General features: G+C 37.0%; 5 protein-coding genes and 1 long non-coding RNA gene across 10 annotated transcripts in view; 1 reads left to right on the top strand and 5 right to left on the bottom strand.

Annotated features, from left to right (window-relative positions):
• Positions 1-10178: 10178 nt before the first annotated feature.
• LOC140165311 (uncharacterized) lies at positions 10179-88581 on the bottom strand. Of its 2 annotated transcripts, none has more exons than XR_011860676.1 (3): positions 88533-88581; positions 13766-13930; positions 10179-10286 (listed from the first exon to the last, which is right to left on the bottom strand). It is a non-coding gene; the product is annotated as an uncharacterized lncRNA (long non-coding RNA). The 2 variants fall into 2 exon arrangements; XR_011860675.1 differs by lacking the exon at positions 88533-88581 and adding an exon at positions 53476-53655.
• A 2774-nt stretch (positions 88582-91355) lies between these two features.
• Positions 91356-119325, top strand: LOC140165756 (2-Hydroxyacid oxidase 1-like). 2 transcript variants are annotated; one of them, XM_072189076.1, is made up of 8 exons: positions 91356-91691; positions 97846-97997; positions 98198-98456; positions 103086-103231; positions 105496-105587; positions 115059-115220; positions 117850-117919; positions 118907-119325. In XM_072189076.1, exons 1-8 carry the CDS (start codon positions 91558-91560, stop codon positions 118975-118977), a joined length of 1086 nt encoding a protein of 361 aa, XP_072045177.1. In that variant the 5' UTR covers positions 91356-91557; the 3' UTR covers positions 118978-119325. The 2 variants fall into 2 exon arrangements, with proteins under 2 accessions (XP_072045177.1, XP_072045179.1); XM_072189078.1 differs by lacking the exon at positions 97846-97997 and having other exon boundaries at positions 91578-91691.
• A 351-nt stretch (positions 119326-119676) lies between these two features.
• On the bottom strand, positions 119677-154622 carry LOC140165758 (glucose dehydrogenase [FAD, quinone]-like). The gene is made up of 13 exons (XM_072189079.1): positions 154381-154622; positions 154005-154070; positions 142629-142774; positions 138558-138658; positions 138289-138335; positions 137588-137713; positions 136100-136216; positions 128246-128302; positions 127598-127695; positions 127222-127414; positions 126280-126332; positions 125123-125287; positions 119677-119931 (listed from the first exon to the last, which is right to left on the bottom strand). The coding sequence occupies exons 1-13, from the start codon at positions 154606-154608 to the stop codon at positions 119757-119759; spliced, it is 1572 nt and encodes a 523-aa protein (XP_072045180.1). The 5' UTR covers positions 154609-154622; the 3' UTR covers positions 119677-119756.
• Positions 154623-154764: 142 nt separating this feature from the next.
• Positions 154765-157251, bottom strand: LOC140166607 (uncharacterized). Its single transcript, XM_072190108.1, has 2 exons — positions 156046-157251; positions 154765-154773 (listed from the first exon to the last, which is right to left on the bottom strand). The coding sequence occupies exons 1-2, from the start codon at positions 157249-157251 to the stop codon at positions 154765-154767; spliced, it is 1215 nt and encodes a 404-aa protein (XP_072046209.1).
• Positions 157252-165435: 8184 nt separating this feature from the next.
• Positions 165436-226699, bottom strand: LOC140165759 (gamma-aminobutyric acid type B receptor subunit 1-like). The gene is given in 20 exon segments (XM_072189080.1): positions 165436-166386; positions 166485-166622; positions 170082-170270; positions 170609-170752; positions 172527-172649; positions 173096-173203; positions 174270-174402; positions 175146-175296; positions 198431-198508; positions 200383-200516; positions 202442-202628; positions 202864-202924; positions 206267-206307; positions 206310-206535; positions 208614-208802; positions 209050-209115; positions 209736-209837; positions 211520-211690; positions 216345-216482; positions 226381-226699. Coding segments are annotated over 20 exon segments (3372 nt in total). The 5' UTR covers positions 226681-226699; the 3' UTR covers positions 165436-165693.
• Positions 226700-263689: 36990 nt separating this feature from the next.
• Positions 263690-286792, bottom strand: part of LOC140165761 (uncharacterized) — a 38675-nt gene continuing 15572 nt past the window's right edge. Inside the window, exons 1-4 of one of the 3 annotated variants that reach the window (XM_072189083.1) lie at positions 285052-285512; positions 269714-269960; positions 266785-267007; positions 263690-265302 (exon numbers count right to left, since the gene is read on the bottom strand). In XM_072189083.1, coding sequence (XP_072045184.1) covers positions 265168-265302; positions 266785-267007; positions 269714-269960; positions 285052-285142 — 696 coding nt within the window. In that variant the 5' untranslated portion in view covers positions 285143-285512 and the 3' untranslated portion in view covers positions 263690-265167. Of the gene's footprint in view, positions 265303-266780; positions 267008-269713; positions 269961-285051; positions 285513-286792 lie in introns of those variants that run through there. The other 2 variants (XM_072189082.1, XM_072189084.1) reach the window with 2 other exon arrangements.

Here is a 286792-nt window from a genome sequence, read left to right on the forward strand (position 1 = left end):
GTTAAGGCTAGGGTTAGGGCTAAGGTTATGGTTAGGGTTAGTGCTAGGATTAGCGGGTCTTCTGGATAACTGTTACAGCCCGCTAGCCAGAAAACTCGCTAGTCAGAAAAAAAATCTGAGTAGCGGGACTTTGACATAAAATACAACAAAAAATCCCAATATTTCGAAAGTCCGTTATTCAGAAGGCCCGCTACTCATTATAGAAACGAAACACATAACAGCACTCGGCAGCCATTCGATGATGCCAAAGCCTCTATGCGTACGTAATTTTAAAACGTCCAGTTAGATGTATTTCACACCTACCAAACCCAAGTCAACCAATTTTGGAAAATGGATATTGAATGTATGTACATGTACACTCTCATGAATATTGATTGGCTACATTTTCCAATATGTCAGCGCTCTAATCGGAAACAATAGAACAATAAACCCTGCAGTGCGTTAATTATAATGATGTATGATGATTTATTGTATAACATCTGTCTGATGTCCAGTCACCTATATAATGAAAACAAGTATCTTCTTCAGATAATACTCTTGGTTAGACAAGAGAACAACAACAAATTTGAAAATCGTCAAGTCCGTGTAATTGTAATTCAATTAGGGATTCAATCATGTTTCACCGTTGTTCATCACCGTTTAACAACGATGCGGCCGCGTCGTCTGCGTGGTTTACTTCGCGAGGGCAGCTTTAGCTGCCCGAGCGAAGTAAACCACGCAGACGCGCCGACGCGAGTTGTTAAACGGTGATGAACAACGGTGAAACATGATTGAATCCTTTCAACAACGAAAAGAAGCTAAATATCGTATAATTCACGATTATTTTACGAGGGATGTCAGTTAATCATTGCCACTCAGCCTTACAAAAACTTCGATGATTTCTCTTTTGATATCAGCAATAAAACTACAGAATAAAACGGCAATGTTTAGCCGCTACCTGAAAAATACTGAATTCAACTTGTAAGCTGGCATACGCACAAAGGTTCCAGGCATGACGAATTTTACGCGCTCTCGCGTAACGCGTAGTCTCGCTGGCGTTGGCGTATACGCTACAGTAAAAGTGTGGGTTCATCACGGTTTAACAACGGTTGGCTCCTGTACAAAGGTATAGGGAGAGTTGTTGAATCACTTCTAATTTGACTTGTTATTTAGACAGCAAATATTACGCCAAGTCCTCCAGCTTTCTAATTTCCACAAGGCCAAATGCTTTCAATTTGATTTAAATATAGGGCTCGGTTGAGTATGTAGTATGACAAAATCTGTAGTAAGATCATTTTGCATTGCCAAGGGTTATATTTTTTCTTGTATTGAGAAAGTACCTGAAATAGAAAGTATAGACGAATCCAACGAGCCAAGTCATGGTCAGGATTTGGTCGGCCATTTTCGGGTCCCCGCATGCACCAAACAGGTGTTGTGAGTGCCCAATTGGGTGGATTAAACCCGCTTAAAATTCGATGTTTATATTCTTTTGTGTTGTATTATATGTCATCATTCTTTTGTCTACGTGTAACACGGGTGATAGAATGCAGTTTAAAATACCCTTCAAGGCCGCATCATTTCACATTTTAGGTGAGATAGTTGGGTCCCCGTCGCGGCTATGGCTGCCATTGAGGTGCAGGAATGCGTGAAATTAGATTCGTCTATACGATAGAAAGATTTGAGCCAGTTCTGCTAGTTGATGTGGGGAACAAGCCACAAAGATAAAAACAAGCTACAAAGATAAAAACTATACAGTGTAGAAACAAAAAAAAATATTTCTATTAATTTCTGTCTACTATCCCTGTGGTTTTGGATTTTTACTAGTGCAGTGACAATGTACGACGTACATGTACATCCATGGTTTTTACACACTGCATTAGTATTTATCTTTATCTTGTTCCCCACATACCTGGCTCAAATATGTCTGTTTTTCATACACTCCTATATCAAAGCAGCCAATCAGAAAAGCGGTTAGAAAAATACGAAACATGCATTTCGGGGCTCGTGCATTAGTCGCATCAACATCAGCGCGCGTGCATTATTTTGTCTTATTTCTCTCCCAACAAGTAATACGCGTTCATTAGCCTATAATTATATAGGTATCCTCTTGTATCATTTTTTGATACTTGGTGTGTTTTGTACCTCGTCCGTTGAAGACACCATTACTAAGTATACGATACACAATCGTGTGTTTTTAAATGTCATCGACGGTCGACCCGGCGGCGTTTCTTTAATTTTATTAAATAAAGTTGTTTCCCGAGCGTTTTAATCTATCGTGTGAACTGTTGAATTAAATTTTGTTGAATCAGTAGTATTTAATCAATTTTGTTATGTAAATAATGTAAACAACTATACAAGTATACTGAACACTTTTTCATATCTAGCATTTTAATAACCAAAATATACGAAAAAAAAACCCGAAAAAATAAATTAAACACTGACAAACTATCAATTCTCGCTATTCGAAATAAGGGCGCCGCCAGCGGTTTGCGATGTAATCGTGATGTATGTATCATGGGAAAAGGTCGACATCCAAGCCCGCGCCATACGAATATTACCATGCTATTACATAGGAACACGTGACAATATTTTTTAGTTTGTCAATATAACGGTATTACACGCAAATCGATTGAGGAAAAATTAATTGTGCACATTTCAAAACACAGTAGTAAGTATTATTGAGTATCGATTCGCGTGTAACACCTTTATTTTGACAAACTAAAAAATGTTGTCACGTGTTCCTATGTAATAGCATGGTAATATTCGTATTGCGCGGACTTGGATGTCGACCTTTTCCCATGATACATCACGATTACATCGCACACCGCTGGCGGCGCCCTTATTGCGAATAGCCATAGACATACCACCTAGACCTATTACTGCCCATCCTTTACCACAGCGGGAGGTGAAGCCCCGTATCCAAGGTGATATTGACGGATTGACGGGGTTACTAGGCGCGGAGAAATATCGCATACATGTTTGACGCGCTCGTTTGCGTGATTACTGCGCCGTTATCGCCGCGTCAAATGCAACATGTTCCATAGACGCGATCATGTCTGCTTGTTTGCGTCCGGGTATGCGTCCTTGTCAAACTCGTTGCTAAGCAGTGTCGGCTTCACTACGCGAGTCAAAGTCATTGGTCTAGGTTCTCGTTTGTCTGGGCGAATAGCGAGAATTAAGTGTTATTGCCTAAGCTTGAGGGCAACAATACCGTTCTCATCGTAACTTTTCGAATGCTTTCATTTTGTTTTCATTAAGGACAAACGCAAAAGTTGTTATTTGGTCAAAGCCACAACAAGACTGATAGACAGGGCTGAAGATAAGGCAATAACTATATTCAGCCTTCAGACACTTTAAGAACCATATACATATCACCTAGACATATGACTACCCATCCCTAACCATGGCAGTAGGTGAAGCCTCGTATCCAAGGTGATTTTGGTCGGGTGGTCGGACGCGGAGAAATAAGCGTTCATGTCTAGAGAGAAAGACGCGCTCGTTTGCGTGATTGTTGTGCCATTATCGCTCGCGTCAAATGCAACGTGTTCCATAGACCCGAACAAATCTGCTTTCTTGCGTCCGGGTATGCGTCTTTGTCAAAGTCGTTGCTAAGCAGTGTCAGCTTCACTACGCGAACCAAAGTCACTGGTCTAGGTACTTGTTTGTCTGGGCTAAGAACCACATAGCCAATCAAATAAGACGTTAGAATAATAAACGTGTCCAATTGCATTCCCGCGCAGTGGCTTTCAAACGCGTACGCGACGCGTATGATTGGATCTTATATCAGTCGCTCATATTTGCATTATGTTGTCACATTTACCATGTTTACATTTCATATTGAGTTTTTGTGCAATGATAAGTGTGGGAGTGGATGTATGGGGTATGTGGGGTGTGTGTGTGGGTGGGGTGCACATATGTGTGAGATCTTCCCTTCCTGGGATAAAAATGGGGACGGCAAAGAGTAATCGTGTCATTTTCAGTCATTAAAATGACTGCAAATGGGACCAAAATTGACAAATGTGGACGAAAATTTGGCTTTACCCCTCCTCTCACAACATGCATAACGGGACAAAAAAACTGACAAAACTGAACTTCATCCGACGAACACTGGGCTTTGCCACCGTCCCACCCCACACATACACACCCCCACACACTAAAAGGCTGACAACGCCATTGGCAGCAGCATCAAACTAAGACACACACAAAACTTTCTCGATATATAATACACTTCATTTTCAATGCCACATTGTTTAACTGCAGCCATCAATTTTATCCATTAGCGCCAATGTCCTTATCAAACTGTCATGAATCATTCAAATAATAGTAACAAATTGCTAATGGTCTGGGGACTCAGTTCGCCACAAATGGTAAATGAGTTCATGTTGCGGTTCCAGACAACATTATCTAAATAAAACAGCTACGGCACTGGATTTTATTGTAATTTTAGGTAATTTATAACCAGTAAATCCGTATTGCGCATTCCTTAATTAGTCAATGAATACAAAACAGGTCAGGTCATGTCAGCAATTTGGATGAGGAGACGCATGAACAGAGATGAGGGTACATGTAATTAATACTTGCAAAATATTTCAGGCGGCGTAGGAAGCGCAACACGTGACGTACGAGGCTGGCGAAGATACAGGGCTGACAGCCCCATTCAAAATACACGGTTAGCAATTACAAATGGAAAATTAACATACTTCCCAGCAAACACAAAAACGTTTTAAAAACGTTTTAAATAAGTTATATTTTGGCTTTTGGTTTAGGTAAAAACGTTTTAATAACATTAAAATGTCGGGTTATATAAAGGTCATGATAACGTTTTAAAACGTTATGTATGAAAACAAACTACAACAATATTTTTTAATGTTTTCAGAAAATGTTATTGTAAACTATTTTTGCAAACATTTGTGCCAAATATTTTGACAATACTTAAATAACATTATGTTAAAATATTTGAACCCAGCAAACACAGAAATGTTCTTAAAATGGTTTTTTCAAAACATTTTAATAACATTTAAATGTCGGGTTATATGAAGGTCATGAAAACGTTTTTAAAACGTTATTGCAAATATTTTGGGCAACCATTTTGGGCAACCGCCTGAAATATTTTAACCAGCATCTATCGCCACCAACAGTACAAACTTACAAGAAACTGGTCAGGCAGTCTGATGAAGACTGCGTAGCAGATAATACTGCGGTCACTTCATAGTGACGTCAAAATGAGTCTTCGTATGTGAGAGTGTTCAGATTTTGCTGCCTTTGCTAACACTTAGTGATGTCACTAACTCACTACCAATCTAGCTCGCGCGTGTCCCACTTGGGCGAGTTTTGGTTAGTGTTATGTTAAGGAGGGTCTAGCGAAAAAGCGATAGTCCCAGATAATCCAAGTACATGACCGCGGCGCTTCCCGGGGGGGTCACTCCCATTGTGGCCTGTACACCATCCGCGATAATCAACTTTTGAAAAGCACCCTAAACAAGGATTTAACCCTTGGCTAAAACGACACCCTAAACAGGGATTTCATTCCTAACATCAAATTTCATACCCTAAATTTCATTTCCGCGTATTTAGAAATTGCAATTTTGCTACCCTTTTTTCCAATTTTTCATGTTTTTGACACCCTAAACGCGATACGCGCGGATCGTGCCTACCCACGAAAAACGACCCTTTTACGCGTTTTCATTATCGCGGATGGTGTACAGGCCACAATGGGAGTGACCCCCGGGCGGCGCTTATGCAGTGGGAGAAATTTCACAAGGAGATCGAATCTGATACCAGTGTATTCATTTCATAAGAATTCAGAACAAGTATAGTTTGACCCGTCTAAAAATTTGTACAATTTTGAAAATAGAATGACACAAATATGCCGCATATTTTTTGGTTTTATATTTATATGTCTATCAAGATAATTTCTTTAGCCTTCAGATAAGCTTTGTTCCAATAACATCGATGATATACAAGTGATGATATGGCCAATTATGTAACCTAGTCTTAAAACCGCTTGGGCCACTTTTGTAAAGTGTTACAAAAGTGACTGAATAGAGTTGAACCATGGACCATGCAGTTGGACGGTGCTCTTATGATTGGTAGAAAAAGAAATATCATTATTATTATTAAGTTCATGTTAATTATATAAAGTAACACCACTTATAATTCTTTTGTGTCAGTTCTTTGATGTTTAATGCACGATAAGCATATCTACGCGGTTCAAACTTGATATGTACGCAAACATGACAAAAGTGGCCCAACACGTTTTCTGGACGATTTGATTAATCGGACATAACTTTTGAACCCAAGCTAGTAAAGAAACCAACTAAACGTCTTCTTTTAGCCAAGATGTTACTTATTCTATTGCATATATCATTTGTACCGTAACTCTTTTAGCTTTTTCCTGTGAGGTCAAAATGCAATTGTATAAAGTTTATTGTTACACCCTGTATAATTCTTGAGTTATATGCAAAAAAAGTCTAAGGCCCGTGTCAGCAGGCGTATACAATTGAAACTAATAATGATTTTAATCAAACTGGTCTCAAATTGCATGCCCTTGGCAAAAATCAATCAAAATGAGGAAAGTTACATTGTTTTGGATGTTTTGTTTCATAGGTAAAATCGCAAAATAGGTCAGGTCAACAGGACTCAATGAATCTTGATCTTTTTGCCATGATACCAAAGTAACAAGCAACCTGAGATATAACAAACTATTCTTTGTTTAAAATGTTTTTGTAGAATTCTGTAGTATCTTTTTCTCTTACAGCTCAAACATTGTACCTGGAGATAGGTCAAATTACAATAAAAAATACTTTTTCTAATTACTTATGACGAAAGAAATACATAGAAATAGGTATGGTTTTAAACAAGATTTGAGCAATTTTAAAATTTCACCCCTGCATAAGCAGCAATTTAAGATTTATACAAATTAGGCACTGTTCCACTACTTGGATTGTTTTAGAGTGAGCTTTTGGCAAATGGACGCATGTGAAATGGATTATGTTGCAAAATAGTGGTGTGTGATTTCATAAGTTGACTGGACTATTATAAACGACCAAATACCTCAGGCTAATCTTCGAACCATCCTTTGTGCCCATTTTAGCGAAACTAACTTTGACATTAGGCACTGTTCCACTACTTGGATTGTTTTAGAGTGAGCTTTTGGCCAATGGACGCATGTGAAATGGATTATGTTGCAAAATAGTGGTGTGTGATTTCATAAGTTGACTGGACTATTATAAACGACCAAATACCTCAGGCTAATCTTCGAACCATCCTTTGTCCCCATTTGAGCGAAACTAACATTGACATTAGGCACTGTTCCACTACTTGGATTGCTTTAGAGCGAGATTTTGGAAAATGGACGCATGTGAAATGGATTATGTTGCAAAATAGTGGTGTGTGATTTCATAAGTTGACTGGGCTATTATAAACGACCAAATACCTCGGGCTAATCTTCGAACAATCATTTGTGCTCATTTTAGCGAAACTAAGTTTGACCTACCAGGAAGTTTGGACAATCAAACTTCGGGAGCAGGGGGTGATGAGCGGTTTGTGATGAAGCACACTGATGTTTATTTTTACTCTTACAAAAAATATTCTTGATATAGGTAATATTACATATTTTACACATATTTATTTATAGCCTTTGTTTTGTACATAGCCCGGGTATATAAAGGTTATCCACTTCACTTATGTGTGACTTCGAACAAAAGGCTCTGGTTCCCGTAGTATTCCTCATTCAAACCAATTCAATGCACGACCTCGGAGTTACCTGTATGAATTGGCGGGCTATTTTGAAACAGCCATGGTTACACATGCAGGTATTTCTTTTGAAAGTCTTAAACAAGGTATAGCAGTCGCTGATAGGATATGCAGCTTTTAGAACATAGATAACCTCTATTAAGCTAGGATGTCCCGATTACATGATAGGGACGTCATGTGAAGAACACCAGTACTTCTTTTGGAAGCCCCCCATCTGATAACGACGATATGTTTTGCGTCTCACCTGGGTAATGAACGCTTAAACAACACATTATCCTTGACAGTTGTAATTAAACTTATTGTCAGAGAAATGCCGGGAGGATTTGAAAACGCAAGTACAACACATTCAATTTGATTATGTTGATAGAGAAGGTAATAGCATTATTAAAACATGGTTAAACGTTATCGTTCATGCCTGCGGACATCTTGCCGCCGTACCCAACGCTAATTTTACTACTAGCACTGAAAGTCTATAAATAAGTCAATCACATTTTTGTTTCTTATACTTTCAAGTTTCAAGGCTTCTAAGCGCACAAATTTGCACAAAACGGCACTAATGTTAACATTAATCTTTGCAATACATGATTCAGCAAGAATATGTCTGGAAAACTAAACGACGAGTACAAGATGAGTGATTTTAGGCAACCTCTGCATGACTGTTTCTTATGACATATATTATGTCTATATTTGGACATTTTTAGAGTTAGAACTGAGTTCACGTTTGGGTTAGGGTGTAGGCTAGGGCCGGGCTCGTGGATAGGGATACATCCTAGGGTTTGAGACCCAGGATTAGAGTAGGGTTAGAGCTGTTAACAGTATTAGATACAGGGTGAGAAACATACCATTATCAGAAATAATGAGGGTGTTGTTCAGGACTGATGAAATGTTTATTGGTTTCAGTTTGAGACAATCTTGCCTAGCAGCTTATTGGCGTGGGCCGTTGTTGTGCGTTTTTTTGTGTGTGTTTGGGACATGCAGGGTAAGGACAAATTCCTCAATTGGAAAGTTTATACATATATGTACTAAATTTAGATAAAGAAGTACTATGCATGAAGCAAAACGGTTAACCTTTATTCATCAGCATAAATTTATTAATTGTTTATTAATCATGCACCCGACGGTGGTGTTATTTAAAAAAAACTACTATTATACGGAATGTAGCCCTTTATCTTGTTTATTACTTGTCCCTAATCCCAGTTACATATAAATCGAATTGTAAATGCATTAACTTTGTTCCGTACTTCTATATGTATGTAGTATATTTTTCATAGTGTTTCTAGATTGTCCAATTTCTTTTGTTTAGCTCGCTTCCCAGAGACCGTTATTTTCCCTATTATTTTGATAATATGCTCGACACATCCATTACTGTAGGTAACGGTAAGGGTGACGAACTTTGAACAAAATAATTACAATATATAATCTGTGAATAAAGAAAGGGCCAGTACGTATATCATTATTAGCTAGATATTGGGCAAGAGGGTGGTTACATATTAAAGCCATAATATTGTTACATTTACAATAGAGGTAAAAATTTTCATTATGATGCTCGGCTTTTCATCCCAGCTACATACAATTTAAGCACATATCATTCGATTTGGGTACAGGTAAATGTCAAAAATAGAATCTTTTATTAATTTGTCATAAAATTTGCAATATATCGCGAATTTCAAAATATTTAGCTTATTTGATATCAGAAGGATATTCCTAGATACACAAAATTATGAAAACCTACAGATGAGAATGCAATGACACGAGCCTTAGACCAATTCACGGACAAGTAATTCAATAAGCAAAGAAGATAGCAATGACCGCGTTCTCGATTCAGGGCCACCGGGTCAAGCATGTTTTGTTAATATGTATATTTTCATTAGTGATAGCTAAAGGCATATTGTAGCACTTCAATAAAAGAATAGGTTAGTATTTCTTTTTTCAAACATATTAGCTTTTACTGTCAAATATGTCCCCTTTTAGTTTTGAGCCGAACAACTGAGGTAAAGCAAAGAAAATTGGAATGTCATGTTACGGTAGGGTTCTTTGATGTGTGTGTATGACCGTCCCGAACGCCATGTACGTACTGTGTTATGAACATCGCATACTTGTTCGACTAACATTTCCATCGTAATAATAAACAGTCTTGTTCAGACGGTTTATTACAAATCTCGGATTTTGACAAAACCAAAGCACCTAAAATCTTGATTCTCGCAGTGTATCTTTGTTTACTAAAGTACATTATAATCGTGTAAAAAACAGAATTAAAAAAAATATTGAGAGCGTCCTCCCCAGCAAATGTTACAATAATGGCTTCAATACAATTGTATATTTTAATATACAATTGTATTGAAGCCATTATTGTTATTATTGTAAAAAAGCACTTGTATTAAAAGCACTTGGCTTAAAAGCACTTGTATTTTGACAATCGTTATTTTTATGATACGTACCGAGACAAGGGATCACTTCACACCACTCAGATATCAGCTGGTCCTCATCCATTATATAGCAACGAGGATATCTATCGCTGAGGTTTGTAAACCGGCAGAAGTTCTCGCTGAAATCTTGAGAGGATAGAAAACGAAGGAGGGATTAAAATAACAGAAAGATACATTTTTGTTGTTGCTCTAGTGGATATTTTGAACCACAGCAGACCTCTCGCACCAGAAGCAAATACCTGACCAAGTGTGCGTGTCATTCTTCTGATGCTCATTATAGAATGTACAAATTCGATCCAATTTATCATGTTTTTTCAGAAACTAGGCAAATGTAGAGCTAAACGGATTACGCTAGTTTCATTCAAAAGGTCACGTTATAAATTCAATTGAAATCAGACGAATAAGCGATGGAATGGTTTTCTGACTGAACGAAGCACACCGACACCGCCTGGCTAATAATTATTTGGTGCAGAAGGGACACTAAAATGAATACACGGGATCGATACACGTGAATTGCTATGCACGATTTTGATATCAGACGAAAATCTTCTGATACCGGGTTAGAAAATGATGAATATCTCCCGTCATGATTTTTTTCTCAAGAAACCAGATTTGGTCTCATAAACTTGGAAATACGTGTTGAACAGATATGATAGTCGCTAGAATGCGCTTTGAAAATTGGCCGTGCGCTTTGAACTCAAAATTTGACCATTTTATATTGCGTTGGTCCTGTTATGGACTACAGCGTGCAGCGTGTAGTACAGCTGCACTCACTGTAGGCAGTATAAAAGTCGATGACCATTGACCTCAATGGGGTATACAAGCTTAATCACGCACAACCAAGATCGATTACCCGGCTATTGTGAGTAGCCTTAGTTATGTCCCTCGACTAATTATTAGTTTAAAAGAGCTTTAAAGGTTTGAACCAAATGGCTAATCGTGGCTGTGGATTTAACCTACCATGGCGATTCCTGCCATGAAGATATAGGGTCGAAGACACTGTGCGAAAGTACTCGTGGAACAGTCTAACCATGCCGCTAACCAAACTGCAATTGAACGCAAAATGGATATTGGAGCAATTCCCAAGTCCCATCTTGATCAGTGGACTTCGGGTATATATATAAATGCGCATATATAAATGCGCACGTGACATCTACAAGTCGCCATACCGTGTTCAACGATGTAAGGTACCCGGATGTGCACACATTCCACACGCAAAAGTATAGGCGAAAATGACAGGTTACAAGGAAAATTGGCTTTGCAAAATAGTGGCATTGATTGCTAAGGGCAAAATAATTTGACCCGAAACATAAACTCTTTATTTGGATTTTCCATTACGGAAAAAAAAATTATGACGGAAAAGCTAGATATAGCTGATTTAAAAAGTTATATTTCATTATTTCCGTGCTAAATGGGCGTGGCAATTGGCCATATTGATGACGAAATGTGATTCTTACTGGCATTAAGGTCAGAACTGGGTACCTGCCGATGATGTTATTTGATAATGTTTGCACGTAGGGAACTTAGGGGGCCGTCATTTTCTTCGGAAGGAAGGGGTCATGGATTTATTTATTTGGGAGTCAAGATAAGTATCCCCCCCCCCCCGTAGTGCCGCCCATGAACATAACTCTGACCCTAATTTTAACTCTAATTATAACGTAAATTGAGGAAACTATAACTTTAGCCCTTTTCGGTATAATGACCCGCTCAAACTAATAGGCTAGATGTCCCCGCCCGACCTCCTCAATTCTAACTTACTCATTCGCTCGCAAATTGACAAAAAAACAAATTCAAAATGTGTTTTTAAGCACCTTTTTTTTTTTTTCATGCTAAATCGGTAATCTGTACGCCCTTTGTCACCCTTTGACGTACAATTTAGAGTATAAACACGTAGATGACTGTACATGATCTAATCATCCCGGCTGGAAGATGTTGAGGAAGACTCGTATACTATACATAACGCTCATACGTTATATGACAATATGACGTACAATCACGTATGTGATGCATGGTTGGAGATTTATTCAGCTAGTAAGTTAGATCTAGATCATACACATTATTGTCATGGTATATTGTAATTGTATACGTCAATTTTGTTCAGTTTGATCCAACCGGCTTATAAAGTTTTACTTTACACGGAAGGGGAAAGTTAGCAAAAAAACAATTAATTTATGAGTGTAAAAGGGGGGAGGGTTGGTTTTGGGGGAAGGGGGGGACAAATAATATTTATAAAATTATAAGTAAGGCGAGAAAGAGAAACCCTGTTCTACGGGCGAACGGACCTTTCAAGTAGGGTCGGTCGGTCGGTTGGTATTTAAAAAAAAAATTAAATAACCCAAAAAATCACAAAAATCTGTAAATAAATTTCAATTTGAGAAAATACAAACAAAATTGTCCTGAAATTTCCGAAATTTGGGGTCGGCATTCATTTGTACAGGAAAAATTTGTTTCCCAAAATAGAACAGGGTTTTCGTTTTTCGTCGAATAAATAAATAAATAAATAAATAAATAAATAAATAAATAAATATTACACGTATATCAATACAGTATGTATTGGACTCGCTACACTGTGTTTCACGTTGCCAGATTGGAACACAGTGTAGCGAGTCCAATACATACTGTATTGATATACGTGTAATGCTACTGCTCTTTTTCGAAATCGAGCACTCTTTTACAGCAGTTTGTGATAACTTTTTCGTGTATATAAATAAATAAATAAATAAATAAATAAATAAATAAATAAATAAATAAATAAATAAATAAATAAATAAATAAATAAATAAAAATAAATAAATACAAATAAATAAATAAACATTAGTTATGTTTGTACATGGGGTGCTGTGCAATAATCATGATCCTTTGATATCCATGATTTATCCTTGCAAATTTATAGCATCGAACCTCCAGCCAATGTTCCTTGCCAGTGCTAGCCACGAAACAAGGTCACAACTGTAGCCACTCCTTCAATGATCGCCATTTCAGTGATTGACAGTGATGTAATGCAAATATGGCGCTAGCCATCTGGTCACGTGCGCATTTATATATGCGCATTTATATATACAACCGAAGTCTACTGTTGATATGCAGTATAATTTCGTCATCTTATTCAATATTCACGATAAAAGTTAAGTATTGATATATTAAAAATAATACTTAAAGCCACGATGTACAATTACCGTCAAATTATTTGTTTTTTAAACGTTAATAACAAGGTCACCTGTAGTTATGTAACTGTTATTAAGGGGGTACTACACCCGTACCCCTGTGGTTAATTTGTGACTATTTTTGCATTTTTCTCAAAAACTAATACTACACTGGTAACAAAAGTTATGTATATTATTGGGGCAAGGAATCCAATTACTACACTGAAATTTCAGTGAATCAAGACAAGCGGTTCAGTAAATATGATAGGAAATGAGGTACATCCTAGCGGTACCTCATTTTCTATCACAAGTGTCGAACCGCTTGTCTTCGGTCACTGAAATTCCAGCGTAGTAATCGGATTCCTTGCCCTATAATATACATAACTTTGTTACCAGGGTGTTATTAGTTGCAAAATAGTCAAAAATTTATTGAGGGTGTAGTACCCCTTAACTACCCCATACCTGAATTTGGGTGATCAAGTAAACTGATACTGATATCCGAGGTATTAGAGTTAAACACTTCGTCCCAGCTCATACAAGATATTGCGTCTGGACCTGTTCTTGGGTTTGCTTGATTATGAAATCCATAGTATAGTTTTCTTTCGCTATCAAAGCAGTCACGAAAACCTGTGAATAATTACAAATAAATAAGAAGAAACTTCAATGTTAGCATCTAGTACCAGACATTACTGATGGAAAATGGTAAATGAAGGCCAACTATTAAGCCGAATTCAACCATCGAGCTAGGTACTCGATTGATATTTTATGCGCATTAGAAACTGATACAAAGGGGAGGAACACATAATTATGCTATAGACGAATCCTATTTCACGCATTCCTACACCTCAATGGCAGCCATAGCTGGGTCCCCGTCGGGTCTATTCCACCTCAAATGAGAAATGATGCGGTATTGGCGGGGATTTTAAACTGCATCCCATCACCCGTGTTACATGTAAACAAAAGAATGATAAAACTTTACAACACAATACGATATAACATTGATTTTTAAGCGGCTTTAATCCACCCAATTGGGCAGTAACAACACCAGTTTGGTGCAGAGGGACCCAGTAATAGCCGACTTATCTACTAATTAATTTCATACGGGAAAATACAATTATTATTATTCCGACCAATATAATTAATTTGCCTCAAGTTATGCAATGGGTTATTCGCTCGACCAAATTAATTTTACTTCAGCTGCAGTTAAAACATACTGGTATTCCGTGGTCAATTATGCTTTGATTCGCTAGTTGATATTATTGTCCGTTTACAAATACAGGTGTCGAACGGTTCAACACAATTAAAGGTCATATTTGTGCAGAACATATTAAATTAGGAATATTGAAACTCAATGGAACACTCGTTATGGTGTAATGAAAACATATGCTAGTTTACTTTGAAATTTATTAGATAGTATTTGCTTTTTCAATTGAATACATGAATACAAACCCACCCAAGTCCATACTTTGGCCAAATTGAGTTAAACATGGGAAATTGTTGCTATACATAGGCCTGTCATGTGTATAAAAGAACAACTCAAATCATCCTCTGTGTCTATTGAGCATGTGAAAAATAGCTTTATATGAAAGAACCACCCAAGTCCAGGATTTGAGTCTTGTAACACCTTAATTGAAATTCAGTATGTATAAAAGTCCACTTGTAACACATTCATTGCTGGAGAGTGGGTTTAATCAAGGAAAGTGTGTTGTTTATATTACATGGTAGTATGCTTATCAACATTATACATACCTGTGTGCTTTATTTTGTATTATCTTACTAATGGTAATTTCATTCCAACATTGTTGTCTTTGTACATGTATATGCTTCAAAAACCACCCAAGTCCAGCATTTAAAATGAGCCCCCACGAAGTCCCTGAAATGCTAATCGTCATACCTAATACAGTTTAACCCACTCATTTGCACGTGAAACATACCATATTTACCAGGTAAATCTAACTGAAAGAATTAAAATGATACACAGGGTTTTTTTTTCTCAAAATCACTTCCCATGGACCTGGGTGGGTTTTGCATTCATGTATTCAATTGAATCTCACTTTGAAAATTGATATTTGCATTACAAGTGTCACGGACCTTTATACTATACCCTAACTATAATTGAGTTGGTTCTATGTTCTATGGCAGAACAAAGATGATCGCCTAATTATATTTGAAAGTTTCTTAAGGGGTGTTAAGAGGGTGGAAACGTGGTTTGGATTCCAGAGGGAGGGTATCTGTATTAAGAGACACAGTCATCAGAAAAGGACTAGCTCCAATCGCGCGCCAAATAAGTTAGCAGTTCAGAAGTTCAATATTTTCACTATTTGGAGAAAAAAATAGACCGAGCTGGGAATCGAACCTTGGCCCTCCTGCTTGAGAAACACAGTGTATTACCACTAAACCAACTAACTATTAGCTGTCCGTAGTGTGATAGTAATCCTTGACATTGTTAGATCAAGCAATCAATCAAGTGTTCAAGTAATCAACACTCAATGGTTAAATAAACCGATGAATATTACTACCTACTAATCTTCCAAATAAATGAATGAATGAATGAATGAATGAATGAATGAATGAATGAATGAATGAATGAATTAATTAATTAATTAATTAACAAAAGAAAGAAAGATGTTTAAAACCGTAAAACCGCTATGGGCTCCTTTGCCATAAGTGGAATTTTAGGCACAACCTAAAAGTGCCCTCCCCTAAAATTTCCACCAGCAAATAAGGGCACGGAACCTTAATTCTAGTTTGGATTGCAGAGGAGGAAGCTCTCTATTTGCACATGAAATTTGAAATTACCTCAAGGAAAAGGAGCTCATGTGCGCCATCAGGCCAATCTTTACGGTACGTTCGTCAGACAACATTTTGCAGAATTCATTTAGTATTTTAGTTACAAAATTCCAAACATTCTATTATAATTTCCCTCTCCAGTTACCATTTAAGTTTGCCCCTATCCATGCTATCAGAGCCCTTAAGCGTTTTAACCTTTTTTAATGTTGTGTTGTTTTATTTTAAATTTCTGTGCTGATACAAAGAAATACAATTTGAAATGTATAATATGAATTAACAGTATGAATTTATAACAAATAGAGTATAAAACACCTTCGGTATTTCAATATGGAGATGCAAAAGATTATACTCTGTTGTAATAGCTTTAAAGGTATAGCTATTTCAATATCTTGATTATTTTTGTTATAAAATGTACGTGTTTTGACCAACATAAAAAACCCTCAAAGAAACACCCCCTATTTCCAGTTTTTGCAGGGGATGGGAGATGTGCGGAATTTTCAAAAAGTGAGATGAAAAAATGTTTCCATCCCCAAATTGTTTTTCTCTACATATCTAACCGCCAAATACAAGTCAAATTTTGAATACTGTCGTCTGGGAATATTGTTAGTGTCTCATGCATGCTGTACTGTCATATTTAATCTGACATGATAATAGGCAAATTACTGAATGTGTATGTTTCATGTTGTGCAGCATCCGCTCGTGCATTATTTTCCATGTAATCCATGATTACTCTGGATAATAGTGATAAAATCAGTGTTAAAATCACGAATCGTGAGCTTATTCTTCAACAATTTCAACACCCATATACAGACATGATTTAGGCATATATCTGTGACATGATTCTTTTGGGAAATAACCAACGTATCTCGGGATAGTAGAACAAGCTTTCAGGCAGAACCTAAAATACAGTCTATAATAATCAGAGAAGGTAACAAGTCATTTTCAGAGATGGTAACAAGTCATTTTGTGCAAGTCAAGATCAAGTCACAAGTCCTTTTTTCCAAGTCATTTTGAAAAAGTTGCAAGTCAAGTCACAAGTCGCAAAAATAGTCACTCGAGTTGTGACTCGAGTCCAAGTCACACAACTCGAGTCTACAACTCGGATAATAATTCACCTAAACCGTAACTCCAGATGCTGTTGCAGAGCGCGTAAATATGACTAAAGATATAATGACATAAACAGAAATAAAGACAAGATACGGAAAAAAGAGATGAGACATGTGCATTAAAAGTTGCAGCAAAATGCTGAAGACAAATCATAAATGCAGAAAGAAATGTCTCCTGTCAGCTTTTTCTGGTAGGGCTAGGATATCAGGTCAGTTACATAGGAAGTATTGACCCCTGATATGGCCATTTCGAAAAAGCGCTCTCTATCATTGATTTTCGTTTACAAAAGTGGGCTTGAGTCAATATTACACCATATTTGCAATGAAAATGAAATAAAAAAATTTACAATTACTTCATATTGCTATTTAAATGCCATATGGGATTTTAAGACATTTTGGCGGCCATTTAAAAAACGCCCTCTATCATTGTTTTTCGTTTACAAAAATAGGATTGAGTCAATATTACACCATATCTGCAAACAAAATAAAATGAAAAAAATCTCACAATAACTTGTTGCTATTATAATAAATGCTATTAAAATGCCATTATATGGGACTCTGGCGGCCATTTTGAAAAAGCGCCCTCACCGCTTAACCCAGAGTCGACATTTTTGCAGACAACCTGATTTCAATTCCCATATGGGTAAGGTTTCCAAAAAAAAGTTGTCTCCAAAATTCCCTAGAGGGTGGAGGGTTTCGCTTCATGGCGCGCACAGGGCCTATGCTGTGTATACTGTACCTAAGTAAAGTTGATGCCTATGTTATGAATCTAAATTGGGGAGTGAAGTCTTTATTAACGGATAAACTAATCCTCGCTTCACTCAGTGCAATTGATGCACGGAATCGGATATAAAAACGTTCACTTGATGAATGGTTATCATGGCTTACTGCACTATGATCAATATTCTATTATCGAATGAATTATCGTCACAACACCTAAATAAGCCTTTAAAATGTAAAGAATCTGATTCCGTTTGTTGACTACATTATATGTTTCTCTCATTTAATCACGGTAATATTGTAACCTCGGCAATAAGCGCACAGAATTTAACCACTGCTTATAAAATCATGCAATACTAATGGCATATTAGTCTGGCGTAAAGTGACTTGATGATAAGGTCAATGTACGTGGTGTCGTGATCAGACAGAACGCAATATATTAAAGCAATATTATAACATTTCCATAAGAAATAGAATTGTATTTTTTTGGTATAAAATGTTAGGTTTCACTGTCAGATATGTCCTCTTTTAATTTGGGCCCAAACAGACGAGGCAAGACAAAGAAAATCGCTATTTAATACCAGCGCCAATGCGAGCCACTCATTCGAATGTGAGTCGTGTCGGCTCTTTTGATATGTCACGCCATGTACGTATTGTGTTATGCAAATCGTGTACGTGTTCGACTAATATTTTCATCGTAATAATAACGACAGTTCCTGCGGTTTATTCAAAATCTCGAATTTCGACAAAACTACAGCACCTAAAGTCTTGATTTTTGCAGGGTATGTTAGTTTACTAAAGTACATAACAATCGTGTAAAAACAGAATTTTGAAAAATATTGAGGGCCTCTTCATCAGTAAATGTTATAATATGGCTTTAAGACAATTTGCTTTAATAGGCCTACTGTAAATTACAGTGTATGATGTTCGCTTGATAGTTTGTATCAGCTCGTACATGTAGACCTGCAAGACCTTGGCATTTCCGACATGGTCGAAGCAATTGATGTTTGACATTATTCTCTAAAGCAAGATGTAGCAAACGCGTTGATCTTGCTCTCTATATCACTTGATATCACTCAGGATTCACAGCATACAGTAATACTGTCACATGTGCAGTGAAAAGTCTTACTTTTGTTGCTTGTTTGACTCCTCCGTAGGCAATCTAATTTCCAGAATGTGCGCCATTTCTGTCCTCTTCTTGTTACGTTGATATTTATTTTTAGGAGAGAATAAATAGGAACAGCCGTGATGTATCATTTATATATAACATAGGGTGCAAAAATCTGACACCAGGCCAGCCCATGGCCAGAGGGTAACATGAGTAGGTTTGTTTTACCTTGAAGGCAAGGATAGTCTTGCAAATATGGGCTTTTCCCTAGGCCATCCAATATGCCATATACAGCAGGACTACAACCCGGGGGGGCACTCCAACTTTGGAGGTGACGCGTATGTAGGGCTGTTAAGACCCCCTTTTTCAGCATCGCTGTCACCCAAAGACCCCATATTTTTTTACGAACACATGTTCTGTCACCCGAAGACCCCTTATTTTTTCATTTGATCTGTCACCCAAAGACCCTTACTTGTTCAACTTTCATTTATCACTGATTTTGTCACTTATTTTGATAAAACAAAGAAATTTGAAGCCATTTAGAACTAGAAATTCGATTTTCGAGGTTTCTGTTGCGCTGTTTCGGCTCTCACCCAAAGATTCCATTTAATAAAAGGGTCATGTTCTCACCCAATGACCCCATATTTTTTACATTTTGCTCTCACCGAATGCCAAAAATCATGCTCTCACCCAATGACCCCATATTTTTTACATTTTGCTCTCACCGAATGCCCCTTAGTGCGAATGTGCCAGCCCTACACCTATATCCATTTCAAATTGAAGTGCCCCCCCCCCCCGGGGACTACAACTGGTATCTATGGTCAGTTTATACTCCTATTTTCCACATCTGTTATTTTAATATGCTCCTTTAAGAATATTGTAAATAATAAACATGTTTATATAGATCTTGAAAGTGCATATGACTCGGTTTTTAATGTAATTTTTCATGTTTTTTGAGTGCGAGCCTAGCTACAGCTCGATGAAAGTACACACCTGGTTCACGAATATGTCAAATTATTAACGATATTATGGCTGTATAATAAAATGTTATAAAATGCTTTATAAAATGTTAATGAGAAAAGAAATTGTTTGGAGTTATTTAGAAGGGTGGGTTTCATGTATATAAAATTTAAATCCATTTAAGGGATCTTAAATAATTTTCATTTTTGAAATTCACGATATAATACAAATTTTATGACAAATTATTAAAATTTGATATTTTTCAAATTTTTGATATATAACAGTCCTCGAAATAAATTTTATAAATCTAATGATATATGCTTAAAGGGTATGTAGCTGGGAGGAAAAGCCGACGATCAATTGAAAATTTTGACCTTTTATATTGAAGATATGGATTATTTTCCCAAAAAGACCTATTGTTTTTGGGTGTTTTGGGGAAAAAATCCATATCTTCAATACGAAAGGTCAAAATTTTCAATTGATCGTCGGCTTTTCATCCCACCTACATACACTCTAAGTATAAATCATCAGATTTATAAAGTTTACTTCAAGTACTGTTAAATATCAAAAATATCAATTTTAATGATTTGCCATAAAATGTGTATTACATTGCGAATTTCAAAAATCAAAATTATTTGATATCAGAAGGACATTCTTCGTATTCAGAATGCAATTCGATATGTCTGATGTGCTCTAATGTCCCACAATAAATACTGTCCAAACGTTCATACCCCTTCCCTTAATTGACTAGCATTATTCTTAATTAGCCACAGCTCGATAAAAGTATACACCTGGTTCATTAATGTCACGTTAACGGTATTATGATTTAATACAAATGTTAATCAGAATGAAACGAATAAAAACTCTGTAAAAAAGCAAAAAACGCACATGTACCTACAATTACCTATGATTTATTTAGGCGGGTAGGTTTTCATGTAAAACGTCAATCCATTTAATTTACGTTTTTTACCTAGCTGCAGCTCGATGAAAGTACGCAGCTGGTTTACTGATATCAAGTTAAACGGTATTATGTTTAAACATTGTAATCAGAATATAAAAATGCATACAAACTCTGCAAAGTTGCATAAAATGCACAGATGTACACACATTGTCTTACACAGGTGCCTACATTGCCTTAAAATATCAGACATTGGCATACATTCTCAAAACGATTAAACACATTGTTTATGAACTGTATGTCTATTTATAGTACGTAACTTTCAATACTAAGATGTTCAGTTCATAACCTGGCAAAAAAATGCCGAAAAGATTTGATGTGTTTAGTGTTTGAGGGGGAAAGAAACAGAGTTGCGCCATAATGGATGGGAAAGAAGTCTGGTACTTCTTTCCTATCCATTATGCAGGGGGTAGATAAACTTGAGGGATAGACAATAAGAGGAAAGGGGAGAAGAGGGATGTGAGGTAAAGGGAGAAGGAGGGAGATGTGGGAGTTGATTAGATTAAACTGAATGAAAAGAAACGACCGATCAATATTTAATAAATTAGGGAGTTGGTAAAATTTTTCGCAACCAAACAATTTTGGAGATGCATTTGCAAACCGCGTAAGACGGGTGACGTGAAATGTTTTTTACTAATTACCATGATTAAGCAGTACGTTTCCAGAGGCGTTGCTTGATTGTTTGACGGAATACCACAAAATGTATCTTTTTTGCATAGTATTTTCCGACTCCAGCAGTCATACCTGGTGGAGAAACTTATTTAATTTCCTGGTTGTTGGTCGGGTTGACACTTGAATAGTGTAGAAACATTTTAAGCACGGATTTTTAATTCTCACTGCACGGATTTTTATTCACACTGCACGAACGTGCCAGGAGGTACGTGAAAATATCGCCTGGGCTCCATAATTCTACTAAGGATGTGGATTTGTTGCGCACAGCATTCACCTGCGCGAAATCCACGTACAAATATAGTATTTTACACTATTTTAGCACATGATCAGGGTGAATCTGTTTTCTTTTCCTTTGGGCACTCCACTTGTAACCATTGACCCCTGAACACCCCTCCCCCCTCCGCTGGCTGCGCTACTGGCACAACGCAAAGGTCCACTGGTGCATCAATGCAAAAATGCAAATCAGAAAATGTGTGGAAGTGGCAAACTTGTAGGTAAAGAATAAAAAAATTAATGTGTTCCCTTTTTATATAAAAATAGTTCCACGTAATTTATTCTGATTTAAGTTATTTTTAAAGTCATCATTACTATACTATACCCTACTGGTTGGAGAGGAGACAGGTAACACAGTAGTTCAACGAGTAGATGCTTGTTTTAGTTGTCATGCAAGGTGTCCCGTACTTGTTATGGTTAGTGTCGAAACTAATGCTATTCCTTACGCGTCATTGCCGCAGTGTTGTTCCATTGCACTTTTTGTACGCGGTAATTACTTTTAGGTTATTTTGACCCCAGTATAATTCGATTTGGTTTTCTGGATTGTTTTTTTCTCCGAAGTGAATATTTACATTCGGGGTCGCTGCTTGTAAATTAGGATTGCTCTATAATTACTGTGCCCTGAAGAAAGCCTAAACAGGTTTTCGAATCGCAACCGCAGTATAGTGACATAACTCAGCGTAGTAGTTTATATGCTCGTATGAACACACACGGAAAATAGAGTATACACATAATGTAAAAAGATAAAACATTTTGATTCATAATTATACAACACTTCCTATACCGTGTACCTTTGTAGAGGAGCCAAACGATAAATCCACATTTTCCCAGTAGCGTATACCCGAACGCAATGTAACGGAAGCTCGCATACGCGTTACGTGTGAATTCAGTATTTTGGAGGTAGCGGCAAAACATTGCCGCTTTAATTCTGTGCTTTTATTACTGATATCTGCAGCGAAGTTACCGATCTTCTTAGGTTGAATGGCAATCACTAAAAAGTATTATGTGCATTAGACGATCTTGCGCTTGTTTTTGGTTGTTGAAAGCCATTCAATCATGTTGCACCGTTGTTCATCACCATTTAACAACTCATGTCCGGCGCGTCTGTGCAGTTTACTCGACGCGGACGCATGATCGTTGTTAAACGGTAATGAACAACGGTGAAACATGATTGAATCTCTAATTCAATATTATTCAACCGAAAAGTACAATACTCCTTGTTGTTGTGAATACTATAAAATATAATATAACTACATTGTCAAAAACAATAAGGGAAGTATTATATATAAGATCTGACCCAATGTTAATTAAAGTACAGATACCATATTTCATCTAATGAAATAAACTACCATTTCTCCCATCTTTTCTGCATAGATCATGTATACTGCTCCAAGAAAGTATCCTTACACTTGGAAAAATAATCACAATTTCAAAACTGAACCATATTGGAGTAAATTTGTTTTTTATAATAGATGCACTATCTAATCCGGCACATTTTGACACCCCATTGAATCCAATGTGACTTCAAGAAGCAAAGTTACAAGCATATGATTAGACGAAGGTCCAGTTTTAAAAGTGACACACTGGCCTATTCAAAACTTCACGGACTAGACATTTGGTTTGAGAGTGGTAAATGGCTAATTTGTGTGTGCCTTTAATTTAAAACAAAAGGAACAAAAGAAAACTGAAACAAAAGAGCTGACAAATAAAATGCAAGTTATGAAAAGTACAGAAAAGTAAAAACTGAAATAAATACTGTTTTACATAAAGTTTCATTGAAGAAACTGTGTAGTCTCTTTGTTGTGCTTGTTGGAATCTTTTTGCGCCTTGTAAAGGCCAATTTGTCACTTTTAAAACTGGACCTTCGTCTATTCAATTGCTTGTAACTTTACTTCTGGATGTCACATTGGATTCAATGTAGTGTCATAATGTGCAGAATTAGATTTCCCCCAATCATGCCAATAGGGTTCAGTTTTGAAGTTGTGATTATTTTTCCAAGTGCAAGGATACTTTCTTGGCGCAGTATAGATGGTCAATACAAACACTTGCAACTGCAATCGCAGGTCCCGGTTCAACCATAAATTGTTCCACGCACTGATTGCTTTTTCAAACTCTTATACTTCCATCACGTCTTGAAAGAGAAAATCAGGAAGGCAAAGAAAAGGGAAAAGTGAAAGGAGAAGAAACAGGAGAAGAATTGAAAGGAAGGGGGAAAGAACTAAAAGAAGAGCCCATAAGCTAACAGATGTATCTGCGGTGTGTCCCTGAGTATTGTTTAATCCTTCAACTGAGATGTTGTTTTCAAATTATTCAATTCAACAAGCATATAATGTTATTATTATTTCTGGTTTTGGTTTTTTATCCTGCTCCAACCTACTGGAATTTTAAGATTTTGCGATACAAATTACTATATCCTCCTGTATGTTGATGCAAAATAATCATCTACGCGTTAAGCAATAGTTTCTCATATATAGCAACCTGTTTCATTTTATACCAATATACTAAAGTAAGAAATTTCAGTCAGAACCATATTTAATCAGCACAAATAAATTGAATTTTCAAACTGCAAACAAGGATGAATTCAATTTGAAATGCTTAAAATATGAACTGTATTCAACACCGATTACATATAAAAATAACGCCGATTGTAAAATGCATAGAATACCATGGTAACCTTGGACTTACGATACACTGGTTTATATTGTGTCCGCTCAATCCAAATCGAGCTAATTCATCAATTACATTGATGCCGACATTTGTATTAGCTTTGGTTCGCTTATATTGTATGAACCTTTAAATTTGTTATTTCCTTTCCAAAGCAAAATTCCTGACTGACAAACCGGCCATCCAATGTTACTGAACATTTTAATATGTTTTTGATCACTTGAAATGGCGTTTTACGATATTCCGAGGCGCAAATTGAGTAGGGAATATAAAACCTGGAAGTGGCACTAATCTAAAATTAGCACGTGACTTATTGTTATTAAAATGACCCATTGACTCTGATTGTAGTGATCATGTAATACCAGTTTTTGGCCAATACTGTTAGCAATACCACATCATAATTAATAATCATGCAAAATGGAACATGGCCGAAATGTCTCGAATCGGAGATTCTTTGTCCAAACATTAACTTTCGGTATATTTTGCACCAACTTGTCTCCAAGAGAGCCAACATGTGTCAACATTCTAACTATTGCAAATCAAACGGCATCAAACGAATAATGTCTTCTATTGAGTTTCCATGTTTAAACAACCTCCTTGGATGTAGATACAAACTTATATCCTTAAACCATGTTAACTGCGTTACATGACCTAACCTGGTATTTGTCTAAATTTCTAGAGAGCTTCGGTTGATGTTTCCGCCACTGTGTAGAAGGTTGTGCATCACCAATTTTAATTTATAAAAACTTTGGTAGGTGGAGATATTGACAAGCAGAGGTACTATCATAAAATATTGATCTGTAAGTCAAGTCATGTTTCAAACTCTCCTTGCATTTATGTCATTGTTACCCAGCTACAAAATGCAATATACGTATTTTGCTGAAGTGAAAGTAATTCTATGGAAGCAATTTTACATAGCAGACGGCTCTATTTTAATCTCCTGTCTTACCATTACATGTACAGTTAACATGTAAAATATAGATATATTAGTTTTGTAATAATAGTGCAATAAAAGTATAATATAGTGTAAATATATCACACCAAAAGAAACATATGTTTCTTCGAATAATGACTTGGCCCCGGGGCTCGGGCTGCACTGAGGATCAAAATTGTTTCTTGAGCATGCAAAATAGCTGTATATTTTGTGATGTCATGTTTATTAAATGTGTGTATTTTCCCGACATAATAAAAACGTATCTCATAGGTTAAAAATCCGACTGTTTGCCATGAATCTATATCAGTGTGTATTGGGCCCACCACGGATTTGTTTAGGCTATAAAATCGAAAAATAGCAGTTAGTTTTTGAGTAATTAAACCCCCGTTAACATTGTTAATTTTAAAACTGTAGAGAGTTTTTGTATTTTGAACAGTTCAATTCATTCGATTCAGGACCGAAGGAGGTGTATAGCTCCCCTCTGCATTTTCTACACTATAGTTGGTATCAATTTTGTCTCTTCTATCCAGTGATACGAAAATAGGTACCAGCATTTATCACATAACTCTACTGTCCATATAAAGGTCAATACAATTGTCGAAACATGCGATCTTCGCTGGATGTTTGGCTATATGTGATGTTTATGGAAATCACAAATCTAATCTAAATATCAATATTGAACTCAATAATTTTTAATTCAACATTAGAGCAAAAACATATAAAGTGGGCTCCCCCCCCCCTCACTCTCGGAGTTTGCTACTTTTCCTTACTATTTAAAGAGGGAGATCCGTTTAATACCATGGATACCTTTTGTTAAAATGAGTGTTAGGGATGGTCCCAGGATATTACACCCATAATTAAATAACTACAGATAGCGCAGCGCACGGACAGGCAAAGTAACGTAATGAGAATTCTAGTAAGGGCTGATCGTCCGATAGACCGTGTCATCAAAAACACGTTGCGTGCATTCGCGTTTGCCTACGCATTTACGCAAAAGAAGCGTAAAATGTGCGGTATTTGCTGCAGCCTGCAGCTTCGTATGTCACACCTCATAAAATGATTACAGATTACAGAACAGATGATGCTGGGATTTTGCCAGTTGGTGAATCGTCTGTATGTCTCTAGTTATTATTAGTCTATGATAACACCTATCAATATTTTGTGGTAAATGTACCAAAAAGAAAATCTTTTCGAACCCACTCCTCTTTTTCCTTTTTTCCTTTATATTATTTAGCACTCCTCACCGATATATCAAAAGTATTCCAAATGATTTGTTATATCTGTGCGGTGTGCTAAATATACAAGATAATTATGTAATATCCTCAGGCATTGTCAGGTGTAGTACGTTAAAGTTGATGGAGACTAAAACTCTTTTTGAGTCGCGTTCTATGTGTCAGCCCATGCTTTAAATTTGCTACTAACATTAAGGTAAAATTAGACGACAACTAGAAGAACTCAAAACATCACTAACAATGTAGAGAAGGATCTAGAATAAATTTAAAGAGACGTCTCCTGTATGCTGCATAACACGTGTCAGTGTAAGGCCTTGCACCCAAATGTAAGAAAATGAAATATAAAAGCATAGCCTGTATGCGCTACATGCTCGTGACAGTACTGGCATGGAGTTGCTTCCTTTCCGATTTCAATATTCTTTTTACTCTTTCATTCAATCGTTCATAACAGAACACGCTCGAGCCTTACTATTCCGTTCTACTCAAACATTCTAAGATTCTTTTGTACATATTTTGATTCTTTACAATACTGATTTTATAAATTGCAATTATGTATTAAATGCTGTCAAAATGCTTTTACTTCGATTATCCTGGAATGTTAGCTTTACGTTAATGCTTACATACTTTTGATAAACTTTGTGAAACGTTTCAAATTCCTGAAACGACCTCAGCTCTTTACTCGGAATAAATTGATCAATTTCAAAAAATAAATTATTATAATGCAATCAATAATCACACCCACCCATTCTGATTCCTACTTCATAGGCATAGGCTACCCACGTTATTAGTCGATGAAGTGTGACGAACAGTATAGATAACTCTTTTTCAGGCACCAATCTGTCATTTCTTACATTTCTGTACTCGTCTCTTAATTATCACGATTAGATTTCATTACTTGAGATTATTCATCAACATAATAGGTTTTTGATCATATATGCATTGAATTAAAGACTCAGCCGAGCTTTATGATATGCATTATATTCCGATTCTAATCATGCCATGTCGCATATCATTTTGAAATTACGCTATATCATTATCAAACAGCATTTTGAAACTAATGTTTGTGTCAATGCGTGATGGAATGCCTGTCTTTTAGGATACAAAATGCATTTGATCAAAGACCGTGAAAATTATCAACCCTGCGATTTGATAAATTATACCTACATCTGCTTCATATGATTTTTCAGTAATCAAGTTGCATTATTGTGTTGTGTAATCAGAGCCGCAACATATTGTTACTAATGAAAATGGAGATTGTATGAGCTAGGAAACAACACGACCTCTTACTCCCCTCGGGGCTCGTGCATTATTAGACGCATCAACATCAGCGCGCGTGCATTATTTTGTCTAATTTCTCTACCAACAGGTAATACGCGTTCATTAACCTATAGGCTAAGTGTAATCAGAGTCGCAAACATACTGTTTAATGAAAATGGAGATTGTACAACACGACCTCGTATGCAGAAAGGTAACCAAAGAAACATCTTGGTGTACAGCAATATTTAAAACGGAAATCAGTTTTTGACATCATTTTACACTTTCGTTGAGTGACTGGACCAGGTTACAACACGTTGGCCCTGACGGGACTCGGCTGACCCACAAACGTTGCGTACGGAAATATTAAAGTGTAACGTGTTACATTTGATAAGTTTTGCATTTTAATAACGTTTTTGACACTACTGAAATATTGGTAAAATAGCATTGCGATATAGGCAATGAATCAGAACTTGCATTCGACATTTGAGAGTTTGATGATTGAAAGAACCAGGAAATACCTTCAGAATGCGCTTATGCATGTGAAAAATCCCCAAAATCACCTCATCTTTGAAATGCTTTTGTAATTTTTTTCTTCAATATCTGGCAAATAACATCATATCAAAAGTATTTCATACGTTTTATAGCCAACCGTCATGACCGTGTCAACAATGTGACGGTATGTAGCCCTTTTTGAAATTTGCTTCTTCGGACCAAATTTGACCGTATTGACGGTTTGCCGTCTGTTACCTCACCAATTAATGAGTAGCACAATTTGGCATCTTAATCGTAGAGTTGGCATCGCCTGGCATGACTGGCACTGACCAACGATATGTCGTCGATTTGTCGATGGTTGGACGTTGCCCTGTTTCCGTCTTAAATATTGTCTGGCGTCCTTGGCATGATTTTTTTCCGTAATACCTTATTATCGTCGCGTCCCAGACTGTCAACATAATAGTTTATGCAGTCTTGTTTTTTAATATAAAAATGATAATATAAACTAAATGGGTACTTCAAACGGAGAGCTATCAAGCTATCAGAAGCACTTGGAACGATACTGAAATAGTATAAAGGGCAAGATGTATTAATAATACATATTCAATTCACGAACATGATGAAAGAAGGTACTCAAAAGATGATACGCAAAAATAGTTAACAATATTGTCTCCGTCTATTGACATGGAACGATTACATGACGGTGATAAAAGCATTTCTACATCGGATTCAAAACGTTGCCGAAGCAAATGTCTAATTGAGAAACCTATGCGATGACATTGAATGTAAAACACACGTACACATACACACACAAATAGCTACTTCAAAGAGTAGAAAAACCTCTTAGTACCGTGAAAGAATTGTGAGAATCATATCTATCTAAATAAAACTTTTTTTCAGTTTTAATAAATACTTTTTTTTTCTATTTTTGAACTAGGTATTTGATATGTGGAAGCCTGTCTTCTGCTTTAATGCACGCATTTGGCAGTGGACTTCGGGTATATATATAAATGCGCATATATAAATGCGCACGTGACATCTACAAGTCGCCATACCGTGTTCAACGATGTAAGGTACCCGGATGTGCACAAATTCCACACGCAAAAGTATAGGCGAAAATGACAGGTTACAAGGAAAATTGGCTTCGCAAAATAGTGGCATTGATTGCAAAGGGCAAAATAATTTGACCCGAAACATAAACTCTTTATTTGGATTTTCCATTACGGAAAAAAAAAATTATGACGGAAAAGCTAGATATAGCTGATTTAAAAAGTTATATTTCATTATTTCCGTGCTAAATGGGCGTGGCAATTGGCCATATTGATGACGAAATGTGATTCTTACTGGCATTAAGGTCAGAACTGGGTAGCTGCCGATGATGTTATTTGATAATGTTTGCACGTAGGGAACTTAGGGGCTGTCATTTTCTTCGGAAGGAAGGGGTCATGGATTTATTTATTTGGGAGTCAAGATAAGTATTCCCCCCCCCCGTAGTGCCGCCAATGAACATAACTCTGACCCTAATTTTAACTCTAATTATAACGTAAATTGAAGAAACTATAACTTTAGCCCTTTTCGGCATAATGACCCTCTCAAACTAATAGGCTAGATGTCCCCGCCCGACCTCCTTAACTCTAACTTACTCATTCGCTCGCAAATGGACAAAAAAACAAATTCAAAATGTGTTTTAAGCACCTTTTGTGTCCCCCATGCTAAATCGGTAATCTGTACACCCTTTGTCACCCTTTGACGTACAATTTAGAGTATAAACACGTAGATGACTGTACATGATCTAATCATCCCGGCTGGAAGATGTTGAGGAAGACTCGTATACTATACATCACGCTCATACGTTATATGACAATTTGACGTACAATCACGTATGTGATGCATGGTTTGAGGTTTATTCAGCTAGTAAGTTAGATCCGTCATACACATTATTGTCATGGTATTATATTGTAATTGTATACGTCAATTTTGTTCAGTTTGATTCAACCGGCTTATAAAGTTTTACTTTACACGGAAGGGGAAAGTTAGCAAAAACAATTAATTTATGAGTGTAAAAGGGGAGGGGTGGTTTTGGGGGAAGGGGGGGCAAATAATATTTATAAAATTATAAGTAAGGCGAGAAAGAGAGAAACCCTGTTCTACGGGCGAACGGACCTTTCAAGTAGGGTCGGTCGGTCGGTTGGTTTTGTTTTTTAATTTTAAATAACCCAAAAATCACAAAAATCTGTAAATAAATTTCAATTTGAGAAAATACAAAAAAAAATTGTCCTGAAATTTCCGAAATTTGGGGTCGGCATTCATTTGTACAGGAAAAATTTGTTTCCCAATTTGTTCAAAATAGAACAGGGTTTTCGTTTTCGTCGCATAAATAAATAAATAAATAAATAAATAAATAAATAAATAAATAAATAAATAAATAAATAAACATTAGTTATGTTTGTACATGGGGGTGCTGTGCAATAATCATGATCCTTTGATATCCATGATTTATCCTTGCAAATTTATAGCATCGAACCTCCAGCCAATGTTCCTTGCCAGTGCTAGCCACGAAACAAGGTCACAACTGTAGCCACTCCTTCAATGATCGCCATTTCAGTGATTGACAGTGATGTAATGCAAATATGGCGCTGTCACGTGCGCATTTATAAAAGCGCATTTATATATACAACCGAAGTCTACTGTTTGGCATCAACCTATGTAGATTTTCTGGTGAACAGCTTGCTTTATTGTTATCACTTATGACTTTGCCATCCTTATACTTCAAGGTACATATTACCCATCAGGGTTCAATGTCAGAAACGAAAACAAAAAAACCTGTTCAACGGGCGGGCGGACTTGCCAAGAAGGGAATTAGAGTCGGTCGGTCGGGGTCTTTTTTATTTATTTGTTTTTTGAAGAGGCTAAATGACCCTAAATCACCGAACGATTGGTAGATCTGGTAAAAAAGCTTTTGCAAACATGCATAATTTATATTGACAATTGTGCGCATTTTTCCTTTCAAAAACTCTGTCAAAATTAATTCACTTCGGCCAAAAAACGGCTGCATATGGGTTGGTCGGGGCATGAACAGTGTTTTGTTTGTACAAAAATAGGTACCAATCATAAATCTAATCTAAATATCAATTTTGAACATATAATATTAGAGCAAAAATATATATAGTGGGCATCGCCAACCCCCTCACTCTCGACGTTTGACGGTCGGCCTTACAGAGGAGATCAGTTTAATACCATGGTCACGATTTTGTTAAAATGAGTGTTAAGGATCGTCCCATGATATTACACCCATATATCAAATGAGAGTTCTTGCATATTCATGAGGGCTGATCATTCGATCGACCGTCCCAGCAAACACACAAACGTTTTGAAAACGTTTTAAGCAAGTTATGTTTTGGGATTTGGTTTAGGTAAAAACGTTTTAATAACATTAAATGTCGGGTTATATTAAGGTCATGAAAACGTTTTAGAACATTTTGTATGAAAACACACTGCAACAATATTTCAAAAATGTTTTCAAAATATTCGCTTACACCTACCAATATTTTGGAGGTAAATTTGCGCGTTTTAACGCACCAAGAAGAAAATCTTTAGGGTGATGAAACTGCTCCTTGGTAGACGACGGTTCAACCTTGACTTTCCTTTATATCATTTAGCACACCTCACTGATATATCAAATCATATGTTGGATTATTGGTTTTCCTTTATATCATTTAGCACACCTCACCGATATATCAAATCATATGTTGGATTATTGATTTTCCTTTATATCATTTAGCACACCTCACCGATATATCAAATTATATGTTGGATTATTGATTTTCCTTTATACCATTTAGCACACCTCACCGATATATCAAATGATTTGTTATATCGACGCGGTGTGCTAAATATACAAAATAATATGAAATACCTCCAGGTGTAAAGTTGATGGGGGGGAACTCTTTTTGAGTCGCGTTCTATGTGTCAGCCCATGTTTTCAATTTGCTACTAACATTAAGGTTACATTAGACGACAACTAGAAGTACTCAAAGACATCACTAACAATGTAGAGAAGGATCTGAAATAAATTGACAGAGACGTCTCCTGTATGCTGCATAACACGTGTCAGTGTAAGGCCTTGCACCCAAATGTAAGAAAATGAATATAAGAAAATGACATAAAAACCTACAAGCATAGCCTATATGCGCTACATGATTATGCTCGTGATAGTATTGGCATGGAGTTGCTTCCTTTCCGTTTTCAATATTCCTTTTAGTCTTTCATTCAATCGTTCATAACAGAACACGCTCGAGCCTTACTATTCCGTTCTACTCAAACATTCTACTATTCTTTTGTACATATTTTGATCCTTTACAATATAATACTGATTTTATCAATTACACTTAGATTATCCTGGGATGTTAGCTTTACGTTAGTGCTTACATACGTTTGATAAACTTTGTAAAACGTTTCAAATTCCTGAAACGACCGCAGCTCTATACTTGGACGAAATGATAGGGTTGACTTTTATAAAATAAATTATCAATTTCCCAAACTTAAATATTTGAATGCACCTAATTATCACACCCACACATCCTGATTTCTACTTCATAGGCAAAGGCTACGTACTTTATTAGACGATGAGGTGTGATGAACAGTATAACACTTTCATTCCGTGTTCTCACATTTATAATAGTTCAACTCGTCTTTAAAATATTTCATTGATATTGATATGATAATCATAAAAGAAGTTTAATACAATAATTATATGGCATTGTCAACCTAACGTGTTTGACAAATTATACATCGAAAGACTCAGATGAACTTTATAATAACTATTATTCAGATTCTAATCCATGTCACGTGACAAATAAGTTAGAAATCTTCATCACCGAACATTTTGAAACTAATAGAAAATATTATGAATGTGTCAAGGCATGTCTTTTAGCATAAAATATCCATTTGATCAGCCAAAAAAAAGGTTATCTCTGGTCTCGCGGGAGATTACAATGTTATGCGTTATGCAGGGTTTTTACCTAGCTGGGGGTTTACACCCCCAGCTAGGTACTGTAATGCTATCCGATTTTTCTTTCTGGCAATTTTCTGGCACTCACTTGCTCTCAGACATGCTTTGACCGATTTTGACCTAACTTGGTCACAACCACCACACACTGTCACCATCCCTATATCTTCGTGTTAAAAATTGCCGTGATAGTACGATGAATCCTCACGTTTTTCAACAACTACGCATGGTGATTTTGTTCGAGATAGGCCGTGCGACTTAGGCTAAGCATACAATTTGAGATTTTGAGAGCCTGCCACACTGTTTCTATTCTATGTTTTACGATTTTCGCATGATCAATATATGGCTGGCCGTAACCGCCACAACGTGGAGCTGCTACGCGTAGCTTACTTTTCGCTTCGCGGAGCTAAATTGACCAATCATGATAGATCTTTTCATTACGCGGAGCCAGTGGATGCATCCTCGTCAGAGAAAACTCTTGCCAAAATTAATGTTTACTATGGGGATTTTAAATGAATCGATTGTAAATAAACCACGACCAGTTGTACAGGATCAATACCATTGTTTGATTAGTGTATAGTCAATGTTACCTTACATGCATGTGTCATGTGTGTGGCGTGTTTGTTTGTTTGTTTGTCTACTGTGTCAGGCCAGGATCACTGACACCCACGGTACTGATACCTTCATACTATCACGGTGATCATATTGTTGAATGTTGTTGACTTTAAAATAATCATGATGCAGTCATGTCTACAGTAGAACTCACCACGACCTTTGAAGGACTTAAACCCTATCAAAAGCTATTAAACCAAGATAACACTCAATGAAAACAGCTCAACTATGTTACATCAGATCTTCTCTGGTTAAATACACACTTCACTTGTGTCTGTTTTACCTGTGCAATGAGCAATGAGCTGGTATTATAGTTTCAGTTGGGTGAACGATTATAAAGCGAACGCAAGGTAACAATACTGTGGGCTTTTGTTTACGAAATGAGACAATAGTCTGCTTATTGTTAACCAGCGTTCTTGAAAATGAGAAGCTTAACGACTTAACACGGTTTAGAAATAATTTCTTCATATTTTTTGGTGTTATCTGTCGTTTACATATCCTTCCTAAAACACTCAAGTACCAATATTTCCAAACACCTAAATTAGCTAAAAATTTAGGACATGTTACAAAACTATATTTTCTAGAATTTCAGAGAATACTTTAAATATTGGCCGGTTATTTTTTTACACAGTGACGTCAACTAGGCAATGGTCTATACTTCTAACATACACTATTTGTAGAGGTCACGCGTCAATGGTGAGCGCACTGAGTATTGTGTATAGGAAAACGGACAGTAACTACAGTATGTATGGCCTACTACTAGTATATAAAGTAAATCCGAACTGGTTTGCAGTTTGCTGAAGGTCGAATTCCGCAGAGACACCGCGCAAGTTATACAAATTAGCTCCCGGCGATACACTGCAGATCGCAGAACTGTATGCATAGTTTACCACCACTCTGCCTAGCTATATAGTTATGTACAATACTGTATGAGTTTCTTATGAGTGCATGTCCATCTTAATAATAAGTCAGTTCGTACTTTTCGTAAACTACTTTTTGAATCATAACTTTCGTGACCGAGGATTTCTTGCAACTACGTGACGCTCGTCTGGCAAATTCTTAATGAATAAATTCGCTTCACGTAATGAGTAAGTCGTACTTATTTAGTCAGTTTTACCTCCGAGTAATGAAAAACTCTAACATGATCATGATTGGTCAATTTGGCTCCACGGAGCAAAAAAGTCAGCTACGCGTAGCAGCTCCACGTTGTGGCGGTTGCGGCCTACCATATCAGTATCCCATATGATATTTCTATTGCAAGAAAATTTTATTTGTTGTCAGGTTTTATCTTAAATACACTAACTGGAAATTAAATACACTAATTAGTGAGGACCGGTATTTTGCTGTGTTTATGCAATTTGTTAAAATTTTGATCATATTCAACTCTTTGAGAAAAAATTTATATAAAAGAATGCATGTAAAATCCAGCTGCAATACAATGTACATTATTGACACACTATCACTCTCTTTATCTACGGCAATAATAGAATATGATTTCAATCGAATTGAACACATTGCTCAGTTTTGAGTTTGTAGTTGACTACTAAGCGACCTAAGCGATCGATTGCTAGCCAATCAGATAGAACTCCTTTTCTTGCGTTCGGTGAAATACCAGTCGCCCGTCGCTCACCAACGGAGTATTAAATTTATATTTATCGTATAGGAAGTCGACACTGTGCACCACTGACCATGATCATACATGTCACATGGCACTTTAAGTTATCAAAGGTCACAGAGGAGTCAAATAGGCCAAAAATGTGAGTTCAGCTAAAAATGCTTCTTCTCCTACATACAATGTCCTACAATGACGTCACTTGCACATACGCATCGGCTATATCCAGTGCCCAAATTGTGTAAACAGAATTGAGGTCAAAGGTCATTAAGGGGGTATTTCCGGTATATAACCAAATACCTTCAAAATGCTTCTTCTGCCACAAATTACATAGCACAATAACGTCACTTGCACATAGGCATCGGCTATACCCAGTGCCTACAACTTGTACACAGAATAGGGGTCAAAGGTCATTAAAGGGTAAAATCTTACAATTGCATTATCTGGATATCTGTAAGGAGTATGGGGCTCAAACTCAGTGACAACAAATCTCATGACCAGGGGAACATTTTGCAGGGGTCAGGTCAAAGGTCATGCAGAGGTCAAATATTAGAAATATATTTTCTAGAGATCTGTAAGGGGTACGGGGCTCAAAGTCTGTGACAACAAACTTAATGACCTTGCAGGTGGCAGGTCAAAGGTTATCTGGGGTCAAATCTTAGAATTTCATTTTCTGGACATCTGTAAGAGGTACGGGGCTCAAACTCGATGACAACAAACCTCGTGACCCAGAAAACATTAAGGTCACAGGTCAGGTCAAATGTCCCAGCTAGGTTCGTGGTCTATGACCACCATTTGCCACTAGTTGTTGTTGTTACCTAGCTGGGGGTTTTCAACCCCGAGCTAGGTACTGTTTTGCTATCCGATTCTTACCTAGCCGGGACACCGGCTAGGTCTTGTGATGCTATCGGATCTTTCTTTCTTCTTCTGGCAACAAACTTCAAAATGCTTCTTCTCCTACATGTTACATCCTACAATGACGTCACTTGCACATATGCATTGGCTATATCCAGTGTCTATAGGATATTCACAAATTTGGGGTCAAAGGTCATTAAGGGGTCATTTCCGGTATAAAACCAAATATCTTCAAAATGCTTCTTCTCCTACATGTTACATCCTACAATGACGTCACTTGCACATGTGCATCGGCTATATCAATTGCCTATAAATTATTCACAGAATTCGGGTCAAAGGTCATTAAGGGGGTCATTTCCGGTCTGAAATTTAAAAATATTCAAAAAATCACTGTTTTTACAAATTACATAGCAGAGTGTTGTCATTAGCACACATGCATTGCTACCAACCAGGGTCTTTGGGGTGTCTACAGTTTTGGGGTCAAAGGTCATTAAAGGGTCACTTCCGGTGAAAAACCAAAAATCATCAAATAAGTTCTTTTTTTTTATCTCAAAACGTAACCAGACCAGAGTTGCATAAACTTCATATGCATTAGTGTTACCCGATGTGTGCACGGTATTTTTATTTTCTTGGTCAAAGGTCATTTAGACGTCATTTCCGGTTTTAAGCTAAATAAGTTCAAGAATTTTTATCTCCATAACTAAGAATAGTAGATTTTTTTAATTTAAACTGTAACAATGCATTTTCGTGGTGTATATGAGGTTTTTTTTGTATTGGGGTCAAAGGTCATTAAGGAGGTCAAAACGTCAAATTTGCAAAAAAAATGTTTAAAATTATGGAAAAGTAGCTGTATCTCAGCCTATGGAAGACGGATAAAGCCCCTACGTGCTACAGTGATGCACCATTAATGGTATGAGATGTCCATAAACTTTAAGACTGGCATTTCCGGCTCCGGCTAGGTCCAGATCTGTAACCAGATCTAGTTCTTCTTTCTTTCTTTCTTCTTTCTGGCAACAAACTTCAAAATGCTTCTCCTCCTACATGTTACACCCTACAATTACGTAACTTGCACATATGTATCGGCTATATCCAGTGCCCATAGTGTCTAAACAGAATTGGGGTCAAAGGTCATTAAGGGGGCATTTCCGGTATTTAACCAAATACCTTCAAAATGCTTCTTCTGCCACATATAATATAGTACAATGATGTCATTTGCATATATGCATCGGCTATACCACGCGCCTCTAACTTGCATACAGAATTGGGGTCAAAGGTCATTAAGGGGGTAACATCTTACAATTGCATTATCTGGACATCTGTAAGGGGTATGGGGCTCAAACTTGGTGACAACAAATCTCATGACCAGGGGAACATTTTGCAGGGGTCAGGTCAAAGGTCATACAGAGGTCAAATTTTAGAAGTGCATTTTCCAGACACCTGTAAGGGGTACGGGGCTCAAACTTGGTGACAACAAACTTGATAACCAGGGCAACATTTTTGGAACACTTTGCAGGGTCAGGTCAAAGGTTATTTGGGGTCAAATCTTATAATTTCATTTTCTGAATATCTGTAAGGGGTATGAGGCTCAAACTCAGTGACAATAAATCTCATGACCAGAGCAACATTTTGCAGGGGTCATGGCAAAGGTCATGCAGAGGTCAAATCTCAGAAACATATTTTCTGGACATCTATAAAGAGTACAGGGCTCAAACTCTGTGACAACAAAGTTGATGACAGGGGAACATATTTGGAACATTTTGCAGGGGTCAGGTCAAAGGTCATCTGGGATCAAATCGTAAAATTGCATTTTCTGGACATCTGTAAGGAGTACGGGACTCAAACACAGTGACAACAGACCTCATGACCAGGGGAACATTTTTGGACCATTTTGTAGGGGTCAGATACCTCCACAACACCAACACGCCCAGCTAGGTTTGTGGTCTATGACCACCATTTGCCACTAGTTGTTGTTGTTTTTTGTTGTTGCTGCTGTTGTTTTGTTTTGGTGTTGTTGTTGTTCCTTTTTTTTTTTTTTTTTTTTTTTTTTTTTTTTTTTTTTTTTGCTTTTTTAACTGTGTTTCTTTTTTTGTTTTATTCAATTACTTTCAGACTTTGATGATTTTGCTGGATAATATAATATAAAATATCAAAATACAACTAATAATCAGCATGATCTCACCACACATCCTGATATGATTCCTACTCCATAGGCAAAGCTGCACACGTTATTGGTCGATGAAGTGTGACGAACAGTATAATAAGGATAATGAACTGAGTGCAATGCATTCGTCAAAATAATCGCACGCGCCGTGGAGTTATTACATTTAGCTCGAGAGCCGATAGGCTCGAGAGCTAAATGCAATAACTCCATGGCAAGTGCAATTATCTTGACGAATGCATTTGCACGAGTACATTATCCGTCATACACTTTGAGTGTATTAAAACAATAGGCAATATTAATTGCTGCATTCATTATATTAGTTTTAATATTAGGGAAAATATCTTACATTTAAAAAACACCGTCAGGCCATGCCATTGACCAGCTAGGTAGCATTTAACTGGTAAAGAAAATCAATCCCTGTATAAGCTAGCTATCAATGGTATCGATTGCGCCATACGTCATACTTTAGTAACTTATTCACGCATGGTTTGTAACCAATTGACTTTATGTTGTGATCATTTAATATCGTGGTTTCGAACACAGAGAGCACTGAACCAATTCACCTGGAAACGATCAATTTAGATGTCCGACTAGTACTACGGTGAATTGAGATGAGAAAAAAACATATCAACTGGACTTTATAGCTCTATAATTTGAACTTTAAAATCTACTTATATTAAAACAAACGACATTGGGATTTTACAATTTGTTCAGTATTATAAAGCATGATCATGATATTATACGCTAGTGTGTGTTTCCCGGGCCCGGCCATGTTATTTTAGATATAGGCCTACATGTATTTCATTTGTAAAATGCTGAATATTTTGCAATGGTGTCATCTTGTATAATTATGATCCACCTGTTTTTGTTTTTTTTAATTAATAGAAGCTCGATTATTCTCATTTGATGTTTGATTTATTTGAGGTCATTAATCATAATTTATGACAATGATAATTGCAAAATAGAACACCGTTTGTAACTATACCATTTTAACACCACAGAATGTATATTCGTACTTTTTTGATGGTATATATATCAAACAGACAATTATATAGTTATGTGACCTCCGTGTCGAAAGCGCCACCTAACTCTACTATATAATTATGTGAAAGTAGTATTTCTAGTATTTGAGCGTGCACGTATTATCTAGAATCTATTGTTTAGCGTGCGGGTTTTAGATAATGCATTGTTTAGCGTGCAGGTTTATATAATTTGGGCTATGAAGGGTAGTTCGCAAAAATAATGCACGGGAGAAGAATACATAACGATGAATAGAAACGGGCACTAGAAGTGTATGTTCAGGTACCAATCAGTCTTTTCTTACATTTCTAGACTCTTTTCTTTATTATCACGATTATATTTGATTGCTCGAAATTAATCATCAATATAGTAGGATTTTGATCATATATGCATTGAATGAAAGACCCAGCCGAGCTTCAGGATAACTATGCATTATATTCCGATTCTAATCAAGCCATGTCGCATATAATTTAGAAATTACACTGTATGAATCTCCATCAAACAACATTTGAAACTACTGTCTGTTCAATTAGCTTAGATTCTTGAATTTTTAAGATATTTGAAAAATTAAAAAATTGTGGTCAAAGTCATCAAAGAAAAGTGTTAGCACAGCCTTAGACCTAACGTAATTTATACTTTTCAAATTCTAAAGTTCAATTTAAAACCCCATTTCTTTTCAATTTTGGTCTTTTCCCGCGATATTTTTATAAAAAGCCGTAGAACGTCGGGTACCATAAACTTTTTGGAATCAATCCATTTAGAGCAATGGGGACGAATGTCACAATGCGCAAAGATTGGTTTATTCGACCATCCGCATCAGGAAGTATTGTCCAGCAAAATATTTGCCAGTATGCCTAATTTGTGTTGAAACCCTACTGTCGAAACATTACGTTATTATTTATGGGAACTAAGGTTTTCTAAAATAGGCCCAGCTTATATAAATACATTCCTTGTGTATTTATTTATTTATTTATTTATTTATTTATTTGTTTATTTATTTATTTATTTATTTATTTATTTATTTATTTATTTATTTATTTATTTATTTATTTATTTATTTATTGTGCGAATGGGTCTGAGAATGGGTCTGAGAAGGTGTAGGCCTATAGGCCTATTATAAAACTACACATTTATTTTCAATTTGTTATTTCGTTTTGTTTGTTGAATACAAACTGAAAAAACTGTGAAACAAAAGAACTTTTATACAAGAAAATATTATTTAAAACAATCAGGTTACAGTTACAGAAAATATTTCTTACAAAGTTACTGTATCTGAAAATGTCAAGCGAATGCTGATATTCTTGGGAAGGAATGGTGGTATTAAACAAAACTCAATTTACATTGTAAACCAGTTGAAATGAGAACGAAATCCATAATTTTAATGTCCTTGTTTAGGAAAAAATAATGCTCAGAATAATGTTATGCATAAAACGTACTCGCGCCATATAATTTCGTGTAACAAAAACCGGTGGACCATGCATCATCACCTATAGAACCTATCCAATAACCGGAACGGTATAACAATTGAAATGGCAGGACAGATTGGTGGACAGACTGTTTTGCTAAATTGGATAGGGTCTATGCCCTAAGTTGAGAATGGACCGTCCCACTCAATTTGTAAAAAAGGTCGCGAACCCTTTCGGTGGACCCAAGTAACTGCCCAAAATGAGGCAAAATTGAAAAGAAATGGGGTTTTAAATTGAACTTGGGAATTTGAAAAGTATAAATCACGTTAGGTCTAAGGCTGTACTAACACTTTTCTTTGATGACTTTGGCCACAAGTTTTTATTTTTTCAAATATCTTAAAAATTCAAGAATCTAAGCTAATTGAACAGACAGTAATAGTAAATGTATGTGTCAATGCGTGATGGAATGCTTGTCTTTTCGATAAAAATATCCATTTGATCAAAGACCCTGAAAATTATAAACCCTGCGATTTGATCAATTATACCTACATATGATCTTTCAGTAATCAAGCTGCATTAGTGTGTTGTGTAATCAGAGCCGTAGACATATTGTTATTAATTAAAATGGAGATTGTAACAGCTAGGAAACAACACGACCTCTTACGTATGCAGAGAGGTAACCAAACAAACATCTTGGTTTATACATGTAGCAATCTTGGTTTTGACATCATTTTACACCTTCGTGGAGTGAGAAAGCAAGATCAAGTGTCTTGACCAAGGGTACAACACGTTGGCCCTGACGGGGCTCGAACCCGCAAACGTTTACGTTTGCGTTCTGAATAAGGTGTAACGTGTTTGATAAGTTTTGCATTTTGAATAACGTTTTTGACACTACTGAAATATTGGTAAAATAGCATTGCGATATAGGCAATGAATCTCAACATGCATGCGACATTTGAGAGTTAGATGATTGAAAGAACCAGAAAATACCTTCAAAATGCGCTTATGCATGTGAAAAATTACCTCATCTTTGAAGTGCTTTTACACATTTTTTTCCTTCAAAATAAAAATTCATATCAAAAGTATTTCATACGTTTTCTAGACAATCATGTCAACAATGTGACGGTAGTTGTTTTTAAGGTATGTAGCCCTTTTTGAAATTTGCTTCTTCGGACCAAATTTTACCGTATTGGCGGTTTGCCGTCAGTTGCCCCACTAATGGTTAGCACAATTGGCGCCTTAATCGTATAGCGTTGGCATGGCTGGACGTTGTCCCGTTTCCGTCTAAATCTATTTACATTTGTCTGGCGTCCTCGACATGATTTTTAACGGCATTCCGTCAATGCCTTATTTTCGTCGCGTCCCAGACTGTCAACAGATGTAAATTAACGCATATTTTTCTTCATATAAAAATGATTATATAAACTAAAGGGGTACTACAAACGCAGACCTATCAAGCTATCAGAAGCACTTGGAACGATACTGAAATAGTATAAAGGGCAAAATGTATTAATAATACAGAAGACATACGGAATTCGATCACGAAAGTACCCAAAAGATGATAGGCCTACGCAAAAAAAAAAACATTTGTCAATTGCCTCTATCTATTGACATGAAACGATTACTTGGCAGAGATAAAGGCATTTCTACATCGGACTCACGTACTCAAAAACGTTGCTGAAGCAAATGTATAATGGAGTCTGGCCCTGTGCGATGGCATTGAATGTAAAATACGCGTTTATACACACCCCAACACATAAGAGCTACAAAGAGTTCATACAAAAAACCTCTTGTGAGTACCGTGAAAGTATAATCTTGTAAGAATCATTTCTGTCTAAATAAAACTTAATTTTCTGTTGATATTCTTTGTTTTTTTGCCCCAAGTATGCCTATTTGATATGAAGAGGCCTATATCTTCTGTGCACGCACTTGGCGTCCACTTTTGTAGACTTTCTGGTGAACACCATTCGAGAACACCGCGCTATGGTTTTATTAAGATGGTGTTCTGTATTTTGAGAATTCACCACCCTGGGGTTACACACAAATATTACACAGCCCCTGAGGTACTACCCCGTACGCCTACATACAGTCTTATGAATATCGAGAATGAATCGTATGAATTAAGCGTCGTTTTATTACAAATATCACAAATACAGTTCATTAACAGTGGACTTCGGTTGTATATATAAATGCGCATATATAAATGCGCACGTGACATCTACAAGTCGCCATACCGTATTAAACGATATAAGGTACCCGGATGTACATAAACTCCCCGTGCAAAAGTATAGGGGAAAATGCAAAATAGTGGCATTGATTGCAAAGGGTAAAATAACTTGACCCGAAAGATAAACTCTTTATTAACGTTTTCCATCACGGAAAAAAAAAATTAACTACGGAAAAGCTAGATATAGCTGATTTACAAACTTATATTTCATAATTTCCGTGCAAAATGGGCGTGCCAATTGGCCATATCTATGACGTAGTGCTGGTTTCATACTATCATGCTGCTTGCCGCCGAGCGGCGTGACACACGCGCATTGTAGACAAACAGACACAATCAAGACTTGTGAATGGCTGATAAGTCATGCCTCTTGTCGCAACGGCATGAAAGTATGAAAGGGGACATGATTGGCTTTAAGGTCAGAACTGTGCAGGCGGCGGATGACGTCATGATCGAGCCGGCAACTTGTGAAACCGCCCGGTCGTATGGCATTTTCCAATATAGTCGGTTAATTTTGTGGGGTTCATTATCGAACCCCAACGGTTTTAGCTTGTATTTATATTATTTATCAACATAGGCCTATTTGTTTGTGATATTTCAAGCGTTTTAAAATTTCAAAATAATCCCATTCAATTACACGGTTGACGATGAAAATTTACTGAATTTAGATAATGCAATGCGGCCACCACCTGGAATAGGAACTGTGGTCGCAATTTCAGTGATTGACAGTGAGGTAACACGAACATGGCACTGGCCATCTGGTCACGTGCGCATTTATATATGCGCATTTATATATACAACCGAAGTCCACTGATTAATGTAAACTCAGAATGAAGTAAAATATACTCCGATCATGTTAAAATCGGACAAAGATTTAAGGCGAAATATCATAAACTTGCACAGAGGGCAAATATTCAAAATGCTCCGATTCCTCAAAAGAGATTAATTAAATCAATTACCAAAAAAATTAATCAATTTGTATCCTCTATTGCCCTTCAATATCATTAGGTATATAATTGTACACTTGGCTGTGATAAATTTACCACCATCACATTATCTAATATTCATTGATAAATGAAATCATCGCGAACTTTAAAGAGGCTAGAACAGCACCTCATTCATTGAGAATGTGGCACATTGATAATTATATCTTTGTGTGTAAAACGAACCTTTTCAAGCTTTTATTGTAAGACGTGCATAACGTATCTAGAAACGTGTGCAAATTGACGTCTAATTGGTCATGTACGTGTTTTGAGTGCATTCCTGTGTAACTAGTCTGCAGTGTCGTATTGCATTTAATAATGCCCATTACATTCATGAACTGAACAGAGAAACACACAAACACCAATAACATTCAGCAATCGAATTTCTTACTAGTATGCGGAACTTTTGAAATACATGTACTTTAAAGTGACGCATGGACCCACGATCTGGCGTTTTCATTCCACGAGGTGTAAAATCTGCGATTTTATTCCGATTATTTTGTGTGTGATTACCCCTACCCCACCCACACAAAAATACAAAGGCGCGATGAATTATTGAGATAATTTAGTGCACATTAGTCACCCGTGACAGTGAATAATTAGAATGCTAAAATGATTTAAACATGAAACAATGTTGATATTTTTATCTCCTGTATCAGAAAACATTATCAATGCGACATAGTAATAATCTTCTTTTATGATGCATAATAAAATTCAAGCCATAAAATATATGAACTTAAGGGAACTTAATGAAGAGAAGAAGTTTAACAAGGAATGTGAGAAAAGACAAAATGGTGCCAAAATATTATCTTCAGAAAGTGCTCAACTTAGTTGTCCACTCTGAAGTACAAAGTGACAACACGCGCGTAAACAGCGCGCAGTGCTGCGTCTCTGCTGAGGTATGCGTGCCTTCAAAGTCGGCACAATGTGTGCGTCCGTGTCGGTACTTTGTACTTCAGAGTAGACTGACTGTAGGTAAGGAGCAATGTACATTCAAATTAAAGATGGATTCGTTCATTTTCACCACATTTTTATTGACTTCCGACAAATTTGTTTCGAGGAGGTAGTTATTATAGCTACCTCTTCTCGTCAGAAAAAACCGCTAATATAATAAGTGGAAGAGAATGTTCCTTTAATTAATTTTGACGGATTCATGAAACATGTATGAATGTTCCATCATAAACGAATGTTCTTTTCATTTTGTTGATCTACAGATAATCGAAATTGATAACCCATCGTCCATTAATTCATTTTCATCGGTTAGTGATCAGTCTGTATGATATCCTGTGGGAATATTGCAGTGCATTAGCTCCACTCGTGACGAAGATACATTATAGCAAAGTCTAATTTAATAATTTGTGGCCGTTTTAGAATATTTATTAATCCTGTTTTCCAGGATGTCATATTCCATTTCACTTTATATCATAATCCTTTTAATAAAGCTACCATACTAACTTTAATATCATCCAGTGTTATCACATTAATTTGAAAAAGGTTTGGTTACAGTACAAACTTTATGCAAATAAGGGAGCAATGAAATATATAAATCATGTTCATAACAAAGATCGTGCTTTCTCTTTAAACACTTCGAGGGTTCAGAATTAGAAAGCCTTAACTCACCTTTTGGCCATTTTGAGATTTTGGTTCCATAATGATCACCAGCACCCACAAATTCTTCCAGTCATAAAACTTTAACCCAATCAAACGTCATATTGCAGATTTTTTAGATCTCTGTTTCAGAAACTCATCAAATAATTATGTGAGATAGTTGGAGAAAAACTTGGAGGAAAACCAACTGGCAACTCCAAGATCAACGCTGGAACTACTTCTAGCATCGGTTGCCAATAGCAGTCACTACACATTAAGTGTTGATAAAGACAACAGGTGTTGTTGAAACGTACACAAGTGTGAATATTCTGGATCAGATACAAAGAACTTTGTTAACCAGTTTACTATACCGATCCTGATGAATCTGTTCAAACACTTACATTGTTAGTTATAAAAATATTAAAACTTGTTTTTCTCTCAATGGCATTTGTTGAGTTAAGGCTTTTTGGTTCTCAACCCTCGATTTGCATATCTAAAGGAACAACATTATTTTAACGAAAAAGCGTACAATACTGCTTTTATTCATTATTGGAGGTGAGTAAATAAACTATACTTGTCCTTCAATATAACATCAGGACAACAACACTCATCCTTATCAGCCATTGCAGACTTTCATGACAATGTACAATGTACAATAAAAGACTCAACCAAGTTGCATAATTCAGTATAGACGAATCCAATTTCACGCATTCCTTTACCTCAATGGCTGCCAAAGTTGGGTCCCCGTCGGCTCAATCTCACCTAAAATGTGAAATAATGCAGCCTTGGAGGGTATTTTAAACTGCATTCTATCACCCGTGTTACACGTAGACAAAAGAATGATGACAGTTTACAACACAAAAGAATCTAACATCGATTTTTAAGCGGCTTTTTGGTGTTGCGGGGACCCAAAGATGGCCGACCAAATCCTGACCATGACTGGGCTCGTTGGATTCGTCTATAATCAGATTCTAAGCCGTATTCAGACGGGCTTGAAAATTTAAAGTGTCGCCCCCTCGAGCTGTCATCACCCAAGCACGTCACTCTAAATATCCAAACCCACGAATTATCCCTCGAATATTACGACACCTTACAATCTTAGCCTTCGTCTAAAAACGGCTTATCGTAATAACGTGTCAACGATCGCCATGTTCAGGTGAATGTGTGATAGCGGAATGCATGTCTTTTAGGATAAAAAAATGCATTTTATACTACGGCTGAACAGAACCATGAACAAGAGAGAAGTATTATTAATAGGGCTAGAACATGTAGAGAGAAAGACGACCTCTTCATACGGAGAAAAAGTGAATGAAGCAAACATTCGTGAAAGCCAGCTTTCTCACTTCAATGGATGTTAATGTTGTTGTTCTGAAGTAATATTGAAGGACAAGGTATATTTTATTTCCTCGCCCAATACTCGATGGACGATGTGTTATTTTTCAGATTGTCTGTAGATCAGCAAAATGAACAGATCATTAAAGGCCCATTCAGTGATCCCAGCGTAAGACGTAAAAAATATTAAAATTGTTTATGAATTGCTTAAAAGGGAAGGATAAGTCATTCAATTATTGTCATTTGGTATTCCGAAATGAAACATTTGGCAAAAAAACAAAGAAAACAGCAGTATTGACGAAGTTGAAGTCGCAAATACATGTAGCTAATTTATAATATACTGTCATTGATCAATTTATAAATTACAGATTCATATAAATGTCTTTTTGTCTTAAGTAGGCCTACACGGCTTTCAGCAGGCTATGTTAGCACATCTATGACAATGACAAAGGTACCAAAATCTGAATTTTGATGATTTTTACGATCATCCGGATGAGCAAACACTAAATATCTAAATGGACCTTTAAAGCCATAGTGTAACATTTGCTGAAGAGGACGCCCTCAATATTTTTCCAAATTCACACGATTATAATTACACGATAGTAAACTAATACAACCTGCAAAAATCAAGGCTTTGTTTTTTATATCTCATGCCCGAAAAAAGAGCTTTTATTCATTTCGTTGCAAATAAAACAAGACAATACTAGTACAAGCAAAAAATAGAATACTAGCACAGAATACAGACAACATCTTAGTCAATTTTCCAATTCAAGGTTTATCAATACAATGTACATTTTATGAAGTGAGACCAAGACCAACATCACGAGGGTTCAGAACCAGAAATCCGTAACTCACTATGACCAGCTTTCACAAAATGAGCATAAAGTTGGCTCCTTGCTTTGGCCTTCAAAAATCAATATTTCCTCCGCAATGTCTTTTGTTTTCTATTGAATTTTGTCATGATTAATGAACTTTATCTTCTATAGTGCCCTGGCGACTTTATGCTCATTTTGTGGGAGCAGGTGATTGTGAGTTGAGGCTTTCTGGCTCTCAACCCTCGACTGATAGAATCGATGGGCCATTCTAGCCAGAGTCCATCACCCCCACTGAGGACGCAAGCCCGACCCCCACAATAGCACAATTTCAAGGAGCTAAATCATGTATGAGAAATGAAAAACAAATAAATCAATTAAGATTTTCTGCAGATCAACAAAATGAAAACATTTGCTGAGGAGGACCCCCTCAATGTTTTTTCAAAATTCTGTTTTTACACGATGGCAATGTACTTTAGTAAATTAATATAACCTGCAAACATCAAGGCTTTAGGTGTTAGGATTTGGGACAAAATCTCAAGATTTTGAATAAAACAACTGAACGAGACGTTTTAATAATTATTGTGATCAAAATATCAGTCGAACGCGTACGCGATACCCATATAACACTGAACATATACGACGTGTGGGACGCTCATAATGCATCAAATGAACCGACCCGAGTCACGATCGACGGAGTGGCTCGCATTGGCGACATATGCGCTGGTATTCGATTTTCTTTGTATTGCCTCATCTGTTTGGGCCAAAATAAAAAGATAACATATCTGACAATGATAACTAACACTTAATGAAAAATAATTATGTAAACAAATTCAAAATAAACTTCCTCAGTAATGTAATTTACCCAAAACTGTCTAACAGTGAGTAGAATTATGGATTCGTCTATATCTAATCCAAGATGACAAGAAGATGATTTTATGACGGACCATTGATGCTTTTTTCAGTAATCCGCTTCAGTTATTCCTTTGAATGTTTAGGCTTGATGAACATTAATGAAGAATACCTTTTTATAATATTTTTTTTAATGTCATGAAAACTACCTTATGACGCTATACTGCCGTTATTAAAAAGATGGATGATTGGATATAAACATTGGCAAATAAATGGTTTCATATTATAATAATGTCATGGCATTCTCTCTGTTCATCACATATCATGGATTTCAATACCATATTGAAGTGTACATCTGTCGTGATATTCATTTACCCTTTAAAAGACATTTTTGACAGTTAACATTCTTCGCCATCGTAATTTCTGGGTCTCAAATGGTACGTTCAATACACCTAGTTCTTTATGACATAGTTTTCAAAGATAAAAAGATAATTTCAAGTACGATTTTCTTTTCTGCTTGATTTTTTGAAAATTTAATATTTTCTCATTTTCTCATACATAGTACTCTCATAGTGATAAGATATTATTATCAATTAAGAGTAGAAGGCTGAATCTCCAACATATGATGACCTGACACTTTTTTGTTTTAAACCGATGAAGTGTAAAGACCACAATTTTACAATGTGCCCTCTTTTTTGGAAGATATGAGCACACCAGCCATGGACATTAAATGTAGAGTCCATGTAAGGTTCACTCGCACCTGTACGATTAATGTCTTTGAAAAGAGCGGTATTGAATTATGATCTATGACTGCACACATACACAGACATGACAGGTGATGAGTGCAGTCTATTTAATGTGCATGGCAAAACATTCAAAAATAGTTTTCACCTATCACGACTGCGATCCATATGAAAATGACCATATGACACAATGCAGCCGTATATAAACATTGGCAATTAAATGGTTTCAATTCATAATAATGTCATGGCATACTTTTCTGATTTGTCACATATCATGGATTTCAATAACCATATTGAAGTGTACGTCTGATGTGATATTCAAGTACCCTTTAAAATATTCTTTCGGGTCTCAAATGACAACCTGCTAGCATATTATTTTTCGTTTGTGGCACTCTTAGCATGCTTAAAATATAGCAATGCACAGTGACTTGTTGGATAAAGTGACACACAAAGATATATTTCATGACATATTCTAACCCGACTCCGATCGTAAGCTTGATATGATGAGGACATCATAATTACTCTTGACACTCATGATGTTTAAAGAGATTGTTTTCTTTGTAAATCAGGGCAGGGCAGGTATATCATCTTTGGGCCTTTGGGTATACACAGTCTTTAATATGATGGCTACTTAACTGTACACTAAGCATTAGTTCTGATATAAGCTTGGTAATAGTCAAAGGTTAACCAGAAATCGGCATTAAAACAACAGTATGATCAAGCTAAGAAGGTACTCCTTTCAGTATTGTAGATTGCAGTTAGATAACTTCCAATTGCGTGATTTGATATTGGTACATCGTTATGGTTTAGAAGGAAAGGAATAATAACTGCATCATTGACAACGCGTACTTATAAGACATGATGTACGGTATTCCAATAAATATTATTATGCCATAATATAAAAAATATTCTGGGTTTACCTAAGGTTTGTGATTCAATATCATTGGTATTCTTCTCTTTGCAGCATCTCACTTTATTAATTTCATTCATTACTTTCCTCATTATTTTACAATTTCTTCACACTTAATTGTTGATTTTGTTCATTTTTAAATGATTGTTAAACCCCGTTTTGCTTCTTCTGCAAAGAAGTATTAATTGTATGCATTATCTTTATTGACAAAATTCCAAACATGTATCATCTTTGTCAAGTACCGACTGTATAACTATTTTGCCGCATATTAATATTAAAGAGTATTTATTGGGTTAACCAGAAACTGGTAAAACAACATTGTGATCAATGAAAAAGAAGAAGAAAAAGAAAGAAAAGTACGAAGTTAGTAGAAGGAGGCGAAGAAGAAAAACATGCGAAAGTGGTGCTATTGTTCTTGTTATTGTTGGTGTATGACCTCACACAGTGTGATATTTTGCAGATTAAACACATATCAGCAGTAGCTTCTGACATATTCTTGAGTGAGATGTATTAGAGAAAACCCCTGATGAACTAGAGTTAACTGGGGCACTCCACTGCATATCTTTATGCTTGTTTGGTGTATAGTAATGTATTACCGTAAACGTTCGCCTAATGGCGCACCTGGGCTCGTGTGCCTCTGAAATCCCAACAAGAATTGAAGTTCCATGCCCTTATTTGCTGGTGGGAATTTTTCTTTAATAATGTGGGTCTGTTTTTGGGTGTAGTGGTAAAAACATAACATTTCCCGTCGATTACGAGCTGATCAAAGTATAGGGGAGTTATATCAAAATTGATCATGGTATAGAAATGACATCATGCAAGCTACCTTTGGTCCTGGAGCAACAAGAAATGTTACACCAAAAATCTGCAGAACACTTCAGATACTTCGGATGTGTTTAAATAAAGTGCCAAGTTTGAACACTAATAACAATGATCATGATCATCTGGGTTCTCAGCTGGCACTTATCGTAGGTGTATGTTCTAGAATACATAATAGTCTCTGATAGTACAAGCATGTGACAGAACAAGCTGTTTGCACGTAGATGCAATTGGATATATAATCGAATGAATGTCGGTGAATTTTTAGCAAATATTCACCAGAAACCAGGCAACATATGGATGAAGATAAATTGGTTTTGGCCAATTTGCGTTGCAGCTCGTGGTGTAATTTTTTCCATTTTAAATGTTGTATTGCGCGCGGTGTAAATGTAGTTTACTCATTAATAATGTTTTCCGGGAATGTTGTCTTGCTTGATAGTAACGGTATAATTGCAATTCCCTCCATGTAATTTGCTTTCACCAACAGTCCTTTTTTCTAGTTGTACAAAGTGAGGTAGCAAAACAAGATTGAAATAATGCACAAATATATTGGACGCGATATACAGTGAATTTAGTTGAGGTCTTTCAAATTCAACTGTTTGAATGGAGGGAAACGCAATTATGCATTATGAAATTTCAAAATCTAATATTGTATATCAACAAAACAAATAGTCTATTGTCTCTTTCACACCATCAACCGGTATTTTTTTATTTACACCCTTAGGTTTTGGGATATAACAAAAAACAATCCTATAGAAAAGACTGGTCTGTGAACAAACTTATTAGATTAGATTTAGAATTGATATCAAACCGAATCTAATTTACTTGGAGTATCATTTCATATAATTCTTTAAATGTTAATTTAAATACCGTAAATCGGCAACCAACCTATTAAATGTTTATTTTACAATGTTTTAAGGGGGTACTTTTTTGCGGTTTTTTGCATTTTGTGAAGAAATGAGAAAAACAAATTGGACAAAGTGGTATGCAAAATGAAGGGGCAAATCTTTTTGTTGTATTGGTGGCATCGGTGTCAATGTAGCTTATATGCTTTTTAAGGTAGAAACCAAAAAGTGGCACATCACTGCACTGATGTACCACTTTTTCGTCAGACTTTCATTAGAGTTGTTCATTAAAACAAAAACCCGAAATATACATTTTGTTATGGAAATTGTCCTTTTTATTTTGACACCTCATGTGTGAAAATTGACTGAGAAACAATGGAGATTTAGGGTCAAAAAGTCCTTTCAAATCATCAAAAGTTGCACTTGGCGAGATGTCAATGGGCATCTTATGGCGTTTACCCTATGTGCAATCAGTTGTATTGTAAATATCGATCATTCATAATAAAACATCTAGGCCACTAAATATAATGAAAGTGTCTGCTCTGCTAATAAAAAAATATACAGATAAAGTGTTCAACAATAGACAAACGTCAAGGTTGCTATTATTTTTTATTGCCTTGTTATTTTTTGTTCAATTACCAGTTCCTGCAAGCCTGAAAAATTTCGACAGAACTAATCGTAAAAGACATGCATAACAAAATGTTTCAAAATTGACTTTTAGAGTCATCATACTGTAGTCATTTATTTATACAATGTACTATTTAAGAAAGGGTGATTATCTAATCAACGTGATCAATGATTGCCTGTTGATTTTTGTTAATTGCAATTGTATTTGGAAAATAATAATTGCTGCATTTCTCAGATTTGCATTAATATTAATAATCGTCAAAGATAGTATAAACGCTATGAAAACAAATTTGGTATCATTTTAAAGCTTGTTTTTTCAAAAAAGAAATTTTTATATTTTCAAAGATATATCGTAAATATTGTCATCATGTTGGCTCATTTAAGCATTAAAATTGACCCCCTCCTCGCTCGGTGGTACCGGTACGCCCCCTGTGCACTACATAGTCTAAGCACATAAAGTCGTCAAAATTTATACTTCTATTCTTGAAAATTCTTGAAAATCTACAAACTAAAAGCGACTGCGTATGAGTGGTACAGAGAAAGTAAGGCGGTATGAAAGTAATTTAAAAAAGAAAGAAAAGATATTAAGCTTTCTTACCTCTGCTTGTGCTGTACGTGAAGCCAGACAGTGAAATCAAAGAAACCACCATAACAATTAAGTACACAGTAGAAACGGGAAGCAACATTGCAGGAAATTTCAAATACCCAATTTGTTGATGCTGTTTATAAACGAATTTTAACCATTTTTACACCTCAGCAAAAAAGCAGGTGAAATGCAATAACACTTTACTGTCACATGGATGCACACACTGCCTATTACTCGTGTCATATGCCAGTTTATATACCGAAGATGAGTTGTGTCATATTGAAAGTAGGGTAACCAGACCCGGTAACCAGAGCGTCATCAATATAACGTGTGCTGTTGTGAAAGCGTTTTTACACAAATGTGGTGGCGTATCTTCATTTCATTTCATTACTTGGTTCAACCCAAAGATGTTTTACTTTAGTAAAACCTAGAGACCACTTGACATCACTGTTTATCAACAAAGGCGAGGGACTCGTCTATCGATATGCTCGAACGAGCCGCTACACTGTTCAATGGCTTTCATGTACTTATGAAATGTGGCGGGCGATTTAAAATGCACGTGCCCTTAGCAGACTACGATGCGTACGCACACTGCAGGGCAAAGAACAATTGAAATTGCCATAATGCACGCGCATACTGCCGGGCAATGACGTCAGATGCCAAGTGGTCTAGATACGCTGATGCATATACTGATGCACGGCAGTGAACGTAACCGTCCCGGTTGAAATCCAGAAATGACGTCATTTGTTGTGGTGCTGCCACTTCCGGGTAACGCGGGAAAAGAACATGCCTTTTGCAAACAAAATGGCCGACATGTCCCGGCCCCTTTCAGCGAAAATACAGCTTATTTAGCCAATGTGAACATGGGGTCATCGCCAGAAATATTTTCCTATCATATTGAACTAACACGTCAGGTATATGGTATTTCACAATATAACAGTAATAGAAAGAAAAGTGGAAGTGTTTGTTTGTCGGATCTTTGACGAAACGACCAGTTCTAATGACGTCACTATGTAAACAACGTAGCGGTATTAATAATTAATTAGGTAATACCAAATATGGAAACCTCTAAAAGTATGCTAATTTGAAGTTCAACGAATCAGAATACGATCCGCTACCTCCAAAACTATGCAAATGAGTTGAAGGAGGTTACGTGAACATGTAGAGTGTTTCTTCTCTTGTTTATAGTGGACCTCTGTGGTTCAACCCTAACAAACCTAAGTACTACAAAACACTACAAACAACTTCACTGCGCGTGCGTGCATCCCACGGGATGTGATGACGTGATCGCCCTAAGTGATATATGGGCAAGGATTCGCTGGCCCGGCCAGCGTAAGACACGTGGCTAAGTGTCGGTGGGATAGTGCTTGGCATGCAAGGGGTCTCGGTTCGAATCCCACCCAGAGCAAACAACTTCTTTGTTTGTTTTCTCTCTTTATTCCTGCCTTCTTTCACTCCCAGTCGCCAAAAAGCCCTTCGGGGTTACAGTTAGTTATAATTTAGTTATATTAATAGGTGTTTTAGTTATCACAATTTAGCTGGGGTTCTGTTTTAGAGTGCAAAGAAAAGAAAATTCAATGACTTCAAAATATTATATACCAATGTACAACGAGTAGATGTTGGAGACGAATCAGTAACAAAAAGGCTATAGCAAAATCGTTCTTGCGTACCATACAATATAAACCAGGGTAAGAATTGCACCATTACACGATCGATAGTCTATGATCAATAGTTTTTGCAAAAACAAATCCCTGCGATATGATTTACGTCGTCAAAGCAAATTTGCAAAATATCTAACGAGGAGGGGAGTTATTGCAAACCCCTGTATTTCTTATACTTGAGTGGCTTTCGACGAGCGTAAATAATCAATTCCGGGAATCAATTTCCCAACATGAAAGGCAATGGCAATTATTGGTTTGATTTCGGGCTTGTTGGCAAACCCCGAAAAATTACCGGTTTCCATATGAAACTCTAATGTAAAATGATCTTCTCGTTACCGAAAGAATTATTACGCCATACTGTAACACGTTTGGGAAATCTATTTCGGTTTTCTGCAAGGACTTTTCGGAAATCTATGGATGGCACGCCTTGCCAGACTAGTCATGCCAGTGAGGCATTTCCTGTGTTCTTGGGGTTTTGTATGTTTTAATAATTCATGGTTCTTTTTGAAACCAAGGCCTTCTCTGTCTGTTTTACCTCTGCACATCTCATTCAGAATCAGATGTCACTCTCTTTGTTCAAGTTCTCTGACTCCATTCAATCTTAATTGCTTTGGTTTTCTATGGAGGCAGTCTTTGTAGAGAGTCTGTGTTTTCCCATCTATTGAATACCTGTTGAGATGGTGCTTGGTGACTGGCATGCATTTTACAGAAGTGATGAGTATTTTTTAAAAGGTGAAGCACGTACTTCTGTATAGAGCACTGTTGGTGGTACATCTGCTAATTCCTGCCCATCTTTAGGAGTCCCATTCCAAGGTTACCACTTGTATTCTTAATTGTGATTGGTCTGAAGTTTGCGGGTTCAGATGTATTTTCATCTTTAGAGATAATAATGGTTTCTCCCACTCGCCAACTTATCGGAATGTCACCCGTTCTCCAGATGTTGCAGATTACTTCCTTGAGGAGCTTTGTTGTTTTAGGGCACTTCTTCCACACTAAGTAATGAAAGCGATTGATTCCTGGGGCGCTAGAGTTTCTTCGTTTCATAAGATAATTGGTTATGCTCTGCATGCGGCTAAATTAACATTTAATATACAGCCTTATGGAATGAGATCATTAACTTTGTGTATTATACTGCGCCGAAAAAGTATCCTTACACTTGGAAAAAATAATTACAATTCCAAAACTGAAATTAACCATGTTGGAATGAATTTGTAATCCTGCACATTATGACACCACGTTGAATCCAATGTGACCTCAAAAAGTAAAGTTACAAGCAATTGAATAGACGAAGGTCCAGTTCTAAAAGTAACAAACTGGCCTATACAAGGCGCACGATTCCAGCAAGTGTAACAATGAGACACTGCGGTTTCTTCAAAGTTTTTATTTCAGTTTGTACTTCCCTGTACTTTTCATAACTTTCATTTTATTTGTCATTTCTTTTGTTTTCCGTATTCCTTTTGTTTTAAATTAAAGGCACGCATATATTAGCCATTCACCACTCTCAAACCAGATGTCTAGTCCGTGGAGTTTTAAATAGGCCAGTTTGTCACTTTTAAAACGGGACCTTAGTCTAATCAAATGCTTGTAAGTTTGCTTCTTGAAGTCACATTGGATTCAATGGGGAGTGACAATGTGCCGGATAAGATTAACAAATAAATTTACCCATACCCAAATATGGTTTAGTTTTAAAATATTATTAGGATTTTTCTTCAAGTGTAAGGATACTTTTTGGCGCAGTATAGCTTATTAGCTCATAATATGATCAGCTGCAGATTGTAATAAGCTGTAATATATTGTGGTTAATCGCCGCCATATGCTGGTCATAGACAGTGTAGCATTTCAACATGTTATAAGTGCTTTAGCGACACGCATGGGTTCTAATTGCTGCATTTTTATACGCCTTTGATACTTCGTACATGTAATATAATGTACGTTATTTTTGTAATTTATGTTAGTGTTTGTTTTATTTTTTCAAACACGTCAAAAGATTATAAATGGTATTTAAAATGTCCTACAATGTGCAAAAAATGCAGAACACTTGACGCGTTCAAAGGTTTTCTTAATGAGTTCTAGTGGAGTGGTATCACAATTGATCATGGTATCGGGTTACACTAAAAATCTACAGAACACTTGGGATACTTCGGATGTGTTCAAATAAAGTTTCAACTTTGAATACCTATTACAATACGCATCTGTTTTCTCAGCTGGCACTTATCGTAGATGAATATTTGGTAGAATTCTGTACAGTTTCTGAGAGTAACACATGTGACAGAACTAGTTTTTTGCACGTAGATACAATTGGATATATAAATAATAATCGAATGAATGTCGGTCAATTTTTACCAAACATTCACCAGAACCCAGGCAACATATGGATGAAGATACAGGGTGTCCCAGAAAAATTACCAGGCGAATGAATTTGGACGTAAGTCGAGAAATAGACATCAGAATCCAAAAATCTAAAAATCAGCGTGTAGCCCATCTTATTCTGCATCTTATGCTTTAATATGACTGGAATCGGTTGACTGATTGCGAAGAAATGAGCGATTACATAACGCATGCGTCAATAAATATTCACTTCATTCCAAGTTTGAAAGTGTTACGAGTCGTATTTGACTCAAGGCCAAAATCACCTTTTACCCGAACTCACACAAATGCACAACACAAATACACTGTTGGATTAAGCTAACAAAATCTAAGTCTTTAATTGAAAGCAAGTTATGATTGGTACAATATAATGACAACAAATGCACATACATAATAATCAAATATAATCACTCTTTAACTATTTAGTACTTAGCCAGCATTCTTCTTCTTGGTGATCATAAAGTTCTTGCAATGTTCTGGACGACTGATGTAATATATCCTTATTCACTTGTCCTGCGAAAATCAGCGAAGTCCAGTGTACACTTGCGTTTATAAATATCCTTGTGTATGAAATCCTCACATAAAAATGGCGTTGCTTTCTCCAAACCGTTATCTCCTTGCGCTGCTTTCTCCAAACTTAACTCCTTGCGCTGCTTTCTCCAAACTTAGTGCTATTTCCACCTTTTACACAATATCTTCAGTAAGCAGGACTGCGATGCAGTTGTCCCCACTTATATTGACAGTTGCGTTGAATTAAAACACCAGACTTCAGCAAGTCGACAGAAGAATATATATTCCTTTTTTGGAAGAAGTACGTTCTTTGACGTATTCTAGATCTTCTCCGACAACACTGGCAAATAGTAGTACTTTGACTACATAAAATATTTCTGGTTTGCAATTTCCTTTCTTTGAAGGAATTGGACTGTAAGCATATTAGCTAGCTAGCTCAGATCAACACTATCAACTGTGACAATAATTGTGTTTCCATTTTCTTATATATCAAGCACTGGGAAAAACCCCATTCTATCAATAGGCTATTACTACCTTCACACTATTCTGCAGTCTGGGAAATTCCCAAGTCTTAATTATAACATTAACCTTTCACATTTCATCACTTCCTGAGGGGAATCCCCTGACATCACTTCTTGAGGGGAATCCCGTGACATCATCTTCACTTTACAACCTCAGGGGGGTTTCCAAATATTCCAAATTAGATATGATTCAATTTGTTTTGCTCAATTTAAGAGGGGAATTCCCCCAAAATGTCATCACTCATGTAACTTTGTAAACAAAGATAAATCATCAAATTAAATTACTCAGGGCACATCACACCCTCCCCCTTAAAAATTTCTTAATTGTTTTCTTCTTTTACATCAACTTCAACATAATATTATCTTTGAGTGCTTAACTCAACATACACAGTGACTACTTGTCAAGTTCCTTTTTAAAGAAATTTTTGTTTGTCAGTTTTTATGCAATTCTGGACAAGGCATCAGTCATTACATTGTCTTTTCCCTTAATATGTTTGATGTCCAGATTGTACTCTTGCAAGGTCAAACTCCACCTCACCAGTCTTTGGTTTTTGTTCTTCATCCTGTTGATGAAGGTGAGTGGATTGTGATCAGTGAAAACAAGCACAGGGTAATGCTAATAGCAATGCTAGACACTTCTTCTCAATTGTGGAGTAATTTCTTTGGTGCTTGTTGAACTTCCTTGAAAAGTAACAAATGGGGTGATCTATTTGATCTTCACCCTCTTGCATCACAACACCTCCACAGCCAATGTCACTGGCTTCAACAGTCAACTTGAACTGCTTCTGAAAATCAGGTGCAGTAAGTACTGGTGAACTCATGAGTATTGATTTGACTTTGTGAAAAGCATTTTCACACTGTTCTGGCCAAATGAATTTTGCATCTTTCTTCAACAAATCAGTCAAAGGACTTGCTATCTCTGAAAAGTTTGGACAGAACTTTCTAAAATAGCCAACCATTCCTAGAAATCTCATGAGTGCCTTCTTGTTTACAGGTGTGGGGTATTGCTCAATTGCTTCAACTTTGGCTTTGATAGGTTTCACCTGACCTTGACCTACAACATATCCCAAGTATGTGACTGTGGCATGGCAAAACTCACTTTTTACCAGAGTGACTGTCAATTGTACTTCAGACAGCTTCTTAAACAATTGATGGAGTTATTCCATGTGTTGTTCCCAAGTTTGACTGTAAACAATCAAATCATCTACATATGATTCACATCCCTCTATGTCTGCCACAATTTGATTTACCATTCTCTGAAATGTTGCTGGTGCATTTTTCAAACCGAATGGCATGACTTTGTATTGGTAAAGACCAAATGGTGTACAAAAGCAGAAATCTCTTTGGCACGGTCTGTGAGTGGAACCTGCCAGTACCCTTTCAAAAGATCAAATTTGCTAACAAATTTTGCATTTCCAATTTTGTCTATGCAATCATCAATACTTGGAATTGGGTACGAGTCTGTCTTTGAATGAACATTTGCAGCTCCCATGTCTGCGACCAATCGGTATGAACCATCAGGTTTGGGAACTCGTACACGGTGAACTACATTCACTACTACTTGGTTCTATGATATCATTGTCTAGCATGTAATTGATCTCATTTTTGAGATGTTCCATTTTCAATGGATTGACTCTGTAAGGATGCTGCTTGATTGGTTTTGTATCACCAACATCTACATCATGAAATGCAGCATTTGTTCTACTTGGCGTATCAGGAAATATAATTGTCAAATTTGTGAATCAAATTTGCAATTTGACTTTGTTGATCTTGAGGCAGATGACCTAACTTTGAGTCCAAATTATAGTAAGCACATCAGAATTATTCAATTTTACATTATACTCTCTGTGCTCCAGCTCTTTATCCTGGTCAAATGTGACATCAGAATTGTCATCTTTACTCTTGTCTACATTGGCGATTGTGTCTACATCGGCATGTTTGTCTACATTATCAGCATGTTTTACTGTACACACAGGTTTTGAAATGCCACTGTCACTTCTTTCAACATACTCTTTGAGCATATTTATGTGAGCTTATGTGGCATAACTGCCTGCTCTTGCGTCTACCAGGAGTCTTGATAATATAATCTACTTCACCCACTTTTGACTCTACCTCACATGGGCCATGATATCTGGCTTGTAATGGGTGTCCTGGAATTGGAAACAGTACTAGAACTTTGTCACCTGGTTTGAACACTCTTTCTTTGGCATGTTTATCATACCACTGTTTCATTTTGGCCTGACGCTGTTTCAAGTTGTCTTTGGCGATATCAGTTGCTCTGTTAAGCCTATGCTTAAAATTGGAGACATAATCCAATAAATTGATATCTGATTTCTCATTGAGCCACTTTTCTTTCAACAACTTTAAGGGCCCGCGCACTGTGTGTCCAAACACTAACTCAAAAGGACTAAATCCCAAAGTTTCCTGAACAGCTTCCCTAGCAGCAAACAACAACAAGTGCACTCCCTCATCCCACAGCAAACAACAACAAGTGCACTCCCTCATCCCAGTCCCTCTGAAATTCCAAACAGTATGTTCTGATCATGTTTTTCAAAGTTTGGTGGAACCTTTCTAGTGCACCTTGTGATTCTGGATGGTAAGCACTTGAGGTATACTGTTCTATACCTAATTGATACATGACCTGCTGAAATACTCCAGAATTAAAGTTTGATCCTTGATCTGACTGTATGGACTTCGGGAGCCCCACAAATGTGAAGAACTTAGTTAAAGCTTTCACTATAGTCACTGCTTTAATATTTCTCAAGGGTATGGCTTCAGGAAAGCGTGTTGACGCGCACATAATTGTCAGAAGGTATTGATTACCTGACTTAGGGGTAGGGGTAAAGACCAAATGGTGTACAAAATTGGGGGCCTACACAATCAATAATAACTCTACTAAATGGTTCATCAAAGGCTGGAATTGGCTTCAATGGAGCAGGAGGTATTTTCTGATTTGGCTTCCCTACTACTTGGCATATGTGACATGTTTTGCAATATTCAGAAACATCTTTTCTGAGAGTGGGCCACCAGAAATGTCTCAGAATTCTTTCATGAGTTTTCTTAACACCCAAATGCCCTGCCATGGGACTATCATGTGCTATGTTAATAACTTCAGTGTGGTAGACTTTTGGTACCACAATTTGGTGCACTACCTTCCACTCTTCATCGGCAGGTGCATCAGGGGGCCGCCATTTTCTCATTAGCACATCATTTTGTTTGAAAAAACAGACAGAATTTTGTTCTGCTTCTTCTAGGGTCAATGCCCTTTGATTGATCTCTTTGAGTTCTGGGTCATTTTGTTGCTCCAGAATTAGCTTGTCATGACTTAATGGGTCTCTCAATGTTTCCCCGATTTGTTCATGCTCAGAGGCTGTGTCATTTGTAGGGGTATTTTTATCCCCAGGAGAAGGAAGTTTATCTTCTTTCTCATTCAACTTTGACACAAATGTGTCTTCCAAATTGTAGCCTAAGTCATCAATTTGGTTATCCTCAATTGTTTCTAATGAGGCCTTCTTACTCATTGCCCGTGTCACTGCACATGCAGGAAATATCTCCTTTGCCTCACCATTATCTTCCTACAAGCAGGGCTTATCTGTAACTATTGAGTCAGGAAAAACCTCCCCCCCCCCTGCCAAATCATTTCCTAGCAACATGGACACTCCCTTGACTGGCAATTCGTGTCTAACTCCTATGGTTACCGGACCAGAAACCAAGTCAGATGTCAAGTGTGATCCCAATACCCTGGATCAAAGCATTACCAGCTGAACTATCCTCATTAAAGGGCAAAGTTCCTTCCAGAATCATAGACCGTGCACAACACGTATCTCGCACAATCTTAATGGGCTTTGGACTACCATTATCACCAAGTGATACTACTCCCTCTAACACAAATGGTTCAAATTCTTCACACACCTTGTCTGTCTCACCTCCCTTTTGTGAGAATTCTTGTTTCTTGATTTGACTGACTTGTTTCTTTGACTCAAGTGACACTGCACATCCTACAGTATTACTACTGTCTGTTCAATTAGCTTAGATTCTTGTATTTTTAAGATATTTGAAAAAATTAAAAAATTTGGTCCAAGTCATCAAAGAAAAGCGTTAGCATAGCCTTAGACCCAATGTGTTTTTAACTTTTCAAATTCCAAAGTTCAATTTAAAACCCCATTTCTTTTCAATTTTGCCTCATTTTAGGCAGTTACTTGGGTCCACCAAAAAGGTTCGCGACCTTTTCACAATCGAGTGGGACGGTCCATTCTCAACTTAGGGCATAGACTATACCCAAAACAATCTGTCCACCAATCTGTCCTGCCATTTTATTGTAATACCGTTCCGGTTATTGGATAGGATATACTATGATCGTCCACCGGTTTTTGTTGCACGAAATTATATGCGCGATTACGTTTTATGCATAACATTTATTATGCTGAGCATTATTTTTTTCCTAAACAATGACATTAAAATTATGGATTTCGTTCTTGTTTCAACTGGTTTACAATGTAAATTGAGTTTTGTTTAACATGTTTAATACCATGAATATCATCATTCCTTTCCAAGAATATCAGCATTCGCTTGACATTTTCAGATTCAGTGAATTTACAAGAATTGTTTTCTGTAACCTCATTGTTTTAAATAATATTTTCTTGTACAAAAGTTCTTTTGTTTCCAACTGTCGTTTGCATAGTTTGTATACAACAAACAAAACGAAATAACAAATTGAAAATAAATGTGTAGTTTTATAATAGGCCTAGGCCTACACCTTCACAGATCCATTCACACAATAAATAAATAAATAAATAAATAAATAAATAAATAAATAAATAAATAAATAAATAAATAAATAAATAAATAAATAAATAAATAAATAAATATAAATAACTAACTAAATAAATAATAAATACATAAATAAACGTATATATAAATACGCAAGGAATGTATATATAAGATGGGCATATTCTGGAAAACCTTAGTTCATCTTCAAATTTGTATAATAACGTAATATTTCAACAGTGAGATTTCAACACAAATTAGGCCTACTGGCAAATAGCTATTTAGCTGGACAATACTTCCTGATGCGGATGGTCGAATCTTAGCGTATCTAATTTGGTCTATTATGACGTTCCTCCCCATTGCACTAAATGGAATGATTCAAAAAGTTCATGGTACCCGATATTCTACAGCTTTTTATACAAATATCGCGGGAAAAGACCAAAATTGAAAAGAAATTGTAAAAGGAATTAAACTTTGGAATTTGAAAAGTATAATTCACGTTGGGTCTAAGGCTGTGATAACACTTTTCTTTGATGACTTTGACCACAATGTTTTATTTTATCAAATATCTTAAAAATACAAGAATCTAAGCTAATTGAACAGACAGTAGCAGTTTGCTGCTGTTTTTGTGCGTCTTGTTTGGCTTTTACGGTCCGACACGTGGTCACTGTATGTCCTGGTTTCTTACAGAAATTGCAAAATAATTGGGATTTAAATCAGTCCCACCTGTTGGTCTGGTACCTGAACTCCATGGGGTCCTCTACCACCAGCACTATGCTGTGAATTAGACCAGGATCTGTGATTAGACTGAGATCTCCCTTCTTGTGTACCACCCTGATTTGCTCTAGGTTGATTATGGCTGAACCTGTTTGAATAACTTCTGTTATGACTAAATTTACTTGAATTCAACTTGTGCGTCAAGCCATAGTCGTCAGTCATTGTCGCCGCTTTGTTCAGCGTCTTAATTTTGCTAGCGCTTTCATCCAAATGGGTTTTAATGTCAACGTGGACACATTTCTTGAACTCTTCTATAAGAACCAATTGCTTAAGTTGGCCGAAATCATCTTTGACCTCTTTTGAACCAAGCCACCTGTCAAACATTTGTTCTTTTACTCTAGCAAATTGTACATGGGTTTGATCTGCTTGCTTTCTTGAATCTCTGAACTTTTGTCTGTATGCTTCAGGCACCAGTTCATAGGCCTTAAGGACTGCTTGTTTGACTTCTTCATAATTATTATACTTCTCTATTGGTAGAGCTGAGTAAGTCTCCCTGGCCTTCCCCACAAAACTACTTTGCAAAAGTAGGTTCCAATGCTCTTTAGGCCATTTCAAATTTGTAGCTACCTTTTCAAAATGTTGAAAGTACTCGTCAACTTCTTTTTCTTTGAATTTAGGCACAAGCTTTACATACTTTGTAACATCAAAGCCTGACTTTGACTTCGAGGAGAAACTTGATGATTTTGTCACCTAGTTTTGCTAACTTCTCTTGTTCAAACTCAATTTCTTTTTCTTTCAAATGTGCTTCCATTTCAATTTTAGCTAGTTTTTCCTTTTCTTCCATAGCCAATCTTTGTTGTTCAAGCACCATCTTTTCATGGCGTGCTTTGTCTTCCATTTCTAACTTCTTGTTTCCCATGTCTAGTTTTTGTTGTTCAAGAGCTATCTTTTCTTGTTTTTCATTTTCTAACTTGATCATTTCCAGTTCTTTCTATTTAAATGCCGAGTCCCCACCAATTTCAGTTTCTACCTCCATTTTCTCTGCTAACAAGGATTCATCAAAAATGTCCTCCCCGACCAAAACATCAATCAAGGCATTTTTGATTGCCTGCTTTCTTGTAGCTTGCTTTACTTTCAAGTCATAATGTTTGGCAAATGCTAATAAATCAGGCTTCTTCAACTCATCAAACTTCTCCCATAGTCCACTTGCCCATTGTGCATACTCTGGATATTGTATTTAAGCTTAAAACTCTGATTTAATTAATGTGTGCACAATTGATAGATTTTCACATCTGATCTTTTCAGTGAGTCACCCTACTCCCTCTGTTTCTTAGCTTCCCAAGTGGACTACTGACTTTGGATTGCGGTCAGAATGCTTAACACGGCTGTCTATGAGCTTCTATGGATGAGATTGTCGGAAATCTGGCCTACTACAATTGGCCATGATGTAATGCATCTTTAAATGGATCTGGCTTGTGATTGGTTAAATCCTCCGGGTACCTGTCATTACCATTAATAACTACATGGTACACAAGTATGAGCTAGTATGCGGCCTTTTGTGTTGTGTAATTGCATGAACGCGTCAGTAAGTGCATGAGCGGGTCTTGTATTTACTTGCGGTTAAATTTGATTGATAAACAAGTATGATTGACAGTGTGAGTGTTAGGGACTTTGCCCGTTCAAAATCCCGTTTAAAATTGAAAGTCCATAGTCTATTTTTAACCTGGAATCATTCGCGATTAATAAACTGGCAGAATTGTTCAGCATTGAAGTGCCATTATAATTATGACATTATGATATGTTGCATTCAATAATATAAGCCTACGTACACTAATATAATTATATAAACTTTTTCATAACAATTTTATACTAGTATTTTGATCAGTATAATTTCGAGTTCAACTGAATGCTTTCATCATGATTAACATCAATAACATGCTTTTATTTATCAAAAATCGACTATGGCATAGCCTACCCAATTTATAGTTTCAAGAAACTCTTCTGCTTTGAACTCTGTCATACTGTACTTTCACTTTCAAGACTTAGTATATTAATGTCAACCTTTTTACAGTGTATTTCCCGGACAAGCCCCCAATTTTGTTACGAGTCGTATTTGACTCAAGGCCAAAATCACCTTTTACCCGAACTCACACAAATGCACAACACAAATACACTGTTTGATTAAGCTAACAAAATCTAAGTCTTTAATTGAAAGCAAGTTATGATTGGTACAATATATGACAACAAATGCACATACATAATAATCAAATATAATCACTCTTTAACTATTTAGTACTTAGCCAGCATTCTTCTTCTTGGTGATCATAAAGTTCTTGCAATGTTCTGGACGACTGATGTAATATATCCTTATTCGCTTGTCCTGCGAAAATCAGCGAAGTCCAGTGTACACTTGCGTTTATAAATATCCTTGTGTATGAAATCCTCACACAAAAATGGCGTTGCTTTCTCCAAACCGTTATCTCCTTGCGCTGCTTTCTCCAAACTTAACTCCTTGCGCTGCTTTCTCCAAACTTGGTGCTATTTCCACCTTTCACACAATATCTTCAGGAAGCAGGACTGCGATGCAGTTGTCCCCACTTATATTGACAGTTGCGTTGAATTAAAACACCAGACTTCAGCAAGTCGACAGAAGAATATATATTCCTTTCTTGGAAGAAGTATGTTCTTTGACGTATTCTAGATCTTCTCCGACAACACTGGCAAATAGTAGTACTTTGACTACATAAAATATTTCTGGTTTGCAATTTCCTTTCTTTGAAGGAATTGGACTGTAAGCATAATATTATTATCTAGCTAGCCCAGATCAACACTATCAACTGTGACAATAATTGTGTTTCCATTTTCTTATATATCAAGCACTGGGAAAAAACCCATTCTATCAATAGGCTATTACTACCTTCACACTATTCTGCAGTCTGGGAAATTCCCAAGTCTTAATTATAACATTAACCTTTCACATTTCATCAATTCCTGAGGGAATCCCTGACATCACTTCCTGAGGGGAATCCCATGACATCATCTTTACTTTTCAAACTCAGGGGGTTTCCAAATATTCCAAATTAGATATGATTCAATTTGTTTTGCTCAATTTAAGAGGGGAATGCCCCCAAAATGTCATCACTCATGTAACTTTGTAAACAAAGATAAATCATCAAATTAAAGTACTCAGGGCACATCACAAAAGAAAGATCATTCAACACAATGCGTACTAGTGGTTAAGTGTCAATGGGCTTCATATTTTGTTCGTTGTAATCCTTTTCATTCTTTTTAAACAATCTGTTTCTTGCAAAACATTGAATTAGGTTTTGTTCAAATTTCAAAACCTAAACGATATTGAAAATGAAAGCTTGCATGTAAGATGATGCTCGGTACTTGTAAATATCTTTTTCGTTAATGTTGATATAAATGTTGCATAAAGAATTCCAGGTGGCTTAAAAAATTTCTCACACACATTAATGTTTTTGGAATATTTCCAGGAAATTGCAATGCAAAGTTTAAATCTTTTTAAAACTTCAACATGAATGTTGCAAGGTGTCAAAAATCACACGTAAAGCTGTAAGCACTTGATCATTGTCATTATTGGCTCAAATATTCTTTGGAAAGTTAAAATATAACATATTTGCACAACCTAAAGAATTAAAGTTGGAAAGCTTCCAATTGCAGAAATCAAAGTTGTTTCAGATGTTATTCATCTTCAGTGAAAGCATGAATAACATAACCATGATAACACCGTCGAATTATAAAACGATAATGTGGACTACATTTAATGAGATACACATACTTTATGAAGCGGTGAGCGAGTATGAATTAAAGCGCCTGTTGATCTAACTTGGAATGAACTGCATTGATGCGCGCATTGTGTAATTGTTAATTTTTTCTTAACCAGTCAACCGAATCAAATACAATTTTCGTATGTGATACAAAATAAAATAGGCTATGCACTATATTTTAATTGTTTTGATTTTGATGTCTATTTCTCGACTTACGTTCAATTTTATTCACTCTGTAGTTTTTCTGTGACACCCTGTAGATTGGTTTTGGCCAATTTACGTTGCAGCTCGTGGTGTAATTTTTTCATTTTAAATGTTGTTTCGCGCGATGTAAATGTAGTTTACTCATTAATATTTTCCGGGAATGTTGTCTTGAGAGTAACGGTATTATTCCAATGGTCAATTCTATTACAATATTGTAATAGAATTTACCATTCGAATAATACCGTTTACTCTCAAGACAACATTCCCGGAAAATATTAATGAAATCAAATTACTTGGAGTGAATTAAAATTCACTCCAAGTAAATTTGATTTCACCAATAGTCCTTTTTTCTAGTTGTTCAAAGTGAGGTAGTAAATAATGAGCAAATATATTGGACACGATGTACAGTGAATATCAGTTGACGTCTTTCAAATTCAACTGTTTGAATGGAGGGAAACGCAATTATGCATTATGAGATTTAAAAAGCTAATATTTAATATCAACAAAACAAATATTATATTGTCTCTTTCAAAGCATCAACCGGTATTCATAAACTTACACTCTTAGTTTATGGGATATAACAATAAACAATCCTATAGAAAAGTGGTTCGTGAACAAACTTATTAGATTTAGAATTGATATCAAACCGATTCCAATTTACTTGGAGTATCATTTCATAGAATTCTCTAATCGGCAACCAACCTATAAATGTTTATTTTACAATGTTTTAACAACAACGAATTTCCTTGTATTTCACGTGTTTTAGAAATGCATTTGATACTACGGCTGCTTCCAACTTAATCAGGCCTACAGCTGCTTCACACGTATGGTTTTTCAGTAATCAAGCTGCATTATTGTGTTGTGTAATCAGAGAGGTAGACATACTGTTACCAATGAAAGGGGAGACTGTAGGATCTTGGAAACAACACGACCTCCTACGCATACAGAAAAAGTAATCAAACAAACATTATTGGTTTATAGGCCAATCAAATTAAGAAAAATAATGGGTTAACCCACCACTAATTGCAACAGAATCCATTTAATCACCATTCATTTTCAGAAAAGCATATAAAATAACACATCTTAAAAGTCCCCAAATAGCCAAGAAATGAAACAGTGCCTAATTTGCATAAATCCAAAATGGCCGCTTATGCAGGGGTGAAATTTCAAAGTTGGTCAAATCTTGCTAAAAACCATACCAAAAGTTTTTCATAATATGTTATGAGAATACACCACCCCGGGGTAACACAAAAACATCGCACAGCCGTTGAGGTAAAGCAAAGAAAATCACAATTTAATTACAGCGTCTATGTCACCAATGCGTGTCATTATGTCGATCATGACTGAGGCCGGTCCTTTTACGACCATCCCGTACGCCATGTACGTACAGTCTTATGAACATCGCGTATGCGTATAATTTCGAATAAACGTTGTTTTATTAAAAACATCACAAATACAGCCCAAATAGGCATTACTTTTGCAGGGAATATTAGTTCGTTATTGTAAATTACAATCATGTTAAAATCGGACAAAACTTTAAGGCGAAATGTCATCAATTTCCACACAGGTCAAATATTCAAAATGCTTCTCAAAAGAAATCAAAAACCCAATCAATTACGAAAAGAATTAAATCAATTTTTATCCTCTGTTGCCCTTCAATATCATTAGGTATATAATTTTACACTTGGCAGTGATAAATTTACCACCTTCACATATTATCTAATATTCATTGATAAATGAAATTATCGCGAAAATATTATAAAATCATAGTCTTTAAAGAGGCTAGAATAACACCTCATTCCTTAAGAATATGGCACATTGATATATCTTTGTGTGTAAAACGAACCTTTTCAAGCTTTTATTGTAAGACGTACATAACGTATCTGGAAATGTGTGCAAATTGACGTCTAATTGGTCATGTACGTGTTTTGAGTGCATTCCTGTGTAACTATTCTGCAGTGTCGTGTTGCATTTAATTGCCCATTATATTCATGAACTGAACAGAGAAACACGCAAACACCAATAACATTCAGTAATCGAATTTCTCATAGTACACGGATCTTTTGTGAAATTCATGTACTTCAAAGTGACGCATAGACTCTCGATTTGGCGTTTTCTTTACGCAATTACACCTTATCGAACAGATCGTTTTGTGTGTAATTAGCCCTACCCCACCCCCACAAAAATAAAGGGTGCAATGAGATAATTTAGTGTCCAATGGCCACCAGTGACAGTGAATAATTATAGTGCTAAAGTGATTTAAACATGAAACAATGTTGATCTTTTTTTCTTCTGAATCAGAAAACATCAATGCGACATTAGTAATAATCCTCTTTCAAGATGCATAATAAAATTCAAGCCATCAAATATATGAACTTAATGAAGAGAAGAGGTTTAACAAGGAATGTGAGAAAAGACAAAATGGTACTAAAATATTATCTTCAGAAAGTGCTCAACTTTAACAAGTAAAAGAGCAATATACATTCAAAATATAGATGGATTAGTCCATTTCACCAAATTTTTATTGACTTCCGATAAATTTGTTTCCAGGAGGTAGTTGTTAATATAGCTACCTCTTCTCATCAAGAAAAAAACCACTAATATAATAAGTAGAAGAGAATGTTCCTTTAATTAACTTTGACGGATTAATGAAACATGTATGAATGTTCCATCATAAACGAATGTTCTTTTCATTTTGCTGATCTACAGATAATCTTAATTGATAACCCATCGTCCATTAATTCATTTCAATCGGTCAGTGATCAGTCTGTATGATATCCTGTGAGAATATTGCAGTGCATTAGCTCCACTCTTGACGAACCTCTAAGTAAGATACATATAGCAAAGTCTAATTTAATAATTTGTGGCCATTTTAGAATATTTATTAATCCTGTTTTCCAGGATGTCATATTCCATTTCACTTTAAATCATAATCCTTTTAATAAAGCTACCATACTAACTTTAATATCATCCAATGTTATCACATTAATTTGAAAAAGGTTTGGTTACAGTACAAAATTTATGCAAATAAGGGAGCAATGATATAAATCGAAAAAAAAGCTATCATGTGCATAACAAAAATCGTGTTCTCTTTAAACACTTCGAGGGTTCAGAATTAAAAAGCCTTAACTCACCTTTCGGCCATTTTGAGATTTTGGTCCCAAAGTGATCACCAGCACCCACAAATTCTTCCAGTCATAAAACTTTAACCCAATCAAACGTCATATTGCAGATATAGCACAATTCTACTCCCTCAACACGTTCAATTTACTGATCAATATCAAAGACCTCCAAGGGATTTTTAGATCTCTGTTTCAGAAACTCATCAAATAATTGTGTGAGATAGTTGGGGAAAAACTTGGAGGAAAACAACTGGCAGCTCCAATATCAACGCTGGAACTACTTCTAGCATCGGTTGCCAATAGCAGTCACACTACACATTAAGTGTTGATAAAGACAACAGGTGTTGTTGAAACGTACACAAGTGTGAATATTCTGGATCAGATACAAAGAACTTTGTTAACCAGTTTACTATACCGATCCTGATGAACCTGTTCAAACACTTACATTGTTAGTTATAAAAATATTAAAACTTGTTTTTCAGGCTTTTTGGTTCTCAACCCTCGATTTGCATATCTAAAGGAATAACATTATTTTAACGAAAATTGGTCAAGCGTGCAATACTGCTTTTATTGGTGAATAAATAAAAAAAACTTGTCCTTCAATATAACATCAGGACAACAACACTCATCCTTATCAGCCATTGCACAGATTGCAGTCTTTCATGACAATGTACAATGTACAATAAAAGACTCAACCAAGTTGCATAATTCAGTATAATCAGATTCAAAGCCGTGTTCAGATGGGCGTGAAAATTTAAAGTGTCGTCCCACACCGACATCGCCTGGCTAATAATTACTTTGTCAGCAGAGATACTAAAATAAATACCCGGGATCGATGCACGTGAATTTGCTATGCACGAGTTTGATATGAGAAGAAAATCTTTGGATATCGGGATAGAAAATGATGAATATCTCCCGTAAATGATTTCGTATAAAGAAACCAGATGTGATCTTGCCTATACACATGCTCTGAAGTTAATTATAATTATGTGTGGACCATTTGCATATTTTACTTTTTCTCTGTTTTTCTACCCCCCACCCCCCCCCCCCCCACCCACTCTTTTTCTGTATGTATGCTACACTTTAATATTTGAGTACTTCCTCGACTTTATTGTTTTATTCAGCAAATTTAACTTAAACAAAAAACAAAATTAATTTTTTTATTTTTTATTTTATTTATTTTTTAACACATGTATTTTGTAGGCTTACAATACTTGGGTTGTAATATGCATATCACTCTTCTCTCTTTTAGTTCGAGTGACATTAGTCCACTTATCTCTCTCTATTCATTCTCTTCCTCTTCTATTGACTGCGACCCCTCTTGACATTTACATCCTGTCAATTAGGACAATACCCTATTGTCCTGCGGTGTTGCTCATTTACATAATTATATTGCTTTCCTGTTTCTCATTGTAGTGAACCGTCTTTCATAGAGGTAAGACGTGCTTATTTTGCTCTGAGCTTTGTTTGCTACTGAGTTCTATTTGAACTTGCCTTCAGTTTTTGACTTGAACTTTATTTTTACAAAATTGTTTTTTTAACTACAGTTACAGTATGTAGTTTTCGTTGTTTGCTTTTATATTTTGTTGTCTGTCCCTGAAGAAGAGCAGTTTATCTGCTCGAAACGTCGGTCGTATTTTTGTTAACTTTGTCTATACCATCCATGTGGTTTTGGATTTTTTCTAATGCAGACGTAACAGTGCATGTACACCATTCTGGTTTACATACTGCATTAGTTTTTATCTTGTCTTTGTCTTTGTTCCCCACACCAAGTTGGTATACCTGGCTCGAATCTTCATGTTATAAGTGCTTTAGCGACACGCATGGGTTCTTATTGCTGCATTTTTATACACCTTTGATACTTCTTACATGTAATATAATGTACGCTATTTTTGTAATTTATGTTACTGTTTTTTGGGGTTTTTTTTTCAAATACGTCAAAAGATTATAAATGGTATTTAAAATGTTCTACAATGTGCAAAAAAGTTATATCAAAATTGATCATGGTATCAGGTTACACTAATGATCTGCATAACACTTGGGATACTTCGGATGTGTTCAAATAAAGTTTTAACACCTGTTGCAATACGCATCTGTGTTTTCAGCTGGCACTTATCATGCTTATCGTAGATGTATCAATTTTGTAGTCGGAATTCTGTAGAGTATATAATATTGACAGAACCAGTTTTTTTTGCCGTAGATACAATATATAATCGAATGAATGTCGGTGAATTTTTAGCAAACATTCACCAGAAACCAGGCAACATATGGATGAAGATAAATTGGTTTTGGCCAATTTGCGTTGCAGCTTGTGGTGTAATTTTTCTCATTTTAAATGTTGTTTCGCGCGATGTAAACGTAGTTTACTCGATATTTTCCGGGAATGTTGTCTTGAGAGTAACGGTATTATTCCAATGGTCAATTTTATTACAATATTGTAATAGAATTTACCATTCGAATAATAACGTTACTCTCAAGACAACATTCCCGGCAAATATTAATGAAATCAAATTACTTGGAGTGAATTAAAATTCACTCCAAGTAATTTGATTTCACCAACCGTCCCTTTTTTCTAGTTGTTCAAAGTGAGGTAGTAAATAATGCGCAAATATATTGAACACGATGTACAGTGAATATTAGTTGACGTCTTTCAAATTCAACTGTTTGAATGGAGGGAAACGCAATTATACATTATGATATTTAAGAAGCTAATATTGTATATCAAATATTATATTGTATCTCTCAAAGCATCAACCGGTATTCTTATACTTACACCCTTAGGTTTTGGGATATAACAATAAACAATCCTATAGAAAAGAATATGGTTCGTGAATAAACTTATTAGATTTAGAATTGATATCAAACCGATTCCAATTTACTTAAAGTATCATTTCATAGAATTCTCTAAATACTGTATGTTAATTTTAATACCGTAAATCGGCAACCAACCTATAAATGTTCATTTTACAATGTTTAAACAACTACGAATTTCCTTGTATTTCACGGGTTTTAGAAATCCATTTGATACTGTGGCTGCTTCCAACTTAATCAGGCCTACAGCTGCTTCACACGTATGGTTTGTCAGTAATCAAGCTGCATTATTGTGTTGTGTAATCAGAGCGGTAGACATACTGTTACCAATGAAAGGGGAGATTGTAGGATCTACGAAACAACACGACCTCATACGCATACAGAAAAAGTAATCAAACAAACATTATTGGTTTATAGGCCAATCAAATTAAGAAAAATAATGGGTTAACCCACCCCTAATTGCAACAGAATCCATTTGATCACCATTCATTTCAGAAAATCATATATGATAACACATCTTAAAAGTCCCCAAATATCCAAGAAATGAAACAGTGCCTAATTTGCATCAATCCAAAATGGCCGCTTATGCAGGGGTGAAATTTCAAAGTTGGTCAAATCTTGCTAAAAACCATACCAATGTATGAAAGTTTTTCATAATATGTTATGAGAAGTCACCACCCCGGGGTAACACAAAAATATTGCACAGCCGTTGAGGTAAAGCAAAGAAAATCGCAATTGAATTCCAGCGCCGATGTCGCCAATGCGTGTCATTATGTCGATCATGACTGAGGCCGGTCCTTTACGACCATCACGTACGCCATGTACGTACACTCTTATGAACATCGCGTATGCGTATAATTTCGAATAAACGTCGTTTTATTACAACCATCACAAATACAGCCCAAATAGGCATTATTTTTGCAGGGAATATTAGTTCATTAATCATGTTAATGTTAATTACAATCATGTTAAAATCGGACAAAACTTTAAGGTGAAATATCGTCAATTTCCACAAAGGTCAAATATTCAAAATGCTCCTCAAAAGAAATCAAATATTCAATCAATTACCAAAAGAATTAAATCAATTTTTATCCTCTATTGCCCTTCAATATCATTAGGTATATAATTTTACACTTGGCAGTGATAAATTTACCACCTTCACATATCATCTAATATTCATTGATAAATGAAATTATCGCGAAAATATTATAAAATCATAGTCTTTAAAGAGGCTACAATAACACCTCATTCCTTAAGAATATGGCACATTGATATATCTTTGTGTGTAAAACGAACCTTTTCAAGCTTTTATTGTAAGACGTGCATAGAACGTATCTAGAAATGTGTGCAAATTGACGTCTAATTGGTCATGTACGTGTTTTGAGTGCATTCCTGTGTAACTAGTCTGCAGTGTCGTGTTGCATTTAATTGCCCATTATATTCATGAACTGAACAGAGAAACACGCAAACACCAATAACATTCAGTAATCGAATTTCTTGCTATACAGGGTGTCTCAATAAAAATAGGCCCTGTGGATCGGGTGTCATAACTTAAAACATCAGCCGAAAAATTAAAACTTTCTTGCAGATTCAAAATCCATGAAGTGTCTTCTATAGATTGGTGCATAAATGATCAAAATCCGTTCACTCGTCACTGAGATATTTGGGAAACTACAAATAGACTCATTTTGGACCTTTCAATGGGACAATACACATTAACAATAATTGCTGCATTGTAGTTTAGAATTAAAGAAATTAATGTTAGGAGTTGACTAAGTAGTGTTGGTCGAAGTAGACAAAAAGATCGATTTTGATTATAGATCAAAATATTATTGAAATATAACACCTTGATGTTTTGCAAAACTTCATACTTTGAAAACTTGCTTGACTTATTGTTAATGAGTTATGTACGTTTTACAAAAGTGATGCTGTTTCATCCCTTTTACATCATCACTCAAGAACCACAGGACCTACAAAAGTATATCTGTAAAATCAATGCAATTTTTGCCAAAGCTCACTACCATATGATGTTAACTACCAAATCGCAATAGTTTGAAATAGCGTCAAACCTTAACTCCCAGTGTTGCTAGGTAGGAGATAACTTGCCTGATCAGCAACTATGCCTCTTTTCTGTTATTGATGTTGTTTATAAATTTTTGTTTATTTCATCATCAATACTATCACCTGGACATTTCATTTTGAGGGAACAAATTTCTTTTGAATCAAATATTTCAGCCGCTTCCATATAAAGTTCAGCCCTACTGTTGGTTGACAAATGTATGTATAATAATAAGTACATTACGTACATATCATTAGATTTATGAAGTTTACTTCGAGGATGGTTAAATATCAAAAATACAAAAAATATAAAATTTTAATAATTTGCCATAAAATGTGTGTTATATCCCGAATTTCAAAAAAATATAAGAAAAAAATGATATCAGAAGGACATTCCTCGTATTCAGAATGCAATTCGATATGTCTGATGTGTTCTAAGGTCCCTCAAAAGAAATACTGTGCAAACGGTGCTACCCGAGCCCCTAACCCAAAGAGAAACGTGTGAAAAACATTCTTTTGGGCGATTGATTGATTGATTTTGAACTCCTACTCAGCAACACTTGGTGTTTCCTTGTATTTCTTTTACAATAAACTACATATTATTGTTAATGTGTATTACCCCATTGGAATGGTCCAAAAATGTGTCTATTTGTACAAACTTAGTTATCTCAGTGACGCGTGAACGGATTTGGATCATTTTTACACCGTTCTTTTGCAGACACTTCATGGTTTTGAATATTGAAGAAAAGTTTTATTTTACTGCCGATATTTTAAGTTATGCACCACTTTCCATAGGGCCTATTTTTATTGAGACACCCTGTAGTACACGGATCTTTTGTGAAATGCGTGTACTTCAAAGTGACGCATAGACTCTCGATTTGGCAATTACACCTTATCGAACAGATTGTTTTGTGTGTAATTAGCCCTACCCCACCCCACAAAAATAAAAGGTGCAATGAGATAATTTAGTGTCCATTGGCCACCAGTGACAGTGAATACTTATAATGCTAAAGTGATTTAAACATGAAACAATGTTGATCTTTTTTTCTTCTGAATCAGAAAACATCAATGCGACATTAGTAATAATCCTCTTTCAAGATGCATAATAAAATTCAAGCCATCAAATATATGAACTTAATGAAGAGAAGAGGTTTAACAAGGAATGTGAGAAAAGACAAAATGGTACTAAAATATTATCTTCAGAAAGTGCTCAACTTTAACAAGTAAAAGAGCAATATACATTCAAAATATAGATGGATTAGTTCATCGCACCAAAATTTTATTGACTTCTGACCAATTTGTTTCGAGGAGGTAGTTCTTAATATAGCTACCTCTTCTCATCAAGAAAAAAATCACTAATATAATAAGTAGAAGAGAATGTTCCTTTAATTAACTTTGACGGATTAATGAAACATGTATGAATGTTCCATCATAAACGAATGTTCTTTTCATTTTGCTGATCTACAGATAATCTTAATTGATAACCCATCGTCCATTAATTCATTTTCATCGGTTAGTGATCAGTCTGTATGATATCCTGTGAGAATATTGCAGTGCATTAGCTCCACTCGTGACGAACCTCGAAGAAACATATCGCAAAGTCTAATTTAATCATTTGTGGCCGTTTTAGAATATATATTGATCCTGTTTTCCAGGATGTCGTATCCACTTGCTATCACAATGCTTTTAATATAGCTACCATGCTAACTATACGTAATATGTTCCAATGTTGTCATAATAATTTTAAAAAGGTTTGGTAACATTTAAAAAAAATGGAAATAAGGGAGCAAGGAAATATATAAATGGAAGAAAAACTATCATGTTCATAACAAAGATTGTGCTATCTCTTTAAACACTAAGAGGGTTCAGAACCAGAAAGCCTTAACTCACTTTTTGGTCATTTAGAGATTTGGGTACCAAAATGATCACACCAGTACACACAGATTCTTCCGATCATAAAACTTCAATCAAGTTGTATAATTCAGTATAATCATATTCTAAGCCGTATTCAGACGGGCTTGAAAATTTAAAGAGTCGTCCCCTTGAGCTGTCATCACCCAAGCACGGCACTCTAAGTACTAGTATACGAACCGAACCCTCTGATCCAGAGGATGATTTATACACTATCCAGCAAGTCTTGCGGTTTAATAGCATAGCTGTGTGAGTGAACATGACACCACTGCCCGCCCACTGCATACACGTGCATGGTTAAATTTGAATTTGGACAGATATATTTACAATAAAAACACCTTCAAAAAGCTGGTCGATTTCAGATTTTATGTTATCTACAGAAGGTGTGAATTATCCTTTATGCATACATCACTTTAGATCTGAAATCGACCAAGTCATAATGACACACACACAATTCTAAAACAACATCTTTTGTACAGAATTCAATGGGATTTGAAAAGTAAAGTGGCAGTTGAAACTCTAGTGATAACACTTTTACAGTGCATGATGGGGCTTCCTTAAATCATCCTCTGCCTCTGATCCAAACCCACGAATTATGCCTCGAATATTACGACACCTTACAATCTTAGCCTTCGCCTAAAACGGCTTATCGTAATAACGTGTCAACGATCGCCATGTTCAGGTGAAAATGAAATGCGTGACTTTTAGGATAATAAATCCATTTGATACTACGGCTGCTTCCAACTTAATCAAGCTTCATCGGTGTGTCATGCAATCATAAATGAAAAAGAGAGAAGTATTATTAATAGGGCTAAAACATTTAGAAATACGACCTCTTCATACGGAAAAAAAAGTGAATGAAGGGGATGAAGCAAACATTCGTGACAGCCAGCTTTCTCACTTCAATGGATGATAATGTTGTTGTTCTGGTGTAATATTGCAAGATGTTATTTCTTCACTCGATACTCGAAAGACGATGGGTTATCAATTTAAGATCAGCAAATTGAAAAGAGCATTAAAGCCATAGTGTAACCAGGGATATGAGACATATCCCTGGTGTAACACAGGCGGTGATGGAAGCGATATCGTCAATTTTGAGGTCGCCATTGGATTAACACATAATCATGAAATCTTCATAAACAATTCTAAATTTGTTATGTGGTGTCAAAGCAAAATTATCTTACTCTAAAACCGCCGGGGTACGACCGTGTACCACACTGCAAGTATGTTAATTTTCCATTTGTAATTGCTAACCGTGTATTTTGAATGGGGCTGTCAGCCCTGTATCTTCGCCAGCCTCGTACGTCACGTGTTGCGCTTCCTATGCCGCCTGGTGTAACACTTGCTGAAGAGGACGCCCTCAATGTTTTTCAACATTCACACGATTGTAATTACATGATCGTAAACTTATATAACCTACAAAAATCAAGGCTTTATTTTTTTATTTCATGCCCGAAAAACGAATTTTTATGAGTAGACCAAGACCAACATTAATAGAATCGATGGGCAATTCCAGCCAGATTCCATCACCCTCACTGAGGACGCAAGCCCGACCCCCACAATAGCCCAATTTCAAGGAGATAAATAATGTATGAGAAGTGAAAATAAATAAATAAATAAATAAATAAATAAATAAATAAATAAATAAATAAATAAATAAATAAATAAATAAATAAATAAATAAATAAATAAATAAATAAATAAATAAATAAATAAATAAATAAAATACATATATGTTATATTGCATCTGCATCTGCATCTGCATCTGTTAGCTACTGTGTAATCTCCAATAGGATGTCCAACACAGGGCGCTGACGCGGAGCAAGGCAGCGGGCAATTAACGAAGAAGGGCCCTCCTGGTTAACTCCAGAGGGTTGCAAGCTTGCAGCTGACGTTTGAAACTTTCCGTAGTTGGGGAATGCCTAATTGAAGGTGGAAGTGAGTTCCACTGTGCCGTTGTCCTAGGAAGAAAGGAATACTTGTAGCAGTCCTTCTGAGTGGGGATTTTCTTAAATGAAGTAGCAGATGTTTGTCTAGTAACTCTGTGATGACTGGTCTCCCCCTTGATGCTAAATTTGCTGAGGTCAATAGCTGCAGATTGGTTTGTAGCTTTGTAAAGAAGGATAAGACGGGCTCTCAGGCGTCTCTCTTCTAATGTGGCCCATTCAAGGTCTTTCTTCATGGATGTTACACTACTTTCCCTGCTGTAGTTCCCTGTAGCAAATCTGGCAGCACGATTTTGCACCGCTTCAATACGATCAATGGATACTTGGTGATAGGGGTCCCAAATTGTGCCACAATATTCAAGCTGTGGGCGCACAAGAGTCTTGTAGGCAATTGACTTCACTGCTGTACTGCAGTGATAGAAGTTTCTACGAAGCAGACCCAGGGTTTTGTTGGCCTTGGTTGTGGTTTTATTGATATGCTGATTCCAATTGAGTTTATTGTTAATGTTGACCCTCAAATAGGTGTGACTATCTGTAGACTGAAGTGGAACACCTCCCATGTTGTAGGTGCACATAACAGGGTTCTTCTTGTGGGTGATATTTATTGAAAAACACTTTTTAGAGTTAAATCTCATGAGCCAATCGTCTTGCCAAGAGCACAGGGAATTAATATCTTGTTGCAGCACACTGTTGTCTGCTGGTGAATTGATCCTCTTGTACATAATGCAATCATCTGCTAGCAGTCTAACTGTTGACTTCACCCTCCTAGGCAGATCGTTGATGTACAGGAGGAACATGGCGGGACCCAATACAGTTCCCTGTGGAACTCCAGAAGACACATGCACCCTTTCTGATGACTCTCCATCTAATACCACTTGTTGTGATCTCCGGGTAAGAAAGTTTTGCATCCACGAGAGTAAAGATCCTGTTATTCCGCTGTGCTTTAGTTTCTTTAACAGTCTCTGATGCGGAACCGTATCAAACGCCTTGCTGAAGTCCATTATGATACAGTCAACTTGGCCCTTCTGGTCCAGGACTTCAGCAAGGTCTTCGATTGTGGCTGCTAACTGCGTTTCACAGGACCTCCCTTTCGGAATCCATGTTGGTTATCCAAGAGAACTTCGTTGTCTTCCCAGTGATTCATTATTGTGTGGCAGATGATGTGCTCAAGTAATTTGCAAACCACTGAGGTTAACGAAATCGGGCGATAGTTCGATGGGAGGGAGCTGTCTCCTCCTTTAAATATCGGGACCACATTAGCGTGCAACCAGTCTGCGGGGAGAATACCCGTATTGAGCGATTTTTGAAAAATACATTTGAGGATCGGAGCGATACTTGCAGCACACGGTATATTTTATTTCCTCACCAGATGCTCAATGGACGACGTATTATTAATTAAGATTGTCTATAGATCAACAAAAACCTGCAAACATCAAGGCTGTAGGTGTTAGGATAATCTCGAGATTTTGAATAAACCAGCGAACGCGATCCCCATTTAGCACTGTTCGAAATATCCGTCGAACACGTACGCAATACCCATGTAGCACTGTACTAGGCTTACACGACGTGTGGGACGGTCATAATACATCAAAATAACCGACCCGAGTAAAGTTCGATGGAGTGACCCACATTGGCGACATATGCGCTGGTATTAGATATCGTTTGCCTTTGTATTGCCTCATCTGGTTGGGCCAAAATAAATAGATCACATATCTAACACTTTTTGAAAAACAAATGCAATTCTATTTCTTATGGAAATGTTACAGTATGGCTTTAAGGGATGGGTTTATATGTGTGTAAATGGAGGAGAAATGGGAGGATTTTGGCATGTTTGCTGTGATTGTTTGCCTAGCAATATTGATCACAAGTACACAATTGATGGTGCATATAGTTTTATATTTGAGCACGATCACTTCTGTAAGGTCATAGGAAATTATGTAAATCGGCTTTTATATTTGATGTTGCATATCGGCTCACGCACTTTTTTTTTGTACCCAGTATTTCACAAAGTCCCTGTACTCTGATGACCCTATGACCTTTTGCTGGTATGTTGAGCACTTTAAACAATTAATTATAGTACTTACCTCCTACTTTAGGAACATGCATATGCTTTAATGTATGTCGACCATGTCAACAACCCAGTGTAGTTTTACATGGTTGGAAAAGTCTATTTCCTTTCGCTATTTTGCCAATCATAATTCATAAATTGTCCAACTTTTTTGTCAAAAAGAGTTTTGCAACTATTCCGCCAGCAAGGAAACACAAATTTATGTGTATCCAGTGCGTCCTTTACGTTTAAATAGATCAGTTTATTGTCAAGTTGTGCCTCTATACGCCATATTTACGGAATTGATGATACGAGCTGATACGGAATTTTTGAACCCAAATTTCTTGAAATATACTCGCCACGAAATTGGATTCATAAGAAGGTCAAATACAAGCCTTCCATTATGGCTGGTATCATCATCTCGATTGGTGTCTTGAGTTAGTATTATTCCATATTTTGCTGGTAGAAGTTCAATGAAACCCTCCATAATTCACGACTTCTGTCACTTGTGTTATAAACTCGATGTGTTTACTATATTGTCGCTCGGGTCCGCGACTAATCGCAGGGACCGGTCTATCATTAGCTATTCTATACACTTTTCAATAGCCTTATTGTGACGTGTGGGAGTTTTAAAAGCCGAGCCATGAACAAAATATAATGCGAGCACCGGTGGGGGCATCAACTTTAGAGGTGACGGTATGTGCCTGTCAATATATGCCCCTCTTTTGAAGCCGACTATACCCGATGACCAGGCACCTTCAGTTTTCAAAATATTATACCCAATGACCCCTTTTTCATTTTGATTGTACATAATGACCCTTTTTTTTTTTTTATAAAAAAAAACCCAACGTTTTGTACTGATATGCGCCTACTTCGCGACGCTTGTAGGCACATATACCCATCAATTCTAAAGTTGAGTGCCCAGGGGCGAGCGCATACTGCGGGCCAATGAACAATGAGATAGTGGCTTTTCTGATATAGCTTTGAGGAACTGTTGAAGTATAAATCAGCCAACGAGTAGGTGTGTCCAAATTGCACATCTTGAATTGAGACCAAGACATGCTGTTATTTCAATTGTTATACCGTTCCGGTTGGTTTATTACCTACCATTGCCTACGAGATGCAGTTCTAAGGTGACAGAGGGACAGGTCTGCAATTCGATTCCACAACCATTCATACCTTTCATCTGTTTTATTGTATTATCGTGCGAATTGATCCGTGGTACCTTACGGGTACCTGAATTTTATTTGAATGAAGATGACTCTGTCATGCTCGACGTCATATTGCATAATTTCTATACAGTATATGCAATAAACCAACCAGAACAGTATAACAATTGAAATAATAGGCAGTTCTAAGATAGGTTAAGAAGAATATAACGTCACAATTCTGTATTATTATTCAAGGTTGTAACGCGTGTCTATGCTGTCATGTAGGCCTACCTGGCAACAGACACACCCCCGGTACAAACAGATGAAATTTGTAGAAAAGCGTGATTATGACAAAAACATTAAAAATGATACTTTGAGGTATTGTTTTTTTAATATTTGTATGGCAGATCATACATACACATGTGCTGAGGTCAAAAAGGTAAAAATTTTGTTTTTGACCCCTGACTCACCTGTCATTCCAAACAACCCCTTAAGTTCAATAATTATGTAAACAAATCTAAAATTTTACTCTCTGTTAGACAGTTTCGTCTAACAATAGGCATAGGTTTAGATATGTCTATATCTATTCCAAGATGAAAAGGAATATTCTTTTTCTGCTTGATACTATCTCGCTTAAATTTGAATGTTTATGTACTGCTTTTTAATATTTAAAAAAATGTCATGAAAACTACATAATGACGCTATACTACCGTTATTAAAAAGGGGGATGATTGAATATAAACATTGACAAATAAATGGTTTCATATTATAATAATGTTGAGACATGCTTCTCTGGTTCGTCATAAATCATGGATTTCAATACCATATTGAAGTGTACGTCTGATGTGATATTCATTTACCCTTTAAAATATAGCAATGCACAGTGACTTGTTAGATAAAGTGACACACAAAGATTAAATTCATGACGTATTACAACCCGGCTCCGATCGTATTGATATGATGAGGGCATCATACTTACTCTTGACACTCGTTATGTTTAAAGAGATTGTTTTCTTTGATGTTTAAAGAGATTGTTTTATTTGTGAATCAGGGCAGGGCAGGTATATCATCTTTGTGCCTTTGGGTATACACAGTCTTAAATATCGTGGCTACTTTACTGTACACGAAGCATTAGTCCTGATTATAAGCTTGGTAATAGTCAAATGTTAACCAGTAATCGGTAAGACAACATTATGATCAAGCTAAGAAAGTAATCCTTTCAGTATTGTAGATTGCAGTTAGATAACTTCCAATTGCCTAATCTGATATTGGTACATCGTTATGGTTTAGAAGGAAAGGAATAATAACTGCATCATTAACAACGCGTACTTATATATATCCCCACGGTTGTTTGATGTGATCATTTATTAGTTTTTCAAACAAAACATCATGTACAACCCAATTTTAGGCTTAAACAGCTTAAAGCGGTATCATGCTAATGTTTACAGATGCTTTTGAGTCATTTTCAACTTTAATTTCCCCTTATTTACAACATTAGTCACTTTCACAGCATTTTTTCAAGCTTTTTCTGATATAAAATGTATCAATTTATGACAAGATTGGTGGCGCTATTTAGATACTGGAAATTACTCTTTCAGGCTTTTAATACAAATAATTCCATTTATTTTTTGATGAAATATGTTTATAAAATTTCTTTGCTGCTTATTTCACCTATTTCACCTGTGTAAATGGCAGTATTAATTACCTACCCCTTGCAAATTAAGAAATATGATTTATGATAAATAGCGCCACCTATAGTTTGCATTTACTTAATAATGGAGCCAATTCTATATACTAGTATCAAACAACCGTGACTTATATTGTCTTCCACTAAATATTGCTACCATGTACCACATCTGTACAAAAACATGGTCTATCTGAGACCTATGAGTTTTTATGATTCAATATTAATTCATTTATATACTTCTCTTACCATATAATGTTTGATTTTATTCATTTCAAATGGTTTCGAAACTACGTTTTCGTTCTTCTTTAGTTTAGCTTCAAAAAAGACATAAAATTATTTGTATACATTATCCTTATTGACAACAAAAGTCCAAACATGTATTATCTTTGTCAAGTACCGACTGTATTACTATTTTTCGGCATATTAATATTAAAGAGTATTTATTGGGTTAACCAGAAACTAGTAAAACAACATTGTGACCAAAATTGTCCAGTTGTTGTTGTTGTATGACCTCCAGAGAGTGATATTTTGTAGCTTTGAAGCAACAAAATATCACAAAAACACAAAAGAATCGCACATCAACACTAGCTTTTAACATATTCTTGAGTGAGACGTAAAATATGTGTGACACAATTATCTGAACCTTGGCGATCGCAATTAATTACATTGGAATATAACCATTGTAGACAAAGTGGTCAGGTATAATAATACAGTTATTCCTGTGGAATCTTTATGGCGATTGATTAAAACATATGACTGTATCTGTTGATTAGAACATGTTTGCAGCTGTCAGTTCCAATATTAGTTATCAGACTCATATAACTACTGGGATAATCAGACATAAAATAATGACAACACGTGGGAACTATCGGGTATATTGAAATACGTTAGACCACAGGCATGATGAGTAAGGGAGGGAGGTGTTTAACTCCTCTTCGATTTAAAATTAGTATTGCTAGTAGTTTCGGTCTTTCCCAACAGTGCTCGAGAAAAAGCAGGCCCTTTTTTAAGTTAGATTCTGAGAGTATCGTAAAAAGAAGTAACCCTTGTTCTCTATTAATTAAACTTATTTATCTGTATAAAGTTTTCCAAAAGCATTCCAATGTCTTAAACATTTTTGTAAAATCTGGAAAAAAAATTACTGAATATACAGAATTATGGAATAAGATAATTAACTTGTTATACTCATGATACTTACTTATTAGCTCATAATATGATCAGCTGCAGATCGTAATAAATTATTGTGGTTAATAGCCACCATATGTTTGCTTTGTATACTATATAGGCATATACAGTACACATAGCCGTTCAACCTGTATAGTGCTTTAACAATACACATGGTTTCCTATTGATGCATATTTGTACACCTTTAATGTACATTTTGTAATCTATGTTACTGGTTTTTTTAATACGTTAAAAAAGTAATGTTTTTAAAATGTTCCACAATGTGCAAAAAACGCTGAACACTTTTCTTTTTCAGTTCTCGCGTTCAAAGGTGTTCCACATGAGTTCTATTGGAGTTGTATCAAAATAATTGATCATGGTATAGCAATGGCATTCATGCAAGGTACCTTTGGTCCTGGAGCAACATGAAAGGTTACACTAAAATTCTGCAGAACACTTGTGATACTTCGGATGTGTTCAAGTGTCAAGTTTGAACACCTTGTCAACTGGCATTTATCATAGATGTATTCTCTGTAGAGTACATATTAGTCTCTGATAGTATGTGACAGAAGCATGTGACAGAACCAGTTTTTTGCAGATACAATAATTGGATACATAATCGAATAAATGTCGATGATGGATGAAGTTAAATTGGTTTTGGACAATTTGCGTTGCAGCTCGTTGTGTAATTTTCTCATTTTAAATGTTGTCTTGCGTGGTGAAAATGTAGTTTACTCATTAATAATATTTTCCGGGAATGTTGTCTTAAGAGTAACGGTATAATTGCAATGGTCAATTCTATTACAATATCATTTCTCTCCATGTAATTTGCTTTCACCAACAGTCTTTTTTCTAGTTGTTCAAAGTGAGGTAGGAAATCTAAAATTTAAAAAATGTTCAAATATATGGGATACAATGTACAGTGAATATCAGTTGACGTCTTTCAAATTCAACTGTTTGAATGCAGGGAAACGCAATTAAATGTATTATGAAATTTTAAAAGCTAATAATTATTGTTTATCAACTAAACAAATATTATATTGTCTCTTTCAAAGCATCAACCGGTATTCGTATACTTACACCCTTAGGTTTATGGGATATAACAATAAACAATCCTATAGAAAAGTGGTTCGTGAACAAACTTATTAGATTTAGAATTGATATCAAACCGATTCCAATTTACTAGTACTTGGGTATCATTTCATAGAATTCTCTAAATACTCTATGTAAGTTGTAATACCGTAATAAATGGCAACCCACCTATAAATGTTTATTTTACAACGTTTTAACAACTACGAATTTCCCTAATTTCGTATTTGTACAGAGGAGGCTTAAAGGCATTCCTACAATGCACTATCATTGGGAAATTTGATCAATATAACCTAATCTTAAAGGCAAAGTCCCCATTACAACACACACAAAATGGTAATTTTAAAATTACAGCCAACGAGCTAATAGTTGAGACTTATCAAATTAAATTGGATTTTCTTATAGAAAAAATTCTTAATGTCCCTTTATTCATAAGTCTCAATGTTTTGAATGTTAAATAAAAGGATGAAAACACCAGATATTTGCACACAATCCCAATGCAAGGTATGGTCAACTGTGCCACATGTGTACAAAAGCCACACATACCAAGGTCAGAAACCCCATTGGGTTATGGGAACGTCTTTATACATCCTCTGGTATTTGTATTTCACATGTTTTACAACCTTAGTAAGTATCTAGCCAGAATACAAACAATGTTTATCAGTCGTTCATTAAAACAAAAACCCGAAATATACATTTTGTTAATATGTTTTTTATTTTGACACCTCATGTGTGAAAATTGACCAAGAAACAATGGAGATTTAGGGTCAAAAGTCCTTTCAAATCAAAAGTTGCACTTGGCGAGATGTCAATGGGCATCTTATGGCGTTTACCCCACGTGCAATCAGTTGTATTGTAAATATCGGTTATTCATAATAAAACATCTAGGCCACTAAATATAATGAAAGTGTCTGCTCTGCTAATAAAAATATACAGATAAATTGCTCAACAATAGACAAACTTCAAGGTTGCTATTATTTTTTATTGCCTTGTTATTTTTTGTTCAATTACCAGTTCCTACAAGCCTGAAAAATGTCGACAGAACTAATCGCAAAAGACATGCATAACAAAATGTTTCGAAATTGACTTATAGAGTCATCATACATTGGTACAATGTAATATTTAAGAAAGGGAGATTATCTAATCAACGTGATCAATAATTGCCTGTTGAATTTTGTTAATTCCCATTGTATTTGGAAAACGCTATGAAAAAAATTTGGTATCATTTTAAAGCTTGTTTTCTCAAAAAAGATTTATTTTTTATTTTTAAAGATATGCATATTCATATCTTAAAAATTGTCATCATTACATGTTGGCCCATTTAAGCATTAAAATTGACCCCCTCCCCGCTCTGTGGCACCGGTACGCCCCCTATGTTTACTACATAGTCTAAGAACATAAAGGCGTCAATATACTTCTATTCTTGAAATTTGCATACAAAATCTGCAAACTAAAGGCGACTGCGTATGCGAGGTACATTGAGAAAGTAAGGCGATATGAAATTAATTTTTAAAAAAGAAAAAAATTAATATTATGTTTACTTACCTCTGCTTGTGCTGTGCGTGAAGCCAGATAGTGAAATCAAAGAAACCACCATAACAATTAAGTACACAGTAGAAACGGAATCAACATTGCAAGAAATTTCAAATACCCAATTTGTTGAAATGTCATCGTCCTTAATGTTGGTTTTCTTTTTTTACATTTACATTGTCCTCTAATTGTTTTGATGTTGTTGATGCTGTTTATAAACGTATTTTAACCATTTTTATACCTCAGCAAAAAAGCAGGCGAAATGCAATAACAATACTGTCACATGGATCCACACACTGCCTATTACTCGTGTCATATGCCAGTTTATATACCGAAGAAGAGTTGTGTCATATTGAAAGTAGGGTAACCAGACCTGGTAACCATAGCGTCATCAATATAACGTGTGCTGTTGTGAAAGCATTTTTGCACAAATATGGTGGCGTGTCTTCATTTCATTTATTTCTTGGTTTAGTTGTAATGATTATCAAAGTGGTTAATGATTGGGTCTTCATTTACAGCTAACGGGGTTACAATTCACTTATATAATAGCGATTCGAGGAACCACTTTAAATTTGGCCTCATTATTACTTTCGGCTTTCGGCTCCTCATGGGAAGCAGAGGGCATAGAAAGAAAGGGCATATTGCTCGGACAACCTAATCTAATATTATGAGGAAAATGAGAAAATAAGTCGTTTAAAGTTGATATTCCGCAAAAACCAACTGTAAGCGGTGAGTTCCTTCGAACGAAGCAGATTTGACCTGGAAACTACAGTGACGTATAAATATGAACATGGCCAGCTTTAAGAGAATGGACTGTCAACACTCTCAATGCACAGAAGCATTACAAATTTAATGGTTTTACACATATGGATAAAATCAGGCCGCTTCTTTATTATATATTAGTAAATTGTGACATATGTATATCAACTTGATGAGAAATACTTGGACTAAAAAATAAGAAAAAAAATGAGATCAATTTCACCGTACGACCATAATTTAAGCATGACATATCAGTATTGTATTTATAATGCAAGTAAACAATTTCAAAGGCTCGGGAAATAACCTTTATAACCTAAACTATTGCGGGCTTCGGCAGTATACCACTGTCACAAGTTACGAACTTTTGCTCTTTCATGTGACACCAGCCGGGGGTCGCGCGCACGTTTACCCACGTTAGTTTGTTTTAGACGTAATTTGATGTTGAAAAGACACAAAATATAAGGCAGTTCGTTTAAAAGAACATTGACCCTGGTCGTATGAGGAGTGTCAATAAATATTAATATTTTATTCTATTCTTTACTTATTTCTCTTTCATTTCAAACCACTTGAGGGCACTGTTTTGAGATACGAAAAGGACCCCAAATATGAATATTGAACCGGGTCCTATGGGTGGCGAAATATTTGTATTATATTCTATACATTATGAATATTAATTGACGCGGGTTTTATGAGGAGTGTCACTCCGGTGAGTAAATTATTTTTATTATATTTTTTTATTCTTTTCTCTTTTATTTAACATCTCTCGGAGTCATACCTTCTGGACATTTCAAGATATGAGAGGACCCAAAATATGAATATTGACCCGGGTCTTTAGGGGCTGTGCAATAATTATGTGTACCTCGGGGTGGTGAATTCTCAATTTGGTCTGCCAAAAATCGCTTGTTCCCCCTTTAGCCGTGCCAAAAACGCCCCCCCTTTGACGAGACAAAAAACCTTGCCCACCCCCTTTGGCTTGCCAAAAAATCTTTGGCCCCACCTCCTTTACTCACTAAGATTTTGGGGAACCCGAATTTAAAACCTTAAATAGTCTTATCATAATATTATATATAATGCGAGCGCAGTGAGCAGGAAATTTTACATATTCGAACGTGTTCCTGTTTTCTTACGCCTTTTTAGGGCGTATTATAGAAACGGCGCCCAAAATATATGTCCCCATAATCGATTGCCCCCCTCCCCTCCCCTTTCGACCTGCCAAAAATCGCTTGACCCACCCCCTTTCGACCTGTCATAAAATGCTTGCCACCCCATTTTGGCCTGCCAAAAAACTTTGCCCCCCAACTCACCACCCCGGGGTACACATAATTATTGTACCACGCCTTGATGAGTATCACCCCTAGTTGTGAAATTAGTTTTATTATATTCTTTACTAGCTGCTTTCTCTTTTATTTGACACCACTCGGGGTCATACCTTCTTGGCATTTTGATATATCAAAAGGACCCATTGAATATTGACCCGGTCTTATGATGAGTGTCACCCAGGTGTCACCTCAGGAACCTCAAAGTAAAGCAATTAACCACCTCTAGAATTGGCATGTGTTTTTTTTTGGGGGGGAGGGGGGAATCCCCGTTTAGAGTTAAGGCATTTCCACAATGTGTATCATGTATATCATGTACACTGTAAATCACGAGCTGTAACACTTTTTTAATATTCTATTAATAATAATTTATTTATATATAGGCCTATACATGTAGGCTACCTTTTCAGAAAAGGGTTTCATATTTTGAAACCTATTCTCCTACACATCAAAAATCCAAAATAAAATCAACACCGTACCTTTGGTTTGGTTATCAGCTGTTATCACACTTTGAATTTTTATCTAAACGTATTTTTAGGATGAGGTATAAGTCAGGGTGTTTAAAAACACTTACACCCCATCCTAAACACCATGTATAGATTGTGTTTACATTATAAATTTATTATATTGCTTTCTATAGGGAGTGCGTGATAGCCCTTTAATAGATAGCAAACATCGACCTGTATATAATCTAAACACAAGCTAAACACCACTGCTTAGCCTGTTTTTAGATTTTGATTATTTCGGAAGTGGTGGGTGACAGTGACGCGTGGCCGGCCATTGCCAAGGTCGTGTGTATATAAAGGACTAATGATAAAACTTCATTGTCGTGAGTTGCTGTATTATTATTTGCCAATAGGTCCCACATATCGGTCGTGCAAGCGCAACACATATGTACAAGTCGCCGCCGTCTTTACGTTTTTACGGCTGCCAATTGAACTATTGTATTTAAAGTTTTAGTAAAAATGGCTCTACGACAGTGTCTGGATGATGTGGAGGCTTCTGCTCGTCAAATTCTTCCACCATTTGCCATTAGGTATTTTTCCTGCGGATCAGATGGAGAGCAGACGCTTGCTGACAACATTAATGCCTTCAGAAGGTAACATTCAAATATACCATGATACAGTTGAGGAGAGCATAACATTTCTGCATCCAACTTGGATACAGAAATGTTATGCTGCAGCTCTCCTATTCTAAGCTATTACATTACACTCTAATTCGCGGATTAAAGAATCTTTAAACAAATTTTAAACTTTCTTAACTCTGCGTTTCTTAAATTATGCGCCATTCTAACATACGTTTACAAGCTTTTAACTTGCTGCTTGCTTGCTTTAATATTTCGGGGTGGTCAAATTCAAAGTGTGATACTGTGATAACTCAAAACCAAAGGGACGGTGTTGATATTTTTTTGGATTTGTGATAGGTAGGAGAATAGGTTTCAAAATGTAAAAGATTTGTCTGAAAAGGTACATGTAGATAATAATAACAGTTCATACCCTCCACAAATGTTGATGTATATTATGAATCATCCAGACGTAGAAACAAAAGGTGAATTATGAATAAAATACTGCAATAACTTACGAATTTTGCAAATTTTCATCCAATCTCATTGGACTTCATCTGGCAACTGCAAAGATGCTCCTGTATTCTCGGCAAGTAATATTGATTATTGAATATTGGTCAATTTCGGGCCGGATAGCCTAAAATTATGCAGAGATTTAGAGAAAACGGCAAGGAAAATTGGTAATTGGAGGAACCATTTGCGTTTTAATGTGAGATGCTTACATAACGGATGTACACCAGTTAGCGTTAAAGTCAAGAGCAACGTAAAAGGACATAGCGCAGAGAATGGTTACGGTTCGCTATCTCTAAGGTTCGCTATCTCTAAGGTTCGCTATCTCTAAGGTTCGTTATCACTAATTACGAAAAAGGTCCGCTATACCTAAGGTTCGATATCACTAATTTTGAAAAAGGTTCGATATTTCTAAAGTTCGATATCACTAATTTTAAATAAGGTTCGCTATCTCTAATTTTAAATAAGGTCCGCTATCACTAATTTATTGAAGGTTCGCTATCTCTAAGGTTCGCTATCACTAATTTAAAATAAGGTCCGCTATCTCTAAGTTTAACAATCCCGGTATCCCTAAGGTTCGCTATCTCTAATTTTAAATAAGGTCCGCTATCTATAAGGTTCGCTATTTCTAAGGTTCGCTATCTCTAAGGTTCGCTGTCACTAATTTCAAATAAGGTTCGCTATCTCTAATTTTAAATAAGGTTCGGTATCTCTAATTTTAAATAAGGTTCGCTATCTCTAATTTCAAATAAGGTTCGCTATAGCGGTCCTTATTTAAAATTAGAGATAGCGGACCTTATTTGAAATTAGAGATAGTGAACCTTATTTAAAATTAGAGATAGCGAGCCTTATTTGAAATTAGTGATAGCGAACCTTAGAGATAGCGAACCTTAATCGAAATTAGTGATAACGAACCTTAGAGATAGCGAACCTTAATTAATTAGGGATAGCGAACCTTAAACAAAATTAGTGATAGCGAACCTTAGGTATAGCGGACCTTTATTGGAATTAGTGATAACGAACCTTAGAGATAGCGAACCTTCAATAAATTAGTGATAGCGGACCTTATTCAAAATTAGTGATAGCGAACCTTATTTCAAATTAGTGATAGCGAACCTTATTTCAAATTAGTGATATCGAACCTTAGAACTAGCGAACCTTATTCTAAATTAGTGATATCGAACCTTAGAAGTAGCGGACCCTTTTTTAGGTATAGCGAACCTTTTTCTCTATTAGAGATAGCGGGATTCTGATCTCCATAGACTTTACACGTTAGTGATAGCGAACCTTAGAGATAGCGAACCTTAGAGATAGCGGACCTTAGAGATAGCGGGATGTCACCAGAGAATACCCTAATGATCGCAGAAAGGAACCTTCTAAACGAAAGAGTAAGACATGTGAACTGTACAATCTCTGTGCTCACTAATAAATTTAACGAACTATCAAACAAACTACGGCCTGCTCTATACCTCGGAAGTTTTCAAGTTGAAGAATTTGATCACTGAACAACGTCAGACAAACAAATTTAATATTCTCAAGAATAAAACACAGCGATCAAGGTCGGATTTGGTCAGAAACTGGCGTGTTAATACTAGTACACGTGATACGGGAAATGAAGATAAATGGGTCAGAAATTTCTCTAATCGTCAATTGACTGACAACGAAACATCCTCGTTGTGTAAAGGTCTCGGGTACGCAGTAACCAGTACCGGTAACAAAATCGCAATCGCTGGCATTGTAACAGCTACAGATTCAGCAATTAAACAAGCCCATTTAGAAGCAGGGAAATCTGAAGAACTTAAACAAAGGATTAGTTTTACGTTACACCTCCCTCAAATCTCACCAAAGAGGAGCGTGCAACGTTAAACGATCTGGAAAAGGAAGGATAAAAGTATCATCATTGTCCCAGCTGATAAAGGAAAACTACTTAATGAAACAGACTATAGAAATAAGTGCAGTGAACTATTAAGTGATAATAACACCAACAAACCAATCGGTTATAATCCAACAAGTTTGTCAGTTTATCAACAAGTTAGAAACTGACGGACCTATTATTGACAAGGAAAAATACAGTCTTCTCCCTCCTACTGAGCCGAGTGTTCCTGCTGTCTATGGCTTGCCAAAAGTTCACAAACCAGAACCAATCCCTCTCCGGCCTATAGTCAGTTGCATTGGTTCTGTGACATACAATCTCGCCAAATACTTGACTTGGTGAGGATGAGATAATCACCTCCTATGATGTTACAGCGCTATTTACTTGCATCCCCCCTACGGAAGCGATTAAAATCACAAAAAGTGCTTAGAGGAAGACAACAACTTGGAAAATAGGACAACTTGGACTATTGACCATATTATTGATGCAGAACTGATACGACCTATCTTTCCAACAATGGTCAGTTTTATAGACAATTACATGGTTGTTCCATGGGAAATCCTGTTTCTCCCAATTATTGCCAACTTGGTTATGGAATGGCTTGAACAGCATACACTAGAGACATACCAAGGTGTACCACCGCGACTTTGGCTACGCTACATAGACGACACCTTTGTTATTATTAACAGACACGAACAGGACAATTTATTCGCACATATCAACAGCGTCAGCGACAATATCAAATTCACACAAGAGAAGTGCACGGACAACAAACTCGCGTTCCTTGACTGCCATGTCCAGATCAACAACGAACGTAAGGTCACAACAGTAGTTTATTGCAAGCCGACGCACACTGACCACTACCTACAGTTTGGGTCGCACCACCCACCCACTCGTCCACAAACTTGGCGTTATACGGACCCTTCACTACCGCGCTGAAACGATCATAAGCGACCAAACCAAAGTTCCTCCTGAGAAAGACTACATCGAAGGAGCTTTACGGAAGTGCGGTTATCCGGACTGGGCCTTTGAACAGGCCAAAAGATCTAAGACAGACGCTAATAAAGTAACCACCAATGAAGATCCAGAACAAACCACTTGTAAAACCCTGATAACCATCCCCTTTTGTGCTGGTGTCTCGGAAAGAGTCAAGAACATTTACAAACTTTTCGGTATTTCTACTACGTTTAAACCGGTAAACAAATTACGCGGAAAACTAGTATATGTTAAGGACAAGCCTCCGAGAGACAAACAATCGAACCTTGTTTACGGTTTTAAGTGCGGGGATCCGAACTACAAAGAAGCATAGGTGAAACAAAACAGTCCCTCAAAGCCAGACTTGGACAGCATAGGCGTCCGAGTTCTAATGATTGACAGCCGGATTCCGCTATATACATGTATACGCACGCGAAAACGTCCGGACACCAAATTGATTCGGAGGATGTTACCATACTAGATCGGGAGGAGAGGTGGTTTGAACGGGAAGTTCGAGAAGCTATTTGGGAACGAGTGGAGAAGCCATCCCTCAACAAACGAGGGGGCCTAAGATTTCAGCTTTCACATGCATGGGATTCATCAATAATCAATATTCCTTGCCGGCTGACACGTAACCAGTCTCCGATTACGATCCATATAGGAGCATCTTTGCAGTTGCCAGATGAAGTCCAATGAGATTGGATGAAAATTTGCAAAATTCGTAAGTTATTCCAGTATTTTATTAATAATTCACCTTCTATACCCTCCACAGTCCAATAATGATAATAATAATAATAATAATATCCATCTTGCAATTTGGTACTGTGCAGGCATTACACACGAGTATTAAAGGCGGGTCGAGGTAAATTTTGCTTGTATTTGTTGTATAATATAATTATACATTGAAGTCACCATATTCAATTGACGTAGGCTCAACGCGAATACAAATTTATTATGGTTTGTCTGAGGTAAGCTTATGACTCGTATGCCAAGCATGTTCAATGTATAGCCTAATATACATGTATATCCAGGCACGTATATAACAAACTCAAGCAAAACGTACCCACATTTAAATGTTAGTCTGCAACTTCTGCACAGTACTATATGGCATGATGGGCAACTAGTTTTGCTAGAGGTGACAAAATAATTCTTAATTTACCATTTCCTAAGATACATCCCGATTTGGTTTGACTACAAAAACGATTCTCTTATAAATGCATCTACGCACAGTTTCCACCTCAATACACCCGAGCACACAGAAATGTCCAAGCATAGCGAGTCTAAACTCTACGCAGACTGTGTTTTACTACACGGTTGAGTGCATAGCATCATAAGAACTGTGTGAGATCTAGTGGAAAATCGAAATCTGTGATTGGTTTTTGTCAAAACCTCAAGTGTTCCCTTCATCCAATCAAATTTTTGTTATCTAACGAAAGCTAACACTCCCCCTAAAACACTTTTTCTCATTAGGTCAACAGATAACGGAATTCAATGTTTATAGCAAGTGGTAAATGGTAAATCGGTTGAAAACGACTTATCCGAGCACTATTTTTTGACCAAAATGTAGGTTTTAAAAGTCAAAACCTCAAGTGTTCCTTACAATATTTTTCAAATTTTATGTCATTAAGGGGGTACTACACCCCTGTGGTAAATTTGTGACTATTTTTTCTCAAAAAATAATAACACACAGGTAACAAAAGTTATTGGAGCAAGGAATCTAATTACTACACTGGAATTTCAGTGACGCAAGACAAGCGGTTCAGTATATATGATAGGAAATGAGGTACATTCTAGCGGTACCTTATTTCTTATCATAAATAACGAACCGCTTGTCTTGGGTCACTGAAATTCCAGTGTGGTAATTGGATTCCTTGCCCTATAATATACATAACTTTTGTTACCAATGTGTTATTAGTTTTTGAGAAAAATGCAAAATTAGGCACAAATTTATCGAGGGGTGTAGTACCCCCTTAAATGAACGATCACACTTATATTGTCCATATATCCTCATTAGAATGAAAAATGGCCAATTATCTTTAAAGTGCAAATCTTGTGCAAAAAGTTACTATTTTCGCCTGTTGTGTCATACGGTTGTAAATTCAATGAACTATGACTTTGCTAAAGAGCGTTTACAAATTGATATGCTGAATATGACGCCTTAGAGAGCCAATTTTACACCCCATTTTGGGTGTAATAACCTTTTTTTAAACGGGTCCTCAGGTGGCCATCCTAGGTGTCAAAATGAACATGTATTTACACCCATAATAGAGTCAATTTTACACCTTTAGGTGGCCACCTGTGAAAATGACACCAAATTTCTTTTCAGTATATAAACACACAATTATAAAACAGTCACATATATTTGTGGCTGTTTGGCTACGACCCAAGGTCAGGAGTGGGGAAATAGTGAAAACTATAATGTCCCTAGGAATCGACGAAAAAGGTGTTACCTGTTATGTCGTTAATTCCTTGTTCAGTATAAGAGCCCCGGCGTTTCTGATATGGAGGGAGGGTCGGCCGACAAACGAAACTAGTTTCGTTTATAGGACATCATCGATCTTCTTAATATTAAATCTTCTGAAGGGGTGTTATTCCGAATTGAGCGAAAGAGGCGTTATTCCAAATTGTGCAATACTCTATAAGCATAACCCTAACCCTAAGGCGTACCACAACCCTAACCCGCACCCTAATCAGTACCCCAACCTAAATTTTCAGAATAACGAGAGGAAGCAGAAGTGATAATATTTTAATAATGTAAAACACCTTGCCCGCCGACATCAAGTTTACGTCAGTAGTTCTGCTCATAAATATTTCCGACATGATTGGTTACAGGATCCGACTGCGGCCCAGACTGATGCGAGATGTTTCCAAAAGAGACACATCTACAACTATCCTTGGGCAGAAAGTTTCCTTTCCTATCGCAATTTCGCCTACTGCGCTACATCAATGGGCTCACCCTGACGGGGAACACGCTACGGCCAAAGGTCAGGAAAGGGGAGGTAGTTAGTAAAAACTATATAACGTCCCTAGGAATTTACGATAAAACGGTGTTATGTTTTAAAAGTGTAAAAATGCGGAAATGTTATGCACATCTGCATCCAGGGCCAGTTTCAAACTCGAACTGCGCTGTGAACTCAGCAATCAAAACGAGTTAATACTAATGCTTAATATTATCTTTAAACAGCGGCAGAGTCTATGGGTACAGGAATGGTCCTTAGTATGTATTCAGGAAGCAGTTTAGAAGAAATAGCCGATTGTGCACCGTCAGGGTTGAGATGGTTACATATGGATTTGCTTTCCAACACAGATGTTATGAAATATATTATAAACAGGGCAGAGAATAAAGGTTATACGGGGATATTTGTGACGCTAGACAGACCGGTAGCATCAAAGAAACGTGCTCCGAATATTGTGACTAAAGCTTATGGAAGATTTCCAGTCAGGTAAGAGTCAAACATTGAAATAAGTACACAATTATGCCAATTTTAAGATATATTAGTACTGTAGTGTCGTCTGGTTATAGAACACACGCCGCTTATCGTTCTGTCGTATGTACAAGTTCAATAAGCTGTATCCAAATTTTAATGGAGGGTCACATGTTACATATTTATCCATACCAGTGGTTGAAGTCCAATTTCTAATTTTTACAACGCCATGTGATCGTACGAGGGGCAGTCAGTATGTTTTAAGAGTTGACTCGTGACGTCATATGTGGATTGTTTTCATGGCATTTCTCAATGATACATAAACAGTGTACCTTTGTCTTTCAAACAACACATGTAAAAAATATATCATACACATGATTACGTAACAGCATTGTCATAAAACCAATAGACTAGGGACACTGCCAAATCACGCAAAAAGGGGGCCTTTTAAATTACAGAAAAGACACGTGTTTAAAATGTCCGAGAACAGCAAAAGTACAAGGTGCATATGGCTAGTTTTGGGCAGAAATAATCACTTGGTCCTCAGTTTGCATTTGGTAAAATATGAGACTTGCCATTAAACTTTGGTGGAAATGGGACGTCTGGAAACTTCAACAACTTTAGGGCTTGAATGGAAGCAAAATTATTCTGCAAAATGGCGAAAATGAAAAAGCAGTTATTACAAATGACATTAATTATCTCCAAAATGAAACAGACTAAAATATAATGACTGGTCACGTGTGAGAGCTGGTACTCAGTGCGATGATAACTGGTGCAAATCAAACAACAATCTGCGCATGCGTAGGTAGGATGACCGATACAATATGGTGGAAAGGCACGAAAATTGCAAAATTCCATGTAAACAGGGCCTAAAATATTACAAAATGCTATGAAAATTTTAATTTTAATATTCATATGAATTTTTATGGATGATCTCAACCTGAAATGAACAGAAAAGTTTTAAAAATAAATTTCTCATTCAAACGATGGCCTCTCTCTATGTACCACTACTTTTTGTATAAATGTAACAATGGTAGAATAACAGTTATATTTTAATCACGGATTCAAATATTTTCTAGGGAGACTCCCGTTTTAATGTTTGGAGATTAGTCAACAGAACTGGCAAAAAAGCTTAAATTTCCACGTTTGCTATTTTTGGCAATATCAAGATTTTTATAGAAAGAAAAGCCTTGTTTTTGTCAAAAATAAGACATATTTGACCACGCATTTTAAATAAACTAAAACCTTTACAGCCCAACAAACATGGTTTAATAAACTGGTAGTTTATGTTCTATTACCAGTGTTGTAGTCGAGTCCTCGTCATCCGAGTCCGAGTCCGAGTCCGAGTCCTTGGTGTCCGAGTCCAAGTCCGAGTCCGAGTCCTTGCCAATTTCTGATGTCCGAGTCCGAGTCCGAGTCCGAGTCCTCAATGTTCGAGTCCGAGTCCGAGTCCGAGTCCTTATGTATCAAATTCAAGCCCCGGGGTTTTCACCAATACTTTATCATCGTATATAGCCTATACTTAACCAGAATTTTAGTTCTATATTATTTTCTTGTAAATACATAATTTGCTAGTCCCACCTAGCATGCCTAGTATTGTTTTGGGGCTGTGCAATAATTATGCTGAGCCCGGGGAGGGGTGAAATTGCCAAAAATGCTTATCTCTTCTCGGCCTGCCAAAAATCGTTTCCCCCCTCCTGACCTGCCAAAAATCTTTGCACCCCTTTACACATGCCATTTTTTTGGGGATCCCAATTTACAAACCTTAAATGGTTTAGATAATTATGTTTCAAGTGCAGCGAGCAGGGAAATCTGTATTATGTAAGCGTTTCCGTACTATTTTCTAAGCCTTTTTAGAGCGTTTTATTTGAACGGTGCCCCATATGTGCCAAAAATTGCTTGTTCCCCCCTCTCGGCTTGCCAAAAATTGCTTCCACACTCCCTTTCGATCGGTTAAAAAAATTTTACCCTTAGGTACCATACCTTAGAAACAGAGTATAATCACAGACTCACAGTAACTTATTAGGCTTGTGTTTTAGAGAGGCAAAAGGTGCAGTCAGGGGTCCTTTTTCAGGCTCTCCGGTAGTCCCTTAACACATTTGCATCATGCTCCAGTTCATTGAGCCTAACACTCTGAAAATTGTAGGTCTTTAGCTCAAACTTGGAAATATTTTGAATATGTTAGCTCCAAAGCCTATAATTTGGCCCAACTTTAGACCTCCACAAAAATGTTGAAATTTCAGTTCATCAAGCCCCTATTTTGCACCAAAATCAGCTCTTATAGTTCCCAAAGTTCGGCGCCGTACACCCCTACCAAAATTTAACTTGAGTGCCCCAGAGTATTATTATTATTCATGTACATTCTAGACTTGCGTCTAACAAAGCAGTCATGTCAAAACAAACGAATATGATTAAAATCCATTTAACCAATTAAAGATATATCTGAAAGCAATCTTGCTTTTTGATTGTAGGCCTACTTTTATTTACAAGCTGAATTTATTTGCATGTAAAACTACTTAAATTAATCATGTGATGTGATCATTGATCAAGCATAAGAAGTTTACAATGAACGAAAATAAAAGACCTAAAAAGACCCTATTTTGCCAGACTCGAGGAGGACTCGAAGCCGAGTCCCCGAGTCCTTGGGGTCCGAGTCCGAGTCCGAGTCCAAGTCCTTAGCTTCCGAGTCCAAGTCCGAGTCCGAGTCCTTGAAAAAAGGACTCGAGTCCGGACTCGAGTCCGAGTCCGAGTCCCGAGTCCTCCAACACTGTCTATTACTGTTCCAAAAGGCATCATTCTCCATTTTTTAATTCCCGAGAAAATATAGAAAAGACAACAACACCTCATTTCAGCCTCTTATTTCCCTTAACAATTCAATTTCGACTTAACGACTCAATTTCACCAGGTGACTCTAGACCATTGATTTTATGCTACTGCTGTTACGTAATCATGTGTGTGATATAATTTTTACATGTGTTGTTTGAAAGACAAAGGTACAGTGTTTATGTAATCATCGAGAAATGCCATGAAAACAATCCACATATGACGTCACGAGTCAACTCTTAAAACATACTGACTGCCCCTCGTATGTAATACAAGCTCAGAAAAAATGTGTGGTGGTTACCTAAACCTACAATATAGTAACTTTCATATCCTAAGAGGAAACATTGAAGCCTTCCTGAGCTATCAACTTCCACTTGTCATATAGACATTATGGCATTTAATTCAATCAACAGGAGTCGAGTACGTGTCATGTTTTCAGTTCTTCGTTCGCCACTACGATATTCCAGATCCCTTGGTAAAAGCTATAGGTGTTCTTTAGCACAACTCCAAGAGTGTTGATTAGGTGGATAGGAACATCTCAGAACCATTTCAGGTATTCACCGGAGTAGTGCAAGGGGATGTTCTGGCCACATTCTTGTTCATCGTACTCATAATAGAACCCTGGTCTAGAATGCAACCGAGGCTACCGACTCTGGTGCAGTAATACACCTTAGACAATCAAGTCGCAACTGACCAGCAGGCACAGCAGAACACCTATGTCTCATCATCAGCATACCCGAAACGTACATGACAGTCAACTGCAACCCATAGCCACATACACTACTTCAAGTTTACGGGGGAGGGGCTATCAAGCATGTATCCGATTTCAAATATCTAGGATCAATGATGGTTCCAGCGATCTAACCAAGCAAAAAGCACTTACTATCTTTATGTTCCATATCACATGGCAAAAGGAGACCAGGGCGACAAAAGAAAAGCTAGGTGACTTATATACCCCTGTGGGTTCAGTTTGTATTTAAAGGTAGGACGTATGACCGTTCCAGGATTTGAAAATGACCCCTATTTCACGGGGAATCGAGGACATTTGCAGCAATTTTACCCCCTATTTTGCGCGAAATCAAGGACAATTTGCCCCCAAATACCCCCCTATTTTTATCATTTTGAGGACGCATTTTCATTCCACGAGGAATCAAAGACATTTTTCCGAAATAAATACCCCTATTTTTACCATTTCAAGGACGCTTTTGAATTTTACCCCCTATTTCACGGGGAAATGAGGACAATAACGAAAACTGTAGCAGTAAAACGCGGACGAAAGTTTTAGAAATACACCCTATTTTTTCATTTCAAGGACAATTTTGCTCCAAAACACCCCTAATTTGGACAATCGCGAACAATTTTGTCCTCGAAAATTCCGCGGACATTTCTTGAAAAGTACCCCTAATTGGAACCATCATGCGTACACATTGTCAGTGAAGACTGAACCCACCGGGTTATATACATAACCTGTTGGGGGATACCAATAACAATGTACAACCAGATGCTATTGCCTCACTAGATTGGGGTACTTGCCTGTTCCGTAGTCAAATGAACTGTCACATGCACTTATGGCTACCTTCGAAATGGATTAATTGCAATAAAAGTAGTCATAAACAAAGTAAAACGAAATTTTTGAGAATCCTGATATAATTGAAGACCAGTTTGCGTCTGACGCCAGGGCAAAGGCGCGGTGTGATTGGTTGCTGACTTGCACAGCACGGCATTTTTGGTCTGGTTGACAGGACGTCATATACGCAAACTAGTCTTGAGTTCTGTCCTCAATTATAATTTCTGGCAATAATGGTGTGGTTTTTTTTATCTCAGCTTTGGTCACTTCCAGGGTACCGATACACCCTATAAGAGTAGCGACAAGTACACAGAGCATAGCGACGGCATTAATACTTGGGAAACCATTGACTGGTTGCAATCAATCACGAGACTTCCAATAGTGGCAAAAGGGATTCTCACCGGTGAGTTTGTTTGTTTATTTGTTTTATGTTTGTTTCTTTGTTTCTTTAACATAGCCCAAATACTTTTAAGTTTCGTGAACTTTTAACGATGTTCTTCCTTCCTGTTTCTATACTGGTATATCATGCCCCAGTGTTGTTTAATATATTGTAAATGTCATAACGCTTCAACACGAAATAGGATCCAACATGGAACCTGACCCAGGCCTCAATGGTCACTAAACTACATGTAGCTTTACATAAACCACACGTGGCCTCTAGAGAGCTTCATAATATGATAGCACTGATGGCTGAGCTTTATAATTTTAGGCAGATAATATGAAATATGTTATTTCCCGTCGGTATGGCCTCTGTTTTCCCAATAGTTTTTGGCTATTTTATATTTTATGTTTGAAATCAAAGTACAAGCTAGTACAGTCAGCAGTGCTATACTTATAACAAAGCTTGTCATTATTTGTAGCAACTATATCATGTATTATTATATTTTGCCATGTCACAAACTACAACTCACGGGGCTCGTGCATTCACAGTTGTTTGATGGGATCATTTATTTGTTTTTCAAACAAAACATCATGCATAACCAAATTTTAGGCTTAAACAGCTAAAAGTGATATCGTGCTAATGTATACAGATGCTTTTGAGCCGTTCTCAACTTTGATTTCCCCTCTTTTACAAAATTATTCACTTTCATAGTATTTTTAAAGCTTTTTCGATTAATGACAAAATTGCTGCCGCTATTTAGTTACTGGAAATTACCCTTTCAAGCTTTTAATACAAATAATTCCTTTTATTGTTTGATAAAATATGTTTATAAAATGTCCTTGTTGCTAGTTTCACATATTCCAGCTGTTTTAATGGCGGTATTAATCACCTAACCCTTGCAAATTAAGAAATATGATTTAGGATAAATAGTGCCATCTATAGTTTGCATTTAGTTAATAATGAAGCCAATTCTATATACATCAAACAGCCGTGCATTAAGACCCACCAACATCTCAGTACGTGTGCATTTTTTTACAATTACACTCCCAACAAGTAATACTCTGTAAACCAATTCATGGTTATTATTAGGCATGTCCACTAAAAATTGAAGTACTTTTAAATTGATTCAGACCTAACTTATTGGCTGGGAATTGATGAAAGAAACATTTTGGCGTTTAAATAATCTTAATCGGACGTTTCATTCCAGAGATATGGCCTTTTGAGTGTTACGGTTTTATATAGGGCTGCTATAACATGTTAAAAAGTTAAAGGCCAAAAAGGATTACTAACAGAAAGTGTAATTTTAAGGTACTTTTTCTTAATGTATTTATTAACTAGCGTTATCTGGAACATTATATTTGCTTATAACAACATGAAAATAAGATCATCCTGAAAATTTAATCGATTTTGTTGACATACAACAAAAAATATAAGACCTCAAAACCCATGGTTTGTTTGGTGAAACCGCAAGCATGATCATAGATGGCCGCCATGGAAAATATCTCCATAGAGGAGATGAACAATAAGTGCATTATTTCAAATGAATGGCGGTAGTCTTAAACATTGTTCAATCTTTTACGGTCAGCACATTTTATCTTCAAAAATTATTATATTTCATCATGGCATCATAACATTAATCACTACCAATTTTGAGAAATTTGCTCCAACTCAAAGGTTATCTTTACTACATTGAGCAATACACTGTGTGCATGGAAGCCATGATGGTCCCCGGTTTTATACTCCCTATGAAATGGACATGGTAGTGAGAAGTGCACGGGGAAGTTCATGATTTGAGATGGGCCGCGGTAGTCTTAAACATTCTTAAATTTCTTAACATCCTACACATTTTGTCTTCATAAATAGTTAAATTTTATGAGTATGTAAGTTTGCTTGTCTGATTCACTCCAAATTCGGAGATAATTGCGTTTGAACACCTGATGCACGGAATGGTGTCACTTCAACCTGTTGTAGTTCTCATCTCATTAAATTTTTCATTAAAAAAGTTGATCTCTTCATGCAGGAAGGTCCTCTCTATTTACTGACCAAACAGGAAAAAGTTTGGTGAATGTTTTCTGGTGGAATCAGGAATTTCTTGAAACACCCTGATATAGGCCTACATTTGGATCAAAACAAGTATGTACGCCATTTAACATGCCTGGGATTTCTTGTATCGATCAGTTTCTCCATAGACAATACGTGTGTGAGTGCACGCACACAGTAAATGAAAAATCGTTCTAGTGGAAACTGTATTGAGAGTGGGCATCCCTATTATTATATCACTACAGCTGAAGATGCTCGTGAAGCCGTGAAGCATGGAGTGTCCGGTATATTAGTGTCAAACCACGGAGGACGACAACTGGATGGAGTTATGGCGACGGTAAGCGAGGCAAACAATTTAAACAAAAATTGTCCATCAAACCAAAGTTAAGCCAGTCCGTTCCGAGGTCGATCTATAAGGAAGTCACTCGACCATTTCTATAATCTCAACCCTGTTGTTATATACCTTTATTACCTCGGGTACTCACAAGATCGACAAAAAAAATCATATTTTTGTTGTATTGTACTGTTATGGAGCTCCGTTCTCGATATCATTATAATCGGATGGCGGCTCCATTAACCTAACCTTTTTTTTAACCATTTATGAGTCGGCGCATTGACGACTAAACCAGCTCGGCAAAGACTGCCCCACTGATGGGTCAGTTGATTGCGAGCTGGTCGGTCGACAACACGTCTTTAATTAGTGAGTACATTTTAAACATTATCAATTTGATTTGTAGTAACTTGAAATAAGAATTAAATATATTGCAAAGAAATTAATTTATTGGTTTCAACTAGTTATTTTGTGTTTGATCTCGGTTTCCTGTTTTGGCGTTTAACGTCATAATAAATTGGTGGAGAATCTGGGTTGAATTTAATGTCATGCCTACATTGGAAAATTGCCTTAATTTATCTCGATCACGTCATCATTTTTTCAAAGTCTTTTGAAGAACACCTCAGCCATTTGTCTCAAGTTTTAGATCGTTTTAGAACACCTGGACTAAAACTTAAGCCCAAAATGTGTAGTTTTGGTCATAACAAAGTTCGGTATCTTGGCCACATTATATCACAAGAAGGCGTATCCACAGATCCAGAAAAAAATGTTCAGAAATATCCTGTTCCAAAGAAAGTCTCAGAGGTTAAATCGTTTCTCGGTTTTACAGGATATTATAGACGTTTGTTCCAAAATTTAGTTAAATTGCATATCCTCTGATCTGTCTAACAAAGAAAGATGTTCCATTTGTTTGGTCATGTGAGTGTCAAAACGCGTTTGAAACACTCAAACAGAAACTCCTAGAACCGCCCATCCTGGTTTATCCTAGGTTTGATGATTCTCAATTTATCCTCCAAACTGATGCGAGTATTACAGGCTTAGCATTCATTCTTTCCCAAGTTCAAGATGGTAGTGAGAAAATTATAGCTTATGGTGGAAGATCCTAGTGCTGAAAAGAATTATTCCATCACGGATCAGGTGTTAAAAAAATACTCTTGTTACCTTCTGCATGGTCCAAAGTTCGAAATTGTCACGGATCGTCAAGCTTTGTACTGGATATTGGAAGAAAACCTGTCACAGGTCGGTAAGCGCGTTGGGCTTTGCTACTGCAATCGTATGACTTTGAAATAACTCATAGGCCATGTAGTACTATTCAAAATGCCGATGCGTTAAGTAGAATACATCAAAATGTATCACTAAGTTCTAACCAAATTCCTATTAGCGATGTTGCGGCTCCCGTATGCATATGTACCGTAGATTTTGATGAATAGATTTACGGTTAAAAGTCAATCAGCTGTAAAATTTGAAGTAGCTTCACGTGCGTGACGCACCACGAATACAGGCTTATATCAATCAATAAATCCCACCGTTAAGTCTTTATAAATGTGACCCTGAAAGTTGTGCCTCATACATCAATAGAGCTGGGTGGGTGCTGTCCACTTTATCTGCCAGGTTTCAAGGTTTGTCTGCGGTTTGATAGACACCGGTGTTTGAATTGGTCTAGCGTCCTCATCGCTCATAATAATTTTTTATTGATGGAATCGGGGCGAGTTATTTTTTTATTTATAAAATAGGGTCTTTTGGTGATAGTGATGAAATTGGGAACATCATCTAAATCTAATTCCTCCCTTTCCTTTCACTTTCTCCCCGGCCGGGGCTTTTCCTCCCCCGCTCGTGACTATTATTTCGTACATCATATTTGAAAATGTGTTCCGTTTTTCATAATCAAACACGGAATAAAGCAAAACTCCGCCTGAAAAAATAAAAAAATCCTGAAAAATCAACTGATTTTACCACGAACATGCGTTAAAATATAAGCCTATTTTTCCTATCGTGTCCTCGATCTCTTTTCTTCGCCTTTCCTCTCCTCTTTTCTCATCTCCACAGATGTCCGCATTTTTCTCAAAGGTTCCTCAAAGTTTAATTTGTTTGGTAGGCCTACACACCGTCAGTTCGAACCACTGTCAGTTCGAATTTTTAGGGTTAGGCTTAGGGTTCTTAGGGTTCTTAACCCTAACCCTAACGCTAACGCTAACCCTAAACCCAACCAGAATCAGAACCCTAAAAATTCGGACTGACGGTGGTTCGGTCAGCCCCCCAGTGTGTGTATTTCATGGAATTGTCACTGTGTGGAGAGAGAAGAAAGGGAGGGTGGGGCGAGAAAGGGACCGTGAGATGAGGGACAGTCGAAGAGGAGAAGGAAAAATTGGATCAAGTTACGGGAGGGAAGCGGACTCTGGCATTGTACTTGGTAACTTCAATCAAAGGCGATCAGCCGCCCCCCCCCCCACCTAGAGGGAAAGAGGGTGTGTATGTGTGTGTTTCATAAAGTTGTGTGTGGAGAGGGAAGAAAGGGAGAGTGGGGTGAGAAAGGGACCGGGAGATGAGGCACAGGTGAAGAGGGGAAGGGAAAAATTGGAATGATCAAGTTCCCAATTGCGGCACCACTTTCACCAAAAGACCCTTGAAGTTTTATTAACTGAACTCATAATATCGAGGTGGTTCAAATAGTAATAATAATTATTATTATTTATATGATGAGAGAGAGAGAGAGAGTTTTACCGTATCAGACACCTTGGGTAAAGGTTTATACCCAGTCGCCTTTGGAACAGCGGTTTTATTCAATAAAAGTCAATCAATCGTCGCGATAGCGTAGCGACTGAGTTTAAACCTTTACCTAAGGTGAGTAACCTGTTCCGTAACAAACAATGAAGAGAATTAGCATAACAAGCGGCCTTATGCGCTCTCTAATCCCTTACGGTAACTAACAATGAAGGAACATAGTAGTCATGGCTACGGTCATATCCTTTATCCACAACAATCAAACGTACGGTATCTAACAAAGGGGAATTAGCATACTAACAAAGGAGGCACCTTAGCGGTCATTCACCTAACCCCAGAAAAGTTGGTGTGTTTACATGTTCGTTTAATTTCGAAAGTAACTTCCGAGTGAGTCCACACCATACGTAGGCCTACTTGTAAGTTCACTCCTGGGAGAGGAGAGAGTGGAGGTGAGAGGGAATGAGAGAGAAGGGTGGGTTGGTTGGGGCCATGTGTGGGAGAGAGAAGCAAGGGAGAGAGAGAGAGAGAGAGCAGATAAGGAAAGTGGATGGACTGGGAGAGGAGGAAGAGTTAATGTTACGGGAGGGAAGCGGACTCTGGCATTGTACTTGGTAACTTCAATCAAAGGCGATCAGCCCCCCACCTAGAGGGAAAGAGGGTGTGTGTATGTGTGTGTTTCATGGAGTTGTGTGTGGAGAGAGAAGAAAGGGAGAATGGGGTGAGAAAGGGACTGAGAGATGAGGCACAGGTGAAGAGGGGAAGGGAAAAATTGGATCAAGTTCCCAATTGCGGCACCACTTTCACCAAAAGACCCTTGAAGTTTTATTAACTGAACTCATAATATCAAGTTGGTTCAAATAGTAATAATAAAAATTATTATTTATATGATGAGAGAGAGAGTTTTACCGTATCAGACACCTTGGGTAAAGGTTTATACCCAGTCGCCTTTGGAACAGCGGTTTTATTCAATAAAAGTCAATCAATCGTCGCGATAGCGTAGCGACTGAGTTTAAACCTTTACCTAAGGTGAGTAACCTGTTCCGTAACAAACAATGAAGAGAATTAGCATAACAAGCGGCCTTATGCGCTCTCTAATCCCTTACGGTAACTAACAATGAAGGAACATAGTAGTAATGGCTACGGTCATATCCTTTATCCACAACAATCAAACGTACGGTATCTAACAAAGGAGAATTAGCATACTAACAAAGGAGGCACCTTAGCGGTCATTCACCTAACCCCAGAGAAGTTGGTGTGTTTACATGTTCGTTTAATTTCGAAAGTAACTTCCGAGTGAGTCCACACCATACGTAGGCCTACTTGTAAGTTCACTCCTGGGAGAGGAGAGAGTGGAGGTGAGAGGGAATGAGAGAGAAGGGTGGGTTGGTTGGGGCCATGTGTGGGAGAGAGAAGCAAGGGAGAGAGAGAGAGAGAGCAGATAAGGAAAGTGGATGGACTGGGAGAGGAGGAAGAGTTAATGTTACGGGAGGGAAGCGGACTCTGGCATTGTACTTGGTAACTTCAATCAAAGGCGATCAGCCCCCCCACCTAGAGGGAAAGAGGGTGTGTGTATGTGTGTGTTTCATGGAGTTGTGTGTGGAGAGAGAAGAAAGGGAGAATGGGGTGAGAAAGGGACTGAGAGATGAGGCACAGGTGAAGAGGGGAAGGGAAAAATTGGATCAAGTTCCCAATTGCGGCACCACTTTCACCAAAAGACCCTTGAAGTTTTATTAACTGAACTCATAATATCAAGTTGGTTCAAATAGTAATAATAAAAATTATTATTTATATGATGAGAGAGAGAGTTTTACCGTATCAGACACCTTGGGTAAAGGTTTATACCCAGTCGCCTTTGGAACAGCGGTTTTATTCAATAAAAGTCAATCAATCGTCGCGATAGCGTAGCGACTGAGTTTAAACCTTTACCTAAGGTGAGTAACCTGTTCCGTAACAAACAATGAAGAGAATTAGCATAACAAGCGGCCTTATGCGCTCTCTAATCCCTTACGGTAACTAACAATGAAGGAACATAGTAGTAATGGCTACGGTCATATCCTTTATCCACAACAATCAAACGTACGGTATCTAACAAAGGAGAATTAGCATACTAACAAAGGAGGCACCTTAGCGGTCATTCACCTAACCCCAGAGAAGTTGGTGTGTTTACATGTTCGTTTAATTTCGAAAGTAACTTCCGAGTGAGTCCACACCATACGTAGGCCTACTTGTAAGTTCACTCCTGGGAGAGGAGAGAGTGGAGGTGAGAGGGAATGAGAGAGACGGGGTGGGTTGGTTGGGGCCATGTGTGGGAGAGAGAAGCAAGGGAGAGAGAGAGAGAGAGCAGATAAGGAAAGTGGATGGACTGGGAGAGGAGGAAGAGTTAATGTTACGGGAGGGAAGCGGACTCTGGCATTGTACTTGGTAACTTCAATCAAAGGCGATCAGCCCCCCCCCGCCTAGAGGGAAAGAGGGTGTGTGTGTGTGTTTCATGGAGTTGTGTGTGGAGAGAGAAGAAAGGGAGAATGGGGTGAGAAAGGGACTGACAGATGAGGCACAGGTGAAGACGGGAAGGGAAAAATTGGATCAAGTTCCCAATTGCGGCACCACTTTCACCAAAAGACCCTTGAAGTTTTATTAACTGAACTCATAATATCAAGTTGGTTCAAATAGTAATAATAATAATAATTATTATGATGAGAGAGAGAGGGGGCACCTGACCACTTCCAATGACAGTATAATCAGCCCGATATCTATCAGTATTTTTTTTTTTTTTTTACCGTATTAGACACCTTAGGTAAAGGTTTACACCCAGTCGCCTTTGGAATAGCGGTTTTATTCAACAAAAGTCAATCAATCGTCGCGATAGCGTAGCGACTGAGTTTAAACCTTTACCTAAGGTGAGTAACCTGTTCCGTAACAAACAATGAAGAGAATTAGCATAACAAGCGGCCTTATGCGCTCTCTAATCCCTTACGGTAACTAACAATGAAGGAACATAGTAGTCATGGCTACGGTCATTTCCTTTATCCGCAACAATCAAACGTACGGTATCTAACAAAGGAGAATTAGCATACTAACAAAGGAAGCACCTTAGCGGTCATTCACCTAACCCCAGAGAAGTTGGTGTGTTTACATGTTCGTTTAATTTCGAAAGTAACTTCCGAGTGAGTCCACACGAGACGTAGGCCTACTTGTAAGTTCACTCCCGGGAGAGGAGAGAGTGGAGGTGAGAGGGAATGAGAGAGACGGGGTGGGTGGGTTTGGGCCATATGGGGGAGAGAGAAGAAAGGAGAGAGACATTATGATGAGAGAGATAGAGAGGGCGCCTGACCACTTCCAATGACAGTATAATCAGCCCGATATCTATCAGTATTTGGCAGCATACTTAATTGTATTTAAAAAGATAAATTGATGAACAAATCTTTGTTAAAGAAGCCAAATTATAAATCAACTCACATAACCCCTTCGGTTTTCGTTTGGTACAATACACAAACAGAAATTGAGATAGAAAAGACTTTTTGCTCCATTTTTGCGGAAAATGGGTTGATTCCCCCTGAAATTCACTTTGACCCCTCCCCACCTATGTACCTCCGGAAAATACCTGCAGCCGCCACTGCCCCGCCCCCCCATCCCCACCTCCCCCCACCCCACTACTGATATGGTTAGTTTCCATAAGGGATTAGAGAGACTGCTCAGCTGCGCAAGCCCGATAAGTGTTATGGTAAATTCTCTTCATTGTTTTACCGTACTATTAGACACCTTAGGTAAATTTTACACCCAGTCGCCTTTGGAACAGCGGTTTTATTCAATAAAAGTCCATCAATCGTCGCGATAGCGTAGCGACTGAGTTTAAACCTTTACCTAAGGTGAGTAACCTGTTCCGTAACAAACAATGAAGAGAATTAGCGTAACAAGCGGCCTTATGCGCTCTCTAATCCCTTACGGTAACTAACAATGAAGGAACATAGTAGTCATGGCTACGGTCATATCCTTTATCCACAACAATCAAACGTACGGTATATAACAAAGGAGAATTAGCATACTAACAAAGGAGGCACCTTAGCGGTCATTCACCTAACCCCAGAGAAGTTGGTGTGTTTACATGTTCGTTTAATTTCGGAAGTAACTTCCGAGTGAGTCCACACGAGACGTAGGCCTACTTGTAAGTTCACTCCCGGGAGAGGAGAGAGTGGAGGTGAGAGGGAACGAGAGAGACGGGGTGGGTGGGTTTGGGCCATATGGGGAGAGAGAAGAAAGGAGAGAGAGAGCATTATGATGAGAGAGATAGAGAGGGCGCCTGACCACTTCCAATGACAGCATAATCAGCCCTATATCACCCCTTCGGTTTTTATTTAGTACATGTACAATATTAATTGAGATAAAAAAAATACCTCATTTAAACCTGAGACTAGGTATAATAGTCTCAGTTTAAACAAACACATACAGGCGGCGCCGCGGGGGGGGACATGGGAGAATATTGGTTGATTTAGCCCCCTCCCATGCCCCCGAAAAAAATCCTGGCCCGCCATTATTTATGACATGAAACAAGAATACACATTTTATGACAAACAAGGTGGTGGCAGTACACAAAAAAATATGCAAATGTTAACTTGTTGCGCCAATTTTGGCCAAAAGTTGTCTACCCCACCCCAGAAATTCACTTTGCCCGAAATATTTGAGGAGAGAGGTAGAGAATTTATTTTGCTTTCCAAGGCCATTACAAGAACCTACTGATATAATCAAATCAACTCCGCTGTGGCCCATGAATCGCCCAGGGCTGGGGGGGGGGAGGGGTGCGCAATCATTTTGGTGGGGCCAAGTACCCTAGGCACCTCCCAATAATTAATAATTTAAGGGTAAAGTTCATAATTTTAAGATCAAACTCACAATTTGAAGGTAAAATTCATAATTTGGAGGTATTCATTATTTTATTTTATTGTATTGTATTTTAAAGTCAAATTCTTAATTTTAGGGTATAATTCATAATGTAATTGATTTTAGGTTAACATGTATGTATATATTTCAAAACCCGCCCTCCCGCACCCACCCCTTCAGCATATCGCGTCTCGGAGCAGACTCAAAACAATTGCCCCCTCTCTTCCCTATATTCAAAATCTTTCAGAGCTCCGCGATGACCATGAAGCTTGTGAATCGAAAACCACCGCCCTCATTGAAGAGGACTACTATTATATATGCATCGATGCACAAACCCTCTCATTGTTATGTCAGAGAGTTGATATTCTTGAGAGGGCACTCTATTCACGTGGTTTCTTTTCCAACGCTAAAAGATCACGAATTTTGGTGGTTTGCAAATGAAAAGTGTCCGCACTATCGATTGATTACGTAACTGTTATGAATAATGTATTAGGTTTTCAATGCAATCGCCTCGACCCATCAATACATATTATCTGTATTTATCAAAGTACTTGGAATAGCAATCTGGTGAGTTCACTGAACTACGCCCTAATACTGATGGAGTTTTAATGGCGTTTAATGGCGCTAATCCTCTCCATACACAGATGAACAAATACAATAGGAGAAGGTCAACACATATGACCTCCTATATGACATGTTATATGAGATGTACAACAACCTGAATATCATAAAGATCAGTGTTCGTTTGTGCATATGAACTGCATATTTACAATACTAAATATTAGTCGTTATATATTATGCCAAATATTGGTATTATGACAACACGGTATATGCATTGTATATAAAACAACTAATAGATCCTGCTATCATGGCGTCAGGTCATTGGTTCATCATATCCCGTATGTTTCTTAAAATTCATTCATATTTGAGATAAATTTCTGTGCCCATTTTATAGGCGTACAGGTGGATCCGGTTTTTTTGGTCATTTTCATTTCTTTTTGATGAAAGAATTAAGGTTTTCCACTGCACGGAGGCCACTATGTGATACTAATTTAATGCTATATTTATAAATTGAATACGTGTTCCCGATTGGCTCTATAGCGATTTCACAGAAAAGGTATTTCTAGTACAATGCAGCGTCGGACTCTAGCTGAGAGCGTAGTAGCCTAAGTCATGGACTCCAAGAAAGGCTCTCCATACACAAATGAACAACACAAAGGAGGTAGTCTCCTCCGTGACCAGCTTGATTTCGATGGAGCGAAAACAAATTGGCTGCAGAGGAGACGGGTAATTTTGCCATGCAAATGAGGTGAGTGTCATCCCCCTGGTTATGTGTATTATACTTTGGATTCGATTTCATGTCGGATTTATTGATTGATATCAGCACGCTCTTCGTGGTGTGTCACGCATGTTGAGTACTTCAAATTATACAGCTGATTGACTTTTAACCGTAAGTCTATTCTTCAAGATCTACGGTGCATATGCATACGGGAGCCGCAACAACGCTATTGAATCTTTGAACGTATTGCCCTCCACTATATACGCCGTAGAAGTGATGATGTAACAGGCTTAATTACCATAGCAATAGATGAATACAATTTTTGAATATATCGCTCTGCACTACATGCAGGTTGTATGTCTGCAATCTTTGATTGAATACAATACCGATCTTTTCAAAGATACTAATCATTCTATAGAATTACGATCCAGGTCTTTATCCCTGTTCTTTGACATATGTGGTTCGAGGGCGATATATTCAAAAATTGTATTCATCTATTGATATGGTAATTAATCCGATTATTACATCACTTCTACGGCGAATTCGCCATCGAAGTGATGATGTGTTAAATAGGATAATATCACATTTTTTTACAAACGCAGATAGATGTTCTGCCAGAAGTCGCGCAAGCTGTGAAAGGTACAGGCGTCGAAATATATCTGGATGGAGGAGTAAGGCTGGGTACCGATGTGTTGAAAGCTCTCGCTCTTGGAGCTAAAGCGGTGTTTGTCGGCAGACCCATTCTTTGGGGTCTTGCATTGGATGTGAGTAGTATTAACAAAATTAAGACTGAGTATTATAAGTTACCCCCTTGTTTGTTCACGAAATACGGGAAAATATCTACGGTCTGGTGCTGAATTCCATGAAGTCGGAGTATTTGTCATCTAAAACGTATAGCTTCAGAGGTTCCACCAGCAACGAACGGCAAGATGACAGTGGTATTAGGTTCGTCAGTGATATCGGTCCTGGAGGAGCAGGGTGTAAAGTCATGAGCAAACTTAGTAGGGTATTTGTTTAGCTTGTACTTCAAGGCTTGTCGGATGTGAGTCTTTGTATTGTTCATCCTCAATGTTCGACGAAACATTGTCAGCGTTTTGAAGTAGTGATCAAAGAACATTTGGCTGATTCTGGATGGTGCGAGTCAAAGCTAAGACACTGGTCAGTGCGAGTTTTCATACTGTGGACTTGGCCTCTCAGGTGCATGGTGTCAGCCAACTTGGCCGGGCGCCTTTTCGACCCGTCTTGAAACACAGACCAAGAAGTCTAACAGAAACACAAGTCGAAGTGCTGTATACGAAGCACGAAGGCGCAAGGAAAGTAATTAAGTATTAAATGAGAGGTCGGGCTTTCTCCTAATAAGAATGTCAAGGTAAGCAAGCTGGTCATTGGTTTTTTCCTCATAAGTGAATGTATATGTTAACTTGCCTACGAAGATTGTTTACATGGGCTAAATGTCGTCAACATAGCGTTTCCAAATCCGAGGTGCATTAGCGGTGGTCAGAAGGTATCTTATCTTTGATTCGCCCCATTCAGAATAATCCAAACTTGACGATTAAAATGAGTTATCCTGCATGTCTACCACAGATGCGTGATTTTGGGTGACGTTTAATGATTTAAGCACTCGTTTCTTCCATTTACTCTACATAATCTCTAGCCTTTGAAAACACTTATGGCCATGGAGGATACCATTGTAAAAAATGTTCGTGAATTTTTTAATTTATACAATTCATCCAATATGGATATCATATTTATTCCTACTTGCAAAGGGGGATTAGGAATCTTAAGTCCTTTAACAATGTATGTGGCTAAAAAGGTGTCTTTTTTATTATAATGTCTAAATTCTGATGATTCCCAAACAAAGTACAGTGCTCGGTCGTCATTTCAGCTGCATAATACGAAAAGAAAAGCGATATTTCATGCTGAGGATGATCCTGATGTTGCTTTGTTTGGGAATTGTGAAGTGGATGGAGAGGGCAGAATAGTCAACTGCCCTAAATCCATTTGGGTTGAGTTAAATGAGCTATGCATTCGCGAGAAGCTGAAATATGAGTTTCATAATGATGTGTATGCTTTTTTATTCTGAACATGATGATGTTCAATTAGTTTTTCGGTCACATACTGCTCTTTCCACCCACCTCAAACAGACTCATACCAATAAACGCACTAAACAGACTTAGCAACCTGGAATCACAAGGCAGAATATTCAAAACTAAGTGTGATAAGGTTTTGTTTTCAAAGTTTTTGTCAAATCTGGCTTTAGATGATGATCTTGTTCGTTTTATATTCAAATCACGCTTACAACTTTTAGAGTGTAATTCTCTCCTCCATAAATACTATCTCAACACGTACCCAAAAAAATGTCGTATTTTGTAATAACCCGGCTGATATTGTATCCCACATCATGAATGGTTGTATGCATTTCAGAAACATTTATGTTGCTATTCACGACCGTATTGTGGCTCTTATTAGGGTAGAAACCATGCAACTACACCACCAGTTTGATATTTTCAGTGACCGACCCATACAGGCGACATTATTGGTACTCAATCTGATTTCCAATACATCCATCACAGAAAACCCGACCTCCTTATTTGTGATCGTCAGACCATGCAAGTTTTTATCGTTGAAATATCTTGCCCATTTGATGCTTTTGTTAACACATGTTATAACACCAAATTCAATATTTACCAATCACTCAATGAGCACATTACCCTGGACACACTGTATTCATGCAAAACAATTGTCATTATTATAGGTAGTCTCGGAAGTAATAGAGCTTGCGAAATGACGTTACGTTAACTTTAACTTTAACTTCTAGAGGATTATAGATGATTATGTATTCAAAACCAAGATGGGTTTGAATACATAATCCTCTATAATCCTCTAGAAGTTAAAGTTAAAGTTAACGTAACGTCATTTCGCAAGCTCTCTATTCACAACAAAGTCACTTCCGGACTAAACATTTGTAGCTTTTCAAATAGGCGGTGTAAGGCGATCGCTAGATACCTCTGCATTGGTGCAGCCATTGGCTCAAATATTATTTGGAAGCAGCGCGCTTGCACAATTTTGCAGCGATAATGGCTTTATTGTTGCGTAATTATTGCATGACTATGCTCATGATGCTCCGTTTGTATTATATATATTGTATTGTACTGTGGTTTTATATGCAATAAAAGATATGAATATGTATGTAAACACAAACATGCCAAGACTTTGAGGTCCGTGAAAAATAATGGTGTTAACTCTATTATGGTATGGATAAGGCAAGGGCTAATTTCGACCATAATAGCTGTCGCTAAGAGCCGAGTCGCTCCTGCGAAGAACAACTGACGATTTTAACGCCAATTCTGTACGTTTTGTGTTGTGATACCTTTATGCATTTTTTTTTCACAGGGTGAATGTGGGGTCAAACGTGTGCTCAAAATTTTACAAGAAGAGTTTGACATCGCCATGGCATTAACCGGTAAGGACTCTATTAATGTATTTCTTTTAAGCAATATGCTTGATTCAAACACATAGCCTCATTCTCTTGCGCAGAACCCTGGGCCAGGCTAAAATTTAGGGTGCCCAGGCTATCCGGATCCACGTGTTACACTTCTACCAACCCCATTCCTGTAACCTATTTATTTATCCAAAGTAATTTAATTTTTTACTTCTTAATATCCGCCAAAATTCTATGCATCCTTAAATGTAAAACGATTAACAAAAGATCACGGATTAAAGTTCATAATCCCTCATTGTGATCTATGCAACACGTTACGTTCTTTTTGTACACGAAGAATAAACCCTAATTTCTGGTCCCCTGGATCTTGGGTCTCTGAGTCTGGATCCATCTGGCCATGTGGTAATCCGACCCTGCTCATGAGACAGCCGTAAATTTTTCTTGGCAAATGCTTTTGAATATTCCTCACCAATGCAAGGACGGGATGCCGGCCCTGTCATTTCCAATGTAAGTACAAAAATGAAATCGGTGCTTAGGTATGATATGGCGTCATGTTGATGTCTTTCGAACAATTAATGAAGATTATTTGAATTCCAGCAAAAACGAAATCATTTTTAAAATATCTTTATATTGTCGTGTAATAATATATTTTCCTTTCGATGACCAGTTAATAGTTTTGTCATACTGATCACAGATGTCCAGGCTCACTGCACTTCCCGCCGTGGGACTTGGTAGTTGTATTACCACAGGTTATTGATCTGGATCACGTCTTTGACTCGCTGCTCAACCAATCATAAACCTGTGGGAATGAGACTACCAAGTCTTACGGCGGGAAGTGCAGTGAGCATGGACACCTGTGATCGAGATGACATAACTGGTCATCGAAAGCTCAAAAAGTGAGTAAAAAATTGGATCTGTCTATCAAAAAATCACCAATCATATCAATCAATTCTACAAATGAAACTCTTTAATGTTCATACTTCTTCTTTTTCGTTTTTCAATATGAAGGTTGCAGATCAGTTGAGGAGATAAATGCAGATTTGGTGCAAAAGGGATGTACATGTGTTGCTAAGCTATGAGTGAATACATTCTTTCATTTGGTAACTTTAACTAATACACGGAAGGCAGATAAGAATTGTTGCAGTTATAAATGTCTACAAGAAGAATAGCTTTGACTACACTGTATACCACAACAAAACGTTTTACAGAAAGCATTAAAATGTCGATGGAGTTATATAAAGGGTAAAGACATTATCATAATATTCATTGTGTTGACAAAATATTTTGCAAAAATGTTTGCCAAAAATATTTTACAATACCATTCTGAAAACGTTTTCATGAATATCAAACCAACATTTGGATGTTATTAAAACGTTTTGACTCAAACCAAAACTTGCTTATAACATTTCAAAAATGTTTGTTTTTACTGGGACTTAATTTAGTGCATTGATAATTAGTCATTATGTTAGAAGTTTTTGCATTAAGTTTCAAAAATGTTTTCTGAATGCTATTAAAACGTTTTATACCCTTTATAAAATAAGCAGTTTAAGTAAAACACATTGTGTCTTGTGATTGTTGTAGTGTTATTGTTAGTCCTTAAACCAAAATGTAACAATGCGGTGCACCTTTGAAAGATGGAATAAAGTATCAACGTGCTGATCTATCAATAACCAATGAAATGATAGAATTTCTGCCGAATGACAATGTATAAAATTTCACGGTATTGAAGCATTGTAAATTCATAGTACAAAAGCAAATTTATCGTAATTTACCGTAACCAAGTCAATTTGCTAGCAATTACATTCATTGTTGCATGGCGGGAATAGCTTGTTGTTCTTGATATTAAAACTCTCGGCACTTATAGAGAAGCTCCCGTAGATTGCTTATAACGCTGTATGATATCATCATGTTCGTTCGTGATATAAGCCACACCCTTCTCAGCAATCATAATGGTAGGAGCACTGCTATTGGCCGATGGCAAATGTGGCATTATAGACGCATCGATGACCCGTAACCCGTGAATACCTCGCACTCTGTCAAATGAAAATGCTTTGTCATTATTTAACTGCTTATATCTTTATATTGGTAACTTAAGTATTTAAAAGATAATGTCAAAATGTCGTGACTTAACAACGATATTATCTATATATTAGCTATTTAGTCCGGCCGAACTTCAGCAATTTCTTCTTCTGCTTCTTAGTAGGTTTTCAGTAGTTTCTTATTCCAGCCGAACTTCTTGCAACCTGATATAATTTGCTGTAGCCCCATATAAAAAAATGAGACCTTTCCGGATAACTTCCCGATAGTCACCGGGTAGACACCGGCAAATTTCACATGCAAATTAGATAGGTAGCGGGTGACTACCCGATAAATTTTTGGGAAACCATAGTGGATACCTTTCAGGTAATAGGTACCGGATGACTACCCGATGTATTTTTTGGGAAACTAGCGGGTAACTACCCGGTGACTTTTTTTGGGAACTAGCGGATAACTACCCGATAACATTTCGGGGACCTAGCGGATAACTTTTGGTGACAATATACCTGGTGACCTCTTTGGAGACTTCCTATTGACCTTTTGGGGAATGCAGAAATACATATTCATGAGTATGCACAAATTTATTAGACAGTTAGTAAGCTTATTATTTGAATTGTAGTTTTTGGAGAAATACAACTCTGTAGGCATGGCAGTTGAGCTTATAAAGTGCTATCTTGCAATTTAAGAAACTTGAAAGTGTATAATGTAATTGTAGTTATTGTACAAAAATATTCTTCTGATGTAATTTGGTTCACACCTTTATAAGCTGCATACATGTACCTTAATTAATGTACAACCAAATTGTTATGATATAGCATGTGTATTACAGTACCTAAATGTGATGGCACAACTATAATTTTTATATCAAATATATAATTTATTTACAACAAATAGCTTAACATAAAGCTTATATCAGTTAATTGACACATTAGCTGATGGTATTAATTTAATTGACATTAATTTACTGTCAAAATCATGTATGATTTACTAGAAAAGATATAAACTAAAACATTCAAATGTGTCATATATTAGGTACATGTATAAAGACTGCATCAATATACAAATCATTTCATACAAATTTTCCTACCTGCATTATCATATGAAATCAAACATTCAATGCTTTATAATTCCTACAGCATGTTCCAGATTAATTAGTAAACATCTTGTAATGTTCTACATGTAAATCCATACATTTGGACCACAAATAACTTGAATATTCTGCACAAATATATTCTAACTGCCAACAGCTAGCTGCTCCACTTTGACACAATTGATCACAACATCTTAATTTCTCGTCTTTCTAAGCGAATTTGTGTCAAAGGACCCGCATTAAACTGGTTTCGTTCATATCTTGCTGATTGGTCTACCCAATTGGATATAGCAGGTCAACTCTCAGAGCCAATTATCTCGCAGTTTGGTTTGCCACAGGGCTCTGTAGTTGGACCTGTTGGCTACACTGTGTACACCCTTCCAGTTGGTGACATTGCAAATTATCATAATATTTCTCATCATGTTTATGCCGATGATACACAATTATATGTATCATTTAATCCCAAAGTGCCGGGCGATCTTGACAGTGCAATAATTCGACTTCAAAATTGTGTATTGGATATAAAAAACTGGATGACTGCAAACAAACTGTCGTTAAATGATAGTAAAACAGAATTCTTTATAGCTGCATCACCATATTATTATAACAAACATTTGCCACCTAATATAACTTTATCTATTGGAAATGAACGCATCGAATCTGCAAAGACCATTAGGAATCTGGGTGCTTTTTTCAATACTCACATGACTATGTCTTCTCATATTACAAATGTTAGCAAATCTGTTATTTTTCATCTTCGAAACATCGCTAGAATTAGGAAATATATAGACCAACCTACATGTCATCAAGCCACACGTTCATTGATACTTTCTCGTCTTGACTATTGTAATGGCCTTCTCTCGTCATCACCATCTACTCATATTATTCGTTTACAACGTCTTCAAAACTGGGCAGCACGTCTTGTATTTGAAGTTGACCGAAAACACTCAGCGGGTCCACTTTTGAAATCACTTCATTGGCTGCCAATACGCCAAAGGATCATTTTCAAATTACTTTTGCTTGTATATAAATGTCTTCATAACCAAGGACCAACATATTTGTCAAATTGCTTATCATTGTATGTTCCTAAGAGACAACTCCGATCTTGCGATGATTATCTTCGTCTTGACTATCCCATGACTAGAGTCTTAGCTGGTGATAGAACTTTTATAGTTTTTGCATCAAAAGAGTGGAATAAGCTACCTGTCTATATTAGACAATCTTCATCAACAAATGCATTCAAAAAAGCGCTTAAAACTTATTTGTTCCCATAACATGTTCTTATTGATATTGTAATTTGTATTATTTTTAAGATGCACCTTCAAAATGTAGTTTTAAGTTGTAGTATTAAGGTATTTTAATTTGTAAGCGCTCTGAGCCTTATGGAAATGGCGCAAATGCTCTATGTATTGTATTATTGTATTGTATTGTATTCATTCAGTGATCTTTGACCATATACCCACCCACAATGCATTCTTAAGATGCTTTATGCTATTTTCAAGGTCAAATTAAAAGCGGATAACCACCGTTATGTTTCTGGGAACCTTCTGGGTAACTCATTTGAAATATTTGAGTTTTTGGGAGACTTCCGGATGTCTACCCGAAAACTTTTGGGTAACTCTGGAAAAGGTACCCGAAAGGTTTCTGATGACCACCGAATGGTCATCGGCTGGTCACCGGGAAACTTTTCTTTTTGCTATGGGGCTCCATCTTTATTTGACCGATTATGACTAATCTTGGGTAAAAGCTTCACTACCCCAGTCTTTACATTTGACATGACCCATTTGGGTTTAAACGTCACGCTTGAGTAATTTTGGCTGAAAATGTGATTTTTATCAAAACTGCTTTTTCTACAAATTACACAGATTTGAGGTGATATCATTAGGGTGTATTTCTGGTACATAACCAAATAACTTCAAAATTCTTCTTCTCCTACAGATTACATGGTACAGAGATGAGACCGATTATGCATTGACTTTATGTTGGGTCCTCACAGAATTTGAGTTCAAGATCATGCAGGGGGTAAAACAGGGTTGAATACTGAAAATCGTCTTAAAATTCACTCTTTTCTGCATATAAAGTGCTGTGATCATTGCAATAATGCTAAAGGTGCATTAGGTACACATAGGATTGTAACCAGGTTTGGCTTAAACATGGGGAAGGGTCTGTCTTCTTGGGGATCAAAAAGGGCATAATTCATAAGTTGGTCTAATGCCCGTTCTGACAAAATCCGGAACAAGTCATTTTTGACATTTCATGATTTGAATAAAAATGTAAGCACTGGACAATAACCTTTAAAATGATACCAAAATTATATACGAGCGTAAATAGCATCAATACTTTTCAATATATGGATAATTTGGTAAATGTTTGCCAAATTGATATTGAGTAATGGGTCAATTATTAGTTATTAGTACTTTAAAGGATTTGAAAGTCCACGTAGTCCCACAGTCAAATACCATGAAATTAAGATTTCCAAAATTATATTTGTTATGGGAATGTCATCTTAAAAGGCCTATAACTCAACAACATGCCTGGCGACTTGTTCCGGGTTTTGTTGGAGCTGGTCACATATGTGATGTTGATATGATTCAAAATATGATGAAGGTCATTTCAAGGTCATAAGAGGACAAACAAAGGTTTGGCTGGACTTTTGTGTTTCAACAGTTTTCTCTTCTTCTTCCTTCTGGCAATCCGGTTATCACCACTACTTTCTCCTACAGAGTACGTGGTACAGTAATGAAACTTAGACATTGGCATTGGCTATAATAGCCGGGCCTATGTGGTCGTCACAGATTTGGGGTCAAAGTTCATTAAGGGGATATTTCCGGTACATAACCAAATACCTTCAAAATGCTTCTGTTCCTATAGATTACATGGTATAGAGATGAGGCTGGCACATGTACGTTAGCATTAGCTAGTGTCTATGGGGTTCTCACAAATTCTGAATTCAAGGTCATACAGGGATCAAACAGGGTTGATTACTGAAAATCACCTTAAAATGCACTATTTGTTGCATATTAAAGGAGTATTTCGTGATCCTAGCATCCTCTATTTATGTCATTTTTCATTAGATATCCACGAAAAAACCTTTTCCCAAAATTTCATTGATTCCGATTTTGCGTTCGCGAGTTATGCATTATTATGTGTATTACACTGCTCCATAGACAATGCGTTGTAATTTCGTTCTGGTGCACCAGAACGAAATTCAAATTTCACGATATCTTTGCTAAACGAATTAATCTGCAAGAAATATTTTGTACATAAACATTATGTAGCCAGAGGTTTCCAGTGATATAAAAATCTCAACTTTTTTGAGAAAAGTGGGGATGAGGCTGTGGATCACGAAATGCCCTTTTAAGTGCTGTGATCATCAGAATCAAAGTCAAATTTTGTTATTTGATGGGTTGTTATGACACTTAGTACATGCATTCTACACAAAAAGTCATACTCATCAGAGGTCATTTGAAGGTCACGGCAGGACTTCGAGATCTTTTTAGACCACAGCATGTCTGGTGTCTTTTTCATCTTTTCAACTAAAAGAGTTTGTTCATTCGTTCTGCAAAGAAACTCGGCGAGTTTGCTTGCCACCATGGTTACTACTTTTTTGAGTGATGTTTTGTTTATACTTGCATATTCGGTCAATTAATTATTGTGTCTTATGGTCAAAGCGTAAAGATTTGCCCATTTTATTAAACCATGTTTCCTGTACTACGCCTTATTACTAGCATTATGTTCCCTAAGGCCAATAATAAAACTGATTTGTTTCCTGAAGGCCATGCGCATTTCGGTTTGGAGAACCATTTCATAGCATTTTGTTTTTTTATTTCCGAAATCTTGAAAAAATTACATATAATGTATATTATATATAATAATGTAAAAAATATTTCAACATGTTTTTTTCTCATACATTTTATTTTACAAGCAATAATTATGAAATCATTACGATTATTCAAAATAAATGCATTTCTTAACAATGGAGTTTCACAATGCTGCTGTGATCGCGGTAACAAATATTAAGTTTAGTTTTGTCACAACATGATAAGCGGCGTTTTATTGCGTAGTACTAGTAAACTCTAATCCTATTAAACACTCACCTCAGCTGTGGATCAACTACTGCAGATCTATCGTTGATGGCACCCATTTTGCATGTACCTACAGGACTGTTAGCAGTGCTGGTAAAGTGTCTGATGTATGCATCCAAATTCTCATCTGAGAAGGCTAGCGGTTCACCTGGCAATCGCACATCACACAGCTCGATTCTATAATATCAAACACCATCAATATAAACTGGACTCAAAAAGAAACTTATAATTTTTCACAATGTCATGTCTTAAAATCCTGTCCATAAACAATGAACCAAAATTGCACGCAGGATTACTTCAAAAACACTGGCCAGTAACCAAACAGTTGTCCAACTGACACAACAGCAAAATGCACTGACATAGAACAGCTTCCTGGACCACATTCGCAGCCTAATAATTGGCACCCAACACAAGAAATCTGTGAGTAAGTGGAATAGTGTGGAACAAGACCTGTTCCTTGAAGAAAGTGTGTGAAAAGCAGAAGCAACCCCGTTCCACACTATTCCATTTACTCTTTGGATATTATCACCTGTGTAAGGATCTTGTACGCATTCTCACAGATTTCTTTTGGGTGCCAATTATTCGCATGTGAATGTGGTCCAGGAAGCTGTTCCGTGTCAGTTCATTTTGCTGGTTACTGACATGTGTTTAGAGTAGTTCCTTTTTGAGCCCAGTTTAGGTAGTTTTACATATCAATATGCATGGGATACTGAATATTCTGTTGGGAACATGGTGAGTGCAGTACGTTCACAATATTGCATATTCTGTAGATGATAAATATCTTTACATTATTCTCAAAATGGGATGCTGTTTTCTTGTATGATTTGTTAAATCCCTATACGTGACATTTCGCTTTCTGATATTGCAAAATGGTCATTTTAAATTGTGTTTGAAGAGACGGGAGGGGTATCTACCGATCATTAATTCCAGAGATTTGAGTGAGATGGAGACTGTGCTTAAATGCTGATTGGTCCTTAATGGTCCGCGTTTTGAGATATTTTCTCAAAATATCACGAGCTATCTTTTCCACAGAACCAATACTAGGCTTGTTTGTACTCACTCATTTTAATGTATTTTTCATACTGATTCCAAATATGGCCACAAGGACACGTGGAGAGCATTAATTCAACAATTTACGTCCGCAAAATCAAAAAATGGAATTTACTCACTTGCTCTTGCGCATTGTATTCGTATCCAACAATCGTTTTACTTCTCTCATACCCTGAAAATGTTAATTGGTATAATTTCAACAAATCATATTCATACATTACACCTATAAGTTTAATGGATGTTATACTGTAAAAATAACGACCAAAATAATATTTTTAACATGATATTGTAGTCTTTCAACACTTTCACAACTTCAGCTGTGTAACTTACACAAATTTCCTCTAAAAAGTGGTTCTTTTAATTTTATAAAACTCGATCTAGACTTTTCATACTGAACAGACTACAGCATATTAGTCTCCTACGCAGCCAGTTTGGTTACGCTCCCTCCACACAAACAGTCTGCCAATGACCACGTATACGGCGTTTCTGATTAGCTAAGGGGGCGACAATGCAAAGGTAATGAGAACCGAACAGCAGTGCTGCATCCGGGAACTTGATTGCCCGTGGGTTGAACCCACGCGAGCAGCACGTGCTGGATGACGTCATGGGAAACGGCTAGCCAATCAAAAAGACCTCGTTCGTTATCATTGGCAGACTGTTTGTGTGGAGGGTGCGGAACCACACTGGCTGCCGTGGAGACTAACAGCATATATGATCTGGATGAGTTGACATGCGCGCGCAGCATGTTTTGTTCAGGGCCCGTGCTTTTAAAACTCCCGCCACATCACAATACGGCATTGAACACTAGTCGTATACAGTTTGTATGCAACTCATGGAACGGGCACTTGACCTGACTTATTCACAGCTGGTAACCTCTTCTCTCGTCTCCTGGGTTATTGCACTTTTATGCGCCGGTTAGTTCGGTCACATTTGTATTATTTTGAAATTGTATCATATATTGTATAATATTTCTTGTTCTAAGCTATGTTGTGTAGTAAAAGTTCGCAATGTAGATCTAATATTTGTAGACTATAGGAAGGACCATATATGTAAACACATACCTTTTTCAAGATGGCAACATCCTGATCATGTTCTAAGTATCTTGGATCAATGTTTGGTGGGGCCTCAGGATCTTGCTTCTGTAATGTCAATTCTCCCTTGCTCTTTGGATGAAGAAGTATAAGAAGAAAGGTAACCCCTTCTTTCTTCATTCTTAGAGCCTCCCATTTGCTGTAGTCCATCATGTTGTCATAACTGGTACAATAATAATTTGAGATTTAATGGTTATACGAGCAACGAGAGCTGAATATGTTATTAGGGTAAAGGCTCGAATAAGCAGGCATTGCTAAGATCTTATGCTATTACATAAGTAATTATACCAGTATCATTTTATATTTTATCATCATCATAAATACATACAACATATTGTGTCCGTACCTTAACGATTTGTATCTAGTTAGAGTTGGTTCATCGTTTCCAAGATGAAAAAACATGGGAATAAAGTTCAGCTGAATATCTGGCCACTCGCACAACGGCTGAAAAGGATAAATCGTAAACGTGGCATAAATGTGAATTATCTCCGAAGACTTTATCAATTTTAATTTGCTATTTAAAGCCATAACCTGGACACAAACTTGAGAGATGTCACCGATTTTTGGTTATTACTTTTCCCAACATTAGACACTATACAGAAACCCAGGTCACCGAGATCGGGAGACTACATTCTTGGTAACTGAACGTAAATCATAGTTGAGTAATGTTGGTTGACTCTAACGTCAATGTCCAAAATCTCTATGTTGTTAACATAACAAATTACATTTACCAGCAGAGATGCTTTTCAATAAAAAAAACACTCTTTGAATTCTGTGCTCTCTTTCGCTGTTTACATTGACCTATTATTTACTGTTTATTCGTTTTATTTTGGTTTGTCCTGGTCTTGAACAACCTTCTGGGCGCGCGTCTTCAGTTTGATATGTGCATTTTGTTACCGATTAAATTTTATGAATTAGTTATGAAAAGAAACAAACAAATCATGGTTGCAAAAACAAAAGCTTGTCAGCTATTATACATATTTTACATACGTACATCAACGCCAGTTCTGAGTAAAGCTGTTCCTTCTATGCCATTCGATGACAAAATACCCTGCGAAAACAAAGTTAACACACTCATTACTTATTTATCATAACGTGTAAATAATTACACTCCGCACAGCTAAAACACATTTTTGTCCATGAAAGTCTTTAAATGTCTAGACAGCCAACCACGGTCGATAATTCTCGTAATAAAATGAACTGCTTAATGGTACACGACGTAGCCAAAAATATCGATTTTAATTATTTAAATCAATATATCATTGAAAAATAACACTTTGATGTTTTGCCAAAGTTCATTCTACAAATCATATACTTTGAAAACTTGCTTGATTTATTGTTGTTAATGAGTTATGTACGTTTTACAAAAGTGCTGTTGTTTCATCCTCTTTACAACATAACTCAAGAACCACATGACCTACAAAAGTATATCTGTGATATTTGAATCCTTCTACACGCTCGCTATGAAATAATCAATGCAATTTTTGCCAAAGCTCACTACCATTCGCAGGATGCTGTGAACGACCAAATCGCAACAGTTGAAAATAGTTACTAACCATGGAGGTATATACCTCCATGTACTAACCATTACTTATTTTGATAATCTGATTTATGTGTGAATAACGTTACACAATTACACTCCGCACAGCTAAAATACTACATTTTTGTCCATGAAAGTCTATAAATGTCAGCCAATCACGGTCGATATTTCTGGTAATAAAATGAGCTGCTTAAAACATCTTTCCGCATCTAACCAGTCAGCTACCTGCACAACCGATTCTTTTGTTCTGCAAGGCTCACTCAGTCATTTAATGAGGCAATACAAACGATCGAAATTGGTATTGAAATGAGAAAAATTTTGAGTTACACCTTTTCAGTGTAAAAATTGTTTTCTCAGCCAAATGAAAGCAATAATTTTCATTTTTCAGTAAATGGCTGGAAAAACTATAATGCTTGATACTGATTTTTTTTTTAAATCCTGGTGTTAAACTTAGGCCTGAAATTCAGTCATTTAGTGTAAGATATTCGATTTTTATAGGCTTCAGCTCGGCCCGCGAGCTTTTTCTTGGATCAACCTTTTAGCTTTTCAAAGTAATATAGTTCGCTAATGAAGGATTTTCCCCAACTTTCTAAAGCACATCACCGTGAGCTATATATCATAGTTTTGTCAGAATTTCCGTTTTGATTTCACCATCTTTCACTGTCGGCTGAAAAAATGTCTAAATCAACACGTGAAATCTAAAGGCTAAATACTAGCATTGTGGATCGATATCCCTGGGTTTATTTTTTTTTTAGGGATGCGGCGAGCACCGAGATCTCCACTCTTTCCCTATAGCAAAGAAATTCCCAGACCTATAGCGCTCCTACTGATCATGTTTAACCAGAACACCCAATTGGGGATTTAATCGCTGGTCGGGCAATTTGCTTTCAATGAAAAATTGACCTGGATAACAACAAAGGAAATATCGACTATTTCTGATGGTTGCTCTCGAGATAAAAGTACTCACCATTGCCTACTTTTACTTAGTTTGACATTTTCGGAGACTGAATGGAAAAAGGGTAAAACAAAAACGGAAATTCTGACAAAACTATAACATATGTGACCGTACAGCACGAATGAGCCGTAAATGTCCTCAATTGTATTCTGACTTACAGTGTAAAATGGGCATGAAGGTCATATTCATAGGTATTTCAATTTGGTGCTACGTGTATCTCATTAAATGAGGTACACGTAGCACCAAATTGAGGTACCTAGGAATACGACCTTCATGCCCATTTTACACTGTAACTCAGAATACAATTGAGGACATTTACGGCTCATTCGTGCTGTACGGTCACATATAGACCCACACGATGTGCTTTACAGAGGTGGGAAATATCTTTCTTTAGCAAACTATGTTAGTTTGAGACGCTAAAACATGAATTCCGTAAAAAGCTCGCAGGCGAATTCAAGGCCTATAAAATCAAAAATATCACACTAAAAGACACAATTTGATGCTTAATTTTAACACCAGGATTTTAAAAAAATGTATATCCAAGCACCAAGTTTTTAACTGACATTACTGAAGAAAAAAAAAAAAATATTGCTTTATATTTGACCGAGAAAATTAATTTCATAGCAAAAAGGTGTATCTCTGAACTGTGCTGATTTTTACATCGATCGACTTTTAGCGCGACTAAGCATTTCTAAAGAATTGGTTGTCCAGGCGGCAGACTGTAACCTCATTTAAATCGTGTGTCATGCTTACACATCTCAATTGTTTACATATTGATTTATATTTCGGTAATCGATTACATTTAACCAATCAAAAGAAAGAATGCCTTTAACAAATGGATAAGCCTAGGTTGATCTCTATCTTACCAGCGGTAAACTCCGTATTAAAAAATACTCTTAATGTACTCATATATTCATAACATTTTATGCGATTCTTTCTGTTAAACAAAAAAGTCATAGTATGACTTATTGTTTCCTCTATAGGCCAACATATTTTAGTTAAATATAGATCTTCTTTTGTCGTGGTAGGACAGAAACCTGCATGAGCTTAAGGCGATTTAATACCCTGATTTTCATCAGTACCCATCTTTTTTTTTGGTTGCATATTTAAAAAGTATATAAATATGTTCATCATCTCATGTCCTGAACTTATAAAATATCTCTACATACAAAGTGGTTTTAAACCATTTTAGAAAATCATTTTAGCCCTATATATTTTTTTGTTTACCGTATCCTGGTAACTGAGATGTGTGTTTCATAACAAACCATAATTTATTCTATTGAACATGTCCAAGTAGAATACATGAATAGAATACATTAAATCCTTTGTTATACTATCTATAGAAATATACTCACTGATTATAACACTGAATAAATTATATAGGCCTAAATAATCTCTTCCACATAGACAATTTAATACTACACCATGTATGTATCTTCCATAATATGTTGTTAGGAAAAGAGATTAAAAAAGGCTATAAGGTCATCAAAGGTCAGGTTATAGGTCAATTGGTTCAGGTCAAATTCAGGCATCAATTTTGAATACATGTGATAGTCTGTGATATCATACATGTCATAATGAGGCATCAATTTTGATATTTTGTCTGTTACTGGATATATAATGGAAATGTGTGAGGTGGATATACTAAAATACCTTGGGATGTAAATGGTGAGTACAATTTAGATTGCCTAGTTGAGTTGAATTGGGCAAATAAATATCAAATAGTTACCAAAATCACAAAAATGAAACTACCTAATATGGTGGTATAGGTGACAAAAATACAATCTTTTTCAACATTGCTGTAGTGTGGTTGTGGTAACCTGTTACCTATGGCTTAATTAAGTTTCAGTGACATAGTGTTGCATGTTCAAAATACAAAAAAATATAGCTCGACATTGAAAATAGAAGCATTTTAACCGGTTCGTTTTTTGTTAGTTGTGGAGCACCAAGTTCATGAAGTCATAAAAGAAATCAGGGACCACTTATTTCCATTTTACATATCAACATTATTTCCCTAATGTGTTAGCAACACATGTCCAAAATTTTAACGAAATCCGTTGATAGTAAGCTTTCCAAAATGAAGTGAATTTAAATCATCAGTGATGTACCTCCTTTTGGCTTCTATCTTCAAAAGCATGTAAGCTACATTGATACCGATGCCACCAATAAAACGAGAAGATTTGCCCCTTCATTTTGCATACCACTTTGTCCAATTTTTTTGTAATTTCTTCACAAAATGCAAAAAATGCAAAAAAAAATCAATGGGTGTAGTACCCCCTTAACTTGCTTTGCCATAGAAAATATACTGCAAATATGTAGACATAGAATCCTTTTCCTCTGTTGTTATAGCGCCGGCTCCTTCTGGTACTGTAGCTTTTAAAGGTACTGCAACGTGATTCTTGAACAGAATGGACAAATTGATATGATAGGGATCAGCCAATCATTGCAATGTAAGAAATAAATTGAATCGTAAATTGATCAATTCGTTTATACATTGGTATAGAATTTATACAAAATTGCATTGACACAATATGTCAAAGGAGCCAACTTGAATTTATGCTACCTACAATCACCAGTGTGTATTGCATTACTTTGAAATAAAATAAAGGAGGGACAGCAGCACTTGTAAAATGATGGCATGCATGAAATTGACTACTCCCCATTCCAGAAAATGTTTTGGATTAAAAAATATTATCCTGTTTTGCCAAATGAAACATAACTAAATCCTAATCCTTTAGTTAGTTCTAAACACCCTAAAAATGCATGTTTTTGGCCCTTATTTCCAAACATTGACCAAATATTAAAATTTTACTTTCATTGCCAGTTAGGACTAGGATTTAGGATTTAGCTATGTTTCATTTGGTAAAACATGATAATATTTTTTTAATCCAAAAAAATTAGTGCTGTATTTTTCTGGAATAGGGAGTAAGTTACATTTGAATGCAATTAGAGTCGAAATCGTGAGATTTTGTGTACATGTGTAAAATGATGGGAAAGCTGATGATGTATTACTTTTGTTGTAAGCCATGGTACTCGTACCTGCAGGTTTTGTCCAACTGGAAGATCACATATGCAATCTATGTTCATTTTGCCCAGGAGTGGTGATGGCCCAATTCCAGAAAGCATTAACAACTGCATACAAAGATTCGTGTTGCTTTTTTAAAATATTGTAGGATAAAGCTATTCAATCTACAATCTTGTTAGGGCCAACAATTAGGTAAATAGTACGAGACGTTTTCAGGATGTATGTATTCCATGAAACCTATCGAAGGACAAATTGTACTTTTTTACGCAAATCCCGTCCAGCACACAACCCAACTTGAAAAAAGCAAGGGAATGTGCCGGCGCGGGATTCAAACCCACGACATTCCGATCACTAGACGGATGCCCTCACCATTAGGCCACCAGTTCCCACTGATAAGCGGTGGTTGAAACTGGGTGCTAATATAAAGGCAATCGATGAAAACAATCACACAAATATGAGATGAGTACAAAAGTGCAGGAAATCATTGCTGATACTTAATCGCTTCCCCAGCATCACACAAGTAATGTCGGAAATGGGGCAACGCATCCTGCACATATTAACACAATGGGAAAACGATCCGTCTAGTGATCGGAAGGTCGTGGGTTCGAATCCCGCACCGGGACATTCCTTTACTTTTTTTCAAGTTGGATTGCGTGTCGGTCGGGATTTGTGTTTATTTGTTGTCTTGTTTAATTGTAACATTGGGTTGGTAAACTGTTCTTTCTTGCATCTACGGTCTACCCAAAGTCCATAAAGCCAGCGTACCTGTCAGACCAATTGTGTCCAGCATCGGCTCGGTATGTTATAGCCTTGCCCGTTTCCTGGCAGACCTTTTATCACCCTTGGTTGGGAATTCCCCTCACCATATCCAGAATTCCCAGGACTTTGTTTCCAAGTTACAAACTCTTAAACTTGATGAAGCGGAAGTCTTGACATCTTACGATGTGACCGCTCTGTTCACCAGTGTTCCGGTCGATGGTGCTTTGGATATAGTAAAAGAATTGCTTGATAAAGACAAGAGCTGGACAAAAAGAACATATCTCAATGAAAAGAAATAATCAAGCTCCTTGAATTCTGCTTAACCACCACTTATTTCAAGTTTAGAGGACAATTATACCAACAAGATCATGGATGCGCAATGGGCCTCCCGGTTAGCCCGATTATCGCCAACGTATACATGGAATGGTTTGAAAACAAAGCGCTAACATCCACCGCTGACCCCCCCAAGAATTTGGCTTCGTTATGTGGACGATACCTTCGTGGTAATCAATAAGGAGAAAGTCCAACAGTTCACTGACCACATTAACAGTCAAAATGAACATATCAAATTTACCAACGATCCAGAGAAGGACGGTCAATTACCATTCCTAGATTCTTTGGTAAAAAGACAAACAGACGGTACGGTAAAGGTCAGTATTTACCGGAAACCTACACATACTGACCAGTATTTGGCTTTTGATTCCCACCATCCACTTGAACACAAACTCAGTGTAATCAGAACCCTTTTCCATCGGGCAGATACTTTAGTTACTGATACGGAAGATCGAGAAAAAGAATAAATCACGTCAAAGGGGCCCTTAGACGCTGCGGCTACGAGGAGTGGAGTTTTAAACGTGCTCAAACCAAAAAACAACCGGTTGAAAAACCGATTCGGAATCCTCTTCCAAAAATAAGACATTTGTTGTAGTTCCGTACGTCCAGGGCCTATCAGAAAAGGTCAAAAGAATACTCGGCAGTTACGGTGTATCGGTGGTATTCAAACCGCACCAAACGCTTCGCCAATTGAATACATGAATACAAAAGCCACCTAAGTCCATGCGAAGTTATTTTGAGAGAAAAACCCGTGTATCATTTTAATTCCTTCAGTTAGATTTACCTGGTCAATATGGTAAGTTTTACGTGCAAATGAGTGGATTAACCTGTATTAGGTATGACGATTAGCATTTCAGGGACTTCGTGGGGTTCATTTTAAATTTTGGACAACAATGTTAGAATGAGATTACCACTAGTAAGATAATACAAAATAAAGCACACAGGTATGTATAATGTTGATAAGCATTCTGCCATGTAATATAAACCACACACTTTCCTTTGTTAAACCCATTTTTTGTTCAAAAGTCATTCTCTAGCAATGAATGTGTTACAAGTGGACTTTTATACATACTGGATTTCAATCAATGTGTTACAAGACTCAAATCATGGAATTGGGTGATTCTTTCATACATGCTATTTTTCACATGCCCAATAGACACAGAGAATGAATTTGAGTTGTTCTTTCATGCATATGACAGGCCTATGTATAGCAACAATTTCCCATGCTTAACTCAATTTGGCCAAAGTATGGACTTAGGTGGCTTTTGTATTCATATATTCAATTACTTGTTGCCCCAAAAGACAAACCTCGCGAGGAAGACAAGTCAGGAGTTGTGTACCGTGTACCCCGTGAAGGCTGCGAGAAAGTGTACGTGGGTGAAACCAAGCGAACCCTCGGTGAGCGCCTGAAAGAACACACTGCTAAGACAACCTCAAATCAGTCGGCATTAGCAGAGCACAGCAAGGACACCGGACATAAACCGGACATTGGAAATGTTAAAGTCCTCTGCAGAGAAGACAAGTTTTTGCCGAGGAAAGTGAGGGAAGCCATTAAAATCAAACAAGAGACAAGCCCCACCCTAAATAGGGACGGGGCCGAGAACTTTCTAGAATATATGATTCTCTTCTAGAAACACTATCACAAAGGACAAAAGGACATTGTCAACAACATCTAGAAACACTGTCACTGGAGAATCATCAGTCAGTCTACCAACAGCATTACACCGCTGAGGACGGAGAATGGTTTCTCTGAAATATTCGGTTCAAAAAGTGAGTGTTGTTGACCAGTTTTAAAATACACCTTTGATGTTCTTTCTTTCTTATTAATTATATTCCGTTTCCTCTTGTAGCGAGCAATCGTTCCCTGGTATATTCATGTACAGGATGCGTTGCTCCGTTACCTACTTTATTTGTATAATACTGGGGAAGCGATTAAGCATCAGTAATGATCTCCTGTACTTATGTACTTATTTAATATTTGTTTTAACCACCGTATATCTGTGGGAGCTGGTGGTCTAATGGTGAAGGCATCCGTTTTGTGTTCGATCCCCCCGTTGGTTGGTAAAATTGTTCTTTCTTTCTTACTACAAGTACAACAATGAAGTACAACACTGTCACTGAAGTATGTTTAACATCATTTTATAACAAATAATTTCTGGAATTTTGTATACAAGAAGTTTTTGCAAATTGTGAATTATGTATAATCCTGGTCAATTTATTTACAGATGTAACTAACCTTTGGAGACTCTATTGTACCAGCTGATAGAATCACTTCCCGTAGGACTCGGACGTCCCTTTCTTTCTTATCAACTGTGACGTGTACGCCTATGGCTTGATTGTTACATATCACCACCTGTCAATTAAATAGTACATTAGGTTATATTAATGTGAAAACCTCCCAAGAAGCCGCTCTTTCGCGCGTACCCTCGTAATCACAGAACGCAGCCAAACCCACCTACAGGCTGAGTCAAAAAGAAGTAAACTCATGTTTGAGGGGCTGTAACTCAAGATCTGCACGGAATCTGCTAAAAATAAAAATACCACTGGAAAGAGAAAATTCTACACGTCTAAATAAAAAAAAGAATTGTTGCAATTGCTCACAGCAAACTAAAGTTATACCCATTTGAATGCAACCACCCATTTTTGTAGCTGCACACGGCTGATTGATTTTCATCCATTTTTGTAGCTGCACACGGCTGATTGATTTTCATCCATTTCAATTTCGACGAATCAGCAAAGTGCTAACAGGATTTATTTTTGAAAAGTCAACTTTTGCCTTTAATTAATATTCAACAAAATCCATGACGGTACTATAGTTTGTAGGGATACCAATTCAAGTCTTTACGAACGATCCGGCAGAAGCTTGATTGGGAATATTGGGTAAAGGATTGAGCTGATCTTTGATCTTGCTGTAACGCATGTCTAACTCTAGCGATGTTTACTTGTGATCTAGCAGTTCGTGGTCTGCGTGAAGCTTCCGGCTGTCTGTTCCTTAGTTTCCCATGCACATTGAGCTTGTTCACATTCTTATATACCGCTCCCTTACATGAAACCCGGTTAGCTGTAGGAAATTGGAGACGAAAAAGACGCTGAACTTCAGTGGGACTCTTAGTTTCATGATACTTCGTCGGCAGAAACGTGCGCCCCCGAACAGTAAATTGTGGTGCCATGTTGTTATTTGGCCCGTTGTATTATAATGTAGTGTAATGAGGTAAAATTCATATTGAAAAAAAGCCCTTTAACATGTAGGAATTATTGATCGAAACCACACCTGCCACAGAACTTTATTTGCATTTGAATATCGCGCCTTACCAATCAATATAATAGGTAGGCCCCTACTTGGGAAGTGAGACCGTGTGCAGCTACAAAAATGGGTGGTTGTATTCAAATGAGTATAACTTAAGTTTGCTGTGAGCAATTGCAACAATTCTTGTTTTCATTTGGACGTGTAGAATTTGCTCTTTCCAGTGGTATTTTCATTTTTAGCAGATTTTTTACAGAGCTCGAGTTACAGCCCCTCAAACATGAGTTTACTTCTTTTTGACTCAGCCTGTAGATCGTTCATGGAGCGGTAAATTCCTTTTTAGGTGGGGAACCTCAAATTAGCAAATGAATCATATAACTGTATATTTAATCATTGATATATTCGGGCTTTCAAAGTGTTACAGATAAATCCTTTTGCAAAATGATGGATAATTAATGCATTAACACAAGATATAATTACCTTTTGTACAAGGGCATTAGTAATGACTGCTAGATTCGGGCGTTCTAGTGCTATTTTCAGATATGCCGTGGCCGTGCTGCACCTTTTCCCATTGGATGTAGTTGCCTGTGGAATGCCAACACCTATCTGCGATAAAGCAAGTTACAGCATGGGGCATGAAAAGTAAATAAATAAATGAATAAATAAATGAATAAATAAATAAATAAATGAATAAATAAATAAATAAATAAATAAATAAATAAATAAATAAATAAATACGGTATGTCAACTCCATGTTTTGCTAATAAATGCACAGATAACAAACAAACAAATTGCTGTTCTGTAGAAGCCTTGTAATATGGCATAAATGTCTGACTACATGCATGCTTTCAATTTCCCTGTAGTAAGAACTTTCATTTTATTAGTTCTCCAGGTTTTGACCTGTGCTATGAAATAAAATACTTAGGATTTAGGACCTCCGTCACATCGTCCCTTTATTATCATCATTTTTATTTTTGATTATAAATTTTCCATGTATTTATGCTTTAATAAATTTTAGATTAGGCTCATATATGACTGTCTATGCATAATAATACATAGAAGGTCTGATTCATAACAAATGTTGCATTATAGTGACACAAATGTGTACAAAGAAGAACAATATGATTTAATGAGGACAGCTGTTTATTTTCTTTATTATGTTCATATCGATAAGAGCTTACATCCATTGCAGATGTTAAATCACGCTGCTGATACCCGAGCTCTCTTGCTGGAATGAATGAAACAAAGAGAACACTTATTTATAGGAATAAAACAAAGAGAACACTTATTTATTAAAAGAAGGATACGGTATAGTAGAACAGAGGGAAGGAAAATATGATGATGATAAAAGTGGTGATATGGTGGTGGAATTGATGGATGATGATGGTGATGGTATGATGATGATGATGATGATAATAATTTTACAGAATACCTCATTAATCGATTTTACCTGCTTTAACAAATGTTTTTCCAATATTTGTTGTGACAGCATTGTCTGATACTCTCAGATGTCCGTTGTTATTATGAGATGGCGACTTTTTGAAGTCTTCTCTAATACATCAAATATAAAATTATAAAACCACAAAGGCTAAATAAAAAATATACTGTAGCTAAGACTATCTATTAATTTGAATACGCCATTACGTGATGTGCGGGCAAGCATCAATGCTGTGACATACCATTTGTACGGTGTACCATCTCCGCCAATTTCCCTTTTTTAAGTTCCCCCTTTTTTTTTAATTTCCCTTTTTTTAATTCCCCTTTTTTTAATTTCCCCTTTTTTTAATTTTCCTTTTTTTTTTTTCCCCTTTTTTTTTTTTTTTTTTTTTTTTTTTTTTTTTTTTCCCCTTTTTTTTTTTTTTTCCCCTTTTTTTTTTAATTTCCCCTTTTTTTTTTCCCTTTTTTTTTAATTTCCTCTTTTTTTTTTTTTTTTTTTTTTTTTTTTTTTTTTTTTTTTTTTTTCTCTTTTTTTTTTTTTTTTTTTTTCCTATTTTTTTTTTCTTTTATTTTCTCACAAAGCAGAATCTTGGCCGAGACACATACTCAATAGTTGTCCAAGAATTTGCTCGCACTGTAGTCTTTACGTGTGACAGACCATGGATATAGTATATGGACAGACCCACTGTGTAGAAGTCAGTGGTCAGACCATGTGTGTGTATTATTTACACCACTGATATAGCCTGTGCCGGAGCCTGTGTGCTAGGGCCGTAGACTTATTTCAAGTCACGGGAAAACCATAAGAATACTAGTATATAAATCGCAGTGGTTTTATCCCGGCCCGTGAGGGGGGGGGGGTGTAATTTTCCCAAGGCGTGCCAAAAAAATTGCTTGCTTCCCTTCTCGGCCTGCCAAAAAAAATCTTCGCCCCCCCCGGCATATTCGTACTATTTAATAGAGCTATTTTATGACTATTAGGCCTATGTGACTATTTTTGCATTTTTCTCACAAACTAATAAGACACTGGTAAGGAACTGCATTGGCTTCCTGTGTTCCAATGAATTGTTGTTTAACTTATGTTGATTGTATATAAATGTAATAATGATAGGCCTATTGCTCCGTCATATTTATCTGAACTTCTTTCAAATTATGTTCCCACTCGTAGGCCTACTCTTCGATCTGGAAACATGCAACTTCTTCAAGAAACAAAATAAGAGCACATGAGTCATTTGAAATTGCAGCTCCACGTCATGGAATGAATTGCCTATATATTTTAGAACTGCTAAAAATGTAACTATGTTTTATAAAAAGATGTTAAAAACTCATCTTATGTCGGGGTTTGCTCAGGGAAATTTGAAAATGCCACCAAATAGTGAAAAACTGTATAAAATGTCTAACATTTGTGTTGATTTGTAAAATAAAACAAAGAAAAGTGATTATTTAGCAGTAATCAACCATTAAACAATCAATTCTAGCATTAATTTTAGGCCTACGATCCAAGATTCTGGCCATATGCCTAGTGCTTTACAGTGGACACGGAAAATCACGGAATCGTCCAATTTGCAAGACGGATTTTAGATTTTGTAACACCATGAACACGGAGAAATTGTGGCTTTAGCTATAGGCCGAATAAAGACTTATACAGTGGAAGGGTCTAAATATTTAATATATTATTAACAATTATTATTCTAATCTAATTCAAGTTAGGCCTTCTTTAATATAAGCCTCGTGATCACTCTATTGGATTCGGATTGTTTTACTAGGTTTGGATTTAATTTTTGTCTTCACTATGGGCCAAGATAAAAAAAAAATAGAAAGCTATGCGAGCGCTATCCATGTTGGACAGCTGTGTTCAAATATAAAGTACGGACGAAGCCTTGACTAAGGCTAATGCTCCCCGCGGTATACTAACATGAATCCACTAGCTGCAACATTATACGCACATCAAAAAATATCGGGGAAATTAAAAAAAGGGGGAAATTAAAAAAGAGGAAATTAAAAAGGGAAATTATTTCGCAAAAAAAATGCATATTCATCAAAAAATTAAACTTTGTCCGATCGGGCCCAAATTTGGTGGGTGGCATCCTTGATACAAGGGAATATAATGCGCGAAATAAAATCGAGGTCAACCAAGGTCAAAGGTCATTACGGAGGGGTCAAATTTCAAACTTTGTCCGATCGGGCTCAAACTTGGTGGGTGGAATCCTTGATATGAGGGGAACACGTAAAACTTAAAATCGAGGTCATCCGAGGTCAAAGGTCATCCAGGAGCTACATTTTAAACTTAATCCCTAAGCTTCCCTGGGTGGGCGCTTTATATTGGGGCATGGGCGCTTATTGGAATGAATACGGTTGTTATCAATTAATTTATTAAATGAAAACGATTAAATAAAGAAATAAATATAAATAAAATAAATCATTAATTGATCAATAAATTAATAAATAAAAGAATTCATTGATTGATAAATAAACACATAAATAAGCAAATAATCAATTACCGGTAATTGTTAAATAAATACATAAACAAACAAATAAATCAAGGCAGAGAATTTTATTTCAATTTTATAATTATATACGCCAAAATATTTTAAAACTCTATTGATGGTAAACATTTTATGAAAATTTTACGTAGGTCCTAGACTATGCCATAGTCGATTTTTGATAAATAAAACATGTTATTAATCATGATGAATGCATTCAGTTGAACTCGAAATTATACTGATATTTATTACATCAAAATACTAGTATAAAATTGTTATGAAAAAGTTTATATAATTATAATAGTGACAGTAAAGGTAAAGTAAAGTATACGTAGGCTTATATTATTGAATGCAACATCATGTCATTATATAAGCACTTCAATAACTGGAAGAAACTTTGGGGGCCCTACTTGTAATTATCCTATAAATTGCGAAAATCCAGACCGTGTATGCACGAAAAATGGCAGGTTCTATAATGTGAACCACATGTATATACCCGGTATCCCGGGCCCGGTATATAGGAGTATTATAGCACGTGCAGCCGGTGCGGCCATACGGCCTAGCGAGTTCAAATCGATAATGCATGTATAATAATTGCCCATTTATCATGTTTATTATTGTCGGATTTCTCAACAATTGAGCGCTATTAATACACATTAATGTTTTAAACAAATAAAATTCCAAAAATATGGTACATTTTCTCCCGCATTTTCTGCCTTTGCTTGTCACGTGGTAGGCCTATGTTGAAGTTGCGACCATATGTTCAAATAATTTTCAAAAGCATAATAATATGACAAGTGGCCGACTGGTCTAAGGCGATAGGCACACAGAGTATACATAGCCCTTCGCCGTGAGTTCGAACCCCGCCTCTGCCAAACTTTATTTTACTTGGGAAATAAAAAAAAAAATTGAAATTCAAAAAAAAAAAAAAAAGGGAAATTCAAAAAAAAAAGGTGAAATTCAAAAAAAAAAAAGGGAAATTAAAAAAAAAGGGGAAATTCCAAAAAAAGGGAAATTCAAAAAAAGGGAAATTCAAAAAAAAGGAAATTAAAAAAAAGGGAAATTCAAAAAAAAAAAAGGAAATTCAAAAAAAAAGGAAATAAAAAATAAAAAAGGGAAATTAAAAAAGGGGGAAATTAAAAAAAAGGAAATTAAAAAAAGGGGAATTAAAAAAAGGGAAATTAAAAAAAAATAAAAAGGAAATTGGCGGAGATGGTACACCGTACATTTGCTCATTTATCACTAAATGATTGCTCTTACGAGCTATGCAAAGGGAACCAATTTAAATATGTTGCGTCTTCCTTCAAATAGTCGAGTAAGAATTGATCAAAATGATCAATGATCAAAATAGACTTGGTTTGGTGGCTCTGAATCAAACTGCTGTAAATAGGAAGAGTGGATCCTGAGATTGCTCTTCCTTCACAGTGGAATTGTGGCATCAGTGCATTCTTCCGTCATAGTGATTTTTTTTAAACACCAAGTATTATTTCACTGTTCACCGATTGTATTTTTTCTATACAAAAATCAAAGTGAACATTAATCAGTTCACTATATGTAGCTCACGGTACAGTTGTTTCCCAAAGTTATTCTCTTCAAATACCTACCTCACGTTTCCTTCAGAGTGTATGAAAAATGGTAACACCTCTTCCCAGCTCCAACCATCTGCACCAAGAGACGCCCAAGAATTGAAATCAGCTTCATGGCCACGTGCATAATACATATTGTCAATTGAGCTGCATCCACCTATTACCTAATATTCCGAGTAAGAAGTAAAATTTGTAAAATGTTTGGCATGAAAGTTGTTTTGCATGAAAGGTCTTTCCTTTAATCATGTTAATAATATGAATAATTCAGTCAGTCACGCAGATAACATGAGTAACGCTGTAATATTGCCCAAGATGTTTGGCATAATTGACACGACTGAAGTGTTTGGTTGTCTCTTCATCATGTTCATTGTTGACATGTTGACAACCATAAATCATTTGAAGCCAAACTTAAGCTCAATATATTATGTCTTCTTAGGTCATTGTAGAAAATGAAGAAACATAATATTAAAGAAGAAGAACAAAATACTGAATCAGCATTCAAACGGGCAATATTGTTTTACATTTGGACACTGACGTCCATATGTTTCGTTTGGTCTTTACGTATGGGTAAACAAGAAAGGCATCACGGTTGTTTGATAGCATATAAAACTACGTCATTTTAAAGAAAAAATGAACACTGATGGCTCTATTTATCTTACATCGTGTTCACACCACTCTTCGCCATACATACATTCTCCAAGCCACATTAGAGTCACGCGGTAGCTTGACCAGCAAGTTTAAAAAAAAAACGACTGATAAAGAAGAATAAACAGATGCACCGCGAGACTATATTTACACGGAACAAAACGCTATTGTTCTATGATATTTTTCGCTGGGTACAAAATATATATAAAACCATGCTAAATCGTATTTACTGTCCAAAGTGTCATATTTTAATAACTCTTTATTTCAAAAGTTACACGAATCTTACAGTCAATCCGATTGTTTGATAATAAACAAACATTCTTGCTTTATTTCACGCGGTATTTCATAGCCAAAATTAGTGGCAAATCATAGCTGATCCACAATCTTTCGACACTGCTACAGCCATACATGGCTGTCACTGTCGCACTAATTTTCAGATTCACTTTCAAATATACCCAGGCATTTTCCTGGATACCCTACATACAAATTCTGGACCCCATTCGCCAAAAAATCAAGTTTTTCACAATTCTTTTATTCTTTCCGGACCACAGCATATATTCATATTAATAAATACTCCACTTTCACACATCGTAATAACGGGACGTCCCCGTGGCGAAGTGATTAAGGCCATGGACTTCTAATCCATTTATGAATTTTTGCTCAAGTTCGAAACTTCCCACCACTTTTTTTTAAATGTTTTATTAATCAATTTATTGTCGTAAATCAAGAATAACACCATTTCGAACATCCATTGCTATTGTGATATTATTTTTTTTTCATCAAACAAACATGTTTGATTTTTTATTTACATTTAGGCCTAGGCCTTGGGCCTACTTTCACCATCCAGATGCTATCACCATGCCTGACTATCATGGCATCTTCGTCATTTAAAACACCGAAATTTATTTATTATTTATTATTTATTTATCAGTGGCTCTGTTCACAGCTCAGACTGAAATTATATTTGATATAAATATTATAAATGAAAATCACAAACCGCGAAAGATCGCCAACAACTGCCGCTGAATATTGATATCCAACTAGATTTCCCCACAGGGCTAAAGGGCAGGACTTAATTAGGGGAATTAAAATCACAAACCGCGAAAGATCGCCGACAACCGCCGCTTAATAGGGGTATCAAACTAGATTGCCCCGCAGGGCGACAAAGAACTACAAACCGCGAAATTTGGATATCCAACCAGATTGCCCGCAGGCATATCGATTATATGGATATCCAACAAATTAAGACCACAAACCGCGAAAGATCGCCAACAACTGCCGCTCAATATTGATATCCAAGTAGATTGCCCCGCAGGGCTAAAGAACCACAAACCGCGAAATTTGGATATGGAACTATTGCCCCACAGGGCTTCAAAGAACCACAAACCACGAAATATGGATACCCAACAAGCTTAAACTACAAATTAGCTCCCGATAGAGAGCAGGACTTGATGAGGGAAATTAAAACCACAAAACACGAAAGATTACAAAGAACCACAAACCGCGAAAGACTAGATTGCCCGCAGGCCTATCGATTATAAAGAATCACAAACCACGAAATACGGATATCCAACAAGCTTAGACTATAAACTAGCTCCCGATAGAGGGCAGGGCTTGATGAGGGAAATTAAAACCACAAACCACGATATTCAACTCTATTGCCCTGCTGGGCTACAAAGAAACCACAAACCCCGAAATTGGGTTATCCAATTAGATTGCCCGCAGGCCTATCGATTATTCGATTATAAAGAACCACAAACCGCGAAAGATCAACAACAACTGCCGCTTAATATTGATACCAACTAGGTTGCCCGCAAATAAAGAACCACAAACCGCGAAATTTGGATATGCAACTAGATTGCCCCACAGGGCTACAAAGATCCACAAACCACGAAATGTGGATATTCAACAAGCTTAAACTATAAATTAGCTCCCGATAGAGTGCAGGGCTTCATGAAAACCACAAACCACGAAAGATCGCCGACAACCGCCGCTTAATAGGAATATTCAACTAGGTTGCCCCGAAGGGCTACAAAGAACCACAAACCGCGAAATTCGGATAGCTAAGTAGATTGCCCCGCAGGGCTACAAAGAACCACCAACATTAAAACACGATTATCTGGGGCATTTAGACGCTTCCGTAGTATAGGCTTAAATATGCGCATTTACCAGTTCCGACATGAAGTAGGCCTAAATCGGATTTACTCTATGTGTTTCTCTCTGGCATTGTCAACATTGGGTGTGTGTTGTTCATATTTACATTTTATTTACATATTTACGTAGCCTTGAATAATTAAAGTATATTAAAATGTTTATTGATCATTGTGTACGCCTCTGAACATTACAGTCACGCGTGACGAGCAAGTTTTAATAATATACGACTGATTAAGTTTTGTTTAATTATTTATTGTCATGAATCAAGAATGGCAACTTAAAACAACAATTTTTCGTTTGATTCGTTTTATGGTACACTTCATAACCTGACTTTCCAAGCTTGGAGCTGCTTGGCTACATACAAAAAAAGAAAAGAAAACTACCAAAAAACGTTGACAACGTAAATAAATCAGCAAGTTTAAAAAACCCACCTCGGCTCACTTTTTGAAACTTGGTCCCATTTGAACACCAACAGCAAATCAGTGTTTTTATTTTATTTCAACAGAATACAGCGTTTCCAACAAGATTACAAACAAGCCTACTTGTTATTCGTTTAATTCAATCATTAATCATGATATTATAAAACAAAACACAAAAAGATATTGGCTTATCATGCAAGAACAAGATAATAACCGTTCAGGTCGTTCCAGAAAGCTTACAAATTAATATCGCATCTGCACATTAAAGATACATACCACTTCTGGAAATGTTTTAAATTGATGTAAATATGATAAAGTTTAAATCAGTACCTTTTACAAATGGGACCAAGTTTCAAAAAGTGAGCCGAGGTGGGTTTTTTAAACTTCTGATTTATTTACGTTGTCAACGTTTTTTGGTAGATTTCCCTAACATAATATGAAATTTAAAAAAATAAATGAAATTTATTTTGTCAGAGGCGCCGGCGGGGTTCGAACCCACGCTGCAATCAGCCGCTATAATGTACTCCTATACGATATTGACATAACACCAGCGCCTTAGACCGCTCGGCTATCAGGCTTGATGGTGTCATAATGAAAATTTTAAAATATAATCGCAACTTCATTACTTCAACATACCAAGTGACAAGCAAAGACAGAAAACGTAACATATTTTGGAATTTTATTTGTTTAAAAACATTAATGTGTATTAATAGCGCTCAATTGTTGATAACTACGTGTTTTATAAATGAGGCTATACACGCACAATAATCGGGACAATAGTATATCGATTTTGATTCACACGTGCGCTACGAACTCGCCGTATACTAAAAGCATAGATTATCAATGTGGCGTGGCCTCACCATTTTTCTTGTAGCTTCTTTTATACACGTCGATGTTTTCATCAATTATACAATTAACCCACATTAGACCCATAATTTTATTTCAGGAAATAAAAGATTAGATTACCATAAAAACGAAACAGTAATCATTTGTTGGGTCTAATGTCATTTATACATGGAATTTTCAACGTTTTTTCTATCGCCATTCTCGCTCAATTAAAAAAATATTTTGGCGTGTATATAATTGAAATAAAATTCTCTGCCTCATGAACGACATCAAATGTGCCACAATTGGGTATCACGAATCGTTATATATGATGTGCGGTTAATATTCATATTAGAGTCACGCGGTAGCCGTGACCAGCAAGTTTTAAAAAAAAAAAGACTGATAAAGAAGACTAATAACATATGTGACCGTCCACGGCGAATGAGCTGTAAATTCCTCCCCCGGTCAATTTTGTTTTATTTCGTGTTTAAAAAATAAACATCATAAACTTAAAAACGGTATATCATTTGACTTCAAACGATATCCAGAAGCGGAGTTATGGTTATTTAAACTTTGCTCCTTCAACAAAATTATAGCTTTTTTCGTTTCTATGTGTGTCTCTTTTTCTACATTGCTGGCAATAAATATCAAACAGTCATAATTGGCGGTCATTTCAAATCATCCCCAAGTCAACGAGGTTTAAGAAGGTTCTCTCATTGTTAATTGTTGGTTATGCATACCTATACAAATAACCCGCCACTTGAAAAGGATTTAGCAAAAGCAAACAAAGACCAGAGTTATTAAAAGTTCTATAGCCATCTAAGGTAGAAGCTTATTATCCACTTCAATAATAGGATTATTGATTGGTGTTGTGACTATCAAAATAAGACAGATGTCGCCGCCAGCTTTAGTGACCGATGAATACGACCTTCGTACACATTTTACACCATAACTCAGAATACAATTTAGGGAATTTACGGCTCGTTTGTGCTGCCGGGTCACATATGCTCCCGCGAGACTATATTCAAGGATTATTAAATCAGGATGTGACACTTCGTAATTTGCATGTGTCCAATTCATATGTTAATAGCATATTGTTATTAAAATGATGGTCTGACCTGGCCAGAGGGCGTTAATATAATAGACGTTTGATCAAGGGACAGAGTAGTTTCCGTTTGTATCGGCTACCGAACGAAACATAATTATTATGCACATTCCGACCAGATTAGCTTTGCCAGGCAGAGTAGGCCATGACGCGTAGGCCTATGTGCCGAACGTACATTTTAACAAAATCAATATTATTTGAAGTTTTAATTAGAAAAAATTACCCTATTTTACTAAATTACCATGTAAATTAACCGGTAATTTACCGACTCACAACACTGACATGAATAATACTATTATTTCCTCTATCGTTTGATGTACAATGGTACAGGTTGGGGGGGGGGGGGCAAAATAGTTTTGTACTTTTAAATATTAAAATATGAGGGTGGGGGTCATAACAGTTTTAGGTCCATTAACTTGTGAGACCGGGGTCAACAAAGTTTTTGGTTCACGAAGAGGGATGGGGGGTTAAAATATGTAACACGAAAAAATATTGTCACCCCACCAAAGTATTTCTGAACACTCCCTAAACTTAGTTGATTTTTCAACAAATGTTATTTTTCAGTGACTTTTGCTTTTATTCTGTGTTAATTTATGGCAAACGGAAACAATCAAAATATGATATAGCTAAGGAAACAAATACTATACTCCTGGGTGTCACCCATGCATACTTTTTTTTAATGTAGGCCTACCGGTAGGGGCCTATTCAGTATCGAAGTTACGTAATGTTACTATGTCAACGGGATCACGCGCTTGAGTTATGAACCACGATCGAAACAATCACCACACAAAGTATATGGCACTTGAAGGCATATCAAAATAGCGTGATCCGGTAACCAAGAGAATTACGTAACCACTTCGATGCTGAATTGCCAATCACAAAGTTTGAAATTGTAATTGTTTAATGTAGGCTACTCCCTAACAGAATACGTTTATAGGCACGCTGCACACACGCTGGGTATGTGACGTACTTAAATCGGATTAACTACCATAACAATAGATGAATACAATTTTGACTATATCGCCCGCACTCACGTTCATGCAGTAGGACCTACCGATGCATTGAACCATAGATGTCAAAGAAATGCTAATCACTTGCACCTGTAAGATTAGTCTCTTTGAAAAGAACGGTATTGTATTCAATCTATTATATGATTGAAGACAGGTGTACAGACGGCTTGACGTGATATGATTTTTTTTTGGGGTCTTGTGGTGTACGCTGGTTATCATCGATGTTGAAGTGCCTATAATAGTTCAATGTAAGAAAATGAGCCAATAGACGTGATGAATAAAGATCGGATTTTTGGATTATTAGTGGCGGTATACAATTAAATGTCAAAATTACGGTACTATTCTACTTTTCAACAATAATTCATACTGGCAGACTACACCAATAAGTGTATTAGTGCAGATTGATATTTTTCGGGATACTTTTCCACAGGGAGGAAGCACATGGCAAAAACTATTGCCGCGGGTGCCATTTTGGAAGGTCACGTGAAGTGTCAAATGATTTTTTGACTTCAAATACTCACTGTATTTCATATCTTATGCTTGTCGTATATTTCCTTTCTATTATCGATAGTTAGTTTCAATTTCGACATTACTATATCAATAAGACATTCCCTTATCAAATTAAAAGGCTTTCTTGCAGAAACAAATCACGGTGGCCTGATGGGATCATAGTAGTTGACCCACTTCCGCCCGGTCTAACCTTGCTTGGGGGCGCTTTTTACTATCTTCAACAGGTTCGATTCGCTAAACTTACGACACCTTTATGTGGTGACCTCAATCACATGGGCTGAGTAAGAGTTGATGTGAATTATTCATAACCGATCGATACCTTGCCTCACTTTGTTGAGAGCAAGCCAACAAAATTTGCCATAGGTTTGCGTGGCTAAACAAAAGCCGTGAATTTGGTGTCACCCCCCCTGCTATATTTACACCTAACATTAAAACACTTGACTTCTATTGTTCGATGTTATTTTTCGCTAGCGCTGGGTACAAAATGTATCTAAAACCATGGTAAATGTTATTTACAGTCCCAGGTGTAATATCTGGACAACTCAATAATTCCAAAAGGGCCACCAATCCTACAGTCAATCATTGTTCGTAATAAACAAATATTTTTGCTTCCATTTCACGCGGTATTTCATAGCGAAAATTAGTTGCAAATCAAACTGATCCAGAATTTTTGGACACTGCTACAGGTCTACCTGGTTCTCACCTTCACACTACTTTTTCAGATTCACTTCCAAATATACCCTAGCAGTTTCTGAGATACCCTACATACAAATTCTGAGCCCCATTCGCCAAAAAAATCAAATTTTTCACAATTCTTTTGTTCTTATCGGACGACGCATCCATTTATATAATAAATGCTGTATTTCGACACAACAATTTTCAGCAGAGGCCCGTGGCCTAATGGTTAGGGCGTTTGACTCCAGATACGCTATCCCGAGTTCGAAACCCGGTGACCAACTGATTTTTTTTTTCAATATTTTATTAAACAATTTATTGTCATTAATCAAGGATAACATAATTTTAAACATCCAGTGCTATTGTGATATTATTTTTTTTATTAAAGCAATTTAAAAACACAGCATAGTGTGATACAACACCATCAAGGATCAAAAGAAATCTGAATAACACAAGAAACTAGATCAGGTATTTATAGACCCTATGCAATAAACCAACCGGAACGGTATAACAATTGAAATGGCAGACATGTTGGAGGACAGTTCTAAGATAGCTCAAGATGACAGAGGGACAGGTCTCTAGATCGATTCCACAACCATTCATACCTATTCTCTGTTTTATTGTATTATCATGCGAATTGCCCTGTGGTACCTTACGGAGGACAGAACTTTATTTAAATGAGGATGACTCTGTCATGAGTGACGTAGTATTGCATACCCTCTATAGGGTATACGACGTTACTCATTGTTATTCTCATTTAAATATATTTTGTCCTACCACGGACAAATTCGCATGATAATAGGACAATAAAACATGATTGTGATATGTATGAATGGTTGTTGAATCGATTTAGAGACCTGACTCTCTGTCATCTTCAGCTATCGTAGAACATGACAATTGTCATACCGTCCCGGTAGGTTGATTACAAACACTCTGTAGGTGTGGAAAATTGTTCCGCTAGTATGGAAGGCCAGCAGGAAAAAAATCCAAATAACATTTATCAAGCATATATAGTACGGAAGCGTCTATGTGACACAACTTGACAAGATAATTATCTTGCCATGTCGACTTATTATCAGCATTATGTCAACATGACGATATAAAATATCTCGCCAAGACAACTGAACAAACAAGTCAACATGGCAAGATATATTATCATGCTAAGTCGACATACCAAAAATGGATGTCGTCTTCGCGAAATAAATTATTATGCCAAGTCAATTTAGCAACAAATTAATGTCAACATAGCAGGATATTTTGTCACGTCCAGTTGACTTAAAAAACAAACAATAAGTCAACATGGTAAGATAAATTATCATACCAAGTAATAGTAATTTTTGACACCGTATAATTTAAATTATTGAAAACCATCCTCGGGATGTAGAGGAGGGGCGGCCCGAAATTAAAAGGAAAATTAAAACCACAAATCTCAAAAGACCGCCGACAACCGCCGCTTAATATGGATATCCAACTAGATTGCCTCGTAGGACTCAGGAACCTTGAAATCTTGAAATATGGATATCCTACAAATTAAACCCACAAACCGCGAAAAACCGCCAACAACTGCCACTCAATAGAAATATCCAACTAGATTGCCCAGCAGGGCTGTAAAGAACCACACACCGCGAAATATGGATGTCCAACAAGTTTTAACTATTAATTAGCCCTCGATAGAGGGCAAAGCATGAAGGATAAGGAAAATTATAACCACGAACCGCGAAAGACCTCCAACAACCGCCGCTCAACAGAGATATCCAACTATATAGATTGCCTGCAGGGCTACAAAGAACCACAAACGGCGAAATTTGGATATCCAACTAGATTGCCCCGCAGGGCTACAAAGAATCACCCATCGCGAAATATGGATATCCAACAAGCTTAAACAATAAATTAGCCCCGATAGAGGACAGGGCTTGAAGAATAAAGGAATACCACAAACCGCGAAAGACCGCCAACAACCGCCGCTCAATAGAGATATCCAACTAGATTGCCTGCAGGGCTACAAAGAACCACAAACGGCGAAATTTGGATATCCAACTAGATTGCCTCAGGGCTACAAAGAACCACGTACATTTTATAGGTTTAGCTACATATACTCGTATTTTTTATTGTCATAAATCAAGGATAATATTATTCAAACTTCTATTTTTCGTTTTATTCGTCTTATGTAGTACTTCGTAACCGGATGACTTTTCAAGCTTGGAGCTACTCGGCTTCATTCATAAAAAGAAAGGAAATCTACCAAAAAAACGTTGACAACGTAAAGAAAGCAGCAAGTTTAAAAGCCCCACCTCGGCTCACTTTTTGAAACTTGGTCCCATTTTGAACAACAGCGCTTCCAACGTTTTAATAATAGCATGACTGGCATTATATGCCTATTTGTTATTTATTTAATTCGATCATTAATCATGAAATTAATATTATAAAACAAAACATATATAGGATGTTGGCTTACCATGCAAGAGCAAGATTATAACCTTTCTGATCTTACAAATTAATATCGCATCGGCACATTAAAGACTCATAACACATATGGAAATGTTTGAAGTTGATAATATTATGATAAAGTTTAAATCAGTTCCAGGAAATCAGTACGTTTTACAAATGGGACCAAGTTTCAAAAAGTGAGCCGAGGTGGGGCTTTTTAAACTTGCTGCTTTCTTTACGTTGTCAACGTTTTTTGGTAGATTTTCTTTTATACAGAGGATGCTTCAGTTTTGACAGGAAAAATATTTTCTTGAAAACCCTCTCACTCGGTTATTTTAAAAAGGGAACCACGCTTCCCTAGAATGTGCAATAAATTAGCATTAAAATTTATTTTATTCTAACAGCAAGCGTTTCTAGAATGCATTATGGCGAAATGTGGTGTACATCGTGTTTACATCATTATAAGGGGTAGACACTGGTATAATGGCGTAAAAACATCAGAAAAGGGGTAACAAATAGCAACAAAATTTTCAAAAAACTTTTTATCATGAAATTTTAGGAATAACGTATATTATTTGGCTAAATTAAATTTAAAACATATATAAATAGCGCCCTCGATTTGGACACAAATATACAGTTTATAGAATAAAAATACCACAAAAAAAGCAGAAAATGATAAATAAGTTGAAAAATAAATGAAAATCTATGTTAAAAAAGAGCAGGAAATATTATGCACATATTAGTGTGATAATTAATTATTAGTGTTGTCCAGTTCTTAACTTGAACATTATATAATGTTTTGTTTGAAATTTTGATAAATGTGACGTGTCATGTCAAAAGGAGACACTTTTGGGCAGGATCGTAAATGGAGAAATAGCCAAAAATCTGCCCGGGGATGATTTTTTAACAATTTGGGTTTGTTGCGAATTTGTTATGTTATTAATGTTTAAAATATTGTCTGAGAGTTTCAGACCGGAATATAACTGACATCTTTGTTATTTGTAAATTCATACAACTAGTCCAATAAAATTCCACTTACATGCAGACGTTTCGTAAATTACCAGTTTACTTTTTCGATGCTATTGTTGCAATGACGATCTGTGTACAGCTGATGTTTTCTGCTGCTTGGCAACGGAGTTGCCAGTTGATTTTCCATTGGAAATCAGATCGTCAAACACGTGACTTAAGTTGTATTGCCCCTCGTCTCTGTTCATGGTGTTGCCCTGCTTCCTAATGGCAATTGCCTCCTTGATCCACCTCTTGTACCTGTTACTCTCTTTGCCCACGATCCTAGCCTCTTTCCAGTCAATGACATGATTATTTTCTACCATATGATCTGTAATGGCAGATTTATGGACGACTGATTGGGAAGCCTTCCTGGTGGCTCTAGTTTTTATGTTATCACCAATTTTCTCTGCCTCCGTTTTGTGCTCATCCAATCGCTTTGCGAACTTCCTACCCGTCTCTCCGATATAAGACAAATCACAATTCCCGCATGGGATTGAATAGATTGAAAATGATCACATCAAACAACCGTGGCATCACACTTCTTTGGGTGTGCTGCATTGACAATGATTATGTACAGATAGATCTAATACACGGGTCCCTGATCTAATATACCAACCTTTCCAGATGACCATTCGTCTCGCTCTCCGAGTTTTGCTTTACATGCATGGCTTTGGGATATCGTCTAGTGAAAAAGAATTCATCATCATTACTTTTATATCCATAATCATCATTATCATCATCATTATCCATTATCATCATCATCATCATCATCATCATCAAGGCGAGGCTTGCTTACATCAGAAAGAAATGGAAATGGAATGGACTGCCATATACAATACTTTTATCAGCCTATACAACGTGGCTTAGTGGTATTGAACAAGCAATGTAACGTCTCTATTGTATGCAAATGTGTTCGGAAAATAATTGTAGTGATCAAGGTACATAAATAATAATTGTAGTGATCAAGGTACATAAATCAAATATCCACCTACCAGATATTTCCAATCAATGTTAGTCTGACGTAACGAACTCGCCTCTGCAGGAATATGAATCTCCGATTTATCATCCCATCCACCGGCCTCTAGTAATAGTACAGTTACTTCAGGATCTTCAGTTAGACGAGACGCTACCACACATCCTGCTGTACCTCCGCCAATCACAATGTAGTCATATGGCCTTGAAAGATTATCCGAGAACCACCTCTCAAAGCAACTTTCCATTGGGTGTTCTAAGCGTGTTGTATGGCAATGACTCAAAGACTGCCATTTAGTATTTACATCCTAAAAGATCCGTATGTACATAAACTACAGGATAAACTACACAGCCATACTACTTTTGTTGGGATACACAAACCCTCCACGTGTACCTGATAACTTTCAGCGTAGCTGGAGAATTAAAACACACATATTGACTCAAAACAAAGACGGTATATTGTTACACTCTTATCGCTGATATTAAGAAAACATTGTTTAGGAGAACAAAATTAAACTGTTGGCCTGATTAAGATTTTTTGTTTTAAACAGCACACAATTACTCGTATATATTTAGGGCTAATCAGGGTATATATCAAATACTCTAATCAGCATGAATAACATGCGTTTAAGCAACAGCCGTATTATTTCGGCAAGAAAGTTCGCACAACCTTTATTTTAATCGAAGATTGATTAAAATTAACTCATATCAAGTTTTAAGCGCTCTTTTAGCGAAGTCACAGTTCATTGAATTTACAACCGTATGACAAAACAGGCGAAAATAGTAACTTTTTGCACAAGATTTGCAATTGAAAGAGAATTGGCCATTGCTCATTGTATGGACAATATAACTGTGCTTTTTTATTTAATGACATAAAATTTGACAAATATTGTAAGGAACACTTGAGGTTTTGACTTTTAAAACCTACATTTTGGTCAAAAATGTGCTTGGATAGGTAGTTTTCAACAGATTTACCACATTCGCCTTGCTATAACATTGAATTGCGTTATCTGTTGATCTAGTGACGAGAATGTTTTTAGGGGGAAGTGTTAGCTTTCGTTTGATATAAAAAGAAATCTGATTGGATGAAGGGAACAATTGAGGTTTTGACAAAAAACAATCAAAGAGGCCCATTTTTCAGCTAGAAGCTCCACACCTCTCACATTGCTATGCACTCAACCGTGTAGTGTAATCAAAGACTGTGGTGGAGACATTCACTGCTTGTTATTCTCTGCTTGGAAGCTCTTGGGACGAAAATGTGTGCTCAAGTGTATCGAGGTGGAAATTGTGCGCATGATGGTTTATAAGAGAATCGTTTTTGTATAGAAACCTTTCCATATGTAAGAATAAAATAATGGTAAACGATAAGGCATTGTGTGGTGGCTGACGAGCAATGATCATAAACATTTGCCGACATATCAACTTCAATAGGTCAAGGAAAATTTTCATTGAAACAAAACCAAATAATTTACTCACTATTGACGGTTTCGCCTATCATGGTCGACAGGCATCATCAGAATGATGATGGATGATCCTTACTTCCGGTAGGACGAATCCCGACTGTAGAGGGTGTATTTACAGCCAGGAGAGGATCATACACGTGACTCAGGTAGTGGCCCCTCGTCTCTGTTCATGACGTTGGTTCCTCTTCTCCTGATCCATATTGATTCTTTGACATGTCTTGCGTTAGTATCACACTCCTTGCATAGAACTTTAGCATTGTCCCAATTGATAACATGGTTTTGTTGTACTGCATGGTCTGTTATAGCTGACTTAGACTGCTCACTTGCGGATTGTTTACGGGTTTGCCGGGTGTAATTAGCTTTGGTTTTAGACACCCTGTCCGTTTCTTTTCGGTGCTCTTTTAGGCGTGTCTCAAATTTCCGACCAGTTTCACCAACATAGGAGTGATTGCAGTTAGCGCAAGGTATTTCGTAAACGCAGTCAGTAGTGTTAAGTGGATCTATTTTGTCCTTGGGATGAACTAGCATTTTGCGGAGCGTAGTGTTGGGCTTCATGGCAGTGGCTATTCCGTGCTTCCGGAAGATCCGATTGGCTTTGTCAGCGAGTCCCTCCACGTACGGGATCACCACAAAACCCTTAGTGGGATTACTAGTACTGTCTTTCTTGATGTTAGGCTTGTTCTGTTTGTTAGCCATTTTGTCTTTCACTTTCTTAAATGACCAACCGGGGTAGCCACAGCGCCCGAGCGCCTGCCTGATCTTTTCTTCTTCTAGTTTCTTATCCTCGTCTTCCGTTACTACGTTGTCCATCCTGTCTAATAGAGTACGAATTACACCCAGTTTGTGGTGTATGGGATGGTGGGAGTCAAAATTTAGGTATTGGTCAGTATGGGTGACCTTTCTATAGACTAACAACTTGACCGAGCCATCTGGTTTTTTGACAATAAGAGTGTCCAAAAATGGTATAGTGCCTTCATGTTCTTTCTCATAAGTAAATTTTATACTATCCGTGGGATCGCTCTGGTTTAGGTGACTGGTGAGATTATCAACCTGATCTTCCTTTACTATTTCCAATATGTCATCGACATATCTTTTCCAGAGTCGAGGTCTACAATCCAGCGGGGCTGTGGCTAAGGCATGTTGTTCAAGAAATTCCAAATATAAATTGGCCACCACCGGGGAAACCGGGCTACCCATAGCAGCACCGAACCGCTGTTTGTAAATTTTCCCGCGGAACAAAAAGTACGTAGTGGTGAGGATAAACCGCAGCAATACCATCACATCAGTAGCTGAGAGCAGAGTTCTTTCTTTCAAGGTATTATCATTTTCTAACCGAGCTTTGATCACTTCAAGGGATTTGTCGATGGGAGTGTTTGTAAACAAAGAAACAACATCATGCGAGTTGAAAATCTCCCCTTCTTCAACCATTACTTCAACCATATCTTCAGCTAAATGTTTTGAATTGCGTACATGGTGCTCCGTACCGCCTACCAAAGGAGCTAAAATGTCAGCTAAAGCACGCGATGTTTGATAACCGATTGAACCGGTGTAATCGACAATCGGGCGAACTTTGTTACCCGGTTTATGAATTTTGGGGGTACCATAAATTCTGGATATGTTTTCAGCCGTGGGATAGAGGAGATCATATTGAGATCTGGTGATTTTGTCCTCTTTCTTAAGCTTACTCAAAGTAGACACTAACTCTTTTTTGTACTTTTGAGTAGGGTCGGATGAGAGGTTCTTTCATCATTCAACAACTCTGATAATTTGTCCTCATATTCAGACACTTCCATAATAACAGTGGCTTTGCCTTTGTCTACAGGAGCAATGATTTGTCATTTTGAGCTCACTGATAGCACGTCTTTCCTCCCTGGTGATGTTAGATTTGGGGGGTCTAGAACTACGCATGGCCCCGGCCATTTCAGATCTAAGTAAGGTAGCTTCATTTTTGGGTAACTTACGGCACGCTAACTCTGTAGCAACGATGTAATCCTCGTAAGGAAGCTTCTCCGGAGTCGGCGCAAAATTCAGACCTTTTGCCAGAACACTCTCTTGTGGCTTAGTAAGTTCTTTCTTGGAAAGGTTGACCCATTTCTTCAATTGTTCGCCTCCTAACTCCACATCAGTCTAAGTCAGCTATAACAGACCATGCAGTACAACAAAACCATGTTATCAATTGGGACAATGCTAAAGTTCTATGCAAGGAGTGTGATACTAACGCAAGACATGTCAAAGAATCAATATGGATCAGGAGAAAAGGAACCAACGTCATGAACAGAGACGAGGGGCCCACTACCTGAGTCACGTGTATGATCCTCTCCTGGCTGTAAATACACCCTCTACAGTCGGGATTCGTCCTACCGGAAGTAAGGATCATCCATCATCATTCTGATGATGCCTGTCGACCATGATAGGCGAAACCGTCAATAGTGAGTAAATTATTTGGTTTTGTTTCAATGAAAATTTTCCTTAAAGTATATCTACAAACCTGATGAATCTATTCAGTGAGGTACTTCAATAGGGTTTAGGGTAAGGGTTGGATACAGCCCGCTAGTCAGAAAAAAATCTTAGTCGCGGGATTTTTACATAAAATTCAACAAAAAGCCCACTATTCAGAAAGTCCGTTATTCAGAAGGCCCGCTACTGAATAAAGGGTTTTCTGAATAACGGGTTTTCTAACTACCGGGTCTTCTGAGTAACGGGCTGCAACCTATTGAATTACACCATGACAGCCAATTACAGAGAGGATTTGAATTTTTACAGAGCGACTCAACTTTATTTCAATCGGCAAAATAAGAGTGTACGTGTGCACCTGTACCCACAGTAGTTCACAAGGTAATGAAAATATAGGACATTAGTTATTCTGCCCTCTGGAGTACAGACTCCCATGTTAGCGATCTTGTTGATTCAGCAGTGATTCATGCATGACATTTATAATTAATAAATAAGAATATTTGAGGCCAACATTCTCACACACTGGACCAACTTCGGGTCATAAGGACTCATCTTCCTTTACCCAGGGTAGCCTCTCCAGTATCTAGTGCTGATCTCCAAGACTCGGGACCCTGTATAAAACAGGTACAAACTGATAAGACATTCTGAATATACATACATACAAAAATATGTTGAAATTACAGCAATTTAGTAACATACAAAAATGGACTTTGAATAGTGCATTTATCCCAAATATGACAAATTAAGCTGTTACACACATAAATTAAGGAGTTATACAAATTTGCATCCTCCCCCACACACACACACTTGTAAATACCTCCAAACGAGGACCTCATTCTGCATATGATTTAATACTATCTAACCGAGGACTCACACACCGTGGACCTCATCCCCCCCACCCCCCCACACACACACCAGACCACTTACAATCCAACCGTGGCCCATCCGATACCCCATATAGGTGGACCCGTTTAAATGCATTTTTACGTTATTTGCGATGTCCTGGTTATATCCAGCAGATCGAGGTCGTCCACAGTCGGAAGTGTGGCCTCGTTTGTCATGTTTGTATCCATATGTAGGTTTGGGGGTATTTACAAACGCACCCCCACCCACCCCTCACACAACCATGACACAGTGGCGTAGCGTGGGTCTTTACATGGGGGGGGGGGGGGCACCGGGTCTGATTGGGGGGCACCGGGTCTGATTGGGGGACAAAGCCGTTTTGCGGCAATTTTCCTATGGGATTTTTTAAATTTCAGATCGATTGGGGGCATGTGCCCCCCTCTCCTGTGCTCCTATGACGCTACGCCACTGCCATGACAACCTCATCTCTTAACTCAACTGCCGTATAGTGGCTTTAAACTGACTATATAAAGCAGTTAAGGATGACTACACGTCATCTGTGGGTCAACGTTACATTAAGGTTACGCGTTGCTTTCTTGTCCTGCGGGGCTATTATATATTGGAACTCCATTAGTTGCAAATCCTCACTATGGACTTCTCCGACCTCAGCCCTGTCGGGCTTGCGGCCTTGATATTTTAAGTCTGACAGGCTGGGGGCCCAGTATCGAGAAACAATCATCAAGAGAGGATAATCTACTTAAACTATGAAATGGTCCACCACTAACTGCATAAAAATCCATTTCACATGTATCCATCTCGCAAAAGCTCACACAAAAATGTATCAAAATTTCAAGCAGTGGAACAGTGCCGTATTTGCATAGGTCCAAAATAGCCGCTTATGAAATGTCAGTGCTGGTTTAGTCTGGTTAAAAACCATACCAATGTATTTCTCTCATAAAAAGGTTCCTCCTCTTGTCAATTCTTGAGCTATAGGCAAATAGATCAAATGTCATATGTTGGGTCCTACAAGGGTCAAATTCAAAAACCCTCCGATATTGTTAAAAAATAATTGGAATTCCTAAACTTTTGATTTGTTTTTATTTGAGATTTTGCAAGATTGGTGTATGTGAAATGGATTATGTTGCAATTAGAGATGGGATATCCCAGATTCTTCTAAAAGCTGACTGGGCTATGAGGCAAACGGAATCTAGCTGTGTTGCTGTGTTATATGATACGGTATTAATTCTAAACGATCTATTCAAATTAGACAATGATTATACGGCAGCTGTTGTTTTATGCAGAAATATAACACAAAGACAGGCGTTTCATAATTGTTATATACACACAATATTAACCGGAGAAACTAGGTCGTTTCTGGCAATACATTGATCAAATAAGTAAAATCAAAGTATACCAAAAGGAAAACACGTGACTTTTATTTTGTGAATACATTTGGGTTTTGTTAATTATCAAAGTGGATTACGTAATTTACCCATGGACTACAAATCTTGCCAAGGTTAACACGAAATTTGTCTGCCGCTTTTCTTTTTCTCATGTCATGTAAATGTGTTTGAAAATTTATATATAAAATAAAACATCTAGTTGGATTCAACAACATACAGCCTGTCTCAAAAAAAATTGTGCAAGTGAAAAGCGCCCTCTTTGGCAACTAGAAAATACCGTTGTGACATAATGCTTACATCAACGTTACGGGCGCAGTCTTAGCTCTCAAATGCCGTTTGCTCTGTTCAATTTGCTTGTTCCAATTTCGAGATATGTTTATTTAACAACGAAAGGGTAAAATGACAATTGTGCCACTTTTACTAGGGAAGAGAGCTGTACATGTAAATCAATGATAGCTGATGTTGATGTGTCTAATGCACTCCCCTTTCGGGGCGCATGCATTAGACGCATCAACATCAGCACGCGTGCATTATTTTGTCTAATATCTCTCCCAACAAGCAATACGTGTCCATTAACCTATAACAATTATGTATAAGTGCGCAATATCTGTTTGTCTTTTAACACGTCTTAAGTGACTAAGAACAGTATTTACCATGATAAAATCATTGACATGCACATGTAGTTAATTTTACAGCAGAATGTTAAATATGTATTTATCTTTTAATCTCTTTTAAGTGAAAAAAGAGAATCATCATTCCTGCATCTTGATAAAACAGTAAAAACAGTCAAAAACATTTTGTATTGTGTAATTGATGCATTCTTTTGATTTCACGAAGGAACTCTTGATAAACTTGATGCTATCACTGTTACATGTATAGCCCTCTTCCCTAGTAAAAGTGGCACAATTGTGATTTTACCCTTTCGTCTTTAACTAAACATATCTCGAGATTAAAACAAGCAAATTGAACAAAACAAACGGCATTTGAGAGCTAAGACTATTCCCCTGACGTTGATGTTAGCATTATGTCACAACGGTATATTCTATTTGCCAGAGAGGGCGCTTTTCACTTGCACAATTTTTTTTGAGACAGGCTGTAAGTTCGAAGGTGAAGTTTGAAACAGAATTTCAAATGTTGCCGTATTCTAAAGCCTTATATTGGGTCAAATTAGTAATTTTGCTTGTCAAAACCAATAAGTTTTTAGTTACTAATATTTCGTCCATCTCGTCGGAGGACTTCATCAGATGTGAGCATCTGATCCACTTTCCCGGGAAACTGGCTTCCGGTTTTGAGTAGTCTTACTTCCAGTCTTCAAAAGTGGGTCAAATACGTGACTTAGGAAATAAGTGCCCTCCTCTCTGTTCATGGTCTTTGTCCCCCTCTTTCTGATCTCCATCGCTTCTCGTACTTCTCTAGACTTTCTGACATGTTCCTTGTCAAGTATCTTGGAATCCTCCCAATTGGCGACATGATTTGCCCTTGCGACATGGTCGGATATGGCCGACTTTGTTTGCTCTTGCTCGGATGCCCTACGTTCTGACCGTGTGAACTTTTTTTCATTGGCTTTCTTGACTTCCGCTTGGTGTTCCGCGAGCCTAATTCCAAACAGACGAGACGTCTCGCCAACATAACTGAGATCGCAATTTTGGCAGCCGATCTCGTAAATATTGGGATTTGTTTTTTCGAAGCTGATTTTTTTGGAATAATTGTAATGTTTACACAAGTCCCAATGTATATCTAAATGGAATCAGCCAAATGTATTGTATTGTATGTCAACAGAGCAATTTTGACATAATGACACATTCAAACAATAAGTCCCTGGCAGAACAAATAAAAATAATTAATTAATTTATACATCTTCAAACACCATTCTTTAAAAACATTTTGTATCAAAACTAATCAAAATTAATATACATGTACACATTTCCGACATTTTGGCAGATGCCTTCTCTGTTTAGAATAGTCCTCAGACAACCGCCTGCACTATTAGGTTGCAAGCTCCTGAGTTCTCTACAATAAAGGTCGTGTACTGATTATAATGTGGACCATTTTGGTCTCCCTCTTTCTACACCACCCACATTTTTGTTGGAGTACATTTCTTTTGCATACACCGCGGTACGATGGTCGGCCTTACTTCCAGGGTATTAGGTGAGATGCAAAAAAATAAACGTTTGCTTCAATGAACGCAAAATAATGGTCTTAAGGCAGCTGTGTACTCTCAGACATGCATGTAGTAAAAGTGCAATAACTTTGTAATTATTCGCGCAAGACATATAAAAGTATACATTTTTAAGAAGGCAAGACATCAATAAATCTTAATATAAATACAGATTTGGGGTAAAAACAACAATCATTAAGAAAATCACAAAAAGTGAGTTTTTGGCAATATTTGTTAGGTACATCATAACAAAAAACACTCTTTCCTATTTTCATATTTTATTTAGTTTTTAGCTCAATCTTGAGGCTCCATTCAAAAACGTTTTTTTTTTATTTTTTGATATTGGCCTTATTTTTTGAGATATTGACCATATAAGGCATCAAATTGAACTTTTCAAAATTCACAAATTCATGATTTGCCCTTGCGACATGGTCGGATATGGCCGACTTTGTTTGCTCTTGCTCGGATGCCCTACGTTCTGACCGTGTGAACTTTTTTTCATTGGCTTTCTTGACTTCCGCTTGGTGTTCCGCGAGCCTAATTCCAAACAGACGAGACGTCTCGCCAACATAACTGAGATCGCAATTTTGGCAGCCGATCTCGTAAATATTGGGATTTGTTTTTTCGAAGCTGATTTTTTTGGAATAATTGTAATGTTTACACAAGTCCCAATGTATATCTAAATGGAATCAGCCAAATGTATTGTATTGTATGTCAACAGAGCAATTTTGACATAATGACACATTCAAACAATAAGTCCCTGGCAGAACTAATAAAAATAATTAATTAATTTATACATCTTCAAACACCATTCTTTAAAAACATTTTGTATCAAAACTAATCAAAATTAATATACATGTACACATTTCCGACATTTTGGCAGATGCCTTCTCTGTTTAGAATAGTCCTCAGACAACCGCCTGCACTATTAGGTTGCAAGCTCCTGAGTTCTCTACAATAAAGGTCGTGTACTGATTATAATGTGGACCATTTTGGTCTCCCTCTTTCTACACCACCCACATTTTTGTTGGAGTACATTTCTTTTGCATACACCGCGGTACGATGGTCGGCCTTACTTCCAGGGTATTAGGTGAGATGCAAAAAAATAAACGTTTGCTTCAATGAACGCAAAATAATGGTCTTAAGGCAGCTGTGTACTCTCAGACATGCATGTAGTAAAAGTGCAATAACTTTGTAATTATTCGCGCAAGACATATAAAAGTATACATTTTTATGAAGGCAAGACATCAATAAATCTTAATATAAATACAGATTTGGGGTAAAAACAACAATTATTAAGAAAATCACAAAAAAGTGAGTTTTTGGCAATATTTGTTAGGTACATCATAACAAAAAACACTCTTTCCTATTTTCCTATTTTATTTAGTTTTTAGCTCAATCTTGAGGCTCCATTCCAAAAACGTTTTTTTTAAATTTTTTTGATATTGGCCTTATTTTTTGAGATATTGACCATATAAGGCATCAAATTGAACTTTTCAAAATTCACAAATGCCTATTTGCACAAAATGATGCCTAAAATCGGAAATAGACCACAATATAAAAAATGAGAAAACCGTTTCTTGAGTCGATCATGCTTTTTACGATGATCATATTTGCTTACCTATAGATGCTGTATTTATTGAGTTATCGTGTACCTAAATCGTCATTTTACCAAGAAAATGAACATTGCCATAATGGCCGTTGAAGTTTAAAGTGGTCACATTTTGCCCTTTCATCGAATCTCACAGGAGAATGCGGCAGTTTTCGTTTTTCTACCTTACATTACATGAACATCGGGTAAATCCACGGCCCCTTGAGAAGTTTGAGCAAAATCCATTCATAACTTGATATTTTAATCGGGTGAAAGAACTTGAAAAAATTCACATTTTATCAGCTAAAACGGAGCCATTTGACCGCTAGGTTTTTGTGAAATCAGTGCTTCCGTGGTGTTTCCATAAGATGCGCCGCGCATGCAGATAAGCGTCGCGTATGCGTAGCGTATTTGTGCGTTAACAAATTGCGCGATACGCAACGCGATACGTTGTTGCGCGCATGTACCATGGCTGGTACAACAAAGATTTTCTTTCCTTTCAATTTCAAACACGAGTGAAATAGTGAAATAAAATCCTTAAAATATTCCAGTTGCAGTTTACAAATCTGGATTTTCATTCCTTGTATTTATAAAAAACATAACAAAGTACAAACATATCAAAAAATCTCAATTTCGCAAAGGAAACAATGTCTAGAGTACACAGCCGCGTTAAATTACGCCGAGTCGTTCGGTGGTGTGCAATTCAGCATATTGGCTGGGATTGGATGAAAACATCTCTCTACAGTCTATGGTTGAAACCACGATGGAATGTTGTTACCACCCATTGTTAGACCCCGGAAGTGACGGGTATGTTCCTACCGGTGTACGCATCAGGAAGTAGTGCTGTTTAAAGAAAGGGTGGTCATTGCCCATTGGGTATAACAGAATGAAAAATGTGATTATTGGGTATGAAATTTATTTTCTGCATTATATGAAAATTTCTGCATTATTTTATGACATTTTGATGATAAAATTCTAGAAAAAAGGAGGGTCATTGGGTAGTCAAACTTAATGGGGGGATGGTTTCATAAAAACGGGGGTAATCGGATATATTTGACTTCAAAAAAGAGAGCCTATTAACGGGCATATACCCATCATTTCCGGGGGTAGACCAGAGACAAGAGGTAAACCCCCAAAAAAACTACCATGGGAATGACGTCGGTCCATCCAGCTGAAGAATCCACAAGACTTTGTCTTCACTCCAACAAAAATGTAGGTAGTGTAGAAAGAGGGAGACCAAAATGGTCCACATTATATATCAGTACATGACCTTTATTCTAGAGGACTCAGGAACATGCCATAATCATGTTAATGAAGGTTTTCCGTAAAATTGTTCTCCCTAAAATGCTCATTTGTATAGATCCATCACCATGATCATCTGTTATATAACCGGGTTATATAAGATCTTTGGAGTGTTCTTCCTAAGCTTTAGCATCGGTCTGGGTTACAATGGTTGCCGTGGTTATGCACACAGAGTCTCCATTGTTGATGTTTACGCTCGTGTCGTTTGCTACATCGTTTCCATTGCTCGTGTTCTTTGTTACATCGTGTCCACTGGTCGTGTTCTTTGTTACATCGTGTCCACTGGTCGTATCATTTGTTACATCGTTTGCATTGCTCGTGTTCTTTGTTACATCGTGTCCACTGGTCGTATTATTTGTTACATCGTTTCCATTGCTCGTGTTCTTTGTTACATCGTGTCCACTGGTCGTGTTCTTTGTTACATCGTGTCCACTGGTCGTATTATTTGTTACATCGTTTCCATTGCTCGTGTTCTTTGTTACATCGTGTCCACTGGTCGTGTTCTTTGTTACATCGTGTCCATTGCTCGTGTTCTTTGTTACATCGTGTCCATTGCTCGTGCTGCTTGTTACATTGTCCTCAATGCTCATTTCGATTGTTACATCGTTTTCATTGCACAAGTTCTTTGTTATATCGTTTTCATTGTTCGTGCTATTTGTTACTTCGTTCCCAATGCTGATATTGCTTGTTATGTCTTTTCCTTTGCTAAAGTTCTTTGTTACATCGTTTCCATTGCTCGTGTTCCTTATTACATTGTTGCCACACTGAGTGCATAGAACATTCTGTTTGCTTTTCTGTAATTCTTGTTGAAGCTAAAGATAAAAGAAATTATATATATTATATACTACTTTAAGTTTAATCGTATTTTAATTCAATTTGACTGACCAAAGATATAAGAGATTGTGATTACCTTTCTTATTTTTTCATGGAGATCAACATTCTCAATGCTTTGAATACACGCGGTTTCACCAGTTCCAGCACTATGTTGATGTTTAGAGAAAGATCCTGTGAGATCTCTACCGTTTGGGTATTTGTACACTCCTATCATCTGTATTGTTAACAAAAAGTAGAGATCCTTATGAATAGTGAATTGATGGGGCAGAATTAGTACAAAACAATATTATTCTATTATATATATTGAATTAAACGTGTACATCAGTCCATTTGGCTGTTAAGTTAAGTCGTCAAGATTACCCTTGGCACAAAACATATGAGATAGCCACTTCGATAAAAGCTCCAACGGTTACAGAACATAGGGCAATTTTAGTGTTCGCTGTTGGATGTTGAGCCAATCTTGCTACACTTAACACCTTGCATTGTAAGTGTGGCCTTTGGTTCGGCAGAGAGTGACATTCAAGATTGTACGTCCTTAAAAACCCAAAATCCTCAGTACATCTCCCGGGTACATCTCTGACTACTAGTATATTCCAACATACACATGTTTGTATAGCGGTATCTGTGCTCAACTGAATATTGCGCAACAATAAAGCCCACACTCGTCATGCTCATGGGGAAAGCTATGACTCGCAGCCGTATACATACATGTTGTGATGTGCTCTGAGTAATTTAGTTTAATTATTTAAGTTTGTTTACAAGCTGAAAGTATTTCATGAGATGGGAAACCCCCTTTGCACTTGAAAGAGTTGGTGTGGAAAGTCATTTTGGGATTCTCCCCAAATTATTGTAAACAAAGTCAGATCTATGTTTGGAACTTGGAAATCCCCAGGAAGTGATGTAATGTGGAAGGTTAATTAATCTTGGGAAATCCCAAGATTGCAGCAATCTGTTGTGAAAATATGAATGAAGTAATGGTTTATTAATAGATGATGGGTTTTGCATGAGTACTGGTATAAAAGCTGGAGGCTTTTGTTTGGACTTTACAGAATGTCATGGGAGATTGTAAAACTCCACATGTGTGTGGTCTTTGTGCTTCAAAAAAGAAGTACATTTTAACCAGTTTACATGGCCAATAATTGAGCTATTTTTAATACAGGAACGAAGGAGATTTCGAGTACACAAATGTGACCATGCAGCACAACTGAGCCCTGAAGTCGCCAATCATCATTTTTGAGATATTCAACCAAAATATTCTGCTTGAAATTAGCTTTAAAGTACTATAGTACTTGACATTTAAGTAGTGAAAAATCAATAAAACAGTCAATAAATCCTTTGTTTCCTATTGTTTATTGTTAAGTTCAATGGAGCATATCTCAATAGTGGCACTGGCAACATCCGGGCTCAGTTGTGGTGGATGTGCTCTTCCTCATCAAAGGATTAAAGTTCTTCTGTCGAATTGCTGGAGTTTGCTGGGTTTATGAAAGCCACACATCTGTCAAATACAGCGGAGCAGTGTTAAAGAAGCCTGTTCCATGGAGAAAGAGTGATTGGTGAAAGAAACACCATTTTTGGAGAAAGCAGCGCAAGGAGATAAATATTTGGAGAAAGCAGCGCAAGGAGATATATTTTTGGAGAAAGCAGCGCAAGAAGATAAGCGATTGGAGAAAGCATCATCATTTTCGTGTGAGGATTTCATACGCAAGGATATTTACAAACGCAAGTGTACAATGGACTTCGCTGATTTTCGCAGGACAAGTGAATAAGGTTATACATCAGTCGTCCAGAACATTACAAGCACTCTAGGATCACCAACATTATTGTACATGCAATTGTTGTTATATGTACCAATCATATGTAACTTTCAATTAAAGACTTAGATTTTGTTAGCTTAATCAAACAGTGTATTTGTGTTGTGCATTCGTATGTGAATTTGGGTAAAAGGTGATTTTGGCCTTGAGTCAAGCACGACTCGTAACAATTTCTGATGGTGGTGTGGGGTTTCATGGCCGTAGAGACGTTGTGTTTTCTCATAATACGACTAATCTTTTCAGAGACTCCCGCCACATAAGGAATTACAATGCTACCTTTGCTCGTGTCTGTGTTGGATTTGTCTTTCTTGTTTGGCTTGCTTTTGGTCTTATTAGCTCTTTGTGATTTTACTTTGTCTATGGTCCAGTTAGGGTACCGCACCCTGCTAGCACTTTTCTGATGTGATTTTCTTCACCGATCTTATCGTCTTCCTCTGTGATTATTTTCTCACCTCTATCAAGCAGCGTGCGTATAACACCTAATTTTTGATGCAAGGGGTGGTGCGAAGAGTATGACAGATATTGATCCGTGTGGGTCTTTTTCTATACACAAGTAATTTCACGGTATTGTCCGGCTTTCTGACGATCATGGTGTCCAGGAACGGGATTTTTCCTCCTGTTCTTCCTCATATGTAAATCTTATGCTCTCCGTGGGATCAACTTGGTTTAGGTGTTCAGTAAGTCTTTCCGTAGCTCCCTCCTTCACGATTTCAAGAATGTCGTCGACATATCTCTTCCACATGCGTGGCCTACAATTTAAAGGGGCAGTATGGATGGCTTGATTTTCCAGCCACTCCATAAACATGTTAACCGCGATCGGGCTTACCGGCGAAACCCCACACCACCATCAGAAATGTGCTCGTTCATCCAAAGGACAAACAAGACAAAGAAAAAACGGTGAACTGTGTATATGAAATACCATGCAAAAACTGCCCCCAATCATACATTGGTGAGACAAAAAGACAGTTCGGTGTCCGCATGAATGAACACAAAAGGGAAGCGGAGAAAGCTAGCCAACTTAAATACATACGATCTAAGAGAAAGGAATCGTTCACCGAAATTAACAAATCAGCCATCACAGTTCACGTGTCAAGGGCCAACCATTTAATAGACTGGGACAGCTCATCAATCCTTGATAGGGAAGAAAACCGCAGGGCAAGATGGGACAAGGAATCAGTATGGATTCGCAAGAGAGGAGACAACACCATGAACAGAGACGAGGGGACATTCTTTCTAAGCCAAATCTTTGATCGTCTGCTCAAGACCAACGTTGGAGACAGGAGTACTTCCGGTAAAACAACAACATCCGGCCGTGATTCCCGCTCCAAGCAGATGGATCAATAACAACATCAATCGCTTTGAGAAAGCCAGAAGGTTTCTGGCGAAACTGTCAGCAGAAAAGTTTTTCCTTTGGTCTTGGCAAAGAACTTTTATTAGCTGTTTAATCAACAGACCTGATGAACCTCTTCAGTCATGTAAGTGTCTCACCCAAGACATTATATTCACGTCTCTGAGGTTCCTTGTGCCGAATGTAATGGTGGAAGGGGGTTGACGGACATCTGAATTATGAAGACTTTCTGAGGTAGAGAGATGATGACATTTACAATCCATTGTCGTGGTGGTGGTGACCATGGTGATAGTTGTTATGTGTACTTCATTTAATACTATCGCTCTGTCGTGCTACAGCTGTAAGAGTGCATCAATGCCATTTTGATTTTCATGTCTACTATGATTTCAAAATTGAAGGTTAATAAACCTGAACCATGATAAGAACACCCAACTCAACATTACTGTAAGGCGTGAAATCACTTTTAACACCCTATTGGTGTTTTTATTTTGTATGCCTACCTTGATTCACTTACCTTAGGAACAAAGATGATAATCAAAGTCATCGATGTGCAAAACAAAACTATACAAGAGAGAAACATGTAAGAGAGTGTTGCATTGGATTGGATTGTTGTACTGACTGCGACACCCACCGCACACAGTATTACTACGGTATAAATGCTAATACCAATCAGTTTACTATCATTTAGTTCAATGATGGTAACCTGCAACACAATGATATAAATACGAATTTAGAGAAGCATATTTCTTATTTTTATCCAATGTTGAATTACTCTACTCTAAAAGGCCGAATCGAATAAAACACCATACCGCATTACATTTTGAACCTACCGTGAGACCAGAAACAAAGTTGAAACTGATCGTTTGCTTTTGCCTGAAATGTTTAAAGCCACGCCCATGATGAGCTTTGTGACGTCAAGATCATCCTACATTAGCTTAGCATAGGTTGTGCTGTGATGTTCATTCAGGACAATATAGAGGTACATAATAATAGAAACTAAACTAAACAATTTTAAAAGACATTTGGATTTACAATTTTTACCTTTCGTGTTTCCCATGCTAAAAATGCTCCAAATAACAATAACAATCCTTTGTACCCTGCCACAGCTGCCAACCAATACCCATAATTCTCAGAATAACAATAATCAAAATAGAAAATGATTTGGTTGGGTATATCGGGGTCGTTCTGTAACAGGAAAGTTATATCATATGTAGAACAGTTTTCAGAGATCACATCACTTTATTATCAAATTACGTATTAAACCATTGAACAATAAAGAAATATAATAAACCCAGGACATATCGTATAAACGATCATGCAGGACTGACAATTGCAATATAAAAACAAAAAGCACTGGAAAAACATTATTAAAATACATAAAAAAATGTGATTTTTTTAAAATTATGCTGTATGCATTGTGCAAAGAGCTTTTCGTCTCTGGCATGGTAAATGACAAAAGAGGCAATGATGGACAATTTGGAAACCTTGTATATTCTGGATGTAATATTGCTTCAATCTTAAATCGATCTCCGTGTATGCGATATGCATATGAATAGACATTCGAGTAGGCTTCAAGTGTCTATTCTTTTCAATTAGTGGGTTTTTAGCGGGTTCGCCGTCAGTCAAGTTTAGAACTTGTCCGACGGCGCACCCGCTAAAAACCCACTAATTGTTATGAATTCCCGTAAAAACGTATCCACAATTTGTCTATTCTTTTGTAATGTCGTCGGTTGCAATTTTTGGAGCGAAATAAAGAATTGAATGATTTGAACCTGTCGGCATTATCTTGAGAAATGAAACCTCTCGAGCCAACTTCAACAGGAATGCAATCGAATTACTACATGATGAAATAGACACTATTTAAGTATTGTGTTTTTCATACTGCAGTTACTGTCCGTTTTCCTATACACAATACACAGTGCTCTCACCATTGACGCGTGACCCCTACAAATGATGTATGTTGGGAGAATGGACACTTGCCTAGTTAACATCACTGTGTGAAAAATAACCAGCCAATATTTTATTTATTCTCCAAAACTTCTAGCAAATATATTTCTCTAACATGACCTAAAATTACAGCTAGGTTAGATGTTCAGAAATGGTCGCACTTTTGTAAAATATGAGTGAGGGCAAGGCATAGCTAGCCAACTCCCCGTGTTATTTGAATGGAGATTTGACCGAAAATATTGGTATCGGACCGCTCACTTCTGAAGGATGCCACAAAAAACCGGTAAAAGCTACATTTAAATTATTCTAAATAGGTTCTAGAAAATAAAGTTTTGTAACATGTCCTAAATTTTTAGCTAATTTAGGTGTTTGGAGAGGGTCGTACTTTTGTGTTTTAGGAAGGACATGTAAACGACAGATAACACCAAAAATATGAAGAAATTATTTCTAAACCGTGTTAAGTCAAAAATCATTATGTTGCTCATTTTCAAGAATGCTGGTTTACAAAAAGCACGACATTGTCTGATTTCGTGAACAAAGCCACACATAACATTGTTTCCTTTCGTTTCCTTTATAATCGGTTACCCAACTGAAGCTATGAATACCAGCTTTATTGCGATATCGCACATGAAAACAGTCACTTGTGCACAACCAGAGAAGATCCGATTTAATCAGTTGAGCTGTTTCAATGAGTGTTATCTTGGTTTAATAGCTTTTAATGGGGTTAAGTCATGCAAAGGTCGAGATGAATTCTACTGTAGACATGACTGCATCATGTACTGGGAACATTTCAATAACAAACAATCTGCTATCTTATTTAATTGTGCAGATTAATCGTTAAAATTTTTGGATTGCGTAAAAACTATTATTGAAAACAAAAAACAAAGAGTAAACATAATAGAAATCATAATTATAATGGAGGTCCACATGAGTTTCATCCCGACTGATCGATACATGAAATGATACACTTGATAGCACTTATGGTGTGTCCCAATCGGTAGTCCCAACTTACCGTAGGCATTGAATTGAAGCGTTGAATGGACATTGGATCGGTAATTTGCCAAACCATTAACAGGAGAACGTCAAAGCAAAGGAACCCTAAAACCATCAGAAGTAGATGGTTGTCACTTACGATCTGTAGAATGAAGAAAATTAATGAGATGGTTCAACAATCAGCAATGGACGAATTAAAAGCCTCTACACTCTGGGTTAAAATGAAGGCGATGCGCAAAGTTGAGTGATACGGAGAGGGCGAGAAAACAGGACAAATGCAATGAAAAATTGAGCCTAATAAATATAGGGGTTTGTTTGTTTGTTTGTTTGTTTAAATGGTCGCTCCGTGTGGAGACACGCTTGGGTCCTGATGGTTGGGAGATAGGTAAACGATTGTATGGTAGAGGAAAACCAGAAGGTCCAGAAAGACATGGAAGCGGTGAAAAAATGGGTGGATAAAATGAATGTGTATTGCCTCATCGTCATGTTTACTTCAAAGCAATAAAGGTTTTTATCTGCTGTTTTATTATTTTATTTAAAAACGGATTTTTACTAAATTTTAGAATGAATTACAAAACTACTAATTACCACACGTTTGGGTGTCTTAAATGTCGCCACTCTATATACCCGCCATGTTTTGCTGAACATAGCTCCAAATCCTAAGATGAAACCGATGGAAAGAAACCAATGACGGAACTATCGAAGAGAAAAAGTAGATGCCAGATCATTCTACTCTGTAGCCGTATAAGCGACTACTGTGATAACTTAACTTTAATACTTCATTTATTATGCTGCTTTTCCAGTGGCTACAAAGCGCAACAGCAAAAATAACAGCAAAAAAAAAAGATGAAATATAGGAAACAAAGATATGTCTTAAGCATTATAGTTTTGAATGGTTCCAAAGTAGCTGTAGTAGCATTCCTGATACGAACCGGTAAGGTTTTCCACGAACGTGGAGCTGCTACTGAACAGGCTCTATCCCCAGCACCCTTCTTAGAAAGAGGCACTAAAGAAGGAAATACTATCCATCCACCGAGCGGGTCTTCATTGCCCTCTGGCGATTAAAAACTTTGTCTTGTCTTGGTTCAACCTCAGTTTGTTCTCAATCATCCAATGCTGAATGTCATGTCAGCTACACACTTAGAGAGCTTAATAAGGGACACATTGGACATCACCAAGAATGCTGAGATCAGGGGTGAGATTACAATACCATTCTCCTTAAGGATTATAATGCGACAACTGAACCACCGCGTTTTTCTGTAATATGTACAAATCAGCACTTAATACAAACGTTTTATGTTAATTTTCGAAATATTGTCATTTCTGATTTGTTGATCATGTTGATGTTGACTTTACACGTCAAAGACGTGACATGCGCAGTTGCACTTACTGCCATATGATTTTTGACCCACGTTACGTCCGTCCTCAAGTTGTAAAAAAAGTAGTATAATGTGTCTACTAAACGAAATGTTCCTAGAAATTGGTAAAATGAATGCATTCGTTAAGAGTCTTGCGGTTCTTGGATTATGATCAAATTGTTTTTGTCCGGCGCTTTACCAACTGAGCTAATGGGGTTGAGACACAAATTTGCAGGTTTACTTATTCGTATATAACTATGTGTATCGATGATTAATGCTCAAAACCCTTTACACTTGTGTGGGTGGGGCACTTCATGTTTGTATGTTTTAAAAGCGCTCGATAGTAAGCACATATGCTAACTATCGAGTGTTTACGGTATTCCCTTTTGTGTGTAAGCTCTCACCTGACATAGATTTAGATATACTCGATTGTTGACGAAATCACTGCTAAAACCATACAGAATTATCCAAATGTAGATAATAAAACTGCCCAGAATGATCAGATTGTTGAGATACGGACTTGACAACTTTACCGATCTGAGGAAATCACATAAAATAAACATCAAAACAACAAAACAAAGAGATTACATTTCTTGCATTACAATTAAATTTTACGAATGCAATTATTAAAAGAACTCATTAATAAATTTTAAGAATTTTTAACATACATGGACAAAATGTATATTACAAATCTGCTTACTCCTAGCAAAAACAAAAATGTGTTATAAACGCGTTTTGCTTTTGAACAAAATAGTTTTAACAACAATTAAATGTCCGGTTATATATTATGTCGGTGATGAAAACATTTTAAAAATGTTTTTTGAAGAAAAAAAACCCAAAAAAACATTACAACAACATTATAAAAAAAATTTAAACTGTTATTACAATACATTATGGGTTATGTTAGAATGTTTTGCATCAAATTTTCACAAATGTTTTCTGAATGTGTTGAAACCTTTTATGTACCTCGAAATTTAAACGTTTTCTGTAAAACGTTTTGTGTTTGCTGGGTAGTAGGGCATAAAGAATAGAACTCTTGATGGTAACACAAAAACGTTGTACGTTTTACACATTGATGTGACTATTGAGCTCTATTTGACTTATTTATAGCTCTCGTAGAGTTTGCTTTTGTGGTTTTACTAAATAAAAGGAAAACCACCTTGGTATCTCCGTTACCTCTACGTTTTTATGCAATACCGCTACATGTGGATTCGAATTTTGTTTACTATCTACCTCTTTACATATTTACACTATCATGACAGGTTCAACCTTACAGTTACCTTTGCTTTCTTAATTTCAAATTGAAGACAAGAAAGAGCAGAGCGAGTGCAATTCCTAAGCATGCAATAACTGTGAAGGCAGCAAATACCCTGATTGATATCCCCTCAGCAATGTATATGGCTGTCGTGTGGTCCAGTGGTACTTTGTTGTCTAAAAATATAAACAATTTATTAAACGATACTATAATTGCTGCGTTTACAGAAAATTATTGTCGTCTTTCAAACATCTATGGAATAAGAACAACAGAGCCTGAACAAGACAAGGACATGCAGTTCATGTTTTGTTTGTAGCCTTCGCTATCTATGGTCTAGCCTGTTTTTCTTTGCTATACAGACGTTTTTACAAAGACAATTAAATAGAATAAGATTTTAGGCGTGTGCAACGTTTGTACGTGTGACGTCATGTGTCATCTTATTGACGTCACGCATATTATTCGCTGACGTAGTGTACGTTAGTAGCCATTGGTTACTGGTTCAAGTCTGGGCTCATACACCTGTTCCGAATTATGATATGCCTTAGGCTTTGTGTTGCGATCATTTCGATCAGTGGTTCGTAAGAAAGAAAGCGTGAGCCAGTTGACCTAGCAACGGTCATATTCTAACGTGCACTACGCTACTAACTAGCGAATAGGGCGACGCGTACACGAAGAGAGCGCACCACCAATGATTGCGCCATTGGATTACACAGGAAAATACGCACGTTTGGATGGCGTTTTGTCACTGCAAAAACGTAATATAGATAAAAGGTTTGGTATCAAATTAAAGCTTATCACGTGTAGAATATTATTCTTTTAACAGAATATATTGGTGACCATCTACTTTTTTTTTTTTTTTTCCGCAAAGAAAAAAGGTGCAAATTTAACCCTAAAAAATCACTCAATTTTTGAAACCGGACGTTGTTCAAATTCGCGCCAAAACTTCACCTCTGAAATAAAATATTGCGATTTTTTCTCAGATTCCTTCATGTAGACACTTGTCGGAAGCAAATGAGCTGAAAAAGTGCGAATTTTGACAATATCTTTAGAAAATAAAGCCGCAACAAGCTGAAATAAGCGGTGGACTATTTTAACCGAATTTCACTGGTACATAAATCGTGGAGTGATTTGGTGGTGCGCCCTCTTATAAACGTCAATAGACCTTTTTCCCTCTTTCCCATCATGCACTATTCCAGGGGGGTATGAGTGTCGCAAACTACATCATCTCCCCGGGGGAGTACAGAGTTATGTTCATTACATTCTGGAATACGGACATTTCGGCTGGTGCCTTCATCACAAAAAAGGAATCCCCGATAATCACGATAATGGCGCCGTGATCACTAATACCTTTCGGGGGCAAAAAACAACATTTTTATGCCTTGTGGACATGGTGACCTCACCCAAAAAAGTTTCCTGCTATTGAAACCTAACTTTGTATACATTTTATAGACCTAATGGTGAAAAACTAATGACGGACACGCAGTGATATTTTGTCGGTGTCCGTTTCACTTTTTTTCGGAGATGAAAATAAGACGTAAACATAAATCTCTTACACAGATGTTCTGCATCGCTCCGTAACTGCATCATTCGTGTATTCAATAATTGCATAATTAGTAACATCGATGGCCTTTACGATAATCCGCATATATGGAATCAGTATGCCCATATTAAGACAAAATAATTGCAAAGGCCTGGCAAAGACCATCGGATGCACACGATCTATGAGGTTAATGAGCTACGTCATACCCCCCTGGAATAGTGCATTGTGGGATAGAGGGAAAAAGGTCTATAGTTATCAAAATCCAATTTTTTACATTTTGAAGTAAACTAGAGACAGTTTCTAGTCATTTCCCAAGATTTCATCCCTCTACGACTTTCCTTTCGGAAGAAATGGTGCTCTAAAAATCAGTTCCGAATCACCAAAAGACCCAAATTTCAACGTGTTTATCCGATGCAGAAGTTTGCAGAGGTTGGACATAAAATTGAATGTTTTATGCAAAAAGATACTCTTTAATTTTAATTTTTTAATTGTGAAAAGTACTTTATGTGTGTATAAATATTTTTAATACCTTAAATGTAGGCCTATTCACGTAATTGAGTCAAATTACCCCCCCCCCCCCTCTAGGTCGCTGTCTTCAAACTAGGCCTACTGATTTTGGCAATTTAAGTAAAAATACAAGTTTTGTACGTTATTCTGATCTGGTATAAATCTATAGCAAAAGCGCTCATATAAGTAGATTTTTGATGCTTTTCTCAACGTCAGAGGCTTGTATTTTTGGATAAATAAAAAAAAAAGTATTGCTAAAATTAATCACAAATGTTATTTCAAGCATTTGCGAATGAAATAAAATGATTTATTAAGACTTCCGCCCTTATTCTATGTTTTTTGATAAAAATGCGCGTACATAGCAACACACTTTAAAAGCCGCTTATAAACGTCAATAGTTATCAAAATCCAATTTTTTACATTTTGAAGTAAACTAGAGACAGTTTCTAGTCATTTCCCAAGATTTCATCCCCCTACGACTTTTCGTTCGGAAGAAATGGTGCTCTAAAAATCAGTTCCGAATCACCAAAAGACCCAAATTTCAACGTGTTTATCAACATGCAGAAGTTTGCAGAGGTTGGACATAAAATTGAATGTTTTATGCAAAAAGATACTCTTTAATTTTAATTTTTTAATTGTGAAAAGTACTTTATGTGTGTATAAATATTTTTAATACCTTAAATGTAGGCCTATTCACGTAATTGAGTCAAATTACCCCCCCCCCCCCTCTAGTTCGCTGTCTTCAAACTAGGCCTACTGATTTTGGCAATTTAAGTAAAAATACAAGTTTTGTACGTTATTCTGATCTGGTATAAATCTATAGCAAAAGCGCTCATATAAGTAGATTTTTGATGCTTTTCTTAACGTCAGAGGCTTGTATTTTTGGATAAATAAAAAAAAGTATTGCTAAAATTAATCACAAATGTTATTTCAAGCATTTGCGAATGAAATAAAATGATTTATTAAGACTTCCGCCCTTATTCTATGTTTTTTGATAAAAATGCGCGTACATAGCAACACACTTTAAAAGCCGCTTATAAACGTCAATAGTTATCAAAATCCAATTGTTTACATTTTGAAGTAAACTAGAGACAGTTTCTAGTCATTTCCCAAGATTTCATCCCCCTACGACTTTCCGTTCGGAAGAAATGGTGCTCTAAAAATCAGTTCCGAATCACCAAAAGACCCAAATTTCAACGTGTTTATCAACATGCAGAAGTTTGCAGAGGTTGGACATAAAATTGAATGTTTTATGCAAAAAGATACTCTTTAATTTTAATTTTTTAATTGTGAAAAGTACTTTATGTGTGTATAAATATTTTAATACCTTAAATGTAGGCCTATTCACGTAATTGAGTCAAATTACCCCCCCCCTCTAGTTCGCTGTCTTCAAACTAGGCCTACTGATTTTGGCAATTTAAGTAAAAATACAAGTTGTGTACGTTATTCTGATCTGGTATACATCTATAGCAAAAGCGCTCATATACGTAGATTTTTGATGCTTTTCTTAACGTCAGAGACTTGTATTTTTGGATAAATAAAAAAAAAAAGTATTGCTAAAATTAATCACAAATGTTATTTCAAGCATTTGCGAATGAAATAAAATGATTTATTAAGACTTCCGCCCTTATTCTATGTTTTTGATAAAATGCGCGTACATAGCAACACACTTTAAAAGCCGCTTATAAACGTCAATAGTTATCAAAATCCAATTTTTTACATTTTGAAGTAAACTAGAGACAGTTTCTAGTCATTTCCCAAGATTTCATCCCCCTACGACTTTTCGTTCGGAAGAAATGGTGCACTAAAAATCAGTTCCGAATCACCAAAAGACCCAAATTTCAACGTGTTTATCAACATGCAGAAGTTTGTAGAGGTTGGACATAAAATTGAATGTTTTATGCAAAAAGATACTCTTTAATTTTAATTTTTTAATTGTGAAAAGTACTTTATGTGTGTATAAATATTTTTAATACCTTAAATGTAGGCCTATTCACGTAATTGAGTCAAATTACCCCCCCCCTCTAGTTCGCTGTCTTCAAACTAGGCCTACTGATTTTGGCAATTTAAGTAAAAATACAAGTTTTGTACGTTATTCTGATCTGGTATAAATCTATAGCAAAAGCGCTCATATAAGTAGATTTTTGATGCTTTTCTTAACGTCAGAGGCTTGTATTTTTGGATAAATAAAAAAAAAAGTATTGCTAAAATTAATCACAAATGTTATTTCAAGCATTTGCGAATGAAATAAAATGATTTATTAAGACTTCCGCCCTTATTCTATGTTTTTTGATAAAAATGCGCATACATAGCAACACACTTTAAAAGCCGCTTATAAACGTCAATAGTTATCAAAATCCAATTGTTTACATTTTGAAGTAAACTAGAGACAGTTTCTAGTCATTTCCCAAGATTTCATCCCCTACGACTTTCCGTTCGGAAGAAATGGTGCTCTAAAAATCAGTTCCGAATCACCAAAAGACCCAAATTTCAACGTGTTTATCAACATGCAGAAGTTTGCAGAGGTTGGACATAAAATTGAATGTTTTATGCAAAAAGATACTCTTTAATTTTAATTTTTTAATTGTGAAAAGTACTTTATGTGTGTATAAATATTTTTAATACCTTAAATGTAGGCCTATTCACGTAATTGAGTCAAATTACCCCCCCCCCCCCCTCTCGTTCTCTATCTTCAAACTAGGCCTACTGATTTTGGCAATTTAAGTAAAAATACAAGTTGTGTACGTTATTCTGATCTGGTATACATCTATAGCAAAAGCGCTCATATACGTAGATTTTTGATGCTTTTCTTAACGTCAGAGGCTTGTATTTTTGGATAAATAAAAAAAAAAGTATTGCTAAAATTAATCACAAATGTTATTTCAAGCATTTGCGAATGAAATAAAATGATTTATTAAGACTTCCGCCCTTATTCTATGTTTTTTGATAAAAATGCGCGTACATAGCAACACACTTTAAAAGCCGCTTATAAGAGAGCGCACCACCAATGATTGCGCCATTGGATTACACAGGAAAATACGCACGTTTGGATGGCGTTTTGTCACTGCAAAAACGTAATATAGATAAAAAGTTTGGTATCAAATTAAAGCTTATCACATGTAGAATATTATTCTTTTAACAGAATATATTGGTGACCATCTACTTTTTTTTGCTATTTGGCCGCAAAAAAAAAGGTGCAAATTTAACCCTAAAAAATCACTCAATTTTTGAAACCGGACGTTGTTCAAATTCGCGCCAAAACTTCACCTCTGAAATAAAATATTGCGATTTTTTCTCAGATTCCTTCATGTAGACACTTGTCGGAAGCAAATGAGCTGAAAAAGTGCGAATTTTGACAATATCTTTAGAAAATAAAGCCGCAACAAGCTGAAATAAGCGGTGGACTATTTTAACCGAATTTCACTGGTACATAAATCGTGGAGTGATTTGGTGGTGCGCCCTCACGAACGTCGCATGTATGTACATGATCCACCAGTGGAGCTTCTGCGACCCCTACGCAGAACTTCCGATAGTGGATTATCTGCGCACGGTGGACGCAAGGAATCCACAGTCGGATTTTCTGCGCACGTGCACTGAAAATCCCCTCCGTATATAGCTCCGGTGGAGTAATTCTGCGCACGGTCGCAGGGAATCCACTGACGGATTTTCGGCGCACGTGCGCTGAAACTCCCCTCCGTATATAGTTCCGGTGGAGTAATTCTGCGCACGGTCGCAGGGAATCCACTGACGGATTTTCGGCGCACGTGCGCAGAAACTCCCCTCCGTATATAGCTCCGGTGGAGCAATTCTGCGCACGGTCGCAGGTAATCCACTGACGGATTTTCGGCGCACGATTCTTTGTTATGATTTAATATTATGGTAGAAAGAAAGTAATATTATTAGGCCTATATGTTTAGAGTCAGTTCGGCGCATCAAGTATCATGTTTAAAAAACATGTTTAAAAAAATAACTTTGAAAGTAAGAAATATATATATTTTTAGAGTCCGAACGGTGGAGTATTTCTGCGCACGGTCGCAGGGAATTCACAGTCGGACTTTCGGCGCACGTGCGCAGAAACTCCCCTCCGTTTATAGCTCCGGTGGAGTAATTCTGCGCACGGTCGCAGGGAATCCACGGACGGATTTTCGGCGCACGTTTTAATCATCTCATGAATTGTTATGATTTCATGAATTGTTATGATTTGTTATGATTTAATATTATTAAATGGTAGAAAGTATGAAATATTATTTAGGGCCTATATGTTTAGAGTCAGTTCTGCGCTTCAAGTTTCATGTTTAAAAAACCATGTTTAAAAAAATCCACGGACGGATTTTCGGCGCACGATTTAATCATCTCATGAATTGTTATGATTTAATATAGGGCCTATATGTTTCTACTCCAATTTCGAATTTTATATAATAATGGGTGTATGATGTACAAAGTTTTGAATAATATGGCACCTGTTTACCTTAATGATTTATTTCATGAAGTTAGTTCTAATTTTTAATACGGTGGAGTATTTCTGCGCACGGTCGCAGGGAATCCACTGACGGATTTTCGGCGCACGTGCGCAGAAACTCCCCTCCGTATATAGCTCCGGTGGAGTAATTCTGCGCACGGTCGCAGGGAATCCACTGACGGATTTTTGGCGCACGTGCGCAGAAACTCCCTCCGTATATAGCTCCGGTGGAGTAATTCTGCGCACGGTCGCAGGGAATCCACGGACGGATTTTCGGCGCACGATTTAATCATCTCATGAATTGTTATGATTTAATATAGGGCCTATATGTTTCTACTCCAATTTCGAATTTTATATAATAATGAGTGTATGATGTACAAAGTTTTGAATAATATGGCACCTGTTTACCTTAATGATTTATTTCATGAAGTTAGTTCTATAATTTTTAATACGGTGGAGTATTTCTGCGCACGTTTTTCTTGAATTGTAATATGATTTAATATTTGCCTACCCTAGAATGTTTAATAAGTGATAAGATAAAAAGGGTAGAAAGTAAGAAATATTATTTAGGCCTATATTTTTAGAGTCAGAAGTTACGGTTCTGCGCATCAAATGTCCACTGACGGATTTTCGGCGCACGTTTAAAAATTAAACGTTAACATTATTAATTATTGCGGAAGGTACGCAAAAACGTGCGCAGGTTTTGCGGCGGGCGCAAAAACTCCAAAAATCGGAGGGTTTGCGTGCGTTTTAAATATTGTTAATAATGTTTACTACTCCAATTTCGGAGCTTTTCCGGATGCTACGCAAAAACTCCGAAATCGCAGTTTCTGCGCACGCCGCAAAAACTCCAAAATCGGAGGGTTTGCGCCCATTTTTAATATTGTTAATAATGTTTACCACTCCAATTTCGGAGTTTGAAAGTTTGAAATTATATTAATGTTATTTTTTCCAAGGATTTTAAAGCTTAATGGATTGACAAATTTTCCAATATGGGGTAATATACGGCCTATTTCAAAAGAGGCGGTAAAGATAAGACGGCTTATTGCACGATATAGGCGGGGTAGATGAGACAAGATCAGGTTAAGTGCTAATCATCTAAAAAAATACCAGTAATAATCCGATTCTGTGAGAATTGTTAATTAGCCATTCAACCAATCGATCAAAGGTGCCGTGATAAGAAACCCCGCTGTTTTCCAGCATTGAAAATAATTTGAAGAAGTACATAGAGATGATACCAAGAATAATCCGATTCCGCGAGAATCATAATTTAATTTTATATATGTAGGCAGGTAGCTAACGAGGTAGAATTCCACGATCTGAGAGTAAAGAGGAGAGCACACAAATAGGCCAAATCATTGATTTGAGAGTCTCTCAGATGCGCTAAAACATCGATCTGAGAGTCTCTCAAATCGGCTAAATCATCGATTTGAGAGTCTCTCAAATCGGCTAAATCATCGATATGAGAGTATTGCAGATTCAATGGGTTATTGATTTTAGAGGAGGAAGTGCACGAACGGATCTGAGAGTAAAGAGGAGAGCACACAAATAGGCCAAATCATTGATTTGAGAGTCTCTCAGATGCGCTAAAACATCGATCTGAGAGTCTCTCAAATCGGCTAAATCATCGATTTGAGAGTCTCTCAAATCGGCTAAATCATCGATATGAGAGTATTGCAGATTCAATGGGTTATTGATTTTAGAGGAGGAAGTGCACGAACGGATCGTTGCTCCCGGATATGGCCCCCATCAATGGACTGTATTAAATAAAGCATATCACGACTCGCGAGTAAACATTTAATTTCAAAATAATTAGGTGCAAAGTTTTCATGGTTTTCAGAGCATTTTTCAGTTCAACTTTAAGATACTTTAATTTGAATTTTTGTTCAATAAGACTTCTGTTGTAGTCGTTTAAAATTTCACACGTGTGATTTGACCAAGCTTTCTTTGGTGTTTACGATATCGGCCTATCATAAAAATGAATACTGGTATCATTGCCGGCGTGTATTTATTAGAAAATAATGATATTATTAGGGAGAGGCTTATAGTATAAATAATACCGGTAGGGCCTAGGCATTAAGAAAATTTATTGCATCTAATTTCAAACATTGAATGTTGGAAGCATTGTATAAGCCTATACACATGCAAAAATAACATACCAAAAAAAACGAAACAAAACGATCATTTTTATCATAATTATTTTTTTCATAGACTTCCGTTGCAGTCGTTTTGGAATTCGCATGTGGTTTTTCGGTCTTTTGTCATTCCACCCTTGATGAAATATTTGATTTCCGAATTTGAGAAATTTAAGAAAGGAGTTTATACAAACAAAATAATGCATTGTTAACCAGAATTGAGGCGTCAGATCGTGCCTATGTCCTTAATACCGAGTTGCCTAATTTGTTCATAGACTTCCGTTGCAGTCGTTTTGGAATTCGCATGTAGATTTTCGGACTTTCACTCTTTCAAGTTTCATTCTTCTGCATAATATAACTCTAAATATTTGACTTCTGAATTTGAGAAGTATGTACAAACAAAATAGTGCATTGTTAACACTGAAGCGTCATCAGATCGCGCCTCTGTCCTTTGCAGACCGAAGTTGGTATGCTGGCGGGTATGCTGGTCACTTTTGAGAAAACAAAATGACATGATGGACGAGCAAACAATCTTTGTCAAATGAGCTAGATATTTGTTCTCTTTGCACTTAAATAGACACAAGAAATAGATCGGATCTCTTCCTTTGTTCTGTATTTGTTTCTTTCTTTTTCAGAATGTCATTGTAATGACAAATTGATAATTTTAGCCCATTTGTACCATGATAGGCTTACATGCGCACCCCTAAAACCCCCTGTTTTTGTTTTTGTTTTTTTGTATGTAGGCCTATGTTTTTTGTTTTTGGCCCGTTTACCCCACCGTATGAGACCTCATATTTTACTAGTGCCTTCCCAAGATTCCCCAGCACCATATTTTTCTTGTTCTCCTCCAAAAAGGTCAATTAATGCTCTAATATTATGAGATTCATGCAATCCCCGACCCCATAATGCCTTGTCATTCCTCCCAAAAATGCATATTTTTGCACCCAATACCCCTGGGGGCACTCAACACAAATGACCATACAGGTATGCTCCCCGGAAAGACCCCCTTTTTGGGTTTCGCAGCTCCGAAAGAACCCCTATATTTGACCAAAATGAAGCTCCGAAAGACCCTTGATTTTGATCATTTCAGTTCTAAAAGACCCAAAAATTGCTCATTCCTCATATTTCTTGTATTTTCAGGCGATTTTCAACCAAAAAGTCACGAAAGACCCTTGATTTTGACTTTTCGCAGCTCCAAAAGACCCCATTTTACTTGTTCACAGCCCGGTTCGCAGCTCCGAAAGACCCCTTTTTACCGGTACGCCGTCAGCTCCCAAAGACCCACCACCTCAAAATTCCGGGGGAGCATACCCACCAAAATTTTTGATGTGCCCCCCGCCAATACCCTACTGTTACAACACTCTGCTCCAAAAGACCCAATATTTAGCATCTGACCCTATACTGAACCCATTTTAGGATCTTGACCATCTTTAACGGTCATAGGGTGAGCTGAAACAATTGACTCTGATCGACTCATAGTCATAATTCAGCTGAACATTGGAGTGGAAGAATCCTGGGGATTCACTTCAATTTGAAATGGATATAGGAGTAGGCACTTCCGCACTAAGGGGCATTCGGTGAGAGCAAAATGTAAAAAATATGGGGTCATTGGGTGAGAGCATGGTTTTAAGCATTCGGTGAGAGCAAAATGTAAAAAATATCATCGGGTCATTGGGTGAGAACATAACCTTTTTTAAATGGAATCTTTGGGTGAGAACCGAAACAGCGCCACAGAAACCTCGAAATGAATCGAATTTCTGGTTCTAAATGGCTTCAAATGTCTTCATTTTTCAAAATAACCAGCAAAATCAGTGATAAACCAAGTTGCTGTTCAAATTGAACTGGCAAGGGTCTTTGGGTGACAGATCACATGGAAAAATAATGGGTCTTCGGGTGAAAGATCATCATCCGTCCATATCTAGGTATATCAAACACCCAGATTTGGAAGCATTAATAATAGTGGATCAGTTTTATGCCGTGTGCATGGTCAGGCTGTCGACACAAATAATAGCACCTATTTCTTAAATAAAGTAAGATGACTTTCTTTTTCAAATTAAAAAATATAATATATTTCTTTCTCTCTTTCAGTAACTTTCTTTTAATTTTATTCCACATTTTAACAAAACATTGCTTTGTCTTTTTAGCATGTTTTTGTCTATAAACACTATCCCTCAATATACTCAAACATGTTCAGCATTCAAACATGTCATCCGTCCATATCTAGGTATATCAAACATCATCCGTCCATATCTAGGTATATCAAACACCCAGATTTGGAAGCATTAATAGTGGATCGGTTTTATGCCGTGTGCATGGTCAGGCTGTCGACACAAATAATAGCACCTATTTCTTACATAAAGTAAGATGACTTTCTTTTTCAAATTAAAAAATATAATATATTTCTTTCTCTCTTTCAGTAACTTTCTTTTAATTTTATTCTACATTTTAACAAAACATTGCTTTGTCTTTTAGCATGTTGTTGTCTATAAACACTATCCCTCAATATACTCAAACATGTCATCCGTCCATATCTAGGTATATCAAACATCATCCGTCCATATCTAGGTATATCAAACACCCAGATTTGGAAGCATTAATAGTGGATCGGTTTTATGCCGTGTGCATGGTCAGGCTGTCGATACAAATAATAGCACCTATTTCTTACATAAAGTAAGATGACTTTCTTTTTCAAATCAAAAAATATAATATATTTCTTTCTCTCTTTCAGTAACTTTTTAAATTTTATTCCACATTTTAACAAAATATTGCTTTGTCTTTTTAGCATGTTTTTGTCTATAAACACTATCCTCAATATACTCAAACATGTTCAGCATTCAAATTCAAACATGTCATCCGTCCATATCTAGGTATATCAAACATCATCCGTCCAATATCTAGGTATACCAAACACCCAGATTTGGAAGCATTAATAGTGGATCGGTTTTATGCCGTGTGCATGGTCAGGCTGTCGCGTGTCGACACAAATAATAGCACCTATTTCTTACATAAAGTAAGATGACTTTCTTTTTCAAATTAAAAAATAATATATTTATATTTGGTTATAATAGTTAAAGAACATTCAAGGCTACTATTAGACATCAAAAATCATTTTCCTAAAATTTTATATTCATTTTAAGGGATCCAAAATGAGCGTTTATTGCGTTTCGACAGTATTTTTTTGTGGGACATGAGAGCACCTCAGACCTATCGAATTGCATTCTGAATACGAAGCATGTCTTTCTGATATCAAATAATTTTCATTTTTAAAAATCACAATATAATACAAATTTTATGACAAATTATAAAAATTTGATATTTTTCAAATTTTGATATATAACAGTCCTCGAAGTAAATTATTTAAATCTAATGATATATTCTTAAAGTGTATGTAGCAGGGAATATATTTTTTTGGAAAACATGTTTCCTTAGACATGTTTGTGGTTTTGACTTTAGACTGGATTCAGGATCCATTCATCTAGGGCCCGTTTCCCATTTAACGTTTATACAGTATTTTGTGGGTGCTGAGAGTATACCAATCAAATATTGCATTATGATACGAGGAATATCCTTCTGATATCAAACAATTTTTATTTATTTATTTATTTATTTATTTATTAAATTTGCGATATAAGACAAATTTTATGACAAATTATTAAAATTTGATATCTTACATTTTTGATATTTAACAGTCCTCAAAGTGTATGTAGCTGGGATGAAAAACGATCAACATTCTTTACCTTTCATGTTGAAGATATACATTTTTTCTCAAAAAGCCTTTTTTTGGTGTTTTGGGAAAAAATACATTTCTTCAATACGAAAGGTCAAAATTTTTCAATTGATCGTCGGCTTTTCATCCCAGCTACATTATATCATTAGCTTTATAAAGTTTACTTCGAGGACTAAATATCAAATTTTTAATAATTCGTCATAAAATGTGTATTATATATTATTGAAACTTGTTGTTATAGGCAAATGCTTTTGTATCTCGCTATAGGTAAATTGCAAATTGCATTTCATGGCTGTATTATATTATTTTCATATCTTCATTTTTGTATTATAGTATTCTTTGCATTTTTGTTTTTGTAATTATTGTCTGATTTTAATTTATATTGTATGATCGGGAGATCAGTACTTGTGTATTGAAAGAGCCTACCAGAATAAAGATAAAATAAATATTTCTATTTTTATGTAATTATTTATTGGAAACACCATTACCTACTTTATATTAGGTCTATATCGTGAGTTTCAAAAAATCTAAATTATTTGATATCAGAAGGACATTCTTCATATTCAAAATACAATTCGATAAGTCTTATGTGCTCTCGTGTCCCACAAAAATGTCCACCTACCAGAGCCCAGAGAGAGAGAGAGAGAAAGAAAGAAAGAAAGAAAGAAAGAAAGAAAGAAAGAAAGAAAGAAAGAAAGAAAGAAGAAAGAAAGAAAAAAGAAGAAAAAAAAAAACAGAAAAGAGATTTCCTTGTCCATTCTGGCGATTTCGCCCTTCAACATATGTAATTAGTCCCATTTTAAGAGGAAAGAAAAAAAACAAGCAAAATCAAAAGAAATAAAGATAAACTTAACTAAAATCTAATTGATAAAATAATGATAGAAACTGTTTAATATATACAGCAACATCCACAAACAAACCAGGTTACAAAAAGATAAAGCAGATTTTTTGTTTAAAAAAATGAAAAAAAGGCACTAAAAGGAAAAATAAGAAATATAGAAAGTCACCTCCTTTCATAGAAAAATCTTCATTATCTAAGAAATGGATGCTATTACATTATTGACATTTTCGAGTTCAAATATCCCGCCTTGCAATTAATAAGTAATCCGTGATTGACAGGTAAGTTACAGAAATTAAGAAAAAACAAAATGAATCATGATCATATAAATGTCAATCATTTACTTGTACAAAGTAGAATCAGATTGCATTTTTTCCACAAATAAGTATGATTAATAGTATGATATGGTCTCTATATTTCGTTATTTTGATGGAACAATTTTGTTGAACTAAATTTGTTATTGACATTTTCGAGTTCAAACATCCCGCCTTCAAATTGTCGGCATATTTAGCGTAATAAATATATTTAATTATATCTAAAAAATGGATGCTAATAACTGTGGGGATAACTGTCAATCATTTACAAATCAGAATCAGATGATGAGCGCCTTAGTGCAATTATTTTCTTGGTTTTAGGCGCTATAAGTTTCAGGGATTGATTGACTGATACCACCCAGTCAAATAAATAAATAAATGAATACATAAATAAATAAATAAATAAATAATTTTTTTACAATTTTTTACAAAACAACTCCGAAATTGGAGTACAGTAAACATTATTAATAAAACGGGCGCAAATCCTCCGATTTTGGAGTTTTTGCAATTTTGATGAGATGAGTAACTGAATCTTTATTGACATATATTTATGCATTTCATAACACTAAACATGCTTAGGTCTATCCGCAAAAACTCAGAAATTGGAGTAGAAAATGTTATTAAACAATATTTAATACGAGCGCAAATTTTGCGGCATCCGCAGAACCTCCGATGTTGGAGTTTTTCGTAGCATCTGCAAAAACTCCGAAATTGGAGTAGTAAACATTATTAACAATATTTAAAACGGACGAAAATCCTCCGATTTTGGAACATTATATGAATATTTTTGATCAAAATATGAATATATTTGACCATAGACGAAATTTAAGTTAACAAGCAGACACTTCCAAATTTTATGGACGAATTAAAACTTAACGGACATAATGAAAGTAATTTCTTATTTGACTGATTATAATGAAATTATTTCAATAGTATTTTAAGGTAAAATTCTGTAATTTGAAATAAATATCACATTAAGTCAATTTTATTTTTGAATAAAAAGGTCTATTTTCATATCTGACTTACTTCGCATGCAACTGATTAGTATACTCTTGCTAAATGTTTGCATTTAATATGTTATTGTTATGCAATATTTAAACCTTTTTTGTGATTAGGGTGAACTTACCCCATCATATGAGCGAACCTGCCCCAATATGGGGCAAGTTCGTCACTTTGCAAAACTTTTTTGTTTGCTCTATTCTGTTGCTATTGTAAGGCCTATACTTTTGGGCGTGTGGCCGTATAGCTAAGACATAGGGCTTTCACATGAGCTAATCAGGTCATCCCTAACCTTAAAATTGACATCGCTAGGCCTGTATAAAATACAGTTTTACATGTTAAAAGAAAATAAATATTTACATAAACATAATAATCCATCCATAAAACCATGATTAAGAGACACGTTGACGTAAAAGACATAAAAGATATGTATATACATTATTGAATATTTGATAAAATCATTAGAAACTTCAAAAGAATTGTATAAGAATTTAAATATTGACATAAACATATAATCGAACCATAAAAACCATAATATTAAGAGACATGCTGATGTAAAAGTCATAAAAGAGGACAATTGATAAAAAAACATTAGTATAAACATTATTAACAATATTACAATTGGATTTCTATTTAAACCATGTCATAAATATTTTTTTTAAATAAACCTGAATCTGAATATTTAAAACCGCGCAAACCCTCCGATTTTGGAGTTTTTGCGTAGCATCCGCAAAAACTCCGAAATTGGAGTAGAAACATATAGGCCCTAAATAATATTTCTTACTTTATACCATTTAATAATATTAAATCATAACAATTCATGAGATGATTAAAACGTGCGCCGAAAATCCATCCGTGGATTCTCTGCGACCGTGCGCAGAATCCCCTCTCAGAAGTGAGAGGGACATACACAAGCGCACGATACTTACCTCCCACGACCTGATCTATGCACAAAACGAAGTTTGGGACCACAAGAAACCCCCTGTACCACAGAAAAGGTTTTGGCACCCCCGGAAGAACGGGGATGACAACGCCCAGGTGTTGGTGTCGCCCAACACTAACGAGATATCGCCCTCACCAACACACGTTTCTTGCGACCCTCTACGTGTGAGAACGTATGACTTTCTTGAGGGGTGGAACGCATAAAACGCGGGAAGGGCTCAGGTCGTGGGAGGTAAGTATCGTGCGCTTGTGTATGTCCCTCTCACTTCTGAGAGGGGAATACACTGCGCACCCTCTACTTACCTCCCACGACCTGATCTATGCACAGAATACCACTGAGAGCAAGGAGGTGGAAGAAAGTCGTGAGAGGTAAGGAGGGCACACAGTGCAAACTCCGCTCAACCACAACAAAAACCACCCAACCCAAGACTCACCTAACGTCCTCGATCCGATCCCTGGCGGCCTGCAAGCAGTGCTGAAGTACCTACAGCTGAATGACTTGCGAGGACGTCCTTGAGGTAGGTCGACTGGAAGGTGGTGGGGCTCTTCCAGCCTGCTGCGTCGAGCACCTCCCTCAGGGACACCCCAGAGTGGAAAGCCCAAGATGCTGCTTGGGATCGAATGTCGTGACGCCTGACCTGTGACTGTGACTGTGTCTGAGGACCCGTCATCCGTTCGTGATGTTTTTGGTGGGCGCAACGGATGACGGAGGCAACCCAGTGGCTGATAGTGCTCCTAGCGGCCGGCCTAAATGGCCTGGCCGATGTAATGAAAAGCTGCCTGATGTTCCCCCTGATCTTCTCGGTACGCTTTAAGTACGATCTAAGGGCCCTAACGGGACATGACGGTTTCTCCGCCTGTCCTGCGACCAGGACCAGATCAGGGAGGAACACCGGGGAAGGAGTAAATGACATGGTCTGGTTCTTGGCCAAGAAACCGGTCCTAGGCAGGATGGAGACACCCCGGTTGGTAAAGCGTAAATGGTGCTCGTCGATCGACAGAGCATGAATATCAGAACAACGCCGACCGCAGGCCACTGCCACTAAGAACACTGTCTTTAGTGTCAGGTCCTGCAGCGAGAGGTCCTCCATGGGCTCGAAGGATTCGGCTAGATATCGCAACACCAACGGGAGGTCCCACTCCGGAACCAGGGAACGGACTGGGGGCCTCTCCGAGAACATGCCCTTAATGAGGGCGGAGAGGGCTGGACTAGAGGAGACAGTCATGCCTCCCCCAAAGCCATGATGGACCGCTGCTATGGCCGTCCTGTACGCTTGGGCAGTCCGAGGCATACAGCCGCCGTGGAAAACTTCCGTAAGGAAGTCCGCGACTTCGCCTACAGGGGCAAAATGGGGGTCGATTTCTCGACCGGCACACCACCTGTAGAACCGGCGAAGTCGCGAATCGTAAGTCTGTCGAGTCGACTGTCGCCTTGCCTTTGCAGCGAGCGCGGCAGCCGACTCAGAAAGTCCCGCCGCCTGGTAGGACTGGCGGAAATACGCCAAACAGTCAGATGGAGGTTGTTGATCACTCCCATCTGAACCTGCTGGCGTGACGGAACGGACAGAAGATTCCCACGGCGAGGAAGGCTGACTGGCTCCCCACTAGGGAGGTCCAGGAGGCGGGGAACCACCACTGCTTGGGCCAGAGAGGAGCGACTAGAAGGAGAATACAGCCTGGAGAGCGGGCTACCTTCTCCAGCACCCGAGGGATCAGAGCAATGGGAGGGAAGGCGTAACCGAATACGTCCTCCCAGCTCTCCCGCATGGCGTCTCTGCCTATCGCCTGGGGGTCTTGGCCCCAGGAGAAGTAGGTCGGAAGTTGGTGGTTCCGATGAGACGCGAACAGGTCGACATGCGGGCGATCTAACCTCTGGAAGATGGAACGGCAGACTGCTGGATGAAGATGCCACTCTACTGACGCTCCCCTCTGGGCCAGGCGCGTGGATGACTGCAGCCCCCCTCGGGACAGTGAATCGGCCAGGGTGTTGTCTACCCCGGCCAGATGCTCCGCACGGAGGGAAATATCCCGCCGTAGACACCACAGGAGGAGGGACACCGTCTCCTTGCAAAGGCTGGGACTTCTGGTGCCCCCCTCCCTGTTGATGTAGGACACAACTGTCATGCTGTCGCATCTGACCAGGATGAACAGGCCGTGAATCCGTAGACCCAACTGGCGGAGGGCGAGGAAAATGGCCCACAGCTCGAGGAGATTGATGTGTCTCCGAGCTTGAGTCCTCGAACAACCGACTTGGATGCATCCGTGGTAAGGACGTGGGAAGGGCGGGGTTTCGGGAATGGAACGCCTATCTGAACACTCGGCTGACCTATCCACCAGGAGAGGCAGGGAGGAGATGCCGAGGACCGGAATCCTGAGGCTCAAAGGATGGCGCCACGCTCGATACCGTCCGAGGAAGTACAACTGTATCTTCCTCGTGCGTAGCCGGCAGCCTGGAACCAGATCTATGAGGCTGGCCATCAGCCCTAGAAGGCGAAGCCACGACCGAGCCTGGACCGATGCTGCCTGCCTGATCTGCAGAGCGCAGAGCCGAACGTCGGCGATCCTCGAGTCTATAGGAGAAACCCGGCCCCTGGCGAAGTCTATAGTCGCCCCTAGGAACTGAGGCGACTGAGATGGGGAGAGAAAAGACTTCTGGTGGTTTATGATAAACCCCAGGGACTCTACCAGCCTGCACACCCCCTGAACATCCTGGCGCAGACACTGCGGAGAGGGGGCTACCAACAACCAGTCGTCTAGGTAGACGAAGATCGTGATCCCCTTCCTCCGGAGAAACTCTGCCACCGACTTGACCAGTCGAGTGAATGTCCGGGGGCCGTGGAGAGGCCAAACGGGAGGACCCGGAACTGAAAGGCGGTACCGTCGAACACGAAGCGAAGCCATTTCTGGTCTGACTCGCAGATTGGTACGTGGAGGTATGCATCTTTCAGATCTCCCCCACCAAGGCCTCCCTCTGTAAGGGATCCAGCGGTGACGGGGTGACTCGAACCCCCCGGAACCGAGGAGGACGGGAGGTGAACTCGATCTGGTAGCCTAGAGACCCTGTCTCTCGGACCCATCGGCCTGAGGGCACCCCCCGCCAAGCCCTGGCAAATGCCAGGAGACGACCACCCACTGGGAGCGGGCGGTCGGGTCCCGGAAGGAGTCAGAACCGGCGTCCCCGACCGCGTCCGCCATAGGCGGACGGGTCGTTACGACCGGCACCGTCACTCTTGCCTCGCCCTCCCTTGCGACTGCGATTGCGGTTGTGATTCCGCCTGCCGCCTCTTGCACCTCGCACGGGGCCAGAGGGGGGCATGGGTGGCTGGCGGAAATAACGGTTGCAAGAGGGAAGGATACTGCTGCTGCTGCTGCTGAAATTGCTGAGCAACCAGCTGCTGCTGCTGGGGCACCTGGATATAGGTCGGGTTGGCTGTCTGACCTTTGGACCGAAACCGCTTGGGCGCTGATGTGGCCGGTGCCTTTGGTTGGCTGGCCTCCTTAGCCGCCTTCCGTCTGGTACGTTCATCTTCGGTCAGCCTGGGAAAGGCCCCGCCGAATAGATCAGTACCAAACGGAGCAGACCTCAACTCTCTTTTGTCCGAGAAGTTGAGCGCCTGGGCGACCAAGGCTCGGCGCGCCAGGACAGACCGAGTTGAAATCCGAGCGAAATGCTCCGCTGAGAGATGATTGAGGTCAGCCAGCACATGTACCGCCCTCAGTGTCGCCTCAGGAGACAAGGACCTTTCCTTGTCCAGCAAGCTCCGTGCTAGATGAGCGCTGACGAGCTGTTGGACATTGGAAATGCGGAGCCCGTCTCTGGCGAGAGACTCCAGGGACCGTAGCTCCTCATCCCGGGCTTTATCCCAGGGAGGCACCTTGTGGGGCGCCTTTGGTCCAGCCTGCCTGGGGCTCCCTCAACTCCTGAGGGAGGGAGCTCTCCGGCGACACTTGTCCCCTTATCCCGCTCCATCTGGCGATAGGCCGCCTCCGGACAGAGGGGGTTTCTAAGAACGCCACATCCTCTGTAACGTGGGGGAACGCCCGTGCCAGCCACGGGCGGCGGTCTACCTCACCCTTATCCTGTACGGCCGTGGTGAGTGCCTTGATGTCACGCGATAAGGGGATGAAGGGCATTGACTTGGGGGGCTTAGCTGGCTTTGCCGCATATCCTAAGTCGGAAGCCAGTTGCGGAGGTGTCTCGAACTCCAGTCGCATCTTAGCGTCCGATAGGACGGCTGCGAAAAAGGGAGCCGAGACCTTAGGAGTAAGGAGCCTCTCCCGCAACTGGTCCTCCTCGGAGCCTTGAGTCGGTGCTGGGAATGAATAAGGGTCCCCCCAGCCTCGACACTGATCATAACTCCACTGGTACCGTCCAGGTGGAGCCGGGTCGGGCTGAGGAACCCCTCCCCACCGAGATCGCTCCTGATTGGGGCCACGCTCTGGACCGAGGCGGCCCGACCGCTCTGCGGTCGAATGTAAGGAGAAACCTTGAGTTTCTGCAGCGAACGTCGAGCCAGCTAAGCTCGGGGGAAGGTGTGGAATCTGAGCCTGTGAGCCTGACGGAAGGAAGGACTGGGTCATACTCACTGGCGGAGGAAACGACGAGGGGCCTGGGACCAAACGCGAGAGAGAGTAGGATCGACCCTGTTGGTCGGCCACGGTGAACGTGTCTGGCCAAAGTGCTTGGCTCTGCAAGGGAATACCGACCGAAGAGGGTTGTTGGGAAGCTCCGAGGGAGACCGAGAAAGGCGCTGAATGACTGACGGGGTCGCGATGAACCCCAACGGGGATATCAGAGCCCTCTCTGTCAGCCCTGGGGGGAGTCGAAAATCCCGAAAAGACTCTACCTCCGTCTGACTCTGAGAGCCATCTGAAAGCTCATCATAGCTAGCCTCTATGCTAATCGCATCGGACTGCGGATCCGGACCTGTTGAAGGCAAACCTGGACCCACTGGTCGGGTTACCGCCGAGGGCACCTGACCGGGATCTTTGCCTAACAAACCAATGAGTTGGTTCATGCGGTCTAACGCCGACGGGTCCGAAAGTGATGAGATGAGCGTTGACAGTGCCTCAGCCTGAGATGCCGAGCATTGACTGATCTGGGATCTCGGATGCTCAACCATCGAGGGAGCAGCTAGGGCAGAGGAGGATCCCGAAACACGCTCTGGCCAGGGGCCGAGCGTAAGGGATCCGAGCGGTTGACCGGTGGACCATGGCTGCCGTCGGGGGTCGCTCTACCGTCCTGGACGGACGGGAGGCCTTCCGACGGTCGAGCCGTGGAACCATTGAGGTCGACCGCACACGGGGAGGACGCCTGAGCAGCGCCTACGCCCGGGGCACTCAACCCGACCGCAACTGGTGCCGTCGAGGAGTGGCCGCTCGGGCGCGAGCCAGCCCATTGCTCAGAGGATGCCGGGGCCGCATACCCACCTACGGCACTCGACCCGGACGCCGTAGCGCTCAGGGAGCCGCCGTGAGGGTACGAGCCTCCTAGCATAAGGGCGGGCGGAGCCAAAAGGCTTGGGGGCTGCCCGACCGAGGGACAGATAGAGAGATTGACTCTCTCATACCTGGTCTCCTGGAGCTAGAGGACCCAGGGGACGGAGGACAAACTCCCTGGCTGGCGGGGGCTAGGGACACTTTCTTCGCCGAGCCAGACGACTCCTGCGAAGAAGAACGGCGTTTGCGGTTCCTGTCCCTAAGCCCCTCCACCTTACGTTGGTGAGACTTCTGTAGTTTCACCTTATGGGCCAGGGACCTAGCCCAGGCCTCCTTGGACCAGTCACGGTCAATGGTGCACGGTTGGTCCGGTGAGCACGACCTACAAAGCAGGCATGCCTCATGCGCATCGTCTTTCCCAAGGAATGCCTTGCACGCAACACACTGCCGAGGTTTGCTTCTGGTCCCCAACGCCTTGGAGGGAGTACTCTCTTTAGACATTTTGATAACTACCTGTAATGGAGAAAGGGTAAGAAAACATGTAAACTCCCTCTCGTCTCCGAAGGACTGGAGGAGGGACCCCGGCGTAAGAGGAGGGGGATAAGCAAGAGTGTCAACCTCTAAGGGGTCACAGACTCCCCCAAGGGGAGAACCCCCTCCTCTACCGCCAGAGAACCCAAAACATGAAAAGGCGCACGGGATCCAAAAAAGTGAACACGAGATCCCCTACTACTGAGAGGTGCGCATGGGAACAGTTTTGACATAGGCCCCGCACTATTAAGCGAAAAAACCGCGAATTTTAAGCTTACCACATGTGCGAGGGAAAAATGAATCAAAACACCGACTACGAAAGCCAAAGTAGCCGGGACAGAAGGGGAGATCGCCAAGAAAAAATCCCGGCGACCTCCCAGTGGAATTACCAGGGGAGCCGAGTGAAAACCTATGAATATTTTACTTGGGCGGTCTCACTTCGGCCACAGAGACTACGAGAAACTAGCAAAAAAAAAACATCACAAATGGAAAAAAAATCTTGCTAAAGTTACAGAAAATATCACCGAAGTGATTACTGATACTTGCGTAACCGTTACTCGGAAATAAGCCTCACGCTGCTACGATATTTCTCAACAGAAATTGGAGCTCTTCGTAAACACGTCCTTGTTGGTCGCAAGAAACGAATTGGTGAGGGCGATATCTCGTTAGTGTTGGGCGACACCAACACCTGGGCGTTGTCATCCCCGTTCTTCCGGGGTGCCAAAACCTTTTCTGTGGTACAGGGGTTTCTTGTGGTCCCAAACTTCGTTTTGTGCATAGATCAGGTCGTGGGAGGTAAGTAGAGGGTGCGCAGTGTATTTACTCCACCGGAGCTATATACGGAGGGGAGTTTCAGCGCACGTATATAATATTTCTTACTTTCAAAGTTATTTTTTTAAACATGTTTTTTAAACATGATACTTGATGCGCCGAACTGACTCTAAACATATAGGCCTAAATAATATTACTTACTTTCTACCATAATAATATTAAATCATAACAAAGAATCGTGCGCCGAAAATCCGTCCGTGGATTCCCTGCGACCGTGCGCAGAATTACTCCACCGGAGCTATATACGGAGGGGAGTTTCTGCGCACGTGCGCCGAAAATCCGTCCGTGGATTCCCTGCGACCGTGCGCAGAATTACTCCACCGGAGCTATATACGGAGGGGAGTTTCTGCGCACGGGCGCCGAAAATCCGTCAGTGGATTCCCTGCGACCGTGCGCAGAATTACTCCACCGGAGCTATATACGGAGGGGAGTTTCTGCGCACGTGCGCCGAAAATCCGTCAGTGGATTCCCTGCGACCGTGCGCAGAAATACATATAATATTTCTTACTTTCAAAGTTATTTTTTTAAACATGTTTTTTAAACATGATACTTGATGCGCCGAACTGACTCTAAACATATAGGCCTAAATAATATTACTTACTTTCTACCATAATAATATTAAATCATAACAAAGAATCGTGCGCCGAAAATCCGCCCGTGGATTCCCTGCGACCGTGCGCAGAATTACTCCACCGGAGCTATGACGGAGGGGGTTTCAGCGCACGTGCGCCGTAAATCCGTCAGTAGATTCCCTGCGACCGTGCGCAGAATTATTCCACCGGAACTATATACGGAGGGGATTTTCAGTGCACGTGCGCAGAAAATCCGACTGTGGATTCCTTGCGTCCACCGTGCGCAGATAATCCACTATCGGAAGTTCTGCGTAGGGGTCGCAGAAGCTCCACTGGTGGATAGCTTACATAACTCAACGTCGGCATCAAATCCTGGCAATATGTCACGTGGTCCATCATGGATTTTACCTTACATACATAATTATTGTAAGGAATACACCTTTATTATTCGATTTTCAGTTCAACATGAAATTTACCTGGCCACATGATCTGTGACAGCCATTGCAAGTCGTCATTAATAACGTTATATAATCCAATGCGGCGTTCACGTAGATCTAAAACAAAGGACAGTTGAAACAAAGCCAGAGGTTAAGAGGTGAACCACTGTGCAGGTAAAATGTCAACACTTCACAAAAAGTAACTGAGGCTTTACTAATACTGCTATAGCTTCCAAATCATTAATTGTATTCAAGATATTTTAACATAGAATAAAAGGTGGCTTTTATACAAGCATTTTGATACCCAAATTGCCAAAATCCGAATGTAAAAGTTGCAGTAAACTTTATTGGTTTAAATGTAGCGCGAAGATAATGGCGGGTTTTAACCATTTATCGCTTTTAGTGCAACTTTCAAATTCGGCTGTGTTGTCAATAACGAACAAATGTGGGTGAATGGGGTATACCTTTGATACGAGGGCCAGTCAAAAAGTTGGTAGAACTCGGTATGTTACTTTGTCGCACGGTATTGAATTTGGTCTCATTTGAAAGCTTGTTCCTTCAAAACATGACTACAAAGATATTATATTTTTGCATCACTGTATATGGGCAGGACACTCTTCAGAGGAAGCCTACCTCCATGAATTCACAGGTACTACCAGAAGTGAATACAGGGTCATCATGGAAATTTCTCCCGACTGTGGTGAAAACTCAAATAAACTTTAACATTGTACAGTTGTTGTAAATGGTAATGAAGTCCTTGGTAGTCAACAGCAACGAAATGGTTCTTAGAGTTCAAGAATGGAATAAGCGTCCTTGAAGATCATCCAAGGTCCAAAAGACTTGCTGACGTCACCACTAATGATATACGCGCTGGTACAGTGGCATTGATAATGAATAAAGAGCCAAATAAGAAAGGTGAGATAGCCACAAAATATGACAACTCTGATGAATGTGTTTTCAATATTAATCCATTAACATTTGGGTATCCCAGGGTGTATTCTAGATGGGGTCCCAGAATCTTCATGTACAAAATTGATACCAGTTGACATATTCAGGTCCACACCTTCTATACACTTAGAATGAGGACCAACGCAAGTTTAATCTATATGTGGCTAAAGGTGATAAGGCATACATTAATCACTGGAAATATAGGTGAATTTAGTGGAAGCACCTGGATCTCACACCCCTAAGAAGATCATCACTCGGTCACCGTAGTGCAAGGACTTCATCGCTGTTTCTGAGATGCAGGGATAGTCTTGATGACAGATCATTTGCCAAATGAAAGTACAATTATAGGCTTATATCATACAATTTTTATAGCAAAATTGAGGCAAGCCATCGTGTGAAAAAGGTTGATGGTAGGAATGTGGCTGTTCTCGGATTGTGTCCTGTACGCTATTCTTAGTTTGTCAAGCTGCCATTCACGACAGAGGGGTCAGTTAATTAAACTAACCATATTGTGGTTCAGGTATGGCCTTCAGTTAGTGAAACCTATTTTAGAATTTTAAGTCCTACCTTCATAATACCAGGTTTGCTGGTGATCAATGCTGGTGAGTCTTCACTGAAGAGTGGCTCAATGAGCTATCGGAAGACTTCCATTTTGTTGACATAGAAGGTTTCAAGAAAAATTGCGACGGGTACATTAAGGTATGTATTGACCATGCTCAAGGGAGAGATTGAAAGAAATTGGCTAGTACTCTTTCAAGTACCTTGTTCTACGAACTTATTGACCGCCCCTCGTACCTTTCTTTCTATGCTAAAATAATGTGAATACATTATTAATGATCATGATGATTCTGTAGCAAAATATAAGCGCTTAATGAAACTTCACTAACAGTCAGCTATTATACGAGTCATCAAAAACAAGTTGAGTTGTCATAGGGCGAGTCGGAACCGTCACTAGAAATTAGGCGAGTCGCCGAGTCAGTCACACCATTAAAAAGTTATGACTTGTTACAATGTTACTGTGCTAAAAATGACAGTTATCTTACCTCCTTCTTTCTGACATATAAATGGTAGTTTAGACATGCAGGAGATCTGGCTGCATTTGCCATTTGACATGAAGTTAACTGCTGGGCAATCCCCACTTGTAGTGTCACATGACGTATTACTTGATTTCCCTATCCTATGATAAATTAGATGCACGTAACAAATCGTTGGCAAGAGTGAAACACATATACATCCAAACTCCTAAATATGCACATCCACCCCACCCTATTCACGTTCACCCCACCCACTCAACACACACACACCCCCACACACCCCACACACACACCCCAACAAACATTATGGAGGTACGATACGACGTATAAGAAGTATGTCATGTAAAATCCAAGAGTACGTCAAACAATGTCCGCAATACCTAATTAACATGATTACCTTTAATTTGTTTTTAAATACAAAATAGCAGACCATCTCTCGCACTTCTCCCTCTCACCCTCCCAGTCCCTTCACTCACACCCCCTTCACTCTCTCACACGACAAACACCCCAGGCCCACACCCCACATCCACACTCCTACATAAGCCTACTCCCCCAAACAATCAAATATGACCTGCTATCACGAAATGAGCGTAAAGTCGCAAGTTGGTAGTTTTGAGACATATTATTAGCTGCTGAGTTGATGTTCTTTATTTGTCGCGCACCTGTACAAGCCACTAGTATGTCCTTCGTGAATGGTCTATTGTGCCTCCATTAACCCTAACACCCAACCCTGCTTTTTGATATCGGAAGTTAAAGAAGATACGAAAAAGGAGAGAAGATGAACAAAGAAGTCACTTGGCACCCCGGGAATCGAACCTTAGACCCCTCGCATGCCAACCACACGATCACGGACCGGTAGCTACACGGGTAACGCTGCCCCGGGCAGCAATTCCGTGAACATTTAACACTTAGGGTGATTGCGTCATCGCAGACCCTGGGATTTACACATGCGCAGATTTTTTCATCGTGGTCATGATGCAGTCATGTCTACAGTAGAATTCATCTCGACCTTTGCAGGACTTAAACCCCATTAAAAGCTATTAAACCAAGATAACACTTCATTGAAGCAGCTCAACTGATTAAATCAGATCTTCTCTGGTTGTGTACAAGTGTCTGTTTTCAATGTGCGACATCGCAATAAAGCTGGTATTACAGCTTCAGTTGGGTAACCGATTATAAAGGAAACGAAAGGAAACAATGGTATGTGTACCATTGTTCACGAAATGAGACAAAGACCTGCTTTTTGTCAACCAGCATTCTTCAAAATGAGCAACATAATGATTATTGACTTAACACAGTTTGGAAATAATTTCTTCATATTTTTGGTGTTATCTGTCGTTTACATATCCTTCCTAAAACACAAAAGTGCGACCCTCTCCAAACATCTAAATTAGCTAAAAATTTAGGACATGTTACAAAACTTTATTTTCTAGAACCTATTTAGAATAATTTAAATGTAGCTTTTACCGTTTTTTTGTGGCATCCTTCAGAAGTGAGCGGTCCGATACCAATATTTTCGGTCAAATCTCCATTCAATTAACACGGGGAGTTGACTAGCTATGAGCTAGCTATGCCTTGCCCTCACTCATATTTTACAAAAGTGCGACCATTTCTGAACATCTAACCTAGCTGTAATTTTAGGTCATGTTAGAGAAATATATTTGCTAGAAGTTTTGGAGAATAAATAAAATATTGGCTGGTTATTTTTCACACAGTGATGTTAACTAGGCAAGTGTCCATTCTCCCAACATACATCATTTGTTGAGGTCACACGTCAATGGTGAGAGCACTGTGTATTGTGTATAGGAAAACGGACAGTAACTGCAGTATGTATTTTGTGGTATTTATGGGTGTTAGGGTTAACAAAGGACATACAGGTATACTATGGCTTGAACAGGTGCGTGTCAAAACAAAGACTGCCAGCGCATTAACCGGAACATCTCGAAACTACTAACTTTAACTTGCGACTTATCGCTCCTATCGTGGCAGCACGTCACAAATGGTCAATTAATGTATTGCTGTCATAATCTGTTTTCATCTGAATTTAGAAATAATCGAATCATTTTACCATGCTTGAGATAGATCTGGGTCATTTCCAATGATACCGATAATAAATTGTATTACATTGGTGTTCATAGGTGCAATTTCTGCTTCCAATTCTTGACAAGATAATTCAGCTTCAGACCAAAATACAGGCAAGTTGATTATTTTGTAGCAATTGTTGTTGTAAAGGTACCAGTCGTCTTCACAACCCACTATGTAAAAATATATAAATGGCAAATTAATATTGTATGAATATAGCAATCCTAAAGTTTATGCCTTAAAAGTCACGAGCTAATGATATGAAGATAATGATGATGATGATGATGATGATGATGATGATGATGATGATGATGATGATGATGATGATGATGATATTGATGATGATGATGATGATGATGATGATGATGATGACGATAACGATGAAGACAATGTTATGTAGCAATTTACCTTGCAGTTGTTCTATCTGAGTGATTCCAACGCGATCTCCATGTTTAAAAGTCACAGGCCCCTAAAAAGTAAATTAGACGACGCAATATTCCATATTAAAATATAAATCGATCAATCTTAACCAATAATTTCAAATGTTTTTGCTCTGGCCACAGATTTGGGCATCAGAAGTCCTCGTATTTTGACGAAAAAAAATAATAGGCATTATTGCCTTCGATCCTTGCCTGATCTATCTGATCAAGCTGATTTGAATAGGTCTATAATAAAATAAACAATATATGTCGCATTTTCAAGCGGATTCAAAGCGCTGTAATTTCGCTGTGTGGTGAATCATCACAATCAGATCGCATCAACTAGGCTGGTTGCAGCTGAACCTGGCGCAAACCTTGGCTATTCGCACTTAGATTGTAACATCCACCCATTTTCTGCAGCGCCCCAAATTCCATTGGGTGATGGAAGTTTTTTGATAACCAAACAACTGATCACCGATTTTGAAAACAGGAGGAAACCGGAGATCCCGGAGAAAACCTGTAAGAGCGAGCATGGATCGGGATCAACCAAGTGCACATACAGGCCTTGGGAACGGCCGGGGCTTGAACCTGAGACCTCAGTGGTGCAAGGCGAGGGATGGAACAACCGGTGCGCCAACTCGCTCTCCATCTGATCTATGATCTGATGAGTGCAAAAGACGATTCATGACATGATGCAGTCATGTCTACAGTAGAATTCATCTCGACCTTTGCAGGACTTAAACCCCATTAAAAGCTATTAAACCAAGATAACACTCATTGAAGCAGCTCAACTGATTAAATCAGATCTTCTCTGGTTGTGCACAAGTGTCTGTTTTACATGTGCGACATCGCAATAAAGCTGGTATTATAGCTTCAGTTGGGTAACCGATTATAAAGGAAACGAAAGGAAACAATGGTATGTATACCTTTGTTCACGAAATGAGACAATGACCTGCTTTTTGTTAACCAGCATTCTTCAAAATGAGCAACATAATGATTGTTGACTTAACACGGTTTGGAAATAATTTCTTCGTATTTTTGGTGTTATCTGTCGTTTACATATCCTTCCTAAAACACAAAAGTGCGACCCTCTCCAAACATCTAAATTAGCTAAAATTTAGGACATGTTACAAAACTATATTTTCTAGAACCTATTTAGAATAGTTTAAATGTAGCTTGTACCGTTTTTTGTGGCATCCTTCAGAACGGAGCGGTCCGTTACCAATATAGCTCAATATTTTCGGTCAAATCTCCATTCAATTAACACGGGGAGTTGGCTAGCTATGAGCTAGCTATGCTTTGCCCTCACTCATATTCTACGAAAGTGCGACCCCTTCTGAACATCTAACCTAGCTGTAATTTCATACTGCAGTTACTGTCCGTTTTCCTATACACAATACACAGTGCTCTTTCCCATTGACGCGTGACCTCTACAAATAGCCCTACGTTACAAGTATGGGGATATGACTAGTTAACGTCGCTGTGTGAAAAATAACCGGCCAATATTAAAAGTACTCTTCTAAAGTTCTAGAAAATATAGTTTTTAACATGTCCTAAATTTTTAGCTAATTTAGATGTTTGGAAATATTCGTACTTTGGTGTTTTAGTTAATGTTATAGGTAATAGTACATTGCCTGGTTAACGTCGCTGTGTGAAAAATAACCGGCCAATATTAAAAGTACTCTTCTAAAATTCTAGACAATATAGTTTTGTAACATGTCCTAATTTTTAGCTAATTTAGATGTTTGGAAATATTCGTACTTTGGTGTTTTAGGAAGGATATGTAAACGACAGATAACACCAAAAATATGAAGAAATTATTTCCAAACCGTGTTAAGGCCGTGTTCTGAACTCGCCACCCTTAGCGTTACATGACAAATATTATGAATTTTTACACCAACCGGGTTTCTAATTAGATTATCTCGACAATCATCAACCCTAAACTAGCAAAGGTATACATTTTGAAAAGCTGAAGGCATAAGCAATTCAAATATATACATTTCAACTCATTATACAGGGTGACCTGTAAGTTATACAGGGTGGAATAAAAAGATTTTGATAAAAAGGGTCACTCAATGCATTGCTTATTACCAACTTACAGTAATAAACTGGAAGTAAACAACATTCATTTGGTTAGAGGATATGGAGAGCCAACTGACTTTGGAACAAACCAAAATCACAGCTGTTTGGTAATCTAGGAATATTGGGTGTCCCAAAGTATGTTAGATTTTTTTACAATTCAACATATTTTGAACCTAAACATTTTCCCCCTAACCCATACAGAAAAAATGTGTCCATATTTAGATTCCTCGTCAAATTTCCCTTCAGAAAATCTATACTTTGACTATGATAGGATAAGTAATTAAAATTTTACAGTAACTTTTAGATTTTGAAGACATCTGCATTACTTACTACAGTGTTTAATATGACAACGGGTAGTTTTGTATGGAAAAGTTTGTATTTTCTAGACTAAACCAATCATAAATTATTAAAAACAATTAGTAGAATTGTTTAGCTGTAAGGCCATGAGTGTTTTAGATGCTAAATAGAGTCCAAATCCAATTTACAGCCTTTACTGAAGCAGATTACGCACTAAAAATACCAATCCCATAGAGTTTGTGTGTACCACATCCCCCACCACCACATCCCCCACCACCGCCACCCTGCCCATTCTAAATTCTATGAAGCACAGTGTCAGTATTAAAAGGTTCAAGTATTTCTTTTTACAGGGTTGAAAGTGCATTTTATTTAGCAATAAAATGAGACCACAAGCATGACACTACCTTCTTGCTTGACAGAGATATCATCATTTGTTTTGAGTCGACTTTGGCAAAATGTAACGTCGGTGGCGAGCTCAAGACACACGACCTTAAGTCAACAATCATTATGTTGCTCATTTTCAAGAATGCTGGTTTACAAAAAGCAGGCAATTGTCTCATTTCGTGAACAAAGCTACACATACCATTGTTTCCTTTCGTTTCCTTTATAATCGGTTACCCAACTGAAGCTATAATACCAGCTTTATTGCGATATCGCACATGAAAACAGACACTTGTGCACAACCAGAGAAGATCCGCTTTAATCAATTGAGCTGTTTCAATGAGTGTTATCTTGGTTTAATAGCTTTTAATGGGGTTAAGTCCTGCAAAGGTCGAGATGAATTCTACTGTAGACATGACTGCATCATGTTAGATCATGTTAGAGAAATATATTTGCTAGAAGTTTGGAGAATAGTTAAAATATTGGCCGGTTATTTTTCACACAGTGATGTTAACTAGGCAATGCCCATATACCTATAACATACACTGTTTGTAGAGGTCACGCGTCAATGGAGAGAGCACTGTGTATTGTGTATAGGAAAACGGACAGTAACTGCAGTATGACCCACTTACCGTTACACCAATGAAGTTAGTCTCATTCAAATTATCGAAAACATCTGTGCCAGCTCAGTATCATCATAATTGAAATCTTCGAGGCGTCTCGTTGAATTATCTGAAAATCGCTTTGCTTTAAGGCTATTCATTGTCCTATTTAACATTAAGGCTATGGCCCAGGCTGCGTCGTAACCGTAAGGTGCCAGCGTATTCCAATCGTAAGTACTGTATTGCGGCAACTTTACAGAAAATCTGTTTCTTAATCTTGTTTCGTATTCAGCTGACGTCTGTTGGAAAGAAACGTAAAACCATTTCAGTTATATTGTTCTTTACAAATCATTTCGAGATTCTAGATAAAGAGGTAAAATGGTCAGAACAAATGTTGCAAAGTTTTGTAGGTAGAATGGGAAACTCGACCATTAACACAAGTTCTTTTTGTTTGGAGTCCAAATAACTCTTCATTTAATAGGTATAGCTATAAGAGGTGTTGGGTACATGGTCAGGTGCTATAAACAAGGCATACACTAAGTCCAGCCATGGGTGTTCAGGTGAAGTCAAATCAATTCAAGTGTAAGCAGATCAATACTCAAGTCAATCATTCTATCTGTACTCCAGTATATCATTATAAATGTTGAACACTATATATTCAGATCATCCAAGAACAGCATCAGATGATATCATAGCTCAGCATGATCACCACATTTCAATCAAAAGAATGATGTGCTTTCTCAAAGTGCAACACACAGTCAAAACTGGTGAAAAACAGACAGATGTTTTGGACTTATAGTGCCTTGTTTATAGTACCTGACCATATACCCAACACCTCTATACTAAAAATGAATAGTTATTTGGCCTCCAACCTGATATAACTTGCCTGTTACACGGCTCTTACAAGAGCCCTGTAACAGTGCTGCCTCAAACGTCATGATAGTTGAGTAATATGTGATGCGATCAAGCAAAATCAGTCGGAACTCGGAAATATTAAATTTTCAGTTTCTTACAGGGTAGTAAAAAGCATTTACAAACTGCATTTTGCAGAAAACTCCATTCAAATTGAACAACCAGTTCTAAAGATATATAAGCATAAGGTTAAATACCACTAATTATGTATTACACAGGTTTCAATGGGAAAATGCCTAATTTCGGGTGGAATTTTCTCATATTCAGAACTCTCACAGTTCAATGCCACTAATATCAGGTGAAACTATATGATTTAGATGCCAAATGATCAAAAATTCAACATAGGTTGACCTGAGACTTTTCTTGTTTTAACTCATTGAACCGTAAACACCTTAAAATGACAGTGCGCCCTCGAAGCTGAAAGTTACAATATGATAGGGCGAATATTTACTAAAAACCGAAGCCGTGCGTATGAATTTTGGTACTATTACAACAAAAATGTCATATAATGAAAGAAAATGTACCATTTTGAAGCATCAAACTCTAAAAAGTACTTTTTTGGCTATATAACTTGATCAATTTCAGCGATTTTAATGTAGTCTTTTCGAAAACAAATAGTTACTCGTCGTATTTCAATGTATCGCCCAGGCCTATTAGTGGTATTTAACCTATAGAGTTTCCAAAACAGGTGAAAACAAAAGGAAATATTTTCTTTGTTTGACTATATCTCAAAGTTAATATTTCACAGTTCTACCCGACTGATTTTGCTTGATCTCATCACATAATTTGAATTATTACAAGTAACTTAGGCCATGCGGTTGTAATTATCATTTTTTAGATTTCGAAAAAATACAATAATGGCGTTCATAAGCACATGCATGTTTGACTTTAAAAGGCCTTGGTATTTTACATCTATTGTGATTGATAATAAACATTAGCATGGTGGACTGCAGTAAGTATCAATTTGTCGGGTATTTTTGGAGATTCCAATAATTCTTTATGGCTTCTTCCATAAAATCTCTAATCAGCTAATACGCAAATTGTTTTCAGGAGTCCTTTTATCTTACTTGAACCACTGTTGTACTTAAATTCAGAGAACAATGCAATCGAACACGTTTGATTACATTTTTATTTTCATTACTTCGCTAAATTACGAGTCTTTGCATTAATTTCTTTTCATATAGCTTGTACAGGCAGTCAAAAACTCATTACTTCACTTTAGAGTAAAGAAAGTCCGCTATGTTGGCAATTACCAACACTTACCAATATAGCGTTGACTTAATAATGAGCATATAATTGCATTACCCTGGCTATTTCGGCAACAAATTGTGTTTTTTATAAACACCCTGTTATGAATGAACAATAGCAATTTGCTTTACGAGTAATAATGGTCAGATGTTACTTTTGGATATAATACAATAAAATTACAGCACTTAACTGTTAGTACAAGTTGCGTCATACTTACAATATTTGCGACAGTGACAACATTTGGGTCTCCAAGTTGCACACTTTCCACAGATACGTATCCATCTACAGCCTGTCTCATCTCTGTTTGGTTGCAATCCACGTCTTCAACTTCCCACCATTTATCACTATACCAACCTATTAACAGCCACACGTAGCCGTTCTCAGCGGTTATACCTTGTTTGTAAGCCTATAATACACAAGTAAATAAGTGACAATGACCATTTTTTAATTGCATGAATATTGAACAACATAAAAAAAATAACGTTCTCCAATTTAATGGACATATTTTTGACTTAAGTTTGTTAGAAATGATGCACAAAGGCAACGCAAAAGTGTCAAGACTACTTATTTAATTACAATGAGCAATGGAAGTTTCTTTGTATCGTTTTATATTCTTCTTTGCGTTTCAACTCACCACATACCGATCAACATACCTCACAAAAGACCCGTCTAGCTTTTGTCTCGTACATATTTGACACTATGATCTTGGCATCTTGATTCTAGGGAAATAAAATAAACAAATACAAATTAACTTTGTAAATCGGTCAAACAATTAATAAATACGTTTTGTTAAAAATTGTTTGATAGTAACTGTTTTTAAACATTTATCTTACGTTTTGTCAAGAAAGTCATCAAATTGATGTTTGTAAATTTTCATCAAATAAAAATGTTGACCAAAAATCACATTTTTTGACCAAAAGTCATATTTTTACCAAAAATCACATTTTGAGTTTGACTAAAAATCACATTTTTTTGACCAAGAATAACATTTTTGACCAAAATTACCCAAATTCAATTTTTTGACCAAAAATATATAAAAAATCATATTGTGGACCAACAATAATTTATTGTTGATTAAACGTAAATTTGGCAAACATTTGTAAAACAAATAAAAGATGATTAAAATAAAACGTTTGACAAACATTTTGCTCCATAAACATTTGACAAACGTTTTAAAAAAAACCGTTTAAATCCTTATCCGTTTGACTATAAACGTTTGTCAAACGTTTGGCGAAAACAGCTGTGTATGCTTGTAAATGGCACCGACCATGGCAACTTGATGAATTGTTTAATTTCAATTAATCAATTCGATATTGTAGACTGAATAGACCTAACTTACCTTGAGATTTAGCACCTGATTATGCGGGTTTTCGGCAAAGCTTTCCGAACTTATAAGAGTGATATTTTGCTGTGTAAGCAGGTTATGAAGATCGTCAATTGCCTGAAAGGAAAATAGAAGCACGGGTTCATCAAATTTCATTTTTGTGACCATCGTCGTCATCGTCATTATCGTCATCGATATCTTAATGTCTTTGTCCTTCATTTTCTCGTTAATCTTTTACGTCATCTTATCGTCGTAAAGTAATAGGGTTTTTCTTGAAGATCGTTGTAATCGATCACCATCAAAGTTATCATTATTGTTCGAGATTAACAACAGCAACATGGTCAATAGGAGCCAACAATAACGAAACAAAAACATCTACAATGTACTACTAATCCGGGACTAAGAAACAACTAATCCACACATGATGCAGTCATGTCTACAGTAGAATTCATCTCGACCTTTGCAGGACTTAACCCCATTAAAAGCTATTAAACCAAGATAACACTCATTGAAACAGCTCAACTGATTAAATCGGATCTTCTCTGGTTGTGCACAAGTAGCCTACAAGTGTCTGTTTTCATGTGCGATATCGCAATAAAGCTGGTATTCATAGCTTCAGTTGAGTAACCGATTATAAAGGAAACGAAAGGAAACAATGGTATGTGTGGCTTTGTTCACGAAATCAGACAATGGCGTGCTTTTTGTAAACCAGCATTCTTGAAAATGAGCAACATAATGATTGTTGACTTAACACGGTTTTAAAATAATTTCTTCATATTTTTGGTGTTATCTGTCGTTTACATGTCCTTCCTAAAACACAAAAGTACGACCCTCTCCAAACACCTAAATTAGCTAAAAATTTAGGACATGTTACAAAACTATATTGTCTAGAATTTTAGAAGAGTACTTTTAATATTGGCCGGTTATTTTTCACACAGCGACGTTGACTAGGCAATGTGCTATTACCTATAACATTAACTAAAACACCAAAGTACGAATATTTCCAAACATCTAAATTAGCTAAAAATTTAGGACATGTTAAAAACTATATTTTCTAGAACTTTAGAAGAGTACTTTTAATATTGGCCGGTTATTTTCACACAGCGACGTTAACTAGTCATATCCCCATAGTTTTAACGTAGGGCTATTTGTAGGGTCACGCGTCAATGGGAAAGAGCACTGTGTATTGTGTATAGGAAAACGGACAGTAACTGCAGTATGACCAATGTTCTTACGTGTGGAGCAAACACTCTTATAACAAGGCTTTTAAGCCTGTCAGTAACTTCTGGTTTTTGACAAATTTCATTGTGCAAGGACACCATGAGCACTGTTGGTAAATTGATCTGTTATCACTTAAGTAAGGTACAGAATCTGTTATCACTAAGCACCTTTGCTAGGAGGACGGTGTGGCGGTTATTGTTCACTCGCCTTGCACCACAGTTTCCCGGGTTCAAGCCCCGGCCGTGCCCAAGGACTGTATGTGCACTTGGTACCCCGATCCATGCTCCCTCTAGCAGATTTTCCCGGGAATCTCCTGTTTCCTCCTGCTTTCAAAATTGGTGATTAGTTAATTGGTTATCAAAAGCTTCATTCACCCAATGGAATTTGGGGAGCTGCGCAGATAATAATGTTGGATGTTACAAATTAAGTACGGATAGGTTTGCGCAGGTTTCGGCTGCAAGCGGTCTAGTTGATGCGATCTGATTGTGATGATTCACCAGTTGCAGCGAAATTTTTTATTTTTTTATTTACTAACTATATTACTCTATTAATGAGCTTCCATTGTTTTGCATGCTTACCAATGAAAATAATTCGTGATTTTCATGAATCGTAGCTACTCTTGTCCAATTGAAATCTTTCATAAGCCTTATACGAGCAGGATTGTACATTGCATCAGGCATATAGGTTCGATAAAAATACGGATATACTTCTCTATTCGACAGAGCTGAGGAAGATGCGGCGTAAGACATCTACAGAGTATATGATGACAAACAAACGGATACAATATTTATCATATCAATTAAATATTACCATGCAGGTCTATCATATTCACATTATCGGCCATTTGACGGTGAGTGACAAGCTTATCCAAATTCTTGAGGACATCTACACAAATGCCACAGCCAAAATCCACATTGAAAACGATGTTTCAAAAACTATCCGAATTCAACGTGGTGTGAGACAGGGAGACACAATATCCCCAAAAATATTCACCACAGCAATGGAAGATATATTCAGAAAGCTGAACCTACAGGAGAGGGGGATCAACATAGATGGTGAGAAGCTAACAGATCTGAGATTTGCAGATGATGTAGCTTTGGTGACAACATCAGTAAAGGATATGGAGGTCCAGTTAAATGATCTGAATAAAGGAAGTAAAAAGATTGGACTGAACATACACAAGGGCAAAACAAAAGATATGACAAACCACCAGTCAGAGGATGTCATTGTAGTTGAAGGCGATGTTATCGAAATGGTGAATGGTTATAAATATCTCGGCCAAACAGTGAAGATGGAGGACAACACCAGGGAAGAAGCTTTGATCATATTAAAGGCAGGTTGGAGTTACTTTGGAAGATTCAAGGACATTCTATGTGATAAAAAGTTACCAATGTATCTAAAAAGTAGAATGTTCAACCAGTGTGTATTGCCAACAATGACATATGGGGCAGAAACATGGACAACAACCAAGTACCTGGAACAGAAACTACAAACAGCCCAAAGAGCAATGGAAAGGAAGATGCTACACATTACCTTAACATGCTTAAGGTATAAAATTAAGAACACTGAAATAAGACGTCAAACTCAAGTCAAAGACATTATGGTGAAACTCAAAGAAGCGAAATGGAGATGGGCAGGTCACCTGGTACGAAGGAAAGATAACAGATGGACTAAACGGCTAAGGTCGTGTGTCTTGAGCTCGCCACCAAAAAAGGTGGCGACGTTACATTTTGCCAAAGTCGACTCAAAACAAATGATGATATCTCTGTCAAGCAAGAAGGTATTGTCATGCTTGTGGTCTCATTTTATTGCTAAATAAAATGCACTTTCAACCCTGTTAAAAGAAATACTTGAACCTTTTTAATACTGACACTGTGCTTCATAGAATTTAGAATGGGCAGGGTGGCGGTGGTGGGGGATGTGGTGGTGGGGGATGTGGTACACACAAACTCTATGGGATTGGTATTTTGAGTGCGTAATCTGCTTCAGTAAAGGCTGTAAATTGGATTTGGACTCTATTTAGCATCTAAAACACTCATGGCCTTACAGCTAAACAATTCTACTAATTGTTTTTAAAATTTATGATTGGTTTAGTCTAGAAAATACAAACTTTTCCATACAAAACTACCCGTTGTCATATTAAACACTGTAGTAAGTAATGCAGATGTCTTCAAAATCTAAAAGTTACTGTAAAATTTTAATTACTTATCCTATCATAGTCAAAGTATAGATTTTCTGAAGGGAAATTTGACGAGGAATCTAAATATGGACACATTTTTTCTGTATGGGTTAGGGGGAAAATGTTTAGGTTCAAAATATGTTGAATTGTAAAAAATCTAACATACTTTGGGACACCCAATATTCCTAGATTACCAAACAGCTGTGATTTTGGTTTGTTCCTAAGTCAGTTGGCTCTCCATATCCTCTAACCAAATGAATGTTGTTTACTTCCAGTTTATTACTGTAAGTTGGTAATAAGCAATGCATTGAGTGACCCTTTTTTATCAAAATCTTTTTTTATTCCACCCTGTATAACTTACAGGTCACCCTGTATAATGAGTTGAAATGTATATATTTGAATTGCTTATGCCTTCAGCTTTTCAAAAATGTATACCTTTGCTAGTTTAGGGTTGATGATTGTCGAGATAATCTAATTAGAAACCCGGTTGGTGTAAAAATTCATAATATTTGTCATGTAACGCTAATGGTGGCGAGTTCAGAACACGGCCTTAAAACACCAAAGTACGAATATTTCCAAACATCTAAATTAGCTAAAAATTAGGACATGTTACAAAACTATATTGTCTAGAATTTTAGAAGAGTACTTTTAATATTGGCCGGTTATTTTTCACACAGCGACGTTAACTAGGCAATGTACTATTACCTATAACATTAACTAAAACACCAAAGTACGAATATTTCCAAACATCTAAATTAGCTAAGGTCACCCTGTATAATGAGTTGAAATGTATATATTTGAATTGCTTATGCCTTCAGCTTTTCAAAAATGTATACCTTTGCTAGTTTAGGGTTGATGATTGTCGAGATAATCTAATTAGAAACCCGGTTGGTGTAAAAATTCATAATATTTGTCATGTAACGCTAAGGGTGGCGAGTTCAGAACACACGGCCCTAACTAAATGGCAACCAAGAACAGGGAAAAGATCAAGAGGAAGACAGAAGAGGATGACATTACTGCCTACATGGGACCTACATGGACAAGAAATGCAAGAGACAGAGAACAGTGGAAGAATCATGAAGAGGGCTACGTCCAACAATGGTCGAACACAGCCTGGTGAGTGAGTGAGTGAGTGAGTGAGATGACAAGCTTAATACAGGGGTATTAGCTGTAAGTCATGTAAGTGATGCGTCTGCTGCTTTTTAGTTGTAGAAGTAGTTGTAGCTGCTGCGCTCTCCTTCATTTCTATCATTCGTACTCTCCTTTCATTCTCCAAGCTTCACTTCTAGTTCGTTTGGTTAAAATGTTGGTAAATGTTGGTGATGTTGTGACGATAATTTATTTGCATAATTGAATATTGATTATTGTGCTTTAACGTTGTACTGAGCAACATTGCTGGCTATAGCGGAAAGGTGGAAAGAGAAGCAGAGTGCGTTTTAAAGAAAAATTCAGAAGAACATTATGCTTCTGGTCAAGACCATCAAACAAGTTCCAGCTCACAACTTCCTTATGGTAATGGGTGGCTCCAATGCAAGAGTCTGAAAAAATCCCACAAATTTCCCTACTATTCAATCAACAGAAATGGAGATTTGCTACAGACACTATAAAGAGAATGTGCTGAAAATAACAATTAATGTGAGCCCCTACAAGAAATAAATACAGATTATTGACATATTATACGTTACCATCTGGTTTTAAGACCCAACCTGTACAGCCTTGTTTGCAGGAAGTGGAGGAATGGCATTCTCAATAAAATTATTGTTGCACCTACAACCAATTGCAAACATTGGATCTGATCACCGTGTTGTTTTGGCAAAAGTACCTCTCGGCTTACATAACTGTCATAACAAGATCAGGTTTTGAGGACGGGTTACATGACTGCGGACATTCTTTATTTGAGCAGTTTAGTTTGTTATAGTGGTACAAGCTTGTTTTTCGATCAGTTTTGAATACAAAGGAGATGTTTGATACCGGTCTATAGTTTTTGAAATCATTTTGGTCAAGAGATGGTTTTTTGATGAGTGGGGTAACAATAGAATGTTTTAAACCACTTGGAAAAATACCTGTTGATAGAGAACCATTGATGATTTGAGTTATGATTGGTACAAAAGAGTCAATATTTTCTTGAAGGAACCATGTCGGCACAGGATCCAGCGAACACGGCTTCGTAGCAGCTTTATTTATCATCTGGCGAACGTCCGTCTCAAATAACAGATCAAACTCAGAAAGAGAAGGAGAGCTAGGTACAGACCCTTCAGAGTTAGGATCAGTCAGCCCATCTTCAAGCGAGAGATCAATAGCTTTGATCTTATCATTGAAGTAAGTTGCAAAGTCATTGCTGAGATCCTTTGCCGAATCATGGACTGGAAGCTGTTTTGTAGTTTTATTTAGTAAGCCATCAACCTTCTTGAAAATAGCTTTGCAGTCTGCATTCTGAAATTCATGCTTATAGTACACCTGCTTGGAATGTTCAATCAGCAAGTTTATGGCATTCCGCTGCTCAACATAAGCTTGACGATCTGTTTCAAGCTGCGACTTTCGCCATCGTCGCTCTAGTTTTCGACGCAAACGACGAGCCTGATGTATCTCATCATTGTACCATGGTTGTCTACGTCGAGCATGCTTGACTGGAGCATGCTTATCCAATGTCAGTGTGACAGCAGTCTCATAGTGAGAAACCAGATCATCGACGTGATGGTAATGAGTCGGTAATACGAACTCTTTCTCAAGATCTGCTTGGAAAATTTCTCTGTTCTCTGTTAACTTAATCCTGGATCTTGGACGGTTTACATTTCTGTTGATTTACATTGAACAGAACAACATGATGGTCTGAACCTAATCGCAAGTCCACAGTGCAATTGATAACAAGATCTTCTTGCTGAACAAGATCAGCTTAACAATCTGAACACACCCACGGGAGATCAATAACAACAACAAGGCTTAACGCAGTTAAACTCTCTCCTACTAGGCATATACGAAGATCGAATCTTTAGTTTTATATAATGGTGATTTTCACAAAATAAATAATAGAGTAAGTGTAAGTGAAGTGAATTGTCTGGAATCGATAAGTTTATGTTTCATTCAGTGGAAAGGGTATTATCTTTAAAAGTAAACTGATGAAAATTGCAGCAGCTATACGCTAACAATTATTTAATAATTATTATATACAACAACAAAAGGTGAATCATTATTATGCAAACTTGCTGTTTCTGTAATCGACATACCGTAACCATATTCCAATGATAAGCAGTCGCAGCGATGGCTTGAGTAGCAGTGGAACATCCTCCGCCAAGTAACATTAATTTCTGCGGTTTGGAGAAGATCTGATCAAATAACACTCTCGTCCCCAAGCCTGCCTCGCACTGAAAATAAACAGAAGAAACAGAAGCAAAATGCAAAATCATGTAAAATTATTATAATGGTACATGACAAACCTTAGTGAGTAAGTAACATCTTTAGGCGACAATGGTATATAGAAAATATAAGATCATCATCGTCGTTGTCGTCATCGTGGTTGTCATCATCATCATCACCATCATCACCATCAGAGACCAAACGACAATGGATGTAAACTATTCTATAAACTGAAAATTTGAATAAATAAAAATAATCATCTTAATGATGAGAGGAACACATTGGTAGGGTTTTTAAATAGGTTGACCAACTATGACATTTCACCCCTGGCAAAAGGGGCCATTTTGGATTTATGTAATTTAGTCACCGTCCCAAGTCAATTTTCAAGATGATGTCCGGTGACGATCTTGAATACTTGACCTTCGGTACCTAACCTTGACCTTGAATTGAAAAAATAACATCAGAAATGGATTCTACATACCCCAGAACCCCTTAAAATTGTTATTATACATCGTTCTAGGACAATTGGTTCAAAAGTTCGATTTTCAAGATTGCGTCCAGTGGCCATTTTGGATTTATTTAAATTACCAGAGTCTAATTAAAACTATAATTCTTCAAACCCTATGGCATTACAAATCAACAAAAGAAAAACGTCATAGGAAAGAATATTTCTAGGTTCAGGAAATGACAAGTGGACTAATGGACCCTCGGAAACGAGATCAAATATACCGCGGCAACCTTTTCCTATTCATGTTTGTAAACCCAATCAATCGAAGTATTATTATTGTCATAACTCTATTGTCGAATTCGTTCGAAATGTCACCTATAGCTTTAGGGGATTTGGCAGTTAACCAGTTAAGCAACAAAGGTTAATTTATGATTGTTTTGATTACATTTGTGATTTTGTTACCAAATAAAATGAAACTGGCGTAATATTCAAGTTACAGAAAACCTTTCCAGAATTCACAGTTTCCTTGATTTTATTGGTGATATCTTATCACCTGTGAATTATAATATGCCTATCCGGGTTTAAAATACTTCACCCGTATGATGAACTACATCGTTGGTATGTATCTAGTTTATTTAAGGTTAACAACTATTTTAAACTGTTGCGATTTGGCAGTTCACAGCATCTTGCGAATGGTAGTGAGCTTTGGCAACAATTGCATTGATCATTTTTTAGCGAATGTGTAGAAGAATTCAAATATCACAGATATACTTTTGTACGTCATGTGGTTCTTGGGTTATGTTGTAAAGAGGGCTGAAACAACAACAATTTTGTAAAACGTACATAATTCATTAACAGCAATAAATCAAGTACGTTTTCAAAGTATATGATTTGTAGAATGAACTTTTGCAAATATTGATTTTTACTGCTTCGACCAACAATACATCGTGTACCCTTACGCACGTGGCTCACGTCTGACTCAGGGTGTGGGGGCTGTCGCCACAAGTCAGTTCGGGGGCACTGCTAATTCAAAGACGTCTCTGATATCAAAGACTCTTCAGTGCCGAGACACCTGACAGTATCATAATTCAGAGACGTCTCATAAATCACATACTCCCTAGTCTCAAAACCCAGCCGCAAACGATATTAGTAAATGTTGGTGAACGTGAACTGGCGCAGCGGGAATAATTTTGCGAGTAGGCCTAATCAGGGTTGTAGCTAGCCCAAGTTGAGTGCAATTCATGAATCCAATTCATGAATTAAAGCGCAGGCTCGGGTACACTCTTTATATTAAACGTGAGAAATCGGGGAATGCTAAAAGACATTTTGTTGCTCTTTATCATAACTTTGAGCTTAAATGCTGCAGAATAACTGTGCTTCCTCGACGACATTTTGCAGACTTTCATTTCTCCGTACACATCAAAACTCAACAAGTCATGTGGTGATGAATGCACCAAAACTTTTACATTAATATTTCATAGAGTATTTATACTTGAACTGCAACATTATATGGGGAGTAGTAAATTAATTGTTCAGGCCCCGACTCATGGAAACAATTTCAACCAATACCAAGAAGAAACTAGAAACATTTTTATTCACTATTTCATTAAAACATTTTTATTTCCCAAAATTATTATCATCGTTATTATTTACAGGGCGTTTCTAGATTCCGAGACGCCGGGGCTGAACTGAACAAAATTTCAAAATGTTGAACATCGGCGTGGCAGCGCCGCTAGGGTTGTCTGAGGGGCGATGTGCCCCCTCACCCCTCCGAATTAGACATTTTTTTCAATGTGAAGGCCCCAGTGGAGCCATTTGGTGCAACATGTTTATTGGTTATTTTCGGAGCAATATACTTTTTACAGATTTCCAACTGAGCTGCAAATTTTAGTTTTAAATGAATAGGCCTACTTGTGCTCAATAACTCCTACAATTCAGCCTAAGTGTAGCCTTTTTTTGTTTTAACGCAAGGGGTGCTTGAGGGGGATCTGCTATAATAGGCCTATATGGATACTTGCAAGTTAGCCTTTTCTTTTTGACGGAGAAGGGTGCCTGAGGGGGATGTGCTCTCTCAGAAGTTGGGGAACTTTTCAAAAATTAATGAAAGGCACAATAAAGTCATTTTGTGTAAAAGTTTACACTTATTTATTGGTATTATTTTCGGCATAATAGATTTCAACGGACCCGAGTTGTGAGGGGGGGGTATTATCCTCAAACTAAAAGCCATTTGGTGCAACATTTTGCATTAGGCCCCTATTATTATCTTATTTTTCCGACCATCATGATTAAGCATAGCCTATAGGCCATTATAATCATGTCATGCTAATGCATAATATGTATTTTAGAACGGATTTCCAGTGGATGCGATTTCCGTGTCACAAATTTCAAGCATGAACATATGATGCGCAATAACTCAGAACGTAGGCCTACTCTTCTTCTTTTCTTCCTTGTTTTCTTTCCACTTTTCTGCCTTTCTTTTGCCTAAAAATGCCCGGACATTGAAATGAGGCTGGGTGGCTGTGGCAAAACAAAATTTTCATCCCAGTTTGGCTAATATTTTGTGCCGATTTTTGTAACATTTTCGTCCCAGTATTGGTATTATTTTATATTTGTTTTCAGTTTTCGGGATATTTCTTTCTTTCAATTTTTGGGAAATTAGACCGAAAAAGTAGGCCTTTTCCTTTTCCCTCCCTTTTCCGTCCCTTCGATTTTTTAGGGGGCACTGTCTGTATACCTTACTGCCCCACTGGCTTTGCCCAGGCCCGTACGCAGGGGGGGGGGGCGTGCAGTGTGGCAAAAGGAAAAAAAAAGTCCAAAGTTTTGGGTAGAAATCGCACTACCCCCTGGAAAAAGGTCCACCTTTTAAAATCAGCACCCCCCTAAAAGAAATAATGCGTACGGGCCTCCTTTTTAAGACCCGGGGGCTGCAGGCCCCAAAGCCTCACCCCCTGGGTACGCGCCTGGTTTACCGTAATTTGTTGATCTATTTTGAGCCACCTGATCATAACATAACCCCACCCTTATTAATAAAATACAAGTGTCCATATTTTATCCAAATTCATCCCATGCATGTGTACAAGAGTAGTCAGGCCACGAGGTTAGGCCTGAACGTTTCCGTAGGGCCTACCATTTTTCCCCAAGTAATTTTTGAACATATTTTTGAAAAGGTGCCGCCAGCGTGCCGCCACAATGCGTGCCAAAAATCGCTCCCTTCCCCCTCGTTGACTGGCAAAAAATTCCTTGTCCCCTCATTTTTTGCCTTGCCAAAATATTCACCCTCCCCCCATGAAATGGGATTTTTTTACTTCAAAACGTTGGAATTGGGCCGTAAATGGCTCGATTTTGCAATCTAAGTATTTTCTGAGACCATTTGTCAGAATTTGCACAGATAGATATGATGTTTGCACAGATAGATATTTCCTAAACATAGGAAAGGATGTTCTGATACATTCACCTTCGTGCCGATGTGCTGCATCTAGCGCCGAACTGTCAAAAAAGCACGACGTATGTGATATCACAGACCCCGTATGTGAAATCACTGACCCGTCTGGGAGCACATCTGACACGCCAAATTGCATTCAGAAATTATACGAGGAGTGAACTTCTGATATCAAATAATTTGGATTTTTTTTTAATTCGCGATATAATACAACTTTTATACCAAATTATTAAAAAATGACTTTTTTTACATTTAACAGTCCTTAGTCCTTCAAGGAGGACCACGCTCCATTTAGTACGATAGTCCACGCCGTCAGGCGTGGGTCCTTCTACATTCGACAAATCCTTCCCGGAAAGTCGGGGGAAATGTCAAACTGATTAACCACGCCTGCTGACAGCTACTAATGATATTCAGCCAATCCGATCGACTGAATATCATCAATAGCTGTCAGTAGGTGTGGCGTGCCTACCTGCTACCAGAACACTAGCTTCCAGCTTGGGATTGACACCAGTATTGCGTAACAAAATTGATTATTAATCCTCTTCAGTTGCATATGTGTTAACGCTATTATAATACTCGGTTTTCTTCTTACCCTCAGTTCACTGACCTGTAGGAAGCACACAATCAGTTCCTTTTGTCATCACTACATTTAATATTGTCCTGGTTAACCACGATTCGTTGCTATTTTTGTAGAGGTTGTGCTTGAAATTATTGATTGGCTACAAACAAAGGATTTGAACCGATGTTCTTCACCGTAATCATTGGGCAGTGCAGTCCATTCAATTAAATGTTGTCATCAACCTATTTGATCGTAGTGCATTTGTTATGTGTGTGAGACGAACTGTCTCGGTAGATTGCAATCATGCTTTTGTTGAATAGATTTGAGTAGTCCGCCATATTTACGGTATGATACGTCATATGCACATTCTCTATTAATTGTGATAGTTGGCCTATTCGGTTAACATGTTTAAGAAAAATATAGAATTGGAGGACACACGCTTCATAAAAACTTTGGGTTTCACTCATTTAATTTACTTTAAGGGGATATAATACCATGATTTTCATCCCAATGACATAGTTCAATAACCTCAATTAAATACTCAATAGTGCAAATTTGACCTCAAGTTGCAGAGTATGAGTTTTTGTACCCATATTTTCAAAGGTCATTCAAAGAATATACAAATGTATTGGGGTTAAAGAATTGTGCCCTCATCAGATGAGCATGTTGTGGATCCTAGTGTAAGACCATGAAGACCTACCAATTGAGAGACTGATTATAAATTGAGTGGTTGCTAATTTATTCGATTACTTAATTGATTGATATTTTAACACTAAGATACGGTACATTAAGGGCTGTGCAATAATTATGAGCCCTGGGGAGGGTAAAATTTGGGGGGGCAAGAATTTTTGGCAAGCTGAGAAGGGTGCAAGCGATTTGTGGCACATATTCTTGGGGCGCCTTTCAAATAAATCGCTCTAAAAAGGCTTAGGATAAACGTACAGAAATGCTTAAATATGCAAATTTTCCTGCTCGCTGCGCTCGCAGTTTGCAAATTGGGATCCTAAAAATTTGGCATGTTCAAGGGGGGGGCAAAGAATTTTTGGCGGTCCGAGAGGTGGGCAAGCAATTTTTGGCGGACCGTTTGGAAATTTTACCCCCCCCTTGCTCATAATTATTGCACAGCCCCTAATTACGAGACTACAATGTAATTTTTTAATAATCATAATTAATGATTATTAATTGATGCTTGATGAGTAGTTTTTAAAATGCTTGACTGACTATTAATTCATATGAATCTAATAAGTTATTGTGATTCTATTTATATTATTATATTATATTGATTGACAGGATGACCATATCAATTAAATGATTAATCAATCAATTCATTAAATGATTCTGATTGTTTTCTTGATTGTTTGTTGAATACTTTATTGGTTGGTTGAATGAATCAACGATTGAGTGATTAATCTAAGAATCCCTTGAACTTGAAGAACATTTTGCAACCATTTTTCGAAAATCGGAGTAACTTTTTATTTTTCACATGCAAATTGACCTTGGACCTGTCGAGCCTCAAAACTAGGTAACTTATGTATGTGTCCTACGTGCAAATATGTTACACTGTGATCCTAGACCCAGGCAAATAATTTGACATGTTTTTAGTGAATTTGGGTTAATTTTTTGCCTCCTATATGACTATGAGTATGTAGGGTGTTTGAGGGTCTTTTTTGAGGGTCACGGAGTTCCAACTTGCCGCTTGATGCTTATATAAGCACATTTCAAAAATAGAACCAGACTAATATAATGACACTGAATTTACAAAATAAATCAATATGATATCACGATTTAGGCCTACACTGGTCTATCGAAACCCAGCTACTTCAAAAGTGTGAAGTGTTTTGATCCATGCAATCTCAAAATCAATCGATTGAGATGACTAGCGTACTAGTCCCAGTTACATAACAGATGCAGTTAAATGATGGGCGGGGTTATCAACCATATTTGGAGTTATTACGTTGTCATTAACTGAGTTGGTTCAGGTCACTGCTTATGGTAATTCGAGTGCGCTGCTGGGGGTAGAGCACGAATCTATAAGGACCAACGCCTGACGGCGTTGATTATATTGCTAAATATTGCGTTGGTCCTGTATGGACTAACAGTCCTCGAAGTAACCTCTTGGCCTATAAATCTAATGATATGTACCGTAATTGAAATGTATAGCTGGGATAAAAAACCGACCATCAATTGCAACTTTTAACCTTTTGTATTGAAAATTGTACATAATTTTCCCAAAATAATGAAATTTCATGTGCTTTTCTGGCAAATTGCATAATGGTTTCACCAATCTGTAGCATTATGCGATTCACTGATTAGTGGGTTAAAGCTAGAACAGACGGATAAATGAACAAATCACGATCTGGGTTCAACCAGATTTATGCAAAACATCTCAAGTTATGATAGAACATTCATGTGATTCGGCTGGTTTAAAGAAATTCAAAATGTAATAAAATATAGAACTCATAAATAATATTCTTAAAATAAATTTTGTCTTCTCAATTTACAAAACAAATCGGGTTTGAAACAAGGAATTTTCCTTTTTGTAGGGCCTATATAGCTATTAACAACTGATGTAATTCATATAGGCCTCCATATATCGGGCAAGTTTGTACATAAAAAATAATTATTAGAAAGCAAAATTATACTTCTACGCTACTCAAATTTGGTACACTCACCGGAGCGCTTTCCCCGGGTTGACCGGCGCGCCGCGGCGTCTTCAGCGGATGCTACATGCTATTGCTCTGAAGATTGTTGTTGCTAGTGATGTAGCTCTACGTGCTCTAGGGCACCTCCGATGACGTCCGGTGAGTGTACCAAATTTGAGTAGCGTAGAAGTATAATTTTGCTTTCTATTTACGTTTACCGCTACGTATGAATATACATCATTATAAAATTATGACAATATTATTGAATAGTCCGTGGTTTACTCTTTTTTGTTTTAACCAAAACTTCTGCATTGCTCTCTTTCTTTTAAAATGATGCTCGTTTAGGCAAATGCACAAATCTATAGAACGTTTCAAGGTTTTGTAATGAAATTTGGTGAAAATGTTATCCTCATGAGTAAGGTGCAGCGTGATATCAAGGTATACAGGGTGTCCCATAAAAAATTACCGAGTGAATAAAATTGAAGGCATGTCGAGAAATGGACATCAGGATCAAAAAATTAAAAATGTAGCGCATAGCCTATTTTATTGTGCATCACGTACGAAAATTTGATTCGGTTGCTGCTTGCGAAGAAATTAACGATTACATAATGCGCGCATCAATGCAGTTCATTCCAGGTTTGATCAACAGGCGCTTTTTCATACTCACTCAGCGCTTCCTAACGTTTGATTTCTGTAATTAGAAGGTTTCCAACTTTAATTCTTAGGTTTCCAAAGAATATTTGAGCCAAGAATGACAATGATCAAGTGCTTACAGCTTTATAATAACAGGTGATTTTTGATATCATGCAACATTAATGTTGATTTAAACTTTGCATTACAATTTATTTGAAATATTCCAAAAATGTTAATGTGTGTGAGAAATATTCTAAGCCAGCTAAAATTCTTTCTGCAATAATTCTTTATACAACATTTATATCAACATTAACGAAAAAATATTTACAAGTACCGAGCATTATCTTACATGCAAGGTTTTATTTTTTCAATATCGTGCAGGTTTTTAAATTTGAACAAAACCTAATTAAATGTTTTGCAAGAAACAGATTGTTTAGAAAGAACGAAACGGATTTCACCGAACAAAATATAAAGTCCATTGACAGTGTTTACCACTAGTCCGCATTGTGTTGAATGATCTTTCTTTCGAACTTGGAATGAAGTGAATTGACGCATGCGTTATGTAACCGCTCATTTCTTCGCAATCAGTCGATGGAATCCAGTAATATTAGCGTATAAGATGCACAATCAGATGGGCTACACGCATTTATTTATGTTTTTGGATTCTGATATCTATTTCTCGACTTACGTCCAAATTTATTCGCCCGGTAATTTTTTCTGGGACACCCTGTATGATATATTATTACTGCAAAATAATTGTGATATTTCCCTCGGGATGGCACTCGAATATGAACATGATGAAAGTGACGTACCTGTGAACCGGGGTACTAGACTAGGGTATATGTCGAAAAAAGGGGTTATTCAGTGGTGGCACCAAGAAAATGGATGTCATTAGGCCAAAAAAAAAAGGTTGTCTCAAAACTCGCGCGCGCATTAAAACTTTTTTTCCGAAAAATTTTGGCGAAAATCTGATTTTTTTTCTCAAAATACCATGAAAAAGTCGGGAATAAAAAAGTTTTTAAAAAATCGCATTTCGCATTTGTTTTCAAACCACTTGTGAGCTTTGAGACAACCCTTTTTTTTTGGCCTTATGTGTGGAAACGCTAAAAATTGAGTATCATTGACCGTGAAAAATAACTTTCTGGGCAAAAATTTACAGATTTGGTGTAAATTTCTAAAAAAATTATTATTATTAAAAAGATTATTGGGTGTAAAGCTGATGAACAAAGGATGTCATTGGGTGACAGATTTGCTGAATGAAAAGGGGGTATCTATTGACAGGCACATGACGAGTGGCCACCCCCAGATATATTTCATAACAAAGTCTTTTTAAAAGACAGTTCCTGTTGGCAATGGCCTGTTTCTCATGTGCAGCTTTCTAATGTCTTATAAGGTTTGGACATAATATGACACAAATCTTGACATGGGGTCGTGAGTGTGCTGCTGAAAATGAATTTCAGGGGTGCAAAATTGCCGCAAAAAGTGGAAATTTGCTCAATTTTGGGATTTTACTGGGGGAAAGAGTTCTGAATAGGGGATTTTACCACTCCCCCATGCCCCCACCCCCGTGGCGCCTCCACGTCTCCTTCAAAAACCATTTTGGGGTAACCTACAATAGTATTCCAGTTTTGCTTCCGCCACCGGTAACTATGGTCTTGTTCCAAGAAAATGGTGTAGATTATAATACTGTATCACAATGCCCGTGACGTGACTAAGCTATCCAAAAATGAAAATGAATTGAGCATCCCTGGTAGTTGTCCAAATTCTTCGATTCATTGAAATCACCGCAATACAATCAAGAATACAATGCCAAAGCCAACCAATTTAATCAACTTTACACTGACATTTAATTAACTAGTGTTGTCAGTATAACGTATACTTTCATTTCTTCTGTGTGAATTCAATTTTGATAGAATTGTACAAAACAGAAAATAACACAAACATCGGTGCAATGAAAACATTAGCAACTATTTAGAGACATGTACGCATGAAAGTGTGAAACGATTCCATTTTGGGGTGATATCTCTTTAAATATTCAAAAAAAAATTCAAAGTGTCCAAAAAATAACAAAAACAAAACAAAAAGACAAACAAAACATCCGTAAGTAAATAAGAATACATTAATCGTAAAAGCTAAGAGCTGTTAAGGCACGATGTGATGCAAGAAGATTATTATTTTAACTTACCTGCGTGTCGTTCCAGACCATCTTTAGCTCATATCCAGGAAGAATATCTTGCCGAGAATTGATATCATCCAATGCCATTTCCACGACAGGAATTACCCCACTGCCATCCCATCCACCACCGAATGGAAAGAAGGCTCCAACATACAACGGGATTCTATTTGACGCATCAAGCTCATGATCCGAAAGTCGAGGGTCCTGGGTTGCGTTTAGTGATGCCGGAGTTTGAGACAGGCAGAGTGAGATAAGACTTACAAGTCCTAAACAAAACGTTGTCAATTTTGATATGAGTCTGCAAGGCATGTTTACGACGTGTTTACCATTCGGCAGCTATGTCAGCAATATAGAATTGTCCGAGTGTATTATTGGCACGCTCGCTTCAAACAATTATGGGTATGTACAGTCAATGAACAATTTTTGTATCACTTCGTTGGATTCAATATGTCTGTCTGCGCATGTGTTCACTGTGTAAAATTTATAATATGACGTCACTGTCAGATTCATAGCGTAGCATAATGGTACTCGCCGGTGCGTTGGTGAAACGAGGTAAATGGTGCAGGTCTGGTATCGGGTTCAATTCCAGGCTGTGGCAACTTGTTCGGGTATTGGCTAGGAAGAAGAAAAAAGCCATTAAATTCAGACTCTCCCCATGATTCATTAAAAATTGGGTGGTGAGTCATGCCTATTGTCGTATTCAGTTTCGATAAACTAGTATTAAGAGTACATTAGTAGTAATAAATTATGTATGAGTGACATAAAACAAATATTAAATATCTTTAGGAGCGTTTGGGCAGTATTTTTTGTGGGACATGAGAGCACATCAGACATATCAAATTCCATTCTGAATGCGAAGAATGTCCTACTGATATCAAATAATTTTGACTTTTTGAAAACGATGTAATACACATTTTATGGCAAATGGTTAAAAATTGATATTTAACAGTACTCGAAGTAAACTTTATATATCTAATGATGTGCTAAAAGTGCACTGCACTGTGCACGATCAAATGAAAATGTAGACCTTTTGTATTGATGATATGGATTTTGTTCCCAAAAATACCAAAAAAATTTAGGTCTTTTTGGGGGAAAATGTATATCTTTCATATGAAAGGTCAACATTTTCAATTGTTCTGATTTGATATCAGAAGGACATTCTTCGTCTTCATGCTAACCGGGGCTAGTTATTGAAAGTTAGATTTTCATCAAAAGGAATTTGCACCTTGCATTCCATGGTTAGAAACCAGCTTCACGTCATTATTCCAAGATGTTGGAGGACGTCCTCTTCCTCGTCTGCCTTCCAAGGCCCCTTGCAAAATCTGTTTTTCTACACCTCTATGTTTCCTGACAATATGGTCAAAGTAATCAGCTTTCTCTCCATTATACTGCTTCTGATGGTTAGACTTGTACCAATCTTGTCGAGGATCCTGGAATTTGTTCTCCGGTCTTTCCATGTCACTTGTGGAAGCCTCCTGTAACACCACATCTCAAAAACATCTACTCTTTTCCTATCATTCTTGGTCAGGCGTACCTCGAGGTCAATGGATATGCCTCTGCTTTTCCATATGCTTGACATGCCCTGCAGCCTGCACAGTTGTCCTTGCAATAGCCAGTCTTCTCTTAATTTCAGTTGTGCTGTCACCACTGTTGTTAATCATTGAACCCAGATATCCACCTATCACAAACTCATCACTTTTCCGCTCTCTGTCTACAACCATTATTTTTGTCTTCTTTGTGTTCAGGAGAAGGTGTTTTTCTTCGCTGGCCTGTTTGATGCGCTTCAAAAGATCAATCAGTACTACTCTGCTGCTACAAATAAGAGTGGTATCATCGGCGTACCTCAGGTTAGTAAGTCTTGTACCGCCAAAATTAACCCCACCTTCAAACCCCTCCAAAGCTGTTCTCATTATGTCTTCAGAGTAGATGTTAAATAGGTTTGGTGATAGCACACAGTCCTGTCGTAAACCTCTTCCAATCTTGAACCAATATGTGTCTCCACTATACTTGTTCTGACTGCCGATTCTTGGTCTTCATAGAAGCAGCTGATCAGATCCACAAGATGACTTGAGAAACCCATCTTTTTCATAGTTTCCCACATCTGAGGGTGGCTAACACAGTCAAAAGCTTTACTGTAATCTATGAAGCACATGTAAAGAGGAAGTATATGCTCTCTGCATTTCTCAATCACATTCCTGATATTGACAATTTGGTCCCTAGTCTCATTTCCTTCACGAAATCCTGCCTGCTCATCGATATTTCTTGCTCCATTTTGTTCTTCATTCTTCATGATCTTCAGAAGCACTTTACTTGCATGACAAATCAGGCTGATGGTCCGGTGATTGGCACACTCTTTCAAATTTCCCTTCTTTGGCAGTGGAATAAACACTGCCCTGCACCGGTCTCTCGGTCATTTCTTCTTTTTCCAGATGATACCACATAGACGCCACATTAGGTCTATCCCTTCTTTCCCAGTTGCCTTCCACAACTCAGAAGCTACATTATCAATGCCAGGTGACTTGGCATTTTTCATTTGTTCCATGGCAAGCTCAATTTCAGATCTCAATGGTGGAGGTTCTTCCTCACTCGTTTCACACTGTACATACACCTTGTCATCTTGTGCCTCAAACAGCTGGGAACTATACTGAATATACTTTATGTCTTCACTTTCGGTAAGAGTGTTACCTTTCTCATCATTTATAACATCCATCCTGGGGGTCCACTTCTTAGTAAGTTCTTTGGCAATACCAAAAGCTATTTTTGAGTCACCCTTACATCTTTCCATTTCCACACACTTCCTTTCGATGTAGTTTCTTTTGTCCTCCTTAACACTTTTGGAGACCTCTTTGTTTAATCGTGCCCATCTTTCCTTTCCTACATCTGCCTTTGCTCCCTTCCTGTCATCAGCTAGGTTTATGGTCTGCTGAGAGATCCACGGCTGTTTCCGTTTCTTCTTTCTGGGGATGTACTTCTTTGCTGTACTTTGGACTGCTTCTTTCATGTCTTCCCGCAATTAATTTGGGGTCTGCTCCTCTTCATTAATTAACTTTCAGTAACTCGTCAAACTTGTTCTTCACACCTACTGAATATTGAGTGGTAATTTAGTCAACATCATACCTGGTAGGTGGTGCATTGTCTCTCTTAGCTTTCAGTTTTAGTTTCACTAACACAGTCAGCGCCTGGTCGTGTCCTGACATTTTGTAGTGATGTTCTCCACCTCTTCCTGACCATGATGTAATCGATCTGGTTTCTTGTTCTATCTCCTGGGCTCATCCAAGTCCACAGTCTCCGTGGATGATGCTGAAATCACGTGTTCCCAATGACTAGGTTATTAGCTTCACAAAATTCATCCAGTCTGTCGCCACGTTCATTTCTGATCCCAAGTCCATATTGGCCTATACACCCAGTTTTCTCCTTCATTTTGCCAATCTTAGCATTCCAATCCCCCAGTACGATGAGTAAGTCTCTTCTAGGTATGCTATCCATATCTCCTTGTACCATCTCATAGAAGTCTGTCATCTCGCTCTCTGATGCATCTGATGTTGGTTCATAAACTTGAATGATAGAAATATTTAAAGGATGTCCTTGCAGTCTTACAGTCATCACTCTCTCATTTATTGGATTATATCCCAAAACACACTTGGATGTGGTTCACTCTATTATGAAGCCCACACCTCCTCGTTTCCTTCCAGTATCTTTTCCAGAATAGATGAACATACTTCCATCATCTGTAGTGAACCTTCTTTGTCCAAGCCACCACAACTCTGTTACTCCTAGGATCTTAATATTGTTTGCAACCATCTACTTCTCCACAACTTCAATCTTTCCTCCTGACAATGATTTAAAGAAATTGAAATAGTACTTAATAGGCAATTATAGCCTCCCTTCCTTTGTAAAATGTGTCAAAATGAAATTGAATTGTTACTGAATTATAAACACAACGATTCCTTTATGATGCATGAATCTATAGGTTTCTTTTATGGAGAGAACAAAAGTGACATCAAGCAAAATAATTTTCCAAACATCTGCATTCATACTGACCGTTAATAATGTGTGAACAATTTAATTATGCATTGTTATTTAGTTATAGTTTGCGTCTCTTTTAAGTACCACTAACACAGACCTACATTGTCTCCAAATCATATTTGTGATTATTCTGTTATTTTATTGCCTCGTCATTGTAATAACGCAGTGAGTGTTCTGAAACACAATCTTTAGGCAATCCCTCATTTCAAGTAATAAGTTTTCGTTTCTCTTTTGTTCAGAAACCAGAAAATCAGCGGATTAAAAAGAGGGACAGAACTTGTCTGCAATGAAAGCTAATTTATACTGCATAGCTGAGCGACAGCGATTGGCTTTTACCCAATGAGATAGAGCGATTTTTGTTGCATTGGGAAAAGCGTCACTACCTCATTGGTCAAATACCAACCGCTTTTCGCTCAGTGATAGGGTAATAATTCAACTTTAGTGTAGAGAGGACCATAAGTATATAATAGCTTATTGAGACTAATTGTCATGATTGTGCTAAGCAAATATCGGATACATATCCGGTTGTGTTTATATTGAATGTAGACAATTATATATGGATCGGATATCAATCATACGTAGACGGTAACAGGACTGGCGTGGCATGAGTGCTGGAATTGTATGAGATATTGAGACTGAAAATCACACTGAAACTGCAGAGGAACGCTGAAAATTATACAATAGGTAATACCACTGAAATAGCACTGAATTAATGTCTATAATCACACTGAAAATTGACCAAAACACTTCTGAAAATGAGTGGCCATTTAGTAATCCCACTAAAATATACTAGCATAATGTTATTTAAGTGTTGATAAAATATTTGGCAAAAAATGTTTGCAAAAATGTTTGCAAAAAATATTTTACAATAACATTTTGAAAACATTTTAAAAATATTGTTGTAGTGTATTTTCATACAAAACGTTTGAAAACGTTTCCATTACCGTTATGTAACCCAACATTTAATGTTATAAAACGTGTTTATCTAAACCAAAACCCAAAATATAACATGTTAAAAACGTCTTCAACTCATTTTTGTATTTGTTGAGTATCTCACTCTGGTGTCTATTCTTTTGTAATCTCTGTTGAAATATTTCGATGGTCTATATTTTTTCACATAGAAATAAGCATAGGCTTATTTCGAAAACCAAATCACACACTTTCAAATGTAGATTGACTTGTTCGACTTCTCTGCTCGTATACTTCTCTTTTGTATACTTTGACCAAGGTAACTTCAAACCTGATTTCCTTCGGTCACACGATTATGTAACAAACTGAAATGAAAACCGAAACGGCTTTCTACAAGTTTTAAGTTTCCAACAAAGGGTACAGACAAAGGAATTGGTAATAATGTCAGTCAAGAGCTTAGGCAGGATAAATTATAGAAAATACCAAAACTTATTATTTGAATGTAGAACATCATTTTAATAAAAATCGCTTGATATTTTTAAATTATACTTATACGAATGTAAATTGAATTTCAGAGTAGGGACATATTATGCTTTGTAAAGAATGGCCTTATTGTACATTGAGATTGAAGCTAACCTTGTGATTGTGAAAATAATCTTTTTATTGGACTTGACCTTTGAATATCCTGTTTTATATAACTCATACAAAGATTCCTGTCATTTGATTGGACAGTTACTATTGATTATTTTTGCTATATTAAGAAAAAGACTATTGCACTAGCGCGAAGCTATCGTGGCAACCATGACATCCGTGAGCGTATAGCGACCACGGTGACAACCTCGACTCGCCAATTATGGTGTGGGTACCGTTTCGAAAATAAATATAGCTTATTTTATTATTTTTTAATTTATTTTGTTTTCCTGGTGATTTATACAATTACGTGGAAGAAAAGGAATATATATGAGTTATATAAAACAAATATTGAATGTTTTTATTCGTTCAATGGAAAGAATAGTTTCATTCGGTGAAATATAACTGCTCTATTCAACTCGGCAAAGCCTCGTTGAATGGAACAGGCAATATTGCACCTCGTGAAAATAATCTTACCATCGAACTCATAAACATTCAATTTTGTATATGATCCCCATACCATTAAGAGGCTGTGCAATAATTATGAGCTCTGGTGCAGACGGTAAAATTGGGTGGGGCAATAATGTTTTGGCTGCCAAAAGGGGGCATGCAATTCTTAACAAGGCGAGACGGGAGGAAGCAATTTACTGGCTTCATGGAGCGCCTTTTAAATAAATAAAAAAAGGCTATAGGCTCTAAAAAGACTTAGGAAACCGCTGGGAGGAAATAGTACGGGAACGCTTAATGCAACTTATTGTCCGGGCTTATTGTCCTTCTCGCTAAGCTCTCAATATATATCTATAGACGAATCCAAAGAGCCATGTGATGGTCAGAAATCAGTCAGCCATTACTGGGTCCCCGCAGCACCAAACTGGTGTTGCCAATTGGGTGGAATAAAGCCGCTTAAAAATCGATGTTAGATTGTATTGTGTTGTAAACTGTCATCATTTTTTGTCTAGGTGTAACACGTGTGATAGAATGCAGTTTAAAATCCCCTCCAATGCCGCATCATTTCACATTTTAGGTGGGATGGAACCGACGGGATCCCAGCTATGGCTGCCATTGAGGTGTAGGAATGTACACCATTTAAGGTTTGCAAATTGGAACACCCCCCTAAAATGGCATTATGCAAAAGGGTGGAGGAAAACATATTTTTGGCAGTCTGAGAGGGGGCAAGCGATTTTTGGCAGGCCGCTAGGGGGAAAACATTTTTGGCACGATGTTTGGAAATTGTACCCCTCCCTCCCCCGTGGGGGCTCATAATTATTGTACAACCCTAAACAATACTTCATCAATGCAACCATCGTCCATCATACAGGGTGTCCCAGAAAAATTACCGGGCGAATGAATTTAGACGTAAGTCGAGAAATAGACATCAAAATCCAAAAATCTAAACATCAGCGTGTAGGCCATCTTATTTTGCATACTATACGTCAATTTTACTGTAAACACTTGATCATTGTCATTCTTAGCTGAAATGTTCTGAAAAGTTAAAATATAACACATTTGCACAACCTAAAGAAATTCAGTTGGAAAGCTTCCAATTGCAGTTTTCTCGGACAAAGTGTTATTCATCTTCAGTGAAAGTATGAATAACATAACACCATCGGATTTATATAAAATAGATAATGTGGCCTAAATTTAATAAGATACACAAACTTTAGGAAACGGTGAGCGAGTATGAAAAAAGCGCCTGTGATAAAACTTGGAATGAACTGCACTGATGCGCGCATTATGTAATCGTTAATTTCTTCGCAACCAGTCAACCGAATCAAATAGAATTTCCGAATGTAATGCACAATAAACTAGGCTATGGGCTCCATTTTCATTTTCTTGATTCTGATGTCTACTTCTCGACTTACGTTCAATTTTATTCACTCGGTAATTTTTTCTGGAACACCACATGTACATGCATGAAAATTCCTTTGCATATCTGATATCCCATTTAAAGTTGACAATTATTAAATGATAAGCTTATTCTTGTTTCAGCTCATTTCCAACTACGGTTATTAAGCTATAGACGAATCCAACGAGCCAAGTCATGGTCAGGATTTGGTCGGCCATAACTGGGTCTCCGAAGCACCAAACTGGTGTTGTGACTGCCCAATTGGGTGGATTAAAGCCGCTTAAAATTCGATGTTAGATTCTTTTGTGTTGTAAACTGTCATCATTCTTTTGTCTACGTGTAACACGGGTGATAGAATGCAGTTTAAAATACCCTCCAAGGCCGCATCATTTCACATTTTAGGTGAGATGTAGCGGGCGCGGGCTTTGCGTGCATTTGTAGAATAGCTGATGAATTCTATCTACATCAGGATTTTTCACCAACCCCATCCCACCACTGTCAAACAAAATACGCCACTGTTGAATTCTATTAAACAGGTCTTGTTTTGAAATGGTCACCGTGTAGTATATCTACTCAATTTAAAGGACAACAAAATAGCTCTGGGTGCTACTTCATACTACCTGTATGGATCAGATTCATTTTCTTGTGAAATTACAATTTAAATAATGATAAAAATTCAACTTTCCGATACACAAACCTATATATACTGCTCCAAGAAAGTATCCTTACACTTGGAAAAATAATCACAATTTCAAAACTGAACCATATAGGGGTAACTTTGTTCTTTTAATAGATGCACTATCTAATCATAGTGCACTTACGCCCACAGCGAATTCACCGTGACCTTTCCAGCCATAAACCCGCTTATTGAAGATTAAACCGATATATGCCGTACTAAACCATTATATAGTAATCTATTGTCCAATGCAAATTTATTACCACCTGATAATATTGATCCAATGAGCGACCGAATTGTCCGCTACTACGGACGACTAATCCAATCGATAATGACTCATCTACATCTACATCTACATAAATACTCAACAAAGTTGCATGAAAGCAATATCTAGTTGAGGTGATCAAAGGCGCCAGTTGAATACAACACGGCTATACAAAACTGAAGAAGAAAAAAAAAAAATACATTAAGGGTAGAGACAATAGAAATTTTTACCAAAGGAACATATTCTTGTTTATACCATGATATTGTTGTATCGCAATACTATCACAAGTTCAGCTGTGTAACTTACCTAAAAAGTGGTTCTTTTAATTAAAAATGCAATAAATAAAATCACTTTTAGTACTGACCAGACTATAGTAATATTTTTAAATCACTCTGCGCTTTTAGTACTGACCAGACTATATTTTTTCCGATAGAAAACGCTTTACAATATTATGCAATACTAGCAGCTATTAATCATGCTTCAGTGGGCAAGTACCTCGAGCTTTAAATGGTATTGAAATTTGTCTTGTCCGGGGGACTTCCATAATAGCTCAGTGGCGTTATTTTCTAGGATGGCGAAGGTGACTGATGCGTAGTAGGCCTATGTAGGGCTGTAAAAAGCCTGTTCAGTAATTTCATCCGGAGAATGTAGAAATCCATGAATCAGCAAAATTTAGATTTTAGCACCTTGCCCAGCACCTTTGTTAGTTTCCACGTGCAAACATTAAGCCCTGTATTAAAGACAAAATAAGTTATTTTACATGAATCTGTAATTTCTCTACATAGTATGTAGAGAAATCAGATATTATTATTATATTCGGTATTTTATTTTTCACATATCGTGGCCAAACGGCCAAATTACATGTAAAATTACTTATTTGAACATACATATAAATATTAAAAATATTAAACACTTTAAGAAATTTTAAAATACATCAAATATTGCATCTATAGGGAAAAAAAGTATTAGATCAGAAAAGCATCATATTGCACGCAAATATTAATTTGACCAAAATACTATTGCACTATGAAAAACATCAAAATATACTAAAATCCAAAATATGTCAAACATATTATAACAGTACTGTTGTACCAGACTATAAAAAGCAATCATGGCATTGGCAATGAAGAACAATCCCAAGAGGAGATAACTGATTTAAAAGATTAACAAAATATAGGACAGGGCTCAGCATTTGAACGGGGCTTAAACTTTATCAATACTGCTGCTTTCCTTGGTTCTTGCCAAAACGTTTTAAAATATCTAATGACAATTTTAATGATTTATCCTTCACTTTTAGGCATTTTATATACAATTTAAATTTGTTTTACCATTTTGTACTTTCGCTGGGATCACTGAATTAAGACACCCCCCCCCCCTTTCGCTATCACCCAGATCACATGGTTTGTCATCCACCACCCCGCCCCCACACACACACACACACACTTGTTTCCCATTGGATCTATCGTCATCCTGATTCAGACGCTTTTATTGTTTCATTTACAACTTTTATTATATTTATCACTGATTATGTTGCCGAATAGTCTTTTGAAATTAGTAGGCGTCATTAGTAGATCTCATATAATTGAAGTGCTCCCCCGAATAGCAAGATAATGCCAGGCTTATGCTTAGTTTTGACATGTAAGAATACAAAATGATTTCCTGAGTTCTTAATGGGGAGTTATAAGCTCCATTGCAAAGTGAAAGCAGAGCGAGGTGTGTGGATGTGAGGGGCATGTGTTGTGTTTATGGCCCGGGGTTTATGGGGGAGGGGTGGATTAGGCAATTAACAGCCGCCTGGTATCATTCAACATTTCTGATACTGTTACGGCTTGAAATTTGAAGGCAGCGGGACTTAAGATGCTCTCAGGAACAACTTTTACCACCTGATGAACAATCTCAAATGCTCTACTTTGCACCAACATGACAGTATAGATTAGGCCCATGAAAGTCAATTCCGAGTTTATCGTCCTTTTTCCAGGTTGGTGAGGTGACTTTTTCATTTTTCACTATTTCATCAGATTTCATTATTGACCTATAAAATGCGTGTTGATTTAAAGCCAAACTCATACATGTGATTTATAAACATGTTTTTATATGGGTAAGGACTAGGAAAGTTAGAAAAGAGCCTGGTTTTGCTTCCAAGTTATGAATATATGTTTTACAAACAAAAATATATGTTTCCAATTGCTGAAACTGGTGAAAACACTGATACTTTGGAAATAATGAATTATTTTGGCATTTTTGAAAATTTGACGCGGGTATTTTTGGTTTCTAATAAGTGACGCGGGCGGGGGACGATAAACTCGGAATCGACTTTCACGCGCCTTATAGGAAATATATTCCATAAGTTAATGGTTTCATAGTTTATTATTTCGGTTTACCAAAAGTCAAGAAATAATATCAGTAATAACTGTAAAAAATGGTTTATGTCCATTTGAAGCCAAAATAATGGGATGAATTAAAAAAAATAAAACACACTATATATTATATCTTGGAGGTGTGCATAGTGATAAACTAAACCAAAAACATATATAGAACTCGCGATAATAAACTCTCTTTATTTCCCAATCATTTATCTAATGTAAATAACAAAGAGACGCTTATTATACGACAGACTGAGCACAGCTGTTGCACAATTGATCAAGATCCATAAACTTCTGAACACATTACAGTAGAATCAAGGACGTTGGTTCGAATCAATTGTTTCAAATCAATAGGACAGAATCTGAATTTCGATACGCTTACGGCATTCTGTCAAAATCGGAAAGGACAGCATGACACGTTTAAAGTATGGCTGGTGGAGTAGTCAGTTTTGCAATATTTTCGCTTTTTTACAAAATACAAATATGCTCATAAGTTTGCCAATAGCAAAGATCAAGGATCTGGAATAAGTCATAGTCGAACCGGAATATATTTGCCAACTATGTTCTACGTTTGAGGTAAGTTCATAATGTTCTTCATAGCAAGAACAGAATAATCACTGACAAAAATGCAACTTTTTACTAAAACGCCATATTCCGCGATAGTCCATATTTACATGACTTTGGCGAACACTTTTGGTTCTCGTTTAAATTCTACCGATAGCACAGTCGATCTAATGTTATCTGCGGTTAGAGGACAGTTTAGAGAACTCTTTTTGCTGGTTGTTTGGTTAAAAAAACCATAATTTTTAAAATATCGGGATTCAAGCAGGCGACCCGCATGGTGTGCAAAAGACGTTGCAAATTGTCAATGAAAGAGCTTATAAATTAAAATCACGGACATTAAGCTCCACAATAGGCATCTACATTCCAAGCGGAAACGCTTTTCAGAAATATACCCGTCTTTTTTCACCAATCGCTGAAACCTAAATATGCAATTCCAGGCGATTTGTAAAAAATAGCGTCAGCATATTTTACTATGAATTCGGGACACCGAAACAAATGCTTGCATTGGTGCCAGACCTGGCCTGCACAGTTGTCCTTGCAATAGCCAGTCTTCTCTTAATTTCAGTTGTGCTGTCACCACTGTTGTTAATCATTGAACCCAGATATCCACCTATCACAAACTCATCACTTTTCCGCTCTCTGTCTACAACCATTATTTTTGTCTTCTTTGTGTTCAGGAGAAGGTGTTTTTCTTCGCTGGCCTGTTTGATGCGCTTCAAAAGATCAATCAGTACTACTCTGCTGCTACAAATAAGAGTGGTATCATCGGCGTACCTCAGGTTAGTAAGTCTTGTACCGCCAAAATTAACCCCACCTTCAAACCCCTCCAAAGCTGTTCTCATTATGTCTTCAGAGTAGATGTTAAATAGGTTTGGTGATAGCACACAGTCCTGTCGTAAACCTCTTCCAATCTTGAACCAATATGTGTCTCCACTATACTTGTTCTGACTGCCGGTTCTTGGTCTTCATAGAAGCAGCTGATCAGATCCACAAGATGACTTGAGAAACCCATCTTTTTCATAGTTTCCCACATCTGAGGGTGGCTAACACAGTCAAAAGCTTTACTGTAATCTATGAAGCACATGTAAAGAGGAAGTATATGCTCTCTGCATTTCTCAATCACATTCCTGATATTGACAATTTGGTCCCTAGTCTCATTTCCTTCACGAAATCCTGCCTGCTCATCGATATTTCTTGCTCCATTTTGTTCTTCATTCTTCATGATCTTCAGAAGCACTTTACTTGCATGACAAATCAGGCTGATGGTCCGGTGATTGGCACACTCTTTCAAATTTCCCTTCTTTGGCAGTGGAATAAATACTGCCCTGCACCGGTCTCTCGGTCATTTCTTCTTTTTCCAGATGATACCACATAGACGCCACATTAGGTCTATCCCTTCTTTCCCAGTTGCCTTCCACAACTCAGAAGCTACATTATCAATGCCAGGTGACTTGGCATTTTTCATTTGTTCCATGGCAAGCTCAATTTCAGATCTCAATGGTGGAGGTTCTTCCTCACTCGTTTCACACTGTACATACACCTTGTCATCTTGTGCCTCAAACAGCTGGGAACTATACTGAATATACTTTATGTCTTCACTTTCGGTAAGAGTGTTACCTTTCTCATCATTTATAACATCCATCCTGGGGGTCCACTTCTTAGTAAGTTCTTTGGCAATACCAAAAGCTATTTTTGAGTCACCCTTACATCTTTCCATTTCCACACACTTCCTTTCGATGTAGTTTCTTTTGTCCTCCTTAACACTTTTGGAGACCTCTTTGTTTAATCGTGCCCATCTTTCCTTTCCTACATCTGCCTTTGCTCTCTTCCTGTCATCAGCTAGGTTTATGGTCTGCTGAGAGATCCACGGCTGTTTCCGTTTCTTCTTTCTGGGGATGTACTTCTTTGCTGTACTTTGGACTGCTTCTTTCATGTCTTCCCGCAATTAATTTGGGGTCTGCTCCTCTTCATTAATTAACTTTCAGTAACTCGTCAAACTTGTTCTTCACACCTACTGAATATTGAGTGGTAATTTAGTCAACATCATACCTGGTAGGTGGTGCATTGTCGCTCTTAGCTTTCAGTTTTAGTTTCACTACCACAGTCAGCGCCTGGTCGTGTCCTGACATTTTGTAGTGATGTTCTCCACCTCTTCCTGACCATGATGTAATCGATCTGGTTTCTTGTTCTATCTCCTGGGCTCATCCAAGTCCACAGTCTCCGTGGATGATGCTGAAATCACGTGTTCCCAATGACTAGGTTATTAGCTTCACAAAATTCATCCAGTCTGCCGCCACGTTCATTTCTGATCCCAAGTCCATATTGGCCTATACACCCAGTTTTCTCCTTCATTTTGCCAATCTTAGCATTCCAATCCCCCAGTACGATGAGTAAGTCTCTTCTAGGTATGCTATCCATATCTCCTTGTACCATCTCATAGAAGTCTGTCATCTCGCTCTCTGATGCATCTGATGTTGGTTCATAAACTTGAATGATAGAAATATTTAAAGGATGTCCTTGCAGTCTTACAGTCATCACTCTCTCATTTATTGGATTATATCCCAAAACACACTTGGATGTGGTTCACTCTATTATGAAGCCCACACCTCCTCGTTTCCTTCCAGTATCTTTTCCAGAATAGATGAACATACTTCCATCATCTGTAGTGAACCTTCTTTGTCCAAGCCACCACAACTCTGTTACTCCTAGGATCTTAATATTATTTGCAACCATCTACTTCTCCACAACTTCAATCTTTCCTCCTGACAATGATTTAAAGAAATTGAAATAGTACTTAATAGGCAATTATAACCTCCCTTCCTTTGTAAAATGTGTCAAAATGAAATTGAATTGTTACTGAATTATAAACACAACGATTCCTTTATGATGCATGAATCTATAGGTTTCTTTTATGGAGAGAACAAAAGTGACATCAAGCAAAATAATTTTCCAAACATCTGCATTCATACTGACCGTTAATAATGTGTGAACAATTTAATTATGCATTGTTATTTAGTTATAGTTTGCGTCTCTTTTAAGTACCACTAACACAGACCTACATTGTCTCCAATCATATTTTGTGAATTCTGTTATTTTATTGCCTCGTCATTGTAATAACGCAGTGAGTGTTCTGAAACACAATCTTTAGCCAATCCCTCATTTCAAGTAATAAGTTTTCGTTTCTCTTTTGTTCAGAAAAAAGAAAATCAGCGGATTAAAAAGAGGGACAGAACTTGTCTGCAATGAAAGCTAATTTATACTGCATAGCTGAGCGACAGCGATTGGCTTTTACCCAATGAGATAGAGCGATTTTTGTTGCATTGGGAAAAGCGTCACTACCTCATTGGTCAAATACCAATCGCTTTTCGCTCAGTGATAGAGTAATAAATTCAACTTTAGTGTAGAGAGGACCATAAGTATAGAATTGCTTATTGTCATGATTGTGCTAAGCAAATATCGGATACATATCCGGTTGTGTTTATATTGAATGTAGACAATATTATATATGGATCGGATATCAATCACACGTGACGTGGATGGTAACAGGACTGGCGTGGCATGAGTGCTGGAAGTGTATGAGTTATTGAGACTGAAAATCACACTGAAACTGCAGAGGAACGCTGAAAATTATACAATAGATAATACCACTGAAATAGCACTGAATTAATGTCTATAATCACACTGAAAATTGACCACAACACTCTGAAAATGAGTGGCCATTTAGTAATCCCACTAAAATGGTCCTAATCACACTAAAATGTATTGGGCCATGCTATTGTTATGAAAAATAATCCTTAGACTATCGTCTCAGCTTTAGACAATAGCCACGCTGCCCCTCTGTTTTCACAGAGAAATAGGCCTAGGCTTATTTCGAAAACTAAATCACGCTTTCAAATGTAGATTGACTTGTTCGACTTCTCTGCTCGTATACTTCTCTTTTGTATACATTGATCAAGGTAACTTCAAACCTGATTTCCTTCGGTCACATGATTATGTAACAAACTGAGAAGGAAAACCGAAACGGCTTTCTACAAGTTTCAAGTGTCCAACAAAGGGTACAGACAAAGGAATTGGTAATAATGTCAGCCAAGAGCTTCGGCAGGATAATAGAAAACCACGTGATCAAAACCAATACCAAAACTTATTATTTCAATGTAGAACGTCATTATAATAAAAATCGCTTGATATTTTTCAATTATACTTATACGAATGTAAATTGAATTTCAGAGTAGGGACATATGCTTTGTAAAGAATGGCCTTATTGTACATTGAGATTGAAGCTAACCTTGTGATTGTGAAAATAATCTTTTTATTGGACTTGACCTTTGAATATCCTGTTTTATATAACTCATACAAAGATTCCTGTCATTTGATTGGACAGTTACTATTGATTATTTTTTCTATATTAAGAAAAAGACTATTGCACTAGCGCGAAGCTATCGTGGCAACCATGACATCCGTGAGCGTATAGCGACCACGGTGACAACCTCGACTCGCCAATTATGGTGTGGGTACCGTTTCGAAAATAAATATAGCTTATTTTATTATTTTTTTTAATTTATTTTGTTTTCCTGGTGATTTATACAATTACGTGGAAGAAAAGGAATATATATGAGTTATATAAAACAAATATTGAATGTTTTATTCGTTCAATGGAAAGAATAGTTTCATTCGGTGAAATATAACTGCTCTATTCAACTCGGCAAAGCCTCGTTGAATGGAACAGTCAATATTTCACCTCATGAAAATAATCTTACCATCGAACTCATAAACATTCAATTTTGTATAACATCCCCATACCATTAAGAGGCTGTGCAATAGTTATGAGCCATGGTACAGACGGTAAAATTGGGTGGGGGCAATAATGTTTTGGCTGCCAAAAATGGGGGCATGCAATTCTTAACAAGCCGAGACGGGGGAGGCAATTTATTGGCTTCATAAAAAAAGGCTCTAAAAAGGCGTAGGAAACCGCTGGGAGGAAATAGTACGGGAACGCTTAATGCAACTTATTGTCCTTCTCGCTAAGCTCTCAATATATATCTATAGACGAATCCAAAGAGCCATGTGATGGTCAGAAATCAGTCAGCCATTACTGGGTCCCCGCAGCACCAAACTGGTGTTGCCAATTGGGTGGATTAAAGCCGCTTAAAAATCGATGTTAGATTGTATTGTGTTGTAAACTGTCATCATTCTTTTGTCTACGTGTAACACGTGTGATAGAATGCAGTTTTAAATCCCCTCCAATGCCGCATCATTTCACATTTTAGGTGGGATGGAACCGACGGGGTCCCAGCTATGGCTGCCATTGAGGTGTAGGAATGCGTGAAATTGGATTCGTCTATAGACCATTTAAGGTTTGCAAATTGGACCCCCCCCCAAATGGCATTATGCAAAGGGGTGGGAAAAACATATTTTTGGCAGGCTGAGAGGGGGCAAGCGATTTTTGGCAGGCCGAGAGGGGGGGAAACATTTTTGGCACGATGTTTGGAAATTGTACCCCTCCCTTCCCCGTGGGGGCTCATAATTATTGTACAGCCCTAACAATACTTCATCAATGAAACCATCGTCCATCATACATGCATGAAAATTCCTTTGCATATCTCATATCCCATTTAAAGTTGACAATTATTAAATGATAATCTTATTCTTGTTTCAGCTCATTTCCAAATACGGTTATTAAGCTATAGACGAATCCAACGAGCCAAGTCGTGGTCAGGATTTGGTCGGCCATGACTGGGTCCCCGCAGCACCAAACTGGTGTTGTGACTGCCCAATTGGGTGGATTAAAGCCGCTTAAAATTCTTTTGTGCTGTAAACTGTCATCATTCTTTTGTCTACGTGTAACACGGGTGATAGAATTCAGTTTAAAATACCCTCCAAGGCCGCATCATTTCACATTTTAGGTGACATGTAGCCGACGGCGACGGGGACCCAAATATGGCTGCCATTGAGGTGTAGGAATGCGTGAAATTGAATTCGTCTATACAAAGTTCCAATACGGTAATTGACGGTCCTCAATGAATTCTTAGTGAATCTGAGTGATTTATATATAAGAACTTCCCATATCCATTAATGTGTTATCAGATTTCAACTGCACCTTGAACTAGCAAATCCCGGAGGTGCGGGGATGCAATGTTGAGGCCCGTGTGTGTGTGTTTTTGACCGTTTTAGCTTAAAATTTTCCAATTTTCGCGCGGGTCATATTTCCGTAATTTTTGACCATTTTGGCTTCAAAATGGCATTTTTTTCGCGGGCGCGGGCTTTGCGTGCATTTGTAGAATAGCTGATGAATTCTATCTACATCAGGATTTTTCACCAACCCCATCCCACCACTGTCAAACAAATTACGCCACTGTTGAATCTATTAAACAGGTCTTGTTTTGAAATGGTCACCGTGTAGTATATATCTACTCAATTTAAAGGACAACAAAATAGCTCTGGGTGCTACTTCATACTACCTGTATGGATCAGATTCATTTTCTTGTGAAATTACAATTTAAATAATGATAAAAATTCAACTTTCCGATACACAAACCTATATATACTGCTCCAAGAAAGTATCCTTACACTTGGAAAAATAATCACAATTTCAAATCTGAACCATATAGGGGTAACTTTGTTCTTTTAATCATAGTGCACTTACGTCCACGGCGAATTCACCGTGACCTTTCCAGCCATAAACCCGCTTATTGAAGATTAAACCAATATATGCAGTACTAAACCATTATATAGTAATCTATTGTCCAATGCAAATTTATTACCACCTGATAATATTGATCCAATGAGCGGACGACTAATCCAATCGATAATGACTCTATTGACATGTACGAGCGGAGCTCCACTGACCGAGTTTTGGAATATTTGTCACTGGTTTGCAGCTGTTTGCTGTCATTTACTCATCAAGGCGGACCACCGGTTTTATAAGGACTATGCCAATTATTTAAAGATTGACATGTAGAGAATAAGCCATAATTGATTGACAGAAAGTACTAAATTTGTACCTATGACGGTTTTATGACACCAATCTTCAAAATACGATCAAAAAATGGCTGCCCGGTGAAGTAAAATGTGCATTGGAATAACATGGCGAGTTTGGATAGATGGTAGGATTTCTTTTAATAAAATGTATGTTCCCCGTTATTAAAGCTTGTACCGGGTTGAAGATTCAGATATTTGGAAAAGAATAAGTAATTGAAACATAGAGAAAGTACTAAAATCATAGCTTTTATACTTTTTGATATATGATACTAACTAGTTCATCCCCAATAGCTACAACACAGCGCTATCAGTAGGGTTCAATTGCCTATTGTGAGTGCCCCTGTGTTGTGTGCATACATGTAGTTAACAATAACTGCATGATGTCCGGCACATTTTGACACCCCATTGAATCCAATGTGACTTCACGAAGCAAAGTTACGAGCATTATTTTGATTAGACGAAGGCCCAGTTTTAAAAGTGACACACTGGCCTATTCAAAACTCCACGGACTAGACATCTAATTTGAGAGTGGTAAATGGCTAATTTGTGTGTGCCTTTAATTTAAACAAAAGGAACAAAAGAAAACTGAAACAAAAGAGCTGACAAATAAAATGCAAGTTATGAAAAGTACAGAGAAGTAAAAACTGAAATAAATACTGCTTTAAATAAGGCTTCATTGAAGAAACTGTGTAGTCTCTTTGTTGCGCTTGTTGGAATCTTTTTGCGCCTTGTATAGCCAATTTGTCACTTTTATAACTGGACCTTCGTCTATTCAATTGCTTGTAACTTTACTTCTTGAGGTCACATTGGATTCAATGTGGTGTCATAATGTGCAGGGTTAGATAGTGCATCTATTACAAAAACAAATTTACCCCAATATGATTCAGTTTTCAAATTGTGATTATTTTTCCAAGTGTAAGGATACTTTCTTGGCGCAGTATAGTATACAGCTGACCTTGACTTGTCTGGCTTACAGCACTGCGTTGGACCGTTGGTTGCATAATTTACTATGGGTGTTGGGAAGTAATGAAATCATCCGCTGGGTCGAAACATATTGTTTAATTCATAGCCCTATTATTTACTTTGTTTCAATTCACGTACTTGTAAATGTACGCCCTAAGCAACTCATAGCTTAAAGTTCTAAATAAAATCAGTATTTTAGTTACCAATAGTGCATGAACTATAGAATCTGCAATTCGACGAAACAGTATTATCACTTCAATTGGTCTATCATGCCAACTACATTTTCGTTGCTGCGTCGAAAAGTAGGATACTCCTACGTGTATTTTAGGATTTGATATCGAATAATACGGGGATTCGATATTGAAATAATATCGGAAAATACGGATATTCGATATCGAAATCCCTAGTGTTCGATAAGCTTTTGAAATCTGCGGGTTTGCGATAGTTTGTGTAGAGAAAACACCACGTTATTTCTTAATCAGTTACCCAATACTGTAAAAACTACTAGTTCTTGCAATTAAAGGCCCTTTCATTCAGTGATTCCAGCGAAAGTGCAAAAAAATGAAAATTGTTTATAAATTGGTGAAGGACAAGTCATTAAAATTGTCATTAGGTCTTTTTGAAATGAAAAACATGACAAAAAATAAGGAAAACAGTAGTATTGTCAAAGTTGAGGCCCCATTCAAATACATGTAGCTAATTTATATACTGTCAGTATATAAATTACAGATTTCATGTTAATGCCTTATTTTGTCCTTAAAGCGCTCCACAGACTTTGAGTATTAGACGTACAATATTGTATGCAACATATCTACGTTATTTAATCTATTGCCATTCTATTTCCAGTAATGTTTAAGTTCTAAGGAATGTTTGATGGCGAAAAATCGAAAATATGTTACATGTAATATCTAGTAGAAATATATTATCGATTTTACGTCATCAAACATTCGTTAGAACTTAAACATTACTGGAAATAGAATGGTAATAGATTAAACAACGTAGATATGTTGCATACAATATTTTACGTACAATAAAAAGTCTGAATACTGCTTTATAGGTCCTATTCTCATAACCACCAAAGCATAAAAGAACCATTCTCATTTACATTCCACGTAAAACATCTTATTGATCATGTTAACATGAGGCATGAAAACACCAATTACCATTTAAGTCTACTTGTGTAACTTGTCACCTGTGATTTGGAACGCAGGGTGTCTATTTTAATAGGACAAACTCCGGACAGCATCAGAAAGTTACTTCATCAACGCACATATCACCAACAGATAGACACGAATATTAGCATTAGATAGATGCTTCGTCAACAGCAATATCAACATGAGATGGTTTACTTCGTCAATACCAAAATCAGGAACAGATCATTACTGTATTAATATGCAGCAGATTGTTACTGTATCAACAACAACTATATCACGAACAGATTGCTATTGTTCATTAATACCAATATCAGTATAGCGGATAGTAGGCCTACTACATCAACACCAATATCAGCAGCAGATATTTACTTCATCAACACCAATATCAGTAGCATATAGTTACTTCATCAACACCAATATCAGCAGCAGATAGTTACTTCATTAATACCAATATTGGCAGAAGAAAGTTAATTCATCAACACCAATATCGGCAGCAGATAGTTATTTCATCAACACCAATAGCAGCAGCAGATAGTTACTTCATCAACACCAATATCAGCAGCAGATAGTTACTTCAGCAACACCAATATCAGCAGCATATAGTTATATACTTCATCAACACCAATATCGGCAGCAGATAATTACTTCATCAACACTAATAGCAGCACAGATAGTTACTTCATCAATACCAATATCAGCAGCAGATAGTTACTTCATCAACACCAATATCAGCACAGATAGTTACTTCATCAACACCAATATCAGCAGTAGATAGTTACTTCATCAACACCAATATCAGCAGCAGATAGTTACTTCAGCAACACCAATATCAGCAGCATATAGTTACTTCATCAACACCAATATCGGCAGCAGATAATTACTTCATCAACACTAATATCAGCACAGATAGTTACTTCATCAACACCAATATCAGCAGCAGATAGTTACTTCATCAACACCAATATCAGCAGCAGATAGTTACTTTATCAACACTCATATCAGCACATATAGTTACTTCATCAACACCAATATCGGCAGCAGATAGTTATTTCATCAACACCAATATCAGCAGTAGATAGTTACTTCATCAACACCAATATCAGCAGCAAATAGTTACTTCATTAATACCAATATCAGCAGCAAATAGTTACTTCATCAACACCAATATCAGCAGCAGATAGTTACTTCATCAATACTAATATCAGCACAGATAGTTACTTCATCAACACCAATATCAGCAGCAAATAGTATCTTCATCAACACCAATATCAGCAGCAGATAGTTACTTTATCAACACTCATATCAGCACATATAGTTACTTCATCAAGACCAATATCGGCAGCAGATAGTTATTTCATCAACACCAATATCAGCAGTAGATAGTTACTTCATCAACACCAATATCAGCAGCAAATAGTTACTTCATTAATACCACTATCAGCAGCAGATAGTTACTTTATCAACACTCATATCAGCACATATAGTTACTTCATCAACACCAATATCGGCAGCAGATAGTTATTTCATCAACACCAATATCAGCAGTAGATAGTATCTTCATCAACACCAATATCAGCAGCTGATAGTTACTTCATCAACACCAATATCAGCAGTAGATAGTTAATTCATCAACACCAATATCAGCAGTAGATAGTTACTTCATTAACACCAATATCAGCAGCAGATAGATACTTCATCAACGTTACTTTCGGCGCAGATTGAACCTTTTGAACCCTCCAATAAATTAAATTAATCATACAAACAAAAGTTGTACATTTAAAGTTTTAATAATATAAAACATGAATGAAGACTTGCCTATTCACATGATTTAGAATGTCGAACTCGTTTGTATCCAGATGTATTAAAGAGGTATTCTGAGCTGCTCTTTGGACTCATAATAAGAGAGTAGCATGTTATATCTTAATTAAAAGTTTAATGCCTGTACCTGAATTTGAATCTCTATAAAGTCGCATTTTTATTATCAAGAAAATAGGTCTGCGAATTGAAAAATGATCGGAAACGGGTTTCACGTTAAGAGAGCAGGTCAAAAACATTGAGGGTGCTGTTTGAGAGCACGCCCAGAAAACGCGGTGAAGAACCACATACATTGAAACATAATTTATGTTAACTTGAACTTTCATCGTTTTGCAATATTTTAAACTGAGCGAAGAAAACGGGTATTATTTTTACATGCATTTCAATGGGGCGATAATTTATCATGGTGTGCCCTATATACGATTATACGCCAAACATACACCATTGACGTATGAGAGAGCATTCGCATACGTTGGTTGACTGAAAACTTTTAGAAAAATTTCAACGCCGTGTTTTTTGGCTCGATTTTTTGGCATGTAGCAATACTTTCATTGTACGCCTAAATATACGTCATTGTCGGTTCTCTGTCCTGTTTATACAAATGAGTTGTCGGAAGGTGTGATTGTCACTTTATCACGTCCAATAAATAGCTTTGAATCCCCAATTTATCTTAACATGTCTTGCGTGACCTCATCGATTGTTCTCCTGACTGTCAAAGTTTTTACACAACGGGTTCATACAGCAAAGAAATGCGGACAGGTTCGAATCCCGGCCGGGATTCTTTCCTTTTTTCTGTCTGTCTGTCGTTCATCCTTGAAGTTCCTTTCTTTCTTTCTTAGTTTCTTTCTCCTTTTGTCTTTCTATCCTTCTTTCTTGGTATGAATTATTTCCTTCCTACTTAGTTTCTGTCTTTTAAGCAGATACCAGCAAACACAAAAAACGTTTTAAAAACGTTTTAAATAAGTTATATTTTGGCTTTTGGTTTAGGTAAAACGTTTTAATAACATTAAAATGTCGGGTTATATAAAGGTCGTGATAACGTTTGAAAACATTTTGTATGAAAACACACTACAACAATATTTTTAAATGTTTTAAATATTTTTAAATGTTTTTAAATATTTTTAAATGTTTTCAAAAAATGTTATTGTAAACTATTTTTGCAAACATTTTTGCCAAATATTGTGTCAATACTTAAATAACATTATGTTAAAATATTAGAACACAGCAAACACAGAAATGTTCTTAAAATGTTTTTTCAAAACCTTTTAATAACATTTAAATGTCGGGTTATTTAAAGGTCATGACAACGTTTTTAAAACGTTATAGAAAATATTTTGGGCAAACATTTTTCGCAAAATATTTTTTCAACCCCAAAATAACATTCTGTTTAGAATGTTTTGTATCAAGTTTTCAAGAATGTTTTTGGAATGTTATTAAAACGTTTTTACACCCTTTATATAACCCGACATTTAAACGTTTTCTGTAAAACATTTTTTGTTTGCTGACCAGTAGATTATCAAAAATGTTTTTAAGGTTATGAAAACGTTTTATACTCTTAATATACCCTTTATATAACCCGACATTTAAACGTTTTCTGACAACCTTTTATAACCTTTTGCGAATGATGTCGAAAACGTTTTGTGTTTGCTGGGTAGTTACCTCATCAACACCAATATGAGAAGCATCAACACCAATATCAGCACATATAGTTACTTCATCAACACCAATATCAGCAGTAGATAGTTACTTCATCAACACCAATATCAGCAGTAGATAGTTATTCATCAATACCAATATCAGCAGTTGATAGTTACTTCATCAACACCAATATCAGCAGTAGATAGTTACTTCATCAACACCAATATCAGCAGTTGATAGTTACTTCATCAACACCAATATCAGCAGTAGATAGTTACTTCATCAACACCAATATCAGCAGTTGATAGTTACTTCATCAACACCAATATCAGCAGTTGATAGTTACTTCATCAACACCAATATCAGCAGTTGATAGTTACTTCATCAACACCAATATCAGCAGTAGATAGTTACTTCATCAACACCAATATCAGCAGTAGATAGTTACTTCATCAACACCAATATCAGCAGTAGATAGGTACTTCATCAACACCAATATCAGCAGCAGATAGTTACTTCATCAACACCAATATTGGCAGCAGAAAGTAAATTCACCAACACCAATATATACAGCAGATAGTTACTTCATCAACACCAATATCAGAAGTAGATAGGTACTTCATCAACACCAGTATCAGCAGGAGATAGTTATTTCATTACACCAATATCGGCAGCAGATCATCTTCATCAACACCAATATCAGTAGCAGGTAGTTACTTCATCAACACCAATATCAGCAGCTAATAGGTACTTCTTCAACACTAATATCAGCAGCAGATGGTTATTTCATCAACACCAATATCAGCAGTGGATAGGTACTTCATCAACACCAATATCAGCAGCAGATCGTCTACATCAACAACACAGTATCATTAGCAGATAGTTACTTCATCAACACCAATATCAGCAGCAATTTCAGAAATGGATATCTACTTTATCAATATCAGAAAAATACTACTCTATACTTTCATCGATGCATGTCAATTGTATTTTGAAACATAATATTTACCCAGGAATATTTACAGCCATGTCACACACAGGTTGGGTAGCTGACGATTGTTACATAGCGCCCTCTGCTAAAAAGTTACTAAAACATGGAGTTGGGCAAATTTATGTTCATTTCACTCAAGGCGGGCCAGGTGGGAGCATGCATGGCCTAGTGGTGTTTGCACTCAAATATTGAGACAAATCCCGGGGGGCCACTTGTATTTCAAGGTGGACACCATGCTCGTGTAAAAAAACAAGTAAAAAGGGTTGTTTTTCAGCATTGGGCAAGTACAGCGCTGTACCTGTTTAGGGTGTCAAAAACGCCAAAAATCAGGAAAAAGGGTATACTTTTCCAAGCAAAATACTTGCTTAGGCCTTTTAGGGTACCAAAGTTTAATGGCAAAATAAAAAAGGGTGAAATAGGCTATGTTTGGCTTCTATCAGAACAAATCGTAGGGTAAAACATTAAGAAACATCAAACTTCTTATATTAAACAAGAACCTGAACATGAATTTTTACTTTCTTAGTGTTAAAAACACACTAAGAAATGGCAAAATACTTGTTTAGGGTATGTTTTGCATGCGCTGAGTAATACTCGTTTAGGGTGCGTTTCGAGAGTCTATACATGAGCATGGTGTCCATCACGTAATGTAAGTGGCCCCCCCGGGAGACAAATAAAGTGGACACACAAGACAAATGGTATGGGACCTATAAAGGAGATTCCAAAGCTTGATATGTGCTATTTCAAGCGTTCCGGAATGATGCTAAATGCCTTCGTGCAAATTTCTTTTCAATGCATCAGCCAAACATGTATTAACAGGGTGAATAGCATAATGGTTGGGAAGTGAATGATTAGGTAGGAGAAACATTTCCAAACCACCCTAATTTCCTAATTTGCATAAGCAAACATTGCGTTGTGGAATAATGCGAACGGGGGCAGTTTTTTTTTCGATAAAACATATTTGACAAACTCTGTGAATTTAGTTATCTGGAATAAAAAATTTGCAAACTTAGGATGTACACTTTCAGTTTAAATTTTGACCAACGATTTTCGCACAAATTTTAATACTTTTGGTGAAGTTGGTCAAAATAATAATAAAAAAAAACCCGACTCCTGGATATTTTTATTTAGTTTTTAAAAATTAATAAAAAAAATTTGTTGGCCCAAGAATTTTTTGTTACATTTAACGAAAAAGAAGTGGGCCAAAAAAACGTTTTTTGGGATTTTGGGCCAAAAATGAGCATTTGTGCCCAAATTTGATCTAACAGACGAAGTTATTGCCATTCTAAATATGTATACTGACAATTTAGCAGTTATGAGATAATTCCATGGTTAAGACCAGGCTTAATGGACAATTCCAAGCAAGCCCGCCCAAATTGTCAGAAGTCTTTGCCACTCTAAATATGTATACTGTTATATTTTAGCATCATCTGCAGATATGAGGCCCAAAAGTTTCCATGGGGTTCTTTTCTACATTTGCATGATTTTTCTCAGGATTAAGAAAATACCCAACACTTTCGTTTGATAGACATTATTATTGACCCTAGCTCAAGAAGCATAAGACCTATGCAAATATTAAATTTTGGCTTGCTTGACTTATTTCCAATAAGATCACTGTATTAATATTAAGTACAGCCATGGAAAAATATTGCTCCTACCATACCGTCCACTTGGAAATTCCAGAATTTTACTCAAATTAACTTAAAATGTGACCAGATCTAGTCCATGGAGGCCAAAGGAGGCATTTTTGAAAATTAGGTTACTATAATAATCATTACCTTAAACAAACATCAGGCTATCATAATTCTGAAAACACCAAATATCTTGCACACTTGGTTTTGATGATGTCCACTTTCTCATCATCATCCTAAGCCATTGTCGACCCACTGCAGGGTGAAGGCCTCTCCAAGGTGACGCCACTCTGATTTATTCCACGTCTTTCTCATCCAGGTTACATCAAGGAATTTTGTAATTTCATCCCTCCATCTAACATTCTGTCTTCCAGGGTGCCTAGTACCATTTCTAGGTATCCACGGTTCTGTAACCAGTTTGGTGCATCGTCCATTTGATGTTGTAACTAGGTGACCAGCCCAAGACCGCTTCTTTTGTTTCACAGTCTGGATAACATCGGTGACCTGTGTCATGCTTCTGATCCACTCATTTGTTTTTCTGTCTCTGTTTGTGACCCCTAGCATGCTCACGCTCCTTTCCATTCTGTGTTGAGCCACTCTCAATTTCTGTTCCATTCTCTGAGTCATGACCCAAGTTTCTGAGCCATTTGTCATGGCTGGGAGGACACACTGCCTGGTAGTAGACTTTCTTTTTGGCGCCCTCTACGGAGGCGCCAAAATATAGGCATGACTTTGTGATTCTTTGTGAAAAGCTTCTAATTTCACTCTTGCTAGATTGACTTCGCAATTGTTTTGCTAAAATTATGCCCAGCTCAGAAATAAAACCACAATTTGCTTGGATTTTATTTTATTATTGTTTTCTGATATGCACAGGATAAAATGGTGAGCGTATATTCTTTGTTTAAAATACAAAATTAGGATTTATAAAAACACCAAATAAATCCTGACCTTTGTATGGGTTCAACCAGTTTACCGTGTGCCTTAGAAACCCGATAGACGGTGACATTTGACCATACACTAGGATCCACAACATGCTCATCTATCATGGGAACAGTTCTTAAGCCCTAATACATTTGTAGGCCTACTTTCATCCTTTGAAAATTTGGGCACACAAACTCATACTCTGCAACTTGAGGTCAAATTTTGCACTATGATTATGTAATTGAGGTTATTGGACTATGCCATTGGGATGAGACTATTGTGGTCCATAGTGATAAGATCAATTAACGAGGACTCTACTGATGGCTTTTGTTTGCTAGCGGTTATTGCCAAAGTTGCAATATGGTGGCACAATTGGGCGGAAAACTGTATGCAAACAACACGGCATATTAATTATACATGTTCTACATTGTTGTATTTTAAAACACTGAAGACCAAAATTGACGTTATTGCCATGATTGGATCATGGAGGTAGTAAGCCTACAACTCTGGCGGAAATTCGTTGCCACACCAGGGCCACACCAGCACGTTCTTGTGTTAAAAGCACGCAATCGAAGCTAAATATGGGATAGTTCCGTATTATTTTGTATAATAGTTGCAAATGCACATTCAGATTACACTTGCCCCTTCCCCACCCCCCATTTTCCAATGTTGGGAGACTGTAATGTAGAAATGATGACGATTTTGTCCAAATCACCATTGCAATAGGGGAGCGGGAAGGATGTTAATTAACGCTCAGGTGTGGCAACATTTTTCGCCAAGGTTGTAGCTATACTACCTCCATGATTGGATTAAGTAAATAACTAAATCCTGTTATCTACCCAGCAATGTTTGCTTATCATAATAATTGTAACAAACTGTAGACAGAAAAGGCAAACAGACAAAAATTTAGAGTTTTAAATTAGAGAGTTGACAGGAAGTTGTAAGAGTTAAATTGTTATGGATATGATTGGTGTAAGAACGAAAAAGTTGAATGTCAGATCAAAGTCATCCGAGGTGAATTAAGTAATGTCAATCACAAATTGTTACAGGTCATTTGAGGTGGACTAAGTTTATATTTGGATTGTCAGAACACCTTCCCCAATCAGACACATTTCTCTTGTTTGGCTTGACTTTGCAAAGAGCGTCTAATTTCGGTCTTGCTAGATTTACTTCATAACTGTTTTGCTTAAAAGTATGCTCAGCTTAGAAATAAAACCACAATTTGCTTGGATTTTATTTTATTATTGTTTTCTGATATGTTCGGGATAAAATGTTGTGCGTATATTCTTTGTTTAAAATACAAACTTAATGGACTTTTTTCTATGCTAATATTACATTATTGTTTTAAAGAGAAAAAAAAAGTATCCAAACAGTTGGGCACCCATTCCTTTTTTAAAGGAATTTTTATTAAGACATAATGGCATGTTGCTCTGCATCACCTCATTCAAGTTTCCTAAAGCACCCCATCCTGCTCTTACTCTTCTTCTAACTTCGTCAAAGTGGTTGTAGCTCATTTTGACAACTTGACCCAAGTACACATATTCTTCTACTTCTTCTAGTGCTGTTTGGTGAATATAGATTTGCTTCTTGATGACAAATCTGTTGAACATACTTTTGGTCTTACGCGTGTTGATCTTCAGCCCCACTTGGTTACTTCCATTGTTGACATTGGTTGAGGGCTTGCAGCATAGACTCCTCTGCAACGATTATAATATCATCTGCAAATCTCTTAGGCCAAAAAAAATAATGCTTTGTCTCAAAGCTCACGAGTGGTTTGAAAACAAATGCGAAATGCGATTTTTTCTAAAAAATTTTGTTATTCCCGATTTTTTTCATGGTATTTGGAGAAAAAAATCTGATTTTCGCGAATTTTTTTTTTTTTTTGGGGGAAATAAAAAAATTCGCATTTCTTTTTTTTCCAAATCTCACGATTTTACAAATCTTGTATGAGAGCTTTGAGACAAACCTTTTTTTTTTTTGCCTTATGTATTATATTGTTTTATACTCCATATTTTTGCCATTATCTTATTATTTCAAATTTGCATGGACCAGATCGTGTCAGAAATACTCTCTTGCTTAATGTTATAACAGCGGCGGGTTGTTTCCAAAAATTCAGTTTTCAAATCAAATGTGATGACCTGTTTTCAAGGGATGTACTTGAAATCTTCAAGACAATTTTGACAAGAAAAAAAAACACAAGTTGGACACAATATCTATTTAATGATTATTATTTTAATAATAAGACCACTCTTTTCCGGTTTCTGCATTTGGTGCACAAAGAAAACATGTACACAATACATATTGTGAAAATAAGGCATATCATTGGTACAAATACAAACCAACATAACACTCATATTACAGAATACAAAATTTCTTATTCATAACGTTTATGATTTAATGCATGTGTCATTTATCAAATTCAATTCAAATAATTGTTTGCTTTGGAACAGCAGTTTGATAAATCTCAGTATTATCTTCAGGTTCTGTAATCATAGTAATTTATATACCTGGATAACCAGCAAAAACAATAGAACAGGAGTTCCTAACCATTGATGTCAATGGGCTATTCCAGAAATTAAAGGCACACCCCTAAAGAAGACATGGGATTCCCAAAAATTTTCACAATTTTTTGCTCTGGGAATTCCCAAAAAAAAAATGGCCATTATTCTCACAACCCTAAAGAAGACATGGGGATTCCCAAGAAAAAGATGCCTTTTTAGGCTTGGGAATTCCCAAAAATTTTGGCAAAAATTTGCATGTCTTCTTTAGGAACACTGGGAATTCCCATTTTTTAAGCATTTTTTTTTTCAAAATGGGAATTCCCAATTTTTTTGGATAAAATTTTGATATGGGAATTCCCAAAAATTTTATCAAAAATGTGCATGTCTTCTTTAGGGTTACTGGGAATTCCCAATATTTTTAAGCATTTTTTTATCAAAATGGGAGTTCCCAATTTTTGTTGGTAAAATTTTGGTCTGGGAATTCCCAAAACTTTATGGTACAAATTCACATGTCTTCTTTAGGGGGGTGCCATTAATTTCTGGAATAGCCCAATACCATTTAGTGAGACTACTCAGGAATAAGGAGGGACATGTGGTACAATTTGACATTGGTTGTAGTCCAATAAGTTGGAAACCCTGCCACAGAATCCAATGTTGCCCCCGGATGTTGCCATCCTGATGGGGGTCTGTTTCTGAAAAAATAATCCTTAGACATGGGTCTCCTTTGAAAAAAATGTCTGCATTATACTTGAAAAACCCATAATTTTAAATATTTTAAAGCTTGTTTTTTGCACAATTTTGTACTACAGCTATAAAATTGGTAAAAATATAAAATTGCTTAGATATTTTCAATGAAATTACTCATAATTATAGAAATGGATATAGGTTTGGCAGCACATACTACTGGCCTGATGCTTCACAATTATTTTTAGTGTCAGAATTAGGGAATAATAGAATGTAGGGCTGGACTTGATATTTATGATGCAGCTCATCAAAAGGGGGAAATTGCGGCAAAGTGCTTTCCAAAACATTGATTAAAATAGTAAAATAGCTTGCAAAATGCTTTCAAAGCAGCAATACTGAACTGAAAATTGACAAAGTGCCCCTTTGATGTGCTGCATTTATGAAGCAGATCTTTACTTAATTAATATTAATTTTTTAAAAAAAGCTTTAAAATGTTTGCGTCCTGTAGGCTGCATACATTTTCCACATTTTTTTCTCTTTTTGAGAACAAAAACCTGATATTTTCATGCATAAAATGCCTATTTTGCTTCTTGAAAATCAATTTATAGTTTTCTAAACTTCTTAATTCCATACCTAATCTACTTCGCAAATGATTTGACCATAAATATTGGCAATTACAGTAATAAGTAGGGTTAGAAGTATCAGACAGGGTGTCCCAGAAAAAAATACCGGGCGAATAAATTTGGATGTAAATCGAGAAATAGACATCAATATCCAAAAATCTAAAAATCAATGTGTAGCCCATCTTAATCTGCATCTTATACGCTAATTTTACTGGAATCGGTTGACGGATTGCACAACGCATGCATCAATTCACTTCATTCCAAGTTTGAAAGAACACAATGCGCACTAGTGGTTTACTGTCAATGGGCTTCATATTTTGTTCGGTGATATCCTTTTCGTTCTTTTTAAACAATCTGTTTCTTGCAAAACATTTAATTAGATTGTGTTCAAATTTGAAAATCTGCACGATATTGAAAATGAAAGCATGCATGTAAGCTGATGTTCGGTACTTGTAAATATCTTTTTTCGTTAATGTTGATATAATATAAATGTTGCATAAAGAATTATTGCATAAAGAATTCCACCTCACACACATTAATGTTTTTGGAATATTTCCAAGAAATTGTAATGCAAAGTTTAAAACTTTTAAAGCTTCAACATTAATGTTGCATTGAATCAACAATCACACGTAAGCTGTATAAGCACATGATCATTGTCATTCTTGGCTCAAAAGTTCTTTGGAAAATTGATATATAACATATTTGCACAACTTAAAGAATTAGACTTGGAAAGCTTTCAATTGAAGAAATCAAAGTTTTCTCGGACAAACTGGTATTCATCTTCAGTGATTAGCATGAATAACATAACACCGTCGGATATGAAATAGATAATGTGGACTGAATTCAATTAGATACACAAACTAGGAAGCGGTGAGCGAGTATGAAAAAAGCGTCTGTTGATCAAACTTGGAATGAACTGCATTGAGGCGCGCATTATGTAATCATTAATTTCTTTGCAACCAGTCAACCGAATCAAATAAAATTTTCGTATGTAAAGCACAATAAAATAGGCTATGCGATACATTTAAAACTTTTTGATTCTGTTGTCTATTTCTCGACTTACGTTCAATTCTATTCACTCGGTAATTTTTTCTGGGACACCCTGTATGTGTGGTAAATGCAATAGGCCTAGGCCCTAACACTGTGTTAGGTGTAAGTCTTTCAACATGGCAAAAGTTCCAAATCAGCAAATCCAGCGATGCTGAGGTCTACCGACACATTACTTAGAAGCCTTCTTAATCATTTAGCAAATCTGATTGCATCCAAGAATTAGTATATTTTTGTAATAGGTGTTTTATACAGTTTTACATTCATTTGGATTCTTAATTTGCATTTGATTTACAGCCAGGCAGCTTGTACAGTTGATAAACAAAGTACAATTGCATGTTAGTTTACATCAGCAAAGATTTGCAATGATTTAACCACATCATCATTGGTATAATGACTATTTGAATTAAACTTACAACACAATGCAAATGGTATTGTCATCCTAAGAGAATCTGCCTTAATTATTCTACCACCATATATATTTTTATAAAATATGTTTTATTGTTTTCCTCCTTAGGCCAAATATAAAAATAGGTTTGTCTCATGTCCCCCGAACGATTACAAATTCAATGCAGTATGCGTTTGTTTTTTTATTAATAAATCAGGTGTTCAGGGGGAATTACCCCTTGAAAACTCACCGATTTTGGCCAATTATGTTTTGCCAAATCCAATGAAATCCAATGCACGTGGGGGACATGAGACAAACCTTTTTTTTTGTCTTACACACAATCTTTTCTAGAGTTGGTTTATATTTGTTGTTTTCTTTTACAATTTTCAAGTATAACACTTGATTTTAAACTTCCAGTAATTCATTATCATGATGATAAAACAAAGGTAATTGAACAACATGAATCTAAAGTTTTTGAAGTATTTGACCCCTCAGAACCATCAAATAAAAGGTACCGCATAATGAATTCATGGAAATCCTCTGGACGAGAACCAACCAATTATCTTATGCAGTCTTATTTAGATACTATCAAGTCACTTCATTGTGCTACATGTAAAATTACATTTGATACCACCAGCAGCAACTTAAAAAAGCTTTTCAACTATTGAGGCTGGCTTTCCCTTTTAAAGGGAATTTTATCAACTATAATTATTTGTTTGCCCTTCTCCGGTTAAGTAATAATTGTCTTTGCTATATTACATGCAACTGGACAGACGGACAGACAACCACACCATATACCATTCAGGTTGTTTTAAAATTTGGTCTTGTTTCTTGTTACTTCAATTTTTAATTCTATCAAGTTTGAAGATAAAGGTTTTGTGCACATCACTTTTAGTTACGAGCAAAACTGTATGGCAAATCTATGAAATCTTATCTTTGATACCGGTATCATTTTTGGACATTTCGGACTTCAACTGTATCTTTGAAACTCATAATAGAGATGGAAACTAATACGATTTAATTTTAATCAGTATAAATGATTGATGTTTGATGTTGGTTTTGTTGATGCACATTAGTTATTACTTTTTATTATGCGGTAGTGTGTATGGGTGTCCATCCATTAATGTATAAAAGTATAACATAAAGTACATCCACAACTAAAAGTTGCATCCAAAACACATTGGTTGTAGGGCTCAAAGTTGGCAATTCAGAATTGTAAACATGTTTGACAATTTATAACACAGCGTTTACTCGTCTGGCACACCACCAGTTTGGATTCCTAAATTTGAATGAACTCAGTGTTTTTATTACATCTGCAGTTTGCATCCACTAGCCATACCCAAGAACTCAGGTGGGAATTTTTTAGGGGAACTAGGAGTGGTGGTGTGCTTGCCTGGGTGTGTACTTGTCAATTTGATCTGGATTGGTTGAATGACTTGAATCCAACAGAAACAATACTTTAAAGAGTGTGACAAAAGCAGAAATGAATCAAAGGAATACATAGCTTTGGACAAAAAAGAAAAGAAATTAGAAGAATTTGAGCAAAGTTGGGGTATTTTAATTTTGACAACTTGACACTGGTACAGTTCCTTGTTTTTGTTTCATTGCAACTTTGGCTTATAGTTTTGTCATGATGGATCACAAGTTTAGATAAAGCAAAAATTGGTGCAAGCTTTTCTTGTAGCCTTAAAAGTAACCTTAAATTTATAAAGCAAATTATATTAATCTGTGGTCTATGCAACTTATTTACAATTTTACTACACATCACATCAAAGACAAATAAACAAAACTGTTGGGAAAACATGAGAAAGTGATGCTAATCAGGTCATCAGGTTGACTGAAAATAACTCCAGAATCAAGTGACCTATTTTGACACATATTACATGAGTCAGATGTAATCAGACCCATATTCTAGCCCTGGATTTGACTCACTGGAATTGGAGTAATGAGTCCAATATAATCAAATGTTATGTGCATTTGTTCACTTCATAACATTTAATCAAAATTCATACGAGTATAATTTGTGAAATAACTTATCTACTCAATTTTGGTTTCTCAGATTTCTATTGCTGTTGCCTATATCTTAAGTTCAACATTATTGAACATTGGTCTGCCTGTTTCTAGAGTTTAGTGGTTGGTGAGGTAATGGAATTTAAACAAAAAGGGCAGAAAAACAATTTGTGTACTTCGATTCACACCTCACAAACACTTTGATCTGAAAGTGTTCAATATTGTTAAATCTCCAGCTACAAGATTCATGCAGTGACTTTTTCAGGGGGTGCAAAGTGGTTGAAAGGCAGGGCCATATCTAGATTGAAAAATGAGGGGTGGTCATCCAAAATATGGCGTAGTCAAAATACAAATATGCACCAAAATTGGAATCAAGCTATAAAGAAAAACAACAAATTTCTGAAACGGTGGGGCAGCCATGGGCTCCTCTGCTGCCCGCTTACTACAGCCCTGGTGAAAGGTAACTTTCAATGGGGGGGGGGAGGATTTGATGAAAATGATCCAAGACAAGTTAAAAAGTACATACAAATCTTAAATATCAGGGTGGCAAGCATCCCCCACACACACACCACTGGATCCATGGTAATTTTGACACCACCTGGCTCACTCCTTAGCATCACTTTACAGAAAGATACACATTGGTAAGAAAAGTTACAAAAAGTTGACACATAGTAAAGATTTCTCATTCAAAAATTATCAAAAAGTTTAGGACTACATATTATATATATATTATAATAGTAGTGTTTTGGTGTTGTCATTTGCTCTCTCCCAAGAATTTTCAAACACCAGTGAATTCTGTCATAAAACGAAATAAAATTTAAATAAAATTTAAATTAATTTGTATTACACTCATATTAATTTTGCACTTTAATAAAATGAATACTTTTGACTTCATTTTGTTTCTTCATATATGTTAATTAATATTTGCTACATTGTGTACAAATAATGTATTTTCTTGTATATAAAAAAGCAAACACCAAGTAACATATTCAAGTTACAAGGTGACCACTACAATATGTCTATACAGAATGCTTAAATAAATATTGACCAGTGCTTACAGAAACTGAATGACTAACATCCTGGACTAAAGTTACTAGAAAAGTGGACATTTTCAGTGATGCATTTCTGAGCATGTGCACCATCAAAAACATGATATTTTCATGAAATTAAATATATTTGACCTTTGGTGCAGCAAAAGAATCATCTCCTGAAAATTGCCACTTTCAAAATTGTCTCTTTTTTCTTACTACAAATTGGGAATCACACAATTTTGAGGGCTCTGTCACCCACATTTTTGTGGGTTCTGTGAGCACATCCGACACACTAAATTGCATTCTGAATACGAGGAATGTCTTTTTGATATTAAATCATTTTGATCAGTAAAATGTTTCGGTCTTTAATGAAACTTCATGTATATCTTCAATACGAAAGGTCAAACTTTTCATATGATGGCCAGCTTTTCCTCCCAGCTACATACACTTTTTGTCATTATGTCATTAGATTTATAAAGTTTACTTCGAGGACTGTTAAATGTCAAAAATGTCAATTTCTAGTAATTTTCCATCAAATTTGTATTATATCTCAAATTTCAAATTTTGATATCAAAAGGAGATTCCTTATATATTCAGAATGCAATTGGTGTTTGATGTACTCTCAGATCCCACAAAAAATACTGTGCAAAGGTGGATGGCCGAGCCCTTGCTATATCCTTTTGTATACAGATTTGCTCTATGAAGATCCCATAATGATTCCACACTCAAAAGAGGTTATTTTTTATGTAGTTCATTTTAGGTCTTCATAGAACCAACTACCAAAATGTCAATTTCTAATATTTTGCCATCAAATTTGAATTAATTGTATTTGTAATCAGTCTACAAAAAGAACCAGTCCAAAATCTATTTCAATCTATTTTTCAATCTAATTTAAATTGATTCCTATCATCAACCATTAAAAGATTGAAATATTTCAATTTACGACAAGTTGTGGTTATTAGCTATGTGTATTAAAAAGTATGAATCCAGTGCATAGAAATTGTCATACTACAACTATATTTGCACACAAATTATAATAATAGAATATAAGAAAAATATATACACAATGTCATTAGGAAATGTAAACAAAGTTAGATAAATTTAAGTGTCATCCATGTTTATACAACATATTATTTCCATCCATTCAATAATTATCTATCAATGGTTTAGACTTATACAATATGTACATTATTAATACAGAAATTAGCATGTACAAATCATTATAATGAATATATATTGTCCCATTTATGTTTCATGATAAATATTTGTTTATATAGTATATTTGGCTGACTCCATGCAAGTTATGGCATAAATACTCATGCAAATTACTGTACATTGCCTGTTTCCCTCTTTGTGTATAATATATACCATATTTGCTCCATTAAATGCCCCTTGGTTAAATAAATGCCTCACTCAAGAAAACATTTTATAAATTTCCAAGAAAATATGACCAAAATGCAGAAATGTCAATACCATCTTATGTAAAAGACTTGCAGCCATAATGTGTGATTTGCTTCACAGCGACACCCTCAATGTTACTCGGATTTCTTCTTTTTGCATAATTATAATGCCCAATGGTGTACTAAAATACTACGTAAAAGACTAAGCCTGAAGTGCTTTAATAACAGTAAAATTTAACTTTTATATTAAAAACCGGGAGACCGGTTTTATTCAGAGTTCATCGATCAAATGCTTGCTAACAAGACTAAGCCTGAATTGCTTTAATAACAGTAAAATTTAACTTTTTATATTAAAACCGGGGAGACCCGGTTTTATTCAGAGTTCATCGATCGAATGCTTGCTAACATGTCCTCTGGATGTCAGCTTATGTGTACACACGTCAAGGGCGATGATCCGTGCAGTATTACTAATACGATCGGTGAGCATATTACACGCATTGTTGGCGCTGGAATGAAATCACAATTTGTTTGGCTCTAAATTAAAAGGGGATAATGTGATCAGTGAAAACATACATTTAAATAGGAATCTATTCTTTATTCAAATCACACATTATTGCTTTAAACTGGCTCGAACAAATACTGTTTATCAGCCGTGATTTTGAACCTGGAAGTAAGTCATATTTTGCCCCAATGGGTAAGCTTACATAGCAATTTTTTCATTAAAAACTTTGGCTTTAATAAATGCATCCTTTTGGAAAATGGCATTTAACAGATCAAATACAATGTGCTTTTGTATTTGGCATACTTTGTATAATATGTAATAAATTGTTTGGTGGGTTTTGTTTGTACCAGCAGTTTCACCAATACTGTAGTATTAGTGTAAGGCTGGTATGGGTTAACCATTTCTGTATACAGGCTTGAACATTACGTTTTGTTACCTGGGGAGATTTGATCATGTCTCACCTCCTTTCTCAACCAAATCGATGGTAATAACTCTTTAAGTGAGGGATCAATGTGTGCCATATACTGCCTCTAGGTATAATAACAGCCTGGTGATGTGGTCAACTCATTGACAGATACCAACCTCAGGAGGGAATTCAATTTTTGATCAATTCTCTTCAGGTAGTAAAACGTAATGAGAATTGGCACTTAATTAATTAACCCCATGTTATTCATTGTTTGGTCATTTGGTTTCAAAGCAATATTTCATCCAAAATGATTTTCTCTTGAATAGTCCTTCACAGGAATGTGCTATTCCGGTTGAAATCCATACAAGCCCTATGGAAGAACTAGCCTTTTAGGAGTTATGGTTATGAATTAATTTTGGTTAATAACTTTACATATGTTATATCAGGCATTTTGAAAATCTAAATTTAGCAAAATGTTTGATTTTTTACTGATGGGCATACATATTTTGCAGCTTCAGTTAATTAACATAACCATAATACAATTCTCACCCAAATCCTGCCATACTTTCGATGTGCAAAAGAACTCTGATACAGAGGGTAGTTTGCTATTCTTTTGTTGCCATCTCCATGAAATTTATACTTTCACAATATGTCATACTTCTTCATCATCTATCAAGCAAGAATTGAAATCCACTCAATTTTACCCCATGTTGACAGTTACACCACCAATGATTCTAGAAACTTATAAAATATTGATGCAGAATGTGTATAAATTCACCTATGTGATATTCAACTTTGTACAAAAAGCAACTTTTAATTTGAAGTAACTCTGGTGGACTATGCCATGATCTGTGATAGTGTTGTTGACATTGTTTGTGACATGGCTTGCGATGAGTCTCGTCGAGGTCGCCTTCTTCCTTGTGGTCCTTGTACTCGGCGATATGACTTGAGTTGTGGCTTTTCACGTGCACTCTGTCAAAAAGAGAAAAATATAAATGTTAATATTTCACCACCTAGGCCTACCTGAAGTTTTCACAAAACTTTCATACTTTTCAAAGTTTGTTCCATGTTGGCTTGTGAATACAGATAGAGCATATCGTTCATTCAATTTGTAGGTGAGATGCTAATATAGTTAGCATCCTAATTTAGGGATTTACAGTGTACTGCTAACTGACCAACAGGCTTCTGCACACTTTTGCAGATTTTTCCTGACCACTGTGGCCCAACCTAATACACAATTTTACAACATTCAGGGACCCCAATATAGGTGCAGTCCCCTAGACTACCCACATATAACCATCGCAACCAGGATCAGCTCCCTGACTAATGTACGGGTAAAACCAAGACAATCAGGCAGCTAGTTCCAGGGGAATTTCAAGCTAGCACATTATTTTCAGGAGAACTTTTGTTTTTCAACCTCACTGCAGGGGATCAAACTCGGGACCTCTCGCACTAAAGTCTGACAACTCCAACAACTGCACAAACTTGATCACTGCCTTGATCACTCAATTAGAATCCCTCTTCCATATGTTCACAAACTACATCAGCCAAAGAAGGTGAAAGAATTGTGACAATCATTTTATTACTTTTATGGCTACAATCAAAGGCTATGCTCTTTTACATTGATTTCTTATTATAAATTTAGAATTGGAAAAGAATAGAATTTATGACATGCATTTAATGTATTTTGTTTTGTAATCAAAATGTAAATTGATAATTTTGTTAGTTGATCCACTACTTATTAGCAAAATTAATGAAGGTTATTTGAAATGGAGGTTAAGAAACATAACTGTGCTACATGAAAGCAATGTGTGATACAAACATCAAACCAGATGCTTTATCAGTGGGTGAAAGTAGTGCAATTTCTGCATAGGTATGTGGTGTGTTACACATAATATGCATTATTATCTTGTGTAAATGTGACGCGTTAGAGCAAAAGTCAGCCAGTCTAGTTCTGAGATTATTAAAATGATTTAAAGAAAATTTGCTTGTTTTTTTTATTTCTTCTTCAAAATGGAAACCACAAGAACATCATTAATTTCAAAGCTTATTTTATTGTCTGCTAAATTAACATTGAAATCTGCACTTCCAAAATATTACCCCTTTCACTGTAATTATGTAATGGGTCACAAAAATGGGGCATTCCAGTTGAAATCCATACACCCCCTATGAAGACATTAATCTCCCACATATGGGTGTAGATTTCAAATAGATATCCCCATCCAAGTATGTCTTCCATAGGGGATGTATGGATTTCAATTGTAATAACCCAGTGTGCATCTGGTGATCATGCTTATAAGAAGTGAACATGTTACAGAAGTAGAGGAAGGTAGAGACAATAGATTAGTATTTGTGGCACATGCACTAAGTGTACTACTCACTCAGAGCGTCAAGTGGTCCCAGAACGGAACCTTGGGGTGCACACTACACTACCATTGGGTTATACTCACTCACTTCATCAAATGAAATTGGAGCCTCTCTACCAGGTGATGATGATGAGGCATCTTCTGGTGTTTCAGGCGGTGTCTTGGTCTCTATTTCTAAGCTTTCTGTGGATTCTACCTTGTCTTGACTCGTTGCATCCGTTGAGTTTGTTGAATTAAGGCTACTTGAGCTGGTGTTGGTTATGGAAGATTTCTTCGGTTTGGGCGCAATTGGTGGTGGGGGTTTACCAGATCTGGATGAAATACAATTATTTTGGGATAAGACAGAAATAATTAGTGTATTTCATTATAATTTCTATTTATTGGATTAATTGTTTAATCTATCTTCGCTGTGTCAAGAATATTTAATTGATACACTGTGATATATGTGGAGGGTGAATATAAGGCCAAAAAATATTGTTGTGTTGCCCTCAAGTTGGAAAATGGGAAAGTTGGGTCGGACGGTCGGATATCTTTTTTTTTTTTTTTTTAAACCTTCAGTTTTTAAAAATCCCTCAAATATCAAATAATGCTTCTTCAATTAGGGACATTTGTCAATTTTGACTTCTGGATACCTGTTAGACATCAATGAAAGAACGAGTGTTTCAATAAAATATTAATTTTAAGTGAAAAACATTGATTTTTTGAACAAATCTGTAAAAACCATCATTAAAAAAAACCCAAAAAAAACCAAACAAACAAACCCGACCCCGATTTTTCAGGATTTAGGGTCGGACGGATGAGGGCAACACAACAAAAAAAAATTTGGCCTAACTGGGAATAAATCAGCCTGTACATCTACTGAAAAATGACACTTACAATGACAATACTTCTAGCTTCTCAGTCAAATCTATTTAGGCCAAAAAAGATGTTTGTCTCTCAAGTATGTGCAAGCTATCCTAGCATGTAGCCCTACATGCCTGGCTTTTTAAAGTTTTTTTAATGCCTGGTAGAGCACCAAGAAAAACAGATCAAATAATTGACAAACCATGTTCCAAAATGGCTTGGGTGGGTCTTGCATACACATGAATTCTGTTTGTTGGTGGACGTTTTCTTTATATTTTGACTGTGTGAGTATGATTATCCATGCAAGAATTGTCCAGAAGTGCGAAAAAGGCATGGTTGAACTATGGTTAACCATGGTCAACCATGGTTCAACCATGGGTTTTGACCATGGTCAAACCATGTTTTTGACCATGGTCAACCATGTTTTTGACCATGGTCAACCATGTTTTTGACCATGGTCAACCATGCTTTTGAAAAATGGCACCACGGCCAGAGACCATGGTCAACCATGGTTAACCTTTTGACCATGGTCTATCTAAAGTGACCATGGTCAACCATGGTTAAAACTTTGCATGTTTGACCATGGTTGAACTATTGTCAACCATAGTTCAACAACCAGGGTTTTGACCATGGTCAACCATGTTTTTGACCATGGTCAACCATGTTTTTGACCATGGTCAACCATGTTTTTGGTCAACCATGTTTTTGACCATGGTCAACCATGTTTTTGAAAAATGGCACCACGGCCAGAGACCATGGTCTATCTAAAGTGACCATGGTCAACCATGGTCAAAAATTTGCATGTTTGACCATGGTTAAGAAACAATAGCAATCAAGGAAGAAACAATAGAAAGAAACAATAGCAATCAAGCCTAAACTTTAAATTAGCACCCGATAGAGGGCAGGGCCTGAAGAATGAGGGAAATTATGGGGTAAATATTTAACGGAATAAACTGCATAATCATATTATTTCGATTTATTCTGTTAAAAATCTTATTTTAACTTATCAAATTACTAGTTTTTATATTCTATGGTGTCAAATATTTATTCACAACGTTGTAAATACGCATTAAATACGATTAATAACAACAGAGGGCGCTTTTTCTCATTCACTACCCAGAGTCAACCATGGTCAGGTGAGGTGATGACCATGGCTGACAATGCTCAGCCATGCTAAAGCATGGTCGACCATGGTATACTTAAAAGTGACCATGGTCAACCATGGTCAGGTGAGGTGATGACCATGGCTGACCATGCTCAGCCATGCTAAAGCATGGTTGACCATGGTATACTTGAAGTAACCATGGTCAACCATGGTCAGGTGAGGTGATGACCATGGCTGACCATGCTCACACATGCTAAAGCATGGTTGACCAGGGTATACTTGAAGTGACCATGGTCAGGTGAGGTGATGACTGACCATGGCTGACCATGCTCACCCATGCTAAAGCATGATTGACCATGGTATACTTGAAGTGACCATGGTCAACCATGGTCAAGTGAGGTGATGAACATGGCTGACCATGCTCACCCATGATAAAGCATGGTTGACCATGGTATACTTAAAAGTGACCATGGTCAACCATGGTCAAGTGAGGTGAAGACCATGGCTGACCATGCTCGGCCATGGTATACCATGGTGACCATGGCAACCATGGTTGACCATGGTCAAGCCACCATGGCTGATCATCGCTGACCATAGTTAACCATGGTCAACCATGTTTTGACCATGGTTGACCATGGTTGACCATGCTAGCACGGTTGACATTTCGCCTAGTGCTCCGACAGTGTTACACCAGAGGACCTAAATATTGGAAGTAAAATGACAAATATGAGGATTCTGGCATTTAGATTTTTGGTTTTTAATTTCACTAATAATACAGCTAGATTCATGACATTGTTGGTATGTGCATTATCTCACAGACCTTACAGCAGTTCCACTTGTACATTTATATGATCCAAAAGGTACTTTTTTTCTTGTGTCTGCTTCATGAACTGAAGAGGATGAGAGTATTAAAAAAATCATTGAAATGCACATTGTGTATTGGATTTATATTTTTAATAGCTGTGACCTGTGAAGTATCACTTGCAATATTTACTTTTTTTATCCACTTCAAGTTGAGAGACAAATCTCTTTTTTTTTACATTATTTTAGAATTGATGCAGATACTTGCTTGCTTTTCTGTGATCCACCTCGTTCTTCATCCTCCTCCTCCTTTTCATCTAGACTGACTATTGATCCTTTCCTAGCTTCTGTCTGCTTCTGGGCTTTAGCTCTCTCTGCTGCTTCCTTGTTGGCTCTATGCCTCTCCTTTGTCTTAGCAAGCTTCTGTTGAATCTTTTCTCTCTTTGCCTTCTTCACTCCCGGATCCAGGAGTTCATCATCTGTCTCTGACCAGTCACTCTCATCGGTTTCAGCAACTGGAAATTTGGAGAAAAGTCAAAACGGGATTGATGAGTAACAATGTGTACTAATATATTAACCAGGATTTGCAAGGTGCCTAAATACCACTGTGCAAAGAGAAAGAGAGAAAGGAAAGAAAAAAAAGGAATGAGGAAGAAACTACCGGTTGGGGAAAAGATGAGACTTGATCAGCTTTTTGAAAGAAGAGACACTATTTGGCATTCCTCATTGAACAAGGCAGGCTGGCAACAATGGAAAATGCCCTGTCACCAGCCTGCCTATGATGGGGCTCACCATCGATCATAACCATATTTGCATTATAAGTCATTTTGTGTAATTTTGAGAACGAATTACAAAATAGGGTTCAAGCATGCATTTAAACACATTAATTCACCAATCTTTGCACAAAAACAAATAATAATGATACAAATTAAAGGGAATATTCCAAAACAATTTGTTCTCAAAATTACAAAAAAATTACTTTGGTAATTATCGCGGTAGGGTGATCATATCTCAATCATTAAATAAATCTTCATCGTCACTATAATTTTTCTCATCATCAATGACTTATTGTCATCTTTATCTACAAATTTTTTGTAATCGCTTCAGCAGTTTTGATGCTATAATATAGTATCAAAACTGCTGAAGCGGTAACAAAAAATTTGTACAGGAATGTGCCATGCAGACTTTGGGATGCCGACATTCTCTATACCTACTTTTTGCTGTTTTTGCAACCCATCAGTATACCCAGTTTTCCCCAAAACACCCAAATTTGTCCAAATTGGGTGCTTTCAAGGGCACTTATGCCCAAATGCACCCAATTGAGTGCATTGATCTCCACTGAAAACCCACCCATCGACCCCGCCATCGACATACAACAATTGCTGAAAAGGAAATCCAAAACTGTGGCACATCCCCTTTAACCAAGAAGAAACCCCACCATCCACAATTCTTTGCACATTCCACATTGATTAATGTAATATATTCCATTCACATTTATTGGTGAAAATAACATTAAAGGACCCTACAGACTTCTTGTGATATAGAATATTTGATGCAACATGTCTACGTTATTTAATCTATTCCCATTCAATTTCCAGTGATGTTTTAGTTCTAACGTATGTTTGATGATATAAAATCAATATCATATTTCTACCAGATGTTCTATACATAATATCAATTTTATGTCATTAAAACATTCGTTTGAACTTAAATATTACTGGGAATACAATGGGAATAGATTAAATAATGATGACATGTTGCATCAGATATTCTACATTGAATACTCGGAGTCTGTAGCAGTCTTTAAATGCCCAAGTACAAATGATATAACTTGATCTGATTAAATACAACTTATTATTCAGTTTGTATTAAGTTCATAGACAAATAATCATCATGACCATCTATTTTAAGGTCATCGCACCAGCATTCCCAGTATGAGCCCCATGCAAACAGGGAATCAAAGACATGGAATTGCACCTGGTGTGATCCCCTGCTTGCTGGTATTGACAAGCCAATGCTTATTAGGGACAGACACAAATCGGTAATAGCGCTTTTGGGGAGGGCAGATCGTGATTTTGATGCTTCATTTTCCTCTATAAACAATATTATAATATTGCATTTTTATGAGTTTTCAAACTTTATGTGTCCACCTCAAACATCAAAAATGGGATTAGATTAACAAAACAGAAACTGCAAAATCAATATATGTGACATGATCAAAGGGAATGAGTCACTTGTCAGCAATTTTCAATTAGGAAAAATTTTTACATAATTTTCTAGCAGTTTACAAATGCTACATTTTGATGCAAATCCCATCAAAATCGGACATCTGGTTACCGAGTTATGAGCAATTTATCAATGGCTGAAAACAGTATAAAAAAAAAAGAGCATTTGAACACTGTTTTTGACAATATCTAAAAAACAATATTAGCGACATCCAACTCATTCCCCTTGACCATGTCACATATGTAGAAATATTAATGACATTGCAATAATCATACAAATTTGCATAAAACAAGATCAAAAGAGTCTGAATCAATAGGCCTAATCACTTAAAGGAGTATTTTGTCCTTCATCCTCTTTTTATGCCATATCTTCAGTAGATATCCATGAAAAAAGCTTATTCGCAAAATTTCAGTTGATTCTGATTCTGTGTTTGCGAGTTATGGATGATTATGTGTATTACACTGCTCCATAGGCCGCTGTGTTGAATTATGTTCTGGTACACCAGAACGTAATTCAAATGTGATGATATATTTGCTAAACAAATTTATCTGCAAGAAATTTTTTGTACATAAATATTATGCAGCCAGAGGTTTCCAGTGGTATAAAAATCTCAACTTTTTTTTGAGAAAAGTGAGGGACGAGGCTGTGGATCACGAAATGCCCCTTTAAGAGTAAAAAAGTATTATGACAAATTTAAAGTTTCTAGGAATAACAAATGTGAGTTTCTTTTTTCAAAAGGCATTTTTTGAAAGCAATAAGTGCAATCTGGACGCTAGCTGACACCAAGAAAACTTGACATGCTATTCACTTGGTCCTGACATTTTAAACTCTTACTTAATTGACTACAAGTGACAAGTGAAGACGTTGTTATCTTTCTGCAGGTTGAAGGTTGATGAATATACCATCATTTGGGTTCACATACTTTATTTTGTTTTTCATTTTTCATTTATATGTTCAATGTTTAAAATCAGACCTGTTTTGTCAAAGCAGTTAAGTCTGGGCATATAGTCAAAATAAGATGTTAAGTATTATACCATGTTACACTGAATATATATTTGACACTTACAATGATCTTTCCTAGTTAAAATTTCAAAGCAAACCTTATTGAGTGTCAAAATATGAGCTGTTAAAGTATGATAAAAATGAGGAACACATGGCTGTCACATAGAGATGCTCAAATGCATTTGTTAATGGTCTAATTTAGTCATGTACATTATTATGTTGAGTAAACTTTGGAGAAACCTAAAAACAAAGTGACCTAATCAAATCATTTGTTCACATAATATTGATACATATCTCAAGAAGTGCAAGACCTGTGTGAGATGAAGGTGTATTAATACGGAAATAAAGAAAACATCGTAGCTGTAACCTTGTCACCCAAATTATTATGTGTATGAGGCAATAAAAGCATAAATATTGGGTGCGGCACAGCCAAACCCATTATCTATAGGAAGTACTACCAGCTATACCCTTTGTTTCTATTTTATTACTGCAAAAATAATGGTGATCAGGACTACAGGAGTTCACTTACTATATAATTAACACTTTAGACTCCATATCTTTGCACATCCCTAATCAATATGCTTAAAGGGCATATCTATTGCAAAAACAAGTTTATCTCTATTCAAAGAGAATAATTATTACATTACAAGTTGACACTCGTTGTAATTTTTTATGAGTATTTCTCCTGAAAAAGGAGAAATTGTGTGGGTAAAGTTCAGCCTCGTACATGTTCTTCCCCCGTTTGAAGCGTATGTGTCCTTCCCCCGTTTGGCTGATGACGTAGGTAAATGAAGCGGACACTATATCATGCTCTCATCATACAATCACAATCACTTTTGACAAGTTTGACATTAGCAACAATGAGTTGTACTATTATTTACCATAACAATATGCAGACTATTGTTCTCATTTCGGAAACAAAGACCGCACAGTATTGTTACTATGTGTTTGCTTTGTAATATTTCATCCAACTGAATATCGCACAGAGAAATCAGATACATGGGTTTGTGGACTTAACACGGTTTAGGCCTATATGCTAGTCTCAGATGAAATTCTAAGCTCAAATTATTTATTTTTTAGGCCTAATATTTCTCATGATATTGATATACATATGAATTGTAATATCACAATTTACTAATATATAAAAAAAAAAAGCGGCTGATTTTATCCATATGTTTAAAAACCATTAAATGTGTAATACTTAATTTAGAGTTTTTTTCTGTGAACAACAACAGTATACGTTCTGTCCATTGAGAGCGTTTATAGTCCCTTTTCTCAAAGTGGGCACATCTCATTTCATGACGTCACCGCTTAAAAGTTGGTTTTTATGAATATCAATTTTAAACGCCTTATTTTCTCAAAAAGGAGTCATTTTCATTGTCCTTATATTATTAGAGTGCCAATGATATGATGTTGTTTTTGCAATAGACCTGCCCTTTAAGTAATGTCAACTCTTTAGACTCAAAATATTTGTGCATCCCTAATCAATATGCTGAAGTTATGTCAACTCATTTGACTCAATATCTTTGTGCATCCCTAATCAATATGCTGAAGTTATGTCAACTCTTTTAACTCAATATCTTTGCGCATCCCTAATCAATATGCTCAAGTTATGTCAACTTGTTTCACTCAATATCTTTGTGCATCCCTAATCAATATGCTGAAGTTATGTCAACTCGGTTGACTCAATATCTTTGTGCATCCCTAATCAATATGCTGAAGTTATGTCAACTTGTTTGACTCAATATCTTTGTGCATCCCTAATCAATATGCTGAAGTTATGTCAACTCGTTTGACTCAATATCTTTGTTCATCACTAATCAATATGCTAAAGTTATGTCAACTCGTTTGACTCAATATCTCAATATATGCTAAAGTTATGTCAACTCATTTGACTCAATATCTTTGTGCATCCCTAATCAATGTGATGAAGTTATGTCAACTCTTTAGACTCAATATCTTTGTGCATCCCTAATCAATATGCTCAAGTTATGTCAACTCTTTTAACTCAATATCTTTTTGCACATCCCTAATCAATATGCTGAAGTTATGTCAACTTGTTTGACTCAATATCTTTTCACATCCCTAATCAATATGCTCAAGTTATGTTAACTTGTTTGACTCAATATCTTTGCACATCCCTAATCAATATGCTAAAGTTAGGCCTATGTCAACTCTTTTTACTCAATATCTTTGTGCATCCCTAATCAATATGCTGAAGTTATGTCAACTCTTTAGACTCAATATCTTTGCACATCCCTAATCAATATGCTGAAGTTATGTCAACTCTTTTGCAAATAAACTTTAACAGCATGTCTCAATATAGTGCTCATATTTTAGTGGCAATAGTTGTTAACAAAATCAAATCGGACAACCACAGCAAGATGAAAGGTTCATGTTGATATTGCTGCCACACCAACGCAAAGTAATATGTGTAATTAAGCATGTCTGATTGGTTAATTTAGCTTGGTACATATGGTACGATATAACAGCTCTTTACCATGTAGCCTACTCCTAGTCATTCATAAACTAATAAACAAAATAGCATGTCAGAGTAAATTCATGCATTATTTTGGGTAAAAAGTTGCCATGATGGACAGAATTGTTTCTGCTATGACATGTAGTGTGAAATTATTATTATTTAAACAAATGTTGTGGAAAGTCCCATGAACTGTTTTCAGTTCCAACTGATAAACCAACAAACTATGAAATGCCAATTTATATACAAAATTGCAGTAAAGGCTGGGAAGTAAAAGCTAGAAATAAATTAGAAAATGTATTTAGGTATAACTTCCAATTTGGGTAAAAATAGTGATGATACACACACACCCCTAACTCCTTATATCATCAAATCAGTGTAAATATATTGGTTGCATTAGTGTAGACTCCATAAAGGCCTTGTGTAGAGTCTCATGACTATTTGAATCTGTAAGCATCAACTATTCATTTAAACTGAGGTCTAGTTCTCACCAAGCCATATTATGTCTCATATTCCAACCATGAATATTACATTTATACTACAACTCTGGCAAGTCACGATAAACAAAAATTCACGCGGAGCTAAGACGTCAAGAAACATCCAAAAACGGTATTGTCTGGTTGGCTGCGAGTTTTGGTAACAACATGGGGTCTTTTGATATTGTGGAATGTGAACCTGGTGCACTTGGGATAATTTGTCTAACAAATAGCTGATGACATGTTTGACACCTTGTCTAATCACTACTTATTGTTCTAATGCAACTTTTGTTCTTTCTCGCTCATAATTTGTGTAATTTTATACTTATACATGCATGGAATGTTGAAACTTCATGATATGAACTAAGGAAGCTATGATAAACACAATCTCTTGTGATTAGCAACAATAAGCTACATTTTGAAACAAACTTCTTATTGTTCTTAGTAATACAGATAGTATTTTAAAATGAATGATTAGGCCTATTTTATGATTAAAACATACATTCATGTGGATCACTTGGTATTTTTTGCAGAACTGTGCAGAACTTTTCCTTTATCATCCTGATCATGTCAGTGACATCTATCCAATAGTAAGTATACATTAAGTAATGGCAGAAAATTACTTTGTTAAAGGGGCACTTTATGATCCATATCCTTATCCCCCAATTTACTCTAAAAAAGTTTTTTTATACCATCACCTGCCCCCCCAACTCAACCCAAAATTGGCAACCATGAGAGTTACCAAATAGTACGGAAAAGGTGTAATTTTTTTACCAGTACTCCGAGCAAGGACCGTGAAATTGGCAAAATAGGGGGTATTTAAGTTGGACTGTCTGCGAAATTTGACTGTGAAATCAGCAAAATAGGGGGTATTTAATTTGCAATGTCCGCAAAATTTGGATAAAAGAGTACTTGAGAAAATCTGGTGATTTTATGGCAATATTTAGTGTCATTGAAAAAGGGGTGTTTGAAATTCTAGTCATTGAAAATGGGTGTTTGAAATTCTATAGTCATTGAAAACCACAAAAAAGGGGGTTGTTTTTGGCCAAATTTTGTCCTTGATTTTGTATGAAAAAGGGGGGTAAATTTGATGAAAAATCATTGCAAAGGGGGTCTTTGAAAGATTTGGTAACTCTCATGGTTGCCAACTTTTGTGTTGAGTTGGGGGGGGGGGATCGTACCTTGGACTACATAATGTTTGTGTGTATAAGCTTTCTTGCAGATTCTGTCATTTGACAAAACATTGTCCAATTTGTATTTTCTGGCTCTTAACCATGTTAACACAGCTCAAAATTACACAGCCTACGCAAAATGACAACACAGTAACTTTAGTTTAATGTCGGAATCAACTGAAATTTTGGAAATTAGCTTTTTTCTTGAATATTTATTGATACTATCAAAAGAGGATGCTAAAATCACGAAATACCCATAAGAATAAAAACAATGATAACCTTTACTATGATACTCTTTTGAGTTAAAATCTTGACCTCTCTTTCATAATGAATGCGCTTATACCTATCTCCGTAAGATCATCCATGATGAAAAACATATAGTGATAAAGTCATTTGCAGTCACAGCAACACTTTTGATGCTCAAGGAAGTTATTTCTCTTTGCTTTTGTAAACCACCAAATTATTATAAGTATCAATGTAAAAACTGCAAAAGTTTCATATCCGTATTCAAAGTCCATTCACTTGTGTTATCTAATATTGGATTCATTTTGGGTCTGGGTATATACCCTCCATGTATTCAGGTTCTTTTCGCCAGCGCATAGGGCGCTGGTACCTAATTCTGAGATGGGGTTTGTGTACACTAAAGATTAGCTAAGATTATAGCCTTCTTCTATTGGTATGAATTATTTTTTTACTTCTCGTGGTGGAAATGTTTTTGATGTCTGCTAATTCGATTTGCAAGGAAAAGAAAGTATGTTTTGCCGTTTCAACGAACGAAAACGATTGAGTATTGCCAAAGTTATGTTTTAATTAATTATGACATAAAAGGTTATCATAGGTTTAGGCCTACACATATAAACATAAACTTTTTCAGCAATCAGCATATCAAAAAAATGACATGGTCAAAGCGGGGGAATGATCACAAGGTCATATCAGTGGACTACTGAACATAGCATGATGTTTGGTTGCCTGTGAGTGCATAATTGATATGTTGATAACAGATCTAATAATGTTGTGGAATCAAAATCTTCATTATATGGACCACATTGAAGTCAAAGTAATTATCTATCCTATCCTGTATCGTTTTATGGATAAAATTGACTCAAAATGTTATTGATGATATTATTGCTATCTTTAACATCAGTTTTGTCTTTTCAACGGAAAATCCGATTGAAAATAAAGTTTTTAGGGGCTAGCTATAATATTGAACAATATATCCCATATTTTGACATGCACTTATAGAAAATAAATAAATTATTGTCTTACTTTATAAATGATAAATACTGTAAAATGACACATAACTAAAGTGAGGCCAATTTCTATCTTTTTTATTTGATTCATAAAATTACATTCAACAAAATGATTGAAGACTGAGAAAACACACAATGCAGACTACAGAATGGAGTAGGTAAGATGCCATGTCCATAGCTTTGCAGGAGTTTCGGACTAACAATCAAAACACTCAAAAAATACAGTTTAAAAGTGAAGATTGTAGTGAATGACCAGTCCTTTATCATGTGCTTGCATTATCTACTTTATAGTAAACTATACATTGCGAAATAATATAAAATTATTTTAAAATAAAATGTGCATGTAAGTTGAGTTAACATAGCGAATTAACTAACAACTGCAGTGTATTTCTTGATTTTTATAATAAGCATGAGTAAAAAGCAGTAAAGACAAAAATACAGAACAATTTGGAGTAATGAATTATAGAGTTGACAGGAGTTATAGGAGTTAATGTGTTTTGCTGTTTCAGTGTGCATGTTCTCACCATTGATGGTTTGGTGAACTGTCATGTAACATGGATGTAAGCGTGATCCTAAAAAATGCCTTTCACGGTGACCCAAACTATTTACAAGACCTTCTGCATTGACGCTGGCCTTCCCTTTTAAAGGGAATTTTTATTTAGCTTTTCCACATGATACCAAACTTTGTCTGTGGGAGATTGTGGTGTGGGTACTAGCTATAACTAGAGATAATTTGCGCTCACAGAGCGCAGACAATCGCAAGGCATGTAACCCTTTAATGGCCGTTTGACCTGACCTTTGACCTTAATGTTTCCCGGGTCACGAGGTTTGTCATCGAAATTAAGCCCCCATACCCTTACAGACAATGAAATTACGGTATAAGATTTGACCCCAGATAACCTTCGACCTGACCCCTGCAAAGTGTTCCAACATATCCACCTGGTCATTTATTTTGTTGTCACAGAGTTTGAGCCTCGCACTTTTACAGATGTCCAAAAATGCATTTTAAAATTTTACCTTTGACCTGACCCCTGCAAAATGTTCCCTGGTCATGAGATTTGTTGTCACTGAGTTTGAGCCCCATACCCTTACAGATGTCCAGAAAAGGAAATTATAAGACTTGACCCCAGATAACCTTTGACCTGACCCCTGCAAAGTGTTCCAAAATATTCCCCTGGTCATTAAGTTTGTTGTCACAGTGTTTGAGTCCCGTACCCATTACAGATGTACAGAAAATGCATTTCTTAAATTTGACCTCTGCATGACCTTTGACCTGACCCCTGTAAAATGTTCCCCTGGTCAGGAGATTTGTTGTCACTGAGTTTGAGCCCCATACCCCGGGATGTTGAGATAATGCAATTGTAAGATTTTACCCCCTTAATGACCTTTGACCCCAATTCTTTGTACAGCTTTTAGACACTGGCTAAAGGTGATGCCTGTATGCAAGTGACGACATTGTGTTATGTAATTTGTGGAAGAAGAAGCATTTTTAGTGAAAATCACATTTGGGCCATAATGACCTTTGGATGACCTTTGACCCTGAGTTGGTCATGTAACATTTGTGCCCCCACCCAATGGTCCTTGTGACCAAATATGGTCACATTGGCTTAAAGCATATAGCTACGATGGCTCGTTAAAAGTTTGACAGAAGAAAGAAAGAAGAACTGACCAAAAACAGAACACTCGCAAATTGGAATTTGCGATTGTAAAAATATGCGGCTACAGTTTTCAAAGGCAACTTTGTACCAATTTATGTTTCTAAATAAGATCTATAACAGAGAAAATATCTTACACTTCCCATAATGCATTTCTCCCATTTGAATTTCTCGTTTTGATTTGCTATCTAGTGTAATGAGTCATTAATCAAATCTGGAAAAATATGTTTATTTCTTGACTATCGACCCATGTTTACCAATTTAATCTCAAAATGAAAATAAAGGGATCCTGTACAAAGTAATGGGAGTGTAATTTGATAAAATAGGGTGATATTTTATGTTGCAATGGATTCTGGTTGACTTAGATCAGGGTCTGTGCTTAGATTAAAATGCTGATAGGTTAACTTTTTGGGGCGCCCTCTACGGAGGCGTCCCACAATATAGGCATGTACTTGTGAGTAGCTTCTAATTTCAGTCTTACTAGATTTACTCCGCAATTGTTGTGCTATTTTGCTAAAATTATGGCCTTGCTCAGAAATAAATCCACAATATGCTTGGATTTGATTTTATTATTGTTTTCTGTTATGCACAGGATAAAATGGTGTGCGATATTCTTTGTTTAAAAGACAAAATTAATGGATTTGTAAAAACACCAAATAAATCGAGACCTTTGACCTTTGTAACCACTTTGACCTTTGTAACCAGTTTACCGCCTCTTAGAACCCGATAGACGGTGACCAACACTATGGATTACAATAGCCTAATCTGAATGGCATAGTCCAATAAGCTCAAATAAACAATCATAGTGCAAAATTTGACCTAACTTGCAGAGTATGAGTTTTTGTACCCAAAGTTTCAAAGTCAGGCATCTTATCAAGATCAAGATAGTGATAGTGACATAACAATTAACACGCTTATCTTACCAAGGTCTTATCTATCTGCATGGTAATTGGAAATATTATTATGGTGTAGCCTATTTGTTTTAAGGATGAAACAACTGGCTCCTTTTGCATGGAAATTAGAACAAATTACTATACAAGCTGTATCAAAAAGTTTGGTACCCAGCAGTTTTGATAGTAATTGAAAAGCCTGGTTCTTCCAAATGCAATATCGGGTCCCCCTTAAAATGATAAAATGATCAGACCATAAATCTTTTGTGACTGTTTATGACATTAATCAACAAATTAGGCGGATCCTAGATGTGTCGAGGATGTTATGTTTATGAACAAAACGTTACGTTTGTATTTTCAACATTGTTAATCATTGCTACGTGTATGTTAACAAATGAAAGTTCTGTAATTATTTTAATTCTTCAATGCTAAGTTAGTAAGTATTCTTTTGGATATCATCAAATTGTAAATCTCTAGTCAGATTTTCAGTGTGTTAACAACTATGTATCAAAGATGTTACGCTTCATGTACAAAACATTAACGTTCTTATCTTGTAAACATTGTATACCCATATAGCTACTTTTGAAGAATGAATGTTCTGTAATTGTCTTTTATCCTTCATCTCTATTAGATTTTCAGTGTATTAGCAAGTGGATGATGTATATGTATCACAGACGTTATGATGTATATGTATCACAGACCCGGGATCACACACGTTATACATTCATAAAAACTTTTCTTTTGGTCAACATAGGGTAGATCCTCTTCTATACTATCCATCATATACCCCCCTGCATAACGAAATTCAACAATATTCAAAATCCAAAGCAATATCATCACTACAATATGCCCCAAAATTGAACTCCCCCACCCCACATAATCGCAAAATTGACACGACAGCTTCATTCCAATTCAATTTATTTCATCCAAAACGGTCCTGTGATACACCTTCCCCAATCAAACACATTTGTCTTGCATTTGATCATCTTCTACTCTTCCCTAGAAAAAATCATTATGATACCAAATCCCCGGGACCAAATCTAAACACCATGCCATGGAATTCACCATATCACGTCCAAGCTCACATAATTTGGGCGCCGCATTCCTTTTTTAAAGGAATTTTTATTAAAAGTTAACCATTAACAGCAGTGAATGGGGTGGCATGAGCCATATTTTTCAAGTTTTAGCCATTTAAATAAAAACTGCAGTGTACTTCTTCATTAAGGCGATATAATACCCTGATTTTCATCAGTACCCATCTTCTTTTTTTTTTTTTAAATTTATGAAGTATATAAATATGTTCATCATCTCATGTCCTGAACTTATAAAATATCTCTACATACAAAGTGGTTTTAAACCATTTTAGAAAATCATTTTAGCCCTATATATTTTTTTTGTTTACTGTATCCTGGTAACTGAGATGTGTGTTTCATAACAAACCATAATTTATTCTATTGAACATGTCCAAGTAGAATACATGAATAGAATACATTAAATCCTTTGTTATACTGTCTATAGAAATATATATACTCACTGATAATAACACTGAATAAATTAAATAGGCCTAATCTCTTCCACATAGACAATTTAATACTACACCATGTATATATGTATCTTCTATAATATGTTGTTAGGAAAAGAGATTAAAAAAGGCTATAAGGTCATCAAAGGTCAGGTTATAGGTCAATTGGTTCAGGTCAAATTCAGGCATCAATTTTGAATACATGTGATAGTCTGTGATATCATACATGTCATAATGAGGCATCAATTTTGATATTTTGTCTGTTACTGGATATATAATGGAAATGTGTGAGGTGGATATAATAAAATACCTTGGAATGTAAATGGTGAGTACAATTTAGATTGCCTACACACTAAAAACTACGGGGTTATATTTTCCGTGGTCATTTTGAATTGACCACGTTTGGGGTTGTTTTGACCCTTCAAGGGGGTTGTACTGTTTTAATTTGACCACATTCACGAGGTCATTTTAGCCACGACGAACGTGGTCAAAATCTTAGTGGTCATTTTGCCGATACCGTCGCGCATTGATATCAGTTTCAATCTTCCGCTTTGAAAATCTCAATTCATAAATGAGTTTAAACATGAGCTGCAATTAATGTTTGTTGATTAATAAATAAAACTAATTTTTTGACCGAAGTTACCCAATTTGTCAACTTTATAAATGCAAAAAAATGCAAAAAAAAAAAAAAATGCAATGGGTGTAGTACCCCCTTAATAGAATGAAACTAGTCAAGGAAACCAATAATCAAATTTATATTTGAATATCACAACAAAAACTAACCCATCACATTCACTGTGTATACATTGCTATGAAACATGTGCCTCAACTTTCAAAATACCTGCATTGTCTTTTTTAAAGACATTTCTTGTTTCAGTTTTAGCCATACCAGAAAATGAGCGTAAAGTTGATAGTTGGTAGTTTTCCTGGCTGTTGAGCTGATGTTCTTTCTTTGCAGTGCAAATTTTTCATTCAAAAATATTTAATGATAATTTCAATGACTTAGGGCCTATCCTTCACTTTTAGGAAATTAATACACAATTTTGGGGTTTTTTTACACTTCGCCGGAATCACTGAATAATAAGCCAAAGTGAAATGAGCCTCAAGTCACATATGCTATTTCTCTTACTTTATTCTATGTCCTCCAGCATTGCGTGCACTCTATAGGTCAAATTATACAAATATTAAAAAGTGCAAACATTGGCAACAACAAACATGGTTATTTTACCAGAAAACATGATTCTTTACTATAAATAAAAACAATTTGAATCAAGTATAAATATTCAGTACAACAAAATCAATTTAAATTGCCACACCAATGTGACACACCAGGCCATTGGACACGAGATCATACATTAATTTAAATTTTGTACTTTATCTGCAATGAATAACTAAGTCTATATCCTGAAATGTCATCAAAAAGGTTTTTTGTTATCCCCTAGCATGTATGAATAATGTAGGCCTATACTACAAGGATGGAACAGAGTAATTATAACCATGGGAAGCTTGGGCGGTGTCCATTAAAATCCACCTGAATGTACAGATTTCAGTCAACAGCCCTTGACACACAAAAGTCAGCCAGTCACTATGGTGAATTTTTAATGAACAAAAAAACACTTTACATCAACAAACAAAGCGAATTGTGCATTTAACCACTCAAATTATCAAACAAGTATTTAATACAGATAAATATAATCATAATCTATAATATAAATTGATCAATAAAAACAATTTAATTGTCATTAAATTGCATTTAACTGTCATTTATAATATAACTTTTTGTTTTGTAAGTCTACATCAGTGTATTTCCAATTTGCAAACCACAAAGATAATGTTATGCAGCTCATTATAATTTGGCTATCCTTACTATCAAGATAAAATTGTTTTTTAAAGAAACATTTCTAATTGTTGAATTATGCATCTACCTCGAATCTCCATCTAGAATCCAATATGGATGAAGGTAATGTTTTATATCAGTATGATTTAAGGCCCATGAAAGTCAATTCCGAGTTTATCGTCCCTTTTTTTTCCCGGGTTGGTGAGGTGACTTTTTCATTTTTCATTGTTTCATCAGATTTCATTATTGACCTAAAATGTGTGTTGATTTAAAGCCACACTCATACATGTTATTTATAAACAGGTTTTTATATGGGTAGGGACTAAAAAAGTTAGAAAAGAGCCTGGTTTTGCTTCCAAGTTATGAATTTATATGTTTTACAAACAAAAATATATGTTTCCAATTGCTAAAACTGGTGAAAACACCGATACTTTGAAAATAATGAATTATTTTGGCATTTTTGAAAATTTGACGCTTGGTTTTTGGTTTCCAAAAAGTGATGCGGGCGGGGACGATAAACTCGAATCGACTTTCACGCGCCTAATGAACCTTTTTTTCATTGCCTGAATTTCTGAATTACTATCCCCAAAAGCAAGAATCAAAAAGGCCCTGCAAAAACACAATGTGAATCCGTTATTTCCACTTCACTATGCTAAAACTTGTTTTCCTTTGGTATTTGTATCCTTTTGGAGATAATTCTGGCAATGAGATACATTGATAAACATCAAAATGATCAGTATCATGTTAATATAGTCATAAATAGAACACTATTTTTATTTGCTTCTCAAAAATATGGTATATATACATATATATTATATGAATATCATTCAACCATCTTCAGTAATCAGACGATAGCAGCAATCATATGTGTTCTATGCTACTTAAATGTTCCTTGTACACTTCCTTTACCTCAGTTACCATGGTAACTCATGCTCTATTAGGGAAGATGTTGTAATGTATATACATGCTTTTAAATGCTTTAATATTAAGTAAACCCTTCCATCTATTTACATGGATGATCAATCAAAGCAAATATATGGGGCATTCTGAGGGTGTGTACTTGAATAGGGTGTGGTTGGGTGGGGCTAGTAACGTACCTTTAGACCATCGTTGTTCCTGAGTATAGAAGATGTTCCTGATGTAGATATAAAGTCTCCTTGGGAGTTTGACCAAATAGGAAAATGCCATGTGTATGCACCTTGCCTCACTAACTTCTACAATTGATGGCAACTAATCATCAAAACTAATCTCCACTAAGAAAGTCACTATATAGATGATGATGAGGAAGTTGATGATGATGATGTTGATGATGATGGTGTTAAACTTGCTATCTTTACCATGGTGGACATCTGGCCATAAGATGTTTACTCATTTAGAGTTAAATATAGGTCTATATATCATTGTATATTCCGTAGGCTAAAAATATAGCCTGATGGTTATCCTCCCTATATACTAGGCCACGTATACATACTGCATCACTACTGTCAAACTACGACATCAACACAGATAGCATGTGTGCACAGAAGCAAGGCACTTTTGTGTGCTCACAGTATCACTCCGTCTCAATGAAAGCATGTGCAGGATTTTTTTTTACTATATTGATATGGCTGTGGTGACAAAAAAATTGTGTTTGCTCTTTGCGATGCCCGTGAAGAGTTTAACCATCACTGAGATTCAAGGCTGAGTGTGGGCAGCTAGAACTCGCTGGGCGTAATTGAAGAATTGTTTGTATAATATCATAATAGAACTTGACCTGTCCATTCTCAGTCAGTATGCATTCAGAAATTACTATCCTGGATTAATTTAAAAGCATTGTTTTATGCGAGTCCTTTTATTATTAAAATAAGAGATATATATCTATAAGTCTATACAAATCTTTGTATTTTATAATGCACTTTAGTTAACACATCAATTAAATCAAAATTTATTACCAATGTTATAAAATGACCTGTCCACAAACATAATTTCATATTGATATGGCCAAGGCAAAAAAGAGAAATGCACGAGGCATGCTTGGAATTCTGGGAAATCAAGATGTGGAAATCAGCCCAAGGCCTATCCATGAAGTTCTCTATGATATGAGATGTTATAATGGCCTTTGCTATCAATCTGGATTCGTGATGACTAAACTTTAAAACTGACATGGTCAGCTGATTTTTTTTAAAATTTTTTGTTTTTAGAATTGTATACCACTCACTGTAATTTCCTTCTTTTTTGTCAATGTTTCATATAAAAAATATGAGACCTGAGTAGGTTAGATTTGTAAAGTGATAGCTTTTGGAACATTATAGATTGATTTTCATAAAATATTTGTTGATTTCATATTGCTTGTAAACAAAATGAATGAGAATAAAATCTGTAAAAAATTCTTTTTTATTGTTGTAGGCCTATATTTCAAATAAAAACATAAAATTATTCCAAAAAAGGAAATGTGTGCGGCCTACCGGAATAAAACTTTTTTTTAGCCTAAGATGATATGAAAGTGTATCCAGTTTTGAAAATGTTTGTTCTAAAGTGCTAATTTTTCTTGTTTTTAGAACAATCTTATTTTGGCCTGTAAATTGATTAATTATATAGTAAATTAGTTTAAAATGTACGAGTAATGATCCCATATTTTGAAACTGGAAGTCACATGAATAACCATTACAGCAAGCTGAACATATGTTCTACAAATAAACTGCCAGATTAATATGTTTGGTATCAAACCTCTCTATTGAATGAGCTGCAAGCCAGCTAGTTGCCATGGCAACACCAAGCTATTAATATGATGATGAACTGGATGACCTCTTCTCAGCTGGCTTCCAAATGGTATCTCAGCTTTGTCTGATACAAAATTGA

The sequence above is a fragment of the Amphiura filiformis genome, chromosome 12 (genome assembly GCF_039555335.1).
Source record: "Amphiura filiformis chromosome 12, Afil_fr2py, whole genome shotgun sequence".
NCBI classification, from domain to species: Eukaryota; Metazoa; Echinodermata; class Ophiuroidea; order Amphilepidida; family Amphiuridae; genus Amphiura; species Amphiura filiformis.

Coding starts and splice junctions, on each gene's coding strand:
- LOC140165756 (XM_072189076.1), top strand. CDS start 91,558: ATGGCTCTACGACAGTGTCTGGATGATGTGGAGGCTTCTGCTCGTCAA. Junction 98,457..103,085: donor TATGGAAGATTTCCAGTCAG/GTAAGAGTCAAA, acceptor TTTTTATCTCAG/CTTTGGTCACTTCCAGGGTA. Junction 103,232..105,495: donor GGCAAAAGGGATTCTCACCG/GTGAGTTTGTTT, acceptor ATATCACTACAG/CTGAAGATGCTCGTGAAGCC.
- LOC140165758 (XM_072189079.1), bottom strand. CDS start 154,608: ATGGAAAGTTGCTTTGAGAGGTGGTTCTCGGATAATCTTTCAAGGCCA. Junction 127,696..128,245: donor TACTCAGAACTGGCGTTGAT/GTACGTATGTAA, acceptor TATCCTTTTCAG/CCGTTGTGCGAGTGGCCAGA. Junction 126,333..127,221: donor ATGTTGCCATCTTGAAAAAG/GTATGTGTTTAC, acceptor TAACATTTTCAG/GGTATGAGAGAAGTAAAACG.
- LOC140166607 (XM_072190108.1), bottom strand. CDS start 157,251: ATGGTTGAAGAAGGGGAGATTTTCAACTCGCATGATGTTGTTTCTTTG.